Source organism: Halichoerus grypus, chromosome 2 (genome assembly GCF_964656455.1).
Source record: "Halichoerus grypus chromosome 2, mHalGry1.hap1.1, whole genome shotgun sequence".
Classification (NCBI taxonomy): Eukaryota; Metazoa; Chordata; class Mammalia; order Carnivora; family Phocidae; genus Halichoerus; species Halichoerus grypus.
In genome coordinates this window covers 102,545,139-102,813,210 of record NC_135713.1, presented here as the reverse complement: position 1 = coordinate 102,813,210, position 268,072 = coordinate 102,545,139, and the positions used below count along the sequence as shown (strand labels likewise).

Genomic DNA, 268,072 nt, shown 5'->3' with positions numbered 1-268,072 from the left:
ATTAGCAGCTATGTAATATTTTTATTAGCATTTGTAAAACACTCCAAATTTTTGTCCTTATTTAGAATGCTTGAAGTAACACAGTGAATAGGTGATAAACTTACACTGTTTAAAGTTATGTGATTTATTTTATGAAATTCAGGGTGAGAAAAATTGTCATAGATACACAATAAATTTTTTGGCACTTTAAACCCTTGTATTTCTGGGTATGGAGGAAGTGTAGTTTACCTTAAATTACTGTTTTTTACTTCTAAAGGAAGCCATTGGAATGGGAAATGTTTTCCAGTTAGTTCAAGACTGGTGAGAAATCTATTTCAAAGGCTATTTTTTTCATTCCTTCTGTTGAAATTCTTATTAGCTTATTTTTTTGGTTTAATGTATAGTAAATAGATTTCTTATGAAATAAACTGAAATCAGAATAATTTTTTTTTTTAAAGATTTTATTTATTTATTTGACAGAGAGAGACACAGCAAGAGAGGGAACACAAGCAGGGGGAGTGGGAGAGGGAGAAGCAGGCTCCCCACCGAGCAGGAAGCCTGAAGCGGGGCTGGATCCCAGGACCCTGGGATCATGACCTGAGCCAAAGGCAGATGCTTAACAACTGAGCCACCGAGGCGCCCCTGAAATCAGAATAATTTTATGTTTCATCAAAAACAATACACATAGTTGATGTACAAGGGAATAAGATACCACTTGTCTTTTTTTTTTTTTAAGATTTTACTTATTTGACAGAGACACAACGAGAGAGGGAACACAAGCAGGGGGAGTGGGAGAGGGAGAAGCAGGCTCCCTGCCGAGCAGGGAGCCTGATGTGGGGCTCGATCCCAGAACCCTGGGATCATGACCTGAGCCGAAGGCAGACGCTCAACGACTGAGCCACCCAGGTACCCCAATACCACTTGTCTTTTACAAGGTAATCTAGATTGTATGGGCAGCCTGCTCCAACTTTTAGGTATTTCCCTTGTTTCTTTCTTCCTTTCTTCCTTTCTTCCCTTTCTTTCCTTTCTTCCTGTCCTTTCTTTCCTTTCTTCCTGTCCTTTTTCTTCTCCATGCCCAAAGTAGGGCTCGAATTCATAACCCTGAGATCAAGAGTCTCATGCTCTACTGACTGAGCCAGCCATGTGCCCCTACCCATTTTTGCGGGGAGGAGGGCGAGGAGAGAGAGAATCTTTTTTTTTTAAGATTTTATTTATTGAGAGAGTGAGTGAGAGAGCACACGAACAGGGGTAGAGGGGGAGGGAGAAGCAGCCTCCCCCTGAGCAGGGAGCCCAACACAGGGCTTGATCCCAGGACCCTGGGATCATGACCCGAGCCAAAAGCAGACACTTAACTGAGTGAGCCACCCAGGTGTCCCAAGAGAGAGAATCTTTTTTTTTTTAAGATTTTATTTATTTATTTGACAGAGACACAGCGAGAGAGGGAACACAAGCAGCGGGAGTGGGAGAGAAGCAGGCTTCCCGATGAGCAGGGAGCCCGATGCGGGGCTCGATCCCAGGACGCTGGAATCATGACCTGAGCCGAAGGCAGACGCTTAACGACTGAGCCACCCAGGCACCCCCCAAGAGAGAGAATCTTAAGCAGACTCCACACTTAGTGTGGAACCCAACACAGGGCTCAGTCTCACGACCCTGAGATCATGACCTGAGCGGAAATCAAGAGTCAGATGCTTAACCAAATGAGCCACCCAGGCGCCCCTACCTCTCCCCTTGTTTCCCAATAGAGAGTTCAGAAAAGTTGTCTATTTTATACCTAAAGCTGCAGTTTCTCTGCAGAATTTTTAATCCCAGGGGATAGTCAGCATAGTCATTTACAATTTTGGAAAACTTAAAAGACAATGCTATCTTCTTTTTTTTTTTTTTAGGAATATGCATTCATTCTCTTTGTAAAACAATTGCATTCTAAACTGAGAAAATCTTTTTTAGGAAAAACACCTCAGTAGAATCTTCTCAGCTTTTGTTTTAAAGAACAACTAAGTTACTCCTAAAACCTTTCTATAGGATTGTTAGGAAAAAGACTGGAAAAAAAAAATAATTCTGCTGATAATTTCCTTTTCATATAACAATTGAGAAAATTATGATCTCCCTTGGGATTTCATGTGGCCCATCTAGCTTCTTAATCAGCCCTCAATCTAATTATAGGATGATATGAGAAGCTCACATATCACCAGTAAAGGAAGAACTCCATAGTGTAAAATTGTACCACCTTCCACCATGATTCAATAGAGCTATTTTTATTTTGCATGAAAACATGTTAAAAGTCTTACACATATTTTTCCTGAATTGAAGTTCCTTAAATCTAATAAAAACAATTTTGTTCCTCTAAGGCAAGCTTTAGAAGGATCTCTTTTTTCTTTAATGTGTTGTTTTTTTTTTCGTTAGAAAAACTAAAGAAAACTAAGCATTGAAGAAAAATGCACAGAGCATGGATTTTTAGGGTGGATGATTTGGAAGGCTCCTCATCTTCATGAAAAGCAAAACCTAATACTCTGAGAACTAATGCTATCCCAGAATGGGTATTAAAACATCTTTCACATTTGGATCATCCTTCAAGAGCATTCAATTTCCCAAGAATAGGAGGAACCATGTGCAGGCTTAGCTGTCACAAAGTAAATTGTTCAAGATTGTACACTGGTGCATCCTTCAAGCTCCTCCCATCCACATCCCTAGAAGTGACAGAAAAGATGATTATTTCATAATATGGTAGGTAAAAGTATTGTTTAATCTCCACAGTTTGGAGAAATAAAAGTGCACTGGATAAATTTTTTTTTTTTTTTAAAGATTTTATTTATTTATTTGACAGAGAGAGACAGCGAGAGAGGGAACACAAGCAGGGGGAATGGGAGAGGGAGAAGCAGGCTTCCCGCGGAGCAGGGAGCCCGATGCGGGGCTCGATCCCAGGACCCTGGGATCATGACCTGAGCCGAAGGCAGACGCTTAACGACTGAGCCACCCAGGCGCCCCTGCACTGGATAAATTTTAAGGAATTCTTTGAAATCCCAGGACAGATAGGGCCAAAGAATTCTACCATGAAAGGTGAATCTGGCTTCAGGGATGCTTCAAAAGTAGAGACAGAATAAAAGATCAAGAAGGAGTTGTAGATAATGCTGGGAGTACTGCATCATATGAGGTTGGTTATAATTACCACCTTTTTTATGCCAAGCACTATGCAGAAGATGATGTATGTGAGTGATTATATTAGAAGGGAAAACCAGTACAAGCCATTTTACCAGGCTTACCCAATGTCCTGTCCTTCCTTTTGCCCATCATTAGGGAAAATAGTTTGCAGTAAGCAAATAACATTCTCACACAAGTTCATATTAAGATGAGAACAATAGTTACTGAACATTTGAAGAAAAGCGACACCATGAAGAGAGTCACCAAACAGAAGTACCAATATTTGAAGAAATCATTATTTTGAAATGTTATCTTCTCAGGGAGAAAGAGATTATTGAATTTGCAAGATCAGCTGTTAGGGAAGCATTTAAATATCTTTATAATGGAAAGTAGAATTTGTTACAAATTCAGTAGTTGTGCTGAAGAATAGGAAGGATATCCGTAAGAGCAAATTTGAAAGCTCTTTAGATTAGGATTCCATAAAATGTAATGCAAATGAACTAAAAAATAGTGAGAAATGAGACATGAAAGAAAAGTCTTGTGTTCCAACATGGATCTAATAGGAGTTCAAAAGGAGAAAGAAGGGTATGGATACACAATGAAGTGAGGGAAATTTTTAAAAACCTCAAGGAGATGCCCTAGACCTGAAGCACAGCATAGGTCTTCAGACCAAATGGGTCCATTCGTGGCCAGACAAAAACTATAAACATGCACACCAGATATGTCTTCACAAAGTTTCAGATCAGATATAAAGAACATTTTTTAAAGTTTCAAAAAGAGTATCTTATATTCCAAAATGTGAAGGCAGTTACTTGCAAAGTGAACAAAATCACAACTTTAATGACCCACTTTGGATGCAGGGATATTTAAAGTTTTTCATGTCAGAGGGTAAAATAAAGACAGTTTCAGAAATTAAAGTTCTTTTTTTTTTTAAGATTTATTTTTATTTTTATTTTTTTTAAAGATTTTATTTTTATTTATTTGACAGTGAGAGACACAGTGAGAGAGGGAACACAAGCAGGGGGAGTAGGAGAGGGAGAAGCAGGCTTCCCCACGGAGCAGGGAGCCCGATGTGGGGCTCGATCCCAGAACCCTGGGATCACGACCTGAGCCGAAGGCAGACGCTTAACGACTGAGCCACCCAGGCGCCCCTAAGATTTTTTTTTTATTTATTCATGAGAGAGAGAGAGAGGCAGAGGGAGAAGCAGGCTCTCCAGCTGAGCAGGGAGCCCGACGTGGGACTCGATCCCAGGACCCTGGGATCATGACCTGAGCCGAAGGCAGTCACTTAACGACTGAGCCACCCAGGCGCCCCTAGTGTTGGTATTTTTTAATAAATGCAACAGGCTACAGATTTTTTTTAATGTGATGTGTATATATATATATATATATATATATATATATATATATATATAGTGTGTGTGTGTGTGTGTGAATCCACTACATTTGATTCAGCCATTTTTCTGGTGATGAACACCTGTGATGTCTCTACTTCACCTCCCTGCTTTCATAAACACCACAGTGGTGAGTATGCTCATTTCTGTCATTTTTTGAACCTCTGAAAATTTCTCTAAAATACATAACTAGGAGTGCAATTGCCAAGTCACAGATACTATTAATTGCACAAAGCACTGCTGAAGTAATTCCCAGGAAGTCTGCACCAGTTTACACTTTCACTGGCTAGACGAATGAATCTCATTCCCCACATATTTGCAGACAGTTTTATGTGACTTTCCAACTTTTGCATGTTTAATGAATATAATGTATTTTGACATTGTTTTATTTTCCATTCCTTTGATTACTGGTGTGTTTGACAAGGACATACACTTGTTAGCCAGTAAGGTTTACCATTCTGTAATTTTCCTATTCCCTTTCCCCATTTTTCTGATGTTTTCAAGACCAATTTGTAAGAGTTCCTTGTCTATTCCAGGTACTACTCTCCTATCGCTTTTTAGACATCACCAGTATCCTAGTTCACAGTCTGTTTACTTTTGTTTATGATATCCTTTGTTCAAAAAGAAAGTTTACATAATCTATCATTTATGCTTCATTGTTCTTAAGTCTCCATATCTGAGTCAAAAAATGTTTTCCCACATTGACTTCTATTAACTAGATATATTTACTATTAATATTTAAATTTTAATCCATCTACAGTTCACCATTGTATATGGCACAAATCTGGAATGAAACTCCATGTTTTCTCCACAAGGCTTAAGAAGTCTACTTTTTTCTATTGACCTGTAATGTGATGTTTATTATGTATCAAGTACCTATGCATCCATGCTTGAGTTTTCTATAGTGTTCTCTTGGCCTGTTTCTCTGTTCCTAGATGTCTTTTTTTTTCATCAAATTTGAAAGTTTTATAATAAAACACCTATCATTCTCGATTCTTCTATTAACATTTTTCTGTATTTGCTTTTATGTACTGTTACTTTTATACCTAAAAATGTATATCCATCTTAATCTCTTAAAGCAGCAATCCTCAAGCTCTGCCGCATTAGAGTCAGCAGGAGCCCTTGTCTGGCCGCACCCACAGGGATCTTGATTGAAGCAGGTCTGTGCCCAAGAATTTCTATTTCTAGCCACGTTCCCAGGTGATGCTTGATGTTTATGGTCTAGAGATAACACTGAGAGAGAATCATTGTCTTACAAGATAAGTCTTGCTTCTTTACTCCTGTTTTCAAAACTGGCTTAGGTATATGCAGACTTTTATTTTTTCACATGCATTTCAGAGTAAGTTTATTGGCATCTAAGTCATTGGAAAAATGCACTGAGTTTTGTTCTTCATTCAATCCCTCTTTAATTCCAAAGGGTGGCCTTCACAGTTTCTCCATTTTAACAAGAGCCTCACACCAGATGTGATATCATAGTCTCTGTCATGTAGATCTTATTTGAACAGTAGGCATCTGTGAGATTTAGTCACATTTCAGAGGAAATCCCGGGTTGACATTATTACTGTCAATAGCCTCTCTCCTGACACCTACATATGCACCTCTGCAGAGAAAGTCAACTTCTGCCTCCAGCCACTCCTCCTCCTGCGTTCTGTTTCATTCATTGTCACTGTGGGTAGGACATAGGCTACCCAATTACCCCTCCCAAGCTGTCTTGAATTCCAGATCTACCAATTAGCTAGGACTGTTTGTATGAACTTAGGGAAGTTCTTTAACATTTCTGTGCTTTATTTCCCAGTCTGAGGAATAGGGATAGTAATAGTGACTAGTAAATAAGTTAATGGATGACAATAAACCCTCAAGTTATAAAAAAGTGTAGGTATAAAAAAAGAAAAATTCCCTTTCATAATATATTTTCATAGCTAGTATCAGAGAGGGAGGAATAATAAAATGGAGGAGATACAGAAATAGATATTTTGAGAGAACGATAGGCAGACAGACACCAGGCCTTGTCTAAAAGACTTGAATCAAGAAAGATGTTCTGTTGATCTTGAAGGGGGAGTCATATTGTGAACTGCCTATGGAGAGAGGCAACCTCTAGGAGCTGAGGGCTTCAGTTCCCAACTGCAAGGAACTGAATTCTGCTAACAACCTAAATGAGCTTGGAAGAGGACCCCAAGCTCCAGAAAAGGATGCAGCCTAGGTGCATTGAGTGCAACCTGTGGGACCCTGAGCAGAGGTTCCAGCCAAGCCATGCCTGGACTCCTGACCTACAGAAACTTTGGGATAATATACATGTGTGGTTTTAAACTGCTAAGTTTGTAGTCACAGCAATAGAAATTGAATGCAACTAGCATATTCATTTTCTACTTTTGCTCCCCATGACTCCTCTAATTCTACCCAACAGAGCTGGACCAGGACCTATCCAAGAGCCTAAAACTTTGGCCTTGGCTTTGCGCCTACATTTCCAAAGACCCTCTCCGAGACCCCACTCCACTCCCTTGGATCAGACCCTCTTGATTAATATTGGCCCTAGCGGGACTTATAATAGGGAAAACACCCCAGTCCCTGCCATCAGACCTGGAAGCAACCAGAATGTCATCTTAAAAAGATGGATGACAAGCAGGACCTCTGATACCATGCAAAGGATTTTATTCTAAGGGCAATAGTAAGTGACATAAATGATTGATTTGAACTTTAAAAAGATCACTGTGTTGTATGTACAATGGGGTAGCAGTGGCTGGCTTGGGGGGAAAAAAGCTTAGAATTAACACACGATTAAAAGGTTCTTGTAAAACCCAGAATAGAGATGACATTGGCACCAGTCAAGGTGCTGGAAAAGGACGTTTAGGGAAGGGAATCTATAGATAGGACATACTTAAGAAGCGCCAGGGTAATAGGGTGCAGACGGGGCGAGGAGGCAGTTAAGGAGGAGGAATTGAGGGTTATTTCCAGGTTCTGGCTGTAGTTGGAAGACAGGTGATGATGCCACTAATTGAAATTGGGAATAATAAATTCTGGTTTGCACTTGCTTTGTTTGGAGCATTTAGAAATGCCTACTTGGTACTCAGGGAAAAGTAATGGGAAAAAGAGAAAGATTCGGAAGCCTTCCATTTAATGATAAATAAAAAAATAAGTAGTCAATAAATAAAGTTGTGATGATAACTGGATACAAGGAGATAGTCCTCATACCTTTTCTGAACTCTGAACTTTCTTATTCTTTGATATTTAAAACTTAGGCAACTTATAGTTTATAACTTAGAGTAACAACTTACTTATTCTCATATTGTCATGTGTATTATTTAATCTCATTTCTGAAACTATTGGAAACTCCTCGATGAAAGCATCTCTGATATCCACTCTGATGTACCAGGTATGCAGTAAGTACTCACCATAATATAAAGGACCATTTGTTTTCCCACAATGGAATTTGACACTTTATCCACACATGAAAAGAGTCTGAGAGAGAGGGAAAGAGCAAGACAGAGAAAGAGAGAGAGGAGAGATCAAGAGGTCAGATATATAAGGGAAGTTTGTGTAGGGTCTGTTAGGCCATTGTAAGGATCACTTTGGTTTTTACTCTTAAGAGAGAGGGTATAAAAAGAAAGTGATAAATGCCATGAAGAGAAGTACAGGAGGAACATAGGAATTCACAGGAAGCCCCATGCTGACTTGCAGCATAATCAGCTTTGAAAACAAAAGGTTTGTTATGTACATATTAAAGCACTCAGCAGTTGAGTTCAATAAATATTTGTGGATGATGAATAAATTATGCATGTGCCGTTCAGATGGTGACATAGTATCATAAAATAGCAACATTTCACATTAGCAATATTTCCAGGCATGAACATACATTCATTGAAAAACTGGCATCAGCCAACTGTCAAAAGTGAATCCTAAATCGGCTGCTTGGCCCCATAGGAGGTTATAATGAAGCTGTTCATGGCTTTAAGAAAAAGTACTTAAGATGTCTTCTGACTGGCAAATCCTGAATGGCACGTCTTTAATTGATTGAGGTATTATCAGCACCGTATGCTAGAGCATTAGCTCCTGCTGTCAACAGTCAGACTTGCCTACTCTTTGCCAAAAATCCCATCTGCTCTCCACCCTCAGTTTCTTCACAACCCAACAGCATGTTCGTTATCTCTAGGAACAAAGACAAAAACATTGCTATTTCAGTCATCTAAGTCATGGTTTAAAAATGAATTGGATTCAACGGGTTAAGTTTTTCAAGCATTATTTATCGATATATCAGGCAATCCTACAGATGTCAGGGTATAGAACATCAGCTTTTCTACCTCAATATTTTGTAATACATTCTTACTACTGTGTTAGGAAAATGGTACACAGCTGTACATAATCTTCCATTCCAAATATAATTATTTGTGCTATAGATTTGTATATACTACTAATAAGCTAAGAATTTGCTTTATCAAGCATTTATTATATTATGAAATATATTAGCAAAAACCAACTTATTGAAACTTTTAAAAAGAAGGAAGGCTTCTACTGGATTAGTACCTAGAAAAATCAAATGTTTGCTTATTTGTATTTGATAGTCTGTGGGCATTTTTAATTTTGGTCAATAACAAAAAAAATTTACTAAATTTTTCCATCACTCAAAATCCAGAAAAAGCTTTCTATAACTGTAAGAAATAATCTGGGTATTATTTAATTACAGACAATTTCTATAAGCCTCTATTGTCTAGTTTGCATTAAACTCTGCTAAATATGAAAGAAACAGGGTACTGTGGTGCCTGGGTGGCCCAGTCATTAAGCATCTGCCTTCGGCTCAGGTCATGATCCCAGGGTCCTGGGATCGAGCCCCGCATCAGACTCCCTGCTCCACGGGAAGCCTGCTTCTCCCTCTCCCACTCCCCCTGCTTGTGCTCCCTCTCTCGCTGTGTCTCTCTCTGTCAAGAAGAAAGAAAGAAAGAAAAGAAAGAAAGAAAGAAAAGAAAAAGAAAGAAAGAAAGAAAAAGAAAGAAAGAAAGAAAGAAAGAAAGAAAGAAAGAAAGAAAGAAAAAGAAACAGGGTACAAATTAAAATACCATTTTTTGAATTGTTGTCATTAGACAAAAACGGGATTACTGATGTCCCCAAGCCTTACAAGTTTATTTTGGTGTTCATGGAAGTACTATATGTAAAAGCAAAAACTGGTAGCAACCCAAATAAGCAATAATATGAGAACAACTAATTAAATAAATCAGGTACTTGGTCTACTGTATAAATTTTTAAAATGATAACTAGAAATATAGGAAGACAAAATAGAAAAATGATTATGATAAATACAATGTTAAGTGGAAAAGACAATTTATAAAAATATATGTACCTTATGATTGCCACTCTAGATAAAGACTGGGGTGATAGCTTTATGGAATGTTTTTGCCCTATTATCAAAACTTGTAATTATTATGTTGTCTGTCTAAATTTTAAGGGGAAAATTGATCTTGGGTCATTTTCAAATACGATAGCAAATATTTGGCCAACAGCAATTTGTAGATAAGTTTAAAAGCAGACATTTTAGCCCCAAATGGTGAGGTAGGAGAGCCCAACTGCACTCTTCCCCAAAGATCAACAATTAGACAGCTATCCATGAATAAAAACAGCTCTGGAGTCTCCTTAAGAAATTTTAGCAACACACTGGAACAAAAGACCGAAGAATAACTGCATAAGATGAAAAGGAGGACAGCTTCATTTTCCCTGCATCATCCCATCCCCCAAGTCAGCATTGCTGTGTCAAGAGGAAATTCCTAGCTATGAAGAGTTCCTCTCACCAAGAAAGAAGAGTGGGGTGAGCAGCCAGCATCCCCAGCCTTTTCGGGCACTGCATGAAGGTCCCACTTTGGTTTCATTCTGCCTAGATGGGCAAAGCTGAGATATAGAGATGGCTGGGAACAAGGAATAAAAACAGGTGTTACCAGTAGCAGCCACACAGCGGGAATCATTGTGGTTCACCACCTGCTCTGCAGACAAACTCAGCATATTTCACCACTGAAGAAACTAACAGCCAGTATATTCGCTGGGGACACGCTGCAGATTCTACTAGCTTTAGTCCCACAGATATTTACTTTCTATACCAGCTGCCTGAGACCCTCCACTCCATGTACGCCCTACAGAACTTGGGAACCACACAGGTAACCAGCTCAGGACCCTGCAGCTTTGCAAGTGAATACACAAGCCTAGACACTGGCAGCTAACACCTATTACCATGCACCCCCTTGCTAGCCCCTCTAGCTTTGCACTGGCATGCTGCTGACCTGACATATGTCACCAGCCTCCAATGCATTGTATTTTGCCCAAGGGAAGACTGTGCAGATAAGAGCGAGCACATCAATAACCAGGGCATCGACAGTTGCTTGTGGGTGTGGATCAGGCCCGACTTCTGTCACTGGCCTGCACCCCCATGTTCATCTAGAGCTATCCCCTCCAGTTGTATATGCACCCCTGACCCAAGCCCTGTAACTGGCCTCCCCTGCAATGAGCAAACCCAGGGCAGGTCGTGCAGCCAGCGGAAAGCATACTGACAGGGCCCCTGCAGCTTCCACTGAGCCTGTAGTTGGCCTTCCCCTTGTTGCTTACCTAGCCACTGCCATTATGTGTGTCTGCAACAGGACCCTGCCACTCCATAGGCACCTGCAGCTGGCACATGCAGCCAAGTGTGTGCGCACCACCAGCTCTGGCCACCACTGCTGCTTGGCCTATTCCCTAGCCACTGGACCTGGAGGCACTGGTAAGGACCCCAGCAGCCCTTGTAGCCACTGCAAACCCACCACAGTGCTCACCAAGGACCACACATTGCTGTGGATCTTAGCAACCTGAGCCAAAAAGACATTAAGTCCCCCTCTGTCCCCCTAGACCCAGTGCCACCACACATTTGTGCATTTGAAACCCTGTGCCTCAGATCCAGGGTGACAGCATGCCCCCACCCACAAGTGGAAGTCTTCTTTTATTCAAGTCAGTCCATAAAGTCTAGAAAAGGGAACTGTTTCTTCAAACACACAGAAACTACACAAGGCTACAAGGACCATGAAGAATCAAGGAAACATGACTCCACCGAAGGAAAACACTACACCTCTAGTGATTGGCTCCAAAGAAATGCAGATATAGGAACTGTCAGACAAAGAAATCAAAATAATTGTTCTAAAGATGCTTAGAGAGCTACAAGAAAACACAAATAAAAATTTGATAGTATCAGGAAAGCCAAGTGAGAACAAAATGAGAAGTTCAACAAAGACAACATAAAGTAGAACCAAAAAAATTTTGGACCTGAAAAACTCAGTGTCTGAACTGAAAAATTCAATAGACAGCTTCAGCATTAGTCTTAACCAGTCAGAAGAAAGAATGATTGGGCTAGAAGACAGATCAACTGCAATTATCCAATCAGGGAAGCAAATAAAAAAGAATGAAAACAAATGAAGAAAGCCTATAGGACATAACAGAATACCATCAAGAGAAACAATATCCATATCATTGGAATCTCAGAAGGAGAGGTAGGGAGAAAAGGGTAAAAAGCTTATGAATAGCAATAATAGCCGACAACTGCCCAAACCCAGGAGAAATTTGAATATCCAAGTTTATGAAGCTAATAGGTCACCTTATAATTTCAATCCAATGACCTTCTCCAAGACACATTATAATAAAGCTGTCTAAGATCAAAGACAGAGAATTTTAAAAGCAGTAAAAGAAAACAAAACAAAACAAAATCTCATACAAGGAAATCCCCTAAGGCTATCAGTAAATTTCTCAGCAGAGACCTTGAAGGTCAGAAGAGGGTTGGATGACATATTCAAAATGTTGAAAGAAAGAAACTGCTTACCAAAAATACTTTACCCAGCAAGGCTGTCCTTCAGAAATGAAGTAGAGGTAAAGAATCTTCAAAACAAACAGAAGCTGAGGGAATTCACCACCACTAGACATGCCTTGCAACAAAAGCTGAAGGAGTTCTTCAAGTTGAAATGAAAGGATGCTAATTGGTAACATGAAAATATACAACACACTGGTAAGAGTAAGCATATAGTCAGATTCAGAATACTCTAATACTGCAATATAGAGGTATGTTAACTACTTAACTCTAGTATAAAGATTAAAAGACACAAGTATTAAAAATAGCTATACCAAAAAAAAAAAGAGGGGCACCTGGGTGGCACGGTCAGTTAAGCATCCAATTCTTGGTTTCAGCTCAGGTTGTGATATCAGAGTTGTGGGGTCAAGCCCCAATTCGGACTCCATGCTCAGTGTGGAGTCTGCTTGGGATTCTCTCTCCTCTCTACCTCTGCCCCCTCTGCTTTCTCTCTCAAATAAATAAATAAAATTTTAAAAAATAGCTTATACCTAAAACAATTTCTTAATGTTATATTGTATAACAATACATATAATGTCATATTGTTACACAATGTAAAAAGAGGTGAATTGTGAATCAAAATCATAAAAGATGGGAAATAAAAGGGTAGAAGTTTTGCATGTAATCAAAGTTAAATTGTTGTTGGTATAAAATAAATTGTTATAAGTATGTTTTATTGTAAACCTCATGGTAACCACAAAGCAAAAAATATAGTAGATTCAATATAAAGAGAAAGGAAGCAAAGTATATCACTATCAATTCATGAAGGAAGGAAGCAACAGAAAACAGTAAGATGGCATTACTGAGTCCTTCCCTGTCAATAATTACCTTACATATCAGATTAAATTCACTAATCAAAACATATACAGTGGCTGGATGGGTGAAAAAATAAGACCCAACTATATGTTGCCTACAAAAGACTCACTTCAGCTTTAATGACACACATAGGCTCAGAGTGAAGGGATGGAGAAAGGTATCCCGTGAAAGTAAAAACCAAAAGAGAGTAAGGGTAGCTATACTTAAAGCAGACAAATAGACTCTAAGCCAAAAAATAGTAGCAGGAAACAAAGAAGATTATTAAATAATGGTAAGGGGATAAATTCATCTAGAAGATACAAAATCGTAAGTATATATGTATGCAACATAAGAGCTCCTAAATATATGGAACAAATACTAACAGATCTGATGGGAGAAATAGATCATAGTAAAATAACAGTAAGGAACTTCAATATCTCACTTTTAACAATGGATGGATCATCAGACAGAAATCAACTGGGAAATGTTGAACTTGAACCATACTTTAGAGAAAGTGGACCCAATAGACATATACAGAACATACTATCCTACAGCAGCAGAATATATATTCTTCTCAAGTGCATATGAAACATTCTCCAGGATAGATTCTACAGAAGGGCACAAAACAATCTTAGCAAATTTAAGAAGATTGAAATCACAGAAAGTATCTTTTCTGACCACAATGATATGAAACTAGAAATCAGTACAGGAGGAAAACTAGAAAATTCACAAATGTGTGGACATTAAACAACACACTCCTGATCAACTAATGGGTCAAGAAAGACAATGAAAAGAAAATTTTAAAATCACTTGAAAAAAACAAAAATGTAAAAACAACACACAGAACCTATGAGATGCTGCAAAAGCAGTTCTAAGTGGGAGGTGGATATCCATCAATGCCTATATTAAGAAAAAAGAAAGATGTCAAACAACCTAACTTTACACATCAAGGTGCTAGAAAAAGAAGAACTAGCCCAAAGTTAGCAGAAGAAAGATATAAAAAAGATGAGTGCAGAAATAAATGAAATAGAGACCAGAAAAGCAGAAAAAAAAAATAGGGGCGCCTGGGTGGTTCAGTCAGGTTAAGCGTCTGCCTTTGGCTCAGGTCATGATCCCAGGGTCCTGCTCAGCAGGGAGCCTGCCTCTTCCTCTCCCTCTTCCTCTTCCTCTCCCTCTGCTGTCCCCCCTGCCTCTGCTCTCTTGCTCTCTCTCTGTCAAATAAATAAATAAAATCTTAAAAAAATAAAAATAAAAAAGATCAGTGAAACCATGGGCTTTTTTTTTCTAAAAGGTAAACAAAACTGACAAACCTTTAGCTAGACTAAGAAAAAAAGAGAGAAGACTCCAATAAATAAAATCAGAAATGAAAGAGGAGCTTTTTAACTGATGCCAAAGGAATACCAAGAATCCTAAGAGACTATAATGAACAGTCCTACACTAACAAGTGATAACCTAGAAAATAGATACATTTTTAGAAACCTACAACCTACCAAGACTGAACCAGGAAGAAGCAGGACATCTGAACAGACCTATAAGTAGCAAAGAGACTGAATCAGTAATCTAAAACCTTCCAATACATAAAGCCCAGACTAAGTGATTTAACTGAAAAATTCTACCAAACATTTAAGGAACTAATATCAATCCTTCTCAATCTATTCCAAAAAACGGAAGAGAAGGTAACACTCTCAACCTCATTTTGCAATGTCAGCATTACCCAGATACCAAAACCAGAGAAGGATACAACATGACAAGATAATTAATTACAAGCCAATATCCCTGATGAACATAGATGCAAAAATTCTCAAAGAAATAGCAAACTGAATTCAACAGAACATTAAAGGTATCCCATAGCATGATCAAATGGGATTTATCCCTAGGATGTAAAAATGGTTCAACCTGTGCAAATTGAAAAATGATATGCCACATCAGTAGAATGAAAAATGATTTTTTTGGATATGACACCTAAAGGACAAGCAACAAAATAAAAAATAAATAATTCATTACCTCAAATGAAAAAGCTTTTGCACGGCAAAAGAAATAATCAACAAAATGAAAAGGAAACCTATGTACTGGGAGAAAATATTTGTAACTCATATATCTGAAAAATAGTTGTAAACCATATATCCAAAATATATAGGGAATTCAAACAACTCAATAGCCAAAATAAGCAAAAACCAAAAACACAATCTGATTAAGAAATGGGCCCAGGAAATGAACTGACATTTTTCCAAAGAGGAAATCCAAATGGCCAACAGGTACATTAAAAGTTGCTTTACTTCAGTAATCATCCAGAAAAGGCAAATCAAAACCACAACGAGATACTACCCCACACCTGTCAGAATGGCGGTCATTAGCAAGACAAGGGATTATTAATGCTGTCAAGGATGTGGAGAAAAAGGGAACTTTGTACATTGTGGTGGGAGTGTAAACTGGTGCAGCCACTGTGGAAAAGAGTATGGCGATTCCTCAAAAAGTTAAAAATAGAACTATGCTATGATCTAATAATTCCACCCCTGGGTATATACCCAAAAGAAATGAAATCAGGATCTTGAAAAGATATCTGCACTCCCATGTTCATTGCAGAATTATTCACAATAGCCAAGATATGGAAACAACCTAAATGTCTGTTAATGGGTAAATGGATGAAGATGTGAGATATATGTATGTCATTCAGTCATGAGAAAGAAGGAAACACTTTAATTTGTGACAATATGGGTGGACCTTGAGGGCATGGTGCTAAGTGAAGTAAGTCAGATAGAGAAAGACAAATACTGTATGATTTCATTTACATGTAGAATCTAAAAAAGCCAAACACCTAGAAACAGAGAGTAGAGTGGTGGTTACCAGGGGCTGAGGGGATGTGTGAAATGGGGAGATGTTGGTGAAAGGGTACAAACTTCCAGTTATCACATGAATAACTTATGGGGATCTAATGTACAGCATGGTGATTATAGTTAATTACACTGTATTATACGCTTGCAAGTTGCCAAGGGTTTTTTTTAATGTAAATTCAAATATATTTTTTATAATAAAAAATGTAATCCTTGAAAATCAGGATACTTAAAGGAAAAGAACATAATAACTTAAGTATTAAACATCTATATGAAATAACCATTGCAAAGTTTGACAAAAATACACACTCAGAACATGATTATTTAAAAAAAACAAAAACAGAAAAATGAAAGCAGGCAATGCATATAATTGGAAACCAAATATGATATTTAAGGTAGCTCTTTTGAAAAGGATTAAAATATTTCTATAAATATGCTTTTGAATTTAATAAGAAAGAATGTTATTTTCCATACTAACTGGTTTTTCTTACCTTCTCCAATATTCTTTATATTTTTAGTTTATCTGTAAGGTAATCAATATATCCATTTTGGAATTCAACTTGATCATCCTGAATGTACAAACACCCTCTGTGAAACATAAGGTGACCTTTGGTTTATTATTGTCTAATTATAAGCCTTAGGGGGTTCTGCCATATGTCATTGGAAGTTGTTTTTCCCTAGATTTTTCACTAGATCACAGGTCCTCTCTGACCTGATTGTTTGTAATAAAGATCCCTGAGGCAGTTTCTAAACTACAAAAAAAAAAAAAAAAGATAATTTAATTTGGTTTAATTGTGTTTCATAAGATCCTTGGACACAGCTTAATACTAACCTGATTCTAAGAAGTCTCAGGTTGAATACCTGTGTGTTGAATCAAAATGTGGCCCTATTCCATCCCTGGCACGGTGATCAGCATGTATGCATGATAGACTAACCTTCGTAAGCATCTAGAGTACATGGAGTCAATTTTCATTTTTATTTTTATGTTCTCAACTTAATAACCCAACAATGAGAGAGACAGCAACCACTACTTACTGGTGTTATCATTGGTAAAACATTTTCCAAGAATTCCTTACTATCATTCACTTTGGTAGATGATTTTTCAAATGTAACAAATATCTTCTTAGCAAAATATTTTAAACTAATAAATGGTGAGTCCCTTAAGATCAGAGACTTATTCATTTTTTGTTTCTTGTTGGCAGGATAGCAAAAGATCTAAAAACTGAATTATAACAAAAACCACCACCCCAGTCCCAGCCCACCTCTGAGAGGGACAAGCAACATGGGACAGCTCTAAAGCAGCTCTAAACCAAAGATTTTGAAAACTGAACTCACATTGGAACCATGACTCATAGAAAGTGAGACAGAAGTTGAAGTCCAAATATAGATTATATATATGTATGTATGTAAAAACATTCTTCACAGGGTTTTAATAGGATCCAAGCTCTCACAACTCATAATACAAGATTCAAAATATGTAGGATACAACCCAAAATTACTTGATGTGATGGGCTGAATACTGATGTTCCCCCCTCAACTCATATGTTGAAATCCTGACTCTCAGGGTGATGGTATCTGAAAGTGGGGCCTTCAGGAGGTAATGCTCTTATGAGAGAGGCTGGAGAAAGCTCCCTTGTCCCCTTACTGCTGTGTGAGGTTGTAGTGTTTCCTTTGTTACCTTATTCTGCTACTGAGTGAGCTTTTTTACTCCATGTTTTGGTTTCTATTTCTCTGCTAAGAACGATCTTTTCATTCATTTCAAGAGCGCTAACCTTTAACTCATGGCCTATAGTTATAACAGCTGGTAAAAACATTGTCTGATAATTTCAATACATATGTCATCTCAGGGTGACATCTATTGATTATCTTTTTCGCTTTAAGAATTGAGGACATTTGGGTCCCCTGGGTGGCTCAGTCGTTAAGCATCTGCCTTCGGCTCAGGTCATGATCCCAGAGTCCTGGGATTAAGCCCCACATCGGGCTCCCTGCTCAGCCGGAAGCCTGCTTCTCCCTCTCCCACTCCCCCCCTGCTGTGTTCCCTCTCTCGCTGTGTCTCTCTCTGTCAAATAAATAAAATCTTAAAAAAAAAAAAAAAAGAATTGAGGACATTTATCTGGTTCTTTTATATGTCAAGTGTCTTTGTCCATTCAGGCTGCTATAACAAAAATACCATAGACTGGTATTTAAACTTTAAACAACAGAAATTTATTTCTCATAGTTCTGGAGCTGGAAATCCAAGATCATGATACTAGCCAATTCGGTTTCTGGTGAGGACTGTCTTCCTTGCTTGTACATGGCCAAGTTAAACCCAAAGGAAGAGAAAGGAAATCAGAACATCAGGATCATTAATTAAATAGAAAACAAATAGGGGCGCCTGGGTGGCTCAGTCGTTAAGCGTCTGCCTTTGGCTCAGGTCATGATCCCAGGGTCCTGGGATCGAGCCCCGCATTGGGCTCCCTGCTCGGCGGGAGGCCTGCTTCTCCCTCTTCCACCCCCTCTTCCACCCCCTCTGCTTGTGTTCCCTCTCTTGCTGTCTCTCTCTCTGTCAAATAAATAAATAAATAAATCTTAAAAAAAAAAAGAAAACAAATAGGGGCACCTGGGTGGCTCAGTTGGTTAAGCATTCAGGTGTTGATCTCAGGGTTGAGTTCAAGCATTGAGCTCCACGCAGGGCATGGAGCCTACTTCAAACAAACAAACCAAATACACTTTTTTAAAACGATTTTATTTATGTGGGGCGCCTGGGTGGCTCAGTTGTTAAGCGTCTGCCTTCAGCTCAGGTCGTGGTCCCAGGGTCCTGGGATCGAGCCCCGCATCAGGGTCTCTGCTCAGTGGGAAGCCTGCTTCTCCCTCTCCCACTCCCCCTGCTTATGTTCCCTCTCTCGCTGTGTCTCTCTCTGTCAGATAAATAAATAAAATCTTTAAAAAAGAAAAGATTTTATTTATGAGAGAGAGCACGTGGGGAGGGAGGGGCAGAGGGAGAGGGAGAAACAGACTCCCTGCTGAGCAGAGAGCCAGACATGGGGCTCAATCCTAGGACCCGGGGATCATGACCTGAGCCAAAGGCAGATGCTTAACTGACTGAGCCAACCTGCCACCCCACCAAATACATTTTGAGAAACTAATAACATTGATAACATTCTTCTGAGATTGATCATGGAAGAAAAAGGTATATTAAAAAGGAGAAAGGGGACATGCATTATGGATCTTTCAACTATTAAAAAGATCATCAAGGGATATTAAGAACTTTATGCCGCTAAATTTGCAAAGTTTGAGACGTTTAAATTCCTACAACACACACACAAACACACGCACACGCATAAGCACACACACATATTAGTAATACTAGCCCAAAAGAAATAAAAAATCTTAATATTTATATTTATATAATTTTTAAACTGTTAATTAAATGTGTACGTAAAAATCTTAAAAAAAAAAAAAAAACAAAACTCTTCTTTCCTCCCAACCAAATAAAATAAACTCCACTTCAAGTGGCTCTCCTAGCAAATTCTAAAAGTTTGTAGAGAGGGTGCCTGGGTGACTCAGTTGGTTAAACTTCCAACTCTTGATCTCAGCTCAGGTCTCCATCTCATGGTTGTGAGTTCAAGCCCTGCGTTGGGCTCCATGCTCAGCATGGAGCCTATCAAACAATAAAATAAATAAATAAATAAACAAGTTAAAGTTTGTAGAGAAGAAAAACTGGTCACTGATAATGTTTTAAGTGTTTGGTAACAGACTAATCATTAGCGTGCTAGATGTTAGAAGATAAATGAGCAATGATTCCAAAATCACTTTGAATAATTTTTTTATCCCCATTCAGGTAATTAATTAATCTGCCAATTAAGCAAAACATATTTCGGATATATAAAGACTCAAGAATTTTAGTGACACAAATCTTTTTAGGATGTTACTTAGGGATGTACTCTAGCAAAATGAGGGCGAAAACAAAGAAAGAAGAGGATTCAGGAAAGACTACCCAATCCAGGGGACTGGCACAGTAGCATTTTGTCAAAATATATGTATCTTTATACAAAAAAAAAAAAAACAACTAAATGTATGTAAACCAAAATGTCAACGTTTTTCTGAATGGTCAAATATTAGATGAATTATTTTATTTTTGTTTCAGTGTATTTTTATTTATTTTTTTAAGATTTTATTTTTAAGTAATTTCTACACCCAACATGGGCTTAAATTTACAACCCGGAGATCAAGCGTTGCAAGCTCTATGGACTGAGCCAGCCAAGTGCCCCCCTCTGTATATTTTTAAAATATTGAAGATGTATTACTTTTGTAATTGGAATTTATAAATGTTACTTTTAGAGAAAAAAAAATCACTGCTCTTGGGGCGCCTGGGTGGCTCAGTTAGTTAAGCTTAGTCTGCCTTCAATTCAGGTCATGATCCAGAGTCCTGGGATCAAGCAGGCTCAGCAGGGAGCCTGCTTCTCCTCTTCCTCTGTCCCCCATTCGTGCTTGCTCTCTCTCTGTAGTGCTCTCTCTCTCTTTCAAATAAATAAATAAAATCTTAAAAAAAATAAAGGAGTTACAGGGATGTAATGTGCAGCATGGTGACAATAGTCAACAATACTGTATTGCATATTTGAAAGTTGTTACGAGAGATCTTAAAAGTTCTCATCATAAGGGGTGCCTCGGTGGCTCAGTTGTTAAGCATCTGCCTTTGGCTCAGGTCATGATCCCAGGGTCCTGGGATTGAGCCCTGCATCGGGCTCTCTGCTCAGCGGAAAGCCTGCTTCTCCCTTTCCCACTCTCCCTGCTTGTGTTCCCTCTCTCACTGTCTCTCTCTGTCAAATAAATAAATAAATAAATAAATAAAATCTTTTAAAAAAAAGTTCTCATCATAGAAAAAATTGTTACTATGTTTGGTGATTGGTGTTAACTTACTATGATTATCTTTTCACAATATATACAAATATTGAATCATTATACTACACACATGAAACTAATATAACATTATGTATCAATTATATCTCAACAAAAAGACATCAGTAAGCCAAATCTAATTCAACCAATACAGAAGAGTAGATTAAAGAAAATGTGGTCTTTTTTTTTTTTTAAGATTTATTTATTCACTTATCAGAGAGAGAGAGCACACAAGCAGGGGGTGCTGCAGGGAGAGGGAGAAGCAGGCTCCCCTCGGAGCAAGGAGCCTGATGTGGGGCTCAATTCCAGGACCCTGGAGTCATGACTTCAGCTGAAGGCAGATGCTTAACAGACTGAGCCACCTAGGTGTCCAGAAAATGTGGTCTTTATTAAATACTGAGACTTTAAGAACCTTTTTTACCTTTATTTTTTAATTTAATTTTAATTTCCTTGAAGATTTATTTATTTACTTATTTATTTATTTAGAGAGAGGGAGGGCATAAGGGCAAGGGTAGAAGGGGAGGGGGAGGGACAAGCAGACTCCCCGCTGAGCTTGGAGCCTGAGACATGGGGCTCCATCTCAGGATCCTGAGATCATGACCCTGAGATCATGACCCGAGCCAAAACCAAGTGTCCGACGCTTAACTAACTGAGCCACCCAGACATCCCCCCCCTTTTTTTTTTACCTTTAAATATAAAGAAGTTAGTTATTAGTTTTGTCTCCAGGAAGAAAGAAAGAAAGGGGGAGAAAAGTGACTATCAGGATATGGAATTCAAATAATCTGAGCCCTTGGTGAGTTTCCCATTGTAGCTACAGTTCTCCCACCCGCCTCCCAGGCCCCTGCCAATCCATGAAGTCCCCCAGAGAGATCTATACAAAGGGAGCAAGTTCAGACAAATGTATATATACTGTTATCACCTACTGAGACTTTGCCCTAGGCAAGCTGAACAAGACTGAAGTAAGAATCAGCTGGGCCACCCATTCACAAAGAAGGTGGTCCCAGGTCAACTCACCATGCTAGCTGCATGGAATTTCAAGAGAAGAGCACTAGAAGGAGACAGTGTCCAAGAAGATTTCTTTTAAGAAATAGAATGCAAGTAGGGGCTCTAGGGTGGCTTAGTACCCCCTGCTCATGTGTGCTCGCTCTCTCTCTCTCAAATAAATAAATAAATCTTTTTAAAAAATAGAACACAAATAGACAAAGGACAAATTTTGACTCTTCAGCTTCTTAACAGTAAACATTTTATTGCCCAACATGTTGGACCAATGCATTTCCTTGTACTGAACCCACCTCTAGCAACACTCCTCATTCTTGAGGGTAGAGTGAAGAACTTTGAGCATTTCATAGTGGAAAGAGGGAGAGGGAGAGAGAAGCATACTCCCCACTGAGCAGGTAGCCTGTTGCCAGGCTCGATCCCAGGACCCCGGATCATGACCTGAGCCGAAGGCAGACGCTTAACTGACTGAGCCACCCAGGCGCCCAAACGTGTATTGTTTTAATTAAAAAAAAAAATTCTATCTCCCTTTATATTGGTCTTAACACTGTATTGTATATGAAGTATTTTGTTAAAACCTGTTAGGTACCTAGTTGAGTGTTAGGCCAAGAGGGATGTGAATCAAACAGCACAATTTATTCTCCCAGGAAAGGGAGACTGGATGGTTGGGAAACAGGGATTGGGAGAGATTTTTAATCCTTTTGTAACTTTTGAATTTTGAATTACATGCATGTATTCAAAAGTTTCTTCATCATCAAAAAAAAAGTATTTTCATCAAAATAAAAAAGTATAGGTGATCCCCTTGTTCAAGGTTTTTCTTGTAAAATGCTATGGTTTAACAAATAATGGAAATAATTAGGTATTAGAAAGACTATGTTTAAGTCTTGGTATGCCTTTTTTTTTTAACATTTATTTATATATCTATTTATTTATTTATTTATTCATTCATTCATTCATTCATTCATTCAGGTAATCTCTGCACCCAACGTGGGGCTCCAACTCATGACCTGGAGATCAAGAGTTGCATGCTCCTCCAACTGAGCCAGGCTGACGCCCCATTGGTATTTAGCCTTCATTAAAATTTCTACATCATGAGTTTCTACTAAAGAATAAACAGGGTAAAATTGCTGAAAGTTTACTTTATACTGAAAAGCATTATTCACAGTTAAGTTATGGCTGAGGAGTGTTAGGAACTGAATGTTTGTGTCCCCAACCTCCGCAGTTTATATGTTGAAATCCTAACCTTCAACATTGATGGTAGGTGCTTGGGTCATGAGGGTAGAGCCCTCATAAATGGAATTATAAAAGGGACCTCAGGGAGCTCTCTTGCCCTCCCACCATGTGAAGACTCAGCAAGAAGATGGTCATCTGTGACCCAGGAAGCTGGTCTTCACTAGACACTGAATCTGTTGGCACCTTGATCTTAGACTTCCCAACGTCCAGAACTGTGAGAAATAACTTTGTTGTTTAAACTACCCCATCTATGGTATTGTGTTATAGCAGTTAAACAGACTAAGTAAGATAAGGGGCAATGTGGAGAAGTAAGAAGAACTTGGGAGTCAAACAGACTGGAATCATCGTTCATTGGTTAGGTGATCTTGGACAAGTTTCTTAGTCTCCAGAATGTAACTTACTGCAATGTTATCAAGAGGGTGGGGATTATTTTTTTCACTACTGTGTCCTCAGCCCCTAGAATTGGTCTGACATTAAGTCAGTGCTCAACAGAGGTTTTTTGAGGAAATCTCTTCATGCTTTAGTTTCTTCATTGGTAAGTTATGGAAAATTTGGTCTGTAATGCAAGAAAGTTTTAGAGCTTGGCCATGTGGCTGCTACCTTCTTAGGAACCTCACAGTAATGACAGTTATTTATCATGAAATTATTCCCAGAGGTGATTAAATGTCCTTTTCAAAGTGGACTGGCAGGGACTTCTGGCCATGGTGGGGTGAAGAGGTTGGCAAATGCTCTTTCCCACAAACAACTAAGCAAAACGGTCAGAACCAGCCATTTTAAGGCTCTGGGAAAAAGGCAAACAAAATGAGAAGTGCTTAATTATGAAACCTGATGAATGGCAAGAGCAGTGTGAGTCTGTGTGGTTCTCGGCTGGGGCTGTCCCCATTCCCATCCTCCCCCTTGCTCCAATGGCAATGATGTCGTACCAGGTGGAGCTGGCTGTGGAATGCTGAACTATTTTAGTAGCGAGAAATGAATAACCACTGCAACAGGAGAGGATTTCCCTTGTTAATTTCCCTTGCTCATTCCCGTGCCTTTACGCGCAGCTCCTATAGAGAATACATGGTGTCCCCAGAGTCCAGCTCCTACAGGGTACATGGTTGTCCACCACCATGCTCTGCAGCATGGATAGCTTCTTCGCTACCCGGATCCTGCATAGCGTGTTATGTCAGCATATAAAAGCCTTGAATGTCAGCACAATCAACCAACCTGAGCTAAGTGACATTTACAGAATACTCCATGCAACTACAACAGAATACACATTTTTTTCAAGTACACATAGAACAATTTCCAGGACAGAACATATGTTAGGCTGTAAAACGTGTCTCAATAAATTTAAGAGACTTGAAATCATTCGTAGTATGTTTTCCAACAACAAGAATTAAATTATAAATCAGTAACAAAAAGAAATTTATAGTATAGTGCTTCTGGTGAGACATTTAGCTCTGAATAGCTTTTCTGAACACTCTAAAAAGAGTATTCCCTACAGTGCTTAGAGGAAAATATATAGCACTAAATGGTAATATTAGAAAACAAAAAGTCTCAAATCAATAATGGAAGCTTCTGCTTTAAGAAACCAGAAAATAAGAGCAGATCAACTGCAAAGCGGGCAGAAGTGAGAAAATGATAAAATCAGTATGGAAATCTATAAAACAAAAAACAGAAACAAATTAGAGAAAATCAATAAAACTGAAAGATGCTTCTTTGAAAAGATCAACAAAACTGATAAACCTTTAGCCAAACCGACAAAGAAAAATGAGAAGGCATAAATTACCAATATCAGGATTGAAAGAACATTAATACTGACCTTTCAGAAATTGTAAAGATGAGAAGGATTATTTGAACACCTTTTGATAAACAAATGATAAAACTTAGATGAAATGGATAAATTCCCCAAAAGACAAACACTAACATAACTATTTTAAGAGGTAGAAAATCTGAATAGACCTATAAGAAATAAAAATTTAACTAGGTAATGAAAAATATTCCCATAAAGAAAAGCCTGAACTAATGTAACATTGTATGTTAACGATTCTTCAATTAGAAAGAAAGAAGAAAGAAAGAAAGAAAGAAAGAAAGAAAGAAAAGAAAAGGAAGAAAGGAAGAAAAGAAAGAAAGAAAGAAAGAAAGAAAGAAAGAAAGAAAGAAAGAAAGAAAGAAAGAAAGAAGAAAGAAAGAAAGAAAGAAAAAAGGAAAGAAAGAAAATCCCAGGGGCAGATGGCTTCACAGGTGAATTCCAATTAAAGAAGAAATAGTGTCATTCCTACGTAACTCCTTCACAAAATAGAGAAAGAAGGAATACTTCCCAATTCATGCAACAAGGCCAGTATTATCTTGACATCACAGCCAGCCAGATAAATACATTGTGAAAAAAGAAAACCAAAAACCAATATGCCTCATAAAAAAAATCCTTAACAAAGTATTAGCAAGCCAAATCTAGCAACATACAAAAAGGATTACATAACATGACCAAGTGGAATTTATCCTAGAAATACCATGATCATCTCAGTAGATGGAGAAAAAAGCATTTAAAAAATCCAGCATCCATTCATGGTGAAAACTCTCAACAATTTAGGAATGTAATAGAACTTTCCTCGCCTAATGAAGAGTCTCTTAATAAAACCAAGCTAACCTCATACTTAATGGTGAATGACTGATTGCTTCTTCCAAGGATCAGGAATAAGACAAGGATGTCTGTTCTCATCACTTCTACTCAACATTGTACTGAAGACTCTAGTGAGGGCATTAAGAAAAGAAAAAATAAAAGCATACATCTCAGAAGGAAAAAAAAGAAATAAAATTACTCTTATTGACAGATGACATGATCTTGTATATAGAAAATAGAGAGTTGGGATGCCTGGGTGGCTTAGTCTGTTAAGAATCTGCCTTCGCCTCGGGTCATGATCCCAGGGTCCTAGTATCGAGTGTCACATTGGGCTCCTTGCCCAGCAGAGAGCCTGTTTCTCCTTCTGCCTTCCGCTCCCCCCCTACCCCGCTTGTGCTCTCGCTCTCTCTCTCTGACAAATAAATAAATAAAATCCTTAAAAAAAAAGAAAGAAAATTGAGAGTAATCAACAAAAAAAACCTATTAAACAAGTTTAGCAAGGTATCAAGAACATATAAAAATAATTTTTATCTATATACCAGCAAAGAACAGTCCAAAAATGAAATTAAGAAAACCATCCTATTTCCAATAACATCAAAAAGAATAAAATACTTTGAAATACATTTTATTTTATTTATTTTTTTAAAGATTTTATTTATTTATTTAACAGAGAGACGGTGAGAGAAGGAACACAAGCAAGGGGAGTGGGAGAGGGAGAAGCAGGCTTCCCGCTGAGCAGGGAGCCCGATGTGGGGCTCGATGTGGGGCTCGATCCCAGGCCCCTGAGATCATGACCTGAGCCGAAGGCAGACGCTTAACGACTGAGCCACCCAGGCGCCCATGAAATACATTTTAAAAGAAGTACAAAAACACTACAAAACACTGCTGAGAGAAAGTGACGAAGGTCTAAATAAACGGAGAGAAATTCTAGGTTCATGGAATGGAAATCTCAGGATTGTTAAAATGACAATTTCTCTAAAACTGACATATGGAGTCAGTGCAATCTTTATCAGAATCCCAGGAGGTTTTTTTGTTTTTGCTTTTGTTTTTGTAGAAATGTATAAGCTGATCCTAAAGTTTACAAGGAAGTGAAAAGGACATAGAATAGTTAAAAGACTTTTGGAAAAGAAGAAGAAATTTGGATGGCTCACACTACTCAATTTCAAAACTTATTATGAATATAGTAATTAAGACAGTGTGGTATATAGATGAGTAGAACAGAATTTAGAGTTCAGAATAAATCTTTCAACTTATGGTCAATTGGATTCTGACAAAGTTGCTCAGATAATGCAATGGGGAATGGATAGTCCTTTCAGCAAATGGTGTTAAAACAATTTGATATCATATGAAGAAGAAGAAGAAAGAGAAGGAGGAGGAGGAGAAGAGGCGAAGGAGGAACAGTGAAGAGAACAATGACCCTTACTGAACACAACACATAAAATTTAACTAAGGATGGATCAGATACCTAAATGTAAGAGATAAAACTAAAAGTCTCCAGAAAAAAAACAAACAAACAGGAGAAAATCTTTGTGGGGTGCCCGGCAGGCTTAGTTGATAGAGTGTGGGACTCTTGATTTTGGGGTCATGAGTTCAAGCCCCATGTTGGGTGTAGAGCCTACTTAAAAAAAAAAAAAAGGAAAAAGGAGAAAGGAGAAAAAGAAAATCTTTGTGACCTTGGGAGAAGCAAAGATTTCTTTGATGTGACAATAAAAACATAAAAAATAAAAGAAAACATTGATAATTTGGATTTCATCAAAATAAAAAAACTTTTACTCTTTAGGGCGCCTGGGTGGCTCAGTTGGTTAAGCGACTGCCTTCGGCTCAGGTCATGATCCTGGAGTCCCTGGATCGAGTCCCGCATCGGGCTCCCTGCTCGGCAGGGAGTCTGCTTCTCCCTCTGACCCTCCCCCCTCTCATGTGCTTTCTCTCTCATTCTCTCTCTGTCAAATAAATTAAAAAAAAAAAAAAAAAAAATTAAAAAAAAAAAAAAAAAAAAAAAAAATAGATTTATACATGAATGTTCATAGTAGCCTTATTCATAATAGCCCCAAACTGGAAACAACCCAAATGTCCATCAACTGTTGAGCAAATCAACAAAATATTGAATATTCATATAACACTATTTGTATTTGGCACTAAAAAGGAATAAAACTATTGATACATGCTCCAATATACACGAACCTCAAAAACACTAGGCTTCGTGATAGAAGTTAGATTCTCAGGATCATATATTGTATAACTACATTTGTATATAATTTCCAAAAAAGCCAAATGTACAGAAACAGAAAGCAGATCCGTGATTGCCAAAAACTGGGGAATCACTGGAGTTGATTTACCTTATTGGCAACACTCCTTTTTTTTTTTTTTTAATTTTATTTATTTATTTGACAGAGAGAGAGAGAGAGAGCACAAGCAGGGGGAGCGGCAGAGGGAGAGGGAGAGGCAGGTTCCCACTGAGCAGGGAGCCCGACGCGGAACTCGATCACCAGACTCTGGGATCATGACCTGAGCCAAAGGCAGACGCTCAACTGACTGAGACACCCAGGCACCCTGGCAACACTCTTTTTAAAAAATATTTATTTATTTATTTTTAAGATTTTATTTATTTATTTGACAGAGAGAGACACAGGAAGAGAGGGAACACAAGCAGGGGGAGTGGGAGAGGGAGAACTGGGGGCTCGATCCCAGGACCCTGGGATCATGACCTGAGCCGAAGGCAGACTCTTAACAACTGAGCCACCCAGGCGCCCCTTAAAAAATATTTATTTATTTTAGATAGAGAGAGAGAGGGAGACAGTGCGCACAGTGGGTGGGGGAGTGGGCGGGGCAGCAGAAACCAAGAGTCAGATGCTTAACTGACTGAGCCACCCAGGTGCCCCTTGGCAACACTCTTGAGATGGTCTATGAATGTCTCCAGCTAAAGTTCCCAGAATTGCTCTGGTCAATTCCTTTCCTAAGATTTCTATGTGCAATTCTGCCCAAAATTCTATTAAATACCATAGTTGTCTTCGTACATATTTTCTGTTTTTTTAGAGTAGCCAAAGTCTGTTCTAAATATGTCCTAGTCATACTTCTTCCAAAGATTTGGTTGTGCACTTCCACTTCATGAAATAACCTCGCCATCATTGCCTATACTTTCCCTTCTGTTTAAGCTATCTAGAGTAATTTTTAGTCATTAAAAAAAATCGATGCCAACTGATAAGTTTTCAGAATCAGCCCACTAGAGACATCATGAACTAACGGAGAGTTCTGGATTCTGAAAGAAGAGGGTGATGTGGTTAAGCACAGGAAAGACTAAGAATTTCTGCTTCATTTCTGGAAGAGTCCTATTTCAAAGCACTCTACACATGAACACATACGTACACACACATAGTGCATTCATGCATGCAAAGCTCTCCACTTCTGATTCTTTCTAGTTATTAACCTTCCTCCCAGGGGTGCCTGGGTGGCTCACTCATTAAGCGTCTGCCTTCGGCTCAGGTCATGATCCCAGGGTCCTGGGATCAAGCCCCGCATCGGGCTCCCTGCTCAGCGGGAAGCCTGCTTCTCCCTCTCCCACTGCCCCTGCTTGTGTCCCCTCTCTCTCTGTGTCAAATAAATAAATAAAATTAAATTAAATTAAAAAACCTTCCTCCCAGTGCTTTCTTGCTGTATTCAGTCTACAATCAGCGCTCCTCCTTCAAAGATAGGGCTACTTAGAGATTTTTCCTTACTTGATGGTACTTCTAAATTATTCTCTGTCAAAATTTCCTTTAAAATTCCGTAGAGTAGATTCATTGGAGATCTCATTTGTTCAAAAAGCAAAACAAGACCAAAGACACCATGGCCTCTTGTAAGTACAATCCACACTCATCTGTGTAGCTTCACAGATCAAACATTTTCTTCCTGTGGCTAGGCTCCCAAAGCTGCTCCCTCCAGAGTCCAATTCCAGGTTCTAGATCCAAGAATCGCATACGATTTTAATGTATATCTTTCTTTTTTTGTTGTTGTTAATATATTTACTGGAGTTTATCTTCCTTATTTTTGGTTTCTGGTTTGCTGTTATGGTCCTGAACCTAATTGTGAGGAGCCCTCTCTGCACTGAAAGTTTGTCACTGCTTGTCTTACTGTTTTAGGAGGTGTTGGTAGGCAGATGAAACCAAGAAGCCTATGTGATGAAGAAATATCTGCAAATGGGGGCCATGAGGTTGAAGACAGAACATGGCATAAAGGTTGGATTTCTAAAGCTTATCTGAAAACTCTCCCGGGGTGGAGCAGTTTGGCATTGGCCAAAGCGGCAGGGCTAGGACAGGCCCAGCGTTGGGAAGTTTTGCTGGAAGATTCACAGAGGAATCAAGAGAAGTGAGGCTGTGCACTTTGCTTCTCTAAACTGGTTCATACAGCTTTTGTCTCAATAGTCACATTATATCTATCAATGGGCACATCTTGTCCTTGATTCTGTCATCTCTACAGAATGTGATACTTTTCAGCATTCTTTCCTCCCCAAGCCTCGCTTTTTCCTAATTAGGATTTTTTCCTCCTTTAGCTTTGGTGACAACACCCCCTCCCCTTTACACGCTGCCTTGATTTTGTTTTGGGTTGTTTGTTATTTGTATCCCTTTAATGTTACCCACTGTGCCTCCTCTACATATGTGCCTGGCCTAACTGTATCTACTTTCAAGCTTAAGTCACATACTGTATCTTAGTTCTAGATATTTTCTCTCAACTTCATTTCAGAAACTTGTCCGTAGTGGACCTCAATATTTGTTTGCTCATTCCTCTCAAAGCTGCCTTTCCTTCCTATTTTTGGTCCTAAGTTATGCCACTATTACACAATCCCCCAGGCCAGAAACAAATTCCTCCCTCTGCCTTACTATCAACAGTAGATTAGTAAATGTACTAAGTACTGCTCTTATGACCTTCTAAACCAGGGGTTCTGAAAGTGGGGTTCTCAGGTCACCAGCAGCAGCAGCACTTGGGACCTTGTTAGAAATTTAAATTTTCAGGCCCCACTCCAGACCTACTTGGGAGGAAGCCAGCAGTCTGTTTTAACATGCCCTCTAGGTGACTTTGATGTATACTGAAGTCTGAGGACAGCTATTCTAGACTTGTGACTGTTAATTCTAGGAATCCATGGTTGGGCTTCAGGAGGACCAAAAAAACACCTGTAATTGTGTCTAAAACTGAGTGTATGTCCATTTATATTTTTTCCAAGTGGATAACCTTTATTTGTTTTATTTTCAAATGGGTCAGTCCTTCCCAAAATTGGGACTATTCCTTGCTTTCTGTCATTACCTCCACTTACCCTTTGATCCAGTTCTTTTGCCTCTAGTATCCACCCTTTTCTTTCTTTTTTTTTTTTTTTTTTTAGCATTTTTTATTCATTTGAGAGAGACAGAGAGAGTGAGAGCACAAGCAGAGGGGAGGGGTGAAAGGAGAGGGAGAAGCAGACTCCCGGCTGCGCAGGGAGCCTGACGTGGGGCTCCATCCCAGGACCCTGGGATCATGACCTGAGCTGCAGGCAGATGGCTTAACTGACCAAGCCACCCAGGCTTCCCTAGTCACCACCCTTTTCAATGTATCTTCATGTTGCAGTGACAACAATCATTCTAAAACTTGAACCTCATCATGGTCATTCTTCTGCTCAGAGGTCTTCAATGGCTCTCAATAGTGTATAAAGTGTATAATAAAGTAACCTCTTACCATGACAAACAGCACCTTTCATCAAAGCTTATTCTTTCTCATGTATCTCTAACCATCTTTTGGTCTAGCAGGAATAAATTTTGAATATTCTGAACCTCACTTGGGCTCCCATACCTCTCTGCATTTGTATATTCCTCATACTCAGTCTGGAATGCCCTTCATTGCCTACCCTCCTCTCCCCCAGCCTGGCTAATTCCTGTTTATTTAAAATTCAGCACAAGCAACAATTCTCCTAGAAAGTCTTCCATTAGGACTAACTTTAAGTGGCCCTCCTATATACTCCCAATTTTGTCTATGCTTATCCCTCTGGTAGTAGTTCTCAGACTTCACTTAGGATGCTTTTACACTCTCAGAAATTATTGAGGACCCTGAGAGATTTATGGGATATCTATCCACATTAGAAATTAGAAACTTAGTATTTTAAAACCTATTATATATTAATGTAAATGATGTATTTTTATGATAAAATGATATTTTCCAAAAAAGAATTTGAGAAGAGTGGCATTGTTTTACTTTTTTTTTTTTTAAAGATTTTATTTATTTATTTGACAGAGAGACACACAGCGAGAGAGGGAACACAAGCAGGGGGAGAGAGAGAGGGAGAAGCAGGCTTCCTGCCGAGCAGGGAGCCCGATGTGGGGCTTGATCCCAGGACTCTGGGATCATGACCTGAGTCGAAGGCCAGGACTCTGGGATCATGACCTGAGTCGAAGGCAGATGCTCAACGACTGAGCCACCCAGGCGTCCCTGTTTTACATTTTCAAAACTCTTTAATGTCTGGCTTAATAGAAGACAGCTGGATTCTCATATCTGTGCATTCAATCTGTTGTGATATATTTTGGTTGAAACATGCGAAGAAAATCTGGTCTCACATAGATAAGGAGTTGGAAAGGGGAAAACTATTTTCATAGCCTTTCTAGATAATTCTAGATATTCTTCTTTGATACCACACCAAACCTGACATATGGTAGTTTCTTAGAGTGCAGTTGCAATGTGGACTGAATCGGAAACTGTATCAATTAACTTTTTGTATTCTGCTACATTAAAATACATGAGTCTATCTACCACTTTGATGACTCATTTGATTTTGTAATAGCATGCATTGGCTATTTTGAAAATAGTTGTTGGTTGAGTTGTAGAGATCTTTCAAATGTTCCCATATCTCATTATATAATGTCAAAAAATACATGTGTTAATATCACTGGTATTTTTTAGCGGAAAAGTACTGTAAAGCTGCAGCTTAAGGGGGTATATACAAGTTTTACAAAATTTGTATTTTTGTGTGAATACTCAATCACACGAGTGCATTTTCTGGAGATAACCATCTTATTTGGGCATGCAACATAAGTACTTACCATTTCTCTCCACACATTAAAAAGATGTGTATGCTAGTGTGAACATTTAATGAAATTAATAATTTTTACCCCTTTGTCAAGGACATTCTTAGATTAGCTTATTGAAACAATTTTAAATTTTGTATGCTATGATTGCAAGGAGGTAAAGAATACAAAATACCACTATTAGTGCAGTTTGGCACCAGTGCCTTGATTCTTCCTAAGGTGCAGCAGTTTAATCTAGTATTGCTTTTACACGAGGAGTGCAAATGCCAACAAAGTGAAGAAGGTCAACAAAGTCTTAGCGTTATATTGAAAATTGTTTTGGGGCGCCTGGGTAGCTCTGTCATTACAACAAATGTCGGAGAGGTTGTGGAGAAAGGGGAACCCTCTTACACTGTTGGCGGGAATGCAAGTTGGTACAGCCACTTGGGAAAACAGTGTGGAGGTGTGTCAGAACATTAAAAATAGAGCTACCCTATGACCCAGCAATTGCACTCCTGGGTATTTACCCCAAAGACACAGATGTAGTGAAAAGAAGGGCCATATGCACCCCAGTGTTCATAGCAGCAATGTCCGCAATAGCCAAACTGTGGAAAGAGCCGAGATGCCCTTCAACGGATGAATGGATAAAGAAGATGTGGTCCATATATACAATGGAATATTACTCAGCCGTCAGAAAGGATGAATACCCAACTTTTACATCAACATGGATGGGACTGGAGGAGATCATGCTAAGTGAAATAAGTCAAGCAGAGAAAGTTAATTATCATATGGTTTCACTTATTTGTGGAACATAAGGAATAGCATGGAGGACATTAGGAGAAGGGAAAAATGAAGCGGGGGAAATTGGAGGGAGAGATGAACCACGAGAGACTATGGACTGAGAAACAAACAGGGTTTTAGAGGGGGGGGTGGAGGGGGGATTGGTTAGCCCGGTGATGGGTATTAAGGAGGGCACGTACTGCATGGAGCACTGGGTGTTATACGAAAACAATGGATCGTGGATCACTACATCAAAAACTAATGATGTATTGTATGGTGACTAACATAACATAATAAAATAAAATTTAAAAAAAAGGATACTGGGGAAAAAAAAAAGCACGTCTGCCTTTGGCTCAGGTCATGATCCCAGGGTCCTGGGATGGAGGCCTGCATCGGGCTCCCTGCTCAGCGGGAAGCCTGCTTCTCCCTCTCCCACTCCCCCTGCTTGTGTTCCCTCTCTCATTGTCTCTCTCTCTGTCGAATAAATAAATAAAATCTTAAAAAAAAAGAGAGAGAAAGAAAATTGTTTTGGCCTTGTGGACCCACCGAAAGGGCCTCCAGGACCCTCAGCAGGGTTCTGGGGATGGCATTTTGGGAGCAGCTGCTCAGTAGCACATACTTAGTTGTCCCTCAATAGGTTGCAAGTTCTATGTGGACCGTCTGTAGCTGTCTTTTATGTGCCCTTGTCTAATAGCATCTGGAACCTAAGGCTCAATAAATATTAGTATCTGTGAAATGAGCCACTAAATGACAAGTTATAAACAACGACCGCATAGTCTTCATCTTACTGCCTTTTTTCTTTTTTTTTAGAATTTATTTATTTATCTGAGAGAGAGAATGAGATAGAGAGGGCATGAGAGGGAGGAGGGCCAGAGGGAGAAGCCGACTCCCTGCTGAGCAGGGAGCCGGATGCGGGACTCGATCCCGAGACTCCACGATCATGACCTGAGCCGAAGGGAGTCGCTTAACCAGCTGAGCCACCCAGGCGCCCTTACTGCCTCCTTTCTTTAATTCAATCAGAAATTAAACGTTTTCTAAATTTTTCTTTCTTTCTTTTTTTTTAAATTAGGACTTGGCCAATGTTTTCAATAGTAGGGGCGACGGAGCGGCCTGCATGTGGTCACGACGCGCTACAGTTTGGTGAAGCATTAATCCGCGTTGCCCCAGTCATTCCTCCTTCCCAGCCCCGCACCAGCAGGCCGGGCCTCTTGGTTCCCCAGTTCTACCTAGATTTAACAACGGAAAGAGCTGGGTCTCCTACGTTTTTAGGAGTACTGAAATTTGATTCAGTTGAAGCGGGGCGGGGGGGGATCGATAAAAATCCCGACAGGGAGAACACTGACAGGACTTACGGCTGGGAGACCCGTGAGCCCCAGGCTACAGCCTCTGCCGACCCGCCGGGTTGCCGGGGCGACGCTTCCGGCCGGCGCGCGCAGCCTGGGAGCAGGGGAGTTGTGGAATGGGCGGCTAGACCTACCCGCCGCCGTGAATTCGCCCGCGGGAGCGCGCTCGCGGCCGCGCGTTCTTCGCTTTCCCGGCTCCGTCGCTGACGCGTCGTAGACGTTGGGGAGCGGAGGACAGCAGCAGCGGGTCGGGATGAACAGCGGCGGCGGCTTCGGTTTGGCTTTAGGCTTCGGCCTTACCCCTACGGCGGTGATTCAGGTGACCAATCTGTCGTCGGCGGTGACCAGCGAGCAGATGCGGACGCTTTTTTCCTTCCTAGGAGAAATCGAGGAGCTGCGGCTTTACCCCCCAGAGTAAGTGCTCGAGCACGGCTGGGGGAGGGGCGCGGGCGCCATAGAGACCTCGGGCACCGAGGCGTGGGGGAGAGCGCGGACGGGGGCGCGCGGTGCCCGTCACGTGACCGCCCGGGCTTACCTTGGTGCCCATGTTTGATTAGGGCACCCGGGCGCGGGGCCCCGAGGTCCTCTTCTCCTTGTTAGTTAGACTGTGGGGGTTAACCTCTGCGCCGAGCCCTTAGAGAGAATTTAGAGAAGTTGTTTTTTCGTGCATCTCCGATTTCTGGTCTCCGTCGGGTCCTCGTATTCAGTGCCTCCCCCTTTTCCTTTTTCTTCCCGAACTTAAGATGGCCGCAGGTGGGCCCGGAATAGTCCTCATGGCAAACGCCTGTTAGCGTTTTTGCAATGTGAAAATCGCAGAGACCACGCCGGAGAAACTGTCCACTTGTTAGGGTCTTAGTGTCAGGCCGTTGTTACTGATTGGAAAGCCTGTGGCTCATGGCAGATTGGAATTAGGGCTGTATTTGTTCCCCAGGGCGGTGTTCACAAATTGAGCATCTTCTTGGTGAATCTGACCGAGCCCATCCATGTTGTTAAATATGTCTTATTCGCCCTTTTGGCAGCGGATTAAAATTTCCGCTTTGAAGGTCACACTGTCATAAGCCTTTCATAAAAAGTATTAGTCGGTGCAGGATTATCCCTGTTGGATGCTTTAAAAGTCTGTCTCTGTTTAAAAAGTCTACAACTCGCGGCCACTTCCCAAGTACTGTATTTTGAAGTAAGATTTCCCTTGTGTAGTACTATCTACTCAAAATATGTAAGGGGTTTGTGGGTTGTTCACTTTATTACACATACTTTTTTTTTTTTAAGATAGAGCTTAGAATCTTAAAATCCTCAGTATTTTGTTCATTGTGTCAAAATCCTTTGAAGGAAGAGCTAGTAGTTGCCCAGGATTTCTTTAAAAAAAAAAAAAAATCTATTTGACTTTTTGGTTTATTTCATAATGATGCGTGTAGACCTGTTTTCTTTCGGTTTCTGTCTGTAAGTACATCGCATTGCCACAGCATAGATACTGATTGGTAAAGGTTAGTGTTTGGATTTTTAAATTTTACTTTTTAAATTTTCTTTTCCTCTCTTGTTTTGAAATATGTAATGTATACGAAAAAGTTGAAAGAATAACACCCACGTTTCCTTCACCTGTATTCCTTCTTTGCCAGTTGAGTTGTCTCCCCCTCTATACTTAAACTCCCTCTTTCTTCCCATCCTTTTCAAAGTAGTTGCAGACACCATGACTGTTTATTCCTTAACACTTAAGTATGTATCTCTTCAGAACAGGTACATTGTTCTACATTACCACAATACTATTAACATGTTTAAGAACTTTAACATTGATAAGGTGTAACAAGTAGTTCATATTTAAATTTTCCCAGTTATTATAACCATGTGTTTTTTCTTTTTCTTTTTTTGGTCTAGAATATAATGAGAAACCACCTATTTTATTTGGTTGTTACCTCCTTTAATCCAGAACAGTCCCCTGTCACCTTTTTAAAAGTCTTTCATGACATTGACATTTTGTCTTGTAGTTTGTAAATCTGGGCTTATATAGATTGTTTCTACATGATTAGATTCAGACAATACATTTTTGTCAAGAATACTTCATAAGTGCATGTATATACATATTTATTGACCAGCTGCGGCATTTATAGTTTGAATATCTTATTTAACTTTTGAAAATGCTTTTTGCTGTCTCTTCATTTCAGCATTCAGAACGTTTTTTTATTAATTGAGAAGTGTTTGGGAGAGGGCTGTACCCTTAAGAATTGGAATCAAGCAGTAAAATATTTTGTATATGAACCTTTGTAAACTAACCTTGCTTTCAAGGTTGTGGTAATAAGGTATCTCGTAGAAGAAGTATATCACAGAATATTATTCAACGTGAACATAATACCACTTTCATAGTTAAAACCAGGGTATGGGTGGCAGTATCCTGCCAGTTATCTGAGATTTAGTAATGGGCTGTTTTTTTTTTTATTTTTTTATTTTTTTTAAAAAAATTTTTTTATTGTTATGTTAATCCCCATACATTACATCATTAGTTTTAGATATAGTGTTCCATGATTCATTGTTTGTGCATAACACCCAGTGCTCCATGCAGAACGTGCCCTCCTCAATACCCATCACCAGGCTAACCCATCCTCCCACCCCCCTCCCCTCTAGAACCCTCAGTTTGTTTTTCAGAGTCCATCGTCTCTTATGGTTCTTCTCCCCCTCCGATTTCCCCCCCTTCATTCTTCCCCTCCTGCTACATTCTTCTTCTCTTTTTCTTTCTTAACATATATTGCATTATTTGTTTCAGAGGTACAGATCTGAGATTCAACAGTCTTGCACAATTCACAGCGCTTACCAGAACACATACCCTCCCCAGTGTCCATCACCAGTAATGGGCTGTTTTTTGAAATCACATGTTAATTACTTGGAGTTTAAAAGTCAAAGAGAATAAAAAGCTATTTACTTAAACATGGTGGAGTTAGTGTGTCACAAACTGTAATAGATTTTGCAAAATTGTAACATAAACATAGCACATATGGGCCCTGCAAAATTCTTAATCAGTTTTTCCTGAAGTGTAATCCGTTATTACTGTTTTTCAAAAATATTGCCATGCTTTACTAACAGCGTGTTTTCTGCTCTATGGTGAAGTTGTCATAACCTGGTTTTTATATTAAAGATGTGTTTGCAAATTTGAGCTGAAATGGATAACAGTGCAATAGTAGTAGTTGTATTGAAGACAGATAACTGTTTTGTAATGTCTCGGAAATAGTACTTTATGATTCATGTTTGGAAGCTGAGTAGAATTTCATTTGTTTTAAATTTGGAAATACGTTTCTTTAAAAGAATGTGAAAACAGTTTCTCATTAACATTTTAAGAATTTGCTAATATGAAAATTCACATTTTAAATTTAACTCTTGGAATGAGGATGTGATTCAGTTTCTTAGTTTTTAAACATCGGTAATTAGTGTGAACATTCATTATATATGTTAAAAATTCTTTTTAAAAAAATTTTTTTAAAAGATTTTATTTATTTGACAGCGAGAGACACAGCGAGAGAGGGAACACAAGCAGGGGGGAGTGGGAGAGGGAGAAGCAGGCTTCCCGCGGAGCAGGGAACTGGGTGTGGGGCTCGATTCGTGTGGGGCTTGATCCCAGGATCCTGGGATCATGACCTGAGCAGAAGGCAGACGCTTAATGACTGAGCCACCCAGGCGCCCCTATGTTAAAAATTCTTAATTGTGCTCTTTTTTTTGTGCTGCCGGATGATAAATACCCAGAATTTTTGTTTTCACTTGTTGCACAACAAATGAATATCATGTCATGAAAACCTTTTTACCGCAGTAAGAAACTTTTGTAGTTTTTTAGTCACCTTTTTTTTTTTTAAGGTATACTATACGTACAGAAAAGTGTATGGATAAAATTACAGCTTGATGAATTTCCACAAAGTGAACACCTGTGTAATCAGCGCCCACATCAGGCTTATCTGCACCCTAGCATTTTCCCAATGCCCCCCTTCAAGTGACTAACCCCCGAAGGGTAATCCTATCCTGATTTCTAACACCATGTCTCATATTAACACCTGTGTTGATTTTTCTTTTTTTTTTTTGCTGGTTTTCTTCACTTCTCTGGTCTTCAGAAGTATTAATAAGCAAGGAAAAATGTGTCAACTGCTTATTTATTTAGTTAAAAAAATTAGAACCAATATAGCCATTTTATGAGAAAGAGAGAAAAACACCACTTAACGATCTTCTCTCTTCATTTCTATATATTTACCTGCAGTCCTTTTAATATGTGCTTATTTTAATGTAGTGTAATCAAAGGATTTATACACTGATGGTGAACTTTTTTCATTCAACATAAAAGTACTTTTTCATATTCCTGTGTCTTATTTATAGTAATAACATTTAAAAGGCTGTAATTATGTCTTAAGTGTATTTTTCAAATTCTTTCATTAGCTATATTGGTTCCTTTGTATTGGTGTTTTAAGTCAATGGATTTTAGCAAAGATACAAAAACTTATCTTTTTGATTGTCTGCATTGATTGGAGCGCCTTCTGGCATTTGGTGGGCAAGTGTCAGTAATTCATAGAAGATCTTAACATAAGGAAAAACTGTGCCATCCAAAGTACCACTAAAGTCCTGCTGAGAAACACTTATAAATTATGTGTCAGTTAATATTTTTATATATAAGTCTGTGTACTTTGTCCATGCTTTGGATTATATCCTTTTTGATAGACCCTACAGTAAAAGACTGGATATATTAGTACCACTTGACTTTTTTTTAAAAAAGATTGTACTGTGCCATCACCAAGTTTAATGAAGAACAAAATAACCAGTTAGAGCCTAGGAAATTTAACTGATGCTCAAAAATTTGGTTCTGTAATTTCTGCATTAAACTCCTAGTCAGGGGGCGCCTGGGTGGCTCAGTCGTTAAGCGTCTGCCTTTGGCTCGTGTCATGATCCCGGGGTCCTGGGATCGAGCCCCACATCGGGCTCCCTGCTTTGCGGGGGGCCTGCTTCTCGCTCTCCCACTCCCCCTGCTTGTGTTCCCTCTCTCGCTGTGCCTCTCTCTGTCAAATAAATAAAATCTTTTTAAAAAATAAATAAACTCCTGGTCAGAAATTCTGAATTTTTGGAAAAACAATTGTAGAAAGTTTTATATTTGGAAAAACAAAAACAAAAACAAAATTTTATTCAACAAATGAGGTGGAAATAAAATTTGCTATTTTGGTCTCTTGCTACTTTCCTTAGAAGCATATGTTTAGACCAAATGGAATATGTAACGCCCTTTTAAAAATTAAAACTCTAGGTCAAAATTACACTTAAAGATGATAATTCTATTTAATTAAAAAAAGTAAATATTTAAAAGGTTAGATGTATTAAAATGAAAGCTGTAAATATAAAATTTGGAAACAATGATGTATAAATAAATACACATTTGTTGAGAAATTCATCTTCTGTATTTAGGCTTGCCACTATATTGTATTTTAGATTGTAATGCTCAAAATAAAATAGTGTTAACGTAAGTTGATCTCTATTCTGTATTTTAAGAAAGGTAATTGGAGATGAAGATAAAATTCTTTAGAACAGTGGTGTAGCTATGTCTAGTGTCCACACTTCTTTGATAATGCTTGGTCCGCACAGGTCAGCCTTTCTTATCCAGTTCTGGGCTTCTCAAATTTTTGTAGTCTGTCATAACATGAAGTTGCTTTACCATCCAGGCTCATATTTCCTTTTCCTCTGGATGTTTTAAATCTGAAATGATGTGGGTTTTAAGTAGGGGTATTGGAAAATGTGTTTTTAGTTTTCAATAGTGATTATTTAGGTTTCCATTCTTTCACAAAAGGATCTGTCCATTTAGGGAATGTACTTTCAGTGGTGGTTTGTTAGGCTCTTGAAGATTTCAGTGCTCAAAGAGAGTATACTTGTAATTGCTAGGGCTTTAGTAGCTTATTGTAATTAAAGGTTTTTTTGCGGGGGTGGGGAGTACTGATTGCAAAAGACAGAAACAGCCCTACCCAGTCTAGCTCGTGAAGAGAGAAAATTATTAAAAAGATGGATATTCTCCTAAATTGAAATAAAGACTGTAGTATTAAGTAGGCCTCATGGGAACTGGGACTGGGAACCAGAAAGATAATCAGCATCCAGGGCGACTATCTGCCTCTTCTCAGAGGCTTTATTGTCTGCTCAGTTTGTTTCCGTGTATCTGCTCTATTTTCTTTGCAGACTTATTTTGTACTCAGTATTTTGGCATCTGGCCCAAGCCCTGAGTATAAGTGACTTTTCAGCCCAAGAGAGAGAATCTAATTGTTTAAGTGGATTTGATCAAACCACCCAAATTATAGGTTGTTGGTTAGCCAGTAAAATGGGCCCTTGTGTCATGTGGCCAATCAATTGTGGCTAGAGGCTTCCAAAATCTGTTGAGAGTTTTCATCTAAGAAAATGGATGAGGCTGTGCTAAAAGTGTATAGAATGCCCTGGTAGCATAATAATAATGTAATAGCATAAATATGTATGTTTATAGAGGAGAGGTCCTTAATCACTGATACCTTAAAGTAGCTTTCCAGAAGACTTGGAAACTTGAGTCTTGAAGAAAAGTGGAATTACCACTCAAAAAGAGAGGAAGGATATCATAGGCAAATGGAATATGTGCAAAGATGGCCCAGATATTCAGAATGTGTTCTGGACACCACAAGTATTTCTAATGCCTGGTTTTTGGGAGCATTTAGATGATAAAGCAAGAACAAAAGGGTGTCTGTGAGGAAATTTAAGCAGTGGAATGACATGACAAAATTTATAGTTTTGAAGGATCACTCTGGCAGCTTTTGTGAAAGACCATTATTAAGGAGTTGGGTTTGGAGTCACTGTGATTGTTTAGGAGCCATTGTGATAATCTGGGTGAGAAATGATGAGGACCTGAATTAAGCTCCTGATAGTGAGAATGATAAAAGAATTCATGTGACAAATATTTGGGATACAGTCTTCACAGGATTTAATGACCAATTGGATGAAGAGGGAAGGGTCAAGGATGGAAACACCCTCGAATCTCAGTAGTTGTGTAAAACCAGATTATTTCTTAGTCTAAGCTTGTGGAGTAGGGAACTCTACTTACTGTGGTCACTCACTTTGGGATAAAGCCGATGTAGCAGCCACCCATTTCTCAAATGTTGCTGGTCACTGTGGCAGAGGAAAAGAGCCAAGCAGTGACCCTTAAAGCTCCTGAATGTCCGTTCTGCTCATACATAATTGGCCAAAACAAGTTGCTTGGGCACAGCTGACTTCAAGGAACAAAGAAATGGAATTTTACCATGTAGCCAGAAGCGATTTGGAAGTATTTAGTGAACGGTACTAATGGTGGTTACATTTAATGACTCCTAGATTTATGACTTGAGTAATATGGTGGTATTTTTAACTGAGAGATGAAGTGAGGATGACCACCAGGATTGGTGAGGAAGAAGGATGATGACTTTATTTTAGACTCCATAACTTTTTGGGGGTGGGCCCTGTGACCATCAAGGAGTAATATTCCAGCAGACACTTGGATCTGGGAGTCAAAAGCTCAAGAGAGGCCTAAATTGGAGATTTGGTAATGTGAAGGTGAGTTAAGTGTGGATACGACTGTTTTTACCTCAGTGACAAATTCATGAAGTGTTTGACTTAGATGTTTGTGTGGGGAGGTGGGGAGTAGGCATCATTGGAGCGGGCCTGTTGAAGCCTGAATTGGATAACCTTAGGCAGGAGTGAATTGAGTTGGGTTGGGTGAGAAAGAGGTGGTTTCATTTTGTCAACTTTCATTACCCTGACTAGTTATGTTAATAATAATATAAATAATGTCAAGTTCTCAATGCTAATATGTTTTATTGTCACAGTGTTTTGGTAATAGCATAAATATGTATGTTTAACCGTTATCAAGATGGATTTGTTGCTTTATGTGATTTTTTTTTAATTTTAAAAATGGCTAATATTTGGAATTGCTAATTAAATAGTACATTAAAATGCTTTTAAAATTCTTTTTTTTTTTTATTTCTTTTTTAGAGAGAATGGGAGAGGGAGGGAGAGCATCTCAAGCAGGCTTCATGCCTAGTGTGGAGCCTGACATGGGGCTCAATCTCATAACCCTGAGATCATGACCTGAGCACAAATCAAGAGTCGGACACTTAACTGACTGAGCCACCCAGGCACCCCTAAAATGCTTTTAAAATTCTTGATTAGTTGAATGATTAAGATTGCACAAGATTTGGATTTAGATAATTAGACTTTAAGTCCCACCTTTGCCATTTACTAGGGCTAGGATTATATTATGGTCAACTTTCTTGACTTGTTTTGTAAACTAAATTGTTACTGTACAAGGCAGAGATATTTTTCAGATCATCTCACTTCTTTCTTAGTGGTCAAAAATCTTAATGCTTTAAAGGAGTGTATTCTATATTAGGTGTATATTTAGTTTGGGTGTTTTTTTTTCTTGCTAAAGACAATTTTAGACTTGAATTGAAAATAATCTTGGACAGACTGACAAAATGATCCTCAGTGAATATAGTATATTTTGCAGTCTAACAAGATGGATTCATATTATGGAAAAACTGCTTTCATCTGTGTTATGTCGTTTTCTTACTACAGGTCTACCTAGATTAAACTGAATCTGGTACGATTTAGAAGAGTATGTTCTTTTGCATATAAAATACGTGAAATTTTGTTTGTAAAATCTTTTGTCTGGAAAATCACAATGCTGCCTAGCTTAAAGCAGTCTCTAGTACATGTGAAAGACCTTAATTTTAATTCTGTGTTATTTGTTTGCAAGACTCTGGTGAAGTTTTTAGTGATCTAAAACCTGGGGAGTCACATTAGGAAGGGTTGAAAATGGTTACAAAATTTGAAGTCATGAGGATTGGGACTTTTATTTTAAAGTGATTTTGCTTCAGATGATAGACTGAATATTTTTGGGTTAAATCTGCTGTTTTCAATTTTGCTCTGTTTAGGAACTCGTTAATTTACATTTCCAGTTTTTACAAATAAAACGATAGGCCTTCCTAGATTGCTGTCAACTTTTGCAGACAAATCACCATGAAAAGACTTAAGTTTTGGCTAGTACAGCCACTCTGGAAAACAGTATGGAGGATTCTCAAGAAGTTAAAAATAGAACTGCCCTTCCACCCAGCAATTGTACTACTAGGTATTTACCCAAAGAATACAAAAATACTAATTCAGAGGGATACATGCACCCCGAAGTTTAGAGCCAAAATGTGGAAACAGCCCAAGTGTCCATTGATTGGTGAATGGATAAAGAAGCTGTGTGTATATACAATGGAATATTACTCAGCCATAAAAAAACGAAATCTTGCCATTTGCAATGGCATGGATGGAGTTAGAGAGTTTTATACTATGCAAAATAAGTTAGAGAAAGACAAATACCATATGATTTCACTCATATGTGGAATTTAAGAAACAACAAATGAGCGAAGGGGAGAAAGAGGGAGGCAAACCGAGAAACAGACTCTTAACTATAGAGAACAAACTGATGGTAACTGTATATTAACCAACTGGAATTTAAGTAAAAACTTGAAAATGCAAATCTTTTTATGTGCTAATGATCCTTAGCAATAAAAATTCTTGTCTTGATTATGTAAGATTATATAAAGATCTAAGAAAGAAATTTCAAATGAAAATGACAAAACCAACCAAATGTTTATTAGTCCAATTGTTTTTCTTTTTATCTTGCAGCAACGCACCTCTTGCTTTTTCTTCCAAAGTATGTTATGTTAAGTTTCGTGACCCATCAAGTGTTGGCGTGGCCCAGCATCTAACTAACACGGTTTTTATTGACAGAGCTCTGATAGTTGTACCTTGTGCAGAAGGTTGGTATCTCCCGTGTTTTTTCCTATTATTTTAATCTCTGTCCTGTGTGTTACTACCTTTGGCTTTCCTAGAAATTGGTAGGTAGATAGTACACTGTTGTGTGTGTGTGTGTTTAAGAATGAAATTTGGAGAAGAAAAGAATTTTTACCTAATAATAAAATACAGTGGTTAATTTATTACTTATGTATGCTTGAGATTTAATAGCCAAACATTTAAAAAAATTCATGAATGACTTGTGGTTTGCTTTGGCTTTCTGTAGTCAATTTGCAAGTTGTAAACAAAGCTTTCTGAAATTAAAATATAAAATTGGTAGGGGAAATTATTTTAAATGTATAAACAAGTGAACATTTGCCCCTGTGTACACAATATTAATGATATGACATAAAAACTGTACATTTTGCCAAATTTGGGGTTAAATGGTATTTATGTTCATTAGAAAAATACTCATAATTTAATCTCTGAAGTATCCTCTTAAGGTAATTCACCTTGTCATAGAGACCATTATTGCATATTCATTGTGATTGCTATGCAACTGGAATTTATTTTTTTCTTTTAATGGCTTGCTTTTCTTGGGGGGTGGGATGTGTAATTGAATGGAAAGTAATTTTCCAAAGCTTCCATCAAGGAAATAGTTGTTGAAGATGGGAACAAGTCCAAAAGCCTTATAGTTATTAAATTAATTTAAGACTTAACCTGCTTTAAGAGCTAATTATTACCAATACTTATTTTTTAGTTATTTCCGTTTACAGAGCCATTCACATATAATAGGCTGTGCTGAATTTGACAGTTCTGGTGTGTAGTTAACTTTTATTTAGAGTACACACTGTGGTGTGTGTACATTTATTTTAGAATAGGTTATTGTAATTTAAATGTCCTTAAAGTATGTTTTCCCTGGTGGATGGTGGTAACTGTTGTACAATGTAAAAAATTTACCTGGAACAATTTAAGGAGCTTTCATATGTAATGTTTTAAAGCCTCTTTTAGAAACCAGGCTAATATTAAAATAACTTGATATATGGTACACAGTGCTGCACTTTTAAAGTTTGATGCTTATTTCAGAATGCCTATTCTGGGATGTCAGAAACATTACAGTTAGGTACAGTAGGTACCATTCTTTTGGTTTTGAAGTCCCAGAATAGGACATTCTGGATTTTTTTTCAGATGAATTTGAAAGTATTTTTCCCATGCCTGGGGAAAGGTAGAATAAAAATGGATTAAAGTTAATTATTTGCTGAATCTGTCCTTATCTATTGATCTGTAAGGGGACAGTGAGCCCAGAATTGGAGAGCAAGGTGAGAAAAGAGCTGGTAAATGGTTTAGTTCTGCATACCAAGTTCATACCAGTTTCATACCAGGTAAACTGCATGGGAAAAAAATAAGAAGTTTTATTAAATGGGAATATTAATCATAGAAAACTATGCTTCCAGTAGTGCAGGATCTTGTATTATGTTAGCTTACTGAATTGGAAGGAAGAATTTTTTATCAGTGTTGCTTTGTTGGAACCTTGCTATATTTCCATAGAATTTTTCATATATTTGAGAAGCCCATACTGTGATTTGTCGTAAGTGTTCAAGGTTATGGGCATGTAGAGGTTCTCTTTTTTGTCTGTTTTACTTAATAGAGCTTAATAAATACATGTTTATTATAATAGCTCTTGAATATTTTTAATATTACCACTTTGAGACAGTTTCTCTGGTTTTGAACATGAAAGTTTAAGCACATTTTTATTGCAGTTTAGTTGTAAGTATTTTAGAACACTGATAAAATAATTGCTATTAGAGAAACATTTAGATACACGTTTTTCATTAGTTTAACTAAATACCACCGAATAACCTTTTAGAATCTGAGGAGTGTTACAGTGAGCTGTTAAAGATCTGATTATGCACCGCAAGCAAAGTAATAATGTGTTATTATACTGAAAAAGATAGCAAAGTGAGTTTGAAATAAACCAAAGGAAAGAGTTCCAGTGGAGTAAGTTCTTTTAGAGGAAGATGGGGTGCTGTAAGCATTCTTCTATTTACTTCACTGGTTGCATTCTTTCTTTGATATTATAGAAACAGCATTGTGAAAGATATGAGAAAACCATAGAAACAATTTTAAGAAAAGTTTTTTCATTTTCTTTCAATTTGCTGTTTTTGTAATGCAGTTTTGTAACAAGATCCTAAGCTGTATAAGTAATGTTTAATGTGTAAGAGTTTCATGCGTATTAAGCATTAGCTATTGTTAATAAAACATGCCATTTCAAAATAAAATATGCTTTCATTATACTTGTCCAGATATGACCTCTTTTTGTTGTTGCGTGCATCTCAGATTTCTTTTTTATAAATGTTAACACTTAGAAAAAGATAAGGTCAAACATAACAAGGGTGTCAAGCCTAATCATCAGTCGTAACTTTATGTCCACATTTTCTGGTAGATGGATTTTGACTATTAATTTGGTTTTGTATGTTTTCTCTATGTGATATTTGTGCATTATTAGATGACTAGACTGGCCAAGGCAGACCTGTTACACTTGCCTGAGTTAGGCATTGTTTGCCATGCCACTAAACCTGCCGTCAAGTGAAACCTTCATTGGGGAAATGAGATCGGAGTCTGAACCGCAGAAGATGGACGCCCTGTCTCTGTTTTTTATTGTTTTACTTTAATTTCATTTCTTTTTCTTTATTTTGTCCCTTTTTTTGTTTTTGTTTTTGTTTTTGTTTTGTTAAATCTCTTTCACTTTAACTTGTGAGCTGGTTTTCCAGTTCTTTGTAAATGGTATTCCATTAAGGGTTCATAACATTGCTTTGCAGATTATATTGGGAGATGATTAGCAGAGCTCAATCTTAGAGTGAAATAAATTTTCATAGTAAACCTAGGATACAGTGTTGTGAAGCTCAGTGTGAGTCTTAATTGGTGTTTATAGACTGCATAGTACATTTTGTTCTCGAAACACTAAAACACTGTTAGAATTCTTAGGAACATTTCCTGACCTCATTGCAACATTTCAGATTTTTCTCCCAAATCTACATCTTTCATAAAAACCAATTAACAGCTTCTAATTTTCATCCTTCCCCCCCCTAGAATTGTAGGCATACAGAATCCTCAAGGAAAATAAGTAAAAATTTCTTAGAATAATCTAGGGGTAGAGGACAAGCAGAGACATTCACTTTTTTGAGTTATTTACTACAGAAAGAACTTATTTCCTTGACTTTACAAAGACTTTTACTTGCCTGTGTGGGGAATGGATATTGGACAAACTTTGAAAACTTACTTGGCATGTGTATTTCTCTGCTTGAATTTTTTGAAAAAATTTCAGGTGTTACTAGCTTCTAAATGGATTCTGAGATTAGGACTATTAATTTTAATACTCTGAGAGAGGTTTTTCCTCTCAGTTGTCTTTGAGGAGTATAGTTTGGGAAAAATGCTAAATGCTTGTTTGTTTTATATTTTTGTATATACTCTGGTAGTATTTGGAGGATAAATTTGATAGAATTCTATCTTGGGAGTTAAGCAATGGAACTTTTTTCTTAAGATGTCTTTAATGGTAATTAAAATAAAAAATGTGCTTACAGTTAGACTTAATATTTATAATAGTTTATTACTACTATGAGAGGTAGTGAGACTCAGATAACTGATTGATACTTTTTTTAAGCCAAAAGTGAAAGTATGATATTAATTATTCATCTTTTGGCCTGTGTTGAATACTTTTTATTTTGTGTAGTCTTTCTACACTGTCTTTTATGGGCAGTTTTGCTTACTTAATTGACAAGTAATCTTAAATTGGGGACATTAATAAATTGAAACAATTAGTTTGTTTTTTGGGTACATAAATTAGGGTGACAAAGCAGAAGATTTATGCTACAGGACCTCAGTCGAATTTATCAAGATGTGTTCAGGTTTTATAAGCATTAAAAATAATACCTATATATAACAGTTAAAATGGGTCTGGTAGCAATCTAAATAGCTTAGTATATATAGGTGGGTATATAGACACGTGTATTAATACCAGTAACTAATAAATATAAAATAAATTGTTATTTGATGTCTTCAGCAAGGCCTACCTACCTTTCATTTATGCATGTTAAAAAATCTGTGCTTGTGCAGCATTTACACTGAAATAATAAAATAACTGTTTTTGAAATCAGTAAATTAATGTAGACTTAGATGTTGCAAAATTTAGGAAAAAGTAGACATTTGTTAAAGCTAATCAAATGTAATTTTTCTGTTCCTATAAATAAGGTGTAACCATTATTTAAAGCAAAATTTAAAAGCTGTCTTGAATTCCATCCATGTTTAGAGGTATATTCAGATAATATTGTTTAGAGATTTATCCCTCCACATCTGGTTGTTTTAAGTAGAATTTTTACTTCTAAAATCCAGCATGGTGCTTTTGAAAACTTACTCCATATGCTATTTCCAATTTAGTGTGACTTTGTACACTGTGTTTTAAATTATTTTTGAGGACTCCATAATGGAAATATATAGCCAACTACACATAACTATAAGTAGTTCTTCCAAAATAGATATACGTAGTCAACTTTCCAAGAGATAATTTTAGCGGTGTCAGTAAGAAAGAGAGGACACAAAGGGAAAATGTGTGAAAGTTGCAGTTCACATCAAAATTAATTGATTAGAGTCTAGTAATTAAATACGGCAAATTGATGAACTTTAAATTTTTCATTTTTTAGTTGTAAGGATTTTTTTTTTCTTTTTAGTGTCTAAGATTATTTTAGTGTTACTGTCATTTTTATTAGGCAGTTAAGATGGTTATAAGCACGACATTTAGGCATTAACCCCCTTCTTCAGATAAGTATACATAAATTGGTTCTAAAAGTCAGGACTTTAAGAAGTTACCTGAGACAAGGGAACTTTTTTTGTTAGTGATTCTCAAAAATTTTAGTAGTTTCACAAGGCATAGTTTTTGGAATTGGATTCTTTTAGGCATCTCTGACCTGGTTGGTGAGATGTCTTTTTAACCGGCTGGGTGTAGGCATCCTTTAAATTGAAGCTGATTACATGGAATAGGCTTTTGTTTTTTTCTGTCTACTTGAAATTGAATGGAATTGATTGGAAGGTTATCAAAACTGTTTGCATCACCAGTAGGTAGTTTTAGTAACCAGGAGCACTCATTAAGGAACAAATTTCAATTCGCACATATTTGTTTTTTCTTTTTCTTTTTTTTGACTAATTTGGTTATTTGCCATTTCTGGGGATTAAACTTTAAAAAATGTTCTTCTTTTCTGTATCTGATGTTCTGTGTGCTATTAGTGATGCAGCCAACACGAACGGTTGTCATGTGTAACACAACTTTCGATCACCGCGAAAACACCGTCCTGGGAAAGCGTCCATGCTTGATATCGTTTGGTTCATGAACATTAAGTTTCCAGTACAGGTGACCCATAGCTCAAAGTGTTAAATAATTGTCTACATTATTCAATTTTTAAAATAATATTCCATTAATGAGATTGTTAGTCTTTGAAGTTTTGCTCACTTTTATTTTTCCTAGTAGAGCAGGATAAAAGGAAAGACTTAAGTTCTTATTTATTTCTTTGTACAGATCTGATAGATAGATTCATTTATTATTATTATTTTTTAAGTGCAAGGGTAATTGTAAAATCATAGTGTAAAGTTTGTGTGGTGTTTCTGCTTTCCGTAATGTTTGGAACTTGCCTCTGCAGGTAAAATTCCAGAGGAATCCAAAGCCCTCTCTTTATTGGCTCCTGCTCCAACCATGACAAGTCTAATGCCTGGTGCAGGCTTGCTTCCCATACCGACCCCAAATCCCCTGACTACAGTAAGTATTACACACCCTCTTCTGAAAGAGATTTATGTTGAACTGTGTAATCATTTGAAAAGGAGCTTAGAAAATTATTTCTGTTTTGAATCGTTTTTTTAAATGAAAAGGATTCAGAATGTCTACTTAATTTTTCTACTTAATGTCTACTTAATCCCCCCCCCACACACACAGTATCATTGACTTAAACTGACTTTTGGAATTATTTCTGAAGTAATTGGGCATTCATTTAACTTTGAGAACTAAAATAGATTATTCGTTAGAGAATCAGTTATTGAAACTAAGCATTTTAGATCGCATGGGGAATTGGAAAATCTAGTAACTATATTTCCCAGTTCAAAAGGACTAAATCTATTAAAGTAAAATAAAATAAAATGATCCACAGCTTTGTAACAGGAAAAAGAATCTCAGAGAAGCATTTGTCTGATACTGAGAAAATACAGCAAGGTAAAAACATGGTAAAGATATTTTTTCATTAACTATGTGCAATTAAATAGGAATTTAATACCTCCTTTGTGATTTCTAAGAGGGGTTAAAAAAGATTTTGCTGTTACTGGGCTCTTGTCATATTTATCTTAAAGAAAGGTCATTTTTCTTCAAAAATGAATACAAGACAAAATATAAAAGTCACCTTAATTGCAAGTTGTATTTTAGCTTTGTGGTATTGGATTATTAGGGGGTAAACTAATACTAGCTTTATGATAGTAAATTTTTTTTTTTTTTTTTTTTTTTAAGATTTTATTTATTTATTTGACAGAGAGAGACACAGTGAGAGAGGGAACACAAGCAGGGGGAGTGGGAGAGGAAGAAGCAGGCTTCCCACTGAGCAGGGAGCCCGAGGTGGGACTCAATCCCAGGACCCTGGGATCATGACCTGAGCCGAAGGCAGACGCTTTAACGACTGAGCCACCCAGGCGCCCCGATAGTAAATTTTTTAAAATACTTTTTTTTTTTCTTAGAGATTTTATTTTTTTAAAGGTTTTATTCATTTATTTGACAGAGAGAGACACAGCGAGAGAAGGAACACAGGCAGCAGGGGTGGGAGAGGGAGAAGCAGGCCTCCCGCCAAGCAGGGAGCCTGATGCAGGGCTCAATCCCAGGACCCTGGGATCATGACCCGAGCCGAAGGCAGATGCTTAACGACTGAGCCACCCAGGCGCCCCTAGAGATTTTATTTTTAAGTAATCTCTACACTCAGTGTGGGGCTTGAACTCACAACCCTGAGATCAAGAGTTGCATGCTCTGCCAACAGAGCCAACCAGGCCCTCTCCCCACCTTTTTTTAAAGTAAGTTATACCCCCATTGTGGGGCTCTAACTCACCTGGAGATCAAGGGTCTCAGGCTCTACTGACTAAGCCAGCCAGTTACCCCTTTGATGGTAGTTAATTTACCAAAGTTACAGAACAAAGTGCAAAATTTTAGGTCTTTTTTTGCATAACTTTGAACTGCTGGAGACCTGCATTGTGATCGCTGGTGGAAATTATTTTTAATTTCTTTTTTTGGCGAGGAGGATTTTTTTTTAATTAATTAATTTAGAGGGGGGTAGAAAGAGAGGAGGGGCAGAGGGAGAGAGAATCTTAAGCAGGTCCCACACCCAGCATGATGCCTGGCATGTGGCTCGATCTCACAACCCCAAGATCATGACCTGAGCCCAAATCAAGAGTTGGATGCTTAACTGACTGAGCCACGCAGGTACCCCCCCTTTTATTTTAAAGATGTATTTATTTGTTTTAGAGAGAGAAAGAGCGTGAGTGGGGGGAGGGGCAGAGGGAGAGAGAGAATCTCAAGCAGACCCCACTGAGCGAGGAGCCCTGACACAGGGCTTGATCTCATGATCCTGAGATCATGACCTGAGCCGAATGAGCCACCCAGGCATCCCAGGAAAATACTTTTTAATTCAACATCTTATCATTTGAGATCATGACCTGAGCTGAATGAGCCACCCAGGCATCCCAGGAAAATACTTTTTAATTCATCATCTGATCGTTTGAGTTAAGCTTTTTAGAAATGTTCTAGAAAATTTTATTTTGGTTATATTTTGGTATATTTTAACACATTAATTCCTGGATCACTATTTTTTTTCAGAAAGTATTGTTTTGCTATCTTGACAATTCTTAGGGTTTATTGAGCAACAGCATAAAGTTTTTATTTAATTTGTTGCCTTGAGGGGAAATGGTTTTCTTTAAATTCAGCTGTAGTTATCTATTATTTTGAAATTTAATTTATGAAGAACAATTTGAATTAGAAAACGGGACAGGTGGCCCATTGTGACTTGGCTCCTGCTTACCTCTCTGACCTTTTTCCTACCTGTTTTCATGGCTTTCTCTACTTCAGCCATATTGGCTTTGTTGTTTCTTAGACACACCAAGCACATTTTTGCTTTAGGGCTTTTGTACTTACTCATCCTTTGCCTAGAACATTTCGTTTCCAGGGAGGCCATGGTTTCTTTTTTTTTTTAAAGATTTTATTTATTTATGTGACAGAGACACAGCGAGAAAGGGAACACAAGCAGGGGGAGTGGGAGAGGGAGAAGCAGGCTTCCCGCTGAGCTGGGAGCCCGATGCGGGGCTCGATCCCAGGACCCTGGGATCATGACCTGAGCCGAAGGCAGCCGCTTAACGACTGAGCCACCCAGGCGCCCTGAGGCCATGGTTTCTATGTCAGAAGTGTTACATCAGGGGTGCCTGGGTGGCTCAGTCGTTAAGTGTCTGCCTTCGGCTCAGGTCATGATCCCAGGGTCCTGGGATCGAGCCCTGCATCAGGCTCCCTGCTCGGCAGAGAGCCTGCTTCTCCCTCTGCCACTCCCCCTACTTGTGTTCCCTCTCTCGCTGTCTCTCTCTCCATCAAATAAATAAATAAAATCTTTAAAAAAAAAAAAAAATAAGTGTTACATCAGGAGCCTAGGTCATCTTTAACCCATCGAAGACCAAAAGGGTAACTAAATACTTAAGTTTCTTAGACCAGGGCTAGAAAGTAGATTAATTAAAAGAAGGGTAATTGTATTGTTACAGAGCATCTGCATTCAGTAGAACTTTCTGCTGTGCTGAAAATGTCTGTATCTGTACTATCGAGTGTGGTAGCCACACTATTGAGCACTTGAAATGAGTCCCTGAATTTTAACTAAAATTCAGATAGCTGTATGGGATTAGTGACTGCCATATTAAATAGCATAGGTGTAGCAGAAGGGTATAGTAAAAAAAAGAGACAGGGAAAAGTTTCTAAAAAAGAGCTGAATGATCTTTAAGTTTGAGAAACTTAAAGATTAGATGGATTAGATGGTTTGGAAAAGCCCATTCCAAGTGTGTGTGTGTGTTTGTGTGTGTGTATGTATATATATAATGTCCCAGTGGAGAAAATTTGCAGGTCAAAGGGATTGACAACTGGGAGTGCCTGGAAAGGCTTGCTCAGTGCTTTAAATCCATGCAAAACTAATAAATAATAAGAGTCATATTTGTGATTTAACTTAAAGATATATAATAATTCTCTTGCACAGTAAAAAAAATTTAATGGGGGCGCCTGGGTGGCTCATTTGGTTAAGCGTCTGCCTTTGGCTCAGGTCGTGATCTTGAGATCTTGGGATCGAACCCTGCATCTGGCTCCCTGCTCAGCGGGGAGCCTGCTTCTCCCTCTCTCCTGCTCCCCCTGCTTGCTCTCTTTCTCTCTTTCTGAAATAAATAAAAATCTTTAAAAAAAAATTTAATGTAATGACCCTCAAACATCTGTGTACCTTATAATACCATAGAAGATAAGGTGTTGGGGGAAAAAAGGAGTGTCAATGCATAAGCAAACCATGGAGAAAAACTAGGCTTAGAGGGTGGTAGTCTTGATTCAGAGATCACTCACCCATTTTGAATTAAGATATTTTATACAACTTTATGATAACTTGAAGTGGTAATGCTGAGCAACAAATCCAAGTTGTTAGTAGCAAGATACCACAGATTATATAATAAATACTATGAAGAAAAAAAGTGATGTGGTAGAGAGTAAGTGAAACTTTATATAAAGTCAGGGAAAGCCTCTTGGAGGGGATGAGTGACCTGATGCTTGAAGGATTTGGCTGGTAGAAGCTGAGGAAGAGTTTTTTGGCAGAAAGAACGCCAAGCAAAAGCCCTAAGGTGGGAAAAACTTTGTCTTCAAGGTACAGAATGGCAGTCAGTATAGTCGAAGCTTTGGAAATGGGGGCAGTGGTAGTATGTGTTTTGAGATATTGGAAGGATAGACAGCATACTGATTATAGGGCTTTTGGGCCATGGAAAGGAATTTGAATTTTATTCAAAAGGTAATTAGAAGCCATTGATTGGCTTTAAGCAGGGTAAGACATAATTTGACATTTTATTTATTTATTTAAAGATTTTATTTATTTGACAGACAGAGAGGGAACACAAGCGGGGGGGTGGGAGGGGGAGAAGCAGGCTTCCCACCGAGCAGGGAGCCCGATGTGGGGCTTGATCCCAGGACCCTGGGATCGTGACCTGAGCCGAAGGCAGAGGCTTAACGACTGAGCCATCCAGGCGCCCCTAATTTGACATTTTAAAAAGATCATACACAGGCCGTTGCGACACCTGTAATTGATACTTGTTTCATCAACGTACGTTTTTACCTTTCGGAAGTGTTTTTACATAGTATTTGTTTAATCTTAGTTTCATAACATTGTATAGTCATTGCCCCAAATTTTCTTTCTTTTTTTGGAGAGGGGGAGAGAGAGAGAGGGAGGGGTTGGGAGGGGTAGAGAGAGAATGTTACGCAGGCTCCATGTCCAGCGCAGAGCCTGATGCAGGTCTCATCACACAACCCTGAGCTGAAATAGAGTTGGATGCTTAACTGACTGGGCCACCCAGGCACCCCAGTGCTCAGAGTTTTCTTAAATCTCATAAATGGAAATGAAAGTTATAGCTGGTTTCCCCTTGAAATGTCTTCTCATTAGTTCTGCAAAGTCTTCTGTTTTCAAATTTTGAGATACTCTATCTTTCCTAGTTTAAGTTCACATTAAAAACATACTCCTTAACGCTTGAACTAAAAACTGAATTTCGTAATGTTATAAAAGATCATTCAAAGGTTTTGTCCTGTTCCCATCAAAGTATAGGTGAGTTCAGGTTTTCAGTTTTCTTTTCTTAGGTAAACTTTGTCCCTGTTTCAGTTTTAGTCTGTGTATAGTAGTACCTTGCTTTTTACCACTTGGTAGCTGAGTAGCTTTGGGAAAATTATTTTAATTTCTGTAAGTCTTCTTTATCTGTGAAATTGGCATAATACTCATACAGCAACTTTATAGGACATAACTGCTGTGAATAACTTCTGAGAATTGACTGTTCATTTTTAGTTTCAAGTTTGAAAGTAGTTAAAATACCCAGATAGTTAAGAATTATGTTGTATTTCTAATTACACACAGAACTACTGTGACCTCCTTCTCAATAATTCAGACATATACATTGCTTAAAGTTGGGACTCCCTAGTCACCTTCCATTCTTGTTGAGTTGATGGTTTTCTTTTTAAGGTTAAAGAACAGTAATCTTTGATACTAACAGAAAATATGTGTTCTTTTTTTTTTTTAATTTATAGTTGGGTGTTTCCCTTAGCAGTTTGGGAGCCATACCAGCAGCAGCACTAGACCCCAACATTGCAACACTTGGAGAAATACCACAGCCACCACTTATGGGAAATGTGGATCCTTCCAAAATTGATGAAATTAGGAGAACAGTCTATGTTGGCAATTTGAATTCCCAGGTAACTAATTTAAGAAAAAACTGAGTGGTAGGATCTCTTAACTCTTTCCCCCTTCTTCAAAGTCATATCGATTGATAAAGTAATATTTATCTAATTTTTTAAAAAAGAATTACTTTATTAAAGCGTGACTTTGTTTCTTCAGACAACGACAGCTGATCAGCTACTTGAATTTTTTAAACAAGTTGGAGAAGTGAAGTTTGTGCGGATGGCAGGTGATGAGACTCAGCCAACTCGGTTTGCTTTTGTGGAATTTGCAGACCAAAATTCTGTACCAAGGGCCCTTGCTTTTAATGGAGTTATGTTTGGAGACAGGCCACTGAAGTAAGAAACCCTAAACAAAGAAATTTTAATGATAATGGAAAAACTTAAAGTATTTCTGATGTAATTAAGGCTTTTTTTTTTTCTTTTTAATAGTAATTGGCAATTTGTGGAAAGGAAGACTTTGTGTTAAGTATAAATGAAATACATGAGTTACTATTTTAGCCTTTAAAGTTGTATTTGAAAACATTTTCTATTTTATAAGGTCTAATTTGATATTAACATTATTTATATACCCTATATAATGATTATAGGTCTTTTCCCATAAGCTCTAATAAAGCAGATTGGGTTTGCATTATGACTAGACTAATGGATGATTGAACATACGAGATGAACTTAGAGTAATACTGTAATAAGAATTTTGATAAATCCAAAATCCCAAGAGGAAAATAATATTAAGTACCCAGAAGTGTTTTAAATCAATCAGTTTGAGTTTTAATATTTTTTCATATCGTATTTTGCAAAATGAAAAATTGGTATAGACTTTACATTCTCAAGACCAGAAAATCTATTTCTTGCAGATTATTGAGGCAGCAATTTTATCTAAATTTCATAGGTAATTGCCTTAGTTATACAGCTTGATCAGGATTCAGCTGTGAAAGGATAAAATTTCTTTTTGGTGAATGCTTGTCTTCTCAGTGTGAAGGGGGTAAAGTGAGACTCACCAGATTCATTTATGTGCATCAGAGAAACCACTTCTGACCTAGTAGGGAAGAGTTTTATCAGGTGCCTCCCACATTCAAAGCTGTATCTGACTCACCCATGGTCCAAGATTGGTTAAAATTGTGCATATATTTAGCCTCTCCTGCATCCTCCCAGCGTGCAGAGATACCAACAAAATCTTATAATCCAAGATGAGAAATGATGTATTTTAATATTGGTGTCAGCATTTAATTTATTATAATTCTAAGTTGTGTGGAAAAGCAATTGTCCTGGTATATTCAAGTTGTTAAGGAGTCAGCTAGGGTTCAGTTTTTCTTTCTTTTTTCCTTGCTTTTGGCTCTGTTAGCAAGAGGTAAAGATGAGTGATAATGAGATTAATCATGGTTTTGATGTTGGTTTTGATTATTCTGTATTTAGCTGTATCATTCTTAATGTGCTTTCGAGATGTCCTCAGATTTATAAATATGTGTATCATAAACATTTGTTTCATATTTTGTAAAATATGGTGTGTATTTGTGATATGCTAATATTTTTAATTTAGAATTAATCACTCCAACAATGCAATAGTAAAACCCCCTGAGATGACACCTCAGGCTGCAGCTAAGGAGTTAGAAGAAGTAATGAAGCGAGTACGAGAGGCTCAGTCCTTTATCTCAGCAGCCATTGAACCAGGTAAGGCCACGGTGTTGTTATATAGGTTGCAGTTTAAGATCATAGAACCGTAGAACTGGAAGGAATTTTAGAAATTATCTTGTTTAGTCCCTCCATGTTACAAACAAGAAGACTGAAACTCGAGAAAGAGTAAGTGACTTACTAGTGTCAAAGGTCAAAGAACTGGTTAGCATAAATGTTGTGTTTTCCTATGATACTGAATTGAGGCACATTAGCTTGAGTTAATCAGATCTGTATGTTTTTGTAGCAAAGTCAGTGCTCACAAGTGATTGGCTTAAAGCAAAGTGTAAATGTTATTTTGAGGCGAAAAGTAAGAATAAATATAATTAAAAGGTTATAATCAAGCAGGTTCACTTTCCTTCACAGTTCTCATTTTAAAAATAGGAAAGAGAGCCCATGATTGGCAAAATACAAAGACTGTTTTAACAAGGTAAAGGAACACCTATTCAGACTTTCATGTTGCTTACGGAAAGTTAAAAATCCAATCTAAAAATGTCTAGGTGGTTTACAGTTGAGCAAATTTTCTACATCAGCACTCAGAATTTAAGCTTCACTGCTAGCAAAATAAATGGAGAGAAGATTTAAAATCACTGTCATAGGAATTACAGACATGTTATAATCGTACATTATGGCAGCAACAAAATATTACGAACAGCTGTTTATAATCATCTGGTTTATATGTACTGCTGCAGGGTGGCTGCACTCAACGAGTTTATGCAATGACTTTCTTGGATGTTTCTGAAGGATAATTGCACAGGAGGAGGATGTACAGAGAGTAGGCCCCTTGCACTATATGTGGTACATTCCACTTGTGCCTGATTATTAACTGGGATCTTTAATTGTTCTGAGCTTACACTGCAAAGTGGTTTTTTCCTCCCAGAGTCTGGAAAGAGCAATGAAAGAAAAGGCGGTCGATCTCGTTCCCACACTCGTTCAAAATCCAGGTCTAGCTCAAAATCCCATTCTAGACGAAAAAGATCACAGTCAAAACACAGGTGAGAATTTCTGCTATCATATTTAAAATTTTTTTGGTCTAGTATTTAAAATAGTTAAGATTTTCTGAGTTTTTGCTTATGTATCAGAATTTAGAAATTTCAGTGGAGTTCAGCAGGAATTATGCTTATCATTAAATGTTGCTTTAATTATAATACTGTAGTTAAGAATGAAATTTTATCTAATTGATACATAATTTTTATTATCTCAATTTTCTGTTTTAGAAGTTGGTTTTCTATCTTAAGGCGCTCTATTCCTGATTCTTCTAAGAATAAACTATTCTTTATATAGGACTGGCAGAAATTTTTCATTCTTTTTCTTGAGAAAAGGGAATATATATGTATGGTGATGCTGAAATATTATTGTGATGGCTCTGTGCACCTCCCCCTTCTTCCCCCCCCCAGCCCAGCTACTCAAGGCTTGGGGGAGTAGCACCTCATATCTTGGATTCCAGTACCTACCTATCTCTAGTTCCGTGAGTCAAATGAGGTGCTTTAAATCTTTGGTATTTTTGATGATAAGAGCCTCCTGCACCCACTTTGGGACCTGAAACACAGCAGTAACTTTGCAGCTTTAGTTCCAACTACTGTATTATGCTTAAGCTCTGTTTCTGTTCTGTTTATGTTACTTTGGAACATAGTTCTGTCATTTTAATTTTCTTTTTTTAAAAAAAATGTGGGGCGCCTGGGTGGCTCAGTCGGTTAAGTATGTCTGCCTTCGGCTCAGGGTCCTGGGATCAATCCCCACATTGGGCTCCCTGCTCAGGGGGGAGCCTGCTTTTCCCTCTCCCACTCCCCCTGCTTATGCTCTCTCTGTGTCAAATAAAATCTAAAAAATAATAATAAATAAAAAATCTGTTGTGTTGTACTTAGTCTGAAGTGGACCTCAAAACGTGAGCTTGCAACAGCATTTTAATTTGGAAGTGCCCTAAGAATCGTGTTTAAAGTGAAAAATTTTATTGTCTTCTTTAAGATATGGAGGGAGGTGTTACTGAAATGTGAGAATGTATATGGTGGATCCCAATTGCGTGTTAATATGTACACACGTAGGTCTAAAGAGAAGATGTAGAGAAAAGTGTATGTGCGTGTGTGTGCACGGCGTGTGTGGTGGTATTAGAGAAGGAGGAAGGTTTGAGAGGAGGGGAAAAGGGAACCGGTATGCTGTATGTTGAACCTCATCAGCAAGCTCGGTTTAGTCTGTTTTTCTGTGATATCAAGGTGTATACTTCTCCATTATTCTTTGTTTATAAGGTCTTTTTTGCGATACGGTTTTACTGTCTCCCCTCAAGGGCTTCCAGTAAGGCAAGTTCAGGTCCAAGTGAAGGAAGTTGTTGCATGTACAAGGCATACGTTAGAGCAACAGAAGCCAGCGCTGGAGAAGGAAAGTGGTATAGAAGCAGTGGCACTAGATTGTGGACATTTCTACAGGTTGACGGGATGTGGTGAAGGTGAAGGAGATAAAAGAAATATAAAATTGAGCTCAAGAGTAATACTTCTTTTCTGAGGAGGAAAAAGACCAATGACCCGACTTTCATTTTATGTTGATTACAAGAGCCATGCTCCGAATACACTACCTTAGTGGTTTTATAAGGCTGGAAAAAAGCAAAACTTGATTAACATCATTGTTTCCTTGATAATCTCTGTGAAGATTTATCTGTTTTAGCAGATTTATTTAACTCTCTGCTTTAAGGTGCTTGCTTTTATCATTTTAGGTATATTTGGATATTTTCCCCTTCCAAGGGTTAGTAGGGGAAGGGTTTTTCAGTCTAAAATGAAATTTGTTAATTACTGTTCTTAATTCATGAGATTTTTTTTTTTATTAAGATTTTATTTATTTATCTGACAGAGACACAGCGAGAGAGGGAACACAAGCAGGGGGAGTGGGAGAGGGAGAAGCAGACTTCCCGCCTAGCAGGGAGCCCGCTGTGAGGCTCGATCCCAGGACCCCGGGATCATGACCTGAGCCGAAGGCAGACGCTTAACGACTGCGCCACCCAGGCGCCCCCATGAGAATGTTTTCCTGTAGGTTTGTCTAACTATGTAGCATTAGAAATTACTTGCTTTTGGCATACATACACATACTTGTAACACTCTCATATATTTATGTAGTGTGTAAATTTATACTATTTTTATACATGTACAGAAACACATATAGCCTCTAGTGAGTTCATAAAGAAATATAAAAGAAGAAAGGTTCTTTTTAAGGGAAAAAAAAAAAGTCCCTTAACTGAAAACATTTGACTTAAGAATCTTGGTATGGAAGGATCTTCCCTGGTAGGGGAGGGGGATGGCAGGCATTTCTTGGCTTCCCCTGCGAGTGGGATTTGATACCCTCAGCTGTGGCTCTGCCCCACTAGACTTATTAGCAGGAGTGCGAGTTGCAGGAGCCTTTGCTCTTGAAGGCCCACCTTCTTCTACTTTCTCAGCATTCTCAGATGCTTCTGGAGCCTCCCTCCAGCCCCTATCCTTTCCTTTTTCCTTCCCCTTGTATAGGAGGAGGCAGGAAGGGGTTTCTTGTCACTGTGATCTTGGCTAGGACTGGGGAGATGTATTTTGACTTTGTTCAAAATTTTATATGTGTTTTTTTCAAAGGACAGTGTTAGAAAAGGTGGGTAGTACTGTAATTATTATATTTTAAAGTTAAGTAACCTTGACAGACCAGCATGGGAATTATAAGACATTTTATAGTATTTTAATGGGAAACAGCGGACTTAGAGTTGAACTTTGATGAGACATGATGGTAAGTTGCCCTGTATTTACAGTTTAATTTATAAATGTGATTTTGCACATTATGCTGAAATGAGATCTCCTAATGATAACTCAAGTCTTTCTCTTTGGTTGGATTAGATTTGCTCTTGACTTGAAGCTTTTAGCATACCTAATCAGAACACTTGTTTGGAGGTGACTAGTGGGTGAAATAGGGACATGAAAATATTTAATGTCAGAATTAAAATACAGTAATTACTCTTGGGACTTCCAAACTCTGAGGACCTGTAGGGGTAAGGTGGGAAGCCAAGTGATCAGTGTTTTTAAAATTAATTCTTACTTCCTAAGGCTATACTTGTTTTTTTAAAAGGTGTTTCTTTGCTTAATTAAGGTTGGAAAGCAGTGTTTGAGGAAAACAAAATTACTATGTATATTTTTAGCAAGGTTAAGTAGAACAGAAATGTAAAGACTTTCTATTAAGTACATAGAAGCAAAGGCCTTATAGAACATTCCCCTTATGTGGATGTCTGTAAATGGATTAAAAATGTCTTAAGTTTTGCAGTTTTGCTTTTACCTACCACTTGCCCCATTGTCTCTTGGGTTATTAGTAATAAAGATTTCAACAAACTGTGGCTTATCTTCTTGTATTGAAAATATGGTATGAAAATAAATGTATGATTTTTAAAACCGTAAAATAGATGAGTGGTTCAGTTGAAAATTAGCTGTTGGGAAACATTTTAACTAACTGAAAAATGTGTTTAAAAAAACAGGATTTCATTATTAATTGAAAATTGTCTCAAGATTTTTCTGGCTTCTTAGCATACCACAAGAATTTAACTGTATGTATTTCTTTTATAGATCTTTGTTTTAACTTAACTCATGAAAACATGACTATCAAGATGAATTTTAATTATATAAAGCATACTTGTGGAAGTTCATTTGATCTCCTTGGAATAAATAAAGCTGTAACTTAAAGTTTTCATTTATGTTAATTATTAATGCTGATGATCTTGAGAGTTAAGAATTTTGAACATTTACTCTGTGCCCGAGACTGCTAGGCAGTCTTTCATGCGTCATCTGATTTAGTCCTCATTACAGCCCTAGGTGATGTAGGTATGATTCTCCAACTTTGTAGATGAAGAGACTAGGCTTAGAGAGGGTAAGTGAGTAGCCAGAGTTCTCACAGATAGTATGTGGCAGAGCTGAGTGTCAGAGCCAGATTGTTTCACTCCAGAGCTGGTGAGTCTCATTACTTTGTTATTTGTGTGCATTCAGTTTTGTTATATTTTAATAAATAGTTACTAGGATAAAAATCACATTATATAAGCATTATTTCAGTGGGAATAAGGAGCCTAGAGAATTTCAGAATTGGAGTAATCGTTATTTTTCCCGCAAGAATTCCAGTAATAAAGGTTTCTTTTAGGGGGCGCCTGGGTAGCTCAGTCGGTTAAGCGTCTGCCTTCGGCTCAGGTCATGATCCCAGGGTCCTGGGATCAAGCCCCGTGTTGAGCTCCCTGCTCAGCAGGGAGTCTCCTTCTCCCTCTCTTCTGCCCCTCCCTCTCCCTGATCATGCTCACACTCTCAAATATATAAAATCTTTAAAAAAAGGTTTCTTTTAATAGCTATGTTTATATAGTTATAAAATCAAGAGTTCTTGCAAATCCAACATTTAATTATCTATATCTTCAACTCATGAGTAATGTTTATTTTCCTGTTATACTAGCAGCGTAATTAGTACTGTGCTTCCTTATACATTCTTAATATATGTTATGACACACATCACACAGCCAGTTAGAGAAACTCTTGAGCCAGAAAAACCACTATTTCTTGTGAAAGTATAACCACAAGCAATTACATGCAAGTCAAGAGTTAAATTTAGTTTATGGTATACAAACTTGTTCTGTGGGAGAAGTTATAGTAACAGGCATATAATAATTAGACAAGAAAGCCACACTTGAAAATAACAGCTTCAGTCTGACATAAAAAATAATTTCTTTCACTTTGTGTTCTGAAAATGAACTGTTTGGTAAAGTTGCCAATAAATAAATTACTGGAAATAATCTGAGGCGTTAGGTAGTAGGGAATTTTAAAATATTGATAAGTACTGTTGGGATAGGTTTTAAATTTTTCTCAACTTGAAAGACATCTTAAATTTTTAAAAATTGAAATTTTAAGAGTAAGTTTTGACATTCTAACAACTTGTTTTTCTTTAGGAGTAGATCCCATAATAGATCACGTTCAAGACAAAAAGACAGACGTAGATCTAAGAGCCCACATAAAAAACGCTCTAAATCAAGGGAGAGACGGAAGTCAAGGAGTCGTTCGCGTTCACGGTGAGTTTTGGGGAAATTAGTGGTAATTTTTCTCGTGGCTTCACTTATTAAAAAATGATTGTGGTTTAGGTTTTTAATGAGAGACAGTAAACTTTTTTCTGATTGTTTTAGTAGTGATTAATACTGATTGCCATTGATTTGAATCTGATGATGATTAGAATGACTCATGAGGTTTCTAAAATACATAATTAAACCGGTAACTGTTTCATCTAACAGCTTCGTGTACACCTGGGTTATATAGAGATTATCATGTAATGTATTATAAACTAGTATAAATTGTTTTGGGTTGATAATTGTTGAGGAACGAGAGGGAGGTCCTTTTTGGGGAGTAGAATAATATTAGTTGTGAATTTATTTATTTATTTTTGTTTTTAAAGGGACAAGAGAAAAGACACCCGAGAAAAGATCAAGGAAAAGGAAAGAGTGAAAGAAAAAGATAGAGAAAAGGAAAGGGAAAAAGAGAGAGACAGGGAGAAGGAACGTGAAAAAGAAAAGGAACGGGGTAAAAACAAAGAGAAAGACCGGGATAAAGAACGGGAAAAGGACCGGGATAAAGACAAGGAAAAGGACAGAGAGAGAGAGCGGGAAAAAGAACATGACAAGGAGCGAGACAAGGAAAAGGAACAGGACAAAGAAAAGGAACGAGACAAGGACAGATCGAAAGAGATAGATGAGAAAAGAAAGAAGGATAAAAAATCCAGAACACCACCCAGAAGTTACAACGCATCAAGAAGATCTCGTAGTTCCAGCAGGTTTGATAATTTTTTACTGATGACAAATGAAAATGTAAATTTTAACCAAGGGGGAAGAGATTATGCTCCGTAAGTGGAAACAGTACAATAATAACCAGATCATTGCCCTCTAATTGCAGAATAAACATTTCTCTAGTAGAGCGCTTGCCACAGTATTGAACCTATGAGGTGGAAGAGATGATAATTGGGCAAAGTTATTTGAAAAGTTTTAACTATCCTTCGTAATTCCTGGTGCCGGCAGTGGCCGCTGCTGCTTATTTTCTTGGAGGATGAGATGGCAAGGATGAGTTTTTCTTTTTTTCTTCCTTTTTTTTTTTTTTAATGGAAGAATTGACTTCTTGGTAAATTTTAATATGCCGAATGATTATTAAAATTTCATTTAAGTGATTTTTACTGCTCTATTTGTTGAGTGCATGACAGTTAAATTTTGGTTTTCCTTGATCTGTCAATTTTTTTTTTTTGGTTTTTTTTTTTAAGATTTTATTTATTTATTTGACGGAGAGAGAGACAGCGAGAGAGGGAACACAAGCAGGGGGAGTGGGAGAGGGAGAAGCAGGCTTCCTGCAGAGCAGGGAGCCTGATGTGGGGCTCGATCCAGGACCCTGGGATCATGACCTGAGCTGAAGGTAGACGCTTAACGACTGAGCCACCCAGGCGCCCCTGATCTGTCAGTGTTAAGGTCTTACTTTTTTTCTTAGGACTGTTCCCTCAATTAATAAGTACACTGCCACCAGGTGGCAGCAGGTTGCCATAGTAACAGCTGCAAAAAGAGGACCTAGGACCTCCCTTGATTCAAGATTATTTAAACCTATATCCATTACTCCACATGATACAATAACTGAGTGAATGAGGTTCCTAAACTTGTTTTAAACTAGATCTTAAAAATACTGAATAAAACACCTATTTTAGCAGTTTTATGGCTATTTTAATCGTGGTTTTTCACAGAAGGTAATTGGAGATGAATGTATATTTCCTGTTTTTCTGACTTTGTGTTTCAATAGCTTGTTCTTAATACCAGTCTTTCGTTAGGTACTACAAGATAATTGAAGGTGTTTATTGAATGTTTTACCAAATGCCAGATTTTGTCTCTGCACGGTTTTTCATGACTAATCTTATTCCTCACAGTAAGTCTGTGAGAAGACTATTATTATCATGGTTTCAAAGTATGATAATACCATAGCTTTCGGGAAGTTTTCCATCTGCTGCTCTGCACTTCCAAATTAGAAATACGGTAGCTCTTTCTCTTCTTTTTAAGAGATTAAGTTTGAGAATTCTCTAATCAGTACTTGGTACCTGCTTTAAGAAACTGCTGCAAAAGCATAAAGTTGAAAACAACAGTGTATGTTTAACTGGGGCTTAAAATAAACAGATCACTACCATATTTCAGCACACTGAACCAGAAACTGAAGAATTAACTTAGTCTCATTGCTGTGGACATCAGTCAAGCCTTGCAAGCCTGTTCCTTTACTGCACAGTGATTTTATTGTCTGTCACACCTTCCTTTGTGTTTATGTGATCATTTAGTTATTGCCCTTCATAACACAAAACAATGTTTTGATTCCTTTTAAATTCAGTTGAATTTACTTTTTGGATGACTTTGAAATATTTAATTTTTTCGGTGGCCATTTTAAGTTGCTTGACATTTAAGGAAGTTCAGATGTTTACATTCATTCCTAAATATATTCTTAACTAACCTCTGGGGCCTGGGGAAGAAATGCTGACTAACGTTAGTTTCTAAAGGTTCTGAAGTTTGGCACGTTTTGTGCTTTCGTAAGAGCTTGGTGAAGAGTTAAAATTTGTCATCTTTTAGCATTTTTCTGTTTTTCATGTGCTCTGATTTGTTTAGTTAACAGGAAACATTTTAATGGCTCAGAAAAATAGAGTACTTGGTATTTTTATTTTCAACATCATCCTCTTATCTACGTTTTTATTTTATTTTTTTATTTTTTTAAGATTTTATTTATTTGAGAGAGAGAGAGAACAAGCAGGGGTGGAAGGGTAGAGGGAGAGAGAGAGAGAAGCAGACTCCCCGCTGAGCAGGGAACCCGATGTGGGACTCAGTCCCAGGACCCTGGGATCATGATCTGAGCCGAAGGCAGACGCTTAACTGACTGAGCCACCCAGGTGCCCCCTAATCTACATTTTTAAAGAAAATTTTGATATTTAAGCAACTTTCAGTGTTTACAGTAACTAGCAATAAAGCTAGTGAGGAGAAAGGAGAAAATATTGACACCAAGTATATGCAAGAGACTGTGCATGGTACTTTTATAGGTATCATCCTAAATCCTCATAACAACACTATCAAGCTTGAGTTATTAACTCCATTTTCCAGTTGGAAAAACTGAAACTCAGATTAAGTAATATGACCTTAGTCATGCAGCTGGTAAGGTATGGAACTAAAATTTAAATCTAAGTCTAACCAACTACAGTTCCCTATACTACCCCTGACTGCCTCTTTCTCAACTAATTGACGTTCTAGATTGCTGTCTATCCAGCCTTAGCGCTCATTATCATCAGCTGTTAGTTATTAGATGTCCACCTGCACATAGTGGTTCCTGAACAAAGTTAAACAGTCAAAACTGGTCAGGGTGGCACCATTTTGTGTGAACAAAGTCTAACATACATTGATATTCTCATGCTATGAAATAAGTATCTATGGTATTTATGCTGGGCTGTTACAGAATGGCATTGACTGAATGGAATATCTTCACCTATTTTCACATTAGTCAGGAAGTATAATTTTGGGGTGTCTTGGAAATAAAATTGGGTAATGGAGGAGAGAGCTTTAGGTAAAATTGGAATTGATGGTGTTTTCAAAGTTCTTGGCTAATTTGGTCTTAACATATACTGTATCTACCACATCTGAGCATTATCTGATATTTATTTTATAATGAAAAATGTAGGCAAAATGCTTCTTTAGCCTAGAATATTCTTACTGAGGTTGTATGGAGGACTTGGATTCTAGGGGATTTGGTTCTTTCACCTGTATGGCCACTAATTATTAGAGCTCCTTGTGAGATCATTGGACACATTAATCATAGTAAGTATGTCCTGCGTGCGTCATCCCCTGAGTTATGGACATCTTGAAATTCATTGTTTCTCAGTTGACCGTGCTTATAAATGAAGTAATTTTGAGTATGCATCATTTGCTAACATGTTAAAGAAAATCGTTTTTAATAATACTAAACACTGTTAATCAATTCAGTAGTTATTTTTTTATTTCATATTTAAGGCCCAGGTTTTAACTATTTTACTTCTAAGCAACTTGTGCCCTCGGTTTTAAATGAATAGAACAATAAAATGGTAGGAAGTTGAAGGGTAAAACAATTCCTCTGTAAAATAGATTAATGTAAATGCTTTTTTAGAGACATTCTAAATGCTTGGATTTGTAAAGTTCAAATTTTGCAAGCCACCTTAATCTTTTATAAAATAATCCACAGTGGGGCAGCAAGGAGCTAGATGCAGGACAAAGGATCAGGATAAGCAAAACAGAGAATCTGAAATATCCATTAATATTTTTTCTATTCAGGAAGTTCTTGTTCAGATAAACCAGATGAAAAGAAGTCTTCTTCCTTTTCTGTTACGAAATCTTAGAACGTATTTTCATGTCTGTAAAATTTATGGTTCAAAATTTGACCTGTACGAATATTAGAAAATAGAACATGTTCTTAAAGGACATGAGTTTAAACTGGTATTTGAAAGACTGTTAACTTGAGAGCATTAAGGACCTTTTTGCTTTTGTTTATTTGAATTGCCCTTTATTAAAATTGCTATATTTTTAAATGATATATTTTTGACTTTCAGGGAAAGGCGTAGGAGGAGGAGCAGGAGTTCTTCCAGATCACCAAGAACATCAAAAACTATAAAAAGGAAATCTTCTAGATCTCCATCCCCTAGGAGGTAGGTTGAAAGTGTGCTAAATCCAAAGATGGAGCGGGGGAAGAAAAATCTTCTTTTGGATCTATTTTTAAACTTTATATTTTGAATGAGTAATATGTTACACATTTGCATGTTTCAGAAATCCCAACAGTATAAAAAGTTCTACCTCTGTAGGTCTTCACTTCATCCATGCACTCATCTACTGTGTGTCCATAAGTAGTGACTTAGCTTTTTTGTATTGTATATCCTTCCAGTTTTGTGTAGAGATATACGAGATCGAAATTTATAGTTTCTTTTCATATTTCTTATGCAGAAGTTAGCACAAAAAACACACTGTTGTGCCCTTGCTTTTTGTCACCCAACTGCCTGGAGAGCTTTCATCAGCAAGTGCCACTTCATTCTTTTTTTTAGAACTGCATGGACTTCCATTGTGTGGCACTACCTTGGTTTATTTAACCAGCCTGCAGTAGAATGGGTTTGCTTAATTTTCCTATTATAAATTAGACCATACTGTAATGAATAGCTTTAGACTTAACTTTGTTGTGTGCAGCTGTGTGGGAAAATTCCAAAAGTGGTATTGTTGTGTCAGAGTGTGTTTATAATTTTGAGAGTTGTTTCTTTATTGCCCTCCGTAAAGATTGGCAGCAATTTGCACTTCAGCCGGTGTGTACGAGAGTGTTTTCTGTCAGCTACACCATATCATGTTACTACAGTTGTGATTTTTGTCTGTCTGCTAGATGAGAAATGGTATCAGTATATAGTGATTTTAGTTGCATTTCTCTTAGGAGTGAAGGTGACCTTCTCTTCATATATTTGAAGGCCATTTGTATTTCCTTTTCTGTGAGTTGTTGGTATGCTTTGCCCATTTTTTTTTTTCTTTGTGGGCTCTGCTTTTTGTTTGTTTTTCTTACTTCCAGGGGTTCTTTTTGTATTAGAGTGATTATTCTTTTTTTTTTTTAAGTTTTGTTTTTTTGTTTTTGTTTTGGTTTGTTTTTTGTTTTTTAGTAAACTCTACCCCCAACATGGTGCTCGATCTCACGACCCTGAGATCAAGAGTAGCATGCTCTTCTGAGCCAGCCAGGCGCGTTGTGTTAGGGAGATTATTCTTTAGTGATTTGATACTAGGTATCATTCTTACTTTGTTGTTTCTTTTCAGAAAATATTATGAGACTTGATTTTACAAAGGATTTTGATTTTTTAAGTAATTTCCCGAGTTTTTTCTTTCTTTCTTTTTTTTTCTTTAAACTCTACATCCAGTGTGGAGCTCAAACTCAAAACCCTGAGATTGAGGGTCACATGCTCTACTGACTGAGCCAGCCAGGCGCCCCTCAAATTTTTTCTTTAATGACTTCTGGATTTTGAGTCATATAAAGTTAGAAAGGTCTTTTCTATTCCAAGATTATAATAGAATGCCCTCCTTGTTTTTTCTTATACTTCTATGGTTTTACTTATTGCATTAAAATCTTTGATCCATTAGGAGTTCATCCTTATGTTACAGTATGGCATGTGGGTCCAATTTTATTTTTCTGTATGCTTTTCTTTTGATCAGTATCATTTATTAAAAACTCAATTTTTCTAACATTGATTTCTTATATTGCCTTTTCAGGTACTAAATATTTCTTTTTGTGTTTGGGTCTATTTCTGGGCCTTCGCTGCTGCTGGGTTGGTTTGACTGATGATTCGTGTACCAATGCTCCATGCTTTTTATTATTCAAATTGTGTAGTATTTTTTTAATGTTTAGTAAGGCTGATCCTCCCCCACACTTCCACTGCTGTTTTTTGAGCATTTCTGATTTGTAAATAATCTCTCTTGTTTTGTGGGTTGGCTTCTCATTTTCTTGATAGTATTCTTTGATGCACAAAAGTTCTTTTTTTTTTTTTTTTTAAAGATCTTATTTATTTATTTGACAGAGGGAGACACAGCAAGAGTGGGAGAGGGAGAAGCAGGCTTCCCGCTGAGCAGGGAGCCCGATGTGGGGCTTGATCCCAGGACCCTGGGATCATGACCTGAGCCAAAGGCAGACGCTTAACGACTGAGCCACCCGGGCACCCCTGCACAAAAGTTCTTAATTTTGATGAAGTCAGATTTATCTGTTTTTTCCTTTTGATGCCTGTGCTTTTGGTGTCCTATTAAAACATTGCCAAATGCAATGTCATGAAGATTTTCTCCTAAGAATTTTATAGCTTTAGCATATATATTTAGGTTTTTGATCCATTTTGAGTTAACTTTTTAATATGGTATAAGATAATGGTCCAACTTCATTCTTGTGAGTGTGGATATCGTTTTCCCAGTGTCAGTTTGTTGAAAAGATTGTCCTTTCCCCATTGAATGGGTCATGGCATCCTTGTCAGAAATCATTTGAATCATATATGTGGGGGTTTGTTTCTGGGTCTTCTGGTCTATTCCACTGGTTTATTTTCTTTGTTTATGTAATACTGTGCTGTTTTTGTAAGTTTTGAAATTGGGAATGCTGTGCCTTCAAACTTTGTTCTTTTTAAGATTGTTTTGGCTATTTGATATCCTTCAAGATTCTATATGCATTTTAGGATGGGGTTTTGTATTTCTGCAATAACAACAATGGGATTTTGATAGGGGTTGCATTCAACCTCTAGGTGGCTTTGGATAGTATTGCCATTTTAACAATATTTAAGTCTTCAATCCATAAGCCTGGATGTCTTTCTATTTATTTGTCTTCATCTTTTTCAGCAAATTTTTTGCCTCCTTGGTTAAATTTATTCCTAAGAATTTTACTCAGTTTGATGTGATTGTTCCCTTGACATTTAAAAATTATGTAGAAAGATGCACACATATGTTGCAAATATGTCATTTCTCTTTTGAATATGGTAATGTCTTTTTTTTTTCCCTGCAAGGTTTATGTAGGCAAATTTATCAGTCTTTTATTGTACCTGATTTTTAGTTAGGTTAAAAAATCTTTCTTTTCAAAACCCAGATAGTAAAGAAATTTACCCATGTTTTTTTTTAGCACTTGTATTTTATTTTAAGAATTTAGGTCTCTCATCCATTTGGACTTATTTATATGTTGTGGAATGAGATATGAGATATTGATCAAGTTTTATCACTTACCAAATAATAATCCAGTTGTCTCCATACCTTTTATTTATAAAAGGTCATGTTTTCCTCAATGATTTGAGATGCCACCTTTGTTATACTAAATTTTCATATGTTCTTAGGTCTTTTTGCTCAGTTTCTTTATTTGTTTTCTTGGTCTTTGTCTTTATTTTTGAATCATTCATTAAGAGAAAAAAGCTTAGAATTCCACGTTAAGGCTAACTTTTTAAAGTAGAAAGGCAGCTTATGCTTCTGATCGGAAATGCATTGTTTTTTCCCTCTAATTCTAAAGGTATATTGTTTTTATCAGTGGAACTTGTTCGTGTAGTCTTCTCTTAACTTTTGATTTGAATTGGTGTGACTTGTTTGTAATGGTGAATGACAAGGGCAGTAGCACTGGTTATTTGAAATTCAAGTTTTGCTGGTACTCGGTCATTCAGTCCTCCCTGGGAACCACCTCTAATTCTTTATCCTTTTCATTTCTTTCTGCTTACTCATTTTTTGCTTTCAAAAGGTGGGTAAAAAACCCATATATTTGGTTTTATTTTAATCTCATTACAGTTGAGATTGATAAATAAATCTTGAACAAATAAATTGAAAATACCAAATTGTGTTTTTTGTGAACACATGGTGGCCTCTACAAAAAAAGACTTGGGCATCTTTAAAAAACTAATTGGGGTATGGGGTGGAGCAGGTGGGGCTATAGGACTGTTTATGTTACTTGGTCAAACCAGATTACATTTGCATTAGTGTTAGATAAGACTGTTTTGTCAACAACATAGTAGGTCTTTAATTTCTTAGAAGTTACCTGGCATATTATCACTGTTCTTATAGCAGAAATAAGAAGGATAAAAAGAGAGAAAAAGAAAGGGACCACATTAGTGAAAGAAGAGAGAGAGAACGTTCAAGCTCTACAAGAAAGAGTTCTAATGACCGAGATGGAAAGGAAAAGTTGGAGAAGAACAATACTTCACTTAAAGTAAGTAGCAGTCATTCATTGTTTAGGCTTTAAAAAATTAATAATTGAGATTGTTTTTTACATAGATTTATTTTTTTTATTTTTATTTTTTTTAAAGATTTTGTTTCTTTGACACAGCGAGACACAGCGAGAGAGGGAACACAAGCAGGGGGAGTGGGAGAGGGAGAAGCAGGCTTCCCGCCGAGCAGGGAGCCCGATGCGGGGCTCAATCCCTGGACCCTGGGATCATGACCTGAGCCGAAGGCAGACGCTTAACAACTGAGCCACCCAGGCGCCCCTACATAGAACTAGATTTAGAGCAAAACCTTTTTGAGGGCTGTGGGATCTTGTATGTTTTTGGTGTCCTTTAATATTTGTTCCACTGGTAACTTTTTTAAGCTGGATTTTTGAAGGGATGGGGTAAGAGCTAACTGAAACTCAGACAAATGCATTCCTTACTTTAGGGAGTCCAAGGATGGCATACAATAAGACTGTTTACACATAACATGTATTTGATTTTATACGAAGATTTCTGGTTGAGGTTATTTTCTTATATATATATATATATATGTATGTATGTATATATATATTCCTGAAATAGATTTGTTTCAGCAAATTTGTCAAAAGTTCTGTCGTCATTGGTTGTTTTTTTTTTTTTTTTAAGATTTTTAGTTATTTATTTGACAGAGAGACAGCGAGAGAGGGAACACAAGCGGGGGGAGTGGGAGAGGGAGAAGCAGGCTTCCCACGGAGCAGGGAGCCCGATGGCGGGGCTTGATCCCAGGACCCTGGGATCATGACCTGAGCCGAAGGCAGACGCTTAATGACTGAGCCACCCAGGCGCCCCCCCTTTTTTTTCATCATTGGTTTTGTAACATATACTGTAATTAGTAGGTTTGTTGAATTAGAATAATTAATGGAAAACCAAATTCCACCAAGTAAGGGTGTTTTTTGAGATAAATATTTAACTACTTATAAATTACATTAATTGCTTTGTTATTCCAGTAAGTGTATTTGTATTTGGAAATCAATTATGATTTCATCTTATAATTTTATTTACTCTCATATTGGTAGGGGTTTATCATCATCGTCAGTAACATTGATAATGTCTCTTGAGCATTACTGTGTGTGTCTGGCATTTTTCCATATGTTCTCATTTAATTCTTCTTTAAGCTGAGGGCAGAATTGGACTGTTCTTGAGCAGTCTTTGCTAGGACGAGTAGTGATTCCTTTTTCTACATCCTCTGAATTCTGCTGCTTTGGTATCCAGATTACAAATGTATCCTGGCATCTTTGGGAGCAATTCAGCTCTTTCAGCAGATTGTTCTACTTTTTCAGTTCAGTAACATTTATTAAACACTTCTTAGACTTTCTTTTTGACTGTTTTATTCTAATTTACAATTTCCGTCTTTTATGAGAGGTACAGAGGACATACTGATACATGTTTGCATATCTTATTTATATGATAAGGTAATGAGAGAAAATACCTACTCGTACTAAGTTGACAGAGTATGTATTTTAGCCATACCAGATGTAATAGTACGCAACTCTTGAGAAAAATATTAAATGTGTGGCTTAATATTCATTGTAGGAGAAGGAACACAATAAAGAACCAGATTCAAGCGTGGGCAAAGAAGTAGATGACAAGGACGCACCAAGGACTGAGGAAAACAAAGTACAGCAAAATGGGAATTGTCAGCCAAATGAAGAAAACCTCTCTACCAAAACAGAAGCAGTATAGGACTGACAAATGCACCTCTGAACACATGCTGGAATAAAATCCAAAGCTTTTGATTCTCTCGACAAGATGTTAAACAGTGAAGAAATCCAGTTGAGCATAAAGATACAGACTAACAGCTTTTCTAGTTGTTAGGTGACTTTGTGGCCATCTTGTTACGGAGTAAGAACATAAAGCATGGACATCGTGAAAATAACACGTGTTACCCAAACTCATCTTCTAGAATCTGTGCATTTCCATGGTGGCTGACACACTTGTCATGTGGTTTGTTAGTGTTTGCCAAGAACTATTACAAATAAATGGGACATCAAAATCCAAATTTGTACTATCCATAAAGACTGGAGATAAGCATTGGAGGCTCTTTTAAAAAATGGTAGTTGCTGAATTTTGTATTGTTTTACTTTTTTTTTCTTTTTAAATTTCAGTATATACGGATTTGATGATGTGCTTGAAATCGGTGCAAATATATACACACCCTTGTAAGTGCAGAGTATGTAAGAAGTTTTAAACATTTACTTCACAGGATTTACGGTGATTGTGTTAAATTCTCACTATTGTGTTTTCTTTTGCTCACTGTTTAGGACAACAGTTTTTTTTTGTTGTTAAAATAGTTTTACAGACTAAAATTGCTTAACTAAGTGGTTTAACAAACAACTGACAATGCATGCTCCTGTTCTCTTTCAAAAGGAAGAGCACCCATGTCGAATACTAATAATAACGTATTAGTATTCGGTGTTTAGAGTCATTGGGTCTCCCCACAAAGTCAGCGTTTCTTTTTGAACTTTGTTGACATTTCCGAGCTTATCAGGAATAGCATTGCAGTGTGTGTTGTCAGCTGTGGGTGGCAGAGGTGCCGTTACGAGAAGAAAACTGGGTTTTCAGAGTGGGCTATGGGAGCACAAGCTGAAGCTTTAGTGCCTTCTACAATGTGGTATGCTGTTTTCTAGAGTTTTATATGTGCTAGTCATTCTCAGTTCATAGGGAATGCAGATGGATATTCCATTCACTCCCAGAGAGAAGTGTGCGAGTGGTAGTCAGAAGAGCTTCTTACATAGTTCACCTAACGTGAGGGAAGTCCTGTTTTCAAGAATGACTTTAGAGCTTAAAACAACCGTGCAGTTTTGGGACCATCAGTTTTATACTGTGATAATTGAAAATGAAGCATGTTCTTACTTGACTTAAATCAAAGCAAACACTTTCGTTGTCTCCATTGGATGGCCTTAATTATTACCTCTTAATTATCTTCTCATAAATGATGTGCAGAAATTCTATGTAAAGGAGAACACGTGAGGTTATTTGTTTTAAGGATATGTTTACTTGAGTTTAAAATATAGGTCATCCGTTACTCTTAGGCTCGCTTTCTGCAGGAAGTAACAAGTAGTAAAATGACAACATTGCTAATATTTTCCCCCAAAGCCATAACTCATAGTTTCAGAAATCTTTTCATTATTGTTTTGTTCCCCCAAAGTTATACCTTTTAATTAGCATGTTATTAAAAAAATCAAGTATAATTATTTTAATGCAGTCTAATACAATCAGATTACTCCGTTGCCTTACCTCATGGGAAGAATTACTTATAGATTTAAAAAGCTGAGTAGCTCATCTGTTACTTGGTTTCAACTTGAGTTTTCTTTTAATGTTAATACTATTGAAACTTAAGTATTTGGTAGAGAATGGAAAGAATTGCCCTTATTGCAATGAAGCCTGGTTTGATTATGAAGCTGCTTAATTACTCTTTCATGTGTTCAGAATTACTGTGTTTTTTTTTCCTTTTTGTCACTGTGTACATTAAAATTTTTGAAAATGCTTTACTATGTAAAGTATAGATGGTCATTTTAATCATTCAACCACATACGGTTGGCTGGTAAACAGCTTATTCTGATACAAGAATGCTTGGGTGCATATGGAAAGATTGTGAAGGAGTGTGTGTCTTGCATCAACAATTGTCTTATTTATAATATGTAAGTAGAATAGAGCAAATGTTTGAATCTTTGTTATTTTTAGTACCATTTCTCTAATAAAGCTAAGTATTTTAGAGGAAAGTATTTGTTTATGCATTTCAAAACAGCATCTTAGTTTATCATGTTTTAGTTGGCATAGAGATTGTTTCGACATGGAGAATGAATGTGTGGTGTCTATAAAACAATCATTTAAAGTTTGAGTTATTTCTTGTACTCTGGACTCTTAATGTTTTCTGTGTTGGCAGTTAACACACTTAATTTGGTTCTTCCTGCTGATTATTTTTCCTGTTGGTGATATTCAGCTTTAAAATAATGATACTTCTTTTGAAAGACTGATACATGAAAGTTGGACCTGAATAGGAATACAAGAGATCCAGACGAAGTGAAAAAATGTTCTTAAATGGGCTTATGGAAGCAAAACTTTTTAGGGCCTGGAGGTATTGGAGTGAGTGTGAGTATGCGTGTGTGTGTGTGTGTGTGTGTGTGAGAGAGAGATTGAGAGAGAGAGAGAGAGAAAGACATTTTTTCTTTGTTCACTTATAGGAGCCTGGTAGGTTTCCATTTATTTGTTACTTTCTTTTAAGGCATTTTGTTTTTTTCTTTAAGGCTATTCTTTTTCAACCCAGGTAGATGTTGTCAGGAAAACTTGAGGTAAGGCAAAGAAGATAGCCATTTTATATGTGATCCCTTTATAATTATCTTTTTTAGCTTGATTATACAGAGTACATTCTGTTCCTTAATTGTGTTGCTTTTCATCATTTTAGACAAATTCTGTTGATCCTCTTGTTCTTTCTTTTCAGCAATGCGTAATGAATTATTTATATTAAGATGGGCCTTCATAATAAGCTGGCTAGTTTCGTATGTGAAAAGAAGTATAAATCCTTAACTTCTGCAATTGTCTCATTATTCTCCATCTAATCTAATTAATTTATAATTGCAAACACTAATCAGCTTGTGATTTTGTTCAGATTTCTTACATTCAGGAGGTTAGTCTATATATGCTATGTTGATCTTCAGAAATGTCAGAGACTTAAATTTTGAAATGCTCAAAAATAAGAACTCATATTTAGAATCCTTTTTTGTGAAGAAAATAACTTCATTTGTGATACTAGCTACTTCCAGGACCTCATTCATTCCTATATATATGTTGCTGTCTTTATCTTAAAACTTAAACCCTTAATCCAAGTCAGCTCTGAAGATTATTAATTTTAAGAATTATAATATGTAGTAACAGGCTTTTAAACATTTAAAAAATCTATTAGAAATAATATGATTTGATTTAAATGTCTTTTTTTAGTAGTTGAATTAGCTATTAAAATGAGTCCTTTTGGAGGGATGCATTGAATAACTTAACATTTCAGTGAGTCATTATATTTTCACTAAAAGATAATATCTGATTTTAACTGGGCGGGTTATGAAGTAGAGCCATTTCCACAAAATATGTTCTTTATGTGTTTAGATATTTTTTAATTTTCACACATACTTAGTATTCTTACATTTATTTAACTAGTGTAATACTCATTTAAAATTGTTTATTTTCAAATTTAAAAAGTTAGTGCTCTTAAAAGGGCTAATTTACATTTCTGGAAGCGGTAGTCCAGTATAATGTAATATAAAGTCTTTTAAAATCAAATTGACTTCCCTACTTAATTTTGGGTTTGTGGATGAATTTGTTTTTCTTAAATGTTCTATTGGTGATTCTGCCTGAAGATTGATACATTATTTTAAAAATGAAAGCTGGAGCTATTAATGATTTTTGGTCCCTATTGAGGTTGGTAGTAAGTAATAACTAGATTTCTTTCCATTCTATTTTAAGGTATTTTTATAGTTCCTAGCAACCAATTTATTAAAACTTACTTTATATTTAATATAATACTTAATATATTGTTTTTAAAAACGGGTTTAGTTTATTGCCTGATTTTTAAATTTACTTTGTATCTAGCTAACATTTTAATTTTGAAAGTTGCCAACTTTTGGGAAACTTCACATATTTTACTGCTAAGATTTATTTTCCTGGGATTGGAATGGAATAATACAGTTTGCTCCACTCCTGATTAACTTTTATTTGCTAGATAGATAATTTCTTGACTATATGTACAAGTTGAAATTTATGAAAATCATACTGAAGGAATTAAGAGTTGAGGGTATGGAGTTCTACCAACCTGAGGTTGCATGGCAGGCAGCAGACTTGGGGAACAATCTACAGAACTCCCCGATTTCCACAGAAGATGACATTTGGGTGTATTGTGTAGTTGTGTAGGTAGTTCGTTTAACAGTTAAATATTACTCTCCTGAATCTTAACAATAGTGTTCTTTACATAATGCTATGATTATTAAGGGAAGAGTTTAAAATGTAAACATAAAGATGCTGCATTAGGTGGTGTATATTTATGTGAGTAGGACTACTTCTAAGTGGTACTAGTAAAGATTTATCAAATGATGCTGCTATTGTGTTGCTATATTTTTAATAAAATGAAAATCTTCAAATCTTGCCACTGTTGAGTAGTAATTTCACCTGTTTCTGAGACATTGACATATTTATGGCTTTTTTAAAATAACAGAAAGGTGGTGATAAGCTCTTCCAGGGTTTTGTCATGTATTTCTGGTTTGAGTTTATAAAGGTCATGCTGGCCTCACAGGTTATTTGGGTAAGTGTTAACTCCCTCCTCCTCAGTTTTCTGAAGGACCGGGTATCATATTGTCATTACTTCTTCCATTAGTGTTAGGTAGAATTTCATAACAAAGCAAACCTGAGTCTGGAATTTCCTTCTCACATTACAAATCAATATTAAAAATAGATTAAGGGTTATTCATGTTATTTATTCTTGAGTAAGCTTTGGGGTTGTGCATCTTCAAAGGAATTTGTTGTCAAATCTATTGGCATAAGTTGGAAACTCGCTTGTATTTTTTCCCCTTGTATTTTAATAAAGTAAGATACGTAGTGATATTTTCTCTCAATCCTAATGTTAACATCTTTTTTAAATTTTTTATATTTTATTTTTTTTAGATTTTATTTATTAGCATGAGAGCACAGAGGGAGAGTGAAAGGGAGAAGCAGACTCCCCACCGAGCAGGGAACCCGATGTGGGGCTTGATCCCAGAACCCTGGGATCATGACCTGAGCAGAAGGCAGATGCTTAACTGACTGAGCCACCCAGGCGCCCCGTCTTTTTATTTTATTTTATTTTATTTTTAAGATTTTATTTATTTGAGAGAGAGAATGAGAGAGAGAGCATGAGGGGAGGAGGGTCAGAGGGAGAAGCAGACTCCCTGCTGAACAGGGAGCCCGATGTGGGACTCGATCCTGGGACTCCAGGATCATGACCTGAGCCGAAGGCAGTCGCTTAACCAACTGAGTGACCCAGGCGCCCTTTTTTTTTTCAATATTTTATCCATTTATTTGAGAGAGAGCGAGCAAAAGAGAGCATGAGCAGAGGGGAGAAAGAAAAGCGAGCTCCCCACTGAGCAGGGAGCCTGATGCAGGGCTCGATCCTAGGACCCTGGGACCATGACCTGAGCCGAAGGCAGACGCTTAACTGACTGAGCCACCCAGGCTCCCTAACATGTCTTTTTTAAAATCAATTTTATTGATTTAAAAGGAATCAAATCAGATTTTGTTTCCATCATCATTTCCTCTGTTGTTTTTCTGCTTTTTATTTCACCAGTTTCTGCTCTTTATTATTCTGCTTATTTCAGGTGTAGTTTGCTCTTTTTCTAGTTTAAAGTGTGAGCTGGAGTCACTGATTTGAGGCAATTCTTTTCTGATACTGGTATTTTAATGCTATGAATTTCCTTCTAATTAGGCACTGCTTTAGCTTCATTCCAACAAATTTTGATAATGTATCTTTGTTTTCATTCAGTTCAAAACTTCAAATTCTCCATTTGGCATTGTCTTTGATCCATGGGTTATTTTCAGTGTGTGTTATTTAGTGTCCAAATATTTGGGCAAATATTTAGTGTCCAAAGATCTTTTGCTGACTTCTAATTCCATTTTGGTTAGTAAATAGTTTGTATGATTTGATTCCTTTTAAAAAATTTTCTAAGAGTTGCTTTATGGTTCATGATACATCTTCATAAGTGTTCCATATTCACCTGAAAAGAATATATCTTCTGGCTCTGTTGAGTGAAATAATCTGTAATGCCAATTAAGTCGTGTTGGCTGATGGTGGTGTTCAAGTTCTATATCCTTACTGATTTTCTGGCTGTCATTGCTATCATTTAATGTTGGGGTCTTGAAATCCCCAGGTAGATTGTGGATTTTGTCTATTTTTCATTTTAGTTCTGACTGGTTTTGCTTTATGTATTTTGAAACTGTTAATAGTTCATTAATGTTTAGGATTGTTATGTCCTCATGTTGAATTGACATTCATTCATATCATTATTTAATTACCCTTTTAATTCCTGATAATATTTTTTGCTTTAAAAGTTTATGTTAATACTAGCAGTCCACTTAAAAACTTAAAAAAACCCAGATATTAACATAGTATTATCTTCCCCTTTTACTTGAGACTTTTTTGTATTTTTCATATTTAAAGTGTCCATCTTGTGGGCAGCATACAGTTTGGTTTTGCCTTTTTTAAATCCAGTCTGCCAACCTATGCCTTAGTTGGGAGTGTTAAGACCAGTTGCATTGAATGTGAATATTGATGTCATTGTGTTTAAATCTACCATCTTGAGTTTTGTCTCCCTTTTTATCTGCCTTCTTTTGAATACTTGTTTATTATTCCATTTCCTCCTCTTTGTTGGCTTCTTGGCTATAATACTTTGTTTTAAATTTTAAGTGTTTTTAGGGTTTATTGTATGTAAATTTCTTTATTTTTTTAATTTTTTTGAGAGAGTGAGCAAGAGCGAGAATGAGTTTGGGGGGGGTGGGGAGCGGCAGAGGGAGAGGCAGATGCAGACTCCCCACTGAGCAGGGAGACTGACTTGGGGACTCAATCCCAGGACCTGGAGACCATGACCTGAGCCAAAGGCAGATGCTTAACCGACTAAGCCACCCAGGCATCCCCTATTGTGTATGAATTTTCATCACATTCTAGTCTTAAGTAATATACCACTTCATTTATAGTGTAAGAACTTTACAGTAATAATATTTTTCCTACTCCCAGTTTGTGCTATTTTTTTAAAAAAGATTTTGTCAGAGTGAGCACAAGCAGGGGAAGCGGCAGGCAGAGCAGGCAGAGGGAGAGGCAGGTTCCCACCGAGCAAGAGCCCGATGTGGGACGCGATCCTAGGACCCTGGGGTCATGCCATGAGCTGAAGGCAGACGCTTAACCGACTGAGCCACCCAGGCGTCCCAGACTGTGCTATTTTTGTCATACATTTTACTTATATTTGTTAAAAGTCCCCACAGTACACCATTTTTGCTTAAATGGCTTTAAAGAGATTTTGAAGAAGAAGGAAAAAGTCTCATATATTTACCCATATATTTACAATTTAAGGTGTTCTTCATTTCTTTGTGTAGATCCAGATTTCTCCTTGGTTCTATTTTCCTTCTGCCTAAAGACATCCTTTAACGTTTCTTACAGTTCAGGTCTGTTGGTAATGGATTCTTTCACTTTTTCCAGGCTGAAATATTTATTTCAACTTAATATTTTAAAGATATTTTGCTGCGTATAGACTTCTACATTGACATTTTTTCCCTTTCAGTACTTTTATTTTTTGATTTTTTTTTTTTTAAGATTTTGTTTGTTTATTTGACAGCGAGAGCAAGAACACAAGCAGCGGGGGTGGGGGGTGGGAGAGGGAGCAGCAGGCTTCCCGCGGAGCAGGGAGCCCGACTGGGGGCTCGATCCCAGGACCCTGGGATCATGACCTGAGCCGAAGGCAGACGCTTAACGACTGAGCCACCCAGGCGCCTGGTATTTGTCTTTGACTTATTTTTCTTAGCATATTTAACTCCATCCTTGTCGTTGCAAATGGATCTGCTATCATTCTTATTATTGTTCCTCTACACGGTATGTGGTCTTTTTCTTGTGATGACTTTTTTCCCCTAAGTTTGTTTATTTTTAAAAGATTTTATTTATTCATTTGACAGAGAACACAAGCAGGGGGCGTGGCAGAGGGAGAGGGAGAAGCAGACTCCCTGCTGAGCAGGAAGCCTGATGAGGGACTCGGTGCCAGGACCCTGGGATCATGACCAGAGCCGAAGGCAAATGATTAACCAACTGAGCCACCCAAGCACCCCTAAGTTTATATATTTTTAAGTTATCTCTCTACCCAATGTAGGGCTCAAACTCTTGACCCCAAGATCAAGAGTCACATGCTCTAGGGGCGTCTGGGTGGCTCAGTTGGCTAGGTGTCTGACTCTTGACTTTGGCTCAGGTCATGATCTCAGGGTTGTGAGACTGAGCCCTGTATCGGGCTCTGTGCTGGGTATGGAGCCTAAGATTCTCTGTTTCTGGGTGCCTGGGTGGCTCTCCGACTCCCCCTGCTTGTGTTCCCTCTTTCACTGTGTCTCTCTGTCAAATAAATAAAATCTTAAAAAAACAAAAAGATTCTCTGTTTCTCCCTCTCCCTCTGTCCATCCTCCCCCTCATTACCTTCCTAAATAAAAAAAAGGAAAAAAAAAGTCACATGCTCTTCTGACTGAGCCAGCCAGTCACCCCTTCTTGTGACCACTTTTAAGATTAACTCCCTTCATTGGTTTTAATTAATTTGATAGGTCTTGGTATTGTTTTATTTATGTTTCAGTGTTTGTGGTTCCTTGAGCTTCTTGGGTCTGTATGTTTTGAGTTTTTGTTAAATTTTGAAAATTTCCAATTATTATTTCTTCATGTGTTTTCTTTCTCCCCACTTTGTAGTCTCCTATTAATGCATATTGTCACTTGAAGTTGTGCCACAGCTTACTCAGTCTCTTTTTTTCAGCTTTGTGTGTATATGTCTCACTTTGGAAAGTTCTCTTGCTCTATCTCTGAGATTAATATTTTCTTCTGTAGAGTCTAATCTGTTGATTTTGTCTATCTTTTTTATTTATTTGAGATAGAGAGCGGGGGTGGGGCAGGGGGAGACAGAGAGAAACTCAAGCAGACTATGCTGATCATGGGGCCCGACATGGGGCTTGATCCCACAACCCTGAGATCACGGACTGAGTTGAAAGCAGGAGTTGGATGTTTAATCAACTGTGCCACCCAGGTGCCCCTAAGTATATCTTTTAAAAAATAATCTCAAGGGTGCCTGGTGGCTCAGTCGTTAAGCGTCTGCCTTCGGCTCAGGTCATGATCCCAGGGTCCTGGGATTGAGCCCCGCATCGGGCTCCCTGCTCAGCGGGAAGCCTGCTTCTCCCTCTCCTTCTGCCTGCCGCTCCTCCTGCTTGTGTGTGCGCTTGCTCTCTCTCTCTCTCAAATAAATAAAATCTTTAAAAATAATAATAAAAATAATCTCAATACTGTATTTTATAGCTCTAGAAGTTCAGTTTATAATTTTTTATATCTTCCATGTCTATTTTACATGTTAAAATATGAAGGTAATTTAAGCATATAAAAGTGGGAAGTCTGCTGTTAGCCTTTCTAACCGACTTATTTGGCTGCATACTTTTTGCTGATTCTGTGTATTCTCAAAAAAAAATTGATTAAAAGTCTTGGAAAAGATCCATGCAAGCAGTGAGTCTTGAGGCTTAAACTTTACAGTAAATCCATCTTAGGGCCTCTTTAAGAGAAGAAGGACAAGATCTGGAAGGATGGAGGCTTCATTCCAGGCTCATTAGACTGTTGCCAAGTGCAGTGTGGCCAGTGACAACCAATGAAAGAGGTAGTATTTGCAAAGACTGATTTCTTGATAGATCATAAAAGCTCATTTGCTTGAAGATTCCACGAAGCCACTCAGCCAGGAGCTTGGACCCAGTGGATCTCCTGTGCCTCCAGGGTCAGGCAGCCTGGAGTCCCAGTTGGCCCAGGAACAGATGGGGTGGCGTGGGGGGCCTGGGAGAGGTCTCACATTATCCCATGAGCTGAATCTGTGGTGCATGCTTTTATCTTTGTTGTCCCAACTTTAAGCTCCTACTAATTGCATGGTGTGAGAGCAAGCTAATATCAGAAACTTGGATAGGGGTTAAAGTGATACACACCCTACTCAGGATCATGTGATTGTAAAACAAATCATGAAACTGACTGAGTTACAACTGGCAACTTCGATTGTTGTCATGTACAGAGTATAGTGATAAAAGGAGGACTGGAATTTTGAAATTCTATAGCCAGTCTGTTTGGTTTCAGAGTTCTCTAGTTTAATGTGCATATAGGCTCTTTATCAGTTCGTAAGAATAAGTGATAATAAACAGTCATACATTAATAGCAATAGTAATTATATTCTGTAACTGCTTTCTCTGAAACAAGAAAAGAATCTGGCAGCTTCTCCATAGAAACTATGAAATCCAGGGAGGTGACGCAGGGCTGCTGTGAGTCTCTTTGGTGCCTTTCTGTGGATTAGGAAAAGGTGCCGCCCCTGAGAGATGCAAACTCACAGGCGCTTGGCTTGGCAAGTGGAGCTCGGACGAGTTCAGTCTCCCTTGTCTCCCAGACTGGGCATTCTTGTGCCATGAACAGACTGCACACTTGTCTGTGGGGTCCCAGTGATGGGAGGCAGCCTCAACAAGTCTCCTTCCAGCCACAACATCTCACTGGCTTGTTCAGCAGGTACGGGCACTGAGATCAGTGAAACTTTTGTTGGCTCAAAAGAGTCAGAAAGCCTAACTATGAAATCCTGAGCTGCAGAGGAATAAGGAAATGTCCACATACAACATTATTTTAGAGCTTGAAAGGATTTGGGAAATGATCGAGTTCTTCCCTTCTTGCTCTTCAATGGATGAGGATCCCAAAGCTCAGAGGAAGTGAGTAGCCCCACATTCACCAGGGGTAAGCAGCAAGACTGGACCAAGGGCCTGAATGACCCAATACTTGACCATCAGTAATTTCCTAGCTGATATTTAACTACTATTTTAAATTAAATTTTGGTTAGTTTTTTTTCCCCTCCAAAATGCTGCTTACATTAAAACCTATCTCAAAAATGCAGATAAAAAGATAAGTTTTCTGATTCAATGAGTACAAGACTGCCAAGCATCATCATTTATAGTGTTTGGAAAGATACAATTTTCATTTCCGTGGAATCGTGGCTTCTGGCAGTAATAATTCCATTACTCTTGATGAACCAACTGAGACTTGCGAGTTAATGCAATTTGTGTTCAGAGATGTCCTAAAAGGCTGATGTAACTTCATTATCAGTACCTGACTTCTAAAAGTACTACAGCTATTAAACAATGAGAACATCTAGCATCACTGTTAATAGGATTTTCTGTTCTTTCAGGTCAGGTGGCAAAAGTTTAATGAGGAATTTAATTGCTTAAAGAATTAAATGTCTTATTTTTTGCTTCAGGGGTTGGGGTAACATCGGTTTGGATGAGATAGTAGAGTTTGGGTGAGAGTTTTTACCTTCGGGGAAGAAAACCCGCGTTAGAAATCATCTCCAGGTTCTCCAAATCCTATATTGGGCCTAGCTTCACTTCTGACTAATTACTCTTCTTAAAATCCACAAAACGAGCTACATTTTATTTTAGAAATTACTATCCTCTCCTCACTTTCCTCAAGCAAGAGACAACCACCACAAACCGGGATGGCTCAAAGCAACAGAAATTCATCCTCTGAGAGTTGTAGTTCAGAGGCTGAAAGTCTGAGGTCAAGGTGTTGAAGCACCATGCTGTGTGTGCAGCCTTCAGGGGAGAACCTGTCCCGTGCCTTTCTTTTAGCTTCTGGAGCTGCTGGTAATCCTCGGCTCCCTTGGCTGATGGTGCACCGCTCCAGTCGCTGTCCTGTTGTCCTGGCGTTCTCCGTCTATGTGTCCCGAGTCTCCTCTTTTGAGGACACTAGTCATATTGGATTAAGGGTCATTATTAGTCCAGTATGACCTCATCTTAACTAATTATATCTGCAGCCACTCTATTTATGACTAAGGTCACACCCACAGGTACCAGGGGTTAGGAAATGAACATATCTTTTCGGGGGATGTAATCCTACCTACCCCAGCATGCAACCTGACTACTTCTATGAAACTACAGAGACACTGCAGGAAGTCCTTAGCTACTTTCCCTTCCTGTGGGGCTCTTTGAGTTAGGTGAGAGTGGGGTGCAGGGCGTCACCATTTATGTCAATCATTCCTGTCCTCGCAAAGCTTTTAGTCTCCTGGAAAAACTGATGATAAGTCAACTGATAGGTATTCATTAGAGAAAAATAAGTAGGTATAGGACACAGTCTACATAGTGTGGTCAGGGGAGGCCTCTCTGAGGATCTACATTTAAACCAAGAGAGCTATGGGCAAGGTATGGAGGAAAACGGTCCAGGCGGAGGTAACAGCAAATACTCACGCTCCGAGGTGGGAGAGAGCTCGGAACTCCAGGTACCAAAGGAACCAAGAGGGGGAGAGGAGGGAAGATGAGATCAAAGACGTAGGCAGGCGCCTTAACCTGGCGGGCAATGAGTGGCTCCCAAAGTTTCTGACGCTCACACTGCAGCTAAGAAACGTGAGTACACAGATGCGTATATATATATAAAACTGGATGGTAAAGGAGAGGACAGTAGGTAGTAGTTAGATTTTTAGTTACATTTTGGAGGTGGCTTCTCAGGATGCTAATGTACCTTGTGTGGGAGGGTGAAGGAATTCAGGGCGCTGCTCGTTGTTTTGGCTTGAGCAATCGCGTGGAAGGCAGGGCCAGTAAGTGAAATGGTGAAGAACGGGGAAGGGAAAGGATTTTGCTGGGGAAGGAGGGACTGTAAATAAACAGTTCAGTGTTTGACATATTCCATTTCAGACAACAGTAAGTCACGGATATGTTGCCTAGTGGATACATCTCTGAAGCTCAGAGACGAGATCTGGGCTGACAATATATATTTGAAAGTTGATGACTATATATGGATAGAATTTAAAGCCATGAGAAATAGATGAGATTTGAGGAAAGGGAGTAGAGGAAGAGAGTGGGAGCAAGCCTTAAGAAACTGAGAGCAAACCATGCAGTCACTACGTGTGTTAGTTACCATTGTTTTGTGCCTGGCACAGTGCATAGCACGATGCTCCAGGTGTGGTGAGCCAGGACTTGGAATGCCAGCAGAACAGCACGTGAATCCTAGCCCCGGTTTGTCCTGCCTGAGGACTGCAGCAAGTTGTTTAATCTCTGTGCTTCTGTTCCCGTATTTGCAAAGTGGTAAGGGGACTACCTATTTCACAGGGTGGATAGGTACACTTGACTCCATACATGTTGATTTCCTGTCCCTTTCCTCAGGGGCATGTGTTTCAGGGCTGGGACAGTGGGGAGGAGAGAGGGCAGAAGAAAAAAGATGCTTTAGAGCAACTTGAACATACTTAGTGCTTTGCTTAACGCCATGCAAACAATATCACATTATATAGGCATTGAATTTAATAGCATGAGAGCTTCCTCCTCTGTCGTGGAATTGTGTGTTCCTTACTCCTCTGTTGGTATAAATTGGGAGACTCCGATCTGTTGTCACCTGGGTCAGTCTCATTCTCTGTGTGCTGCATGCTTGCTGGGATTCTCTTTAGTGATATTTATTTCTCATTTACGAGAGTTCCTGAATGCAAGTCAATTTCTTCATCTGGAACCCAGTGGAAGGAAGACATCAAAGGCAATTTTGATTACCCTGGACTTTCACTTTATTTGCTTCAAGTACCTAAGGGAGCCATGTGATTATTTCTTATTTATTTAAAAGCCACTGGTAACAAAATAGATCACAGTTATTGTTCCTGTTTGGCAGGTCTCCTCTGAGTTCACACAAGACAGTGAAGTTTGTACCGTAACCGAGTCCTTGCTCAGGTATTTAACAAAACTCTGGACCCACTGAGTCAGGATGGTGGCTGTAGTTGGGATGGAATGAGGTGAGAATATAATTTTAACATATTTCTCTGGTTATTCTTATGCAGATTAGAATTTGAGAACCATTTCTGTGTGCTGAGGAGAACGTTGTTATCCGTAGCAGATCCCTAAAACAATAATTTATTCCATCACCTATGATCACTAAGTGAAGCTGACGTGCAGAGTGCATGCTACACGAAGCACATCTTACTCTGGAAGTGGATGGCCTCTGCTCTTGCAGCTCCAGGCGTCTTTCAACCATGAGTTCCCAACATGTCTTGAACCATGACAAATTGGGCACAAATGAAATCTCAGGGCACAGTAAAATATAGAAATAAAATACAGTGATAACAATTCACATTTTCAACCTAAAAAAGAAAACTTATTATTTGAGGGAAGTTTTTTCACAAAATAGTTTTTTGAAATGTGAATTACTCATTAAGGTTTTTGTTCCGTAAAGGCAGAAGAGGTGAGTGAGTGTGTGTGTGTGTGTGTGTGTGTGTGTGTGTGTGTATTTCACTAAGGTTTTATAGAATATAGGCAATCCTGCCTCCATTTGAGATCCACAAACATGTTCCTGCAGACCCCCTGCCCCCCTACTCAGAGTTGTGCTCTGCAGCCATGGTGGTTTAACATGTTGTGGATTACACAGCATGAGGGGGTACCCTTCAAAGAGCAGTCATCATAGATTTGACAGTTTTCTGGCAGATATAAGGAAGGTGTCTTAAGGAAGGAGTACCATTTTCTTTTTCTCTTTTTTTTTTTTAAGTTTTTTTTTGTTTTGTTTTGTTTTTTAAGATTTTATTTATTTGCGAGAGAGAGAATAAGATAGAGAGAGCATGAGAGGGAGGAGGGTCAGAGGGAGAAGCAGACTCCCTGCTCAGCAGGGAGCCCGATGTGGGACTCGATCCCGGGACTCCAGGATCATGACCTGAGCCGAAGGCAGTCGCTTAACCAACTGAGCCACCCAGGCGCCCGGAGTACCATTTTCTTGATGACACTGAGGTTCTGTCTGAGCTGGCACGGGTGCTGCCCCATGGGTCTCAGAAGCAAGTTTCCTTCCAGGATAACCTCAGTTTCAGTGTAAGTATAAACTTCTGAATTGGGGTTTGGCATGCTCTTGGGAGGTGGACTTGGATCAAATCTCTGTTCTGTGTGTACCCTATACCTTCTTTGTGACTTCTGTGAATTTCTGAACTTCTTCCTAACTGGCTTCTCCATCCAAGTGTGCTGCCTCAGTTTGACCCCATACTAGTCCCTTCATGAGCCTTGTCCTTGTCCCCATTTTGTATAGGAAAGTCCAGTGACGCTCCTGTGATTTTGTGAATTCAGGAATGCTCCTGGAGGTCTAAGAAGTTTCAATTCCATACTGGCACTGTAACCTTTTAGTACAACACTGTTTTTCCACCTCTGGTTCCACCTGTCTCCCAAAGAACCATGATCCTGATATTTCACCTTTCCTGTGCTGCAGTCTGTGGAAGTCTACTCTACCCAGAAGTACACTATTATTGGGCCAACCTTGTCTAGTCTACCTTGAAATTCTGGGGAAAAGAAATGTTTTAAAAATAAATATGTGTATTTAAAATTTCTTTTTTAAGATTTTATTTATTTGACAGAGAGGGAGACAGCGAGAGCAGGAACACAAGCAGGGGGAGTGGGAGAGAGAGAAGCAGGCTTCCCGCTGAGCAAGGAGCCCGATGCGGGGCTCCATCCCAGGACCCTGGGATCATGACCTGAGCCGAAGGCAGACGCTTAATGACTGAGCCCCCCAGGCGCTCCAAATATGTGTATTTTAAATTGTGTTTTAATTACTTCATTTTGGACAGGAAATAACAGTCTTATGTTTCAAAATTCAAAGACCACAAAAAAATACATTTTCCTTCCTCAGAGATTGTATAATTTGTTTCTTGTGTGTCTTTCCAGAGATTTTTAAAAAAGATTTATTTATTTGAGAAAGAGAGAGAGGAGGTACAGAAGGGCAGTGGGGGAGAGAATCTTAAGCCGACTCCGAGCTGAGCACAGAGCCTGATGTGGGGCTTGGTCTCACACCCCCGAGATCAGACCCGAGCTGAAACCGAGAGTCAGATGCCCAAATGACTTTGCCACCTGGCACCCCCAGGATATTTTATTTCTATGCAAGCAAATGAGTTTATTTTTTTTCCATTTTTATACAATTAGTAGCTTATCATACACACAGCTCTAGACTTTGACTTTTCTCACTTAACATTAGAATGAAATTTTTCTCTACTTCATTCTATCATGGCCTGAAGGTGAAGGAGTGTTCCTTGTCTACAGAAAGCATCAAAGCTGCTTGGGTGGACACCAGGCAGCACTGAGTGACCAAGCCTGTGCTCCAGGTCAGGACAGGGAGCTAATGTGTGCAGGGATTCTGAAATCCTAGGGGACTGGGTTGGTTTTTCAGAAAGTCTCAAGGAGAAGGTGGACACTGGCTGGGGTCTTAAGGCAACGGGGGAGAGAGCATGTTTTCATTATCTTCTTCTCTTCCTCAGGTGATAGAGGTCAGCTGGAATGTAAGATCCTGAATCTTCCCCAGGACCCGGCAAGCCATTTTCTTCTCAGGAGATTCAGATTCAGGCACCCTCTGGTGACGAGCTCTGGGTTGGGGCACTTTAAATATTTCAGGACTTCAAATTCTTCATTCCTGGGTTTGAAAAAATGGAGGCTGTTTGTGAGATGACGTGTTTCAAGGAGTAAGTGGCTAGTGTAAACAAAGGCACCAGGAGCTGGTTCTGGAATTTTCCTATTTTCTCCAGAGGTTCAGTAACCCAAAGTGTCTCCTAAAAACCCATCTTGGAGACCCAGGATGACCTAAGACATCTTCAGAAGATGTTAAGCTACTGAAATCAAAACCACAGAGAATGTCACTTAAATGAAAGGAGCAAGTTTCCTTTGCTTCTTTTAGGCCGAATAGCTCTCAATCCAGTCTGCCTCCTGCACGTGTGCGCACGTGTGTGTGTGCGTGTGTGTGCGTGTGTGCGCGCGTGCTGAAGGGCTTCTCTGAGGTAAAGCGGAGTTCATGAGCTGAGACGGAGCTGAGCTGTCCAAATTGGTTTCAGCTGAGGGCCTTTGTTAGTGGAGGCCGCACTCCTGCTATCTGTCTTGTTATTTTTTTCATTTTCTTTCTGAATTCATTTCTTGAGCTTGGGGCCTCAAAAATAACAAGCTTTTAAAATGACTGAGTATGCTCTCAGGCTCCACGGAGCCCAACACCCCCTGCTTCGTGTTCTAAGCAGGATGCTGGGTCCTCGTTTTCCAGACAAGTCCACTAGAACTGTGGTAAGGGAGGCATGTCGGTTAACGCTCTCAGTGGGGGGGGGGGGGGGGGGGGGAGAAGGTCCGGAGGGCAGGAAGGACGAGGGTCAGAGGCGTGGGGGAATGCTCATAAGGAATGGCTAAATTCTCAAGCATTCTCCCGCAATCTTCAGATGGTACCTACGTTTGAATTTGCTGAACACATGCCTTTTGGTAAAGGGACATATGCTCTGGTTCATGCTCTCTTGGGCCACGGTAGAGGCACCTGGGGGAAACGGCCAGGCACTTAGGCAGGCCTGGCCTCACAAGGTAAGATCTAGCCCACCGAGATTTGCTGTAACCAGAACCAGAGTCAAAGTGCAACACAGCCCAGGGCGCAGAGGAAATACTGTACTCGCTGAAAGAACTGCAGGAACTGAGTCCCGAAGTGTCTGCTGGGCCTGGGGCCTGTGTGTGGATGGAGCACGGAGGGCTGACCTGGGGCTGTGGAGAATAGAGGATAGGAAGGGGAATTACTGGTAGGGGAACCCCTCCTGGTAAAGACATCTGGGCCCGTCCCGACAGGCGGCTAGCTTCGTCCCGGAGACAGGGACAGAGTGGTGGCCTACAGTTAACAAGGTGCAAAGCAGAGCTGCCTGAGCGGAGTGCTGAGGAAGGGCTCCGGAGCGCAGGGGGCCGGGAGTGGTAGAAGGGATTTACTTGGTGAGGCCAGAGAATGTACCCCTAACTGTGTTCCTCGAGAGAACTAGAGCACACTCCCTTCACCAAGCTGATAAAGGAGAGCTCTGGGCATTCTCGAGAAGCTCAGGGAAGGCTGCAGATGACAGGGTGACGTGCGGCCACCGAAAGGCCACTCCAGTATCAGTGGGGATGACAGAATCATCAAATGGCAGATGCAAAGTGGATAAAACTAACCTAAAAGGCAGGGAAAAAAGTGAACCCTGGTGAATAATGATAAAAGTTGTAGAACATTGGACTTGACCTTAAGAAAGCTCTCCTCTTTCCATGGACCATCATCCAGCAGCAGCTCAGACCAGAAGATGGTAACCAGTCGCCCTACCTCCTATGCCTACATCCCCCACGTCCTGCCCAGTGTGTGAACCTAGCTCGCAGATGTGAGAAATTTCCATCCTCGTGGCTGCCGCCTTGGTTCAGGCCCTCAACACACTCTCCCAGGAGCCTCCCACCTCTCCCCTCCCTCTGACCTTTGCATGCAGTGGTCTTGCCAAACCCAAAGCTGCTCATGCCTCTCCATTGCATGGAATGTATCAGTGGCTCTCTCTTGTCCGCAGAGCAAAGCCCCATGCCGGGGGTGGGGGGGGGGTATGCAGGTGGGGTGACTGGGCTGGCCCCTGCCCGCCACTCCGAGTTCCCTCTGGAGACCCTCCAGGCTGCTCTGGCCCCACTCCTCTGCCTCGTTCCTTCAGGCTCCAATGTCTGTTCCTCTTGTTCTCGTTGGTCTGGTCAATGCTCGGTCCCCTTTCAAGTCTAAGCACGAGCAGCTTCTCAGTGGGAACTTCCTGAGGCCCCAGAGAGAACTAACCACGTCCATCACGTGCCCCCACTGTACCCCCTTCATCTCCCTCTCAGAGCGAACCTGTTTTGTCCCAAGTCACCCGCTCAAAGTACAAAAAATCCCAATTCCTTTACGATGTATACTGTTGCCATGTGTGCGCAGCATTGACACAATGTCCATGGATACTGTTACTACAAATGGAAACCTGCTTATTGTATACATCAACATGTTGCTGTTATAAAGTGAAAGCGCTCTCCCTTCACTGCAAATCAGTGTTGACAGTTTGTGTGCAGCCTTCTGGATCTTATTCCATGCACATACAGAATTCATGTATTTATCATCCCGAGCCCCTATCTGAGGGCCTGGGGCAGGTTCATTCTGCATTCCACCTCTCCTCCGACGTGCAGTCTGAGACAAGCTTTGTGAGTCTGACGGGGTCACGGGCTTGCAGAGAAAACATGGAACCCTGGTCTTTTTAGCAGGGCCCCGTGCTCTGGTGCTGTCGCCGTTTGGTTGTCAGGATAAAGGCACGAGAACAGCTCTCTCCCAGTGCTTTGGTCTTCCCTGTTCTACCGTGGCAAGGACCTGTCCTCGGGCTCCCTACGGGGTCAAACTCAGACGTTAGCCCCCCGGGGCTGGAGGGACCCTCCCCCGTGCCTGACCACTGCAGTCCACCCCATGCCCTGCCACTGAACTCCCCTTTGTAACTCTCATTTCTCATCAGTCCTAGTCCCTGAAAAGCAGTCACTGACGCTGACTTCCGAGGCCCTCCACGACGCAGCCCTGTGGTAGACTGCATTAACTGTGACTTTTGCCTTCCCTCTGCTCATCTCCCTTCTTCCTGCAGCAATAGGGTGGGCCTATAACTCAGGCCTGGCCCACGGCTGCTCGCCATTCACAAGGACCCAGCGACTGGTGCAGGGAGAGGCTAGTAAGTGTCTTGCATGGGTCAGTCAGATTGAGCTACGGCTCTAGGCAAGGGAGACGCTCTCCCACCTGAGTTGTCAGATGAGGGGATGTGTCCCTGTAACCGCTGCTGGTGGTTTTTCCTTGACCACCTGGAGGAAGCTGGCCAGCACCCATTGGTGAGTACGGCTGAGGGAAGGGGACAGGGACAAATGGAGGGTCTTTTTAGTGCTTGGATCCAATCATACCTGAATCTAGCAGCAGCTAGATTCCATAACTGGATGTTCCAGTTATGGGAACCAATGAATTCCCTTCTTTTTTGACTCAGCGAATTTGAATTGGCTTACAGTTCCTTCCATTGGGAAGTCCCGTCCTAATGCAGGCCCTATCCATCTTTATATCCCATGCTCCCTTTTCCTTCTTTGAATGTACACCCTGTGCTCTAGTCAAACTCTGCTCCCCATGACTTGGTCCCCTTTCCTGTGCCCTGGCCTTCTCAACTTGGAATATCATCTGCTCCCTATCCCCTCCAATCCCATTTCTCCAAGTCCAAATCCACTTCTGCAATGCCCAGTGCTTTGGGCCTCCTCCATGCAAAGTTCCCTTGGTTATTGTCTTAATCTGCTTGGGCTGATATAACAAAATACCACAGACAGGCTTGCTTATAAAAACAAACTTATTTCTCATAGTTCTGGAGGTTGGCAAGTCCAAGATCAAGGTGCCGGCATGGTCAGGTGTAGGCCCTTTTCCTGGTTCCTAGCTGATACCTTCTTGCTGCATCTTTACTCAGTAGAAGAGGCTGGATCTCTCTGGAGCCTGTTTTATAAGGGCAGTAATCCCAGTCATGAGCGCTCCACCCTCATGGCCAAAGTCCCACCACCTAATACCATTATCTTTGGGGTGGGGGGTAGGATTTCAACATAGGAATTTTGGGGAGGACACATTCAGACCATAGTGGACATTACAGTTGAGCGGTCAGGTACTATTTCTTTCTGTGTGCACTGCAGGTTGGCCTAAAACATTCCCGGGTAACAAGCCCGTTATGGTGCTCCGAGAGCTGTGGACCTTCAGAAGTGGATATGCTGTGCTCCAACAGGGCTGCCCACACAGCCCCCGACAAGACAAGCATCACACCATTTGTCGTAAAAATGGATTTTTCTCCAACACGTATTGCCAAGATACATCCATCTTACTTTGAACGTGCAATGTGTCGCACTACCAAGAGCACAAGAGACATTCAGCAGCAAGGTCAGCCGAAGGTTTTGATGCTCAGAAACATAAATTGTTTCTCTCTGATCCTCAAGCCAAGAAAGGTTTTGCAGTTTGCGCAAAGCTCTCTCCAACTCTCTCAGACTCTTGCATGTTATTTGGGAGCAGGCTTAAGAGCCATAGTCAAGACCTACCGGTTCACAAACATTTTATTGGCTTGTACTTCTTTTGGATTTATGGGTTCAACTCAATTTCAAAATAAACCAAACCAGCCCAATTTTGTCAGCTATAGAATCAGAGGATTAAAGTAGAAGCACATTACTAAGGTCATTCCAGCTTGGATTCTATGAGCCCAGAAGATGCTTCAGGATAGATACAACTTAGCAGAACCTAAGGAGTCTAATTATTGTATACGAAACAGGAATACAAATCAGAGTAACACAATGAGACTGTTTCCTCTTTTTTTTTTAAAGATTTTATTTGTTTATTTGCTAGAGAGAGAGAGAGAGTGACAGTACAAGCAGGGGGAGTGGCAGGCAGAGGGAGAAGCAGGCTCCCCGCTGAGCAAGGATCCCGATGTGGGACTCGATCCCAGGACCCTGGGATCATGACCTGAGCTGAAGGCAGACGCTTAACCGACTGAGCCACCCAGATATCCCTGACTGTTTCCTCAGTGGGGGATAATATTATCTGCCTCAAAGGGTTTTGGTAAGAATTAGAAATAACACTTAAAAAAAAAGATTTTATTTATTTATTTGACAGAGAGAGTGAGAGCACACAAGCAGGGGGAGCAGCAGAGGGAAAGGGAGAAGCAGGCTCCCCGAGGAGCAGGGAGCCCGATGCGGGGCTCGATCCTAAGACCCTGGGATCACGACCTGAGCCAAAGGCAGATGCTTAACCCACTGAGCCACCCAGGCACTCCAGAAATAACATTTGTAAAGTGTTATACTTAGTGCCATATCTGATAGAAGACACCTAACAGGTGGTTGCTGATATTTTTATCAATATTACCAGTTATTGTGTATTACAAAGACTCTCAGATAGTTATAAACCAAATGCTAAGGGGATGCCATGGAAGGAAGTGAGAGAGCCTTGATGAAGTCTTCATGGATTGAAGAAAGAAGGATGGATGGATGAAGTTGGGTTTCGGCAGGTGAAAGTGAGGACAGGCCTTTTGGCACAGGACTTGCTCTGGTTTGGAGAACATTCTCCCCGCCCCTGATTCCTATCCAGAGCTTGAACGTCTTTCTCATTAATTAAGTTCTTATTCTAATATCACCACCACACAAGTCCCTTTACCTTCCCCCCCTTATGCAATAGTGATCTTCTCTATTACATCTACATCCAACAAACCCCCATCAGACAATGTTACAATTTTTGTGTTCAACTGCCATGAATATTTTAAAGAATTCAAGAGGAGAGTAATCGTCTGTTATATTTACTAGATATTTACCATTCTTGCTCTCTTCCTTTGTTTCTGAAGATGTAAGTTTCCTTCTGATACTGTTTCCCCACTGTTTGAAGAACTTCCTAAAGCTGTTCTTTTAGAGCAGGTGTGCACACATGAATTCTCTTAGTTTCTTTTTGTGTGAAAATGCCTTCTATCCTGAGGGATGTTATCCTGGATATAGAATCCTGACAGTTCTTTTCTTTCAGACTTAAAAAATATTGCCCTCTTCTTTCCAGCCTCCAGGGCTCAGCTCTGAGGAGAAACCTGCACTTACTCAAATCATTGTTCTCTTTCAGTTTTCAAGATGTTTTCTTTGCCTTTAGTTTCCTACAGCTTGATTATGATGTGTCTGGGTGGGTTTCCTTGGGTTCATCCTGTTGGAATTGCTGAGCTTCTTGAATGGGTAGGTTTGTGTCTTTCACCAAATTCAGAGATTTTCAGCCATTGTTTTTTTAAAAAAAGTTTTTTACACCCCACCCTTTTCCTCTTCTTCTGTGACTCTGATGACATGAATGTTTTTAGACCTTTTGGTATTGTCCCAAGGCCTCTGAAGTGACCCATAGATTCATTCTATTTTTTTTATCTTTTATTCTCTTTGTTGCTCAAATTGTATAATTTCTACTGGTCTGTCCTTATGTGGGCTGACTCTTTCCTCTGTCATCTCCATTCTGCTAATAAGCCCCTCCAATGAATTTTGTTTGTTTGAAATTTTCCATTTGGCTCTTGTTTCTGTCTTCTTTTTCTTTGCTGATACTTTCTTTTGTTCAAGAATGCTCAGCCTTGCTTGGTGGAGGAATTTTGTAATAGCTGCTGTAAAGTCCAAATCAGAGAACTCCAACAACTATGTGGTGGGTTTTTTTGTTTTTGTTTTTGTTTTGTATTGAGTTGTATGAGTTCTTTATATATTTTATTTTATTTATTTATTTATTTTTTTTTTTTTTAAAGATTTTATTTATTTATTTGAGAGAGAGAGAATGAGAGAGAGCACATGAGAGGGGGGAGGGTCAGAGGGAGAAGCAGACTCCCTGCCGAGCAGGGAGCCCGATGCGGGACTCGATCCAGGGACTCCAGGATCATGACCTGAGCCGAAGGCAGTCGCTTAACCAACTGAGCCACCCAGGCGCCCGAGTTCTTTATATATTTTAGATATTCCCTTATTAAAGATATCATTCACAGATATCTTCTCCATTTCAGTAGGTTGCCTTTTCATTTTGTTGATGGTTTCCTTTGCTGCACAAAAACTTTTTTGTAGGAGTCCCTTGCCTGAGGAGATGGATCCTGGGAAGTACTGCTAAGGCTGATGTCCAAGAGATTACAGGCTGCAAGTTCTCGCTCTCTCACTCTTTTTTTTTTTTTTTTTTTTTTAAGATTTTATTTATTTGAAAGAGACAGAGCACAAGTGAGGGAGAGGGGCAGAGGAAGAAGCAGACTCCCTGCTGAGCAAGGAGCCCGATGCGGGGCTCGATTCCAGGACCCCGGGATCATGACCTGAGCCAAAGGTAGATGCTTAACTGACTGAGCCACCCAGGCGCCCCCAGGCAATAAGTTCTTAACCAGTCTTCTGTGGGTAGCTTTGCAGTGCTGTTCAGATCCGTCTCAGTATGTGTGCCATCAGCCTGCCACTTGGGTAGTGGTTTATCCCTTAGTTCAGCTCTCAAAGTCGTTGTTATGCTGGTTGGGATTAAGTCTGAGCACGTGCAGCTTGACAGTGAGTCCAGCGGTCATTAGCAACTGGATGGGATGATTTTCCAAGCTCCTTTCTCTCTGTGATTGCTTTAGTTCTCCATTTCCCCGGGGGGTCGTCTTTTTGGTACCCCCCCCAGGAAGTTGTGGCTTTATTTACCCTGCTCTGTGGTGCACGCCCACAACCATGTAGGCCTAGTGGAGTAGACACCGAGGGGACACACAGAGAAAAAAGCAACAGGATCTGCTCTATTCTTTCCGGAATACAGCTCTTTGATACGGTAGAAGGTTCTTTCCTGAGTTTTAGGTGGCCGTGGGCTGCCTTTGCCAGCACGGTGGCTACCAGATCTGTTTGCTGCTCCTGGAGCCGGCTGTCTGCTGGATGACCACTGGGGCTCCCCCCCCGCCCCCCCCGCCGCCTTCCCCCCATAGCCCCCAATACGTCCAGTCCAGGCAGGGGCACAGTAGGGTTAAATAAAATGGTAAGCTCTCCACTGGGTCGGGGGTACTTCCAGTGTTGCTCTTCTTCCCTGTCCTCCTACTCCTCTGTGTTTCCAGAGTCCTCAGATCGCTGGTCCCCATGTTATGTCCAGGTTTTGTAACTGCATTCAGTTGGGGAGAGATAGGGGTGGACGCTTATCCCATTTTCCCCAGAATGGGAACCCTACTACTCAGAACTAAACATTGTTAGTATTTTGGTCTTTTCTTCCAGTATATTTTCTTTGTGAACATATACACAAAATTGGAATCAAACCCTGTGTTTAGTTTAGTAGTTTACCTTTTAAAATATCATTGTGAGACTTTTCCCAGATACTAACATAGGAGTAAAATATTTTAAATCTGATTTCAAAGTATTATATATTTATTGTTGAAATATTGGTAAAGGAGAAAATCATAAACAATAAATTAAAAAGGACGTACAGTCCCACCATCAGAAATAACTCTGAGCATTTTGATGCATGCCCTTCCAGTCTTCTGAATATTTTCTGGACATAAATTGCTGTATGTACTACTTTGAGACTTTCTTTTAACTTGGTAACATTGTGAATATTTCCATACTATTTAATAATCTTCTTCAGCACATTTTGAAGGGCTGCACTGTAATCCATACATGGATGTACCAGAATATATCATATTTAAATAACTAGATATTGTTGTAAATTTAAGTTGGTCATACTTTTTCCTTTTACAGGGAAAAAAATTAATTAGCATTTTTAGCATTCATAGAAATGACTTGTTCATCTCTCCTTTTATTCTTAGGATAAATCCTAGCATATTATTGCTGGGCCAGACATTTTATACTTATTGCCAAGTTGTCCTTGAAAGAGACTGTACTTATTTAGAATACTAACATACCCCTGCACTTATGCCAAATTAGGTATCATCTAAATGTATATTCTAATCTAGTAGGTTAAAATAGGCCATTAATCACTTCCATTTAATTACTATTTTGTGTATATGATTGAAAATATTTTATGATTGAATAATATTTCACAATGTGATGAAGCATTCTTTTATTATTGGACATTTTTTTGTGCTATTCTACATAATTGTCCCACAAGTGTATGTCTCTATCTTTATCAATAATACTGGTGTATCTGTATGTAACATCTACCTAGTGTAGCTTTTCCCACAGCTCTCTTTTTTTTTTATATTTATTTTTGTGAGAGAGAGAGAGAAAGAGCGACCATGAACAGGGGAGGGGTGAGAGGGAGTGGCAGAGGGAGAAGCAGACTCCCCACTGAGCAGGAAGCCTGATGCTGGACTCGCTCCCAGGACCCTGGGATCATGACCTGAGCCGAAGGCAGATGCTTAACCAACTGAGCCACCCAGGCGCCCAGCTCTATCTTTTTAATATAGATTTACTGAATGAGCTTGAATGAGTTACTGGGTCAAAGATTATTCAATTTTACCAATATATATATAAAATATATATATTATATTCATGCATATATATATATATATATAGAGAGAGAGAGAGAGAGAGAGAGAGACAGAGAGAGAGAGAGACAGAGAGAGAGGGAGAGACAGAGGGAGAGAAAGATTGAGAAGCCAGGAGGCTATTTCAAAATCTAGAAGTGAACACAGGGATTTGGATCAAAATGGTAGCAGTGGCTGCAGGGAGCGAAGTAAGAATGTCGATGCATCTCGAATATAGAGCCCATAGGATTTCCTAGTACCCTGGATGTGGGGGTGGTGAGGGAACGTCTCCACAGTGTGGACAGAGAGACCTTTCTAAAGAGTAAATTTAAAATGTAAATGGCTTAAAACCCTGCAAGAGCTCCCCCTCATTTACCATGAATAAATGTCAAGGTAAAATTTTGACAGAAACATCCGGGGCCCTCCATAATCCAGCCCGAGGCTGTTCTCACCCCGCCATTTTGCGTTTTACACACCAGCCACGAGCAACTGTGACTTCTCCCCTTGCATCTCCACACCCTCTATGACTCAGCGCATGCATTTTTTTCCCCTCTGAAGTCTTTCCCAATTCTTGGTATGTTAGTTTCCTGTTTCTGCTGAACAAACTGACACAAACTTAGTGGCTTAAAACAACAGAACTGTGTTCCCTCCTGGGTCTGGAGGCCAGAGTCCCAATCAAGGTGTTGGCAGGGCCACACTCCCTTTGGAGGCTCTGGGGGAGAACTGTTTCTTCACTTTTCCAACTTGTGGTGGCTCTTGCCATTCCAGGCTTGTGGCTGCATCATCCAATCTCTTCTGTCCTCACATGGCCTTCTCTTCCGTGTGTGTGTGCCAAATCTCCCTCTGCCCCTTCTTGTAAGGATGCTTGTGATCAGGGTGTTGGCCCGTTAGGATCATCCAGGATGATCCCCCAAGTCCAGATCCTTAACTCAATCCCATCTGCAAAGGCCCGTCTTCCTTATAAGGTGGCATTTCCAGGCCGCAGGGTTTAGGGCCTGCCACCTTTGAGCACCCACTGGCTGCACTTGTCGGAGGCCCTTAGCGAGGTGAGTCCAGCACCGTGTTCATTCCTCTGCAGCACATACACACTCGCTCGTCCGACCCGTTTTTACACGGATGTTCACACACAGGTCTTCCCTCTACACTTTGATCCCCTCACAGCTGGGAAACGTGTCCAGTTACTGATCACCGTGTTCCCCTCACAGCTGATGGTCCGGGCACAGTGATGAGCGAGTGAATGAAGATTCAAGCAGCAGGTCTGTAACTGCTGTGCGCTCTTGAGACTTAATCATCTTATGAAAATTAGAGTAGGATTGGACTCCTCAGACATCTGCTCAGTGGGTTTTGTGTGTCTTTCTGTTTTCTTTTCATGTCCAGCAGTTGTATTAGGTTATCTCCATTCAACAAACCTGCTCAGTCTGGCTTTGGGCCCAGTTACAGCCCTTGATAAACACAGGTATCATTGGATGGAAGGAGAATGTACGTTTTCCTTGAACTGGTAGATGGAATCTGGAATTTAGTATCTTTGAGGTTATCTGGGGGGCCAAGGGGGTTGGTCATGCTGCCTGTTTGGGACATGGGATCTCTCAGGATTATAAGTGAGGGTAACAGGACATCCCAACCATGGTCCTTCCTTTGTTATGCGGGTAGTCATGGCATTGTGTCAGGTGAGTAGACCCATCAGAGAACATTTCTTGGAAGTTTCTCTGACTTTGGCCTATAAAAAATATGTGCATTCCCCTGTCTATTTGTGTTAGGATTTAGCTGGGGCATTGGTTGGCTTATATGGTGTGTGACACGAGGTCAAAATGACTCTCAAGTTTCTACTTGCCAAATGGTTCCTGATTTTATTTACACTTCCCAGGACTTACTCACGCACAGCTACAAGAATAGGTTCTTGTGGCTAAAAAGCAAACCAGTGTTGTTCTTCTGCAACAGCCTTAATCAGTCCAGAAAAGGCACAGTATTTGATTTTCTACCTTGAAAATTAGTTTCATATCATTTTCTATGTTCCTTAGATTATTTTTTAATTTAATTTTTTAATTTAAATTCAATTAACTATCATATAATGTATTATTCTTTTCAGAGGTAGAGTGTTCCTTTGATTATTGTGAGCGATATTTGCAGACAACAGTGTCCTACTTTGCTATATTTAGTAAATCAAATTTATTATTAACCGATGTTGACAGAGACCAGACACACTCAAACACTATGCTGGTTAAAATCATAGGTATTTTAAGATCCCTCTGGGGCAAACTGCAGCACATTTTAAAATTCTTGAGCAAAGTCTGGATAAATTTCCCCAGCTGTTACGGAAAGGCAGTGATATGAATCAATCATCGGCCTGAACGCAGAGTCCTGAAGGAACTCTGTCTTTTTATTTACATCCTTCCTTCGATCCTGGCAGCTTGTCCCCAGTGACCCTTAGGCAGCCCAAGCCCAAGGACCACGGATCTCCCTTTTATCGGTGAGAAAATCCTAAAACTGTGTTGAGCGAGAGGCATCGGCCCGGGAAGCTGAAGAGGAGAGGGGAAGCGGCCGAGAGCTGTAGGAAAGCTCTTTCAGCGGGGCTCACCTGTGACATTTCCGCAGGGCGTCTGGCTGAACCAGGCGGCGGGGGCTCCGCCCTGCGGCGTGCGGTGCGGGAGGCAGGCGGGAAGAGCCCGCAAGCGGCGCGCTCAGTCCGAGCCGGGCAGCCGGGCAGCCGGGCGGGGAGGGGCGGGGTCGCCGGGGGTCGCCGAGGGCCGCCTCGCGGCCAGGGGCGCCGAGCTGCTTTGGCTGCACGCCAGGGCCTGCGGCGGGCGCCGCGCGTCTCTGGGCCGCTGGGCGGCGCTGACTGCCTGCGGGCGCCCTTCCGGCCGGCCGGTGCTCGCCGAGGCCGGGCCCCTCGGACCTGCCAGTCCCGCAGCCTCTCACCGGGCTCGGCCCGCGCCCGCCGGGCCCTCTTCTGGGAGGAGCGGGTGGGGGGCGCTCGGTGATGGGCTAACCGGAGAGCTCTCCCCGCGGAGGCGTGTGCCTTTTAATAGCGAACGTTTCAAACGAATCTAAATTTTACTCTCCGTCTGTAAATGGTGTGACTGAAGTATCACGTACACACAGCAAAATACCCAAGTGTTACGTGTACAGCGTGCGGTCTTCCGGGGTGAAGTCCCAGCCCCGATCAGGGCTAGTGCGTTAGCAGCACCTCGGGCCACGCCGGCTCACCCTGTTGTCGAAGGTACCTAACTAGTCCTCTGATCTCTGTGGCCACAGGTTAGTTTGACCCACGGGCCACGGCACTGTAAGGTAAATGCTTTTGGGGGTCTGGTTTCATCTGTTTAGCGGTAGGTCTGTTCGCGTTATCCATGTTATTGCTGGTAGTGTTTGTTCTTTTCCCTGCCTTTTCATGTCATCTCATGTCACTGTATGGTGTTCCATTTTGTGGGGGAAAAAACCCCTCACAATTTATTCATTCTCTTGTTGATGAACATTTGGGTTGATTTTGGCTACTATGAATATACTTCTGTGAATATTCTTAAACATCTTTCACATGCATATGTGCATTGCTTTTGGGATATATCTAGGAGTGGAATTGCTGGGCCCCGTAGGGGTGACTGTGTTCATTCGAGCTGATACGGACAATTCCCATTGTGGTTCTCTACCCATTTATATTCCTACCAGTGGTATATGAGTCCCAGCAACTCCACACCTCACTAATCTGTGGTGTTGTCAGGTTTTAAAACTTTGTTCCTTTTAATTCTCCATGCCAGTGGGTAGGTAATGGTGTCTCATCATGGCTTGAATTTGCATTTCCATGGCGACTAGGGCTATTGAGCGTCTTTTCATAGTCTTACTGGCCATTTCTATATTCTCTTCTGTGTGGTGCTTGTGCAATAGAGAGTAGGTTTCTGTGGGCGGTCTATCTATCCACATATCACAAACAAAAAACATATTATATATACTCTATTATAGATACACTTAATTTTTTTACAACATAATTGGGGTAATGTAGCACATGCTTGTGACAGATTGAAAATTGGACCAATTCTCCATCTCCATCTCCCTGTGTATTCAGAATCTTTGTAGTATGATTTTGCAAATCCCCCATCAAGAGGCAATGTCCGTTTCCCCGCACTCTTTCCTGGCCTTGTGATGTGTTTTGCCTAATAGAAGGCAGTGGAAGTGATGACGTGCCAGTTCTGAGATGGGGCCCCGAGAAGCCCATGTGTTTCCACTCTCTCTCCACCCCTGCCTCCGCCCTGATAACCAGCCCAGGCTAGTCTGCTGCGGCATGAGTGAGCTCGGGAAGCTCAGCTGGTAGGCACCATCCTAAGGTAGTCCTTTCCTTAATGAGGTAGTCCTTCTTAAGGGAAAATAGCCAATTCAGATCTGGTAGATGAACATACTATTATATTTTAATTTGTATTCCCTTGATTACAAGTAAAATTGAACATTAAAAATATATTTAATGGCCATTGCTTGTTCATATCTGTTGCATATTTTCTCTTGAGGTTTTCATCTATTTGCAGAACTTTTTATATAGAAAGGATATTAACTCTGTGTTGTATGCAGAAAAATCGTTCTTCAGTTTATTGTTTCCCTTTAAGGTTTATTTATGGTATCTCTTATTAAAAAGTTTTAACGTTCTGTGTAGATAAATGTATTAATATTTTCCTTTGTAAATCATTTCCTTTTGTGCGGTACTAAGAAAAATAGTCCTGGGGCTCCTGGGTGGCTCAGGAAGTTAAGCGTCTGCCTTTGGCTCAGGTCGTGATCTCAAGGTCCTGAGATCGAGTCCTGCATCAGCAAGGAGTCTGCTTCTCCCCCTCCCTCCTGCTCCCCCCGTGTGTACTCTCTCTCTCTCAAATAAATACATAAAATCTAAAAAAAGAAAAAGAAAAAAAGTCCCTTCCCTAAGATTATATATTTACCTATTACCAATTAAGGAACACAAATATTCAAAGGACTAAATCTCTAATTGTGGAACATGGCTACTTGGTAAGCTTTAAAGAAGATGGTTGGGGCAGGGAGCCAATACCTGTTAGGATGCTTTTATATGCCAGTGACAGAAACTGTGCCTCAAATTAGTTAAAAATAAAGGCACATTTTATTTCACATAATAGGAAGTTCAGAAGTATGACAGTTTCAAAAATTTGTTAAGTCAGCAGCTCAATGGATTTTTTTTGCACAGACCTGGTTTTTTTCCCCATCTTGCTACAATGCCATTTGTGGGGTCCTGGCTTTGTCTTCACCTGGTTTTCTTCATGGCTACAATATGGCTGCCAGTTAGCCAAAGGACAACACACTTCCTTATTTTTTCTTGAGGAAAGAGAAAAGTATCTCCCTTATATTGAATATAGCCCCTTCCCTTCAGTATAACTGGGTTGTCTAAGGTCATGCGCTCACTCACAGACCAGTAACAATGGCTGGGAGAACATCCATCAAGGATTCTCTTATTTCAATCAGGACTCTCCCTTAGGAGCTGGAAATTGGATGATTAAGTATATAACATAATTGAGGTTTGAACAGGAAGGAGGGAAGGGGGAAAAGATGGATAGGTCACCAACAGCAGTCGCTTCAGGTCCTTCTAGGCATACCTCAAATTGGATGCCACTTTCCAATTTGTTATCTTAAAAAATTTGTAGCCATTTTCAATGTAGTCTGAAATAACTGATGGGCTTTGGATTCAGCTCCACCTTGCTTTGGATCAAGGCTCTGCTTTTTATCATCTGTAGCATCTGTTGAAACTTATTCAACTTCTTTAAGCCTCAGGTTCCCCATTTCTAAAATAGGAATAATATCTATCTTGTTTGGTGATTAGTAGGTTCTTAATAAATGGTATTTATCATTATGACCACTCATAATCAGTTCATAATTCCAGTTTCTTCTGTTTTTCTCAGCAAGACATCTGAGTCCATTTCTGTTTAATGTGCTTTATATGACTTGCTTTGAGGCCAGTTTTATTTATTTTTTATTTTAAGATTTTATTTTTAAGTAATCTCTACACCCATTGTGGGGCTCGAACTCACAACCTTGAGACCAAGAGTTGCATGCTCTACCAGCTGAGCCAGCCAGGTGCCCTGTGGCCAGTGTTAAACACTGACCTGGCTTTTCTTTCTAATACTCCCATTTGCACTTCCCCTACCCTTCTCTTTCTCTTGTACGCTTATGAGTTTGGGTGTTTTCTGCACTTTATACATGAATGGCATTGATCCCATTCCCCCTTCCTACCCCCACCATTGAATTATGACTGACTTAAAGTTTTGAGGGTTAGCATTTACAAAAAGATGATTCTCTCTGTGGTGAAGTTGCCAACTCTCCAACACACGTTAAATCATTCTTTGGTTTTATAATAAAAACCAACTGCCTTTTCCCTTTGGAAACTAATGTAAGCAGAGTTCTTTATCTCGCCTCACACTTGTAGGTGAAGCCGAGCTCCCCTCAGGCTTGGCCTGTTTGTGTGTGTGCTGTTTTTCCCCCAACATGACACAAGGCATTCTGTCGTTCTGACGGTGAGGAATGAGTGCCATAGGTAGAAAGACTGAGAAGCAGAAAGTCTCCTTGTGCTTTCAGGCTGGGCTGATGAACATGGCAGAGCAGTCAGCACTAATGCTTGGGCCATGACCAAGCGCAGTGTTTCTGCAGCCGGCAGCCATGATGGCCTGGTCTCCAGCTGGGGGAGTTTTGCTTTCCCTTCTAGTGATAGGAGTGACTGCCTCCCTGTTTATTCAAACAGTACGTGAGCCGTCTGGACCTCCAGAACATGCCACAACATGGGTATATGTCGTCATTGTTACGCATGGGTTACCTTTACTCAAAGGCAATGTGACACCTCCAATATTTTCAGAAGCATTTGGATATTCTTGCCATCATTGTGTTTGTTTTTTTCTCAAGGGAGGTGCCTCATTAGGCCCTAAGTTTGGAAGGTGGTATAGACTAATGATGAAGCATATGGGCTCAAAGCAGCCTGCCCAGGTTCCGAGCTGGATGACTTTTTGCAAGTTAATGCACCTCTCTGAGTTTTAGATTTCCCATACGTACAAAGAAGAGAACGATAGCCATTTGCGATATTGTAGAAAACTATTCAGTCTTTGTCCCAGGTTCCTGGCACAGAGCTCCTAAAACCCTTGTGTTTTCTGGAGTGATAAGAGTGTTCAAGTGTTGGCCCTTGAACAAGGAGAAAAAGAGGCTGGACTGCATGGTGCCTGTGAGCACTTGCTGACTTTGAGATGAGACAAAGTTGAGTTCAAATCCAGACTCCAGCAACTAACTGTGTGACCTTGGGCAAATTACTTAACCTCTCTGAGCTTTATTTCTCCAATCAGTAAAGTATGCATAACTACCAAAAAAAAAAAAAGTGTTCAAGCATCTTTTATTCTAATGGGATGACTCTTCATGGGCCCTTAGGTAGTTTCAGGATGGGGGCCAGTCTCCAGAAAGACCAAGTCTTGAATAGAGGGTTGGGGATTTTACCCTCCCGACCTCTGGGCAGGGAGAGAGGCTGGGGGTTGAGTTCAGTCACCAGTGCCAATGATTTAGTCATACCTATGTAATGAACCCCCCATAAAAATATCTAAACTATAGGGTTTGGATTCTTCATCCTGGCTGTTCATTTGTATCCTTTGTAATAAATTGGTAATACTAAATAAAGTGTCTTCCTGAGCTCTGTGAGCTGTTCTAGAAAATGACTGAACCTGAAATGAGGTGGTGTGGGAACCCTCAACTTTGCAGCTGTGTCAGAGAGAGAGTGGGTACCCTGGGTGCCCAGTACTTGCGACCTGCAGTCTTATGGGACAGAGCCCTTACACCTGTGGGGTCTGATGTTAACTTCCAATAGTTCGTGTCAGAGTTGAGCTGATTTGTGGGGCATCTACCAGTTGGTGCTGGAGTGTTGGAGAACTGGCTGTCGGGGCAGAAAAAGCCCACGCATTGGATGTGAGAAGTACTGTGAGTGAGATCAGCCCCTGCTGCAGAGGGGGGTGTGAAAAGCAGGGCGGTCGAGCTTGCTGTCTGGCCACAGTAAACTCCTCACAAGTGTTAGTGTTCATACGGGGTAGGATTTTTTTTTAAACCACAATTAGAACAACTTATGAAAGGATTATACCTGCTTATTCACTTGGATATAATTGTTTTGTTTCCCGATTGTAAAGTTGACTTTAGTTCAAACATTCAGCATATCATCCATTTCTTGACACTGTGTTTCAGAGACCAGTCAACACCACTCATTTCTTTGTGGGATGGGACTGAACCCACAACCCCAAGATCAAGAGTCGCCTGCTCCACCCGACTGAGCCAGCCAGGCACCCTCGTGTTGATACTTTCAAAGGATTATGGAGAAACACATCTTTGTAGATTAATAGAGAAAAACAGCCCTTCTAATCGGCTGAAACCCTGTCTGCGTGTTTGTTTGTAAGGTCCATTTTCCTGTCCCGGTTCCTCTTCTAGGGAAGGAACTCCTGTTCGATGCGCTGCTATCCCGTGCGCCGGCATGGGGTCCTCTGTCCTGGGCACTCCCCGCGGTGGGAAGGGCTAATAGGGCGGCACGTACTCTCCCGGGGGTCTCGCTGGACTGTAGGGACAGAGCGTGTAGGTGCGGAGGCTGGTTGGCCTCGTCAGATGGTGGTGAAGATCCAGGTGTGGCCTGCTTGATCACCGGAAGGCAATGAGACTGCATTTGGCACGTAGCCCGAATAATTCATCTCGTCATATGGGCTCTGGGATGAAATTAAGTGGTGGAAATCACACTGGTCTTTGTCTCTAAAATGTCCAGAAGGTCTCCAGTTTGGCTGGCTTGTATTCTGTTTGCACAGCTTTGCAGACTGAATATTTCTAGGAAGGAACCCCCCCGGGTAGAGTTGTTGGGGGGCTCCACCCAGAATGGGGTCCAGCCCTCTGCTTCTCTGTGTGGCCAGGAGGATGTAACTCTGAGCACTGCTGTGTGGGGAAGACAGCTCCACACAGCTGCAGAAACCTGCCTGAGGGGAGAAAAGAGTTTTCCTGCTACATGACCCTGAGAGGCTGTGGCTGAGGTCACTCCCGTCATGGATGCGATCTCCTTCCTTCTGTCCCCTGTGCCCAAGGCCACCAAGAGGGCACTGACCTGCCTCAGCACTACAGGGCCAGGGCGTGGAGGGGCAGCTCCTGGATGGCGCGTGCGTGGGGAGCATCTTGAAGTGTTGGGGCTGAGGGCTCTGGATGTCTCTCCAGCTGCCACGTGCATGGGAACCACACTTGGCTCTTGGGAGCACGCGGCTTCTGCCTCAGGAGGTCTGGGACAAAGTCTGAGGCTCTCTGTTCCTCCCAGGGTCCCTGGAGCTGCTGCTGCTGGTTCTGGGACTACACTGAGAAGTCAGGGTCTCGAGCAGAGGGTCTCAGCGTGTCGCCCCCCATCACCTCCCGGGAACCTGCTACAAGCGCAGATGCATGCACTTGAGCCCAGGTGCACTGAAACAGGAACTCCGGGGTTGCGGTGTTTTAACAAGCCCAGCAGGTGATTCTGATGTTTGCTCCAGTTTGAGAACCACTGCCCACTTTATCATTCTGATGTCAGCAATATGTTTTCTCAGAAACAGCAGAGGGAAACTTTTAGAATATTCGTGTGTCCGTGTAACAGCCAAGTTTGAATGGAAAGCCTCTTGAGCAGATCACATGTGACCATTCCTGACGTTACTGCCCCACACGTGGCTCCTTCCATGTGGCTAGTAGCTGTGAATGAAGAGGAGGCAAGCAGTTTTTTTGTAATTACAAAAGAAGTCCTTGTTCACTTTTGAAAACTCACAGAATACTGAACATCATAACTGCAAAAGTGAAGCTTCTTCCCCTCTGACTCCTTCTCATTCCTGTGGGAAGTAACCATGGCTCACAGTTTGCCATGTAATACCAGACCTTTTTTTTTTTTTTTTTTGCACAACGAAAGATCTGCCCATACGTACATGATGGAGGGCCCATTTTTATTTATTTATTTATTTATTTTAAAGATTTTATTCATTTATTTGATAGAGACGCAGTGAGAGAGGGAACGCAAGCAGGGGGAGTGGGAGAGGGAGAAGCAGGCTCCCTGTCGAGCAGGGAGCCCGATGTGGGGCTCGATCCCAGGACCCTGGGATCATGACCTGAGCCGAAGGCAGACGCTTAATGACTGAGCCACCCAGGTGCCCCAGGGCCCATTTTTAAATACAAAAATTAGAGTGCCCTGCATATTGTTCTCCGGTTTGTTCATTGCATCTCACCTTCCCCCACAGGTGTGTAGACATTTCTGAAAACCTTAGGCCACAGGGGAGCCAGCTCTGTGATCAGCCGGAGTCGATGTGGAGGCAGGCTGCCAGGGCTCCGCCCCCCCACAGAGCTCCTGAAGGTTCCCCTGCTTTGGCAGGGCTGCTCTCTGTCCACTATGCCTCTCCCTCCGCACGCTGCCCCAGAGAAAGGTGCTTAGAATGCACGTGCCTCCCCTCTGCCTCTCTCCTCCCTCTGTCCTTCTTCCCGTACCCACTTGTTGGGAAGGAAAAACCTGCCTCCTTTTCTTCCCATTTAATAGGAACCAGTCTGGGGTCCTATCTCAAGCGCATTCTACACTGTGAAAGAAACTTGCTCTGAATTGGCTAGCTAGGCTCCCCTTGAAGAAGCAGTGACCGTTCCAGTTGGTGGTGGGTTGGTTTTAACATAAACAGACTTTTTTTTTTTAAAGATTTTATTTATTTATTTGACAGAGACACAGCGAGAGAGGGAACACAAGCAGGGGGAGTGGGAGAGGGAGAAGCAGGCTTCCCGCAGAGCAGGGAGCCTGATGCGGGGCTCGATCTCAGGACCCTGGGATCATGACCTGAGCCGAAGGCAGATGCTTAACCACTGAGCCACCCAGGCACCCCCAGACTGGAGACATTTTGTGGGACGGGCTAAAGGAGGAGGCTCCAGGTTGAGCTGCCAGAAATGACTCCCAGAACAACACTGCAGAATTAGCCTGCCAAGGGTGCTGCTGCCTCTGCTGGGAGATCAGGAAACCCTGCCTCAGTGCCGGGCCACCCGGCCTCGGCCAGCAGCACACCCCCAAACACGGGCCCTGTGTTCTGCCAGTGAGGCTTTGCACCTCTCCTGGGGTGTGTCTGCTTGGTGGAAGCCAGGTAACAGGAGGACCCTGAGATCTAAGGGGATCAGGGGAAGAGTCTTGTTTGCCAGCCTCTAGGGTGTGCAGCAAGGCCACGGGGGGTAGAATGTTGTCAAGTGTAAGGCAATCTCCAGGATCTACAGCAGAAGAGCTGATGACTAGCTAATACAAGGACGAAACTACATGGGTTTAATACTCCCCTGAGACTGTTATCATCAGCATTGGGGCGCCTGGGTGTCTCAGTCGGTTGAGGATCTGCCTTCGGCTCAGGTCCTGATCCCGGGGTCCTGGGATCGAGTCCTGCGTCGGGCTCTCTGCTCAGTGGGGAGCCTGCTTCTCCCTCTGTCTCTCATGAATAACTAATTAAAATCTTAAAAAAAAAAATCATAACTTCACAGCTACCACGCCCCTCATCCTCATGGGTTTAAACTCTTCTAAAACTCTTAAAGTCTCTGATACTTCTTGGCTTCAGAAGTTTGCCAGGCATTAGGTAAAGTGACGTGTCCTTTCATTGTCTCCCACCAAACGCTCGGTGCTGACATCTACATCTACAGGCCAGAATTAGGTAGGTGCTAAGGGGAACTCAAAATGAAAACAGCGCAATGCCTGGGCCCCAGGGGATGTGCAGTCTAGCGGGACTGAGAGGAGCCACCTGCTCATCCTAACAGTCCCTACTGAGCAACTACGGCGTACGATTTAGTGGCTTTTGTACGCACATCATTTCATTTATGCCTCATCCCAGCCCTGCCAGATAAAGGTGATTTGTCCCTGTTGACAGATGAACACTGCGAATTTCAAAGGGGTTTCGTAGTTGGTCCATGTCACAGCCAGCACGTGGCAGGGCTGGAATTTGAACCCAGAACTGGCTTCAGTCAAAGTCGATGCACTTTTCACTTTATGCCACTGCTTCCTGTGATTGCCTAGGACTCGGGACAAGGACACATTCAGCCTAATTGCATTTTTACGGATTTGAACCACGGTTAGCAAATTATGGCCCATGGGTCAAATCTAGTCTGTTATCTGTTTTCTTTTTTTGTAAATAGAGTTTTATTGGAGCACAGCTATACCTCTTCATCTGTATATTGTCTGAGTCTGCTTTTGTGTTACAATAGCAGAGATGAGCAGTTGAGAGAGACCGAGTAGCCGGAAGGACTGAAATATTTATTATCTGGCCTTTTACAAAGTTTGCCCTGATTTAAACAAGGCTAAGCAGTCTCCTGTTTATCCTTAATCTTTAAAACAGGCGCACAGCAAACTTGTCATGTGAGGCTCTAACATTTGCGATTGTGAGCTAGCCCGAGCATCCGTTATGTGAGACTGGGTGGTCCGTTCGTGCAGAGCCCCTGGCCTCGGGTAATTATGTACTCAGGTCCTGGTTCCTCCACTTAGTGCTGTATGGCCTTGGAGAAATTGCCTCATCTGCCTAAATCTGTTTGTTCTCATTTATTCGTTCGCTGATTCGAAAGTGTTTATCGAGTACTTACTATGTGCCACGGTCCTACGTGTTGGAGACTTAGCAGAAACAAACACAAAACCCCGTGCCTTGGTGGAGTTGGTGTTCCATCAGGTGGGGGCAGACACTAAAGAAAGAAGTAAGGTTTATAGCATGAAGACGACAGTAAGTGTCATGAAGGGAAAAAAAGCAAGAAAAGGGGACAGGGTGGGGAGAGAGGGTGTGGAGGAGTTGCAATTTCAAGTTGGGTGGTTCGGGAAGCCCTTGATGAGAAGGTGATCTGAGTAAGGACCAGAAGGAGGGAGGAGAGTAAGGTAAGACCATCCACAAGAAAACATTCTCACTTGAGGTGAGAGGAAGAGCGAGGCAGAAGGAGGTCTGGTATGTTGAAGAAATAGCAAGGAGGTCAGAGAGACTGGAGCGGAATAAACAAAGGGGTACAGCTGGGAAGGAGGTCTGAGGTGCTGGGGTGCACCTCAGGTCTTTGAAGTTACTGTAAAGACTTTGGTTTTTACTTTTTTTTTTTTTTAAGATTTTTTTAAATTTATTTAACAGAGATAGAGAGAGAGCACAAGTAGGCAGAGTGGCAGGCAGAGGGAGAGGGAGAAGCAGGCTCTCCGCCGAGCAGGGAGCCCGAAGCGGGGCTCGATCCCAGGACCCTGGGATCATGACCTGAGCCGAAGGCAGACGCTTAACCGACTGAGCCACCCAGGCACCCCGGTTTTAATATGACAGAAAGCCAGTGGAGAGCTTTTGAGGAGAGAAGGCCACAACCTGATTATGTGGTGGTTGTTGTTGGATTTTTTTTGTTTTTTGTTTTTTGTTTTTGGTGCAAAATGGTGGTTTTATTAAAGCATGGGGACAGGACCCGTGGGCAGAAAGAGCTGCTCTGATGTATGTTTTAAATGGTCCACTTTGGGTACCACTGTGTTGAAAAGAGACAGGGTGAGGAGAGTGACCAAGGGTAGAGCAGTGGGACCACTTGGGAGGCTGCTGCCAAAATCTGGGTGAGATGGTATGGTGAGTGGTGACTGCAGGGCAGTCATGGTCAGTTGGTGACATGTGGTTGGACTCTGGACATACATATTTTTTTTTTTTTTGAGAGAGAGAGGGAGAGAGTGTGTGAGAGAGCAAGTGTGAGCGGGAGGGAGGGGCAGAGGGAGAAGGGGAAAGAGAATCTTAAGCAGGCTCCACGCTCAGCTCAGAGCCTGATGCGGGGCTGATCTCACGACCCTGAGATCAAGACCTGAGTGGAAATCAAGATTCAGATGCTTAATGGACTGAGCCACCCAGGTGCCCTGGATTCTGGAAATATTTTGAAAGTAGATTCACCGAGATTTCTTGACAGACTGGATGTGGGGTATGAGAAAAATGGTTCACATGCCCGGGAGGATGGGGTTGCCAAGTTTGAGATGGCCGTTAGACAAGTGGGGATATTAAAAAAGCAGTGGATATATGAATGAAATACTTGAAATCAATGTCATGGAGGGGATGCCATTACTGGAAAAGACAAGGTCCAGGGTATGACCATCGGAAGGAGTGGCTGAGGTAGGGTGGAGGACAAGAGCTTCAGGACGTGAAAAGGCAGCCTATTGGTAAGATTGTCCTTGAGGATATTAAAATCACCAAGGATTTTGAGGAGAGTTCTGTTGGAGACAGCGACAGTGAGCCAAGAGCAAAAATCTTAGAGGAATGAGGGGTGATGTTGGGGCTCGGTAGATGACTGTAACCTGGAGGGGTAGTGGGTGGGAACAGTGTGATGGCATAAGATCGAAGCCGAGGTTGGAAAATGTAGGAAGAAGAAAGGGCTGGAAGTGGCAGTGAGGATCACAGGACAGCTACCCCATCTCCAGTCTCCAGTCCAGGGGCTTAAAGGGTGTGAGGGAGAAAATGGCCACCACTTGAAAGGGCTGCAGGAGAAGTAGTCTCCTCAGGTTTTAATCAGAGCAAGAGGTAAAGGAAATGGTCCTGGAGGAGGCTGAGAACAGCAGAGATTTTGCTGAGGACTGTTATGTGATCCAGCAGGTAGAGTAGAGAGTTCAGAGGTGGGGGGTGAGTGATGGTGGGTGACAGGATCCGCAAAGGCAATTCCAGATGCTTTGGGGCCCTGGGCTTCTTGTGGTGGCTGCTGTAGCCGGAGAAAGGACCTGTGGTCCCAAGGCAGAGGGTGGTAGCCAGGGTGGGAGTCATGGCAGGGGGCAGGGGGGCTGTGTGTGCTGCTGGGGCCTGCAGACTTCGGAGGCTCCCTCTTGGCTCCAGCTGATGAAGGCGCCCAGCTGCCAGGGGTAAGGTCTTCCTTGGGGTCCAGAGCGCTTTCTGGTCTCCCACCATCAGAGGCAGGGAGGTCACAGCAAGGAACAGAAGAAACCCAATCTAGCTGAGGAAAGAGCGAGCTTGCTGGAGGATCCCTCATGGGCCCCAGGGCTGCCTGGACCTCGGCAGTGGGAGTTCACGGCTTCTCTTTTTGGTCTACGGCTAAGACTCAGCAACCAGCTTCGAGCCTCCCTTGCTCTCAGGTCGGATTTGGGATTTTGACTGGCTCAACTGACAGAATCAGGTGGTACAAGTGTGTTTCCAGGGGAGGCACCTCACTGGATGGTGGGGCAAAGATGGGGGGAGTTCAAAGAGATGAGAACATGCACGTGAACAGTACAGACTCTCGCTGAAGTGTCTGATTCGTTAAACGTAGGATTCTCGTCTGTGAGAGTGGGATCATAATAGCATGTGTCTCATTCGGTTCAAGTGCAGATGAAATGAGCTCCGATGTGGACAACCCTTAGCACAGTGCCTGGTATCCACCTGGCACCCGGTACCTGTTTGCCATCATTTTTATAATCGTGGCATCTAATACTTTGTCCTCGTCCTGAGGGACAAATTTGACTTGTTCTTGCTGTGAGTGAATCATTCAGGTTGTGAGAAAGCTGGGGGGAAGGCCTGTGTTTTTGGGGGGGCAGGATGGAGGATGGGAACCCTGGGGTCTGGCTAGCTCTCCAGCAGGACTCCCGGCAATGGGCATTGACATTTCAGTGTGGCTTTGTTGTTCTTTACGTGGGTCTGAAAGGGCATTGCTATTCTATTGGTATTTTATTGCTTTTTATGGAGGAATCCTATCCTATAGAGACTTGCTTGAATATGGGGACCCCTGATGGTCCGGGGACTCATTCTCAGCTAATGCCAAGGGTCTCAGTGGGTCTCCTTTTGGTGCCGTCTGCTACCGGCTGCCGTGGCAGCCCCTTCATCTCCCTGACCTTCACAGCTGACCTCCACTAGCTTGCTTTTGTTTGGTTTCTCACTCAGTTTCTATTAGGACAGATCTTGAACATGAGCAGCCATGCATTCACCCCTTGGATAAGAATTTTAGTTCTTTTATTTAGTTATTTAGGATTTATTGGCTTACGTATCTATCTGAGCACTTGTGGGTAAATGTGGGCACAATGCATAGGTGTGCCCTTTATTGTGTGCTTTAAAGAGATCATGGAAAAAAAAAAGATCATGGATGCATTGATGGAAGCTGTGTGATAAGAAAAATGTGGTGTGTGCTGGGACATTTTTGGTTCCTACTGAGAAATCCTGAGGACGCCTAAGTACACAGAGTCTGTAATGTATTATTGGAAAAGAGACCATTATAATTCAGATCACAGTGATTTGCAGCTACTGCAAGGTCACTGAGACCCTTTCTGTGATCTCCCGGTTGTACCAGGTTGCAGAGAATGCTAAGCTGTGGATATCAAATGCTGATTTTTCTGATTTCTTGCTTTATTGCTGTGGATCTTGGTGTAAAACAGGGGCACAATTTTGGGGCAATAAACTGCTGTGGAATTGAGCAAAAGTCCCAAGGCATTTTTGACACAAGTCATAAATAATGCACAGTTGTAACTTGGGGAATATATGACTATAGACATTTCCTGGGCATATTACTGATAATATTATTTGATCAGTTTCTTCCAATTTATCCTTTTTTTTTTTTTTTAATTTTTTTATTGTTATGTTAATCCCCATACATTACATCATTAGTTTTAGATATAGTGTTCCATGATTCATTGTTTGTGCATAACACCCAGTGCTCCATGCAGAACGTGCCCTCCTCAATACCCATCACCAGGCTAACCCATCCTCCCACCCCCCCCCCCATAACCCTCAGTTTGTTTTTCAGAGTCCATCGTCTCTCGTGGTTCTTCTCCCCCTCTGATTTCCCCCCTTCATTCTTCCCCTCCTGCTACATTCTTCTTCTTCTTTTTTTCTTTCTTAACATATATTGCATTATTTGTTTCAGAGGTACAGATCTGAGATTCAACAGTCTTGCACAATTCACAGCGCTTACCAGAACACATACCCTCCCCAGTGTCCATCACCCAGTCACCCCATCCCTCCCACCCCACCCCCCACTCCAGCAACCCTCAGTTTGTTTCCTGAGATTAAGAATTCCTCATATCAGTGAGGTCATATGATACATGTCTTTCTCTGTTTGACTTTCTTCCAATTTATCCTATCAGATGTCGGAAAAAAGTAGATAAGTGACCGAAGACAGGTGTTTTGAAATAGATGGTTTAAAAACCATGGGCATTTTTATGCCTACCCTCTAGTGACAGACCAAGTTTCTGAAGCTAAGTGACTTTTCCTCATTATTACAAATGACAAATGAGGAGCTTCCCATAAAATCTCTTATTGGGACTCGTATTCAATTACTCCTATTCTTGAACGGGACATGGTGTATACTGGTTGGTCCTCTTGAGAATGTCATAGTGTTTAGTCACTTCACTTTCTCTTGTTTTGAAGGATTTCATGGCAAAAACATCCTTTATTACTTAAAGTGGATTTTAAAGATACACGGTGAAACCCTGCATTATTATTATTATAAAATGAAATAAATTGATTCAATTTGCCTGATTCTTGGAACAGGAAAAATTAAAAAAAAAATTTTTTTTTTAAGATTTTATTTATTTATTTGACAGAGAGAGAGATAGTAAGAGCAGGAACACAAGCAGGGGGAGTGGGAGAATGAGAAGCAGGCTTCCAGCTGAGCGGGGAGCCCGATGCAGGGCTCGATCCCAGGACCCTGGGATCATGACCTGAGCCGAAGGCAGACGCTTAAATGACTGAGCCACCCAGGCACCCCGGAACAGGAAAATTTTAAAAGTTATCTACAGTTATCAAGTTGTAAAGAACCATCTTTTTATTGTGTAGAATAATCCATTAGGGTAAACATGATATAAACACTGGATTTTATGTAGGGGAAAGATTTTGATTATCACAGACCATAAAACGTAGTGCCCAGAGTCTCTAATTAGCTTAATTCTAGACTGAAAAATAAAGAGTGAACCTGCTTTATTCCCTGTTATGTGGCTCCGTGTGAGATCCCGTTTGTTAGCCATGCTGGGTCATGTGATTGAATAGCTCCTGGGGTGTCATCCACAGTGGGGTGACTTACCAAGCAAGCAATTCTCTGTCAAGACCTCAAAAGAGAATGGAGAGTGTTTATAAATGTATATTTGGTGCAGGGTCCAACCGTGGAGTCAGGATGCCCCTTCACGTGTGGGCCAGGCCAGTTTTCCTGTTACTTCTCACAGCCAGGTCCAGTGTGTGGACTGAGATTACAATAACCCTGGGCATCCAGCAACCATTTACCTCACACGGGGATCCCAGTCCACCCCCATCAAGAGAGCATGGACTAATTCCGAGTCTAACTCTGAGCTCCTGCCCCAAGAAAACAGCTGCTGGTTTTTGTTTTGGCTTTATTTTAATTTTTAATTTATTATTATTTATTTACTTAATAAATGCATATTTTTTTAAATTTAAATTTTAGGTAGTTAGCATATAGTGCAATATTGATTTCTGGAGTGGGATTCAGTGATTCATCACTTCCATATAACACCCAGTGCTCATCACAACAAGTGCCCTCCTTAGTACCCATCACCCCTCTAGCCCATCCCCCACCCACCTCCCTCCAGAAACCCTCAGTTTGTCCTTTATCATTAAGAGTCTCTTATGGCTTCTTTCCCTCTCTCCTTTTTTCTTTTCCCCCTTCCCATATGTTCATCTGTTTTCTTTTTTAAGTTCTACATATGAGTGAGATCATATGGTATCTGTCTTTCTCTGACTGACTTATTTCACTTAGCATAATACCTTTAGCTCCATCCTGTCATTGCAAATGGCAAGATTTCATTCTTTTTGAAGGCTGAGTAATATTATTCATATATATATGTATATATATATTTGTGTATATACAAATCTTCTTCTTTATCCATTCATCAGTTGATGGACACTTGGGCTCTCTCCATAGTTTGGCTATTGTTGATAATGCTGCTATAAACATTGGGGTGCACGTATCCTTTTGAATCTGTATTTTTTTAAATCTTTTAAAAAAATTATTTATTTGTTTGACAGAGAGAGAGTGCAAGAGAGTACAAGCAGCGGGAGGGGCAGAGGGAGAGGGAGAAGCAGGCTCCCCGCTGAGCAGGGAGCCCGATGCGGGACTCGATCCCAGGACCCTGGGATCATGACCTGAGCAAAAGGCAGATGCTTAACTGACTGAGCCACCCAGGCACCTCTGTATTTTTTTTCCATCTTTTGGGTAAATATCTAGTAGTGCAATTGTTGGATCATAGGGTAGTTCTATTTTTTAACATTTTGAGGATCCTCCATACTGTTTTCCACAGTGGCTGCACTAGCTTGCATTCCCACCAACAGTGCAAGAGAATACCCCTTTTTTGTATCCTCGCCAACACCTGTTATTTCTTGTGTTGTTAATTTTAGCCCTTCTGACAGGTGTGAGGTGGTATGTCTTTGTGGTTTTGATTTGTATTTCCCTGATGATGAGTGATGTTGAGACAGCTGCTGTTTGTAAGAGACTTGGCATCCCTTCCCCAAAGCAAGGTATTTTAATTCCCATGGATCAGTTAGTATCTATAGGGAGAGCTTCAAGACCATTGCTTTCATTTTTTCCAGGGGACTCGGGCTCTTCCCTATGCCTGGAACACCCTTCTCACGGCCCTTGCCCTAATTTCTACTTGTCTTTCAGAGATCAGGTTAGAGGTCTCTTCCTTGGGAACCCCAAGCTTGACTTAGATGCATTTCTAGCACTCTGTACTTCTGTTAGTGGAGCCCTTCCCACTCTGCCTTGGAATTTTGGTTTGAATAACTGTTTCCACCACTAGGCTATACATTTTTTCTTAGTATTTAAAAAAAATTGTTTCTTTTTTATATTTAAATCTTTCGTTCATATTGATTTAATTTGATGTAAAATGTGAGGTAGAGGTCAACTTAAGGAAGAATCCTCCCCTTAATCTTTTCCTTACCTACATCGGGAAGATCACTACATACTCATTCAACATTTATCGAGGGACCACTGGGTATCAGCCACAGTAGTTGATGTTGGGGATGAGAAGTGCTTGATACTGCCCCTGACCTCAAGAAGTTTCTATTCTGTTGGAAAAGACATAAATACAAATGAACAGTCACTAGTTAGACCATATGAAATTGCTATTTTTATAGGCCAAGAATGGTCAAATATTGGCAATTTCATGGGTTTAATCCAATACAAAATAAACACAATGTCTTAGACTTTCTCAGAACATGGAACCTGAGATAGACACGTACCTGTAGGCATTTTATTTGGAAATGATTCAAGGGAGCAGTAGAAAGGGAGGGACCAAGGGAGTGAAACAGGGAAGGAGAGAAAGCCAGTGTGCAAGGATGCTTGCGGAGTGGGCCAGTGTGACAGCCACTGGTGCTCAGTTCACTGGGATTTCTAAGGACCTTGATGAAAAGTGAGTCAGAGCGTCCTGCACAGGGGATGAAAAGGGCAACTTGATCCTTGGGTAGCCCGAGAGTGTTCACCTCCCCTGTATTTCTTCCATTTGGCCCATGCGTGTGTCTAGTTGGTTTCTGTGGGTTTCCATTCTTGGCATCAGAGAAGGCCTGGGCAAGCAGCATGGGCCGAGGAGAGGGGCGGTCACATCACGCCTGTGCGCAGCTGGCTGACGTGGGCTTGGCGCTAGTAGCTGCGGCAGTGGCTGGAGGAAGGGACGGAGCTGAGGCCGTGGGGACGGATGTTGGGTCCAAACAGCAGTAGTGGACGAGTGGCTAATTCTGTGGAAGTTTGGCTGGCAGGGAGAAGAGCTTAGTGACCAGGGAAACGGAAGAAGGGAGGGTTGAGTGAGCCTTCCAGGACTCCTGGGTACCCTGCAGCCGGAGGGGGGCTGGGAGTGGGCACTCCAGGTCGAGGATGCAGCGTGGGCACAGGCCCAGAGGCACGGAACATGCACATCCAGAGAACTTGAAGTCGATTGATATGGCCGCGTTATGAAGCCTGGGGATGAGAGGTGGATGTGGCTGGAGAGATAGGCAGGGGTAGATCAAGAAGCTGACTTGGGAGTTGTATTACTTTGCTTGGTTGGCCACCACAAAATACCACAAATTGGGTGGTTTGAACAACAGAAATTTATTGTCTCTGAGTCCTGGGGGTCAAAGTCCAAGATGGAGGGGTTGGCAGGGTTGGCTCCTTCCAAGGGATTTGAGGGAGAATCTGTTCCCGGTCTCTCTCCTCTAACTTCTGGTGGTTTGCTGCAGTGTCTGGCATTCTTTGTCTTGTTGAACCATCACCCCGATCTCTGCCTCTCTCTTCACACGGTGTCTCCTGTTTGCGCGCCTGTCCTCAGGTGTCCCCTTTCTATAAAGACACCCGTCATACTGAATTAGCACCCACCCTAATGATCTCATTTTAACTGGATTATCTCTTAAAAGATCTTATCTCAAAAATGAAGTTATATTCTGAGGTCCTGGGGGGTTTAGACTTCAACATCTGAAGTTGGGGGAGGGGCACAATTCAGTCCATAACAGGAGGGAAATCAGGTAACGTGTTGGGAGTCAGAAGTTGAACTGAGCAGGCTCTCCTGGGCTCTGCTGAGCTATCCTTGCTTCCCATCTCCCCACACTGTGCCATGGAACCCAGGGGCTGAGTGCTACTTCTGTGCTTGGACTTGTTCTCCCCTCCCCCAACTCTCTGTGGCATTCAGCATGGCACAGCAGTTACATGGGGCTGGATATTTGAACAAAGTGTTTAGGAAATATCTTTAAACATCTGAATTTGCAACATCTTTCCCAGGCTAGATCACTTTGGTTCAAATTTTATCCCTTGGAGTTGTCATAACCCTTTCACTAGAGCTTGTGTGTGTGTGTTGTTAAAGAAGGTTGGTGTCAATGAGCTTGGGCTCATTGGGTAGGAACTGAGGAGATACTGGAGAGTTTTCAGGCAAGAGTGGCATGATGAGTGTTTTTGAGGGATCTTTCTGAAAGCAGGTTGAAGAAGGGATTTGAAGAAGTCAACACTGGAGGCAGGAGGCCCAGGCAGATGTCTCATGCAGTGATTCAGATGAGAAACAATCAGAGCATAGACTAAGGCATGGGTGCGTGGTAGAGTCCTTGGGAGCTTTCAAAATATCCGTGTTCAAAAAAATCAAAAACAAAATATCCGTGTTCAAACCCCACCTCAGACCAACTAAACCACAGTCTTTGGAAGCAGGACTCAGACACTGGCTCAGTTTTATTAATGCTCTCTCGGTGATTCCAGTGTGAGGTCAAGGCTGTGAACCACTGACTTAAGGCAAGACCATGGGGAAGGTTTGGAGCAAATAGATAGAGGCTAAGGAAGTAGAACCACGGGTTTTGGCAATCAATTCAGTGAAAGACTGACAGGGAGGACAAATAGGGAGGGTGGGTCCGGTGTTCTTGCTTCACTGGGCATTACTATAGCTACTAGATATACATTATACATTTCTAAAGAATTAGAGCACTCTGAGGTATACTAATACCAAAATTATAGTTCAGCACTGCACTAGATGTCCATGTAGAGGAAGGGTTGGGACATAAACGACTGCCATCTCCGTTGTCCCGTGGTGCATTTCACGTACCCTTCTGTCCTGTTCAGAAACCTTCAGGGACCCACCCATGTTTATATAGTAAATTCCACATTCCTTGCCTGGAAATCAAGACATGATGCTTCCACCCAACCCTTAAATAAATCCATTTCTCAAACTATTTTCTGTGGGTTTTACAATACTGTACTATAAATTAGTATCTGTATTGGGTATGTGATATGCATCAGCCGCTGAGGCATTTATTTTATTTTTTGTTATTTTAAAGATTTTATTTATTTATTTGAGAGAGAGAGACAGAGAGAGCACAAGCGGGGGGAGGGGCAGAGGGAGAGGGAGATGCAGGCTCCCCACTGAGCAGGGAGCCCGATGTGGGACTTGATCCCAGGACCCTGAGATCATGACCTGAGCCGAAGGCGGACGCTCAACCGTCGGAGCCACCCAGACGCCCCAGGCACTGTCTGAGGCATTTAAAACTATATTCTTCCTAATTCTCCTAACAGCACGGCATGGTTGCCTTTATCATCTATCTTACATGTGACAACACTAGGCTCAGTAACGTTATGCAGCCCCCCTAAGTTTGCCCAGTTAGTAAATAGCAGAACTGGGATTTGAACCCAGGACTCTAGGTCATCACATTAGTCCTACCACACCACACTATCCCCTTCGCTATGAGTGTTTCAGCTTCTGCCATTTTGCACATGCTGTTACTTCTTTATGAAGTGGCCTTCCTCCAGTGGTGTGCTGGTGAATGTTTCGTAACTGGCTTTCTCACTCTAGTTCTGCTGTGAGTATTGGTTGACATATTTTTTTTTTTTTACATAAATAAGTGTTTCAGGACATTACTGTTCATCAATGGCTTGAGGGACTTTGCTGAATCACATAACAATTTCCAAGTGCTAGAAGATTTCTTCAAGTTTTTGGTGCCAAATACCAACATGATTTTTTTTAAGATTTTATTTTTAAGTAATCGCTACACCCAGCACAGGGCTCAAATTCACAACCCCAAGACCTAGAGTTGCTTGCTCTTCCAACTGAGCCAGCCAGGCGCCCCCCCAATATGATATATTTTAAAGTTGAATCTGCATTATTAAGATTTTTCCATTACTTTCTTAAGTCTAAACAACCAACAAAGCAACAGATCAAGCCCTGATTCATCGCATTTGCAGATTTCTGCAGTGTAAATGCTCCCAGCATGGAAGAAATTTGGAAGAGCTGTGCAGTAGCACATTATATAATATTATATATATATTATGTGTACAATATATATTAATGCTGTGTATTATTATCTGGTATGTCCACCATATAGATACCATAGATGTAAATATCCTGAAGAGCATAGATTACAGTAAAATGCAGTAAAATAATGAAGAAGCAATGAGTTCTGAGTGTTTATTTAGATAATGTTCAATTATATATTAATTCTATATTATCTATTATAATATTAAGTAATATATTATAAATATAAATTAATCTAAAAGGTGTACTTTATTTAATTTTAAGATTTTATAATTTAATTTTTAGTAATGGCTGCATTTAACAAATGGCTGCATTTAACAATATTCCTGAAAAAGGTAACCACCAGATCTCACAAGACCGTGTCAGCTGGCTCCCACACACCCCCGCTTTTCTTCTTCCTCTCCACTGACCCAGATTCAACCCAGTCTGCAAGATCCGGCCAAAACTCCAGCTTGCTACAAAACCTTCCAAGTACCCCATCAGGTCTTCCTGCCTGTAGATCCTTCAGTCCTTTTAGTGGCTACCAGTCCTTAACAGCTATCTGATTCGATTGTTTAATTCCATCTTTTATTTTTAGTAGGTCTGTTTCATCAACAATCTGGTCAACTCTTTGAGGGCGGGGATCTTGCTTAGTACCTTTGTAGTTTCTGACAGGACTTAGCATTATCTTTGCACATGAAGTACTTGATATTATGCTGTTGGTTTAGTTGCTTTTTGGATAAATTAGCCAGATGCAGTTGTATCATGTCCATTTGTCCCCATCTCCTAAAGATGAGCACAAAAATACCAGTCTGGTTCCAGGCAAATGAGTGTTGATTGTGTTTGCTTAGCTCACCTGCCCCTGACTTTGGGGGCTGCAAAACTCACTTAGCGTGACCTTGGTACACACTGTTCACATCTTCAGACTCTCTTTCTTTCTTTTTTTTTTTAATTTAATTTACTTATTTGACAGAGAGAGACACAGTGAGAGAGGGAACACAAGCAGGGGGAGTGGGAGAGGGAGAAGCAGGCTCCCCGCTGAGCAGGGAGCCCGATGCAGGACTTGATCCCAGGACCCCGGGATCGTGACCTGAGCCGAAGGCAGACGCGTAACTGATTGAGCCCCCCAGGCGCCCCCAGACTATCTTTCTTTGAAAAGATCATCCTTTGGCCCTCAGAGTCCTTGGAAGCCCACATCCAAGCATCATTATTGTATGCCATTACTTGCCTCCCCTGAGCCACCTCATCCCTTTCTTATGCGGGAGTTCTATCTACCTGTTGAATTTTGAATGAAAGCCCAATGAACAGAAGCTCTGTGCTGAATTCTATATTTTGTTCCTTGCTGGGCTTCCATGAATATAAAACACCAACACAAAGGGGAGAGTCAGCAGGTAGAGATCAACACCATCCATATTTAATGGGAAGGGAGCCTGACCTCGTAGATGGGAAAAACCATGTTAGAAGAAGGCCAAGTTCAGTAACTTGCCCATGCTTACGGAGTGGGCTTCTGGCAAAAAAAGGAATATATATCTTATAACAAATTTTCCTGATTTGTAGTACCATCATTTTAATTCCTAAGGAGAAAAAAAAACCACAAACAAGTAAGGGATTAAATTGTGATTGGTAATCAGGAGATTTCCTTCACCTACCACGGGGTACAAAAGTAAGGACATGGAGGGGCGCCTGGGTGGCTCAGTTGGTCAAGCGGCTGCCTTCGGCTCAGGTCATGATCCCAGCGTCCTGGGATCGAGCCCCGCATCGGACTCCCTGCTCGGCGGAGAGCCTGCTTCTCCCTCTCCCTCTGTCTGTCCTCTGCCTACTTATGCTCTCTCTCTCTATCCCTGTTAAATAAATAAATAAATAATCTTAAAAAAAAAAAAAGGTAGGGACATGGACCCACATCCTTCACCAAGAACCTAAGCTCTGTGTGACTGGGCTGGCCCACTGCCCACCAGTCTCTTTCTTTAGGGGAAGACACTGGAACACTCACAGTCCCTACCCTCTACCAGAAAGTCAAGGATCCAGAGACTCCTGGAGCGAGAAGCACAGCGGTCTCCCTACCTGTCACTGGGTGTGTGCCTCCCGATGCGGGACCCATGCTGGCTCTTGGCAAGGCTGTCCCGGGGAAAGCATCTCAGCAGTTTCTCCCCTGGTCCTCGGTGGTTTTCGCCTTCTTTCTGAGGCAGCTCTTCTGGTGGCAGCCTGACCAGTAGTGGTAGCTTCAGTTTCAGCACCTATAGCTCTCAGTAGCTGTGGCTCCCAGAATCCCCTTCAGGGTTCCTGGGATCTCTGTTCTGTCTCTAGACTCTCCAACAGTTGCCATGTCTCTCTGCAGCTGGACAGACACCACCGCTTTTCTGCGTCCAGTATACAAATTAATACATTCTTGTAATACCTACATCAACAGATATAAAACACGGAGTCTCATGGGGCGCCTGGGTGGTTCAGTCAGTTAAGGGTCCGACTCTTGGTTTCATCTCAGGTCATGATCTCAGGGTCATGATCAGTGCAGAGTCTGCTTGAGATTCTCTCTCTCCCTCTGCCCGTCCCTACCTCCCATTAAATAAATAAATTAATAAATAAATAAACATTTAAATAAAAACATTGAGTCTCACCATTGTGCTCTGTTCCTATTTACACATACTCCTTTTGCACTGGACATACAAGCATCAATGAATATCCAGAAAGATCTAGGAAGTTCCCAACCTACACTCAGTGGGACTATGGTTTGCATTCTTATTCTCACTGCTGCTTCCTCATTTAAATAGTTTTCCAGTTATTCCTTCATTCAACCACCCACTCAATATTTATTGAGCACCGACTACGTGCTGGGGACCACACCCTGGAGAATTAGACCTAGTGCTCCTATTCAAGGTGCTCATAGTCTAATAACAATTGTTATTATAACAACATCAATAATCAAAAATACTTATAAAATGTTTAGTATGTGCCATTCCTCAATATCATTAGGTAAATACTCGTTCTTCCCCTCTTTCAAGTGAGAAACCAAGGCACAGAGAGGTACGGCTGCCCATGTTCGCGCAGCGAAGTCAAGTAAGTAGGCAGTCTGTGTTTCATGTCCTAGCCCAGTGAGGCAGGGAGGCCCCTTGCAGAGAGTAGACTCGTGAGTCAGGTGTATTTCAACCCTAACCTGGTTATACACTCCCACCCCCACCCCCACCTCATTCTCGGATTTTCCAGAGGTAACACCATTTAAAAAAGAAAAAAATAATTGTTTTTAAGAAAAACTAACAGGAAAGCAGTAACAATAAAACAAGAAAGTAGCCCTCTAAAATGGGAAAAGCATTCAGCTTTAGGATTGACGTAACCTTTACACGTGTCTCCAGCTCTTCTGAACTCAACCCTATTTCTGGAGAAAGGGTCTTTACAGTGTTGAATTAGAAAGAGTCAGAAAGATCTGTGATTGCTAAGAAGCTGTCAGGGAACATAGTCAAGGTAGAAAAGAGCAGGGGCACGGAGCCCATCTCCTTGCATCTGGGGGAAGGCTTTCTGCGGTGCTGGAAGTCGGTGCTGCTCCGACTCCGGGGTACCTGGGGTATCTGCAGGGTCATGCCCCCCGCCCCCCCCTCCCCCCAGTAATCGAGCAGCTCTCTGAATGTGAAGCGATGCCAGATCTCCTTGTGCCAATCTCTCAGGAACTGAGAGAGGGCACTTGAACGTCAATCAGATGACCAACAGTTTGAGAGGCTTCATCAGTACACACTGTGGTGACAGCCACGTGATGCCACAGCCCTCATCAGCTCTGTCAACTCAGAGAAGAAAAGAAAAAGTCAGTACAGTGCAAATCCTCCCCCCCCCGCCCCCCCAAGGTGTCATGAGATCAAAAGAAGTTCTTAGATTGACCTGTGCAGCCGCTTGTTTGCTGTCCTGTAGTGATGACAGCCCGTGGTTTGTTTCTGGCTTTTGGGTGATCATCTGCTTTGGTGATCAGCTGAGAACTCTTGCTGAGAACTGAATCCTCCTGGTGGTATTTTTCCACACCCAGCTGGGGCATGACAGAAGTTTTTCCTGTCAGCAAGAACAGAAGATGATGCCAAAGGGAAGGAGCTTAATGAGCTCTTGGCAGTGAGTCTACGCTTATTTCTAGAAGAAAGGGCTTAGGTTCCAGTGTGGTTTTGCAAAGCAGTAATTCTTTGTTGGCTTCTTCATAGCCGTACTTTTCCTAACTATGGGGAAACGGTGACAGTAAATCTCTTTAAGTAATACAGGGCATTTAATGAAAATTTTTTGTTTGAGGCTAAGAGATTTGGGGGGGCTTTGCCAATTATTTTTTTTGCCTTCATTTCTTCAATTATTCTCTCTTTCGCTTTGTCTCTCTCTCTTCCTTCTGGGACTCCTATGGTGCATCTGTTGGTATGATTGATGGTGTCCGACAGGTTTCTTAGACTTTTTTTTTTTCATTTTTCTTCATTCTTTTTCCTTTTATTTTCTCAGACTATGTAATCTCAATTGATCTATCTTTAAGTAGTAAAATTTTATTTTATTTTTAAAGATTTTATTTATTTATATGACAGAGACAGCAAGAGAGGGAACACAAGCAGGGGGAGTGGGAGAGGGAGAAAACGGCTTCCCACTGAGCAGGGAGCCTGATGCGGGGCTCGATCCCAGGACTCTGGGATCATGGCCTGAGCTGAAGGCAGACGCTTAATGACTGAGCCACCCAGGCGCCCCTAAATAGTAAAATTTTAATTCCAGTTATTGTACTTTTCAGTTCCAGAATTTCTGTTTGGTTCCTTTTAATAATTTTTCTCTTTATTGATATTCTCCTTTTGGTCAGACACTGTCCTTGTGATATCCTTTAGCTCTTTGAACACATTTAACGTAGCTGACTCAAAATCTTTTTCTAGTAACTCCTGTGTTACCTCAGAGACAGTTTCTGTTGAGTGCTTTTCTTTCCCCCTGTGTATGGACCACATTTTCTTGTTTCCTTCCATATCTCACAGTGTTTAAATGAAAACTGGACAGGTTGAACTTTATAATGTGTGACTTTGGAAATAAGATTCTCCATCTTCCCCAGGGTTTGTTATTTCTGCTTGTTTTTGTTGTTGGCTTTTTAGGGACTTTTCTGAGCCAGAGTTTAAGTCTATATTTTTGTCATTTTTGACCCCCGAAGTTCCTGTTCTGTTAGCCTCGTGGTCAGGCACTGAGTGGACATAGATTTCCTTCAGTGTTTGGAAATCAAATATCTCCGAGTTTTTGCCCAGGGGCTGTGTGTGTGTTGGGGTGCACTTTCAGTCCTCAGCCAGGCAGTTTGTCACTCTGCTTTAGTCTTCACTTCCTGTGCACGCACAGAGTCAGGATCAGCCAGGAGTGAGGATGGAAGGCCTTCTCAGGTCTTTCCTGAATGCGTGCATGGTCCCGTTTGTGTGTGTGGCTTTCCAGATTACCAGGAATACGTTGGAACTTTTCTTTTTATTTATTTATTTAAATTTTATTATGTTATGTTAATCACCATACATTACATCATTAGTTTTTGATGTAGTGTTCCATGATTCATTGTTTGTGCATAACACCCAGTGCTCCATTCAGTACGTGCCCTCTTTAATACCCATCACCGGGCTAACCCATCCCCCCACCCCCACGTTGGAACTTTTCAAAGCCCTTATGCCCCAAGGGTAATATTTCCCAGCATTCCTCCATGCTTTTTATTTAAAAAAAATTTTTTTTTTTTTTTTAAAGATTTTATTTATTTATTTGACAGGGAGATAGAGAGCACAAGTAGGCAGAGCGGCAGGCAGAGGGAGAGGGAGAAACAGGCTCCCCGCTGAGCAGGGAGCCCGATGCAGGGCTTGATCCCAGGGTCCTGGGATTATGACCTGAGCCGATGGCAGCTGCTTAACCAACTGAGCCACCCAGGCGCCCCTATTTTTTAAAAATTTTTAAGAAGTTTTTATTTACTTAAATAATCTCTACCTCCAACATGGGGTTCGAACTCATGACCCCAAGATCAAGAGTCGCATGCTCTTCTGACTGAACCAGCCAGGCGCCCCTCCTCTATGCTTTTTAATCTATTGTTCCAGTTGTAAATTGTAAATGTTTTTACAACATTGTAAATGTTTTTGACAAATGCCCCTTGGGTAGTGGTTGTAGTGTTGGGTGTGTTCAGTTAGGGGAGATAAAATGTGCCCTTTGAGGGGCGCCTGGGTGGCTCAGTCGGTTGGGTGTCTGCCTTCGGCTCAGGTCATGGTCTCGAGGTCCTGGGATCGAGCCCTGTGTTGGGCTGCCTGCTCAGTGGGGAGTCTGCTTCTCCCTCTCCCTCTATCCCTCTCCCCTCCGCCCCCACTCGTACTCTCTCAAATAAATAAATAAAATCTTAAAAAAAGGAAACAAAACAAAAAACATGGCCTTTGAGCAGACCTTCCATAGAGGCACCGGGTAGATCACCAAGGACAGTTCTCTGCAAACGAGGATGGTTCTGCTCTCTGGTACCAGCACGGGTACTGGGACTGTGGGCTATTACTTGCAAGGCGACTGTTACGCTGAGGACAGGCCATGGCACTTGGGTAAGTTAAAATGCCCCAGGGCTCACTGTTCCTACTGAGATTCAGCCCTTTTTGTTGATTGAGTGCCCCCAAAGTTGTAGCCAGCTATTGGTTCGTTTCCAGAGTTCTAGAAAAAGTTGATTCTGACATTTTTTGGCCAGTGTTTTAGTTGCTCTCGTGGAGGAGTGCACTCCTGCAGTTTCTTCCTCTGACATTTTCACTGGCACTGGCTTGCCTGCTTTTCTCACAGGGTTGTTGGACCTTATTCTTGTGTTCTTAGAAGTTCTTTCTTTCTTAGAGATATTATTTTGTGATCTTTTTAAAAAAATTTTTTTATTGTTATGTTAATCACCAATTATTTTGTGATCTTAGCAATAAATAGTTTTGCCCAGTTCATCTTTTGGTATTTTACTTTGTTCATGGTGTTTTGACCGCTTTAAAACTTTTTGGTTATTATGTCATCAAATTTATTAACCTTTTCTATGGATTTGAGCCATAGCGAGAAAAATTGCCCCTCTCTCTAATTCCAGAGCAATTTACATATGTGTTCTTAAGGTATTTATATAGGTTTCTGTTTTACCTGTAAATCTCTAATCCATTTGGATTTTAATATAGTGTGTAGTGTGAAAAATGGAGCCAATTTTATCTTTTTCATATAGCTAGCCAGTCACACTGTTAGCATGAATTTTTCCTCTCTGACTTGAGATGCTTCCTTTATTGTGTATGAAATTTCCACGTGCAGTTAGGCCTAGGTCTGGATTTTCTATTCTGTTCCACTGGTTTCTCTAGTCATGGGCCAATGCCATACTGTTTTTTAACTTATAGAGTTTTATTTTATATAAGCCAGTTCCCTGTCCTCCTCACATTGCTTTTCTTTTTTTAGGTTTTCTCCCCCTGGCTATTATTGTTTGTTCTTCTTCCAAATGAACTTTGTAGTACAGTTATTTTGTGCCAGACAAAAGTTCCAATGACATTTTATGTTGGAATTGTGTTAAATTTATATATTGCCTTCATGATAACTGATATGCCAAAGCGTGCTATATTTCTGTACTTTTTCAAGTCGACTTTTGGGACGTAAAGGAATGCTTTGTAGTTTCCCCCATACAGATTTTTGGCATTTCTTATTAAGTTTGCACTTAACGTGTTTTGATATTATAAATGGGGCATTCTCTCCCATTCTAACTGGTTCTCTTTGTATATATAAAGCCTACTAATTTTGGTGCATTGATTTTATAATCTGCTATTTTATTCTTACATATAATAGCTTTGCCATGGGGTCTTTTAGGTTTTCCAAATATAAAATAATATCAGCTGCTGGGATATTATGTTTTGGTGGTTTTAGCAAGGACTGGGAAAGCTGCCTTGTGAGAGAGTTCTGGACATCACTATTTATTAATAAGACCTACACACCAAGGTAACCCCTCATGCACTTCAGTGTTTCTTATGGTGTTACTATGATTGTAGGCCTAAACTAGCCTCCGCCAGAGAGTTTGAAAAGTGACATTATCAGGATCCTTTGTGTCTACAAATACACCTCTATAAACACAACACATACACACACAGTCTGTTTTGTTTTTGAGAAGTAAATGCATGTGCAGAGCCGAAGACGTTCTACCCCATGAGGTTACCAGGTAAATCAGGGCACTACTGTCGAAAATGACCAGCAACCGCTCACTGTGGTTTGCCAAAACTGGGATAGTAATTCCTGACCTTGTGCTGAAGCTCTTTACTTTCTCAGTGCACTTTTGTGCTTCACATTCTTTTTTACTCTAATGTTACTCCCGTGGCGCTACATGGGGTGGTGGCGATCCCATTCCCATTTCCCAGAAAACAGGGCTCCCCGGGCTAGTCAGCTGGCTAAGGGAGGAGCAGGGATTAGAACTCAGATTTTCTGTCTTAATGTCTCTTCTCTCCAGCATACTCAAATGCCTGCAAACCCTTTTGTTGCTATTAAAGCCCATTTCTTACCTTCCCTCCGAGGAATCCGGAACAGCTGCTCAGCATCCCCTATTATAATATCTCTTCATATGTATGAATCCTGTGATTTTGTTCCCTTCCAGCTTCCCCTTCGGCAGGTTAAATCGCCCCAATTCCGTTCCTCGTAGAGTTTATCTCCCACCTCTTTTGTCAGTTTTAACAAAGAGGTTGTGACTCTTGGGTCCCTGCTCAACAGAGCTCTTCCTCATTATTTTGTAACCTTTATACCTCCTTCCAGGGAGAGTTAAATAAAGCCTGTGGATTTTTGATATGAATGTCTGGCAGGCTCATGCTCACACAGAAAGGTTTCCAGCAAGGCTCGCTGATGAAAGCCTCACTCCTGTGACTGAGTCTCATTCATGGCAGATGAAAAGCCGCAGCTCCTCTTCTTGTTCCAAAACCCACAAATGGGGAAGGTGCCCACATGAAGGTCCAAATTCCAGAGCAAATACCGTTTTGGCAGGAGGAGATAGGTTGTAATGAGAATATGTAGACACTAGGAACCACTGGCTAATTACTTCAGGTGAATAATTCATTTTTTGGAAAGACACAGTTCTTCCAGCTTGTTAATCATGTGTAAAAATTATCCTTGACCTAGAATTTCATTATTGCACCTGAGCCAGCCTGAAAATTAGAGAAATTAAGTAGCATAAAATATAAGTAGTAAAAGGAGAATAAACCTTGAGAGTTAACAGCTACGCGATGTTCTGGATGTTAAAGCGTGAAACATATCAAACATGCTTCAGTGGTATTTTAAAAATGGCACCAGGTGCTCCTTCTCTTTTGGCATCCCCAGGTTCTCTTCCTAGCCCTTTCCCTCTGCACCCACAAAGAAGGTGCCAGATTTGGATGATAAGAGTGCACACCATCCATCAACCAGGTTATTTGCTTTTTTTCTTTCTAGGAACAATAGGCAGCTGTCACGGTCCTTCAGGGAGCATTGGTCTAGGAGTCAGAGGAACGTGGTCCTGCCTTACCTGAGCACCTTTTCCCTGTTTGTGAACAAAGGCCCTCTGTAGCTGAGCACCTAGCCCTGTCTTGGATTCCCTGGCTATTGTGTCCCTGCACCCTTTAGGGAAATGTAGGAACTCCTGGCTTCTGAAAGGAAGATGCTCCTCAAGACTAGTGTCATCCCAGGTCAAATAGCAGGAGGGAGGGGTTTGAGAAAGCCCTTTCTGTGTTCCTCATCTTAGAGTGAAGAACTGAGAGTGGTATCGATTCATGATTTGTTTGAAAAGAATTTGGGTAATGGAAGGGGAGAACTTTCCAGAAGGGCGAAATGTGGCAAAGAAGGGGTAAAAGTGTGAATGACGAGGCTAGGTGAAGACCAAGGGTCTACCTTGCCGGGTGTGATGCGGCGTGATTGGGTTTCAGCGGCGCTGGGGGGGGCACATTTATCAGAGTGGGGTTTTGGAGGAAGGGTGCGTTGATGGTGCGCAGCAGGGTCCGAGGGGCAGCGGTGGGGATGCAGGGAGAGGATGAATCAACATCTGCGATGAAGGGAATTTGCTCTGACTTCCTGTGACAGCAGGAAATGTGGTGTTGTGGAGGGAACTGGCCTGAGCAGTAAAAGGACTACATTTGAATCCTTGTTCTGCTTTTAACCAGCTGGATAATATCAATAAGTGCTTCCCTGAGACTCCAAGTCGGAGTTTCAAACTGGATGTGGCCTGTGCATCAGTTCTCACCTGCAACTGCATCTACTTTGCAAACTCAGTGCTTTGGTTTCCGCAGTCTCCACCACTCCCTATCGCTTCACACTCCCCTCAGCAGTCTGGCCCCTCTCTGGGTACAACCTCTGCTACCAGTCCTGTTAAAGTAGCTATATTTATGTTTGCCTAGTTTGCTGTTGCCCACTTTAGGTTACAAGTTCTTAGAGGTGGGAAACTATTGGACTTATTTTCTTCTATCAGAATGTGAAGGGCAAATTAGTAAGTAATAGTTACGAGTTGATGATATTCAAGGATGAACGTAGACCTTCTTTCCTCTTTGCTTCTTCTCTACTCTCTGGGGAAATCTACAGCAGTTAAACAGCCTGATCGGGGAACTGTCCTAAGGTTAGATTCTGTTTTACCTCTACTTACCCTGCTCAATTTGGACATTTAGAGCCACAGATGCATAAGTACCTGTTTAGAAGGAAACCACTTCTGGCCCCTTTTGTTAATTTAGGACAGTGACTTGGGGGTTATCATAAAGAGAGACTCGATGTCAAAGCAGTGTAGGAGGGGAGCCTAGAATTAATCAGGCTCAACACCTTTGTTTTGCAGAAGAAAGAACGGAGGTCCAGACATGGCAGGGGACTCGCTTGGCGCCCCATCTCCACGACTGGAGCCCAGTGTGCTCTCTGTTGAGTTCATGGCTTCTCCGGCTCAGTATTCACATCATATTTGTAAGAGGCTACATTCTGCTTGGGGCTTGGCTCAAGACATTCATCTAAAGGTAATTACATGTTTTAGATTGAATACCTATATGGAGTTGTTAAAATTGCATTTTCAAAAATGGAGGTAGTGATGTGTTTTTGTAGAAATAAAACCATCTGTAGACAAGGCTTATTTTCCCAGAAGATTTAAGAATCAAGTCCCAGAAACCAGATGATTAAAAAAAGGTAAAGATTAATTTGATTATCATACAATTCCAAGTATTTAAATCCTATTTTGAGATCATCATTTAGTTACAGTAAATGTTTTTTTGCTTCCATTTTCCTTTCTTTATCTTATTTAATATGAATCATTTTATTGTTCTCGAGGGTATAACTTTTAAATGAGTTAAAATGTTATATCACATTTTCCTTTATAACATGAAATTTAATTATATTGCATTTAATTCAGTTAAGTGTTCATTTTCAGACTCAATTTGTAAGTGTTTTTCAAGTTAGTGGAAAGAGTACTTCATTTTCCTCCTCATTCTTTTTTCCTTTACTTTTCCTTCTCTTCTTCCTTCCCCTCTTTCTCCTAAAGTAAATTCTTCAGCATTATCTGCTGCTCCCAGGTTTTCCAAGTTGTGGCAACTTGGAGCTCGGAGCGGCTGTCGAGGTGCTCTTGTCTGGGAGCTCCTGACCTGTGGTTTGCTTACACACGTGGAGCCCTAGGTAGGCTTTTGTGGGGAGCTTTTATGGGGAACCTTGAAATTGTGGGCAAAATTCTGTGTTCCTGTGCATTTCTCTGGAAAGAGGGTCTATAGCTTCATCAAATTCTCAGAGGTGTCCTTGACCCCAAAGGTTAAATAAGTGTCATTGATGAGAAAAGCAGTGCCCAGGAAGTGAAAATGACTCCTCCAGGACCACAGAAATGTATAGTGACAGACCAAGGAGCACACTCTAGGTCTGTTGATTCCGAGTACAAGGCTTTTTCTGCTGCATTACGAAAGCAGGCTTAGTTTCAGTTTTAATGGAGTCAGTGTACATTCAGTCTTTATGCCTTCTTTTTTTTTTAAAAAGATATTTATTTAGTTAACAGAGAGAGAGACAGAGCACAAGCACGGGGAGCAGCAGAGGGAGAGGGAGAAGCAGGCTCCCTGCGGAGCCCAAGGTGGGGCTCAATCCCAGGACTCCGGGATCATGACCTGAGCTGAAGGCAGATGCCTAACCGACTGAGCCACCCAGGCGCCCCCCTTTATGTCTTCTTAAATCTGTGTGCCATGGATGGCTAAGGAATTAGAAATAAATTACTAATAAAATCAGAATAATTAAAACCTCTTATCGACCAACCCAAACCAGAATGCTCTCTAAATTTCAAGTGCTCGAATTCCTTTCATATAAAATTTCACCTACTCCCAGTGTGCTGGTATCATATATGTCTGAAGACAAAGCGAATGAGAGGGGGAGGCAGAGAGAAAGAGGCAGGCTGGTGGGTCATGAGTGTTGGAGGTGTGGAGTGGGGGTAAGCCAGGAATGAATAGTAAAAACTTCCAAATAAGCAAGTCAGTTTTCCTCCCTAACTTGTAATGGATGATGGGGACACCCTCCCTTGGGAGGACCCAGGATTTGTTGAAATTTCCAAATTTCAAGTCAAGTAAGCTCATCAGAAGAGAGAATTGCAACACCCCAGCAACTGATGGTGGAACCATAGGGACACTGGACATCCCTGCATGAACCACTGTGCACCAAGTTCTTTCTCACGAAGTCTGCAGGCACCAGGCAGCTCATCAGTAAAGCTTCATTTTTAGCTTCACGGTCCACATTCATGTAAATTACCATCTTTTCAGGCACAATTATCAACTCCTCCCCAAATGCTCTGATAGTGGCCAGCTCATTGATGGTTAACGACCATGAACGGCTTTTAATTTCTCTGTGAGCGGAGGTGTGATCTTCAGTGTGCCGGGAAAGGTGCTTTTTCTCCCCAGGGGTGATACAGATGAGGGTTTCATCTTTTTTTTCTCATGCTCTTGTATAATAGAATCAAATCATGCCCAGACAGTTTAATCATGCCTCTCATAATGGTGGCTGTAATTCTTTGGGGTCTGTTTTATTAGCAGTATTTAAAAATCTGCAGAAACTCAGATTGCTCAGCTGGCCAAACAGCTTGACGTCTCTTTCCAAACAATTTTTTTTTTTTTTTTAAATAAAATAAAGGCAAGGAAGGAAGGAAGACAAAGTGAATTGAGTCTATGGCGGAGGGTACTTGGGCAAGGCCGGGTTACTGCCTGCTGCTTGAGAGGGGGCAGGAGGGCCAGGGGCCAGAGGAGCTGCACAGGGCTTGCTGTTCCTGAGCCTGGGCCACTGACCGCACACCCTTGAGTGAAGTGCTAGTGAGACATCAGGTTGGTTCCAGGGAAGGTGTTGAGGTTACATCTGCTCTGGAGCTTTCAAGTCTGGTTTTTTCCCTGCTTTGCTCCTGAGACTGCTTGGACCTCAAGGTTATTGGGACCTCCACGGCTGGTGTGTTGTGGGGGAGGGTTTGACTCTGCCGGGCTCCTCAGTCACCCTTTCCTTTGGCATTTGGAAGCGCAAGTAATGCAGTTGCACTCCTCCCCTGAACTTGCCATCTTTTCTCTGGGCTTTTGGGGGCAAGCAGTGATTTTTGGCAAGACTGAGGTCTCAGCAGCAAACAGAGGCGTGTCTTTGAATTGTCTGCAATTTAGCAACATTTACTAAGCCTCTGGCTATGGTGGCAACCATATGGTGTCATGTTCTGGAGCATACAGCATTTGGTGGCAGCCTACTATCCTCAAGGGGGGCATAGGGATGAGTTTTTAATACAACAAGACCATGATTTTGCCTGTGGGAACGACCATCTGCCAGCATCCATTTCTTGGGTGGAAGGAGGGAACAGGATGGAACATAGAGGCAAGCTTAAGCACTTGTATTTCCTTGGCTGGTGGACTTAGGATCTGAGTTTGAAAGTTAGGTGTCACCCTGTGAACTTCCCAACATATGGATGGCCGCTGTGATATATGAGTAAATCTAAGCACCTGATGGCAGAAACTTCTTTTAGTGGCTTCCCGAGAATTTTTTGGCAGAAGCTTCTTTGATGGATTTCCAGAGATTTTTTTGCATCATTGACATCAAAATTAGATGGAAGGGAATCTTGAACAGCTTGGCAGGGATAGTGTGTGTGTGTGTGTGTGTGTGCGCGCGTGTGGTGTGTGTGTGTGTGGTGTGTGTGTGTGTGTGTGTGTGGTGTGTGTGTGTGTGTGGAGAACCTTGCATCTTGATATTGAAAGGATACCCTATAACCTTTCAGGGGCCGTGTTTGGGGGGAAGCCAGTAAATACTTAAAGAGACTTATACTTTATTTCTTACTAAAATATTCACAAATATCCAGTATAATATGACCGTTTATGCCCCCAACCCAAACTAGACAACCTGGTAACAGAATCTGGGAGGGACTGACAATAATCATAAAGCAGATGGGATTTGACTAGGAAAAACTACTCAAGCTTTAGAATTGTTTCCAAAGCAGACTGTCTTAAAAAAACGTCAAGAGATATTACATATCCCACCATCCTTTATCCTCTCTCTATATGAACTTAGGTCCTATATAACTTGAAAATGATCAGTTATACTTTTTATGTCGCCCTCTTTGAGGCTGGAAGAGTATGTATTTTTCCCCAGGTGTCTCCTTTCCCAACTTTGTATATCTAGGCAGAGCCTGAAAATCTCAAAAATTATCTGAACATGAAGTGTGTGTGTGTGCAAATAAAGCACTAGTTTAGGAGCAGAGACAGGAAGTGCATTTTGGGAATTCCAGTCTCTCGTGTACTCCATTGGCTCAGGTATGAGAGAACAAGGAAGAAGAGATATGAAGTAGATACCTGCGCAACAAATCAGTGATCATTAGATGAAAACCCGTACAAAACCAAGAATTAGCCTGGGAGCTTGGCATATCGCACTGTCCATTAACAAACTCTAAGGCTAGATAGATGTTTCACTCAAGGAAGAAAGAACAATGACATGGAGCACATGAAAAAAAATCGTGTGGAGCCAAGGAAAGGATATATGACCTGGACAACTCGGAGGAAGGGCATACCGTTAAGAATCATCTCCCATAGAACTCGGAAGAAAATTTCATAAGGCTTCTTGACATTCCTGAAATAGTTCAAGAGGACTTGACCTCTATGAATCAGGAGAGCAAGCCAGAAGTGAAAAAGAGCTGCAGGGAAAAGGCAGCTGAGTAAGATAAAAAGGCAGCTCGATGAATCGAGAGAGGATTGCTCACAGCTGGGATGCCTTTGCAGAATTCACAATTACATTGAAGGCAGCAAAAGCAGAATTGAGGTGAAAAAAAAAAAGCTGATTTAAAGTGTCCCACAGTCTTTTTTAAAAGGGAATATATAATATGAAATTAACAGTAATCTGGATTTTTAAAGTCCATATGATATTAATAAAAAGACCTGAAAGAATGGAAGAAGGAATGTGCAATGTGCTTCATTTCTTATCTCAAATAGAGGCAACTGAAAAAAATACAGTATTCTCTTGGTTCTGACAGAGAAATATAGGCGAAAGAATTATTTACAGAGGTATTAGATTATTTAGCGCAATAAAAAACAAACTAATTTCCGGAACTCCGGAGCATGTAAATCAAAACCATCTGAACATAGAATGGAAAAAAAGAATCAAGATCGTAAAAGACGTAAAACTAAATTAGCACCAAGAAAGCATAGAATACTGTGATAAAAATAAGAACAACCAGCTCCGTTGCAATGATAAATATAAATGGGATAAAATATCCTCATTAAAAGAAGTAGAGTTTCGTACTTAGTCAGAAAACAGAATCCAACCTTATGCTATTGAAAAACAGTAGACCTAAAACAAAGTGAAGCAAATGTTTAAATGTAAAAGGATGTGTGTGCATGAGTGGAGTGTAAGGGGGAGAGGGAGAGAAGCATACTCCCTGCTGAGCCAGGGATCTCATCTAGGCCTTGATCCCATGACCCCAAGATCATGACTCCAGCTGAAACCAGTAGCCCGATGCTTAACCAACTGAGCCACCCAGCTGCCCCGTGATTATGAACTTTTTGAAATGCACATCCTTTCACGTATCAAGTTTGTGTGGTGCCAACAGCCCCTGATTGTTTTACTTATTTGCATTACTGGCCTGGCCTTATACATTTGAATTTGCCATCCTTGATAAAGGTGAAGAGTTTAAACAGATTCTTATTATCTTCGTTCGGGTTAAAAATGTGGGAGTTTGGCAGGGTTGGGCCAGAGCAGCCCAAGATGGCCGACTTCGAGGAACGGGTGTCGGATGAGGAGAAGATACACATAGCTGCTAAATTCATCACTCATGCACCCCCAGGGGAATTTAATGAAGTGTTCAATGATGTCCAGCTACTACTTAATAATGACAGTCTCCTCAGGGAAGGGGCAGCACATGCATTTGCCCAGTATAACATGGATCAGTTCACGCCTGTGAAGATAGAGGGATATGAAGATCAGGCCTTAATTACAGAACATGGTGATCTGGGGAATAGCAGATTTTTAGATCCAAGAAACAAAATTTCCTTTAAGTTTGATCACTTATGGAAAGAAGCAAGTGACCCCCAGCCAGAGGACGTAGATGGAGGTCTGAAGTCTTGGAGAAAATCCTGTGACAGTGCTCTAAGGGCCTATGTGAAAGATCATTATTCGAACAGCTTCTGTACTGTTTATGCTAAAACTATAGATGGGCAACAGACCATTATCGCATGTATTGAAAGCCACCAGTTTCAGCCTAAAAACGTCTGGAATGGTCGTTGGAGATCAGAGTGGAAGTTCACCATCACACCACCTACAGCCCAGGTGGTTGGAGTACTTAAGATTCAGGTTCACTATTATGAAGATGGCAATGTTCAGTTGGTTGGCTATAAAGATGTACAGGATTCAGTAACTGTTTCGAATGAAGTCCAAACTGCCAAGGAGTTTATTAAAATCATAGAGCATGCAGAAGATGAATATCAGACAGCAATTAGTGAAAACTGTCAAACAATGTCAGACACCACATTCAAGGCCTTGCGCCGGCAGCTTCCGGTTACCCGCACCCAAATCGACTGGAACAAGATACTCAGCTACAAGATTGGCGATGAAATGCAGAATGCTTAAAGGCTGAATGTAGGATTCTTCAGTATGTGGAAAGAAAGGATTCAACATGCGGTCATGTGATAAATAAGTGATGTATAAACAAGAGTGATATTTTGCTAGGGCTTTCAGAGCTAACAGGTTTTCTAGCCTCGTGGAATACTGTTGAACCTATAGCGTCGTCTTGATTCTTTTGTGTTCTCTGCCTTGTAATTTTCTGTTTTCACTATATCTACTTGTAAATTTTTTTTTTTTTTAATTCTGCCACATTTAATGATGGAGAGAGAGAGAGAGAGATCTATCCTGGAGTCATTTTACTGTTTAGAAAATTTTCCTAGCCATGAAGCCCTGTTACTGATATAGACAGGTAATATGCTCAGTACTTTTCTACCCCTGTCCTTCAAAGCACTTCTGGTACGTCAGTGGTTTTTACTGATCCACCAACAGCTAAAGAGGCTATGCTACAAACTAGCTGAGTGGAAGACACATTCATCCTTCTCCCTCCAACTGCTTTGATCATCATTTATAGCATCTCATAACTGTAGTTTTCAAAAGTTTGGATTGGGCTTTTCAGGTCCATTTGTGGGGGCAAAGGAAATTTTCTGGAAATTCCATTATAGCCAGCTTCTCTGCGGAAGTTGTTTTTAAATCCAAAGACTTGAACCACATTCCCTGCACATGAACGTGTTTGCTTTTTTTCCTCTTCCCTCATTGTCTCCTTCCCATCTAGTACCATTATAGTTACAGACATCTGCATTTTTAGAAGGGTTTTACCCATTTATTATTATTTTTTATTATTCAAGAACTGCTGACATACTAGGGATGTAGTAGAGTATAAAACTTGAAAAATGCAGATGTTGAAGGAATAATAGGTATCTTGTGCTTTAATACTTTGTGGCAGGATTGTACTATAAGCAGATGAATCAAACAACTATGTAAACCACAAACAAAAACTAAAAATGAACCAAAGTGAAAAGGACACGTTCCAGGCAGTATCTTCCGATTGTAACCTGTTATTTAAGGGAATACTAGTGATTTGTTTTAAATAGGATGTAAAACTTGTTCCAAATTACTCTTCCTCAGTCCTGCCTGCCAAGAAAATGTAACTGTGATATAGCAGCCTTTCCCAGGTATATATTCTGATCTCAGAATACGCAGGTGACACAGATATGATATGACAGCTGGTAATGGTGGATTCATTTACATGGTTTACACTTCTACGACCAGGCCTTAAGGGAAGGTCAGTTTTTAAAAAACCAAGTAGTGTCTTCCTACGTATCTCCAAATAAATGTCAAAAAAGAAGGGTGTTTGTGCTTCAGCTTTGTTTTTGCTCAGTAATACCGTCAGGCAAGTTTGTTTCCAAGTGACCTGTTGAGCTGTGTAAGCATTTTTGTTTATTTCAAATAAAATATATTTGTATTTAAAAACAACAACAACAACAACAAAATAAAAGACGTGGGAGTTTGCCCTCATAGCATCTGCTGGGGGCAGGGCTGGAGCGGTCTCCCAAGTGTGAAATAAGTTGGGGCGCAGCCTGCATTGTAATGTCTGCCGCGGGGCTGTGCCAAAATTCTAAGGAAGTGGGGCTGTTCACTCTTGATTGGGAGGTGAGCCAACTACGTCTTCCTAAAGCAAAATAGGGAAATGGAAGGAAGATCACGCAGTAATGGGTCATAGATTTATTAGGATGGTTTTAATATCTCCTGCAGGCGCTGGTATTCTGAGGTTTCTAAATTTATCTTTTAGGTAGATTTAGTTTCCAGGTATGCTTGCGTTCTTTCATTTATATTTGCCTCATTTTAAAAAAGGATTTGAGGCGGTTACTACCAAAGGGTGGAGAACAGTCTGCCCCAGAGATAAGCAAAAGACAAGTTTAATAATAATTAAAAGAGAAGTTTAATAATAATAATAATAACTTTATTTTAATAATAAAACTGACTAGAATCCAGTTTGCTTTTTATTAGCACCTGTTCCAGTAATTCTAAACAACATCGGTGATAAAATATTCCTCCTTGCCAAGATGGATGCCTCTATCATTTACTTTAAGTACAAACAGTATTTGTATCTATTTAAAATAAGTGTTTGTATTTATTTCAAATCATGCTTCAAAATTGTGTATCATTTCCTGTAAATTATAATATAGTTAGTGTCGATGCTTGATTTGCAATACAGATTTATTTTCAGTGCAAAACGTGTGCTATGCCTATAAAATAATGGGTCACATTCCTATAGGACTCAGCCCGTGACTTGATGAGATAAATTACCTGGGTAAGTGCTGCCTTTCTCTTCAGACTACTCATCAGCCATTACCAATAGCCTAGTCCTAGTTGCTCAGTTTAAGGCAGATGAACTAGAAAAAAGTAGAATTCTTGGTATATGCTAGTGTTTCAAGCCTGCACTTTTTAAAAAAAGACAGGAAACAGCACCCTAATTTATGTTTTTTTGAAGAGTTGCCATGTGTATCTAGTGACTGATAGAACCAACATTGTACCACGTGTAGACCCAGTGAAGTATCGGTTGAATGATTTTTCTTCCTAAAATGGCACGTAGCTGTAATTTATCATCTGTATGGATTTGGTCCCCTTTAAATTAGCCCTTGGGACAAGTCCACGTGTGTTCTCATTAGTTCTTCTTGATCAGCCTGGGATTTTTATCTTTCCTTAAGGTAAGCTAATGTCACCTTTTTGTTAATGCAGTACAGTTGGCCCTTGCACAACGATGGGGTTAAAGGCACCAACCCCTGCGAAGTTGAAAATCCATGTATAACTTTTGACTCCCCCAAAACTTATAGCCTAATGTTGACTGGAAGTCTTACCCATAACATAAACAGTTGACTAACGCGTATTTTTTATGTTACATGTATCATAGACTATATTCATACAATAGAGTGAGCTAGAGAAAAGAAAATGTTATTAAGAAAATCATAAGGAAGATGGGGCACCTGGGTGGCTCAGTCAGTTAAGCGTCTGCTTTCAGCTCAGGTCATGATCTCAGGGTCTTGGGATCGAGTCCCACCTTGGGTTCCCTGCTCAGTGAGGAGTCTGTTTCTCCCTCTTCTTCTGCTGCTCCCCCTGCTTGTGCTCTCTCTCTCTCTGTCAAATAAATAAGATCTTAAAAAAAAGAAAAACGAAAATCATAAGGAAGAGATACATTTACAGTACTGTACTGTCCTTTTTAAAATAAAAACTTTGTGTAAGTGGACCCATGCAGTTCAAACCCGTGTTGTTCAAGGGTCAAATGTATTTGCTAGGTGTTTTATTTATGCTTTCTCTTTCATGAGAGGATGGTGAAGGCTACAAACTAAAAGCTTTTTCACTCTTTGGTGTTTCCACTCTTGTTATTTCCAAGAGTTAGGAAGCAGGCTGATAGGAAGGCAGGATGATTGTAGAGAGCAAAGTGGAGTCTCTCACGTCGAGCGGGAGCCTGTGTCAGCAATGACGCGAGCCCGTAAGGTTCCGGCGCTAGGAGATATCGCCGGGACCGTCAGCCGACCCCCCAGAACTGATAACGAGCAGAACCAGAGGAGGTCTGCAGAGACCCAAAACTGATGAAATCCCTTTTAAAGGGAAAGGTTTTGGCAGCAAACACTCAAAACTCTTCAGACCTGACCCATCTACATCCAACCACTTAAAAAAGGCAACTGCCCCTGAAGGTTCTGCCCGTTGGATCTCCGAACAGAACCGAGATCCTTCGCTGCTGGAACAGAAGAAGCCGTCAGTGTAGAGAGCTGACCCCGACCAGACGGGGAGGTCTTATCTCAACTGAGGCCCACAGACTGACTTTGTGTTTGGTTCCTTCACGTCCTGCGCCTTCTGTTGTCTTGTTTGTTGTGTGGCTTGTCTTCTGTCCTGCTCTGTGTGATGTGTAAGACGCCAAGTGTAGTCACATGGTGACTTGTCCGTGAGTTTGGAATCCTGAACCTGCTTTGTAACTGTGATTTAACTTTGCTTTGTGATTGAATAAAGCTGACACTGTGGAAAGACCCAACTCGTGTGTGTGCCTTCGTGGCGTGCTCATGACAATGATATAGTCTCAGGTTTAGGACTGAAGATGTTGCCCCCGCCAGTTACAGAAACTGAAGAGAGGTTTATTCCTTTGCTGTCAAATCAGTGCCCTCCTTGTGAGTTGGTCTGTTCCCATCAGGCAATGAAAGGGACCCAGGATAAAACAGAGATTGGTTCAGAGCACTCAAGCATCCTTTGTGTGGTGTAATTCAAGCTAGCGTTGGAAGGAAGAGTGGAATTGTTGGCTTTGCTCAGACTCCCAGCATGAGGACGGTGTGGGCCACACTCACTCCAGCACTGAAGCAGAGCGGGGAGCTGGCGGGCTGCACCAGCGCTGGTCCTCGTCACTGTGTCCCGTCAGACTGATCACGCACGCCACAGGGAAGGACGTCCGGGCCCAGTTGTTAATGGGTAACTGCACAGATCGTTCACAAGGGCTTTGGAAATGTTCACATAGAAGTGCGGTGAGGAGAGTGACACATCTGAGAAAGACAGTAGAGGGGCCACTGTGTCCTGCTCAACACGCCTTCCTGGCCCCTTCCTTATCCTTTATGGGGGAAAAGGGCATAAGTAGCAGCCATTTTATAGCTTACAGAGGATTGACTTAAACAAGTTTCGGGAGGACCACAGAAGACTGGCACTGGGATACAGAAATTGCTGATTCTCAGAAGGAGAAAGAGGTCTGAAGGTTTGTAAACACCTCTTTAGGGAGTAATTATGAATGTGACTTGGTGTATCTAATATATTCTCACAGATATATTCAAATCCATAACAAATTTTCGTTGGTCATCTCTCCTTTCTTAATGCTCATGTCACAGCCCTTGAAAAATTAGTTCCCTAGTGTTACAACCAAATGCTCAAGCAAATGGCACAGCAAGGGGTATAGTAAAACTGTTTAACAGCTGGCAGCACAGGCTCCAGCCAGTCAAGACGGAGCCCCGATGCATCAGTACAGATGTGTGCACCTGGCACAGCTGGGTCAGTGTCGGCCTGGGCTGACCGGGGACACTTTGGAAGGTCTGTGTTAGCTCGTGCACCCCAAGAGAGAACACGCACCTGCGCGTGCGCACACACCCACACCCACACCCACACGTGCTGTGAGAAGTGAGATTTATCAGGATCAGATTAAGGGTCAAACCAAAGCAACGCTCCGTAAAAAGGCACCAAAAGACCCCTGGAATACAAGGGAAATACTATACCGCTTAACTCAGGGCTCCTTACATAGGTCAGGTATAAATTCATTCCTTTTACTGAAATAAACAGCACTCTTAAGTCAAAGTATAAGGCCCTGATCTCTTTCTGCTGAGTATTGTGGATGGTGCGAGATTCACACGCACATCGCACCACCAGCTCTGTTACCTGCCAGTTGATCATTGCCTGAAGTCTAGACCCAGCTCTGCTGAGAAACCGGAAGTGGAGAAACCATGGTGTATTGCTCGGTACCAGACTTGGTAACGATGGCCACGGAAGTCAGAGACTCCCAGTGCTTGTCACCAGTCCACTGAGACGCCCCAGATGGCCACGTGTGTGCTGCAAGATACGGTTACGCCAGCCTTAAGGCGGCGGCAGGGCAGCACCTGCGGGGACTGAGCAGCTTCTGAGCGCTGCTCTGGGGCTCCTGGGACGCAGCCCAAGGGGAGCAGAGTCTCACGGTTGCCCCCACTGGGTGGCCAGCATGATGGGCCACATGCAGCACTCATGGGTCTAGGCTGCTGTGCCGCGTGTGGGCGGAGTCCTACCACCCAGAGACCTACGTTAGCAGCCGGCAGAGTACACTTGTGGACAGGGGCCCTCGGAGTTGTTGGAGAACTGGTGTTTCTGGTGCCCACATAATAGGCGGTTGGAGGTAGGGGAGGTGCAGAGGTTGGGTAAGTGTCCTGTGCGCTTAGCTCCAGGTCCTGGCTCAACATTAGTTTACATATATGTTTTAGTTTCTTATTGTTGCTGTAACACATTGCCACAAACTTAGGGGCTTAAAAAATTATATCACAGGTTATTATCTTACAGTTCTAGAGGGGAACATTCTGAGCATTTCACTGGACCAAAATCAAGATGCTGGCAGGGTTGCATTCCTTCTGGAGGCTCTAGAGGAGAACCAGTTTCCTGATCTTTTCCAGCTTCTAGAAGCCCCTTGTCTTCCTTGGCTCACGACCCCTTCCTCCATCTTCAAAGCCAACAGCATGGCATCTTCAGATCTCCCTCTGACTCTGCCCTTGGTTTCTGTTGTCATGTCTTCTCTGACTCCCAACTTTCCTACCTCCTACTTTTCCTTGTAAGGACCCTTGGGATTACATTGAGTTCACATGCATAACCAGGATCATCCTTCCGGCTGAAGACCCTTAATTTTAACCACGTTCCCAAGGTTCCTTTTGCCACATGAAGTAACATAGTCGTGGGCTCCAGGGAGTGCAACACAGACATGTTGGGATTTGTTGTTCAGCCTACCACAGAGATGATGGCTGCCTTGTCTGTTTTGCAGCTGATTGGCCTTGAGGGATGACATTCATGCCCTCCAAGTTAGAGCGTTATCATTATTTTTGGAGTACTTGATGTGAAAATTTCATTGGATTAAAAATCCGTTCCCATCATTAAATACATTTCAGCATTATGTTGCCAATGAAAAGAAAGAAGAGCGGTTAGATTCTTTTAAGTGTAATCTTCACTGTTGTGAATTTTTCAAGGGTGATAAAAATGGTTTTAAAATTTGCATTACAATTATGTGAACAAAATTTCTCACTTGTGTGACTCACGAATTTGAAGGGTCATCATTGAAAATTCTTTTTTTAAAGATTTTATTTATTTATTTTTGAGACAGAGCCCATGAGTGGGAGGAGGGGCAGAGGGAGAAGCAGGCTCCCCTCTGAGCAGGGAGCCTGACTCAGGGTTCGATCCCAGAACCCTGGGATCACGACCTGAGTTGAAGGCAGACGCTTAACCGACTGAGCCACCCAGGCATCTGAAAATTCTTGATTAGGAACTGTGTGTAGCCATTTCAGCCTTAGAATCTGATATAAGAAAGTTAGTTTGCTACCTTCATGAAAATAACCTCAAGGTTCTCATTAAAATATGTCAAAAAAATGTTGGGGGAAGTTTAATTCAAGTTCAATATTTAACATCTTCCCTAATATTTTACATCTTCTTTTCATCATGTTATATATATAAAACAAAGAAAATATAATGAGGTTTTTTTATTTACACCAAGTTCCAAAGAGTTATGCTCAAATCTCCCCCAGATTACCTCAGCCTACCATACAAATAGTCTCATTTTCTATGGGTGGATAATGTGAAAAAAAGTTGGGGAGAATGGTTGTGAGTGACCCGATCCTTTGTGATTGTGTGGGACCAGCTTAAAACAGTTTCAAAGGAAAAATTACAGAATAGGCAATTCCAATACAAGATCAATTGTAATGTTTAGAACACACAATAAATCCCTTAAGTTGGCCATAGAGACGTATATAGCTTTTTTTCACAGAATTTCAGCCATTCCCCATCCCTACTAGGATGCGTTGAATAAATTCTTTTTTTTTTTTAAATATTTTATTTATTTATTTGAGAGAGAAAGAATGAGACAGAGAGAGAGCATGAGAGGGGGGAGGGTCAGGGGGAGAAGCAGACTCCCTGCCGAGCAGGGAGCCCGATGTGGGACTCGATCCTGGGACTCCAGGATCATGACCTGAGCTGAAGGCAGTCGCCCAACCAACTGAGCCACCCAGGCACCCACGTTGAATAAATTCTTACAGCCTGTCATTTGAACGGGTGCCTAACTACTAGCCTTCTGTGGGTGCCCCATATCTGAGTCTTTCCAAATTAGTTTTGGAAGTTTCCTGAGATTCATCTTGGTTATAAAACAAATCGGTAAGTTCCAAAGAAGTTGACTCAAAGTGTCTGAAGAAATAAATATTTTAGTAAGGATTGCACAGATACATTTATTTTTATTAAGAAAACCAGCTGAGGGCGCCTGGGTGGCTCAGATGGTTAAGCGTCTGCCTTCGGCTCAGGTCATGATCCCAGAGTCCTGGGATCGAGTCCCGCATCAGGCTCCTTGCTCCTTGGGAGCCTGCTTCTCCCTCTGCCTCTCTCTCTCTCTCTCTCTGTCTCTCATGAATAAATAAATAAAATCCTTAAAAAAAAAAAAAGAAAACCAGCTGAAATAGCCCATAAGCCCACATCCTGTAAGGGTGATCCCCATTTCTAATGCTCATGGGCATGGAAGCAGGGAAGAGAGTGCTGCCCAGGGAACCTTGGGAGGGAGAGTGAGAGCAGGTGTGGGCAGCAGGTAGGGAGAAGTTGTAGGGAGGGATGTCACGTGGTGAACCTCTGGCCTTCTTCTGCTTTCCAGAAATCACCTGTCCTCAGGTGGCCTCTTCTCTGCCCTGTGTCTCTCCTCCAGCCCTGTCATTCCCCCCCCTCGCCGCCCCTGCAGAATCTGGAAACTGGGCACCACACACAGCTTCTGGTCCCACCCCACCTTGTAGCGTAAAAAGGCGAAGCACAGTCCAGATAGTTCTTCCTTGCTTGGAGCTGATGCTAATTGTTCTAGTTTTCAATTCCTTTTCTCTACTGCCTGGTCTTACTGTCTATCCCCCTGCCCCAGTTGATGGTTCTGAGGATGCTACAGTAACTGTAGTTCTTTCATCCCCCAGAGACTCAGAAGGGCAGATCCCCTAAGGGCTGCAGTACTGAAACCCGGGGTTTCAGTACTCAGTTTATAGTAAGTGCCTAACAAACTACGGACTGAGTGAATGGGTATAAATGAAGAGATGTATTTTCTGAAAGAGATTAGATTACATATTAAATTCAGTGGGAAAGTTAACAAAACAGAAATTCACTGATGTGAAATCCTTAGGTTTTGTTTTTCTTTTCTTTTTCTTTTTTTTAAAAGATTTTATTTATTTATTTGACACAGAGAGACACAGTGAGAGAGGGAACACAAGCAGGGGGAGTGGGAGAGGGAGAAGCAGGCTTCCTGCGGAGCAGGGAGCCCGATGCAGGGCTCGATCCCAGTACCCTGGGACCATGACCCGAGCCGAAGGCAGTCGCTTAATGACTTAGCCACCCAGTTTTTCTGATTTACCTTTTTTATCTTGTACTTTTAGAACTTAATTCCTTTTATTGAAAAAGTTATTTATGCCCATTGCATACATCTTTATGAGTTACAGAAAAGTATACAGAATAAAATAAAGATTATGTATGACCTCCTGTCCCAGAAGTAATCACTGCTAATATTGGTGTATATTTGCTAGACTTTTTTCTAGGTACACAGGTACCACCCCCGACAGAAATATACCCACACTAATTTTTTTTTAATTTTACAAAAATGAAATGCTATGATCTCATTCGTAAACTGTTTTGTAAGATGGAACTCATAGTAGTGTAAATATAAGAGTGCATTAAAATGTCTTGTTAATATAGATCAACCACCATCCTTGTATTTTTAAGGAGTTTATATATACACATATAAATAAAGTAAAAAATAAATATAAAAAATAGAAATAAAATCAATTTAACATAAATAAATGTGTGTATATATGTGTATATACATATGTGTATGCACACACACAAACACACATTTCAAAGACTCCTATTTCAAGGTCCCAATCACCGGCCTGTTGCAGGACTCACCTGAGGCATGAGGTTCAGACAGGCTGGGGCATTTCTAGACCTCCTTCCTTTGTGGGCCCTTGAATGAGTTAATTACCTACCTCACACCTGTTGTGTACCTCCCAGGGTTATTGCGAAGGTTAAGGAGGGGAGATGTACACACTGTCTGTCACAACTCCAGGTGCTAATAGCGATTATCCAGTAAATGTTAATTCTTTCCCCTTTGAATTCTGAAATGAGAATGATTCATGTGTCTAGGCCCTCCTAGGTTTTTTTAAGTGGAAAAATATCCATTTTATAAATAGATGCACTGAAATGACTGATAATCTAATAGTCACGTCAGAATGAATAGTGCAAGGCCTCTCGGCAGACCCTTGGCGCCTGGCGTGAGGGCCTGGAGGCGCCCAGGGTGGCCGGCCGTGAGCTCAGTGCAGCCCCAAGACGGTCTGCCACACCCCCATCTCTTCATATTCTCTGACACCTGCGTAGGCACTCAATTCCAAACACGTCGTTTTCTAATACGAAGGGCAGCAAGCAATACTTGCTGAAAAGCCCGAGCTGCTGAGCGAGCCCCGCCTTCAGCTTTTCTCAGCTCTCGAAAGGCCGGAGTTGTGTGGGGCAGGGACGCCCAGCAGCAGGACCCAGGGCACAGGCTTCCTACGAAGCCCAGCAGTCTCTGAGCATCCCCGCATCCCCCCCTGGCACGCACCCTGAAGTCAGCGTCATCTGTGACAAATACTTAGTAAGCCCCACTCTGCACTTGGTTTCTAGGTATAATAAATGAGGTGGCAGAAGGTTTTAGGTTAAAAGGCCTAAATCCATTTAACGCCTGGATAGACATGAGAATTAGGTGACAGATGAATCACGCGAAAGCTGAGGCAAGAAACGGTCTCTTGCTGAAGTGAATATGAGCGCTGAGATGCTGGTCTCCAGGTCATTTCTTATATTTTATAGTCCTCATGTTTCTGGGGACACTGTAGGTGCCCACCTGGTAAATGTTTGTTAATTCATTGTGCCGAGGATTTTAGAATTAGACGAAGGGTTCTCTAACTTACAAATGTGCAGGGCAAGTTATAAGTATGTGTGGTGTACGAAGAGGTCTGCAGTTGCAGGTGGGGAAGGAATTCAGGGATTAAAGACAAATGGGTGTGAGCGGCTCTCTTAGATGAGGGGTGAGGCGCCTGACCCATGGCCAGAGTCCTCTGTCCTCCAGGCCTGATGTCTCCGTTCCCTGAGTGTGCCCATGCCTGGGGAGCCCACAGAATTGCCTAACTTCAGGTTGTGGGTACATCCACAAAAGCAAAGAGGTCTAGGCTTTGGCAGAAGTTTGCCACAGGACTGGTGCCTAGTGTCAGGATTTCTTGACTCTTGTATCCTGGGCGGCAGTGGGAAGGGGGCGAGGAGGGGACAAAAATGACAAGGCCCCCCTTTCTGTCTTTTCCATGACTACTTCCTCCCTTGGCTATTGCCCGTCTATTTATTCAATAAACATTACACAGTGGTGGGTGCTTTGAGGAAGCCCATGGGACAAGGCAGGCCCTGTGCACGTCCCCATACCAGTGTGGCCAACAGGTGGTAGGAGAGGCAGATGCTTACAGTCTAGAAGGGGGTCACTGATGTGGAGGCTGGGGACGGCGGAGGGCGTGGAGGATGGCGGGACGTGCTGGGCAGAGGGCCTGAGTGGGAGGAATTGAGGCGGGTGGAGAGGGAGGAGTATTCCCGCAGAGGTCCGGAAGGGAGGGAACAAGCCTGGCATGTTCTATCAGCAACTCAAGGTCCTTCTGTTGGCTAATCCACAAACCAAGAGTGGGTGTGGCGGAGAGCGGTAAAAGTAGGTCAGAAACAGTCAGGAGACCGGAGGCAATTATTTTCCTTTCTTTCTTTTCTTCCCTCCCTCCCTCCCTCCCTTCTTTCCTACCTACATTCCTACCAACCTACTCTACCTCCCTACCTACTTTGAAACCTCTCAGTTGATATGGACTTCCTCTAGCATGGAAACATGGAGACTCAGAAGGACCAAATCAACACTCCCCCGCCAAGCACTCTCAGCCACGGCAGGTGGCTGTTTCCTCTGCCTCCTCGCTGAGTGGTTCCCCAGTGCTTGTGTGCCTCAGGATTCCCTGGCGGGCTAATTGTTAACACAGATTGCAGGACCTACCTCTGGAGTTCCAGTTTCACTGTATCTGAGGGTCAAGCCCACGAATTTGCATTTCTAGCAAGTTCCTAGGGTGCTTCTGCTGTGGATGGGTGGACCCTTTTAGGGCACTTGTAATTTTAAGGCAATTTGCCAGACCTTTATTGGCCCTGTGCTGGCGTCAGAGATGGAGAAAGAGAGTGAGGTATGTGTAAGAACTATTAAGTGGAGAAAGGCTGACATGTACAAGACTTATGAAAGGACACAGAGGGCTTGTGTATGAACGGATGGCGAATGGCTCAGCCCCTGCATCCTTAGTAGGAAGTGCCTGTGATCACAGCCACTTCGGGCCATGCTTCATGGAGCTGCCATTGCTGAGTTGTGTTGGGTCATCTTGGTTATTTACCTCTCTGTGCCTCAGTTTCCTTACCTATAACATGGGAATAATATCCATCGAATAGGGTTTTCATTTTTTTTTTTTTATTAATAGGCTTTTTAAAGATCAGTTTTAGGTTCACAGGAAAACTGTACAGAAAGTACAATGAGTTTTCATGTACCTCCTTCTCTCCCCACTTATGTTGTACAGTTCTATGGGTTTTGACAAATGCATGTTATGTATCCATCATCACAGAATCATATAGGGCCATGTCACGCCCCTAAAACTCAGCTGTGCTTCATGCATTCATCCCTCCCTGCTGCCTCCCCCGCCACCACAACCACTCATCTCTTGACTGTCTCCACAGTTTTGCCTTTTCCAGAAAGTCATATGGTTGGAATCATACATTGTGTAAACTTTTCAGACTGGCTCTTTTCATTTAGCACTATGCATTTAAGTTCTTCCATGTCTGTTCATTGCTTGATAGCTCATTTCTTCTTACCTGAAAATACTCCATTGTAAGGATGTCCCAGTTTGCTTACCCATTCACCTGTCAAGAAACATCTTGGTTGCATCCAACTTTTGACATTTATGATTAAAGCTACTGTAAACATCGTGTGCACATTTTTATGTGCATCAGTTTTCAAGTCATTGGGTGAATACCTAGGAGCATGATTGCTGGAAAATATGGTAAGTCTATATTGAGCTTTGTAAGAGAGTGCCCGACTGTCTTCCAAAGTAGCTGTACCATTTTGCCTTCTTCCCAGCGATGAATAAAAGTTCCTCTTGCTCCCCATCCTCACCAGAATCTGGTGTTGTCAGTATTTGGGGTTTGGGCCACTCGTAGGGTTTTTATAGGGATTGAATAAAATAACGAATGTAAAGCCCTGAGCAAGGTGCCTGGTACGGAGGTGGAGCTCAGAATCTAGAAGCTGTTCCTACTGGTTTCAGTTCTTTTCCTCCTTTCCCCATGGCTTTCTGCTTTTCTTGGCCTGTTTCAGTCCCCTGTTTTCTCTGAGGCAGAGCTCTCTGATCTTTAATCCCTGAAAACCCTCTCCTCTCCTCTCTGCCAGTCTCTCCTCCTTAGAAGTCCTCCTGTCCCTTCTAATTAGACCTGCGACATCTCATACTTCCACAATCACCTTGAGGGTTGTATTAGTTCTCTAGAGAAACAGAACCAGTAGTGTGTGTGTGTGTGTGTGTGGAGAGAAAGAGAGGGAGAGGGAGATTTATTTTAAGGAATTGGCTCATGTGATTATGGAATCTGGCGAGTCCAGTCTCCAGGCTGGAGGCCAGGAAGAGAGCCAGTGTTGCAGGTGAAGTCCAAAGTCATCTACTGGTGGAACTCCTTCTTGCTTGTCAGTCTTTTTGTTCTATTCAGACCTTCAGCTGATTAGATGAGGCCCACCCACACTAGTGCTTTACTCAAAGTCCACTGATTTAAATGTTAATCTCATTCAAAAACCACCTTCACAGAAGCATCCAGAATAATGTTTGAACAAGTATGTGGACACTGTGGTCCAGGCAATTCCCAATTAACCATCACAGGTATGTTGCTGGTATTTTGAAATTCACTTAGAAGCATTTTGAAATTGGGAACCTTATTCTGAACTTCTTATGTCTCGGGCAGCTCTCACAATCTGCCAGTTTCCAAAAGGGGCTCAGTAAATGTTGGCTGTGAGGAAGCTGGAGGGAAGGTTATTTAATTAGCAAGTTCAGACCCGGTGTGGGGATGAGGCAGGAGGGTGTAAGGTGACTGTTCTACCACCTGGGGGACCGTTGAGGCTGAGGTGCTTCTGCCTGGAGGACTTCACTGTACAGGTTAATTTTGAATTACATGAAAAAAAATTAAACAAGTGTTAGAGATAATGGTATTTCTGAATGCAGCAGAAAGCAACTTACTAACCTTTATGATTTTGACAACCATTATTTCCACTGCTTCCTTCTACCCTTTTATTCCTTCTTCACTTTGAAAGGAATATAAAACGATAATGATCTGAAAATATATGTGCAGATGTCCATATTTTCCATGGAGGCAGATCTTTGTAATTGTTACTTTGTGAGTTGTTAGAAACTGATAACCAGGGTAAAGTACTGGGAGTCTGTGCTCGGTCAATGTCTTTATATAACCAGTGTTGGTAAATAGCTCAAGACCTCCCTCCCTCTAGAGTTCTCTTCCCCAGCCTCATTTCTTTTTCTTTTTTTTTTTTTTTAAAGATTTTATTTATTTATTTGAGAGAGAGAGAATGAGAGACAGAGAGCACGAGAGGGAAGAGGGTCAGAGGGAGAAGCAGACCCCCCGCTGAGCAGGGAGCCCGATGCGGGACTCGATCCCAGGACTCCAGGATCACGACCTGAGCCGAAGGCAGTCGCTTAACCAACTGAGCCACCCAGGCGCCCCCCAGCCTCATTTCTGCTCCTTCCATGTGGGGACACCACAGCACAACTAGAGGAAGTAAATAAGCAAAGTCAAGGGGAATTGTAATATATAGGATATTGACTACGTGCAATGATTAATCTTATGTGTCAACTTCTCTAGGCCATGGTACCTAGATATTTGGTCAGACATGTCTGCATGTTGCTGTGAAGGTATTTTTTGGATGAGATTAACATTTCAATCGGCAGACTTTGAGTAAAGAAGATTATCTTCCATAATGTGGGTGGGCTTCATCCAATCAGTTGATGGTCTTAAGGACAAGATTGAAATTCCCTGAGGAAGAAAGAAGTCAGCTCCAAACCACATTTGGATTCACGGTGCAGCATTAACTCTTCCCTAGGTCTCCAGCATGCTGACCTACCCTGCAGATTTTGGGCTTGGACCTCCATAATTGCATGGGCCGATTCTTAGAGTCAACTCCCTTCTCTCTCTCTCTCTTTATATATATATAATGAGTAGGAAGGGTGCCCTTCCTATTGGTTCTGTTTCTCTGGAGAACCCTGACTGTCGGGGGTCAGATGGATGTTGGCTCACAAAAAGAGGACTGACGCATTTAGTGTGATCAATCCTGCCATTGGGAGCAACAACCTGCTGCAAATCCTGCAGAATCACACCTTCAGAAATACAAGGCTTCTTTGCCGGAATAAAGTGTAGTTGGAAGGAACAAAGACTCAGAGTCAGAAAGCCTGGGTTTGAGAGCTTGCTCTGTAGTTAGGTGTGATCTTAGGTGGGCCATTTAACTTCTCTGAGTCTCAGTGTCCTCATTTCTAAAGTGATAATATACTTAAAAAAGATTTAAAGAGGGGAACCTGGGTGGCTCAGTGGGTTAAGCGGCTGCCTTAGGCTCAGGTCATGGTCCCAGGGTCCTGGGATCGAGCCCCGCATCGGGCTCCCTGCTCCACGGGGAGCCTGCTTCTCCCTCTCCCACTCCCCCTGCTTGTGCTTCCTCTCTCGCTGTCTCTCTCTCCATCAAATAAATATATGTTTTTGCTTGTTAATGATATACTTAGGAATTGGGGTACCTGGGTGGCTCAGCCGGTTAAGTGTCTGCCTTTGGCTTGAGTCATGATCCCAGGGTCCTGGAATCGAGCCCCGTGTCAGGCTCCCTGCTCAGCAAGGAGCCTGCTTCTCCCTCTCCCTCTGCCTGCCGCTCCCCCTGCTTGTGCTCTCTCTCTGTCAAATAAATAAATAAAATCTTAAAAAAAAAATTTAAAGAAAAGGAGTGCCTGGGTGGCTCAGTGGGTTGAGCGTGTGATTCTTGATCTCAGCTTGGGTGTTAATATCAGGATCGTGAGTTCAAGCCCTGTGTTGGGCTCCACACTGGGTGTGGAGCCTACTAAATAAATAAATAAAGTGATAATAATTATGTTACCTTCCTGGGCTACTGGAGCAATTAAATGAACTACCATTTGTGAATATACCAGTATTATTATGGAGCTCTACTGTTTCATTTTATTAATGGGGAAACTGAGACTCAGAGATACTAAGTAATTTATCCCAAATCAAAATCAGTTGATAGTTGTGTCAGCTTCCACTCCACACATAACAAATTAGCACAAAGTTACCAGCTTAAAACAACACCCATTTATCATCTTACACTTCTGTAGGTCAGAAGTCTGGGCACCACATAGGTGGGTCTTCTGCTCAGGGTCTTATAAACCTAAAATCCAGGTAACAGCAGGGCTGCGTTCCTTTCTAGAGGTTCTGGGGGAGAATCTTCTTTGAGGCTTGTTCAGGTTGTTTGTCAAATTCAGTTTATGGCTTATGGGGCGAAGGTGCTCATTTTCTTGCTGGCTGTCAGCTAGGGCTACTCTCAGGACTCAGTGCCACCACATTCCTTGCCACCGGCTCCTATAGGTGGTTCACAGCATGGTTGTGGTTGCTTCTTCCAGGCCCGCAAAAATGTATATCTTTGGCTTTGTCCTCTGACCAGCTGGAAAAAATGCTGTTTTTAAAGTGCTCACCTGATTAAACCAGGCTCACCAAGGCAATCTCCCTTTCTTAAAGTCAGCTGTGCCATATCACATAACCCAGACATGGGAGTGAATTCCACCACGTTCACATTTCTGAAGCTTATACGGGTCGTGTGCAGAGGGAGTGTGGATCTTGGGGCCATCTTGGAATTCTGCCTGTTAATTGACATTTCCATTTTAAAGGTCAAGAAACTGAGACCAGAAAGATTAAGTCAACTGCCCAAGGTTACACAACACTTAGTGGAAAAGGCGGAAATGCAAGTGCATGCTCATGCCCACGCTGTTACACTGCGTCTTACTGCTGCCAAGACCTTTCCGTGGAGCCCCTTGACGCTCTTGAGGAGACCCCGCTCTCCGACCATGAGGAATAAATAGTACTGGGTCTGCCAAATAAATCCTTATTAGAGATGGCTGGCCGTCCATCATCACCAAAGTTTATCCAATAAACAATATTATCCTTGAGTGTGTTTCTCTTGGTTACTATGATGCCTTAGGTCAGTGAAAACATTTTGGGGCCTTTAAATGATGTCATGAATCCCTGAAATTTCAGACAACCTGCAAGAGCTGATTATGTCAAGTGGCCTTTTTACTCTTCTTAAAAAGGTGTTGTGCAGGTGCTGGTTTATCCTGCCCCCACTCGGGGAAAGCATGTGCGCCCCTGTGCACACAGTTCTCTCTCCCTCTCCCGCCCCTTTCAAGGAGTCATTGTGAGACCAGCAGGTGGATAGCCAGACGAAGACACCTAAGTGGAGCTCATGATTCATGATGCTTCGCCATGCGGTCACACATCTCCCATTTGCTGCTTCATGATCCCTGTGCCCTCCCTTCTGATGGGTGCATCTGGGCCTGTATGCCAGGATTGGGAATGTAGGAGGCTGGCTAAGTGGGCTTTTGTTTTCTACAAGGTTGTATCCCTAGTGCTCAGAGGTGAAATAAGCATGAAGGTATCATGCTTGCATTTTATGATCTTTATTCGCTGTTGGCCTCTCAAAGAGATTAGGGAGTTGAATGAAATAATCATAACCACCCACACGTTGGCTTTAGCATCCCGTACCTTGAAGATGATCCTTGAACGGCACGACTTTAGTGCTTTGGCTTAAATCCCCACGCTTTTGTACAGAAAGCAGGAAAAGAGGGTGTTCTTTGTTTGGAACTCATTGCTGACCAGGGACATGGTGTTAGTGTGAGGATGGGGATGAGCAAGACTTTCATGGGGACAGGTCTGGACACCTCAGAGAAGCACATTCTGAAACAAGAGGTATGGTTTGTAGCAAGCTGACATCTTTCCATATCAGGCCTGGGAAACAAACTTCCTTCAGGATGTTCCCCTCTCTCTCCTTGGAAGATGTGCTCAGGAAAATGAAAGGAAAATTCAGACTCCGTTAGCGCTCTGTACTCTTGTTGTAAGAAGGCTGATAGTGACAAGTGGATTTGTTTGACTTATTTGCTGGGGAGGCTCAAACCACCCAGCTGTGCCCTTCTAGCTCCATCAATGGGCATATCAGAGAGGCATCATAGGATATGTTAAAAAAAGGTGAGGGGTGGGGCGCCAGGGTGGCGCAGTTGCTTGAACGTCTGACTCTTGGTTTCCACTCAGGTCGTGATTTCAGGATTGTGGGATCGAGCCCCACATCAGGCTCCGTACTCTGCATGGAATCTGCTTGGATTTCTCTCTCCCTCTCCCTTTGCCCCTCCCCCCCATTTATACTCTCTTTCCCTCGAAAATGAATAAATAAATCTTTTAAAAAAAAGGTGAGTAGTGGGAGTGGGGAAAGCACAAAAGGCATGCCGCAGAAAATGAAGGAAGACATGCCTATGTGTGGACTAGCCAGCAACGTAAAGGGAAAAGTGAGCACCTCTTTTAAGTGCTCCTTTGAGCTCCATGCATCTGTGTGGCTGCCTAGTAGGGAGTAATGCACCGTGACACCCGCCTCTCCCCCCCGCACCCCCGCAGGTGTTACCTGTGTGATTTGACGCCGGCCTCCTTATAGGTCTGAGCTCCTCTACTTGGACCTTGTGATTCCTGTGCACAAACACAGGAAATTGTCTTGATCATTCCTATGCTATTTTGTCATTCTTGATGTAATTCTAAACGGCATGGGTGGGGAAGTGCCATGTTCTCCTCTCTTCCATGGGGGCTTGAAGCCTGCAAAACACACTCTCTCCCAGAAGGAGATGGAAAATCTGGAGGAGGAAGGGAGCCATCTTTTTGGATGGCTTTCTTTGGGTACAACCCTCTTCTCTGTGGTGCTCCTTCAGCCCCACCACAGCTTTTCTCTTTGGTTCTTCCAGCTTTTCTACCACTTCTATACCCAGTGCCCTGCATTAGATCTTTATCCTCAAAACCTCCCCAGGGGTTTCATTTTCCTGTGTGAACACTGATCCAGGCAGTCATTTTGACCAAGCCAAGACCGTTCTGAACTGGGGGCCCATACTTGCTTGCTTTTATTCTCTTAGCTTCCAGGTTTAGCTTGACAACTCTGTCGACTTTTCCTTTGATGATTAAGAACGATTAATATTATTATTTCAGGGTTAACTTTCTTTTTTAAGGCAAACAATTAAGAGAGTGATGGACGTATCAATAAACTGTCATCATGAAGCCAGGGAAGGAAGCAGAGGGCAGTGAACAGTGATAAGAATTTGCTCCTGCCTCAGTTCTGACATGCCTGTAATTGCCAGAAGACCAGCCAGGAGACAAGCTTTGTCCAAATGTGACTGGATCTGCCAGCTGACTTTATCGTGGGGGCTGATGCCAGCGGCTCTGCCGATTTCCTGTAAACTGTACTCTGTTTCAAAACCAGATGGGATGCTGGGTGTGAATATGGTTTAGTTGTGAAGAATCAATCAAGGCAACAGTGAGTAAGTGATATTTTCCAAATGCACATTATATATATTATTTTGAGGACATGTTTTGAGTGAGATAATTTTATTATGAGTAAAGCAACAGCATAGAGACCTCAAGAGGACTTAAACAAGAAAGATGTTTATGGGGCTATGTGATTGGAAGTCCAGAGATGGGGCCAGGCTTCAGTGCTGGCTTAATCCAGGGGCTCTTGCTTCATTTCCCTGAGATGCTCTTGCGTTGCTGGCCTCTGTGGGTGGCCTTCCTGGGCTTGTTGTGTTTGGCCATGTCTGGAGTAAGAGAACAAGGGTTCCTTTTGGAAGTTTGAGAAGACTCCAGAAAATCTTTTCTAATGTCATGCTTGCCCAAATTCAACATATGCCTTTGTGGAGCCAATCACTGGGAAGGGGTGGGGATTACCTTTGCGTCATTGTGGAGCTGGGAATGAGGTCAGATCTCCCATACTGGCTGCATGGGGGGAGGCATATTTCTTTGAAGGAAATCAGATTTCTTTTAGGGAGGAAGAAGAGTAGGGGGGAGATACGTGAATAATGAAGACTGTGGGAGAGCAAAGTGGTTTTCACAGGCCTTTTACTACTCTGACTGAAAAATCTTTCTACTTTATTGATTTAATGGATGCCTTACACTTTTTATTCATTCAACAAACACTTATTGAGCCATTAAATCTGTGCTTGGTACTATGCCAGATGCTGGAGATACAAAGAATAATAAAAATATCATTCCATCCCTTGAGAATTTTATATTCTAGTGGAGGAGACATATGGGGAACAAAAGTATAATGAGAAAGATATGAGAAAGTTGTTGAATAGAGATAAAGCCAAGTCTTATGAAAACTCAGAGGAAGGAGCAACTAAATTGACGGGGAAGGAGGCTCAGGGGAGAATGGAAGTCTGGGAAGATGGGCACCCCGGTCAGAAGGAACAGGATGTGCGATGGTATAAAGACATAGGAGAGGGTGGAATGTTCCAAACGTGTGACTGCTTGTCTGTACGGGAAATACCGTGAGCATGGGAGGGAGGGTGAGGGCTGAGGCCCTATGATTCCAGTCATGGAGAGACGTGGATTCCATCCTGCACATGATGGGGTCTCAGGAAATTTAGTAGGTAGGAGGCCATGAGATAGGACCAGAAAGACTGTCCTGGCTTTGGTGTGGATAATGAGTTGGAGGAAGCGTGCCTGAAGGTGGGGGGTGGTTTCAATAGCCAAGTGAGAAACAAAAGGTTCTAAGGGCCCGTACTAAGGCAGGGACAGAGGGACACGTTGGAGGAATCAACAGGGGCTGGTGCCTGCCTGGATGTGGATGGGTCAGGAGGGAAGGGATGGGAGGGAGGGGAGAAAGAACGGGTCAAGGATGAGAGGAGCCCAGAACATCCACTTGGGTGTCCAGTTGGTGACGGTGTCAGTAACTGAGATGGGGAGCACAGGAGGAGAAGAAGCAGGTCTGGACGAGCCCTGTTTTGGGTGTGTTGAGGACAAAATGCCTGCAGCACATCCATGAGTATGAAGGTCAGGAGAGGGCTCTGGTGGTGAACACTGGGTGGGAGATTTGAGATAGATGGGCAGGAAAGGCCATTCGGAGGAGGAAACATTCAAACGGATACCTGCATGGAGTCACAGAGCGTGTCATACAGATATTTCACACGAATAGCTAGCCAGTTCTCCAGCTGCTTTTCCTAATAGTTGTAGAGCCGTGGAGCTGAGGTTGGGAGGAAGATGCTCACTGACAGCTAAATGCCTCACTTCCCCTCTCCTCCTGCGAGTCTGTGGGTAGCAGTCTGCCCATCTGTGAACTCCAGTGAGGCTGTTGGCCCTGAAGTTGTGTGTGGTGGAGATGGCAGCCTTCCCCACCCTCCAGCCTCCTGCTTCTCCCTCCCACCCCTGATTTGGCAGACAGCTCTCCAGGTCTTCCCTAGGCCTTGGCTGTAGCCTACGTCTGGCTGCGGGGGAGCTCTGCTTGGTGCAGATACTGCTCCTCAACACTAGGGGGCTCTCCCAAGACCCTGAATCAGCCTGCATAACATCTAGGGCGCCGTGTCCTCTGAGGATGGTTTATTGCAGGAATGTGATGCAAGGGATTGAAGCATTATACAGCTTATTCCAGCTCGAATTACACTTTTAATTTGATATAAAAAGACACCTCATCCGATAAATTCAATGACAAAGACTTGAAAATTTCATAAAAGTCTCATTTCTCTTCTTTACTCATCTTGGTCTTGAATTATTTGTTGAGTGAATGAATGAATGAATGAATGAGTACTTATGCAAAATCCCAGGAGAATTTTAAGAAAGGGCTGAAATGGGCAGTAAAGCAGCTGCTGTTTTCCTCTACTTGAGGCAAATCCCCTTGGAGTTTTATCTTGTACTTGAAATGACCCTTGTTCCTGTCATTGCAGATTTACACAGAGACCTTCACTGGCCTCTTGGTAAAAAAGCCTTCATAGGAATAGGTGTCCTAGAAGCTGAAGTTGGTGGCCATTTGCACACTTTAAGTTTTCGAAGACACATTGGAAAGGTATTCGCTTGCTACCTCCGTGTCAAGGAATATGCTAGGCCTGTGAGATGGAGTTTATGTTAGCCAGGATTGGCTGAAATATGAGAAAAGAAACAGCAAGTCCAATGGGTAATAGGGAGAATGGCTACTATTTCTGGATGAAAACATCTTTTTTTTTTTATTTTTAAAGATTTTATTTATTTATTCGACAGAGAGAGACATAGCGAGCGGGGGAACACAAGCAGGGGGAGTGGGAGAGGGAGAAGCAGGCTCTCCGCTGAGCAGGGAGCCCGATGCGGGGCTCGATCCCAGGACCCTGAGATCATGACCTGAGCCGAAGGCAGATGCTTAACGACTGAGCCACCCAGGCGCCCCGAAAAGCATCTTTTAAAAGTCTTTTTATTTTTAATTTTTTTATATTTTTATTTATTTATTTGAGAGAGAGAGACAGAGATAGTGAGAAGAGAGCATGAGTGGGGAGGAGAGGGAGAAGCAGGCTTCCCGCCGAGCAGGGAGCCCGATGCGGGGCTCGATCCCAGGACCCTGGGATCATGACCTGAGCCGAAGGCAGACGCTTAACCAACTGAGGCACCCAGGCGCCCCGAAAAGCATTTTTTAAAAGTCTTTTTATTTTTAATTTTTTAATATTTTTATTTATTTATTTGAGAGAGAGACAGAGATAGTGAGAAGAGAGCATGAGTGGGGAGGAGAGGGAGAAGCAGGCTTCCCGCCGAGCAGGGAGCCCGATGTGGGACTCAATCCCAGGACCCTAGGATCATGACCTAAGCCGAAGGCAGACACTTAACCAACTGAGCCACCCAGGCGCCCCTAAAAGTCTTTTTAACAGGGAATATGTTAGGAGCATCTAGGTGGCTTAGTCGGTTAAATGTCTGACTCTTGATTTCAGCTCAGGTCAGGATCTCAGGGTCGTGGGATTGAGCCCCACGTCAGGCTCCGCGCTCAGTGGGGAGTCTGCTTGAGATTCTCTCTCTCCCTCTGCCTCCCTCCACTTGCGCCCTCTCTCCCTCAAATAAATAAATAAACCTTTGGGGGGAAAAAGGGAGTATGTTGTTCATTCCTTGTAAGAGGTGGTTCTTTGGGGCCTCTGTGTCTTTAGCATACTGTCCGCTGAAGCAGGCCTATTCCACGAGTTATTTCTTGGATTATTGGCCCACAAGTGCCATATTCTTGCTGCTACAATCATCTATTGCACCTTTAGGAAGTAGGCTATGTTAAGCACCAGTTCATAAAAAATGAACAATACAACAGACCCAAAGATGGTCTGTTCTTCTCTGTTACTTTTGTCACCATTTGGCGCCATTGGGTGTGATTTCTCAAGTTCTAGGCTGTGGGGGATGGGCAAATAAAGATGAGAATTGCAAAAATACTGTTGCCACCGGGAGGCAAGTTTGGTGCCTTCCATTGTCTTGCCAACCTGAAAATAGCATCTGTGGGGGGCTTTCCTAGCCGGCGCCACTAGATGTCACTAAATAACAAGCTTCTTAGAACAATTGCGTTGGAGGCTTTAACAGCCACTGCTCCCCTCATTCAATCAATATTTTACAAGTGTATTTGTACTGTATACATTTTCCACATCATTATTTTTTTCTGAATCTTTTATGTTTAATGTGATGTTCGTTCTCGGGAACACAGCTTCATCCTATCTGACTGTTGGCCAGCTTATTCTTTGGACGGGGATAATGCCTCCAGCCCATCCTCTATGTGGCAAGGGAATTCACATTTCATTGGCTCTGAAACTATTGTGGTAAGAATGTACATGGTTCTGTTTTTGACATTGGTGGAATGCTGGATCTCTGATGTGTATTTGGCTGACCAAATGCAATGTAAAAAAAATGAAAGCTTGATTGCCCTGTTTATAATTTAGGCTCCTCAGAAAGTGTGAGGCCATCAGACAGGGTCACCATGTAAACCATCCGGGGACAGTGAAAAGCCCATTCTGGTTTAAAGATCTTGATGGAAAACAAAACCCCTTTCTTTGATGCCCCTTAATTCCTTTATCTTTCTCTAGGCTTCCTTGTCATATTTTCTGTGACAGCTCTCAGGGGACCAAGGCTAGCAAAATTTTCTATGCCTTGGGAATATCTATCCCCATCAGTAATTCAGACAGAAGGAAGGAGAGCTTGTCGTGTGTCCCGGAGGGACCCCTTCAGTTGTGCATTTGGTGTTGACAGCTTTCTTTGTCATGAAGAATGGAATTCCGGGGTGCATGGCTCGCATGGTCTAATGATAAAACTTTGGAGTTATATCAGGCTTTGCAATTTCCAGAGCACTTTCAAATCTATTACCTCACGTTATTCTCACAACCGTCTATTAAGGAAGGCAGGATGGGTGTTTTCTTTCTGTCTCACAGAATAGGAAACAAGCTCAGAGAGGTTAAGTGGCTTGCCCAGGGTCGTGCACATATAAGGTGGGGCTGTAACAGTCCGCTGCATCTCCAGGTTCCTGGGCTGGAACTCAGCCCTCCCCGATGTCATGACAGCGAGCTGCTTCCTGCAGTGGACTTGTGAGGGGCAGTGAGAAATGGACTTGTAGGAAGGCTGCTTCCACAAAGCTGGCAAAGAATCAGAGATCTGGTGCTGGAGAACTCAGGGCAAGAGCCGACGAGTGCCTGGTTTCTCTGTTGCCAGCTGCCCACCCTCACATGGCACCTACCCAAGGCACACCATCGTCTGGATGACCGCTTGACTGGCGCTGCTTGCTGAAAGTGCTATTTAAGAGATGTGAAGAAGATGGAGAGTACAGAGGAAGCCGCTGCAGTTGTCAGGTACTTTGGGAAATAAGAGGAGTCAAGATATGGAGTTTGTTTCATTTAGAAAAGCAAAATTGAGAAGGAGAGCTTGACTATTGTTGTCAAGTCAAAAAGCAGAACCTGTCTTCTCCTCGGAATGTCGGAGGGGCTAGGAAGAATGGAGTACACAGAGCCTCTGCGCGACCATTTCCTGCCTTCCCAGACTGAGCGCGGGGAGTGGTGAGAGAGAGGCTGTGCGAGACTTCTTTTGTCAATGTCAGGGGCACTGCCTGACCCAGCTCCATCTATAAAGCATTTCGCTAACCTGCTGGAAAACACTAGCTAATCACTGAAGTACTCTGTTAGTCTGTTGAGTGGTGGCGTCCCTTTCCTGATGAATAAAGACTTTGAAAAATACTGCTTAATCGATGATGACTATGGAGCTAATTTTCAACTGCCTCGATATTTGACTGAGAACAGAGCAGACACTTCCTACTGGGAAGCCATAGGCAGTTGGAACCGAAGGCACCTCTCCGCTGTTATTTCAGGAAGAGGCCCTACCCGCGAAATCCATGTTTGTGAATTGCATAGCAGCTTGCTTTCAGAGGACAGTCTGAAATACTAGTCTTTCCACCAGATGCCCAATTATTTCTACGGTTCGGCCTGAGTGGCATTTGAGAAACAGGCAGTAATGTTTGCCTTTGCTTTCCAGGATGGGTTTTGCAGGACTAGCCGCTCCTGTTCTCCATGGAGCCCGTGGTCCTTGACCTTGGCTGCCTTTAGACTTGCTTGGTGAGCTTTATAAAATTGCTGATACCTGAGCTCCACCCCCAGATGTTCAGATTTAATTGGTTTGGGGTGGAGCCTGAGCACTGGTATTTTTAATAAGTGCCCTAAATGATTCTAATATGCAGCCGGGGTTGATAACCACTGTGTCAGAGCATCTCAACTGGAGGCACTTCTTTATATGATGCCCTCCTCATAGGTATGGGTAACCGATAATCCTAGTTAGCATAGTTTTCTTTTTTTAAAAGATTTTATTTATTTATTTGTCAGAGAGAGAGAGAGCACGAGTGAGTGAAAGCAGGGGAGGGGGAGAGCGGCAGGCAGAGGGAGAAGCAGGCTTCCCGCTGAGCAGGGAGCCCGATGCGGGACTCGATCCCAGGACCCCGGGATCACAACCTGAGCTGAAGGCAGATGCTTAACTGACTGAGTCACCCAGGTGTCCCCATAATTTTCCATTCTATATTTTTTGTGTTTCGGTGAAAGAAATTTTATCCAAATAGACATTCACTAATCAGTAATTATTCTATTAAAAAGCTCAATCACATTTTAATGCTAAACTGAAATACGTAGCCTCACCTAGATATAATTTATCCCACAATTTAATATAATGTTTCTCAAAGTGTATTTTGTGACAATTTATATCAAAATCATCTGGGGTGCTTGCTAATATGCAGGTTCCTGGGCCCCATTCTAGACCGAGTGAATGGAACACTCTGGGTGGAAAGCCAGGAATCTGCAATGTGGGCAGTTGCTCTGGGGGATTTTGGTGAGAGTCAGGAGCAAGGCTGAGCTGGTTTTAATTAGTATTTACCCTGTTTGTCCTGAGGGCCTTAGTAAATGTTAGTCCTTATGGTGTTCTTTTCTTTTCTCTCCCTCCCCCCCTTTTTTTTGCTTGCTTGTTTGTTTGTTTCTTTTTGTTTGTTTTGTTTTTTGTAATTGCAAGACTTCTGGTCTTGTAAACTTCCAGTACTTCTTCATCAGAACCACACACTTTTTTTCTGTATAGACTGCTAATGAGAGGTGTGGCCTGCTTTAACCTTTCTGGTGTTCGTGACCATCTGAAAATCTTTGTGTCTTTCTTCAATTCTGTCAAAAAGTGGAAAAAGAAAGAAAAATAAAGTAGCAGCATGATGTCACCAGTCTGCTTAAAAACCCCATGATTGTCTATTTTCAATTAGCAGTTTCCCTGCCGGCTGGCCTCTGAGTCTCTCCAAGCTCGCCCTGGTATTAGGTATCCAGCTGCTTTGTGTTTCTGGTTTATTTGTATCAAATAGTCCCTTAATAACTATCTCTCAGGATCAAACACCTCTGTTTTTTGGCATAGTTTTCTTTCAAGAGTTTAGAGCCAAGCTCTACCCATGATGTTAAAAACTGATTATTAGAGAGCACAATGTAATTGTAAAGTAGCTGTAAAATGGTTTCTCCCCACAGGTGAAATCTTTCAGATTCCTGCACTGATGTGGTCTCACTCCTGGTTCTGGTCTTTCTAACATTAAACAGGTTTTGGGTGTCTTCCTCATACTTCTACTGTCATACTTTTCTAAAAGAAAGCTGCTTTGGATCTGATTCCTAGTTATACTGAAGAATTAATGTGATGACTTCTGAATCAAAGGGTCAAATTGAACATGTGCTAAGAGACACTGTTCCCACATCAAAGATGTAGAAATGCCTGAAAACAGTTATTCAAAGTCAAATTAAAAGGGGCCAAGCAGAAATCTTAAAAATGAAAAATAGACTCTTAGAAATAAAAAACTCAATAAATGGGTTATAAAATAGTTTAGACATAGATAAAGAGAGAATTAGTGATTTGGAAGCCAAGATTCAAAGAGGCATTGGCTGAATATTTTCTAAATATGAAGGGATAATGGTCTAGAAAGAAGTCAAAATGCCAAGAAGAATTTAAAAAGAAAAAAAAATCCTTCTGTAGATTCCATTGTGGTAGAATGGTTGAATATAAAATCCTAAATTCACTAGAATTACCTACAAGGTGTGGCCATCCCACTTACAGCAGACTTCTGATCATAGATGTCAGAACACAATGGCTACTGCTCGTAAACACTGAACCTAGAATTTCATACCCAGCTGTTAAGAACTAATCTATGCCTATTCAATATTCAGTCACTGCCTTATTCTCTCTCTCTCTCTCTCTTTTTTTTTAGAGAGAGAGAGAAAGAGGGAAGGAGGGGCAGAGGGAGAGGGAGAAAGAGAATCTTAAACAGGTTCCATGCTCAGCATGGAGCCAATGCAGGGCTGATCTCACGACCCTGACATTGTGACCTGAGCTGAAATCAAGAGTCAGACACTTAATCGACTGAGCCACCTACACGCCCCAATCACTGCCTTATTCTTTTGATGAATTTTGAGGGCCTCCAGTGATTAGTGGTGGGTGAGGTCCTCTTCTACATAATCTTGCCACCAAGTAGAATCTTAAAATGAAAGCAAGTCTCAGACCAAATTCTGCTGTACTCACAAACATTTTTGGTAAGCAGGTACAAAAGCAAAATAAAACAAAACAAAACAGTCTTACCTGTTCTTAGAAAATCAAGGAAATTCTAATTCTGCAGCCTTTAAGCATTTCTCCCAAGGCCTTGCATAAAACACTCCCTAGAGGCAGATGTGACAATATTCTAGAAGTAGGATATTCCTGCTGGATCAAATGACAGCATTTTCTATTAAATAGTAGAACACAGGTCAAAAGGGTGCCCACTGCTCTGCAGGGAGGTAAGCTGTTGGGCTGGCCCAGTTCCATACCCTATCCACGCAGGAGCAGAGGAGATATCTGTACAGTATTTCTAACTGATCACAAAGCTTTACCACCAATTACTGCAACAATAAAAAATTTTTTTTTCTGTAAAATTATGCTCATTCCACGATCTCTGCTCGATTTTATTTATTTATTTATTTTTTTTAAAGATTTTATTTATTTATTTGAGAGAGAGAGAATGAGAGAGAGCGAGTACATGAGAGGGGGGAGGGTCAGAGAGAGAAGCAGACTCCCTGCTGAGCAGGGAGCCCGATGCGGGACTCGATCCAGGGACTCCAGGATCATGACCTGAGCCGAAGGCAGTCGCTTAACCAACTGAGCCACCCAGGCGCCCTCTGCTCGATTTTAGATAGCAGTATTTCCAGGGCCTGTAGAAGTTGCCTCAAAGGAGGGAATCTTGAATGCAATTTTTCAGATTCAAATGAACCACTCTTGGAGTATTTATTATTGATTAGGATACTGCTAATCTTAACCAACCAGAACCACAGATTAAAACCAGCATACATTCATAGATAGATGTCATACTATCTCTGCTGAAACATTATAAAGTAAATTATAGACTATTTAACATCAGGCAAATGGTATTTTTAAGAGTTAGGGAAAAACCAGGACATTTTAAAACATAAAAAGACTTGGAGAATTTGCTATCCACAGATGCAAAGAACTAATACAGTATGTCCTAAAGCAAGGATGCAAATGGACCTGGAAGGAAGGTATGGGATGCAAGAGGAGGACAATAATCTATGTGTATGTTTAAACAAAACATAACGAAAGTTCTGGTTGTAAACACAGCAAAGGTTTGAGACTGGGTTCATCTGGAACGGAACTTAAAGCAAGCTAAGGTTTGTGAGGCGGGATACAAATAGCGAATGAGTCCATTATTTTAGTTGGAAAAATTTATAGTTAAGTGTGCATTTTAGAATCTAAAAGTGACTCCCTGAAAGAATGGAAATAGGCAGTGAAACTTTTAAACCAGGAACAGAAAATAAAGGGTTGTGAATGTAAAACTGTAGAAAAAGATGGACTGAAAGGCATGCCCTAAAGTCCTGGTAGTGATCCTCTGGGGGTGAAGGTTTGGGGTGGGAATGCACGTGGGAGGATGAGGCTCACAAGAAAAGAGACAGCAGATAGAATCACTAGTGGTGGGAATGTGGACTTTAAGAGTGTTATCATCTGCTGTTTTTTGGTACTGTTTTGCAATGAAGTCTTCAAATAAGAAAAACAAACATTGCAACTTTGGATCAATTTAAGTATAATGCTGGGAGCCAGTCAACGGCTTAGGTGAAGCAAGAGCACCGTAAGGCAAGGCCCAAGTGTTTTAATCATTGTATGAAGCTCACTGTAGGTGATGAATTAATGCTTGTAGGTGCAATGCTCACTGCCTTTATTCCTGGGCATTTCACCCCCTCTGAACAGCTTCCTTTCTCGGAAGGTCCAAGGTGGTTCTTGGCATTCTCTGTGTCCTTGATCTGCCCTTTCTGAGGTCCCTGCCCTAGCACACCCTGCAGTGATGAGAGCTCTTTAAGCTAATCTCAGAAGGTCACCCTTCACAGGTTTTCACACTGTTGGGGCCAGTGTTGAGGACTGGGAAGCTGTAAAGGACACATCCTCAAAACCTTGGCTCAAAGACCAGCTCCCTGGGCTGCTTTGTTCCTGGGTCAGGGCACCTCGAGGGCACTCAAGGTCGGGCTGCCCCACGGGGAGAGCTGTTTTTGGGCCCAGCACATGGGTAGCTGAGAGCAGACAGTGAAGGAAGGCCGTGTGACTCTGACAAATTGTCACCTCTGCTGATATGGTATTTGAGGAGGTAGAGCTCCCAGCTGCATTTGCATTTCAACAGGGGACTCCGAGTCCCAGGAACATCTCTAGGGTTCAAGAGAATATATCTTTAAGGTGACATGTGGCCACTTGAGTCTAGGGGGTGGGACGTCTGTGGGGGGGATGGGAGCATGACGTACAAGTGGGTGGCCCTGGCTTGAACCCCTCCCTGGTCCTGCTGACCCCAGCTGCTCAGTCTTCTCAGAGCAGAGCGCCTTAGGAAGCCCCAGTCCCACTGGCTCCTATCTTGCCCCATCCACATTGCTATTCCTCTGCTGGCTGTAGGGTCCTGGGATAGAGAGAATTCCCTTCTGGGAGGAGCTGGGCTGGGCAGGAGCCATACAGCCTGAAGGGTCTCAGACTACCGGTTCGCAACGCTGTCCTGCCACTGAGCAGCTGCAGGACTTTGGGCAAGTTACTTAAACTCACTATGTCTCAGTTTCTGCATCTATAAATGGGGATAAGAATGGTACCTACCTCATAGGGTTTCTGTGATGATGAAATGAGTTATTTTATGAGGGTTACTGAGAACTGCTAGGAATTCCTGGCAGTGTGTGCTCATCAAATATATGGAACAGTAGTGTGGAAGTGAATGCTAGGGGGATGCGAGCTCTAAGGAGCAGTGAATCCTGTGGATAGGGCTTCAGATTTATACTCTGCTACCTACAAGCCGTGTGTCTTTGGATGAGCCTCTTCAAGTCTATTTCTCATTTGTAAAATGGAGATTGTACCTGTACCAAATGCTCGTGAGGAATAAATGAGGTAAGAGATGTAAAATACCTAGCACCGTGTTTGTCATATGTAGTAAGTGTTGCATAAATGTTACATTTGTAGTAAAATTGTAGTCTCACTGAAGATTTAATTTGTGTTTTGCATGAGAGATGAGATCAGTATGGTGAAACTCAGGAGGCAGCTTTGTCCTTCGGGCAGGGAGAGGAGAAGGTGGGGGAGCCCTGGGGAGGGGATGGGACGGAAGGGGAGCTGGCGGAATGGATGAGGACTCAGCTCCCTGAAGACAATCAGTACCTGTCCTTGGTTGTTATAACTTCCATTGTGTTTCAAAAACGAAAGGAAAAATCAGCTTGCCCTCAGAGGGCAGGGGACTGAAAGGGCCAGAGGATTCTTGCCGCATGAACTAATTCTGATAGAGCTACTGAGAACTCGGGCATCTGGGGGACAGCTGGGGAGAGAGAGAGAAAGTACACCACGCGGGATGCCTACAACACATATCTGTAACCACTTTGAAATGCGTCTTTTACTTCTGCCACTGAATGATCACAACCCTGAGAGTCAGTGTTTCTGCCCATTTTAGAGACAAGAAAACTGAAGGCCGTAGGGGTCTAGGAACTTGCTCCAGGTCTCCCGCGGACGTCGTGCTGTCTGACCTGCAACTCCACATCGCTCCCAGGAAGCCATTCTCCCCCCATGAGATTTCACAGTTCCGGGGGGACTTGCTCCCCGCGCTGGAACTGTGTGCGATGGCAGGTCTCGTGTTCCGCTTCCGGGTTCCGTGTTGCGGCGAGTGTAGGCTTAAGTCCATAAATAATACATAAATTAGTATGTTGAGCTGATTCCCACCTTTTTTCTATCAGGCCTTCAGTTCTTCCCGAAATCAATAAAGCTTAAAAGGAAAAAAAAGCCAACTCAGCTTTTGTGTGGATCCTGGACTTTGCTCTCACACAGACCCCTTTCCTGGAGTGGAAGCCATGCTTGACAGCTGAGCTTTCTTGTCACTAATGAGCTGGGACGTGATTGTGCATTCACAATCTAGTAAGGACTAAGCCCGCACAGTTGGATCCACACTGCTGATTAAACACAGTTGAAAAGAAAAAAAATTTTTTGAGGGGATATTTAAGAGGAGAGGCAGAGAGAGAGGTGTGTGAAATTTGCGTGTGCTCAGTGCTTCCTCTGAACCAGGGTGCGCCAGGGGCTGCCACACTTTCCATGGAGGACAGCAGAGATGAAATCACACAGATGAAAGTAGAGGAAGAAAACAGCAACAACTCAACACAACCAGAAACCACAATGGTATAACCACCCACTGGCCCAACTCAACACCCAGAAGAAACGACCCGCTAAGAACCCGGAGCTGCTGCCCACCCAAAGATGGTGCTCCGGTGCGGAGTGGGAAAAGGCACTCTCTCTAGGCACGCACAGCTCTGTGTGGGCTCAATTTCAGCTTCCCTCACCCCTCACCCCTCAACCAGGCCCCTTCATGTAGGGAACCCCATCAGCGGTGTGCAGGTGCGCCGGTGATATTTGCAACCTTTCTTTTTCAGGTTTTCCTTTTTAAAAAAGGGCTCAATAGCTAATTTTTTTTTTCTAGGGCTATGAAGCTGCAGCCCCTGCCATGATATGGAGATGAGAGATGCCTCGGGGATAAGAGCTAGAGAAAGCTTTAATGAGAGGAGCTTGGACCATTTTCAAAGTTCCTCCACCGTGCACGGAGGGGCCCCAGAGCTGGTGGAGCCCTGGGTGACACGCCATGGGTGATACGTGGTGGCAATGGGCTCTTGCTTTCACTGAGGCCTTGCTCTGATGAGCTGGGCAATTGGGGGACCGTTTGAACAGACCAAAGAAAGATATCAAAAGGCAAATTGGAGTCGGAGAAAATGAATAGCCCATGATCTCCAAGGGAGATTAGAGAGGTAATGACAAAGCAGTCAGGTTTTAGAAGGGGCTGTTATTCCAAGAAAGGTAATTTGGTTCAACTTTTTTTTTTTTTTTTTTAATGGAAAAGAGGATGAAGAGATCAGAACCAGTTAAATCATCACTGTCCGGTAAAAGATAAATCTTTCATTAGGAAACATTTCTTTGCATGCCCTTTTGACATTGAAGAATATATCTGATGAATGGATTTGGGGCTTTATCAAAACTGTAATATGCTAAATAAACAAAACCACCATGTGATGTTTTATTGGAGAAGAGCAGCCGTAAAAAAATGGAAGAGAACTTTTAAGATTAATAGCGTGTTTTCCCCATAGGAGCTTTGCTCTTTTTAATCATTTTTAAGATCCCTGCTCATGAATGTTTGCGCATTCAGCAAACACAGGCTTGGATAACGAGAGGGGCTGCCTCGGTGCCCTAGAGATTCAGGTACAAACTCCCATCAGAGTCTTTCAGTGACTGCAAACCTCCATTCCCTAAATAGGCTTCTTGTCCCAGGCCATGGCTGAGACCTGGCTTCTGCCTCAGAGGGACCACTGACCGCCCCCCGCACCGCCCTGCCGTCCACCTTTCCAATACCTCCCCCAGCTTCACCCAGCTACCTGCCGGCCCAGGCTGCTCTTCATTCTGGGGCCGATGAGGAGGGAGAAAAGAAACCTTCCCGGGGAGGAGAGGCTGCTGCTGGGTCTGTTGGCACGGGGCGCTCGCGGTGGGCTCCTGCCTTCCGTCTGCCGTCATTCCCCTCCTGGATCCCCCCACCAGACCAGGACTGCATGGCAGCCAAGTCTCCTGTGACTGGTGTGGTGTCCCACCTCACGACCCCCGCCGCTGACTTCCGAAGGCTGTCCCAAGTCACCTGTGAGTTCTAGTCCCATCCCCCTGGCGAGAGCTCTGCCACTTGGCGGGATCTCACTCATGACCTCGGGCTGTCGTTCTGTGCTCCCTGCCCTTCGTCAGCCGTCCCTGCACACTGTCTACTGACTGCTGGGTTTCCTCCTTCTGTCTGCAGCTGGCTTTACGCCTCAACAGCTGTCCTCTGCTCATGGATAAGTGGCTTTCTTGGGTTCTCAACCCCCTGGTCTCACTTACAAAGCTCTGCCTCGGTAGGAAGAGCTCGTGGTTCACTTTAGACTCTGCCATTAGCACAACCCTTTCTGTGTGCTGCTCCATTCTCAGGGGGCTGAGGCTCCTCATCCTCCGCTCAGTGCCTTTGCTCTCCTGAGTGTCTGTATTACTCATAGTGTGTGCTCCTTTGTCACTTCCCCTTTTACACGGCCCATTTGACCTGCCTGTCTTCTCTCTCTCTGTCTCTTTTTGTCTCTCAGTCTCTGTCTCCCCACCCAATTTCTCTCTCTCTCTCTCCAGAGAGAGATACACAGACATTTATTGATATATTTATATAGAGACATTACATGCAGACATTTTCATTTGGATACTTCTCTGGGGCTGTGGTGAGCACTACCACTGGGCCCTGCCCAGGTCCCCATTGCTGGGCCAGCTGCTGGGAGCATTGCTTGCTAACACAGGCAGCTCATAGCTGCTCCTTTCTCTAGAGCATTATCCACCGCTGATAGGACAGCAGATGCCCCCATTCTGGGGGAGGCCCACAGCGGGAGCCCTTCACGCAAAACTAAACTTTTCTTGAAGTCACATCATTGCTTAGCCCTTTCCTCTTTCCTATACTGCTTCACTTGCTCCCTCATTGGTTTTTCTTGAAGACCACTCCTTTTTATTGTTTTTAAAGATTTAGTTATTTATTTAAGAGAGAGAGAGAAGAGAGAGAGAGAGTGAGCAGGGGGGAGGGGCAGAAGGAGAGGGAGGCAAGCAGACTCCCTGCTGAGTGGGGAGCCTGTTGCTGGGCTCAGTCCCAGGACCCTGAGATCATGACCTGAGCCAGTATCAAGAGTCAGACTCTTCAACTGAGCCACCCAGGTGCCCCGAAGAGCACCCCTTTTAATAAAGCATGTGTTCCTGAATCCTTGTCTCAGGCTCTGCTTTTAAGGAATGTGACTTAGATAGAAAATCAGTTTGCCTCTCTATAAAGTGATATAGGAAAAATGATGTAGGGTTAATGAGCTCTGAGATCCGTTTCTATTGTGATAATCCGTGGTTCTTTTGTTGTGCATATTCTCATTTCTATTTTGCAAACAGACAAGGCTTAGAAGAAAACCAGTGATAAAATTGGAATAGCTGTGTTTCTGTGTAGCTTATTAGATACTTGACATAAACTAAGGGATGTCTTAGCCATTTAGATTACAACACTTAATTTGTTGCTTCTGGCAGTGGGATTTGGAGACGTTCTAGGGGTGACCACTGTGGAGTAATTTTATTAGCATGTATACTAAGTGCACACAAAGTTCTTGTCTTGCTGAGCCCTGCCGACATTTCAGTATGCTGTGTTCTTGGAAAGTGGACCTAGCCAGTCACTTATATCAGCCTGACTTGTTACCTGTTCACACCTGGGCAGGCATTTGGAAGTCTCATGTGGTGTTCTTCACATAGAGCAATTTGTAAATCATTCAGAGCAATAAGCAGGCTGTGTTTCAAATTATATCTCGAAAATGTTCACTGCACATGTGACTATTTTCAGACTTGGCTTGGATCATGGAAAATCTGAAGGTGAATTAGATCATCAAAGTTAATGGCGCAAACAACCCTACAAAAGAAAGGATCTTTCTCCAAATTAAAACTCTATAACATAGTTCCTCCAGCATAACCGTTCTAAGCATCCAATATTTCTCTTTTTTAAAAGATTTATTTGTTTATTTTAGAGAGACAGAGAAAGCGGGAGAGCAAGTGAGCAGGGGGAGGGGAAAAGGGAGAGGGAGAGAGAGAATCCTTAAGCAGACTCTCCATTGAGCACGGGGCTCCATCCCAGGACCCTGAGATCATGACCTAAGCCGAAATCAAGAGATGGCTGCTCAACAGACTGGGCCACCCAGGCGTCCCCAATATTTCCCTTTTGTATTCTTAAAACTTAACAACATTTGCCAAAACTTTATCACATGACAGTTGTCAAGTAGCCATTCACTTAGGGAGCCTTGTTAAACTAAGCTACTGCACATGTGGTTTTTAGTTTGGAAGTCAAGACCTGACTCTTCTGTCTTCTACTGACTTTACCTTGTTAGCATGACAGGGCCATCAACACACAAGGGGCTGAACAGTCTTAGTTATCAATGGGAGGTAATAATTATCCCCAAACTATCTGAGAGTTGCTTAGGGAACCCTTGATTGTCATACCTCTGGGAGGGCTCCAGGTCAGCTCACAGTGTCCCCTGAAATGCATACACCTCACCAGGATTATAGCAACATTGAATTCAGAATTAAGTGGTTCTCTGTGCTTGTTGCTCCAGATCTGTGCACGGTCTCAGACAGAGATGTTCCGTGGGGCTTCTTTGGTCTTGGGCCGCACTTTTAGCTCTGAGGGGAGGGGGCATGCTGTGGTGGAAGATGGAAGGACTGTGAAGGCTGATGTCTATGCAAGGCCTGTATGCTAACAGCATTACCCTTTGCCAAAGCGAGCCAAGGAGCGGACGGCAGGCTCCTTTTACCCTTTGCTGTGTTTCTCCTCAGTTCCTATTTCAAATATCTAGAGCCTTCTGTGTCCCAAGGTCCAGGGTTGACGACAGCTGGTTTGGAATTGTTCAAGGGAGCTAGGACCAGGAGGCAGAAGTCCAGGCTGTAACGTTGAGTGTGAGCTTGGCCGAGTCAGTGTACCTCCCAGGACAGAGATTTCTTCCTCTGAAAGAGAAGATATTCAGGAGAAGTGTCCCTGTCAGTGAGAAAATTATGTCGTTTTAGACGTGATAAAGCCCCAGAAATCAAGACCAACTGCTTCATTGATGGATGAAGAAATGGAGCCGAGTCACTTCTCCTGAGTCCCGGATCTGTGCTCAGAGTCACTCAGCAGTGCAGTTGTCATCACCCTGGCTACTCACTCACCCACACGTGGCCTGGTCTCCCACCCTCAGTTCTGATGATGTTGGCAACCAAGAGTCAGTTTCAGAGTGTAGTTTGAAAGTGGACTTGGGATCCATCCAGACAGTTCCTGGCACCTAATTTGCATGTGTTCCTTGTGTCCAGTGTGGGTAGAGTGGATGTGTAAAGGGGAATTAAAAATTTTTAGTGTTCCAAGTTCTTTACACACCTGAGGAGAGGGTAAGGGATTCGATATTACAGTACTCTGCTGGGTTGGGCTGGCACTGGGCGCAGACCTGCTGGGACACTTGGCAGTGGGCCTGTGCCATGCTCAGCCCAGCATGGTGGTGGCAGAGGGGCTGAGGGGCATGAGGCCAGGTTGGTGAGAGAAGGGTGTGGGGTGTTCCTCATCACATTTCCTGGTGATACGGGCTATGGACCACTTCCTTAAAAGAGCTAGGTGACCACTAGGCGGGGACACTCTTGGGAGGTATCTGCCCGAGGTGAGCTGGAAGAATGCTTCTGGTCCGACCAGGATGGAGCTAGAGCACAGGGACCGAGGGGAGAACCTTTCCAAAGCACTTGCTGGGAGTCACTTCAGGTGTGAGGGTGTGGACACAGAAGGAGAGAAAACCAGAGAAACAAATCCAGAGGCAGGGTTTGAGGACAATGTTGTAAGTGAAGCTTTGTATCGCTTGGAGAATCTGCCCCTTTGTGGGGAAAAGAGGCTAGCTCTCATTCAGGGCTGCATGCCACCTGGGGGAAGAGAGCAGGATTTTCTATCAATAAACTTAGGAATTTGGAGATCCATAAATTCTAAGTGGGGAACTGAGTTGGTATTCAGACCCTTGGATAAAAACTTGATTTCAGAGTCTCAGTGTGGGGTGGGGTGGGGTAAGGATGGCACGGGTGCCTCACCTGAACAAATGAATCATGGAAAAACCTTCAGTCATCTGGCCCCACCTTCCTCTACCTCAGAAATCCCTCACATGACAGCTCAGACAGATGAGCATACAGCTTCTTGTTTCAATTCTTCCACTGAAAGGAAACTTAGTCATAATATCTCTTAATAGTGATAGACTTGAACGTTCCATCGTGGGACAGCCTTGGTTTTTAGAAACTGCTTCGTTGCATGAAATTAAACACACCTCTCCTGGGTCATGGTTTTGTTCTCTAGACCTCAGTGTTCAAATTTATTGACTTTCTGCTTCATTCAAAGTCCCCAAAGGAGCTATCAGCTCTCAGCTGCCACCTTTACCCTTCCCTCACCAAGGGTTTTCTTTTTCAGTTCATTCTCTTGTTGATCATATATATCACAGCTCTAAATCCCTTTCTGTTTATCTAGATGTTCTCTGCTGTGTCAGCGTGAGCTACAGCCTGTCTCCACTTTCCTCCCTGCAGTCCGGGAGGGTCAGTCGTAACACTGGGCTTTCCTGCGTGTGGAGGTTGGGAGTCCCCTGAGCCTCTCTGAAGCATTTTCTGGCACTCTCTGGCCTGCTTTGTGCCTAGTAACTTATGGCTGCCCAAAGGCGGGGGCTTTGCCCAGGTGGGAACAGTGAGGCCTGGGAAGTTAGATGTTCCCAGTAAGTGTAGAAAAACTAGATTGGTAAAGCCTTACCTGTCCTCTCTGAGGATCTGCCTTCTCCCCAGAAGTAGTCCACTCTTCTCATTTTATTCCAGACTATGATCCCATAGAGCTCAAGGTTATAGCACAACATTAACTTCAGCCTACAGAAGAGTAGCTATTGATCTGGCATTCCTTACTTCTACCCATCCATCGATCCGGTCACACATGCAATCATGTATCAACAGGTACTGAGCAGAGACTACCTCAGAGGCCATGTACTGGGACATGGGGACAACACCTGTGGGATGTGGATGCCTACTGACTAACCTCTCTAATCTTCCTGAGCACCCCCTTCTCTGAGCAGCCAGAGGCCTAAAGAAGACTTAAGAAGATCCAAGGAGATTAAGACAGAGACTTAAGAAGGTCACAATTGAAAATAAGTTTATAGTAGGCATTTCCAATCTGGGGAACAAAAGGGAACATCCCCATTTAAGGGCTTATTAGAATCTGAGGCCATGGGGGTGGGAATGGGGGGAGGAAACTGGGAGAGAGGGAGAAGTAGCAAGCTTCTTCGAAAAGCACATGCTTAGATCACCATTACGCCTTGTACTTAATTGAAGTTGATATATTTAATTTACTTGAAATTTATAAAAGATAGTGAGAGTTTTTTACATTTATTACAATGGAGCATGAATTTTTAAAAATACCGCAAACCAGCAGCCAGTCTCTCATTTGCATCTTGCTGGCGGCTCCCTTGCAGTGTATTCGGTAGGCTTCTATCGCCTTTGTTCTGCCGTGGGTGAATTCTTTCACCGCCCACACCACCAGCCTCACCCGATCGGCTCACCCCCCATTTGGTGGCCCATATGGGGAACTTCTGCCGGGCTGGGACTTTTCCTGGATTCTCCAGGAATTTCTTGGGACTTTTCTTCAGTGGACCAACTCTAGTATTCCTTGGGGGACTGACGACCTCCGGCGGAGTTTACTCCTTGATGAAGATCCAAAGCCTCAAGGGGAACTCGCTGGACCGCCCTTGCCCAAAAGGGTGATGGCCTTCCCCTTTTGCCCTTAGGAGGGAGCCTACCCTCCCTCTCCTTTCTCTTTTTCTCCCTTTGGCAGTCTAACCCTAGTGCTCCTCAGACAACTAAAGGTCTCTGACCAGGTTAGCTCCCTGGTGTGGTCTGAAGATCTGAGGATGAGCAGGTTGGTCTGCCTGTTCCTGTGAGGGTGAGGGACCTCTTTCCTCTCCTCTCCCACTCTGTCCACCCTGAGGTCTCCGTTCCCAACGTGTGGTACATTTGGCAGCGGCAGCTCGTCCAGGGCTAAACTGCTTATGGTATGGACTCGGTTGGGACCCTTCCCTGATGCTGGCTGACTCTCAGCCACCTTGCTTCTTTTGGGGCCCCTCCTTTTTTTCCTTTGTTCCTGTGGATCCGGCCACCATCTTGATCTATAGGCAAAACATGGTCCTACCCATCTGAGTGGCTTCCTTCCTCCGGCACTGTGCAACACAAGGATGGTTTTCTTGGAAAGAGACCTGGTCATGGCTATCATGGCTCCTTCCCTTCTTAGGGAAGTTGAGAAGCTTCAATACTCATACTACTAATTACTGGTCCCCCTCTTTTTAATCTCTTTGTTAAATTTGCCTCTTCTAGAACCCAATAATTCCATATACAAATGATCCCATGATTCAGTGAATGATTCAACAAGGATTCCAGCCCATACCACTGGAGGGTCCCCTCCTCCCCGAAATCCCATGGACCTGGCCACCAAGGAGTTTCACTCAAATTGCTTATCATCATGTTGATATAATGCCATGCTCTGGTCTGTAACTACACAGAACTCCTGATAGACCGGCAAGTTTAGGGAGGGACAGTGCACCCCCCCACCCCCACCCCTGCTGCCCCATCCCAGCATGAAGCGGCTACTGAACATGAACCTCTGCCCTTAAAGCCAAAGATTTGTCATTGCCGATCTGTCGGGGGGAGCATAGAGGCTGCCTTTAGGCAATAGGCTTGAGCAGTGGAAACCTGAGTAAGGTAGAAGGACCCCCAGTGACCACTGGGCTGAATGCAAACAGGCTTATTAAGCCATAGGCTCTAACTGACCAATGGGCTACTTACACCCAGGCAGAGTTACCAAAAAAGGAGAATTCCGTTCTTTTACATACCTCCTCACTCCTCCCCTTACCTATAGCCCTCACCGCTACCTCCTGGCAGATAGTGTGTCCTTGGCTCTTGGCCTGCTGCTCCCTTAGAGCGTACTCAGTAAACTTCCATCACATTTTTTTTTTTTTTACAGATTTCATTTATTTATTTGATAGAGAGAGGGGGGAGGAGCAGAGGGAGAGGGACAAGCAGACTCTGCGCCGAGCACAGAGCCCCACGTGGGGCTTGATCTCAAGACCCTGAGATCATGACCTGAGCTGAAACCAAGAGTTGCGCTCAACTGACTGAGCCACCCAGGTGCCCCCTTCCATCACATTTTTTTTTTTTTAAAGCCAAAAACCCAGCTTAGAGCTGATTTGGAGGAGTAGGTCTTTCTGTCACTATTTCTGGTCTCCCTCCTGAGATGGAAGCAGTTATTTTTACTCTCACTGCTCATGGCTTACAGCTCACTGATTCTGATGAATGGGGAGTCTTTTCTTGGCACACCCTATAGATCACCTTCTGGGACCTTCTCTCCTTTGGGTCTCTGGCTGCTCGTGGAAGAGGGCCTCTCACAGAGGAAGGGAAGAGAGATTAGTCAGCAGGAACCTGCATCTCCCTGTACCCACTACCCACCATCCCGCCACCCTGCAGATCACTTTCTTCAAGTTCTTCTCAGATTCTTTCTGTTCCTGTGCCTTTGAACACCGAGGGCTCTTTGGCCGTCCCAAACCCTTTCTCTCAGGGAAAGTGAGTCCAGCCCACCCCAACCATGAAACTGATGTCCCAGAGGATTGTGGCCAGTGATGCAGGACACTCGACAGTCATGCAGCTTGGAGTAGGTGGGACTCTTCTTCACAGCAGACGGGGAAACATGATGGGGTGGGCAGCATCGCATCCAGCTGCCTTGCACCAGCTGCTGGAGTCAGCGAGAACATAGCCCTACCTCCATGTGTTCACCCCTGCTCCCAGAATGTGCTCTTTCTCCCAGGCAAAAGTTTCTCAGATCAGATTGTCCAAAGTTTTACTTACTCTAGGTCCTGGGGAACATTGTTCTTTTAACTCGGTACTTGTCAGTTCTGGGTGGGATTTGCCTGCTGCCAGGAAGATAGGCTTCATCCAGCCCAGCTGAGCACTGAGTACATCGTAGGTACTTAATAAGAGCTGGTTGAATGGAAGGCAGATGGGGCTGGACACAGGTAGAATTCTTGAATCCTGGAAATGGTTTTTGTGGAGGGGAACATTGCTTTTATATTGAAAGCAATGGCCGGGGGCAGATGTAGTACCCACTCAGCTACCTACAGAGAAGCTGGGGTGGGTCATAGGGATTAGGAGGTCTGGAGTTGAGAAGGAGAACCTTCTAGTGTGTCTAGTGTGCCCACAGACTGGGATATCAGAGGAGCATCAGGGGTCTGAGCAGCTCAGGAGGCCTCTGAGAAGGGGTGAGCTGCCTCAGAGGAGACAGTTAATTAAAACACCATCAGTCTCAGTAGATAGGAGCAGGGTTGGCTGCGTAGTTTGCAGGGAACAGCATTCAAAAATTATTAAGACTCTCTGGGGTAAATACCCAGTAGTGCAATTGCTGGATCATAGGGTAGCTCTATTTTCAACTTTTTGAGGAACCTCCAAACTGTTTTCCAGAGTGGCTGCACCAGCTTGCATTCCCACCAACAGTGTAGGAGGGTTCCCCCCCAAAGATACAAATGTAGGGATCCGAAGGCGTATGTGCACCCCTATGTTTATAGCAGCAATGTCCACAACAGCCAAACTGTGGAAAGAGCCAAGATGTCCATCAACAGATGAATGGATAAGGAAGATGTGATGTATATATATACAATGGAATATTACGCAGCCATCAAAAGGAATGAGATCTTGCCATTTGCAACGACATGGATGGAACTGGAGGGTGTTATGCTGAGCGAAATAAGTCAATCAGAGAAAGACATGTATCATATGACCTCATTGATATGAGGAATTCTTAATCTCAGGAAACAAACTCAGGGTTGCTGGAGTGGTGGGGGGCGGGAGGGATGGGTGGCTGGGTGATAGACATTGAGGAGGGTATGTGCTATGGTGAGCGCTGTGAATTGTGTAAGACTGATGAATCACAGACCTGTACCTCTGAAACAAATAATACATTATATGTTAAAAAAAAAAAAGAAGAAGATAGTAGGAAGGGAAAAATAAGGAAATCGGAGGGGGAGACAAACCATGAGAGACTATGGACTCTGAGAAACAAACTGAGGGTTCTAGAGGGGAGGGAGTGGGGGGATGGGTTAGCCCGGTGATGGGTATTAAAGAGGGCACGTAGTGAATGGAGCACTGGGTGTTATGCACAAACAATGAATCATGGAACACTACATCAAAAACTAATGATGTAATGTATGGTGATTAATATAACATAATATAAAAAAGAATTATTAAGACTCTCAGGACAATGACAGCAGAACCTAGACTGCTCGGGCCACACACCCATGAAGCCAGGTCGGGCTATGAGTCATCGCCTGGCCCGTTTTTGAAAGTAGCCGAGTCAGGTGCTCTGTGACAAGTTCCCCTTTTACTCTCTTACTGGCCCAGTGTATCAAGCCCATTTTGCTCTGGTTCCAGACCTACTCTGTTTGTTCCGTTTTATTCCCTCGCTCCATTGTTTGTTGTTTACAAGCCAGAAGTTCTCCATTGCTAACACGCTATAACTGTTGATCTGGGCCTGCCATGCCCCTGCACAGTGCTTTCTATACGTTCTCTCTCTAATCCCTTCAGAAATACTTGGTGGCATTTCTACGTCCATTTTATAGAGACAAAAAGTGATTTGGCTAAGGCCACATAATTCATAAATGACAGAACCGAGAACAGGACGGCTTCAAAAAGCCATGTTCTTTCCATTACCTCCTAGACTTCAAGGGCATCGTTGTGTCTTATTAACTTTTGTGTCATTATCAAATTGGCCGTGTGTGTGTGTGTGTGTGTGTGTGTGTGTGTGTGTATTGAATGCCAGCGTTTGTGACAGGAAAAGCAGGCAGAGGTGGAACTGGAGCTAATTAGGGGTCTCGCCTTCTACGTAGGGCTCTGCTGACAGCAGCGTGGCGCCCTCCTGTGGTTTCTGAGCCCCCTAAAAGAAAGCTGCTGCTGTATGGGAGGGAGGGGCTTCCTGGATTCCAGGGCCCCGCTGAGGTTAGGGGTTCCCTGACTCAGGCCTGATTTGCATGTCTTCCTGCCTCTCATAGGTACCAAGCTCCTCCCAGCCAAATGCACTCTTGTGGGTGGTCATCTGCCTCGAACTCCTCTCTTCTCCAGCCGGGGATCTGGGCTGACAGTGTAAAACTCAACAACTTGGTGTCCTCTCTTTTCCCGAAGACTCAGCCAGAGCAGGTCTGCACCAGTCATCTCTGCTCCCTTCCCCAGGGCTGCACTCTGACCCCTGTAAGCTTCCAGAGGGCCCCTCCCAAGCAGAAGGCAGTCCTAATCTCTTCCACCCTTCTCGGAAAGTGAGCAAAGAGCGAGTGAACACCCAGGCAAGGAGACAGTACTTTTAATGATGCCAAAGGTTCCACCTCCAAATCTTGCTAGGCGGGAAGGGCATAGGAGGTGAGCGGTGTTCTAGGTGAGGCTATTGTGTATGGCTGAGGCCTTATTTCATGCTTAATTGGATCCTCTTCCTTTGGGGAGCCTGCAGGAAATTGGGAGGGCGGGTTTGGTCAACACTGTAGAATTCACATAAAATAAAGCTTCATTGCCCTCCTGCTTCTTCTATTTTTTATTTTATTTTATCTTATTTTTTTTGCCCTCCTGCTTTTTAAAGCAAGACTCACACATAAACCTCCTTCTGCTTAACATGCATACTCCACTGTGAACAGGTATGTGGCCCAAGGTCTTTGCCTTGAAACACTGTTGTCACCTCCCAGGCCCCACACAGCCTGGACACTTCACGAGGCCCAGCTCTTTGCGACTTTGCCATCCTTGTCGCCCTGCCTAAGTAAGAGCCCCCGAGTCTCAGAGCTGGCCCACTAATTTAGGAGTCCCCAGCTCATACTCTGTTCTCATTTGCCTTTGCATGGGATTAGGTTAGTGCCTGCCTGCAGCGTGGGATCTCACTCAGCTGAGCTCCTCTCCCACTGGCTTCTGATGAAGAATAAATTGAGAGGACTCATAGGGATATTCTGCTGATTCTTACTGTTTGGGGAAAAGGGGCTGTGTTGGCAAATCTCATTTTGAAAGCGTCACCTCTACGTCCAAAATATTCAGCAGGACAGGTTTTTACATAAATAATGTGGACAACTGATTGTATGTGCTTGCTGGGCCATAAGGGATTTCCTTTTTGGAATCACAATTTAAGTGATGAGATTCGGAGGACATTGCAGCTTAACTGGAGTTTCCATTTGGAAGATCCTGTTCTCTGGAGTCCTTCTGTGTGAGTTGGTTCAGGTTTCATGCTGTTTTGCTCATCTCTTTCCTGTGTTTAGGAGCAGCAGAGGAAGGAGAAAAACCGCTCTTCTGATGTTTATTTGACTACGGAGGTAAATTGTCCATTTGCCGAAAAGAACATCAAAGACCAAGGGTCTCTAAAATACTGCCTTGTGTGTAGGTGTGTGTGTGCGCGTGTGAATATAGGAGTATTTTTTGTGTACGTGAGTGTACACTTGGTTCTCTGCATGATCGAAAATAAGATGTGAACGCCAAGCTAAAAATAAAGACAAGAATATTTTATAAAGAATATTTCCCCTTTTGCTTTCCTTTTCCCCCCAAAGCTGCCACCTTCCAGCTATAATTAAGCCTTCAACATAGCGCTTGCTGAGAATCAGTTCCCGTGTCTGTGCACACTGTTGCATTGTCATGTTTATCTTTCCATATAGAACTGTGCTGGAAAGACAAAAGGGAGGATCAGATTTCCGGAGTCTGAGGGAAGACAGAAGCCAGCTGAAATGTGAGACCACAGCCTTCTCTTCCCGTCTGCCTGGGGAGAGAGATTCTAGCCGCTGGACTTGGGGCTCAGACAATGCCTCCAAACACAGGCAGGTGTCCACAGGCCATTAGAAGAACCACTGCCCCGGAATATGGGTCTGTGTAGGGAGGACGAGGAAAAGGTGCTAGAAGACTGCCCGAGACTGTAGCCACCAGAGGCTGCTGGTGAAAATTGTGCATAGCTCAAAGAGCAAACAGCTCTCATTTTTCAGTGATTGCACTGGATTTTGAATTAAACCCAGTGGGGAGAACATACCTGCCTGAGCTTCAAGAGAGGCGGCGGGCTTGTGGACTTGCGAACCAAGAGCATCTGTTTTTCAAGCTCTGGATCTGTGTGCCTATGCTGCTGTAGCTTCCATGTGACAAGTCTTGGGATTGGTGATCTTTTTAGCCCTGCTTTAGGCAGAGAGGAAGCTGATTTTACCTGCGAAGGGGGAAGGGGAGGGAAAAGGGGGACAGCTCAGGTAGTGAATCACAGCCCCTCTTTGGGTCTGTCCGCATCTGGGAGGCTTTAATCCTACTCCTCAGGCTATGATTGGGGGTGACGTAAACTGTGGAAAGTAAAGACCAGCTCTCAGAAAGCCTTAAAGATTTCCAGCTCGGTTAGAACGTACTCAGTGCTAAACCGACAGAGGTGCTGGGCGGCTTCTTTTTAGGAAGGGTTGGGTTCTAAAGTCAGTGCGGATGGTGGAAAATGCATGCGGTCCAAATTAGGCTGGAGAATCCCGTAAGTCACTTGCAAGGTATGCTTCAAGATACTTAGACCTGGCCAGGCTGGGAAATGGTCCTTCTCGAAAGGGAGGACATGTATTCGGGCTCCTGTGGAGCTCATTTTGGGGCCTGTGCTCTTTGAGAGAAGCAGGAAACTGGTAGCCTTTAAATTGTTCTCCGCAGTCCCATCCAGCCAGGTGGGCATTCTTGAGTTTGCTTAAGCGAAATCTGTGTAGGATGCAGTCTCATTGCACCAATGGGGGGATCCCAAAATATGCATTAGCTATGTGTGGAGGGGAAGAGAAGGGGGGGTGGGGGAGGGGCGGGGAGGGGGGAGAGAGAGAGAGAGAGAGAGAAAACGAGAAAGAGAGGGAAACATCTCTCTTAATATCCTTAGCCTGAGCTCAGGGAACCTGTGGCTTCACTGTGACACATTTATAGGGCCTCTAGCTGGTAACAATAGCATTAGCAATACTCTTGCATTGAAAATGTGCTAGGCCCTGGTCTAAGCATTTTACATGTATTAACCCATTCAATATGCACAGGAACTCTGTAAGATGAACTTTATTATCCCATTTTATAGATAAGGAAACGAAGTCTTAGAGCCCATTCAGTTTGGTCCGTGCGGTAGTTTGAGATGAAGATGGCTGCCAGGAGCATGTGCGCAGAGCTCCAGAGAGGAGCCGGACGTCTGTCTGGCTTCTTTGGCAACGGGGTGTTGCAGTGGGAATTCCTGCTCTGCTGGGCCCCTGGGGCTCAGTGGTGCAGCCAGGTTTAGCTGCCGGGCTCCCTGTTTCTGGACTTCTGCACGGGCTAGTCCCTCTGCCTGGCCCCCTCTCTCCTTTTTACCATGCGAACTTTTACTCACCCCTGTCTTGGAGCTAGATTAGAGTCCCCACCACCGCCCGCTCCCGCAGCTTCCACTCGCTCTGACCACATCCTGAGGCTCTGCACAACAGGGCCGCTGGCTTCTTCCCAACTCTCTCCCCAGCCCTCAGCACAATGCCTGGCTCACTGTCCTCAGTCGGTGTCCACTGAATGGATGTCGAGTAAGTGAAGAACTATGGGGCGTCACTTCCCATCCAGCTTCTAAAATACAGGCACCTTTCATTTAACATTAGTCACCCACATCTAAAAATCAGATGTTCTACCTGAAAATGTTAGCCAGAGCCTATTTCCTATTATTTGAAACGGGAAAAAATTATCCTGTGTTATGCATCAATTCCACATTCCTAACCAATGTCCTAAAATGTAATGGAAACATAGTAAAACACCTACATGTGACTAAAAGACTCTCATGTTAGGATCTAGGATGGCTAGAGCACTCCTTCCTAATCCTGGACTGTTAATGTGGTTGCTGACAAATAGCTGCTCTGCATGCGGGAAAGTCCTCCCTTCCAGGGCCATGGCTGTCCTCCCTGGCTTTCTTTTCTTCTCCAAGTGTTTCTTCAATACTTTCTCAAATTTGGGGGGTCTTGCTGTACACTACTAAGCACAAATCAGGGCCATTCATCCAAGGCTTGTGGGAATACATTCAGGTCAGGGGCACGACAAGGCAGAGGATGACTCACACTGAGTATGAAATCTTACCAATTAAATTTGGAATGTAACTGAAGTCTTTCCCCACATATTGTTTTGTTAAAAATGATGCATTGATTTTGGAGCTGTGAATATAATTTTTTTCCCTGAAATTCATCCACTGCCTGAAAAACATTTTATTATAGCCAGTACCTGCTTTCCTTCCATCTTTCCTTTTAGTTTTCTTTCCTTCTTTCTTTCAAAGTCATTGATTCTATACAATTTGGGTGTGACGTGTGAAGGAGTCCAGAATATGCCACTGTGGCATAAGGGTTATTTTGAGCTGAAGCCATTTGAAAATCAACGGATTCAGGAAGAGGCTTTTCCTGTATGCCCCTCACCTGCCTATAAGCACAGCCTTCCAAACTAATTCAACCGTCACAAATCCCCCTTTAAGGGAGGCTGCCTGCATTAGAGGGAAGGAGATGAAAGTCAGGGCTCGATGCCAATTTAAGACAGGAACAGACCTTAGGAAGACAAGCCTTCCCTGGTACTAGTTTCCCCGTATATTTCTCAGTCATTCCTCACTATTTATTGTCCCATGAAATCCTCTGCCACTGGTCTTATTAAGATGTATATAAGCTCTAAATTCTAACCACTTCTTTGAGCCACTTTCTTTGTGAGCTCCCACTTGGGTAAGTGAAGAAACTTTGTCTTTTCCCTTGCTCATCTGTCTCGTGTTGGTTTAATTTTCTTGCCCCCAAATACTGAATCTAAGAGGGTAGAGGAGAAGTTTTTCCTCTTTGATGCCAAAAAAATGTTCTATTAGGAAAATGTAAATCAGAAATAATTCTGCAGTGTGTGCCTCTGTTTTCAAACTTCAAAAAGGTCCCTGTACGCCTGAATAGGACAGAGCACTCACTGTCTTTTCCGAAGTTTGCATGAATGGTGATGCCTACATGGTTCACCTGTCAGTCCTCAAGGGTGCCAAAACCTGTGCCTGACTCTGAGGCCATGACCTTGAAGTAGGATCAAATCCTGGTTGAGGAATCTGCCTGCATGGCTCTTGGCTCCTGGCCATCCCTCTGTCTCTCTGTAGTATGGAAATAAAATTCTTGCCTCATCAGAATTTCTCCTTATGATTAGGTCACCAAAGCCTTTGTTATAAAAGCAAATATCTTAGGAATTCAAAGATTGGTTTTCCTCTTCTTTCAACTGGTAGGAGAATCCCTGAATTTTAACTTGGCATAGAATGAAGATATGTTGCCCAGCTTCCTTTGCAGATAGGTGTGGCCATATGATGAGTTCTCCCCAGCAGAATGTGAATGGAAGTGAATGTCACTTCTGGGGTGGTGACATCTGTTGGAAGACAGGAGGTCAACACGGATCCTCAACTTTGTCATATAAGCAGTTTTGTCCAAGATGGGGCCTGTGCGAACTACCAAGAGCCCAAAGTTGCACAGCTCACACTGGGAACATGTTCAGCCCAGTGCCTGGCATGAAGTAGATCCTCGACAGATACATCCGTGTTGAGTGAATGAGTGGATGAATACGTGAGTGGAACTACCTAGAAATCTAGGTATTCCTACAGGAATGCTGTCATCTTTAATTATTCACGGTAGATAACTTACGAGCCCAAGACTGTTTTAGTTCAGCTTTCCGCGGTCCCCAGACTGCCTGCCACTGTCACCCGTACCTCTCCGCTACCTGCTGAGATCCTTCTAACTTCGTCGCGGTAGCGCCCTCCTTAGTTTGTGTGCCCATGCATGATGCCCATCCTATCTCCTCATAGTGCTTTGGGGTCCTATAAAGAAATAGAGTTGAAACTAAGACGTGGTATTTTGTGGCATTTGCCAGCCTGTTCTATATCATTGCCAGTTTCTTTCTTTTAAAAAGTTGTTCCCTAAACCCAAGTGTAAATTATCAAATAAAGGAACAGAAAGTCATCCTTTGTGTAGGAGAAGGTAAGTACGATGTCTTGAGGGCAACAACCTTTCCCCACACAGGATAAGAGTGCGAAGGGCCCCGTTTGAAGCCTACCAGGGCCAGTTACCAAGAGGTAAGGGAGTTTTCAGATGCTGATTTCCTCCTACCTGGTGTGGACTGGCTTGAACTTTGCTCTCAAGACAATGAGGTCTCAGGGTGAGCAAACCCTCCTGCCCGGTGACTCCAGCCTCCAGGGAGGGAGTTAAGCCTGATCGAGTTAAGGGAGGCCTTCTGAGCAGCTTGCCTACCTCCTTAGGGCTCTGTCCTTGGATTTTATCTTTTTTATTTGGAAAAAAGTATCACAAGGACAGGAGGCCTAATAGCATTGATTGTCTCGCTAGTCTGTTGATTAAGTCCAGGAGGTCCCGGCAAGTACATTGTCCCTGCCCCCCAGCATGATACAATAATTAACTCCACTACTAACAACTAAAAGTTAATCACAACGTGCGCGAAGCCGGGCTCTCTTTTTCTGCCTGCAAGACCTCTTTCCCACCATGGCTTCAAGGTGTTCGCTCTGAGGCTTGGAACAGGTTATTTGAAAAAGGGCCCTTCCTTCCAGTAAAACTGTTCCACATATTATTATTTTAATTTAATTAGGTTTTAAAAAGGTTAGCCGTGACATTTGAATAGCTTAAGCTCACATTAATATTCTGAGAATACTGTTCAGCCCAGCCACTTGTGATTCGAAAGGATGTTTTTCCGGAAAAGGAATTGGCTTTTAGGACAATTACTGAAAAATAGCTTTCATTTGATTAAGATGGCTATCTCGCTATTAAAAGACAGTTATTGAAATAAAATACGTATACAATATTGAAAAATGCTAAACCATGGCTTGATACTATTTATCTAGGAGAAAGGGAACCTGGGCAGTGTGTTTATGGAGATTATCCCGAAGGCGGCCAATGTCTTTCAGCAATGAGCAAATTAGTGAACTGTGCTTGTGATGTGCTGTGTGTTGTCAACCTAATGTTTTATTTATTTGCCTGAGAGCTGCTCTCTTCATTAGGGAGTTCAGAGAGCAAAGCGAGATGATATTTACTAGCCTGGCAAACTAATAAACTCTGCTCGTGTTTCTTTTGCTACCATGGCTGATCGTGGTTTTTCAGAAAAACGGCCATTCAATATGCTAACGGGTCCTCTAGGAACAACATTAAACCGTAACTTCCTGTGCAAGGAGGCAGCAAGGACTAGGGTCAGCATTTCAGGTGCGGGGGCCGGCATGGGCCCAGCCCTGTGCTGGTGCTGGTGGAAAGGAGCTGCTGCGGCGGGTGGGCCAGCCCTCCAGACACTCACAATTAGCAGGGAGCTGGCCACGATGATCCAGCTTCCTCTCATTACACAGTGATACTGGTGCTAGTCTCTCCCCAAAGCGGCGCGGGGGACCAGTCAGTTCAGCTTGGTGGGCTTGGAGATGGCTGCGGAGCCAGGAGGAGCTGGGGCTTGAGGGCTGGGAAGATTCTGCCTGGAGAAGCGGAGGTGATGTCACTCAAGGCAGATGAGTGCTTGAGTGTGGTCTCCGGCCGGCAGCATCCACATCACCTGGAATGTGTTGGAAATGCACGTTCCCAGGCCTCCCGCAGGACCTGCCGAGTGAGAAGGTTTGTGGGAGAGGGTGTGTGTCCGTAGTCCGCATTTTAACCAGCTTTTCAGGTGATTCTGAGGCTCCTGAAAGTTAACAAAGTGTGTATTCATGGCCCCTCCGGTCAACTGGGAGAAGTGTGACTTGACCAGAGCTTTGAGTTTGATGGGGGGCGGAGGGGGCGGGGAGGGAATGGGGTGGAAAGATGGAGCAACAGGTAACAGCTTGGAAAGACCAGTCAGGATCAACTATGGAGGAAAGACAGGGAGGTTATTAATTATTTATATTAGCTATCTTTATGTGTGAGTTTTTTTTCACATAATAATGATGGTTCTGGAGCCAGGTAATAGGCACCAGCTGGATGTAGCTCAAACAAAGAGAAAATTGATTGAAAAAATACCATGATATGTCATTACTGCCCAAGAGAGAATTCAACAACCAGCTCTCGGGTAGGTATATTTTTTTTCTTTTCATAGTATTTCCTTAGGATAGATTCCAAAATGTAAGATTACTGACTGGTTCAGAGAGTGTGAGCAATTTCGTGGCTTCTGACGTTTAGCACCCAGCAGCTTCCAAACGGTTGTAGCAGTATATGGCGGCACAGTGTTAAATGTAAACACCATTTTTTACTGCGTCCTTAGCAATCTCAGTTCTGTTGTTGCTAACTGGCTTGGGGGAAATGGCACAGCACGCTTGTTGCTGGCAATTAATGGGTTATTGATGAAGTCAATTGTTTAAAGTTGTGTTTATTTGCCGCTTGTATATTTTACTTGAAAAGGATTTTTGGTCCTTATTTTAGCAGGGATTCGGGATGAAAGTAATTGTAGCGCAATAACGAGGAAATAGACTAGTTTTGGCTCCTGTGGAGGCTGTCAGCTTCCCGCCAGCCACACCCTCATAACTGTCCTCGCTAGCCCCTGAAAGGTCCTGGAAGTCGAGAAACCGTGTCCAAATTTCAGCTCCGCCACTTACTGGCCTTGGGATTTGCTGGCAGTTTCTGCACTTCTGTGAGCCCCAGTTTCCTCATCTGGAAAATAGGAAAAAATCTGAATTACCTAGCTACATGATATTTTGAAAATCAGAACGAGGTCAGGTACCTGCAAATGCTTGATAAAGTCTAAAGCACTATAAAAATGTTGGCTGTCCCTGTCGCAACGTTGGCTTACCTGAGTGCACAATGCCCATGAGGTCACGCCGGGTCAGGACTTCTGTTGTTGAGCTATAAGCAGAAACATCCCTGGTCTAGCTCAGCTTTTTCACTTTTTGCACAAATGGGACTCAATTCATAGATGCAAATTCAGGAAAAGACATGGTGATAGTTCAGCTCTTCTTCCCACCAGCACACTTCACAGATATGTGGAAGGACCTGATGTTTCTCCCTTCCTTCCTTCCTTCCTTCCTTCCTTCCTTCCTTCCTTCCTTCCTTCCTTCCTTCCTTCCTTCATTTCTTCCTTGCCTCCCTCCCTCCCTCCTTCCTTCCTTCCTTCCTTTCCTCCCTCCTTCCTTCCTTCCTTCCTTCCTTCCATGTGCCAAGCACTGGGAATAAGTAGTAAGCAAGAGCCAGCCCAGCCCTCGCTCTAGGGGAGCTCGCATGTTTATTCAGAAAGGAACACTGGCTGTGTGTTCTCATGTCTGACACAGTCTTCAGCCGACTGAACAGTGCCTTACAGTTTGGAAGATTTGCTTACAGCGATGCATGCATTTGATTCTGCCACCTCTGTCATCAGGAAGACTGAGGTTACACCCTTTGAAGTCAGAGAGGTTAGGTGACTTGCCTAAGGTCATGTAGCAGGTTAAGTTGTGGGGACTGGCCCTGTGCCATCCCCCTGGCCCCTAGTTCAGTGCCTTTTCCATGGCACGACATTGACCAGCCCTTTCCATTCTCATATTTACAGTGGGTTAAACTTAGCTCTGCTTTAATGAGAGAATGGAAATGATGGGGTTCCACCACAGAACCCTAACTCACCTGAAAACTGGGCTGGCCTCTGTTGTGTGAAAAGCAGCTCTGCATGTAATTAAAAAAAGAAAACCCAGCAGCCAGAAATTAAAAAGCTAAAGAAAAAAGAGGTAGGTCTGGGAAGTAAGTCTCCACTGATGTAAAAAGCCAGGCAGTGGGGGCAGAGGGGCTGCGGAGTGGGGGAGGGTCCTGGTGGCTCCGCTCGGCTCTCTGAGGGAAAATGTCCCCACTAGTCAATGGAATTAGGGGAGAGGGTTCTGAGGGATCAAGGGAGATAAGTGAGCCAGATAGAAAAGCTTGCAGAAAATTGAACAAAACCAGGAAAAGATGAGATGGGCTAAAAAAAAAACGCAGCTCAGGGAACCAGGGTAAGAGAAGCAGTGATTCCTAGTCTCTCTTCATCATGGTGGGAGAAAAAAGGTGCAGTGTTTGCTGGCAGTCTACACCGCCGGTCAGAGGAGAAGGGTCATTCTGACACTTGGCAAGTTCCCCTGGGCATCATGGGTCTACAGTGGATGAGTTACTTCCCTGATGGACCCCGGACTCCACTGGACTGCGGATCCTTAGAGGGCAGAGCTGCCATGTTCTGCTTTTACCTCCAGCCTGCAGTAGGCTGCCCTTGGACGAGCCAGGTTAGCCCACAGCTATCATAGGATGTGCTAAGCAATGCCTGCTAAATCTCTGTTTCATATGTTATGGTCTTCTTCTTCTTCTTCTTTTTTTTATATGTTATGGTCTTCAAAACTACTGAGTTTTTTTTAAAGATTTTATTTGTTTATTTGAGAAAGAGAGAGAGAGCACGCATGAGTAGGGGGGAAGGGGCAGAGGGAGAGGGAGAGGCCGCTGAGCAGGGAGCCTGACAGGGGACTCAATCCCAGGACCCTGAGATCACGACCTAAGGTGAAGGCAGACGCTTAACCAACTGAGCCACCCGGGTGCCCCACCACTGAGATATTTTTTAACACAAAATAAAAAATGAATGTGGGGCACCTAGGTGGCTCATTCGGTTAAGTGTCTGACTTCAGCTCAGATCATGATCTTAGGGTCCTGGGATTGAGCCCCGCATAGGGCTCCCTGCTCAGCCTCAGTGGGGAGTCTGCTTCTCCCTCTCCCTCTGCCCCTTCCCTCACTCATGCTCTCTCTCTCTCACATAAATAAATAAAATCTTTTTTAAAAAAATGCTATTATATATGCCAACTATTTCCTGACTCCCGTGAGGTAAGGAGTAGACTTGGGGAATTATTGTGTAGCATAAATCCACAGATGAAATGGAGACACGGGGCAATTTGCCAATAATTCAGGCCAAGGTGATTTTTTAAAAAATCCAAATTTCTGAGAAATTGCTTCATTCTCTGCCTTAATCTGAAGGAAGACTGGTTTGGCCATTACCTCCTAAGTCTGACGTGGGCTGTTACCATCCTGCCTCCCAGTGGGCACAAATAGCCAACTCTCTGGCTTCACCTTCTGACACCTGAAATAGAAGACACCTGAAATAGAATCTGCCTCCCTACTCTTCTCTTCCACCTTCCACCTTCTCCAGCCTTATCCACACTTTTAGACTAGAATAATAAAACTTAGAGACCTAGAACCCAGATGTCAGCTGCCTGAGTATCTCCAATTTCTCCAGGTTTTCGGAGCCACTTTCCCAGTTGGCAGTCCAATAGAATGACTTGAGCCTTCATCTCATTGTTGGGAAGCCCACTGGGCCCCCGTATTTCCAAAAGTTGTAGATAGCCTTACATTTCTGCTCTACCTCCACGGTCCTGCTTCTGTTGAAGTCTTTTGTGATTTCTTCTTGTCTTTCCTCCTGTACACACTATCCTTTCTGCACATCATATCCCCCATACGGGCATAGCCCTTTCTCCAATTCTCCAAGGCAGCCATGCATGTAGGCCATGATGTGCTGTGGCCTTGGTTGGAAGACCATGTGGACTGAATCTGGTTACATTGCCATATCACATAAGAGATGATTTTCACAAAATCAGAAAAAATTGGATATTGGACACTCCTATTGTTAGAACTTCTTATTTTCACTGGCTCTACTCACCACCATGTTTGCTTTAGTCTTATAGTTTCTTTCTCCTTCCTCACACCGGTCTTTCCACTCTTCCCCTTCACTTTATCCCTCCCTTGTAGATCACCTTTGGAAAGTGACTCCCAGAGGGAAGGAGGGGAGACACTGAGCTGAGCCAGCCCCAATCACTCCTTTTTTTTTTTTTTTTTAAAGATTTTATTTATTTGACAGAGAGAGACACAGCGAGAGAGGGAACACAAGCAGGGGGAGTGGGAGAGGGAGAAGCAGGCTTCCCGCGGAGCAGGGAGCCCGACGTGGGACTCGATCCCAGGACCCTGAGACCATGACCTGAGCCAAAGGCAGACGCTTAATGACTGAGCCACCCAGGCACCCCAATCACTCCTTTTTTTAACCAATCATGGGGGATACTGGGGAGGAATAACTCCCAGGAGGAGGGAGGAGAACCAACGTGGAGAAAGGCCAGGAGAATTTCTCATTTTGGAAACTATCCTGTTGAAACTAGCCTGTTGAAATTTGCTTGTTTGGCATTCTTTATCCTCAGCCTAGCCTGACTAGCCTTCATATCTAAATGTAAAACTGGCCAGAAAGAGTCTGTGATTTTCAGTGCTTCATTGAGCAGATAGTTTCATAGAGTGCACTCCTTTTGCTTTTAACTGCCACCGTTCTTTTTTAGATGTCAGGTGTAACATGCCAAACAGCAGGTATCTTGAACCTTTATTGTTGGCTTTTGTTTTCTTCTTATTTCATGACAGCTGTTATTTAAAATCAGCATTTATTGAGAACCTAATGATAGCTCTGAGCTAGGAATGGTGGAGTACACAAATGTGATTCACACATACTTCCTGCCCTCAAGGAGCTCATGATCAGAACAGAACAGAAACTCATCCATTAAGGCCAGATTTGCACAGCTAGTAAGTGATAGACTGGAACTGGAACCCAGGCTGTCGCTCTTGGTCTCATCTCCTTCCTGTTCCCTACACCACACTCAGTGTATCACTCTTGCTTTCAGCACATTCCCGGAAAGAGAAGGGAGTATTCTGAAAGGAATATTCTGAAAATTATTGGCTTTGTTCTAGATATGGAGGAACTCATCAGCTTTTGGGAAAAATAATATGTTGTGGTAGGTGGTAGCTTTCCTCTTTTCCTTTTTTTCTTAAAAGGCAGTGTCCAAAACCATGTCAGTCTCAGTAAATCATATCAGGATGATTTACCAGAGAATCATATTCCAGAGGCTATTTGTTGTTGTTGTTTTTCTGGTTAGCTAGATGTGAGTTCTTGTTTCATGGAGGTCCTTTTCCTATTCTTGGGTTGATTTTAAAGCAAATATTACTTGTGAGAGTTGAATAATTGTGGACACCTCAGAGGTCAATCAATTAATATTTACTGAATGCATTATTAGGCAAATTATATGAAAAAGTCTAGTTTGACACAATTCACTATTGTTAGACGCTTATGTTGACCTCTCCTGGTAGGAGAAAACCCAACAAAGAAGATATGAAACATGAATGTACGAAGAGTGTGAGGTACCACAATCCCAGAAAATGGAGAGGCAGAACAGATACTGAGTCGCTTTCAACACCTCCTGAGCCAGGTTTTCACACCATAGCTTTCTTTTCTTTATTCAAGACTTTGTACATTCCAGAACAGCCATCAGCCAAATTGAACTCTACGTGTACTCCTGCGTCCAGAGCCGCAAAACAGAAATGGAGATCATCTTTATCATTATTGTGTTGCTGATTAGTCAGCTTCTGAAGACTGTCTTACTTCTGGACCTGCTTCTGTATTGTTGGGTCAGATTGACTTGAGGCTTTCAATTATTTGCACGAAACCCAAAACAAATGACAGTATACTTACCTACCATTTTGGATTATCTCTTTTCCTGGACTCTCCCGTTAGCACCAACAATTGAGAGTTGGACAGTTCTGGGATTTCTGTCTCTGATAGTGCCAGAGTTTTTCTGTAGTGCTGTATACAGATTATCAAAATATGTGGGGGTCGTTTCTCTGCTCTAGTCACAGATACATGTGTGAGAATTGTGTGTGCATTAGATTGTGACAAAAAAATTAATGGTGGTTGATATAAATTAACCAGCCCCTGGTATGGTGCCTGGCATGAATGCTTAGTAAATATTTGTTGACTGTCTGACTATAGGTCTCTGATAAATGTATTTTACATTATTATCTCTCTCTTTAAAACATCACTGTGATATTAAATACTAAATATGTCTTGTCATATTACTTGGTATTGTTTGATACATGATACATTGTTGTTTGAGAATAATAATGATAGTTATCATTTATTATATTGTACGTGCTAGGATCTGTGCTCAGTGTTTATTATGTGTTATTTAATTTCATCTTGTTAGATTTCTATAAGGTATTATTATCCCCATTTTATAAATGAGGAAATTGAAGCTGTCTCTTAATGAAAACAATCTTAGCTTTAATATATTCAAATTTATGAATCTTTTTATTTAAGAATCAATGCTGTATGTGTCTTCTTTAAGAAATCTTTCCTTACTCTAGGATCTAAAATATCCTAAATTGTCTTCTACAAGTTTTAATATTTTGTTTTTGACATGTAAGATGGTAATTCATCTGGGGTTGATTTTTACATATGGGATCATTTAGAGATTCCCTTTTATCTTATTCCATATGGAAAATTATTTTATTGTCTAGCTCTTTTTAGTTGAATTTCTCCTTTCCCCACTGATAAGATCTTAAACTCTGACATATATCATTGATCTATACATGGATTCATGTAATGAGATATCATACAGTAGTTTAAAATGCATCACCTATATGCAACAATATGAATGGATCTTTGCAATATGATGGGCTAATGATTGGAATAGGACATGAACCAAGGGTTATGATGAACCAGTTTCTGGCCATCTGAGGTCCTAGGGGGAAAGAAACAAACAAATCCAGGGCTAAAAGCAGTTAAATGATTTGCCCAACCTCACTTGGCTGGGAATGAGGTAGAACTGGGACTCAGAACCAGTTCATGCAACTCCAGATGCCGAGTTTTCCATTAGACAGTGGGCACAGTCAATTCACAACCTTTCCAGAAACCTATCATTCTTTATTAAGAGATCAGCACTTGAGATACAGCTATAATGCCTCCTAGTAAACTGAAGACCATACCAAGTTAGTAGGCTCCAGAACTCGCTGAATCCCTGAGTTCCTTGATGCATTAGTTATCCCCTCTCTCCCCTCCATAGTCTTCCTCTCTCTTCCAGCTTCCTTTCTGATAGGGTATATCTTTGAATTCTTTAATTTGCTTGGATATGCTTGCCTCTTTGCATCTTGATTGAAGAAGCACAAAACCCCCTTGATCACTTCCACATGCTCTCTCAGCACTTGAAACATCCTGCCATAGGCCTCCCTTGTTTGTCTCCCTCAGTACAGAAAGCTGTGTGAGAGCAGGGTCAGCTGCCTCACTCACTGTTGCCCCTAGTACCTAGCACAGTGGCCAGTGCAGAGTAGGCCTCGATAAAAGTTGATCTAATGAATGAAGAAAGGTGACAGGCTCACCTACTTCTGATTCATTGTTTCTAGTTTCTGCCTCACCCCAGGCTCTTAAAAGTAACCCCCACCTTTTTTAACAAGAGACATTTATTTCTTATAATTCTGGCAGCTGGAAGTCCAAGATCAAGATGTCAGCAGGTTTGGGTTTTTGTAAGGCCCTCTTCTTGACCTGCAGTTGCCTGTCTTCTCTCTGTGCCTTCACGTGGCCTTTCCTCTCTGCGTGTGCACATTCCTGGTGTCTCTTCCTTTCCTGACCTACTGGATTAGAGCACCACACTTCTGACTTCATTTAACCTTAATGAACTCTTTAAAGGCCCTATCTTGAAATACAGGCACACTGGGGATTAGGGCTTCACCATAAGGCTTTTGAGGGGACACGATTCAGTCCATAACAAAGGGTTACTAAGAGTTAGTTACAGATAAGCTATGAATCGAGTTGTTAAAGGTGATGGTGTTACTTGAGGTGGAGTCCCATTTGCATCCTGCCACGAATCCTGGCAGCCATGTGTACTGGTGGACCTATGGCATCTGTGTTTTTGGTCGGCATAGCCTCACTTCCCCTCTACTTGGTAGCGTTGTCAATAAAAGTGCCCCATTTTGAGGTGAGGGAATTCAAAGTTACTCTAGATGGGTAGCTGGGGATTTAATAAGCCAGCATTGTTACGAAGCACACAGTGACTGTGTGTTTCAGTTCTAATAACCGGGTTCTTGCTTCATTCCTGGTTAGTAAGCTTCTGCCTCTGATTTCACTTCCAGTAAACAGATCCCTGCTCAGTTCCTGTGGCAGCTGTCCAGGGGACATGAGCCTTGCAAGGAGCCTTGGTTCTCATGACTGAGTCACCATCACCATCCACACTTGCCCCTGACACAGTTCTGCCTTCAGCCTTCAACTGAGAGACTTCTCTGTGCAGCCCCCAGCCTAGACTCCCTGACTTACCAGCATCGTTCTTACTCTTGCCTCCTGCTGAGGCCTTCCAGGGAGCTGCCCTATCCCACAAGACTCCAGCCTCTGAGTCCTCGCCTCTTCTCCATGCAAGGACCCATTCTAATGCTGTGGAGCCCCAGAGGGACCCACACACCATCCAGGATGTCCTTAGAATCACCACAGGCAGAATGACTGATCCTCAGATTCTTGGGTTCCATGAAGAATGGAGGACCGGGTTAGGAAGGCAGGGGAGGAGCAGAGAGGAAATCCCTAGGAAACTGGCAGTAGCCACAGTGTTGCTCTAAGTCCCACACCCTGACCAGAGAGGAGATTCTATCCCAGTGGCAGTGGGTGACCCGAGCTGAGGAGGATGTGTATATGTACTGGGCAAGGAGCATATCTTACTTGTCTTTTTATCCCCAACCCCCGCTACAGAGCTGACACAATAGGTGGTTAGTGAGGAGACGTCATGGAATGGCATGATCGCTGTGTCCCCAACACCCTGTGTGACATTGAACTAGTCAAGTCACCTTTGAGCCTCATCTGTTAAGTGTGTAGATCACAGGGACTTTCCTATTGTTGTTTCAAGGATGAAAGAATTTAATGCATTTGGGAATGTGACATCAATAGCCTCCAACATTCTTCTGCCTGTCCTCCTGTTAGTAGAAAGTTTAAATATACATCCCACTGTATCTACATCTATCTGTATGTCTCTCTCTCTCTCTCTCTCTCTCTCTATATATATATATATATATATAACACATATGTTCTATTATACACTTACATAGTATATATTTTTAATGGACAAGGCAAAAAAACTCCCAGACATTCTAATATATTCATCCTTTAACTCACTGAATAATGTCGTATACCCTTGGGGTGTGTTTGTCTTACTTTGGATTTCATGACTGTGAAGTCCAATGTACACTTAGGGGGAAAGGATGAGATGTTGAACTGCTTTGACTCCCAACACTTCTTTTTTTTTTTTTAATATTTTTATTTATTTATTTGAGAGAGAGAGAGAGAGAGAGAGAATGAGAGAGAGCGTGAGAGGGGGGAGGGTCAGAGGGAGTAGCAGACTCCCCGCTGAGCAGGGAGCCTGACGTGGGACTCGATCACGGGACTCCGGGATCATGACCTGAGCTGAAGGCAGTCGCTTAACCAACTGAGCCACCCAGGTGCCCCAGACTCCCAACACTTCTGACATCGAATGCATGGTGTCCACTTCGACCACGTCAGCTCTCTGATGCCCACTGTGTCCCACAGTTCCATTCAATTCTGACACTGCTTGGAGTTAATGCCACATCTCACAGGCTGAGTGCTCAGTCCCACAGACTGCCCCCACTTCAGATGCTGGTCACAAGCCCTAGACTGTCACTAGTACTTCTGACCAAGCACCTGTAAATTCTGGGGGTACCCACAGCTCCCTCCTTAGGTTCAATAATTTGCTAGAATGACTCATAGAACTCAGGGAAGTTCTTTACTTGCCTGTTTATTATAAAGGATATAACTCAGGAACCGAAAAATGGAAGAGGTGCATAGGGGAAAGGATGGGGGAAGGGGTACAGAGCTTCCCTGCCCTCTCCAGGTGTATCACCTTCCCAGTACCTTGATGTATTCACCACCTTGGGAATTCTCTAAACCCCATTGTTTAGTTTAGTTGTTTTTTTTTTTTTTTCTAATGGAGGTTTTGTTACATAGGCATGATTCATGAAATCATTGGCCACTGATGATTGAACTCAATCTCCAGCCACTTTCTCCTCCCCAGAGGTGGGGTTGGCACCCCTCCCCCAGCCACCCTCCTCCCCAAAGCTCTAACCCTCTGATCACAGGCTTGGTTCCTTGGGCAAATAGCCCCCCTCCCTAAGCCATTTAGGAGCCCATCAAGAATCATCTCATGGCATAAACTCAGGTAGGGTTGAAAGGGGCTTGTTATGAATAACATGAGATGCTCCCATTATCTTTACCACTCAGGAAATTCTGAAGGTTTAAGAAGCTCTGTGTCAGGACCAACAAAGACCAAATATGTGTTTCTTATGATATCACAGATGTCTATGAATTGCTGGTCACATTAGCATTTCAGTGGCTGAAAAGTAAGGCCCATTGCCCATTGAAATTTGCCTGATCGATAAAATACATCATCTCAATGGTAAAAAATACACACCATTCCCTCTGCCCCATAAGATTGAATAAAGTTTCTCATATTACATTTAGAAAGGCTGATCATTGGCTCTCAAACAGAAAAGGTTGCTCACCAATAGGTTAATGTCACTAGCAACCACTTGTGTGTTTTGGAGATGTAAATTGTTGGGCTTGTTAAAGGATACTATAAACAGATGTTGTGGAAGCATTACCCACATCAACAGAGGCAAACTTCACTCTTCCTTTTGCTCCATCAAAGAAGTTACATGGGCAATAAGCTGGGGTCCGCTGATTATTTCATTTAACACGTCCTCACTGAATGCCAGGCGCTGGGCTAATTCCTGCAAATGAAAGAGTAAACACAACCCATGTGGGTTTTTGCCTTCGTGGAGTTAACACACCAGCTAAGGTGCAAAACAACAATAAACAAATGACACAATTCTGCAGGAAATCCTCTCAAGGCTGACCCAGAGAACTGTGGGGGTGAAGGTAGGCACAGAACCTCCTGAGAGTCAAGGAAGTTTCTCTGAGGAAGTGCCCACGTCAGCTCTGTTTGAAGGCTGGGAAGCCTTAGGAAGCATGTGTAAGCAGGCCATGGGACAGAGTGGTGGAAAGCACGGGTGGGAAAGGCCTTGGCAAGCCTGATGACTGAAAGAAGGCCAGTGTGGTTGGGGAGCAGGGGTACAGCACACAATTGGAGAGGAAGACTCTTTGGGCACCAGGATTGGGGGAGGAAGAGAGGTAGGGGACAGAAGCAACAAGAAAAACATAGGCTGATAGCTCCACGTGTCATCTCTCTACATTTTCTCCTAGTAAAGCTTTGAACAACTTCTTATGCCCCCCTTTTAGTCACCCCCCACCCTCCACCTGCCACCTCGTCCCCAGTGGAGTGCTGGGGCAGGAAACCAGTGAAGGCACTCTTCCTGCAAACGCTCCTCAGAGGTTCCATTGCATGGGGAAGACTAGAGTGGTATACCGACTGCAAAGAGAGAGAAGCTGCCCAGGTTCTGCTTTGTAATATCAGAATAGGATCTGAATATCAAGAAAGTGACAGTGTCTTGAGAGAAAAGGTGTTTTGAACATTTATGAGCTAAGATCCTGGACTACACAATGGCCAAAGAAGATGGGTCAAAACAAGCTTTCTGCACTCCCAGAAATGAGAGCGGAGATGAAGAGCAGACCAGGGTCCGGGCCTCCCACAGAGTGTGGTGACATGGGCTTCTAGAAGAGTGGGAGCAAAAGAGTGAAGAATGAGGCTTAGCTTTCCATCAGGAGAAATAGTGCCCTCCTCATGCACCCCTTGCACCCTGAAATACTGGGGTGTGGGGGAAAGGGACAAAATCAGGTTGAAAAGAAAGGGGTGTTCTCAAGTCAGAGTGAGTTTTCAGTTAACACAAAGAGGCAGAGTGAGTAGTGAAGAGGGTGAGGATTGGAGGATTTGTTTTTCATGGATTGTGTCTTCTAGGACAACTTGGGAGTCAGTTTTGTGAGAGGAGATCGGGTCAGGAGAAATGAACAAAGAGTCGGTACAGAAGATAGATGATCAGAAGGACTTACGTCTTGGACTGGGACCAGGCCATGTGAGTGTGAGACAGTGGGTTTGTGTGGCAATGAGGCTTCCACCTTCAGTAGCCTGGGAAATACTCAGGCCTCCAGAAGGAGCCTTGACCAGAGATGCAGCGATTCCCATCGGCAGCCCCTTGTGACTGGAGGAGCATTTATGAGCTTGTGGCCCCTGACATGGAAATAGTGGTCACAGGCGGTGCCAAGCCTTGTGTCCTTCAGAGCACCGTACGCGTTCTGTGGCCCCTACTGGGCACTTAGGAAATGTGTAATGAATGAAGAAAATAGTGCCTTCCCACTGTATTGGTTTTCTAGGTGTGCTGTACCCAGTGGCTTAAACAACAGAATTTTTTCTCACAGTTCTGGATGCTCGAAGCCCAAGTTTAAGGTGTCCTTAGGGTTGCTTCCTTACAAGGGCTGTGAGGGACAATCTGTAGGGCTCAAGGCAGGCCGCCCCAAGATGAGCCATTCTTGCATGAAGATTATTTTGAGATCCTGCGACCTAAAGAGAAATTTTTGCCCCTCCCTTAACTATGTAGAAGAATCTAAACTTAGGGTCTTTCTCAGAATAAGAGTTATTAGCAGAGATAAATTGTATCTGAGTGGCTCCTCTGTCTGGCAGGACAAACATCTCGTCACCAAGTATCTGCTCCTCATCTTATTGCCCTGTGAATTGCATTCCTTCCTTCCGAAGTCCCAGACCCCAACCTCTTTGTCCTTAGTTCTGGATGACCTCATTTTGGCTGGCTGTCTTTGGAATTTCCATGTCTGTGTGGATTTCCCCTACATAGGCTATTAAATTTGATTTTCCTCTGTTAATCTGTCTCATGTCAATTTGATTCTTAGTCCAGCTAGAAGGACCTTGAAGGGGACGGGAGTTCTTACTCCCTGTCAATTCTGTGCCTCTCTCTAGCTTCTGTGGTTTGTTGGCCGTCTTTGGCATTTGTTGGCTTGTAGGTGCGTCACCCTGATTCTTCAGTCACATTCAATGGCGTTCTTCCTGTATCTCTGGCTTCACCAGGTTGTCTTCTTCTTCTTTTATTTTTTCCCCAAGGTTGTCTTCTTGTAAAGACACTAGTCATATTGAATTAGGGGCCCACCCTACTCCAGTGTGACCTTATCTTAACTAATTACATCAGCTATGACCCTGTTTCCAAGTAAGGTCACATTCTGAGGTACTGGGGACTTTGGCATATGAACTATTTGGGAACATAGTTCAACCTATAACACCCATTTTTTGGAAGCCTAACCCACTGTCGTATCCCATAAATACTGCCTCTGAAATATGACTTAAAGCCACTCCCTTCTTTCCAGCTCCTCTCCCCCTTCTGAGTCCAGGCTGCCATCCACACTTAGCCAACTACTGCTCTTAGCCCTTGGAGTTGGGTTCACACTTCTCATGTGCAGAAAGGTAGCGTTTTGAATCTTCTTGTAGGGGTACTGAGTTTCTCCCTCCAGGCACCGTGGTGACTGATGCAGGAAGCTCAGTCTAATCATGGCCAGGTTGACTCAGTGAAATGCAGTGATTTCTCAGTTTACTTGGGCTTAAGCTCGATCATATGCAAGTACTTCGACCCCTCCCCTCTCCTTAGCAAGGCAAGGCTCTTCCTGTTGGGGGAGGTCACAGTGCAGTGGTACTTGGGAGGCACCTGGATTTGTGCTCACTCTGGGCTGGTGTCCGTATCCTGTGTGCTGTCCCATCTTGCTTGTTGGCTTGTGGTGAAGCTCTCACACTGGTGTCTGCTGAAGCAGCCAGGACCCACATGTCAGGTCCACAATGCCCCCCATAGCTGCGCCTCGTCCTCAGGTCTGCAATCCTCATCACGCTCTTTCCCTGGAACCTGGGAGAATTTGGCTGCTCTCCCTGCAGCTGCTAGGATCTATGGGAACCTGGAAGGCTACCCGCTGGCCTCAGTGGCCCAGGAACTTTGCATAGTAATTGGTCCTCTCTGGGTTTATCTGCTTGGTTTGTTAGTGTCCCAGAACTCCAGATGGAAAGTCAGCACCTGCTTCTTTTATTCCTGGATTTCCTGAAACCTATTTGAGGGTTCAGTTGTCTGTTTTCACAGGACACACCATTGATTGACCATAATTTCTTGTCTGTCTTTAGTAGGCCATAAGCTTCCTATACTCAGCACAGTAGTTGACATATTGTAGGTGCTCAGTAAAGTATCTGTTGAATGAATGAACTCCGGCTATGTTCTGAAGAGAATATGTGACATCTAGGGTGGATGCCATGTCTTAGGAGTTACGACGTAGTGGCTAAATCATGGGCTTTGGAGGTAGAGCAGACCCTCATTCAGATCCCACCCCTGCCTTTTACTGGTCATGCCACCTTGGGCAAGTGACTTTTGCTCTATAACCCTTAGCTTTCTCATAGGCTGAGATTGGATATAAATCAAACAATGTATATAAATCACTTAGCATGCTTCCTGCTGCTTAAGTGAGTATGCTCCAAATGGCTGCTTTTATTATTACTGGGCTTTCGTTAGCTTCTGTGAACCTCTCTAAGCCTTCAGATAAAATGATTACTGCGAGCTCTGGAGGAGGGACCAATGCTGCTTGGCCTCAAATTCGCTGATCATGGAGAGTTGGGTGCTTCACCTGAGTTTTTGTGGGCTCTGGAAAAGAGGAGGTGAGAGCAGCTAGCACCTCCACCTTCGGTTCCCTGAGAGCGAGGATCATCTGGGGTTTGACGTTCGCAGATCAGCCCCAGGGATGCGTGACCCTCGCAGCTGTTCATGTGTTCAGATAGAGGGATGAACAAGTTACTGTGTTTGAGACATGAAAACCACTTCTTTTTTCCCCTGGAAAGTACCTGATGGATCTGAACTGTAAGTTCCAGAAGCAGCAGAGATAGATCAAGAGATTCTAGAGTGTCAGGGAGGAAAAGATGTATTTTCCTGGCAGGAATTCCTTTTGAAATTTAGGTGTAAGCCACTCTGTGACCATTGGGCATGTGCTGTAATTACTGTAATAAAACAGGGGGCTCTTGCTACCTCCTCCTCTTTCTGTTCTTTTCTTGGCTGGTTAAGTTCGGAAGGGTCAGTATGGGGTGGGGAAATGGTGACATCACTGCTTTCTGTCTCTAGATCTATCTTGAAGACCTGCTCCTATTTTGCATAATTAGGTCTCACTTTGTTGGGGAAATTTTCCAAGGTGCCATTCTATTCTGAGTACTGCACTTTTATTTTTATGGAGGAAATTGAAGGGAGTCTAGCAAGTCTGAAATGGTGGGTGGGTTGGCCAGGAATACCGACCTCCTTGTTTCTAAAATGCACCAGGGGAAAATAAAATCACCCAGGAGCAGTACCCACACACCAAAAATCAATCTTACATTCAGAGTGGAATTTAATGGAATAAGCAGTGAAACAGGAGACTGAGCTCCAGAAGGCTCCACCAACAACTGGCTGCCTTAGTTTGCTTGTTTATAAAACGGGGACAACAGTAAGGATCCCACTTAAATCATTGTCAGTTAATTAAGCTTCTAATAGCAATAATTGATAGTATTTTTTGAGTATGTAGCAGGGCTGTTCTTTTTTTTTTTCTTTTGAGAGAGAGAGAGTGCACGCACACGTGAGCAAGGGGTGCGGAGGGGCAGAGGGAGAGAGGGAATCTTAAGCAGGCTCCACACCCAGTATTGAGCTGACGCGGGGCTTGATCTCACAACCGTGAGACCATGACCTGAGTAGAAATCAAGAGCCAGATGCTTAACTGGCTGAGCCACCCAGGTGCCCCACACCAGGACTGTTCTTCACAGCAACCCTTGGAAGTAGGTTTTATTACTTCCTTTTTATAGGTAGGGGAAACTGAGGCAAAGGGCAATTCAATAACCTGCCCTAGTTTGTGCAGTCAGAAGTACAGGCCCAGGACTTGGACCCAGCTCATCTGGCCTGGGTCTGCCTGGCCCTAATCATACCCTCATCTGGCCTTTGTCACAAAGACCTTCCCTGGCCACTGGCGAGCAGTGTGAGGTTGCCCTCTGCCAAGTGAAATCAAGTGATGCTGGAAAAGTGCCCTTTCTTGATAAGGGAAACTTGACTCTGTAAGGATCTAACTCTCATGTCAGCCATTTGATAAAGTCTTTCCATAAACATCTTTCTTTCCTTCTACTCTTAAACAGAGTGTACAAAAAATGTCATTGTTTCCATGCTACCGTATGTAGGCTGGCTTGCATACCCTGTGCCCGGGCTGTTCCAGGTGCTTTGCCTGCATTAATGCACTTGAGTCTCCTACTCGCCAGAGAGACAGGCCCTGATCATGACTTTTTCTTCTGATAATAAAAATGAAGCACAGAGAGGTTAAGTGACTGGCCTTGGGTCACAGAGCTGTGACCGAGCCTGCATCTGAGCTCAGGCAGTCTGGCTTCAGAGCTGTGCTCTTACTGACCAAGACTTCTGGATCGTGACCCCATGGAACACACAGGGCATGATGGGAATGGGTGTCTCTGTGCTTACGATCCCCGAGTCTGTGCCAGGTACTCTGCTTGGAGCTTTATGAGCCTTAGCTCACCCATTCTTCTCCACGGGCCTTGCAGGTAGGGACAGGATTGATCTCATTTTATAGCTCAGGGAACAAAGACTTAGAGACATTAAGTAACTTGCCCAACATCACATAGCCAGTGAGTGGCAGAGTTGAGGTTCTTTCTTCTTTTTTTTTAAAAGATTTTATTTATTTATTTGACAGAGAGAGACACAGCGAGAGAGGGAACACAAGCAGGGGGGAGTGGGAGAGGGAGAAGCAGGCTTCCCGCTGAGCAGGGAGCCCGATGCGGGGCTCGATCCCAGGACCCTGGTTCATGACCTGAGCCGAAGGCAGATGCTTAACCACTGAGCCACCCAGGCGCCCCCAGAATTGAGGTTCTAATTCATATCCGTAGTGCCCAGACTCATGCTTTTTCAACACTACGATCCTACCTTTGGTGCTGGCCTCAGTGAAAAAGACCTTCCAAGGTGGCCGGTGATTATATGAGGTTGCCTCCCCGGAGGGACGGCTACGAGCTCCTCTGCTGCCTCTCTTCTGCTCGGCAGCTTCTGCCTTCCCGGTGCCGGGGCTCAGTCTCTCTCCGCGCTCCCCTGGCCGCCTCGGATGAGCAGAGGCTGAGAGTGCTGGTTGGTGTGATACCCGTTTCGTCATCAGACAGCCTGCCGTCTGGGATGTGGTACCACAGGGCGCAGAGAGATTGGATTTGGGGTTTGACACAGGCACAGAGGTCCAGTCCCAGGGAGTCCGCCGGCTACGAGGCAGGTGGGGACCCAGATGCGACAAGAGCCATCGGAGGCAAGAGTGGGGCCAGACGTTGCTAATGAGCCCACCCCACAAATACTCCATCTTGCTTCTTTCATGCTGGCCAAGCCCTCCTCCCCCAGCAAAGACCAAAAGTGCCAGAGGCTCACTTTTCCAGACTCCTTTGCAGCTAAAGGTAATCCTAGGACACAGTCCTGGCCTTTGAGATGTTAGGGGAAGTCTCCTGGAAAGATTTTTCTCTTTGGTAAAAGAGAGAGGTGTGCGAGGACAATTCCCTCTCTCTCTCTCCCTTTCTTCCTGTTCAGGATTTTATGGTGTGAGATACTGGGGCTGAGAGCTGGTGACCATGAGGCGCAGGACTTGGAGTAGAAGCTGAACAGAGCACCACGGAGGAAAAAGAAAGTGGTGGTATAGCTGAGCTGCTACGACAGAGCTGGAACCGCCTACTTCTGCATTTTATGTTCTGTGAAAAAATAAGATTAAGCCACTTTTCGTCTTGTATTAAAGCACCGCGCACTCCCCCCGATGGATTCCCTGATTGTCGCTCCTATGAATGGTGCTGCTAGACCGCTGCCACCACCATCTGGCCACAGGCTGGCAGCACACAGACGGACCTAGAGCCACACCGCAGACCCCTAGCTGGGGCTTGAGGCGAGCAGGGATCCAGACCCAAAGGCCAGGGCTCCCAAGAATAGTATGGCTGCCACCTGATGATTTAAGAGGCAGAATCAGCATTCGCTAATTTTGCAGGATGACCATTGGTGACATTGGAGCTGGGACTTGAATGGAAGGCCATTTGCCAGGTGGAGACCCGGAGGCCTAACACCCTACATCTGGCTGGTCTTTGCCCTCACCTCAGTTTTAGCACAAGTCAGGTCCCACAGCAGGGCTCTCTACCTGTCTGAGGGACAGATAGATGGTGGGCTGTGGAGGACACTGACTGGGAGAGATGGAGGAGCCCTTGGAAACATGGCAGGGTCGCCCTCCTGCCACGTTCCCACCTCTCACAGCAGAGCATGGTGCTAGAGAGAACTCAGAAGGCAGAGATGAAAGGATAAGAGGGCAGGATGGGAGAGAACTCAGAAGGCAGAGATGAAAGGATAAGAGGGCAGGATGGGAGGAAAATCTAGGGAGAGTTTAGAAGTCAACAAAATTTAGGAGCTTAAAGCAAGTGGCACTTGAAGTTGTATACTTATTTGGAAGAGAAGCCAGGGAGAGCAAGTCAGTTAGGTGACGTGCAGTTCGGACTTTTTCTCATACAGGAGCTCCATCTTTGTGAGAGGATTTTTATCGTGAATTGATGATGGGTACAAGCATTAAAGGACTCCAGAAAAGCCCACTGCACAGGCAGAAAACCAGTTCTAGTGAAAACAGAAGACTGGAAAATTATTATTGAAAAGTGTTTTTTCTGTGGTTAATCATTTCACATCTGAGAGTTGAATTTTTTCGTTGATGTAATTAGTGATTACACTTTCTACAGGACATTTTTCATGTCAAGCACACAATGGCTCCAAAGAAGAGGGAGGGTGAAGCTTCGTGGATAGACAAAGAAGTGTTCACACTAATACAGTGAGGGGTGAAATTGGATTCAGCGGAGGTACACTTCTTGCACCACAAGTTACTCCCAAAGCATCAGTAAGCATGAGCTAATTTTTGAACTGTAGTGGAAACCCTGTGATAACCTATCCCTTGGGATCACCAAGTGATTTGGCTGTGGTAGAATTTTACTAGTTCAGTTCAATTCACTTAATCTCTCTTTCTCCTGCTCTCCATCCCTCTCTTTCTCTCTGTTTACTCCAGTGAGTGTTAGAAAAACTCAGATGAATAAGTCATAGTTTCTATCCTTACTCGGAGACAGGAGAGTACACCATTACAAGGTGATCCAGTGTGGTAAGTGTCGTGAAAGGGGTAAGAACAGAATGCTGGGAGAACACATAGGAGGGGTACCCAACCAAGCCCTGGAGGATGGTTCACCAAAGGCTTTCAGAGTCGCCATCATGTCTGAGGTGAGCTTTATGAGAGGAGTTACCGCAGTTACTTGTTTGTGGCTGTTAAAGTCTTCCTTGGAGCTAATGCTTCAAATTTGTTCTCTTTATTTCACTCTGTCCTTGGGTATCTTCTTGTTCCTCACTTTTGACCACCTGTCTTAACTCATCCATTGGAACTATCATTAGTATCAGCAGCAGCCTGACTCCTACCTACTTTCCCACCCCTGATACTCCCAGCTGTGACAACTGACCCTGGCTCATGCCCTGATCTCATGGCTTCACAGTCTTGCTCTTTTGGGCCCCTGTGTATTAATTAGGCTTCCTTAGGTTTGAGCATCACAGCCGTGCTCTAGAGTGGAGGTGAATTGTGAAGGTCGCTGAAAGTAGAGGGATAGCAAATATCTCAGCAGGTGCATGGTCAGGACTCCCGGAGATCTGGACCATGGTTCTGCCATGGGCAGCTGGGTGTGCCCCTATAATGGGGGTCCTGGCTCCCTGCTCAAGTGGCTCTCATGTGCTGGGTGTCCAGTCTTCATCTCCAGGTTGTCTACCTGCTCTGCTGCTGCTGTTCTGCCCTGCCCCTTCTTCTCCCTGCCTCTTGCATTTGAGCATCCTCCAGAAGTTTCTGCCCCAAGTCTGGGTCTGGTTGACATTTGTTGGGTAGCACCTTTTCCTGACACCGATACAACCGTGTAGGTGTCAGCAGTCACCCAGCATCTGCTTTGCCCAGATTGGGGCGGGGGCATGACACGAATGTAGGTCTCCACTGATTGACTGGTAATGGGGATTGGTTTCCTTTCCTGACCACACCCTCAGTCCCAGAACTTCGAGAATTCCCGGCTTGGCTCTGAGGCTAGCTTGATACTAGGATTTCTACAAGACTCTCCCCTTGATTCCGCCTCAGTGTGACATTACAGCTCACTGCCATTAGCGTCTTACCTTCTCACACTATTGCTGCTTTGCCACAACATTGTCATGAGGTCGGATAAACCATGATGGCTCTTTTTTTCAGGTTTGGTGAGTGCCCGGCCCTGCTCCGGAGGCTCGCCGTCTGCCAGTACAGCAGCTCAGTTTCGCCTCCTCAGATTCTCAGGGCAGAGTGGCTGCTTAGTGCTTTCTTTGCTTTAGCTGACTTCATTTTACTGCTATCATTTCACTTGTCGCAGTTCTAGATTGTTTCTTTGCCATCACATCACCAGTTCTCTCAAAAAGTGAGAACCAAGAAGCCCCAGATTAGGGGTCTAACCCAGGTTCAAACAAGGCAAGCCAGTTCCACACAAACTCCGACCCTCATAACATCTGCCCGCTGGTTCCTGGAAAGCCTTGGAGGTTGCAAAGCCAGCCCTCTGGGAAGGTCTGCAATTCTCCCCATGCCCAGTGTTACCCCTCTAGGTCACTCAGCAGAGCTGAAGAAGTAAGTTCAGCCTCAAAATCACCCAGTAGAGCTACTGAATATTGGTGATTTTTAAACGGCCCTCAGGGTATATGCTAGTGTATTAGTTGACCATAATAGGTCTCCGACGTACTGCTCTTGGCCAGGTCTTCCAAAGCAGCATATACCTATTATGGACTGAGAAGGATGTAGGCAGTGTTCCTCTCACTTCAGTCTTTCATACGCTTGTTTCCATCATTTTGACTTTATGTCACCTAGACTATTATTTACTGAACTTTTCCTTTAAATCCATTTAAACAGTTACAACATAAATACTTACCTTAATCTGGTTCTAACTGATGATATCTCTGAAATCACATTTTTAGTATATTACTTACATTTTTCCTAATTAACATGGAATAATTTCAGTATAGCTATAATAAAACATTTGCTTGTATACAAATTAAATCCTCATACATACCCACGGGGGCACGTATACCAACCACACTTTGTAAAACACAGACACAGAAGAGCTATTAGTGACTAGAATTCCTTATACGTCACCAGAATCCATTCTATCGAACTGATTCACCTCTACTCAAGATAGGACTTCTGGAGGTTTCTCCTTGATGCAACCACTCCTGATGCTTTCTCATTGTGGAAGCCAAGGTAACTTTCACCAAGGTCACTTTAATTTTTCGCCAATGACTAGACTTCAAACTCTCTCAATTCAACAAATATTTGAGTGCTTACTCTGTGCGTGGCGCCATGCAAGGCACTATGGTTGGGGCACTCATGGTCCTGTGTTTAAGCAACCCACTTTCCCTGTGAAGTTACAGAACACAATGGCAAAAGAAGGCAAAGTCTCATTTACTATGATAGGGTGTCATGCCAGAAACCTCAGTAAAGAAGTCTTGGCTTAGGCTAGAGGTCTAAGGGGAATTTCTCCCTCCTCTGAAACCTGAACCACTTGACTACCCATCAGCCATATCAGAGGATAGAAAATGAAGCAGATGAGAGAGTACAGAGAAGAAAAGAAAGAGAGAGAACCGAATGGCCAGACTTCCCTATGCCCATTTATATCTACCACGTGCGGAGAAATGGAACATACTGTGATCTCATTCTTTAGTAAACAAGGTCTTGTCACATCCTGAAATCTCTAGTCTGAGGCATTCTGCAATCCCAGTGTGGGAAATAAGAAGAAGGGATAATGGAGAGGCCTATCTAGAGAAAACCGCATCGAGACAGGTCCATGAAGGGTCATTCCGAATGCATGAGTAGATTTAAATCTACTAAATCTACTAAAATGCCATCACCTCTGTGGCCAGCCTCCATTCTGTATCCAAATATAAATTAAGTCCCTAAATACCCATAAATGGCAATTATTATGGTAGGGACCCCTGGAATAATCTCCCCTAGGGCCTGGGTCCCTCCAAGAAAATGCCACTGTGTGATGAGACATTCTTTTGTCACCAGTCTTCCTGTAGAGAAGGGAAAGAGTGTAGCCTTAGCTATGAGCCTGGTTGATGCACATTGATAGGAATACCACGGTTTGAATGGAAGTGTCAATGCTGTGATGGGCATTTTACTGTGCCATTGTCCTCTACCTGTATGTCTGCCTTGTAAACCTGTATTTGAAAGTGTCACTAAGCAAGAGTTAGGACCAAACTCAGTGGGTGCCATTTGAGAAGAAGCCCATTTCCCATCCCCCAGGATCAGCCTAAGGAATGAGAATAGCACTGGGTCCCTGCTACTGCTCTTTCACCCGCTGGAATGCTGTAAAATGTTGGGATGGAACCACTGCCCGTTTTTAGAATCTGTATGAGCATAATTCTGCCTAGAGTGGTGGGAAATTGTAACTCTGAACTCTCCACTTTATCTAAGGACGCTTCCCATTCCTCCCCATTGGGTGTGGGGAGAAGGAGAGGCAGGAGGAAAGCTGTCTCGGGTTTTATGCATGCTGTGAATCTGGCTCTTTGTGCAAACTCCCCTTAGTGTAGAAGAAAAAGAACCTGCTTTATTTTTACCACAGGAATAAGTAAATGAGTCCTTAAACAGATGAATGCAACATCCACTCTGCCATCAGCTCCCTGAGTGTCTAAAGAGAATGGATAACTCTTTAAACAACAGAAACAACAAATGGCATGCCATACACTTGTGAGAGACTCAACTGATAGTCGTCTGCAACCTAGTGATTGCTAAAGGCCACTTGACACATCTGTCATTGAAAGACACAGTCTAAGGGACATGCTCCACATCACTTTCACTCCATCCTCTAAGCACCATCTGTATATTAATTCAGGCTTCCAGGAAACAGCACGCCAGTGCTTTTGAGCTTCCTAGAGAAAGGCCTCGCAGGACAAAAGACTGAGTGCTCTGCTTTTGAAAGTCTTGAGAGTTGATACAGCAAAAGGTTGTTACGCCAGTGTTTTTCTAACTTCTGCATGCCTGTTTTTGAAAGTGTCACTCATCATCTGATGCATTCCTGAAATTCATTGCTAGGAAACATTGACCTGATTAATTTTTTTATTCTCTCCACAAACCTTTATTGAATGTCTCTTGTGTGCCAGGCACTGGGCTAGGTCTTGGAACATGGGTGAACCAGTATGTTTTCTTTTATTTGATGTAAACACTGTATCACCCAAGGTGTATTCACTTTTGCTGTATCTGGCAGGCACACCAAACTAAATTGAGCATACAAGTACATTCCCTCCTTCTTTCCAGGTACAACTCTTTTTGACTCTTCTCCTTTTTATTATTGATTCAAACTATATTATAAAAAGATATATTTTCATTTTTAAATGTTTCTATGGTACAGAGAAGTTTATAAGTTGTCTGCTCTTCATACATCTTCCAATTCCACTCCTAGGCGTGGCCACTATTAGCTGTGTATTGTGTATCATTCTAACTACTAAACACACAGAGACACACACATTGTTTTTCATCGCAGACACCTTACACACGCACACTGGCATACCAGGACAAGGAGATTGGAATGGTCCACCCAGGTGCAGGCAATAAGGAGGTGCATTGTTAGAAGAGGATTGTAAAAAATAATGAAGCCTAAAAGCCAGTCTGTTTTTTATTAACGCCATGCACCAGCAATTCTAAACAATGTCCAGGATAAAATACTCCTCCCTAAGGGGTAGACTGCATGCCGGCCCACCTCCTCCATTGCTATAATACTGAACATACGCACATAGGCAAATGCTTATGTATAGCATATACATGTGGGCAAATGTGTATGTATATATGTATTTGTACAACATATATCCTTTGCCAGATACAGATGGAATAGCATTATGCATTATTCTTACAATACTTTTTTTTTTCAAGTGGGCTCCACGCTGGGCCCCGAGATCAAGAGCTGAGCTGAGATCAAGAGATGAACGCTTAACCAACTGAGCCACCTAAGCGCCCCTCTTACAATACTTTTCTATTAATTTATATTGGACTTCTCTCCACATCATTTCTTACACATTCAGTTCTTTCTTTTTTTTTTTTTTTAAAGATTTTATTTATTTATTTGAGAGAGAGAGAATGAGAGAGAGCACATGAGAGGGGGGAGGGTCAGAGGGAGAAGCAGACTCCCTGCCGAGCAGGGAGCCCGATGCGGGACTCGATCCAGGGACTCCAGGATCATGACCTGAGCCGAAGGCAGTCGCTTAACCAACTGAGCCACCCAGGCGCCCCATTCAGTTCTTTCTTAATGACTGCCGGATAGTCTATTATATGAATACATCACAACTTTTTTTTTTTATATCTAAGCTCCTTATTTTTCACTTTTAGCATCATAAATAGATGCGTTTTGCTAGTCCAGACTGATAGTCTTCTTTTATTATATAGATTTATCTCATTTACACTTATTCTTGAGAACATATATTTGTTGCATTTAATTTTATTACACTATTTATTTGGTTATAGAATATATTTTCGGTTCATATTATTGCTTTAAATTTGGGGGTTTTTGGGGTATTTGTTCTGTACTTTCTTTGTTTTGCTTTGTCTTTTTTTCTCTTCTATTATTAGAAGTAGTAATACTTCTAATAATAATATTTGAATCCTCATTATAGTTAAACCTCTGTTTCTTGTTTTATCAGCATTGGACAGTTTTTACCTCATCGTGAAAGAAGAGGGAAATATATATTTCATTCTAACTTCTTCCCCTCATCTTACTTTTTTTTTAGTTTTTTTTTTAAAGATTTTATTTATTTATTTGACAGAGAGACACAGTGAGCGAGGGAACACAAGCAGGGGGAGTGGCCATAGGATTCTTTTTTAATTCTTGAACTTCAGGGTCTCCATTGAGATATGGCTGAAACTTGAGACTATATTTTCCTTTAACAAAAATTCTATTTTCCACAGATCTTAATCAGTGGCTTCATGTCTTCCTTTATGTCCTTCCTTTCTTTTTGTTATCTTTGTATATTTGTTCTGTCCTCCACTTTAGGAAAATCAATTATGCACATGATGAACCCAAACTACCTCACTTTTCTCTCAAGCCTATCATCTAATCTATTTTTTAAATTCTTTTTCACTTTTTAAAGATTTGAATTTATTTATTTGAGAGAGAGAGAGAGAGAGCAAAGCGAGCACGAGCAGGGGGAGGGGCAGAGAGAGAGGGAGAGGACAAGCAGGACCCTGAGATCATGACCTGAGCTGAAGTCAGATGCTTAACCGACTGAGCCACACAGGCGCCCCCTTTTTCTTTTCTTTTTCTTTCTTTCTTTTTTTTTTTTTTACAAATTTCTTAAGCTCTATCTCCACTTCCATATCCCTGTGTTTTCAATATTATCTATTCTTGCCACTGCTAATGTGATTTTCATTCCATGCTTGTATTGTTATCTTAAATTTCTTCCAATGCTACTTTTTACTGTTTTATACTCTAATCTTTCATTCTTTAGTTTCTTTTCTTTTCTCTCTGTCTCTCCCCAATGCACCTAAGTTCTCTTTCTTTGAAAATAGAGTTAAGTATTTGAAATATTATTCTCTTTTCTGAAGTGATTCTCTTTCTGAATAGTTTTTAAAAATCTGCTTATCATTTGGTAGGTTTGTTTCTTACTTGTTAGGTACAATCTTTACATGGGTTCCATCTTGCATTCTTTGTGCTAATAGGTGAAGGGGACAAGTTGCACAGCAGGAAAGTAAAAGGGGGAAGTCATGAATGTCAATCTGGGCAACATCTTCTCAGAACTCTTTCTAGAATTCTCTTCTTTTGCCCCAAGCACGTGTCTTTCCTTAGGTTTCTGCTCTTCCCTGTTTGAGGAGAACAGATGACCCAGATGGGAGGTCAGTGTGGCTCAAGGTAGAGCCTCCAGCTCCCAACTGATTGCTTAAACATTCTTTATAATGAAAATTCTGTTGAAAAACAAACCTACCCCACACTTAACCCCTCCCCTGAGGAATCTACCCTTACTAGTTGTTTTGTGTCCTTCTTGATCAAGAATCTGTGCATACACAACTCTGTTATTCAGTTAGTAGGGTAGTATCCACATGCTTGACTTTTCTCACTTAACAATATATGCTGGCAAGTGTTTCATATTAGCAGATATTAATCTACTTCAGTCTTGTTAATAGCTGCAGAGGGTTCTTTAAGACTCGTACTCGAATATGCTGAATAATTCAGGCTTTCTTAGCCAGCACATGATTCCTAATCATGATGAGGGAGTATTTTCTGTCCTTTTTGTTTGTCTGTTTTTTAAGATTTTATTTATTTATTTGAGAGAGGGAGTGAGCGAGAGAAAGCACAAGCCGAAGGAGGGGCAGAGGGAGAGGGAGGAGCAGACTCCCTGCTGAGCATGGAACACTACTCGGGACTCGATCCCAGGACCGCAGGATCATGACCTGAGCCGAAGGCAGACGCTTCACTGACTGAGCCACCCAGGTGCCCTGTCCTTTCTGTTTCTTCCATGTATTCTCCCACTTCATGGGTTGCTTGAGTTGTCAGGATCCCGTGAAAGCCTAGTAAGGGGCAGGAGACAGAGCGAGGAGTGATCCTGTTTGCTAAAGGTGACAGGACAGTCAGTAATTTCTGCTCATACCTATGTCTGTGCAACCTTAATGTGCGCAGCTATGGGAAACGTGACTGTGATAATTTGACAAAACAGCTATTAAAATGGGAAATAAAGTTACGTAAGTGAAAACCGTACTCCAGATATCTTCATGTTCTCTCCAATTCCCTTCATACCCCAGGAGATGGAAACCCAGGAGATACCAAAGTGTGTTTCGTTTTGTCCTACCAGGAGGTTGGCTTATATAGCTGGCTTCACGCTGTACTGAAAATGTTTTCCTTAAAAACAGTATAGTTACATCTGAGATTGGGACAGAAAATAAGTTAACAATATCAGATAGATTAAATAAATACATTCAAGAAGGGTTGAGATAAACCAGTGGAACTTTTAGCCTCAATGGGAGAGATTGTTAAAACACAAATCTTGAATCTGATCTCCCAACGTATATTTATTATCCTCCATTCGTGAAGACAAATAGAAATTTCTCCAGGGGGGTTATTTGGAATGCTTTCCCTGGTGAGGTAAGGCTCTCTCCTGTGGTGCTTTCACATGGAGTAGAATTCAGCATATGCAGTCCCCACACAAACCCTCTACATATTGCAGGTCTGTTGGTTGTAGTGGGAGTGGGGGAAGGGTGGGGCACTCTTATTTAAAAGGATCTTTTAAAAAATTTATTAGATGTGCTTATTATACACCTGGCACTGTGCTGAGTATTTTATATGCATTATCTCATTTAATTTTCACACACAACATGATGAGATAGGTAAGAGTCAGATGCCTAGGATCCAATTCCAGCTCTGCTAGCTCTTAATTCTTGGCAAGATTGTTCACCTTCTCCCGGCCTCCCTTTTCTCATGCATACGTTGGGGGTAGTGATAGCACCCGCCTCATAAGGCAGTGTGAGGATTAAATGAGGTGATGTACGGAGAGCTCCCAGCAGGGTGCCAGGATCCTAGTCAGCACTCATAAAATGTCTGATTATTCATATTATTACTCTTATAAATGAAGAAACTGGGACCCGCAGAGGGAGTGTCTTTTACCCTATCACCCGGCCACTGGATGGGTGGAGCCTGGACCCAGACCCAGGTCTGGCTGATGGCAGAGACTGAGCTTTTAAACACAGTGCTATCTGACCTCTTCCCCATGCCCAACATTGAAGCTCAAATTTGGGGCTCAAAGCTCTTTGGGGATCCCATGTACTCTAACAACACAAAATGCCTTTGAACTTCCAGTAAGAGATGCATTCCTGAAAATTGTATTCATACTGAATCCTGGTTTTCCTGGCTTTCATTATGCGAATAATTTTATGATTATACCTTTCTTTCTTGTTCAGTATTTTCATTCAAAGACTCATAAGCACATTTGAATCCTATTTCATTCTTTGGAATCTTTATTATTCTTCCAGAGTTCTTATCCATTTACTAAAGAATTAAGCCTCAGCTAGGGTAACTCATAGGAGGGGCTCAGGAGTCATGTGTTGGATATCACTGGGAATCTCACTAATATTGTGTCCCTTCACCAATTAGTTAGTGCATTCATATTCTTATAAATGTTTTGCTTGGAACACAAGGTTGTTTTCTGTAAGGCTAAGTTGGTATTTATGTGAGAATGTTGTTTTTGTTTTGTGTTTTAGAAGTGTGCAGTTATATAGAGGGATAAGAATAGAGATTTTGTTATTTAAAAATCTCTTTTAAAACGATAATGCTTTAAATGAATGGAAACACAGTTGGTTCTCATTTCTTGAGGTAATTATGTTCTATAAAATCATTGCAGGCGCTGAATTAGTGAAAACTGAACCATTGCTCCTGGCGAAATATGAGTTTAAGTTCTTGTGAGCCTCTGGTCACAACATTTTCATCAATTGATCAATACGTAACCTTGTTTTAGATGTCTGTCTGTTTAAAGACCCCTTATTTAATATATATTATTGACTCGCTAACACTGAGTTCATGGCCAACAGCACTGTAACTCGTGCCTGGATGAAGCTTCTCTAACACATGCATTTTCTCCTTCGGGCACATCCCAGGCTCCTTGTGCTTAGGAACACACTGAATGGCCCTTCGCACTACACCTGGGGGCCATTTTAAATAGTGAAATCAAGAACATGCAAAAAATGTGGCATTAAACCTACAGTTGACCCTTGAACAATGCAGGGGTTCGGCACCGACCCCCTTCCCCATTGCACCTGAAAACTCCATATAACTTTTGATTCTCCAAAAACTAAATAGTTAAAGCCTACTATTGACTGGAAGCCTTATGGATAACATAAGCAGTCATTCAACATATGTATGTTCTATGTATTATATCCTGTATTCTTACATTAAAGTCATCTAGAGAAAAGAAAATGTTAAGCAAATCATAAGGAAGAGAAAATACATTTACAGTACTGTACTGTATTCACTGAAAAAAATTTGCATTTAAGCGGACTGCACAGTTCAAACCCGTGTTCTTTAAGGGTCAAGTGTACTATGAAAAGGGCACTTGCTTGCAGTCTGAGAGCTGAAACAAGAAGGCAGAGCATCACCTTGTTCCACCTCAGCAGAGGGAAAGTGTGCACCGGGCAACTCACAATTCTTACACTCTGTGCTTGTGTAGGAATGACTGCATAAGTGCCCCAAATGTTGATTTTGAAGTTACAAATGAATCTTAGCAAGTAGGCGAATTTCCAAATATGGAATCTGTAAATAATGAAGTTCGACTTTATTTTGTTTTTAGAATGTCACTTTCTGGGGCACCTGGGTGGCTCTGATGGTTAAGCGTCCAACGCTTGATCTCAGCTCAGGTCTTGGACTCAGGGTTGTGAGCTCAAGCCCCGCATTGGGCTCCACACTGGGCATGGAGTCTACTTTAAAAAAAAAAAAGAAGAAAAAGAATGTCCCTTTTTGTTCAGTCAAGTTTTAATTTGGGAACTGTGGTTAGATTGGTTGCGTTGATGGCGTCTATGTTGGTCTCCCAGTATCAGGCTCTCTGCCTTGTAGGCCCTGGTCCCTTCCTACTTTAATTCCAGGCTTTGCCATGTGACTTTGCTTGGCCAAAGGGATGCTCAGAAACCTGGTGCCTCCAGAAGCTTGAAAAACACATGCACATTCCCTCTTTCCCTCTTGGACTCCTGCCGCCACCATGAGGACATGCTGGGCTAGCCTGCAAGAGGGGTGTGAGACATAGGTGGCAGAGAGCAGAGTCGTCTCATACAAGGCCATTTAGACCAGCTGGCCGGCTAGCTGACCACGGATGTGTGAGAAAGCCCAGCCAAGATCAGCCAAACGTGGCTCAGGTCCACCAGCCCCCTCACCTAATCCACAGACCACAAGAAATAATCAATAGCTTTTGTTTTAAGCCACTAATTTGGGGGTGACTTGTTAGGCATTATTAACTAGCTGATACAGGGACTTGAGTATCTTCAGTTTTATTTGCAGACTTTAGTTTTCTAGATTTTCCAGAAGAGCATCAGGCAGCCACATCACCTGAAGATCAATGCCTGCGGCTCCATCATGGGGGAGGTGGCAAAGATCAGTCATTTCAGCACAGACCACGGATAATAGAAGAAAAATATTGGTAAAGAGGGAAGGACATTAGTCCGGGGCAGAACTGAGAGTATAGTTTTTCACCTCTGGTTTCCCAGGTCTTGATGAATAGCTACCCATTCTTTTAATTTGACTCTTGGTGCAAATAAAACCTGTTTTGTTTTGTTTTGTTTTAATTCTTCCATTGGTAAGGGTGGTTATTTTATTTACTTTGCACTGAAAGAAAAAAAAAGGCAGCGAGGGAAAAGGAGGGGTAGAGGTGGAAAGAAGGGAGTGAATTATGTACAGAAAATAATTTCTCTTGTTTCAGCCTTAGAACATGAAGGGAAATTCACGAGGGGTACCATACATCAATAACTACAGTATATTCCTCTCGAAAAGCCACTGGCCCCAAGGCATAATAAAGTTACACTTAAGGATACCATAAACCTTTTAAAAGTCACATTTTGAATCAAAATAATTTTCTTATAAAATATTAATTCTCAAAATGAGTTGTAAAATATGAACACAAAATAGCTGTGGCTATTTTTACTTCTGGCAATAAAGCTAAAATTTCTTAGAGAGAACAACAGCTACTAGAAGGGAGCTCTGAGAGTGAATGAGTGGAAGTGAGTATGTAGCTCCCTCCGCTTCTATTCTCTCTTCAGTCCACAGCCACGGCGCAGGGACCAGGCTCCGTGCTAGACACTGCAACGGACTGCAATCCAGGCTGTCCAGAGGGAAATCTCAAAATACAGTCGGAGCTCAGAATGCAACGTCAGGGTAACTCATCACTCTTGGGTTGTTCTGAACTTATTTCCTGGATCCTGGCTTTTAAACATGAAAAGATAGATCTGAGCTAATGATACACATCATAGGCAATTATTTTAAAATGTAGAAAAAATTAACTTACTTATTGAAGGACAGCTCTGAGTAGAACTGAAAATTCTGTAATTAACTGAAAATTACCTTATGGAAATTTATGCTAATATGGTACTTTACAGTTAATGGTAAAAGGATCAATTCCCTGATTTATAAATTTTACTGTTGGGATTTTTGGTACGACCAGTATTCCTGTGATGGCCAGGAGTTAGACTCCCTGGGTTCAAATCTTAACTTTACCATTTACGAAATCTGTAATTCTAGGTAAATTGCTTAGGTAAATCCTCTCTGTGCCTCAATTTCGTCATCTGTCAAATGGGGATAATATTAGCTGCTTCATTTGTTTGCTGTGTGGATTGAGTGAGATGATAGGTATAAGTGGTCATTCTTTATCAGTTACTAATAAATATATATTAGCATCGACTAGGAAACCATAGAAAACCATCTGGCATCTCCCAAATCCATCCCCTGATCTGTCTCCTGTGTTGGTTCCAATTCCACTGATATTCACACCCTCCTCTTCTTTTCCCCCAAAGCAGGCAAATTTCACGTGTGACCATCAGAGTCCTTTCTCACCAGGAATACTGTCTTCCAGGTGAAATGCAAAATCAGCACCAATCCTTCCAGATTTGGCTGACTGTGTCTACTGCAGCTTCTTGTGTGGGAGACAAGAGGGCCCCATTCCCAAGCAGCTGCTGGGCCCCATAACACCATTCTCCTGTCCTTCTAAACCCTGCCCATTACCTCCTGCCTCAACGTCCCTGCTTAGCTGCTGCAGCCTGGAAATTCCCTCTGGTTCCAGGTTTGAGACATTCCTACCCTATCAGGGCTGGGCCCTGGTGATGACATTTTCTGGAGCTATTTAAAATAGCTATTTACATTTCTGTGCTGTACTTGAAAGTAACGGAACCATAATTCTTCATAAATGTGCCCATTTGTATTTTCCCTACATTAAAACAACCTGCTTATTTAGAGCTCCAAATCTTTGGGGCTTTCCTCTTCAACCCTAGGAAATCTAGTCACCTGGTAGACTCCGACCCCCCAAGACACCCAAGTAAACCAAGTGTACACCCTTGTTTTCCTCCTACGTCTTTTTCAAATCTAAGTGTAATTCCAGCCCAGAGCCTCGGGCAGCTCCCTCAGAGTCTTGGAGCCAACCTCCTGATTGACTGTCAATAGATCATTTCTCATCTTGCCTCATTTCACTCATGCTCTCTTGAGCTGTTGTTACACAGAGTGTGGGGGGTCATGGGGGGTAAGGGATAATTTAGAGTCGCAGGATAAGATGCCGATTGATGAGGCCTGACTTCAGCTGACCCAGCCTCCAGCCATAATACTCCGTCGCCATCCACACTGACCTTCATCAATCTTTTCTCTTCCAATTAGCCCCCTTCCCTAAAGAACAGCAACTCACTCACAGCTACGGGGCATCCAGTAACAAAGGTGATTAGGAGTTAGGTCTCTAAGTAGTTCTTCCCTTCCCTTGGAAAAAATTCCTCCTGTTTCTAGAAAACGGGGTTTAAAACAAGGCAAACAGAAAATCTGTGAGGGAGCTGCGAGATGGAGGCATGCCTGCTGCGTGTTTGTCTGGGGGGGATAGGAAGTACAGAGGAAGACCGAGGCAGACTGGTTGACATTATTTAAATAATAATAACGGTAATGGCTAGCACTGCTAAGCATATAGGACACACCACACACTGTGGCAAGGGATTTCCACATTTTACCTCATTTTGATTCCCGTGACAATCTGTTAGTCATTAAGACCTATATGCTTACTGTGTGCTCAAGAAATAAAAAAGAATGTAGCTGTGACAGTGATAAATTTTCAAAATATTAAGCCAGTGCCTTTCAGTTTTTCTCTCCACAGTGCCTAGCAGCCATTCTCTCTCCCATTCGAGCTGAGAAACGGGGTTTTCAGGATATGACCCTGGAAAGTCAAGGATAGAAAGGAAGAGAAAGTGAAAATCCTATTTCTTCCATCCTTGGGGGTTGTGGGAGGAAGAGGGCATAAAATAGGGGACAGAGGTGCTAGAAATATGTGGGTCCTGACTTTGCTTCCTCTGATTGGAGTCTGGGGGGATATGTGACTGTTTTTATGGGTGGGGGACCACTGTTCTGTTGAGGTACAAGTTGGTAGCAGAAGAGATCTTACTGAGATATTCTGTTGGGACTCATGAAGAAGACTCACTTGCAGAATGAACCCAACCTGGGATTCCCAAGCTACAAAGCAGAGGGGGGCAGAGAGAAAGCCTGAGTGAGAACTCTGGAGCCCTGAATAGGATAAAATGGATGCAGATGTTTCTGAAGTTTAGTGGAGATGACTGGCTATCTCCCTACTATTAATTTCTTTGTTTTCTTTCTTTCTTTCTTTCTTTCTTTCTTTCTTTCTTTCTTTCTTTCTTTCTTTCTTTCTTTCTTTCTTTCTCTTTCTTTCTTTCTTTTCTTTCTTTCTTTCTTTTTCTTTCTTTCTTTCTCTCTTTCTTTCTTTCTTTCTTTCTTTCTTTCTTTCTTTCTTTCTTTCTTTCTTTCTTTTTCTTTCGAGAGAGCAAGGGATATGGGGGGAGGGAGAGAGAGAATCTTAAGGAGGCTCCATGCTCAGCCTCGATCTCACGACGCTGAGATCATGACCCTGAGATCATGACCTGAGCCAAAATCGAGAGTTGAGTGCTTAACTGACTGAGCCACCCAGGTACCCCTCTTTGTTTTTTTAAGTAACAGAATTCCAATTTGGGGGCAGAAATGCGCCCAGTTGAAAGACTATATTGCAGTTAGATATGACCATAAAACTAAATTACAGACAATGAAATGTGAGCAAATGTTTGAGTGAAACTTCTGGGATGGCTTTTTAAAGGAAACCAACCCAGCAGGGAGACGCTCCCTGTCCTTCTTTCTGTTGCTTAGAAGCTGGACACAATGACTGGAGCTCCAGCTGCCATCCTGTAACTTGAGGTTATCTGGAGCATAGAAGCATGCTCAGCAAACATATGGGAAGCCTAGATCCCTGGTGATTTCATGGTGCTACAACCCTGGACTGTGTGCCTTTAGGTTTTTTTTTAAGTGAGAGAAATGTAATCCTAAAAGGTTTTCAGAGTCCACTTCGAGTCAGACTGGGGAGATTGTGGGAGCAGGTGGAAGTAGGAGATGGACTCACAGTAGCTGTGATAAATCGAAAGTGCAGCTAAGAAGTACGAGGCTGGCTGCTCAGTCTGTGGATCAAATGGGAGTCACAGCCAGATTTTGGGAGTTCACAGTCCCAGCCCAGCCAGCGGGGCTTCTCAGCAGAGAAGGTCCACCAGGTCCTGATTTAGCCAAGAGAACACCCCACAACACAAGAGACAGGCAGAAAAGGGAGACCAGAGGAATCTGTAGATACAGCTAGTTGCACAGGGACATGCATAGGTGGATATCAGTTCCCCAGAAAGCTCTCTAAAGGCCAGCTGTCATTATGGGGAGGACAGACACAAGGGCGTGAAATGCTGGAAGATTGGCTGTTAATCTGAATTAACTAAAGAAATTGCTCTACATGTTTAAGTGTTGGATTGATTGTCATTGGATTGGATTCTTTCTTTCCTTTTTTTTTTTTTTTTTTTGGGTGCTCCTCATTTGGCAGTGGTAAGAAGAATTGGAGCAGATATAGGGAAAAAAAGATACTAACGACATTTATTTTGCACGTATGAGTATAATGCCTGCATTGGCTCTACCACAGTATGGACGCTTTTATCCCCATTTCACAGATGAGGACGCTGAGACTTGGAGTAGCTTAATGACTTTAAAGTCACATGGTTATTAATTATGTTCATATTTAATAATTCTATTTCTTTTTTAAAATAGAAGATTTTATTTATTTACTTGAGAGAGAGCACGAAAGTGAGAGAGAAAGCACAGAGGCAGAGGGAGAAGCAGACTCCCTGCGAGTGGAGAGCCCAATATGGGGCTCAACCCCAGGACCCTGAGATCAGGATCTGAGCTGAAGGCAGATGCTTAACTGACTGAGCCACCCAGGCGCCCCCAATAATTCTACTTCTAGCACATTTTAGGTTTAGAGCACGATGTGCTTCAGTCCAAGAGGAGAAGGACTGGCAGTCACCACAGCCATGGTCTCCTTGTTCTGTGTGTTCAGTGTTGGATGACAGGTCAAGCCAGAACTCATTCTTAGAGCCTCACCAATTCCCAAGGTCTTTTCTGCTAGGTCATGCAGTATTTAGGAACTGACTCTGCATCTGACTCCAAAATATACCAGCATACAGACATGAACCTATCATTCTTGGCTACTGAGACTGTCAACATATAATTGATTTTTGAAATGAAAGCCAAAAGCCTATAGATCCATACACAAAGTGTCAAAACTGAGTCTAATAGATTTAAAGGGTACTTATTCACCAGGGTACAGCTAAAAGGAGGTGAGAATGGCCAAACCTAAAACACTGATCTTGGATCCTTGAGCTAGTCTTCATCGTTACATTATTCATTCATTTGTACATTCATTCATTCATTCATTCATCAGGTAGTTTTTTGAGGGTCTATATCAAGCCAGGCACAGACTGAGTGGGGAAGAAAAGAACAGAGAACAGCTAAGTAGAAGCTGATCTCTCAATGTTCTGTTGTCCTTTTATTAATCTGCCACTTTTCCTATCTCTAATATTCCAGTTATTCCAGAAAATTGTATTTAACCGCCTAAAATAGAGGCCACCTAGAACACAGACATCTTGTAAACTGAAATGTCTAAGGTAGGTAAAAAGTGTAGGTAAAAAGATCAGTCCACAAAGGATTGATGCTTTTCCTGTATTCATTTCTGGAGTTTAGTTCTCTAAGCCATCAGTAAGATTTATAATTATGATTTATACTCTACCTCGCTGTATTTATCTACAAAGATGTTAAATGAACATACCCTTTGATCCAGCAATTCCACTTCTAGGAATTTATCCTAGATAAATGGATAATGGATATACTTGACCATGTGCTGAAATGTACACACACACACACACACGCACACACTCACTTGGTAGCATCGTATAAAATAACAAAAGTCTGGAAACAACCTAAAGGCCCATGCACATGGGACTGATGGAACAAATTATAGTATACAGTGGAATACTCTGCAGCCATTGACCAAACTGAAGTAGAACTAGAGATCTACTGCTATAAATCTAACATGGAACAGCTCTGGCGTGTATTGTGAAGTGAGAAAATTGAAGAGTCAGGAGTATGAACACACTGTTATTTATTTATTTATTTTTATATTTTTATTTATTTATTTATTTATTTATTTATTTTTTAAAAGATTTTATTTATTTATTTGACAGAGAGAGAGAGTTAGCGAGAGCAGGAACACAAGCAGGGGGAGTGGGAGAGGGAAAAGCAGGCTTCCTGCCGAGCAGGGAGTCCCATGCGGGGCTTGATCCCAGGACTCTGGGATCATGACCTGAGCTGACGGCAGATGCTTAACGACTGAGCCACCCAGGCGCCCCTATTTATTTATTTTTAAAAGATTTTATTTATCCATTTGACAGAGACACAGCGAGAGAAGGAGCACAAGCAGGGAGAGTGGGAGAGGGAGAGGCAGGCTTCCTGCCAAGCAAGGAGCCCGATGTGGGGCTCGATCCCAGGACCCCGGGATCATGACCTGAGCCAAAGGCAGACGCTTAACGACTGAGCCACCCAGGCACCCCAACACACTGTTATTTAAATAATAGCCCATTGGGTGGAAAAATTTATAGAGGGAACCAAAAACCCAAGAAAATATATCTTCCTTATAATTGTTGGAAACCATGTGCTAGGTGAGAACTCCCCAATTTGTGCAATATGCTCTGAATGGGCATCTGGAAGACACATTGTTTCCCTATAATAATATTGATAGTTACAGTTTTTTTAGCCAAAAGTTGTAATGCTCATGACATGGTTGAGGTAAGCAGGGTTTAAATCAGGAGACCCGAGACGGTGGGGTGGCTGCCATTTACCGTGCTTGTTCTTCCTTAGATGAGGTGGGAAGAGGTCCGGGAAAAGGCAGGATGGAGTTTAAAATTTGGAAACCAAGGTATTCGGGAAGGAGATGGGGAAGGACAGTGGAAAGCCATGAGTTGAAGGCCTTGGACTTTGGGGGGAGACGTGGAGAGCAGCCTTCCTTGCTTCTTTCTTGTGTCTTTTCCTGATGAAGCTGTTGGTAAGAAAGCCTCCCAGGAGAGAGGTGCTGCCCCATCCCTTGCATTTGGAGATGAGGAGCTGAAGGGGGGAGAGGGAGGGAAAGCGACGACTCCTCACCAGTTATCCTCCGAGAGGGCAGGTCTCCCCAGTGTCCCCGAGGTCCCAGCTGTCTTTGTGTGCCTGACATTTAGTATTCATTAATCATTCCATTGGACAGATTCATGGTGGGCAAACAGCTCTGAGTCACCATTTCCCTTGTGAATAGAATGTGAACGGAATTAAATATTTGCAAAAGGTGGGCAACAGATGGCTGTTTAGAACAGTCTCATTTATGGTCATTAAATGGGGCCTTTTGAAATAGAGCACCTGGAATATTGGCGGTCTGTTTCCAGGAAGGAATTATGGGGTTTGTCACACTATCCAGAGTCTGGTTCCATATGTTCCCCCAGAATCCCAAGTGACTCTTCCCCAGTTCTTTGCCCCAGGTCCCTGTGTGCCCCTCCCTAGTGTGGCTGAATCCAGCAGGAATGCTGCTCTCTTCCTCTCCCTGGCTCTGGATCATCAGGCACTCATCTCATACCACTAAGGTCCTTGACTGTAGGGGAGCAGTGTTTGTTTCCTGGGAACAGATACTGAGGAGATATGGACCCGAACCTCCGATGGTGCCATGCAGAGTCGCCTCTGCCTTAGCCTCGCCCGGCCTGAATTCTGTCTTCTAATTTTGTTTTCTAAGTGGGGTACTGAAGTGAAAATACGTGTTTCATTGGCAGAAACAAAAAGCAGCCCTCCTGGAGACTGACCTGCATTAGGCCCCCTGGGCGTAGGGGTGCCTGTCACAGCTCCATGGGCAGGGGTGGCCCAACCCCTCACTTGCACTTTCGGGCCTGGAATCCAGAGCTGTAAAACGTCTCCTGCGGTTACACAGCTGGTCTCCCACACAGCTGAACCTGAAGCCCATTCTCTCGATTCCACGGGGATCAGTGAGATACAGTGATGCGGCGTGTGAGGAGGTTGATTCTCACAGGAGAGAAGAGGGGCTTTGCGTTGCATTTCTCTCATTCTGTGGTGGCATTAGAGCTCTGCGGGGGCCAGGCCTGAGGACGGAAAATCCCTTCAGACTCTGAAGACCTGTGTTCCTCACACTCTCACCCGAGGGCACCCACCCCCAGAGCCTTCAGCCACAGTGACACAGTCACCCACCTCACTCACCCCGCTCAGCGCTCCTGAGGGCCTGCCCCCTCCCCCTCAGCAGTCCCTGCGACAACCCCTCCTGGCCACCCCCCCCCCCCCCCCCCGGGAAATTTTCACACTCTGACTGCAAGTGTGGCCTCTCTCCCCAGTCTGCTTCAGGGAACATGCAAGCATACTTGAACAGGGCAGTGAGGTCTGCGGAAGAATGAATGCTGTGAGCTTCATGGCTGGGGGCGGGGGGCGGGGGAGCCTGGCCAGGAAGTTACCACATTAGTGTGCCTACTCTGACCTCCTGCCCCATGACACGTGCTTTCCCTTGGACTCTAGTGTCCCAGCGGCGCCCTGAGGCATGTTATTGTTGCCTGGAATGGGGCTAAATAAAAGCCAATCAGTATACAGTTGATTTAAGGAAAATGGTAAATAAATAAAGTTACAGGTATTTTGCAGACATGGCAAAACCCACCAAGGTGGAGCACAGATGAGGGAGGCTGGGGGAATACTGGACTCAGCCGGAGGGCTCCTGCCCTTGTCCCTCCTGTGACCTTGGTAAGAATGTCAGTGTAATTTAGGTCTTTGAGGTCTCTTTCTTCCGCGCCCCGTCGGGGTGACGGGAGAGACTTGCCGGGCTAATGCGATTTCCGGGTGTCTGGGGCCGAGGCCCCGCAGCTGACCTGGGTCCTGGGTCCCGAAGAGCTCGTCTCCCTCGCAGCGCCCGCAGCTTCCCAGCCGCCGTGCGGCGAGTGATGCGCGGCCGCTGATGAAGATCGAAGGGCCAGGCCTGCAGCGTCATTAATGCGGGCGCCGGCGGCGGATCTGGGCCCTGGGCGGGAGGAACAAAGCGGGATGCCCTTCACTGAAGCCCGCGAGGACAGTGAAAGCGCGCAGCGTGCCGCTTGGACGGGCGCCGGCAGGGGGCCTGTTGTCAGAGTCAAGAAATTCATCAGAGGAGGTCTCTTAGCAAGGACTGAAGAGAGAAAGGAAGAGGGACACGCATTACTCAAGCGACAGCAAATTAAAACTTTGTCGCTTGCTCTAGGATGCACTTCGGTCCCTGCTTCTCCAGCAGATTTAGGACGCAGAGGCCTGAAAGGTTTGGCCGGGGGAGGGCGGGGCGGGATCCGTGAGTGCCTGCGGTTCTCTCGGTCGTCTCGCCGCGGCTCGGCCTTCCTCCTGAGCGTTCTCGAGTCAGAAGCAAGGGCTCTCGGGACTTTCTGTGCAGATGGCGGACTCCCGAACCAGGGGCGTTCTGCCAACAGAGGGTGGAGGTCTGAAGACCACGGACAGAGTGAAGTGACAGCTGGTGCAAAGTTTGCAAGTTTAAAGGGGGATAAGGCAGGTCACAGAATTTGAAGTGGGCCAGGAGTGAGTGGCAGTAGGAAGTGGCCGAAGTCAAGGCATCTGGGGGGCCCATGCCCCATTTAAACAGGGCAGCCACTGCGTGGCACCAGCTCATTGTTTCTTTCTTTCTTTTTTTTTTTTATTAAGTTTTAAATTTTGATTCCGTAATAGTTAATACTAGTTTTGGGTGTATAATATCATGATTCAACAATTTCAAACATTACCCAGGTGCTCATTGCAACAAGTGCGCTCCTTAATCCCCATCACCCATCTAGCCCATCCCCCCAGCCACCTCCCCTCTGGTAACTATCAGTTTGTTCCTTGTAACCGAGGTAACCATCCATTTGTTCTCTATAGTTGTTCTCTATAGTTACGGGTCTGTTTCTTGGTTTGCTCTCTCTTCCCCCCCTCCCCGCCCCCGTTTTGTTTCTTAAATTCCACATGAGTGAAATCACATGGTATTTGTCTTTCTCTAACTTATTTTGCTTAGCATTTTCTCTCTAGCTCCATCCATGTCATTGCAAATGGCAAGATTTCATTCTTTTTTATGGCTAAATAATATCCCATATATATATATATTTATCTAACATCTATCATATTATTCATATATGTACCACATCTTCTTTATCCATTCATCTATCGATGGACACCTGGGCTGCTTCTATATCTTGACTGTTGTAAGTAATACCAGCCCATTGTTTTGATGAGGGAATCCAGGCCCTTGTTCCTAGATCTCTTGAGGTTTTAAGAGAAGCTATGTTAAAAATATGTAAAATATCCCAATACCAAAGGTATTTTTTAAAAGAGGAAAGGAAAAGGAAACACCAGGCTGATGAAACAAAACATGTCCGTGGCCTGGTTATGGCCTGTTGGCCTCTGTGGTGAACAGAAGATTGGCCCCCCCCAAAGATGTCTCTGTCCTAAATTCCAGGACTTGTGAATAGGTTCTGTTACATGGCAAAGGAGAATTAAGGTTGCCGATGGAATTAAATTGCTGATCAGCTGAATTTGAGATGAGGAGATTATCTTGGACTATCGTGGTGGATCCAATGTCATCCCACAGGGATCCTTAAAAGTGGAAGAGGGAAGGCAGAGGAGCTGGTGTTAAAGTGATAGGTATGAGAAAGAATCAGTGCAATATTGGTGGTTTTGAGGATGGAAGGAGGCCAGGGGCCAAGGAACGTGTGTGTCCTCTGGAAGCTAGAAAGGGCAGATCTGAGACACCCAGCTCTATCCTGGGGGCGGTTTTGGAGCAACAACCCACAGGATCTCTAGGTCAGTTGTAATTAGTTTACCGTGGTGGAGATCCCTCGGTGCTCACTAGTATCTGTAAGATGGCTATATTTCTCAACCTCCCTTGCAGCTGGGTTGGGCCTACAGGGCCAATGGGATGTGAGCACAAGTGATACAGGCTATTTCCAAACCTGGTGCTTCGATAAACCCAAATGATCTCCAGCTCCTCTCTCTATCTCTCTCTCTCTCCACCATGGTGACTCTGGAGGCCTTGCATTCTAGATGAATTTAGCTATGAGATGGAGGAAGGCTGTCTCACCTGTGTTGTGAGCAAGAACTTTCATTTTGTTGAACCCAAGTAAGATTTTAGGAATATCTGTGGCAACATTACCTACTCATCAGTTACTGAGCCCAACCATGGACCCAATAAGATGGGGGAGTGAGTGTGGACAGATAAGTGACTTGGGAATTCAGGAGGGAGGATGTGTGTGCTGGTTCAGAGCAGGACCCTGATTTCCAACTGTGACCTATGAGCCACTAATAGGACCTGAGCATATGTCGGTGGCAAACAGAAGAACACTTTTATTAAACTTTTAATAGGCATACATTTATTTGATGATACATTAGAAAAAATTTTACCTAGCATGTAGTCTACTCTGTCATTTCACAGATATTTTTTGCTTAGAAAGAAATGAGAAGTAGCCTTAAAGAAAAATATTAAGTAATAACTATGTAAACCGTACATGGGAATGGAATGAAACTGTGAAGGTGGCATTTGAATTACTGAAATTTAGGGACCATGAAAGTAGGCCACAGGAAAACAGAGCAGGCTTGGAGTATATTTCTGAAAAGAACAGGCAGCTGCATGGCTTTTGCTATGGGTAAGTCACATATTTAGCTCTAACATTTTAGGACTTAAGGGGGATCTAAAATAACCAGCTTCTTGTTGCCTTTATAATGATGTCTAACTTCCTCAGGCTGCCATTCAAGACCTTCTAGATGTCTAGCATATAACAGTAACTTAACTTGCCAGTTTAATTTCTGTTGGCCTCCGTCCATGACTCTACCACTTAATTCCACCCACCTTGCAAGCCACAGCTCACATCCCATTTCCCCCATGAAGCTTTCCCTTACTGCCCCCAAATAAAAATTATCTCACCCTCTTTAAAAGTCTTAGGGCAGCTATTCCTGGTAAGAACCAGACATACTGTCTTGAAGTAGAGTTATTTATATAAACATCTTGCCTTCCCATTTTAAACTGTAGGCTCCTGGATGAGACTGATCTTATTCTTACAATATTTCTTTGAATCTTGCACACTTCCAGATAATTTTCGGTAACATACAATCAACATATTTGTTGTAAGTTTTTGTTGTAAAACATCTGTTTCTCATGCTTCAGAGATTTTCAAAGCACAAGCCAAGAATTGCTGGATGTAGCAGAATGGAGCTGTCCTATGACATGAGGGTAATTTAATGAGCTTTCTGTTTGAAGAAAATTCTAGGCTGTAATGAAGATGTCTATTGGGAGTGTCATGAGGTTTGTGAGTACCTTGTTTATTCAAATGGTCATGTTGGCGAAATGTGTTCAGGCAGGGTGTTAAAGTCATGGTAGCTGCTGGAACAAACAGACTTCAAAATTAAATAGTAGAATTTTATTTCTCACTTAAATAATAGTAATAATAGTCAAGGCCAGCCAGATTTCCTCATCGTGGTTCCCCGGGGACCAAGATTCCTTCCACTGTGCGGTTCAGCCATTCTCTCAGCCACATGATCATCTGTGTCCGGCTGGCAGAAGATGAAAGGGAACGTGAAGCAGGTACTCCCACTTTTCAAAAACTCTGCTCAGGAGGGGCCCCTGGTGGCTCAGTTGGTTAAGCGTCTGCCTTCGGCTCAGGTCATGATCCTAGGGTCCTGGGATCAAGCCCCCCATCGGGCTCCCTGCTCTGCAGGGAGCCTGCTTCTCTCTCTCTCTCTGCCTGCCACTCCCCGTGCTTGTGCGCACTCTCTCTCGCTCTCTCTCTCTCTGTCAAATAAATAAATAAAACCTTAAAACAAAACAAAACAAAACAAACTCTGATCAGGAAATCACACATGTGATTCAAACTCACACTCTCTCTGGGTAAAAACTTGTTACATGGTCACATCTAGATGTCATGGGGATAGGAGATGTAAGCCCTAGGGGCTTCCTATCACAATTTTTAATTAGGGATTGGAGAGCATGGACTCTGGGCAGATGGCTCTCTATGGCACAAGGCGAGGGCCAGGCTGCTAGCTGTCTCCCAAGTTTAGCCACCACTTCAATTTACAAGGAAGAGTTTGTAAAATAATAGCAACAACAGAGGAAACACAGTGGAATATGATAACCTGAGAAATTAGTAAAACATAAACAAAGCCCATCTGGGTCCCTCAATTACCATCTTCATCTTTTTAGGAGATGAAGAAAGACCTGGCACAGGGACCTCAGCCCAAGTGTGTTGAATTCTGGAATGGGTGAGCATGGTCGCGTGTGGCTCTTCTCACCTGTGTGCTTCTCAGAAGAGTCATTTTGGGGTTGTGGCCCAAGTGGAGGGGTACAGTTGCCAGGCACTTGCATCTGACTGCTGGCCCAGCTCTGCTGTTTCTGGGGCCCCCGGGTGTGGGAGAGAACTCATAGCTCTCACTGGCTTTGAGGGAGAACACTGTATTTTTTTTTCCATTGCATTTTCTTATTTAAACTTTGTAATAATTTGGTGTAACAGGGAATATTGCCACTTAGTAGACTAGAAAAGTGAGGCAGTGTGGAAATGACCCAAGACCTCACATGAGTGTGTTGTGAGTCAGGCCCACACCCTAAATCTTCTGACTCTATATTCAAGGCCCATTTCATGACAACACAGTCTCCCCTCTGGGAAACAGGTGACTTTTGGTAAAAATGCGAAGTAGGTCAATTCTGTCCTGTAGTCTTCCAGGTTCTTTTGCCCTCACAAACATCAGTTGCCTAATTTTAGGTAAAACTTGCTCTGATTCCCATGTGCTAACTTGTGCCTCTCCTGGGGGCATTGGCATTTTTTGCCTTGGGCTAAATATAAAGAGATGTGGCTCTATTAATGGATATCCTGTAGGAGGACGTTGGTGAGCATGTGGGCCGTCCCAGCACCTAGGAAACACAATTAAACAATCCCATGCTCCATAAAGCCGGTTCTGGCTTCAGCCAGCATTGTCATAACCATCATTTCTTGCCAGAGCATAAATCACACAAGTCAAATTTTACAGCAGTAAAGGATCTTAGAAATCACCCAATCTAACTATTTATGTTTGGGTAATAAATATATGAGTACTTGAAAAAGCGGTTACTGCCACTTCTTTGCGATCAGAGCAAGGCAATTAAAACAGTAAGACAAAGTTTGTCCCTATCAGATTGGCAAAAACAAAAACATACCCAGTATTAGCAGGCATGTGGGAAAATTTCGCTCTCTCATACACTGCTGTGTGAGTGTAGATTAGTAGCGACCTTTTGGTGGTTCAGTGGCACATTTCAAGGCAAAAATTGAAACAGTAAAAAATTAAAAAGCAAAAATTTGGATAGCAAAAAATTTTTAAAGCAAAAAATTAAATTGACCCAGCAATTTCACGTGTAAGAATCCCTATACCTATGGAAGTATACAACGTTATGTGTTCATGCATGATCATGATTAATTATAATCATGAAAAAATGGAAAAAATTTAAATGTATTTAAGAGAGGAAGTGTTAGATTCATCATAGAACATTAATATTTTTATATTGTGGGATGTTATGTAGCTATTAAAAAGAATGAATTAGAAATATAAAATGGTACAGCTGCTTTGGAAGACACTTGGTAGTTTCTCAGAAAGGTGAACAAAGAGTTACCGCATGACCCAGCAGGATATAACCCAGAGCCCTGAAATGTATGTTCGCATAGACCCTTGAGCATGAATATCACAGTAGCATTATTCTTAATAGATGAAAAGTGAAAATAGCCCAAAGGTCCATCAGCTGATGAATGGATAAGCAAAAGGTGGTATACCCATGCATACAATGGAATATAACTCAGCCATAAAAAGGAACGGAAGCATTGATTCATGCTACAACATGTATGAACTCTGAAAACATGCTAAGTGTAAAAAGCCAGACACAAAAGGCCACATATTGTATGATTCCATTTATATGAAATGTCCAGAATAGGCAAATCCACAGAGACAGAAAGTAGAATGTTCATTTCCAGGGATCGGGCAGAGGGAAGGAATGGGGAGTGACTACTGATGAATCCAGGATTTCTTAGGGCAGTAATGAAAATATCCTGGAATTAGGTAGTGCTGGTAGTTTTGAAACTTTGTGGGCAATATAGTAAAAGCCACTGAATCATATACTTTAAAAGGATGCATTTTATGGTATATGAATTATTTTTAAAAAGTGTGTTAGATCTATTTGTCTAAAATAGGAGGTTGCCCGATACAATAAAGAACAAGGGGTTGAACAATGTATAGCCTACTTATATAACATAATATACTAAAACAAACTCTATCAGTTATGGTCCAACCAGCAGGATATAAAGCCCTATAAATATTTAAAAGAGAGGGAATTTCTTCCAAAGTGAAAAGCCCCTCTACATTGGAGAGACGAAGAGAGGATTACCAGAGCCCAGGTGCTAGGTCACTTCCGTGGAGGTCTGAAGCCATGGAGGAATTGCAACCACTACGAGAGATGCCACTGGAAGCAGAGTGAGGGGGAGAAATGCCTTGGCTTCTCTCCTCCCACACTCCAGTCTTCTCCTATCACCACCTATTGGTCATTTCTACTTGGGAGCCAGGAAGAAAGAGAGCCTATGGAATGTTGTAGTTCCTGAAGTACAGAATAGAGCAAAAGAGGAACAGAAAGTGGATGTGAAGCAGACGGGCTTGACCTATACAGTGTATTTCTTTTGCAACCTGGCATCCGTTTTCTTCTGTCTGACATGAGGTACGTGTCATATAAACCAAAGTTCTCACCCTCTTATCAAGGGGAGATCCAAAGTCCCATCATTTGTCATCATCTATTTCAAGCACATACTTTCCAGTTGATATGATCTTTCCCAAAGGTATGGATGTGGCTTCTCACAGTCTGATGGCTTATCAACTTAGCTGTAAAGTTAAATATCATGAACACTTATCCTAAAACAACAGGAGAAAATGAAAGAAAGAAGAAAGAACTGAATAATATAAATATAACGAAATATTCGTAACTGCTAGAGTCATCATTTCTATAACTGGTCATGGGACCACAGTTGATATTTATCACAGTTAGTATTTATCATTCTTCCACCACCCATCCCCTGTTGCCTTGCCCTTAGCCAGCGCTCCACCCGATCAGGGTTCTTGACCCCCTGGGGTGACTAAAATCACAGTTCCTGGAGGTTCTGAGTCTTCAGTGGCCATGCCTTTATTGGATTGCTGTATTCTTCTATTGATTTTTATTTGGAAGCACTAAGAGGTGTGTGAGATTATCCTTTGGACTCCAGTGATGCTTCTTTGCCTCCACTGTGTAGTAGCAACCCAATCTCCCCTTGGTAATTGAAATCCACCCCATCCTCTGTCTGTTGATCCACTGGCATGCAGAAATCCAAATAGCTAGATGGCAGTCTCCCCTTCCTCTTCCCTGTGGAAGCCTTGGGAAAAACTCCCGAGATTGCAGGGACAGGAAGCAAACCTCTGGAAATGGATATAATAGTGAATGGGACCAGTCCTCACCCCTCGGTTCTCTAGCCCATGTGACCTGGTTACAGGAGAAAGAGCACCGGCCATTTATTGCAGTTCAAAGCATAGATGGTGTCCTACAGGATAGTACCCAGCTCACTGGGTGTTGTCTCCCATCTGGCACTGTAACTGGGTCTGTACCCAGCCATTCTGTCTGGCCAGCTAATTCTGGGCAATTGAGGTGTATGGTAAGGTCAGTGAATTAATTCCATGGGTGCGAAACCATCAAAGGAAACCATTTCCTTTGCTATAAAATGTATTACTTGCTCAGAATGTATGAAATACCGTGTTGATAAATGAGGCATTCCTTAAATCCATGGACATTGGCTCTGACAAATATGCAAAGCTCACTGTACCAGGGAAGTTGGGGCATCCCAATGTAACTGAATGTAGGCAGCTGCATCCAAGTTTCAGTCAACCGATCAAAGAAACTGTTGGAACTGTTTTCAGCTGCATGATTCAGAACAGGAAGTCTGGAATCTTGAGTTAAGTGTGTCCTTATTGACAAATTCAGCTTCATCTAATGCGATTTTTTGTTCTTTGGCTGTCACCCTTAGAATCTGATTGCACACTTGTTCTCCAGGTGTCCACTCATAAGAATGAGCAAGATCTTACTTTTCCTGTGGTGTATAAAATGCCTTTTCTCAGAATGCACCTTGTGAATGTGCTCCTAGAGTACCGTGGGATCCGATCCCATTTATGAATCCAGAGGCAGAAAGAACTAGTAGGAGTGGGTCTTGAGGAGACTAGTATCCCATTGCAAGAAGCTTCCTGGGGTAAGATCATTACATTACAGAGACTTTGAGTAGGGGAAAGCTTGTTTCCACAGACAAGGGATGATGGACTGCCTCCGTAGGACAGGAAGGTTCAGGGTTTTTTTCTGGTTCAAGGTTCTAAGTGTGTCATCTCATCCAAATGTCCCCTCTCAAGGGTCAGGATCCCAGTCATTTTCAAATAATGCCCTGACATTAACATATGAGACATGGCTAGGTTTAGTGTTCAGCTTACACTGTGATTCTGCAACACGTGCAATTAGGGTTGGAGCCAAATGTTCACCCTTGTCTACCCCGTGGCTACTAGAAAAAGGAGATTCTTTTAAAGACACCGAAGTAGCTCGATGGTTCTGTACCTGTGCCCGAGCTCATAGTTTCCTTTCGTAAGTTCTCTGCACCTCTGGAAGCAGTAGGCCTGCTGACAGCTTACAGCAGTTGAGGGTGGGAGTTACTTGATTTCCCAAAGCCTTGTTTTGTTTTGTTTTTTAAATAAAGTTTCCTTTATTTATTTATTTATTTAAATTAACATGTAATGTATTATTTGTTTCAGGGGTGAAGGTCTGTGATTCATCAGTCTTACACAATTCACAGCGCTCACCATAGCACATACCCTCCCCAATGTCGATCACCCAGCCACCCCATCCCTCCCACCCCGACCACTCCAGCAACCCTCAGTTTGTTCCTGGGATCCCAAAGCCTTGTCTTAACTGGCATGTTATCCCAGGCAAACTGCCGGTGATAATTTAAGGAAGGTGTTGCCGCTGCATGCCACATATTCCTTCCATTTGCAAGGAGATCATCACTATATTCATGTTCTAACAGGTAAGCAACCCAAACCAGAATTCTGTTATGAGAATCTGTTTCTTAAAACCACTCCACAAGCTACGTCAATCGGGAAAATAGAAACGTCTCTAGTTGTTTAAAAGACCGAATCGACAGTAAGATGAATAGACTGGACACCACTGAACTGTACACTTAGAAATGGCTCGGATGATTTTATAAGTGAATCTAATACCAGGGATTGGCTTCCTGAGGTGGAAGAACAAAGGGAGAAGTAAAAGATGTTGAGCTCACCCGGTGACTAGTAACAGTGGGAAGCTGTTACCGTCTCTCTGCTAGAGAGAGACCAGGAGAGAAGACCGTACTGACAGGCCTTCAGAATCAGAGACACTCTGGGAGCTGACGGTGATGGGCCCGACACGGGGGTCACAAGCTATGGAGGAGATGCCGTAGGAAGCGGAGGGGGGCTTCTTCCTGGCTCCTGCCCTCCGATCTCCCACCAGTGCCTTCCATTGGCAGAGCTGACAAGGTGCCCATAGATAGAGGAGCAGACCAGGGAAAGGACAGACAGACAGCTGACCTGGACACAAACCTCTCTTTAGGTATGTGAAAATGCATAGAGAAAAGTCTGGAAGCAATATAATCCAGTAACAAACTAGACCGTCTGGGTCAGAGGGGTGCAGAGACTCCTGGAGCCTTTGCAGAGAGCCCCCAGTTGGGGTGCCGAGAGCAGAGGCCACTCTGGGCAGGGAGATGCGGTCTGCCCACAGAAGTGGGGAGCCGGCAGGGGACTCTCTCGCCAAAACGGGTCATGCAGGACACTCTGTCTTCTGTGACGGAGCTCTGGCCCGGGAGGAGCAGAGGAGGAGGGCACGGCCGAGTGGTGAGCCGCGGTAGTATGGCCGCGGAGGCTGGGAGCCCGGAGAGTGCTGGAAGGGGCGAGGGGAAAGCGGGAGGAGAGAGACTCGCCCGATACAGACGCCCCGCTGTCTGCGCGTCAAGTCCCAGCCCGCCCGTACCCCCCAGGAAATGAGCAGGGGGCGGGGCGGGAGTCTGGGCCGGAGTGCGGATGCTTCGGAATACTGGGCCCTCCTTCTGTTTGGCCGCGTCAGTTCGACATGCTCACCCCAGACTGGCGGTTGCCAGGGTCTCTGATAGCCACGCAAATCCAATCTTCTATGGGGTCGGTGCAGAGCAGGCATTTAAGTGGCCCGCCTCGGGGGACTGGATGCGTCCCTGCCGTCAGGCTGCTGCCTTCCTGTCAGGCAGGCACAAGTCCGGCCGCAACGGCGCGGCTAGTCCGTGACCCAGACGCCGCCGCGGGGCGTGGAAGTGCCCTTGGAAACCCCAGCCTGTGCTCTGCGTAGACCAGCATTGGCCTTAACTGAATTAAGTAAATCCTCATTTTCTAAAAAAATGTCACGATGAGGCAATCGCTTAAGCAGAATACATGTATTTTTTGGTGGCTCTTTCTCCCCTATAGTTAAGGGGTCCCGGCAAGGCAGCCCTCAAATCCTTTGCAATCGTGGGAGTGCCCAGAACGGGAAAAGCGTCTGAAGAGCAGGCAGGAATCCCCTCGCTTTGACAGGCCTGTGGGATCCCTCCAGGGCTGAATTAACTCTGGTCCTGGGTTCCTCTGTCGCTGGCCGGGAGCTGAGGCGGGGACAGACGCGCGGTCTGAATGTGCGCCTTCCCATGATGGCCCCAGGGAAAGGGGGAAGCGGCTGGTTCCTGGGCCCCAGGAAGACCCCCGGGAGGCCTGGCCCAGCCTCCCCCACACCCGGGGTGCTGGGCCACTGGGGCCTGCCCATCTGCCACGCTGCCTTGGTTTCCACGAAATCGGCCCACGTGCTGCTGTTCATTCCTAATTATCTGCTCCGGCCTGGCTGGCTGACGTGTTTATTTTGTGGCTGCCAGGCTGGTGGAGATGGGTCTTTCATAAAGAAATCACACTCCTTTCAAGTTTAGTTTTCTTTTGCCCATCATTTGTTTTTGCAAACATTTCGGGATTAATTGAACACTCTTTCCCCTTCCAACCAAAACACATGCTCGCCTTCCCTGTGCAATATGGCAGACTTGGCATTTGAATATGTGCGGTCTTTCATTTCTGAGTCCCCAGTGCTGACAAAAGACCAGTCTCAAGTCACCCCAGGCTGCTGTAGGGGGAGAAATGGTGCTTCATTTCAGATTAGCCTCTTCAGTTTCTGTCTCTGAAAAGCTCATTTTCTATAAATCTAGGTTTGGCTATCTTCAGGCTCACCTCGAGCATGCAACTGCATATCTTTCGCTCATCTTTTTAATTATAACTATGGGTTTGGAAGCTTCATAGAACATGTCATGTTTTGAGTAAGTGAAGAAGGGGAAAAGAGCTCTGGGCATCTTTAAAAGGTGTCAAGTAAAAATGGTTCTTCTCTAACAATTTTGCTATTGAGACTTCACTGGAAAACAGGAGCTAGGAATTGGAATGAATCATCTTTATTTCAACCATGGCACACCCCATTAAAAAAAATAAGACAAAACCAAAGAACTATTAACTCCATTATCATCCTCTTTCTCCTTCTGGTGTTGCTTAATCCTGGCTGCTCAGGAAAATCACCTGGGGTGTTGACAATTTTACGTTATGTGTGGCAATTTGAATCACAGCCTCCCAGAGATGGTCACGTTCTAATCCCCAGGTGCTGTTACCTTCCCTGGGATTAAAGTAAGGATCTTGAGGTGTGGAGACTGTCCTGGGTTATCCAGGTGGGCCCTACATGGAATCCTGAGGGTCTTTCAAAGTGGAAAAGGAGGCAGAGGAAGAGAATAAGAGGGGGTTATAACTATGGAAGGAAAGAACAGAGATGCAGTGTTGCTGGTTTTGAAGAGGAACATAGGGGTTGCCTCCAAGAGCTGGAAAAGGCAAGAAAACAGATTTTCTTTGAAGTCTGTAGACAGGAACAGAGCTCTGCCGACAGCTTGATTTTTAGCCCGATGAGACCCATGTCAGACTTCTGACCTACAGAATTGTGAGATAAATTTGTGTCCTTTCAGGTCATTAAGTTTATGGTCGTTACAGCAGCAAGAGAAAACTAATGCATCATGTAAATTCACTCTGGTCTAATCAAATCTCCATTTGGAGAGGTGAGCCCAGAGTCTCCAAAGCTCTGCAGGTGATTTTCACGTGCAGTAGGATCGAGTGCCCGTGAGCCGCACTGTCTCCATGTCCTTACCCTTCCTTGCTCCTTGGTCCCCTGCAGTCTGGCCAACTGCTCCCACCACTCAGCTGAAACTTTCTACACACCAGCCACCTCCTTGTTGACAAATCCAGCGGACACTTCTCCCCCCTTACTTTATTCACCATCTGACACCATCGGCCATTTCCTCGTGCTGAACGTGTCCCCTGCGTCCGCTTCCCTGACACCACTCCTCCATTTGCCCCTTTACCTCTCTGGTCTTCCTCGTGATTCTCTTTGGCTACTGCTTTTCTTCAGCTCAGTCCTTAAGTGTTGATGCTGTGAGGGTTCCGGCCTAAGGTCTCATCATTTCTCACTCTGTACACTGTTCCAGGGGTGTTTCCTTTATCACTCTGGCTTCTATAATGAGGGATACCTAACCTAAATCTTTTGCCTAAATCTCATTTTTTTACTTTCAAAACCATATATTCAACAATCTATTTTAAACTCAATATGTCCAACACCAAACTCATTTCCCCCACCTTAATTCCCTTTCTCTGTGTACGGCATTATTATCCATGCAGAAACTTAAGCCAAAAACCTGGGAATCATCTTGTCTCCTCCTTCTCCCTCACCCCCTCCTTCCTTAAGTCTAATTAATCACATCTCTCGATCCACTCAGTATCGTCCTGGCTCAGGCTCCTTTCATCTCTCCCTGATTACCACAATGGCCAAAGCCATGTCTCAAAAATGAAAATGTCATAACCCTACATAAAACATTTTAACATCTCCCTCATCCTTAGGAATGAACTCTGAGCTTTTCACTCGTCTTGAAGACACAGTATCACCTTGCTTCTGTTTTCCTGTCTAACATCATCTCCTCCCATTCTTGGCCTCTTTATACCTGCCCACCTGTGCCTCAGGCATTTAGACCTACCTTACTTGTCTAAATTTATCATGCTGCCTCTTGTTCCAGACTTTACACATGTCCATTTTTCTGCCTTAAACATACTCTTTTCCCACTCCAGGACTAGCTAAGTCTTCCCCAGAATCAGCTTCATCTTACCTGTTGCCATGGACTTTTGTCATTTTGGGCTGCATTCAGCCTTTCTTTAGCAACCTCACTCTTTCTGGATAATTAGCCCTTTTTTCCTTTGTGTATCCTTGTTAGATGGTGATGGTAAAATGAAATGTCTTCTCCTATCACAGAACCTAAAGGGAGTTAGCTCTTCATCTCATGGCCCTAGTATAATCAGGTAGACGAGCTGGGACCTAAGCTGGTCAATCAGCTGCTTTCTTCCAGAACATTGAGTCTTGTATAAATAGTGCCAGATGAAAGAAATCGGAATTCCTCCATGCCCCTGGCAGGGCTCTGATGGGACTGTTCTGGCTCAGAGACGCTACCTGGGTTCCAATTTCCAAACCCTTCAAAACTGCCTTGATTTGTCTCCATAAACCTCTTTCTCTAGCTGCTCCATTGACTCTGCTTGTATTCAATACCCTTTCACTAAACTTCTTTATTTTTAAGTTAAAGTTGGTTTCTTGTTGTTGCTATTTTTAATCTATAAAGTCTTTTGTGGTTCCTTAGCCCTCCTCTGGGCTTATCCTTTTTATAGTAGTTAGTACAATGTATTTAAATATCACTTTACTTTTCTGTTTGTTCTACCAGGCCATAATTTCTTGAGAGCAGGAACAATACCTTGTTCATTAATTGTATACCCAGAACCAAGCACAGTGGCTTATATATAATAAGCAATCGAGGAATATGTGAGTGCAATTCATTCTTTGATATGAACAGAATAAACGTGGAAAAGACTCATCTTCTATTGATTTCAGTGTTTGCTAAACAGGCTATTGCCACCTTATATATTATCACCAGAAAGCTTAATTAAGGCTTTCTCTGCCAGGTGGCAAAAACATGCAGGTAATTGTGCATGATCTGCACAGTTATGCATGATCTGCACAATTAAAGCCCAAACCAAACCCAAACTAAAAAGACCAAAACAAGGACTTCCCCTTCTAGGTAGATGGAGAAGACATATTTTTTTCTGTTCTACCCCTGAGAACAACAAAAGTTTCTGGGGAAACATCACTAATCATCAGGGATAATGCAAATCAAAATCACAACAACGTATCACCTCATACCTATTAGAATGGCTATCATCAGAAAGATGGGAAATAGTAAGTGTTGGCAAGGATATGGTGAAACTGGAACTCTTATGCACTGTTGGTGGGATTGTAAATGGGTGTAGTCACTATGGAAAACAGTGTGGAGGTTCCTCAAAAGGTTGAAGGTACTGTACTCCCATAATCCTTGCAGCATTATTCACAATAGTCGAGATATTGAAACAACCTAAGTGTCCATTAATGGATGAATGAATAAAGAAAATGTGAGATACACACACACACACACACACACACACACACACACACACGGAATACTAGTCAACCATAAAAAGAAGGAAATCCTGCCATTTGCAACAACTTGGGTGGACCTTGAGGGCATTACCTAAGTGAAATAAGTCAGAGAAAGATACTGTATGATCTTATTTATATGTCGCATCTAAAAAAACCCAAATCCTAGAAACAGAGATCAGATGTGTGGTTGCCAGGGGTGGTGGGGAAAAAGAGGGAGCTGGGGGCTGAGGAAATGGGAAGGTGGCCCAAAGGTGCAAACTTCCTTATAAGATAAATAAGTTCTGGGGATGTACTTTACAAGGTGATGACTATCATTAACCATATGGTATTGTGTAATTGAAAGTTGCTAAGAGAATAGATCTTAAAAGTTCTGATCACAAGAAAAAAAATTGTGAACATGTGAGGTGATGGATGTTAACTTATTGTGGTGATCATTTCATAATGTCTACATATGTCAAATCATTACAATTGTATACCTTAAAATTACACAATGCTATATGTCAGTTATATACCAACAAAACTGGAAAAAAACATAAAAATGTAACAGTATACATTAAAAATAATGTGTAACGAGTCATTAGGGAAATGCAAAACCACAATGCGACATCACTACACACCCATCAGAATAGCCAAAATGAAAAAGTGTTGATGAGGATGTGGAGGAATTAGAATTCTCATACATTGCTGGCGGGAGTGTAAATTGCTACAATCATTATGGACAATGGGCAGTTTTTACTAAAACTAATCGTATACCTGTATTAGGACTCTAAATAGATGGAGGGCTGTACCATGTTTGTGGATTGGGAGAATCAACATAATAAAGACGTCAGTTCTCAAACTGATACACCGATTTCATACAATGTCTATCTAAAGTCCAGAAAAACATTTTTGGTAGATATAGAAAAAATTATTCTAAAATTAATATGGAAAGGAAAAGAAATTAGAATAGGTAAAACAATTTTGGAAAAGAATAAAGTGGGAGGAATTGGTCTACATGATTTCAAGATTTATATAACTATGGTAACTGAGATTATATGGTATTGGTGGAAGGATAGACCCACAGATCATAGACCCACAGAATAGAGAACTCATAAATAGACTGACATAAATATGCCCAACTGACTTTGATGAAGTTTCAGTAGTAATTTAATGAAAGAAATATAGCCTTTCCAACAATGACATTGGATCTTAGATATTCACAGGCAAAACAAAAAAAAAAGAGTCTTATCCCAAGTTTTATACCTTAATATAAAACTTATCTAAAGGCATAGATAAATTAAAATTAAAGAGATAGAAAAAGATATATCCTGTAAACAATAACAAGAAGAACTGTAGGGGCTTTACTAATATTAGATAAGGCAGGCTTGAGAACAAGGATTATTATCAGCAGTCAAGGGCCGTTATATAATGACAGAAGTATCAATTCACCAAGAAGAAATAATTCTAAATGTGTGTTCAGATCTTGTTTTAGATTGACAAAATAACTGGTTGGCCATTATTATTATTTTTAACAGCTTTGGCATTGTAGGCAGAGCCCAAAAGAATAAGTCTATCAGAAATGAAAAGTCACACTTATTGTATCCTGTGATAGCTTCCAAAATGAACTCTTCATTGTTTTTCAGTCAATGAAACATCCCTTGGAATCATGTTTTCTTCTCCCATCATATAGGGTAGGAATCTTGAGCAAATATGGCAAATGGCTTCTGACAGGCTGGCTCCTGATTCCTGACCCTAAAAGGTATGAATGTTTGAAGCTGTAAGTCAGGACTGGAGTGAGCAATCATAAATGACCTCGCACTTATTGCCCTCAGTCCCGGTATACAGCATGCTTTCTGCCGTCTGACTTAATGAAAAAAAAAAAAAAAACAATGAAAAACACCTCTAGAAACCAAAGCAATGACCTTAGAAATTCTCTGAACTCCCTGTCTCCACAGCCCCCTCCTTCCTGGCAGCAGTCGGCCTTGATGGGTCAGGTGGTCACCTGACATGGCGCTAGGAAGCATTTCCTATGTTTCCTTCCTTTATGGGATGGAGAGGCATTACCTGATTCTGATTTCCTTCTGTATTTCCTCACAAGGTAAGTGAGAGGTGACAGCCTAGTCTGTTAACTGGCTTTTGACCCATCTGCCAAATGTGTCTTTATTTTATTTCATTTTTTTCCAAATGTGTCTTTAAGCCACAGAATAAAACCTAAGGAGGAAAATCAGTAATCAAAAGATGTTGGTAGGTTGCTGCAATAAAATGAAATTTTAAGACAAAATTATCAGGAACAAACATCAAGTCCAATATTTATGTGTAAGAGATTAGTTTCATTGTAATGGGCATACAGGAGACTGGTGTAAGGAACCCCTGAGGAAATCGGCAGTGAGGTCACTATCTGAGAGTGAAGCTAGTAAAAATCAACTTAAAATGGACCAGGGCAAAGAGCATACATGTATCCACACATACACACAAAACTACAGACCGACCTTACTCATGACAATCAATGCAACAAGCCCAAAGTATGTGCAAACAGATAGCATGCTAAAAGACTGATACTAAGTGACCAAAGGAATTTATTACATAAATACAAGGCTGTTTCAATACTTGCATATTTATTAATGTATTTCACTTTAATTGATATAAATAGAAAAATCATATGATTATTTATTTTTATGAGTGTTTAAAGGTTTTTGAGAAAATTGAACACCCATTGTCCATTTTAAAAAAAGGGTTTTGACAAAATGAGGATCAACTGATATTCTGTTATGCAAAACCCAGCATTATGCACAACAGAGTGGAAGCATTCCTATTGAAATCAGGAACAAGGAAAGGACACACTATCACTTGTACAATTTTTCACGGCCTGGTGGTATTCTTCAGCACAATTAGAGAAGAGAAAGAAATGAGTGGTTTAAAAGTTGAAATAGAGGACATGAAATTACAGTTATTATAGTTATTAGTGGATAGCATAACTATTTGCCTCAAAAATCTAAGGGAGAGCACATTGAAATGCTGGTATTATCAGGGAATTCTGAACAAAGATAACTGAACAACAATCACATATGGAAACCAAGAGCTTTCACATGTGCAAACAATGATCGATCGGAACAAGAGACACCAACAGCAAATACAAAATACACAAAATACTTATGAATAAACTTAACAAGAAATGTGCAAGATGTATAGAAAGAAAACTTTCAATACTAGTGAAGATCACAGTAGGACACTGGAGCAAATGAATCATGTATTGAATGAATAGATAGGGAATTTTATCACCATAAAGGTATTGATTCTCCCTAAGGTATGCTAAAATTGTAATATGCTTTCAATAAAATACAAACTGGAGTTTTTTGGAACCAGGCAGGCTAATTCTAAAATTTATACAGAAAAACAAACAATCCAGGAAAGCTAGGAAAATTCCAGAAAGGAGGGGCGCCTGGGTGGCTCAGTCATTAAGCGTCTGCCTTCGGCTCAGGTCATGGTCCCAAGGTCCTGGGATCGAGCCCCGCATCGGGCTCCCTGCTCAGCGGGAAGCCTGCTTCTCCCTCTCCCACTCCCCCTGCTTGTGTTCCCTCTCTCGCTGTGTCTCTCTCTGTCAAATAAATAAAATCTTTAAAAAAAAATTCTAAAAAGGAAAAAACAATGAGAGGAGACTGTCCCTACCAGATATGGAAACATAATCTTCAAAACAGTGTGACACTGAACCTTAACTAGACTAATGAAAAAAAAAAATAGAAAGTCTTAGAAATAGACCCTCACATGTGGAGACGTTTATTGTGTGATAAACGTGGCTTTTCACATCAGTGGGTGGGCTCGTTGCTAGCCCTCTGCTCCATTCTTCACCTTCCCTGCCCTCCTGTGTTACAAAGGTGCTGGCTGGAAGCCCCTGCCTGACATTTCCGGGCTCATCATCCTCCTTTGGTTCAGTTCTGCGAATGGGTGACGCTGGTCGGGATTAAGAGGCAAGTGAAGGAAGGGACCATGTTTATGCTTCTAGTGCCTTTTCTGGTTGCGGTTAATCCCATCGACGGGGGGCCATTTGGGCTTCACCAGTATTAGAGAGAGTGGTAGTGGTTTCAGCAGCATCATTAGAGTTGAAGTTTCTGGGTTCCTGCTCAGGGTTTGCATTGAGATTACAAAAACGGAAACGGCCGTGTGGCTAGCATTTCAACAGTGAGCATCAACTGGTGGTTTCCAGCCCAGAGCCCTGGAGGCTTCTCGGCCACAGAGAAATATCCCTTTTCGCCCTTGCTTCTTTAGCCCGTCCAATGTCTTTGTCACTAATTCATTGCTTTAAGTTTTCCTCTGCTTGAAATCTCTAGAGTACTTTCAGATTTCCTGGCAGGACACTAAGTGATATAAAGAGAAAATAACACATATTCAATAAATGATACTGGTGAAAATAGGTAGTCAGCCTCTGAAAAAAATAATAATAAGTAAGATTTGGTATCCTCCCTGACACCTTATATCAAAAGACATTTTGGATGAATCAAAAATTTGAATGTAAAAGGAGTTAAGTCATAAACATACAGAAAAAAGCATGGTGGGTTTAAAAAATAACAATCTCAGAGGGGAGGTCGTTCTAAGACATTCCAGATGAGAAACATTTGAAAAATTTAATTCCATAAAAGATGTGGGCATGCCATAAAAAAAAATTCCCAGCACAAAGGAAATCAACAAACAGAAAAAATAATTACATAGACAAACACCAAACACCAAAACCCCAGTGAAAATTCAACAAAGGTCAGGACAGAAAGTTTGCAGAAAGAACTTATGAATGATTCTTACACAACAAGTCAGAATTTAGTAATGAGACTGTCTGGTCCGGGGCTTCTCTTTGCTGGGAGGTTTTTAATTTCTGATCAATCTCCTTACTCGTTATTAGTGTGTTGAGATTTTCTATTTCTTCATGATTCAGTTTGAATAGGTTGCGTGTATCCAGGAATATATCCCTTTCCTCCAGGTCGTCCAACGTGTTGGTGTGTAACTGTTCATAGTGGTCTCTGATGATCCGTTTTATTTCTCTGGTATCAGTTGTAGTGTCTTCACTTTCATTTCTGATTTTATTAATTTGAGCCTTTTCCCTTTTTTTCTTAATTATTCTATCTAAGATTTGTCAATTTTGTTTTGGAAGATGTTGGATGTGTCTGTTACATGCGATGGTGACAGGATGGTGAGTATCTGCATCTGTCCAAACTCCTCAAACTGTACACATTAAATATGTGCAGCCCTTTGTATATCAATCAGACTTCAGTGAAGCTGTTAAAAATACTGTCTCACTCATAATAAGTAAATGCATGTTAACACCACAGTAGATACCATTTCCACCTATCAGATTGGCAAAAAAAAAAAAAAAGATTGATAACTCACTCTGTTGGTTTTAAAATATAACCACAAATTCTTTGATACTCGTCCTCTTCAAGAGAGGGAACTTAATTTTCCTCCCTCCAAGGAAAGCCCAGCGTCAGCTGGACTTAGTCACTCACTTGTAATGAGCAAAACATACTAGACACGATGGTTTGTGACAGAATTCTGAGACTAGGTCATGAAAGACATGGCAGTTTCCTATGTGCTCTCTTTCTTGGATCTTTTGCTCTGGGGAAAGCCAACTGGTATGTCATGAGGACTCTCAAGGAGCCCTGGGGAGAAGTGGAGATGGCAGAACCTGAGTGTCCCGCCAACCAACAGTCAGCAAGGAACCGAGGCTTTCTGTCCATAGTCATTGAGTGAGACACTCTGGAATTGGATCGCCCAGCCCCATTAAGCCTTGGGATGACTGTAGCATTGGTCAACAATGTTGTGAGGAGCAGTGAGGCAGAACCACTAGGTTGTGCTCCTCTTAAATTTCTGCCTCACAGAAACTGTGAAACAATGCATGTGGTTTTAAGCTATTACGTGTTATGGTAATTTGTCACACAGCGGTTGATGACTAATGAACTTGCTCGCTCCACTTCATGGTGAGTATATGGGAATAGGCACCCTAATAAATTGCTGGTAGGAATATAAATTGTATCAATGCTATGGGAACATATAAGACAATATTAATTATAGTAAAAATGTAATTTCAGATCTAGAAATAAATCCAGAGATGTACTTGCACAGGTGTGAAATGTTAAACATCATTATTTAATAAATAAATTTATATTTAAAAATTCTAATACATTTAATAAAAGTCCTATTTATTGCAGCATTGTTCGTGATGGCAAAGACTGGAATCTAAATGTATGTTGTTACTGGGACTACATCCATGTGACAGAATTCTCTGCAGCTGTTAAAAGGAATAACGTAATTCTATAAGAAGGAACAACACAGTGCAATTGGCATCCTACCATTCATGTAATATGAAAGAAGAGAATGTATGGATTTTCTTTGAAAAAGAAAGAGACTGATAACAGTGGAGATGGAGATCAGGAAGGGAGAGAACTTTTCACTGTATGCTTTTTAAACTATCTTTTGAAAAGAAATATCTTACCACGTGCATGCATTTTCTATTCAAATTATTCAATAATTGGAAAACTAAAATAAGTGAACGGTCATCCGTTTAAGAGAGAGTTTCCAAATGCATAGCTGATGTAGGACTGGAGAGCCTTTTACTACTATCATGATAGCTGGGAGAATATCTTCAAGCTTGGAATCTTAACTTCAGAAAATTATAACCTAAGCCATTGTGTTTTCTTCTGTTTAGAGAAAGAATAGATTTATAGGAGGTGGGTAGTCTGCTTAGAGGCTAGATAAAGAGAAATTGGAGAACAAGGATTTGTCATGTTTACCCAGACCATGGGAGAAAGGCAGTATTTAGTTGACATGCATACTTAAGTACTAGGGAGGAATATTTTATATGCGTCCAGAATATTCAGTTCCCTTGGTTTAGAATCTGTGCTCAATTGAGCAAACTTTTCATTAGGCTTCCCTGGGATTTTACAAGGGATCGCTTTCATATTAGACATAAGTATTGTCGTCGCTATAGCACTGTAGACCTCACTAGAAATTTTAAAATGGCATTTTAGGTTATATATCAATCTTTCAGGAGTTAGATTTATCTAAATCAGGCCTTAGAGCCTGAACGGCCATGACTGCTCTGAAATGGTGAAGTTTCCTGACATGCATAATTGAGAAGCAACGTCCACCTAGGTGCCATCTTCCTCTGAGGCCAATGGAATAGTCAGCCCATCTTTCTTTTAGACAGATGAGTCTTTTTTTTTTTAAGATTTTATTTTTAAGGTAACCTCTACATCCAACATGGGGCTCGAACTCACAACCCCGAGATCAAGAGTCACATGCTCCCCCGACAGAGCCAGCCAGGAGCCCCAGATGAGTCTCCTTTTTTGAAATGTAGTAGGCATATACAAAGCAAAAGGGATTGCATGCCAACAACAGTTCATATGAAAAATCCCTGGGGCACCTGGGTGGCTCAGTCAGTTAAGCCCCCGACTCTTGATTTCAGCTTAGGTTGTGATCTCAAGGTTGTGGGATCGAGCCCCATGTTGGGGTCCACGCTTGAGATTCCCTCCCTCTCCCTCTGCCCTTCCTGCTCATGCTCAATCTCTCTCAAATAAATAAATCTTTTAAAAAAAGAAAATCCCTGTGTGATCTGATGGTATGACCCAGCTAAGAAAAGAAGGTTGAAGGAGAGCTCAGTTCCACAGTTGTCATAGGCATCGGATAATGAGAAATCGTCAATTGACAGGATTCTTTGTTAATCCTTTTGGAAATCTTTCACCTTTATAATTTGAGAGGAATATGACCTAAGATCCTTGTAAGTTCCCAGAATTTCTGATACCACGATAGAATATCATTTGCCCTATACCACACACACATAATAAAAGTCAAATTGAGATTTGAATATTGGAGTATCAGCTAGGCTCACTCACGAGCTAAACGATCATTTTTCTTTCTTTCTTTCTTTCTTTCTTTCTTTCTTTCTTTCTTTCTTTCTTTCTTTCTTTCTTCTTTCTTCTTTCTTTCTTTCTTTTCTTTCATGTTCAGTTAGCCAGCATGTAGTACATCATAAGTTTTTGTTGTAGTGTTCATAAATCAAAATGAACTAAGCGATTTAAATGACTTAAATGTCATACCAACCTGGTAGCATCAATCCAGACTTTTTTTTTTGCCATAACCAAAGGACCAATTACTATAACGAGTGGGCCTTTAGAGTCATTATGAATAGTTAAAACTGCACGTGTTAATGTAGTAACTGTCAAAAGTCAACTGTACTTAGCCCAGGAAGGCTAATATCTGTGCTCACTCAAGCACTTACCCCTCCATTCACTTATTCATTTATTTAACTTACATTTATTGAATATCTCCTATTTGTCAAGAGTTATAGTACATTTTTGGGTAGTCTGTTACGGGAACTCTAGAGAAGATTTAAAGGGGACATAGAAGCTGTCTGAAGAGGGAGGAGGCTTTTCTGTGTTTTTTCTGGAAGGCACAACTAGGGAGAGTGAGCAGCTGAGAAAGAGCATCACACTTGGGCACAAATTGCAGAAGAACCTTTTGACTTTGGAATAAGCTGAGCAACAATGGAACCCGCTGCCTTGCAAAACAGTGATATTCCAGCCAGTCAGGGGAATGGTCAGGGCACAGATAAGAAAGGTGGGGCCCCGAAGGACTGTGTGACCTGAGCAAGAGCCCATGGCCGGTTCGTGTAGGGTCTGGCTTGGCACCTGGAGTCCGAGTCACCCCAGGCCAGCCAACCCTTAGCATGTCAGGATTTAACTGTTGTTCTTTCAAACTCAAAGCTCCATGATATGTTGTAATTTATCATTTTGATGAAACACACGCTTCGAGGCTAGCATGTGGGAGTGAGTCCCCGAGCTGGCAAGCAAATAGCCCCATCTCAAAGAGACTTTGAAGTTCTAGGCTTGTGGAGTAATTCTTGTGATGTATCCGAGTTTTTTTCCATGACAAAAAGTAGTTAATGTTTCTGGTAATGAGCAAAAAAGTGGAGGTTCTTATCCGTAATATGAAGTTTCAGATAAATTAGAGTGGCAGGTTAAATTCAGTGGTGATGTGGATCCATAATATGAAATTGTTTCACTGAATGTTCTACAGTTTTGGCAATCTGCCATGGAGGCGGATGGGGAAATATTCAAGAAGAACAAGAATATTTTGTCCTCATTCAACTATATTCCACAGTCTCCCTTGATCTTTTTCTCTAAATGATTTGAGCAACACTGGTTATGAGTAAGGAGAAAGGGTCCCTAATAAAATCTTGCCATTGAGGCAAGAAGCGTGGGGAAGGAACCGCTTGGTGTCTCATGATGTGTGGCTTCCCTGCTGGTCTCTGCAGGCAATGGGAGAATCTGGCCCCTTGCAACTTGATGTTCCAAGGTGATGGGCCACATTATAGGCACCGAGTCCAAGTCTAAGACATTTCTGTCTTTCTCTTCAAGGAACAGGTCTCCTCCTGTCAGCTCTAGGCCTGAGGGTCTGTTTCAGCATCAACAGTTTTTCCCTGGATACCAAAGGCAGTTCAGGCTTAAATAGTGAAGATATAACCAAATTTTGAGTAGATGACTCCAGCCCCCACGTTTCCCTCATATAAAAGTTTTTCAAGCCTCCTCTCTGGACCAGCAGCATCTGCATCGCTTGGGAACTTGTTAGAAATGCAAATTTCCAATCCTCCCCACCCTCTGCCTTCCAGATGTACCGAATCATAAACTCAGGGGATAGGAGGGGGTCTTAGCAGTTAGTGTTTTCACAAGCACTGCCAAAGATACTGACAAGTGCTCGGGGTGAGGAACGGGGTAAGACGGGCAGGACCCGGAAGAGTGACTGTCCCACCTGGCCTGTCCAGGCTGCTCCTCGCCGAAGAGGAGAGTGCCCATGGAAGCCAACAGTGATCCACACCAGTCCGCTTCGTATCCAGAATAGTAAGTAGAAAATGCTGTTAGAAGCTTGTTGCTTGGCTCCTGGTGGCCTGGCTAAGGTTTAAGTGGCACCCAGACTTTTTCACAAGCGGAGAATGGAGATGTCGGCACCCCCATGATAAGTCATGAGCCGTGATTCAGTTTGCTGACATGTGCCAAGACCCCCAAACCAGCCGCTTTTTGCATATTTCTACCTGCAAAGCTGTCAACACAGCACTTTCGCCCCTCCAGTTTCACTTAAGAAAGCTGAAGCCCGGTCATTTATGTGAATCATATCTTTTATTACCAAAACCTTAGCCAATGCAATGTTTCATAACTAAAATAACAAATTTTCTGGGTGTGTTTGGTGGGGTGTGTGTATGTTGTTCACCTGGTAAATATTTCAATCGTAATCATTTTCCTTCTCCCCTAGTCACTCGGTTCTTGTTTTTCTTCTTTACTGCGGGCTGTGTTTATATGACACAGCTGTTTTACGTTGAAATAAACATGCACCCCACTGGCGCGGGATAAATGTCAGGAGAACAGCAGGAGGCCTGTTTCTTCCTGTTACCTCCCCTCCCTGCTCTAAATGTGTGTGACCCCTAATGACAAGTCCCATTTGGCAGAGTCCACACCTGGAAGCTAATCCGTGGTGCCCATGTCTGGAAGAGCCCAGCGATGAGGGAGGTCTCAAGTGTCAAGCTTGAGTGGACCTTCCGTAGCAGCACGGGATTCCACCCACTCCCGGCTTATGTTAGCGGTGTATTTGTGGAGTCAGGAAACAGCTGAGAGCGGAGGGGACGGTGCGGAGACGGGTGGGGAACGGGCCGACTAGCAACAACACCGCCTCAATCGAGCGGTTTGTGATGTGGGGGAGAAGTCACTCACGCTGCTGGAGCTCACCTGCTTAAAAACACAGACTATCTGTCAGTTCTGAAGGGTCCTATTTCCAGGTGGTGCTCTGGTTAGCAGATGGTTAACTGCTTGATGGAGTCTTTTTCTCTTGTTCTTGACGGCAGCCGACTGCAGACCTCAACCCTGAGGTCTCTGCTCTTTTTCCTGTAGTCTGTGGAAGGAAGGGGGAAAAATACCCAAATTCAGGTATTATGTTCAGAAATTCTAATTTGGGGGTCCTGAATAACATGTTCTGATTGGAAAATTAACCTTAAAAATTTGAGATGTGGTTCCCTCTGGCTAGAGAGGGGGCGAGGGGGCTCTCCTGCGTAGTGCTGGGGGTCAGGCGAGGAACTGGTCTAGCGCAGCTACGTAATGAAAGCCTGTTATGTGAGGTAATTTGGGGTTTATGGATAGGAGTGAGCCTCTTCCTATACACCTCTGTCTAGTATTAAAGAAAGGGCCATCTTGAATGAATAGACCAGTCTGGGTTGGCCTTTACCTGGCTGGCAGAATTCATTCTGGTAGTGTGTGTGTTTTTATACACTGTAAAAATAAAGTGTGCTAAATAAAGGTCAACAGAACAGTAGGCAGCCTGTTTCATCCCACTATGTCCTTGTGTCATCACAAACCAGTTTAGCCTCCAAATCTTCCTGATAATAACGAGGCTTTGAGGGTAGCTGTGCCACAGAACTCGGGGAGGCTGGGCTGTCCCACTGCTCTATTTGTAGTCGTCTTCCTGTACAGCGTTCAGGATCCTGGTGGGAGCTGGGGTGGGTGCGATTGTAGCTAAATCATGGGGCAGAGACTGGCCCGAGCTCTTGGAGGGTCCTGTGTCCCTACAGGCAGCCCTGACGTGGACACTGCCCCCTCCCCAACAAAAATTTGGGAGTTGGGCTGGGGAACTGGCAGGGAGTTGGTTGGAGGAAAGATTCATGACAGTATATGGGTTATGAAATGGAAGATATTCCTAAAGAAATGGGGGAGGGGCTAGAGCAAATCAGCATGTTATAGCTCCAAATACTTTACCATGTTAAATCACATTAGGATGAATGACAAGGGAGGGGCCTAAAGGTAACATGGATGGAGCATTTGCTATGTGGTAGGCGTTGTTCATAATACGTTGTGTGCGTTGTCTCTCGTAGTTCTTAAAACAATGGATTCTCTCATTTAATCCTCATAATAATCCTCTGATGTAGACAGTCTATTTTTTAAAGATTTTATTTATTTGGCAGAGAGAGAGACAGAGCACAAGCAGGGGGAGCGGCAGGCAGAGGGAGAAGCAGGCTCCCCGCAGAACTGGGAGCCTGATGCGGGGCTCTGTCCCAGGACCCTGGGATCACGACCTGAGCTGAAGGCAGACACTTAACCCCTGAGCCACCCAGGCACCCCTGATGTAGACAGTCTTATTGTCTGAAATTTCACAGAATGAATGGAGGTTAAAGAACACACCTGGGCTCACATGGGTGGTTTAAGTGGAGAACCAGGGACTCTAATTCAGATGCTATAAATCCAGCCTGTACACTTAACCACTATGAAGAATGAATCTCAGACAATGTGCATACAGATCACCTGGAGATCTTACAAAAAGCAGAAACTAATTCCATTGGGCTGAGGTGGGGCCTGGGATTCTGTATTTCTTTTCTTTTTAAAGAGATTTTTAAAAAGTTTAAGTAATCTCTACACCGATGTGGGGCTCATATCCCAATCCTGAGATCAAGAGTCACACACTCCTAACTGAGCCAGCCAGGAGCCCCCGGGATTCTCTAACAGGCTCCCAAGTGATGCTCATGCTAGTGGGCTGCTCCAGGCTTTGGGCCACCCTTAGGCAGAAGACAAATGATTTACCTAAGAGCCCAGGGCCTGGACCCTTAACCCAGGAAGGACACAGGGGAAGGGACTTTGGGAATTTCCACTGTGATACTTGCTCCCAGCTGCAGAGAAAACCTTTGCATCTATGACCAATGAGCTACCACCTCCCTATTTTCATGACCCCAGGGGCCAGAATGTGCAGCAGCAAGAACATAAAAGCCATGCTGCTTAGAGCTGTAGATTCACATCCTTCATCCTTATCCTTGGCTCTGCCCTTAGAGTCTAAATCCCATCTAATAGCCGCAAGAAGACATTTCTGTGTGTCTCTTGTTTGTACTAGTGAAATGGAAACAGCCCTGGATCGGAAGGCAGGGGCTTGCGTTCCATCCTGAATTTACATCTTCATTTGGTCAGTGATGGGAAGCTAGAAGCTTAGCCTTTCTTAGGCTTCATTTTCTCTATTGCTAAATGGAGCTAATAAAACTAATGCCCAGTCTGTAGTTTAGGAATACTCCAAAGATTAAGGAACTTGCATTTATAAAGCAATTTGTGCTCCCTTGGAAATAAGTTCTTATTATGGAAATGTATAAATAATAATATAATTATGGCCAAAATCTGTGAATGCCTTCTGTGGCATTCAGCCATTCATTAGGCTTAATGACCAAGCCTTTCTCTTTGGTTTTAAAAACCTCTTCTCATTACAGCTTTTCCCTGAAGTAGTCAAAGGAAATGGCCTGCTTGAAATTCACACTCAATTTCACCATCAGTCAAACCCCACTTAAGTATCCAGACACTGCATTTTTCGAGAGAGAATGCCACATCCAGGCTGGAGCAGTGCGTGGCTGGGCTTCTGTACAGAAACAGTCAAATACGGGATGCATTCCATGCAGATGGGCTACAATGGAACCCAGACTGTTTCTTTGTTTCCCTAAGAATCGCCGCCCTTTTGGTCAGTTCCGGGCAGGTTCATATTAGCATCGTTGGAACAGCCAAGAGAGAGCTCTCTCGGCGGGCATCCGGAGCCTGGGAAGGACGGCAGGCTGTGTGAGCACGTCTGACAGGCACTTTGAATCCCTTATCCAAAGTGCCACTTCTCACTTCCTCTGCAATACACAGAGAAATTGTTCTTGTCTGAGGGCAAGATTGCTTTATTCCGAAAGGGGAAGTTCACTGGGCATATTGTCTGCCAGGGAATCAGGCAATCACGTTGAGACCATATTTTATCTTGTACACGGGCTGTCTTAACAATCTTTCAATCACTTCATTACCATGTTGTGTTTTACTTCCCCGGTCTCCTGACACACCGCGTGGAGTTCTCCTGCCTTTTCCCATTTGATTTTCATTTGTTCCCCTGCCGCTCGCGTTACGAAGCGAGGCGTTCACATGGCTGGTGACCAGGCAGGCGGAGGGCTCAGCAATCATTTATATGCAGGTGGGGCAGGGCGACCCAAATCCAAGTGCACCCAGAGACCTAGAGGGTTGATTGGTTTGTTTGTTTCCTGCCAAACAGATTATCTTTGATTTTCATGTAAACGGATGAAACGGTGAGCGGAGTCCACAGCTCTCCCAGTGGCCCTGTGTCTAACTGGTCCTCCTGATGCAGACCATCTCTCGAGGGTGCTCACTCGGCTCAACTTCTCTTGCCTTTCCTCTCGGTCCCTTCGGCTTCCCCTTCTCCCTCCTTTCTTCTCTTTTTCTTCTTGCAAGTCTTTGCTTTGTATCTGGGAGAGCCACGCGTTTTCCTTGCCACTGTACTTAGCATTCTGGGTTCCAAACCGTCCTCCAGTAAATCTTGTCAGAGAGATCTAGCCGAAATGCACGGTGGCATCCCAGCACGAGCACCTCAATTTCCCTTTCCCCTTGACTTTCCAGACAAATCTTTAACGGTCAGAACTGACTGTTCCCTTTCTTGGTAGGTTTGAATCCATCACCATGCTGGAAATAGGACAATGCACCTGCAGCTGCTGTGGAAGCAAAATCAAACCCTTTTATAAAGGGCAAAGTCTCATGGCACCCAACCTGAGTTCCGGTTCTGCCTCAATTGCCCAGTGCTCTGTTCTCCTGTTCCTGCCCTGCCCTCTCCAGCGAGCCAGACAGTGAATGCCCACGGGAACTGGTTTCTTCCAAAGTTCAGGAAGGGCCATTCTTGCTGGCTGGCCAGAATCTTAGGCTTTCTGGTGATGTTTGCTCGAGGTGCTGGCTACCTATGGCACGGAAACATGGGTTTTACACCCAGCAGCTAGGTTCTTCTTGTTCATGGCTATTTGACTTAGAGTGTAGTATCCCCATCTGTAAAAGAGGAATGATACTCTGGACCACGTGGGATTGTGGGGAGCCCAGAACAAAATGATCGACATAAAATATTTAGTAGAGAGTCTGGCATATATTATGGAAATGATGATTTATTAATTATTTCAGCCATCAGATACCTCTAAAGCATGGAAATGAGTTCCGTTTAGGACATAAAATACCCTTGCCCACCCCTCCCCCACAGCAGTCCTTCCTAACTGCACTGAGCTGCATGAACCACTCAGTTCACAAATCAATTCTCCCCTCCCCCACCCCAACTTTTGTTTTTATTCCTGGATACTAATTTTTTTCCAGCAACCTCAATAGAGCTGGCTTTGACTCTATACAATCCAACCCCTGGAGGAAAATACCTCTTTTTCTCCTTGACAGATTTTTTTTTTTTTGTCATTAAAGAACCATAAGAATCATCATTGTTATTGTATGCACAAAACCCTCTCCAGACTTTTGGGGAGGGCTTTGCCTATGTGGCTTTGAAATGCCACATTTATAACCACAGAGAGTTGACATCAAGCAAACAAAATAGTTCCCATTTTCTTCATAATAAGAGACTTTGTCTCATTTATCTAATTCAGTGCGTTTGGCATAATGTTTTCAAGAGAACTTTTCCAGTGCTGAAGCCAGCTGCTAGATAAAGTTTATATTTCTTCCTAATAAAAGCACTCAGGATACTGGCCTGCGCCCTTATGTATATGTTCTTGCTCTTTGGAGGCACTGTTTCATTTTCATGTTAAGTGCTTTGGATTTTAGGGAACTGAGTTTTGTTTTGATTTTTTTTTTTTAGATGGGGCGGGGTGTGTGTGTGTGTGTGCGCGCGCACATTTTATTGTCTGCCAACCAGTTGACCCTCTTCCCTGCCTCTCTCCTTTCTTCTGAAAATGAATGATAGCTATATACTTCTCAAACACTAAGATTCAGCATCTATTAAGCTCTACAAAGTCCTTCTTACCCGTTTAAAATATGGATGCAGAGAGCACGGTCTCATGTCACAAGCCCTGTCCTCGCTCTAAATCGGGTGACTCAAGGGTCAATATACTGACCACACGCAGGTCAATTGCTCCATAATCACCAAGCCCTTGATTTGATTTGACTTAACCAGATCAACTATTTGGCTTCAACAATTTAATTGTTTTGCAATTTACTGTATTGTTTGTTTCTCTATTAGCCATGGCTGTGGAAGCAACCCATTAGAAAAGAAAATTATTGAACAGAACTACCAGGAGAATGCTTTAAAACCTCTCTGTCAAAATTAGAGCTACTGTCAGAACAAGTCAAAACTGCTTTGAATGAGATTCCTGGGTTGATCATTTTTTTATTGATTTGACTGGTTAATTTGGTCAAAATACCTATCAGCTGACCAAGTGACCAATTTGGCCAATAATGTATATAGGACACTGAATTTACACAGTAGTTGATTCAAAATGGTCACTATAGCAACTGCATTTATTCATTCACTAACTCATGCATTCAACACAAATTACTGAGCATCCTGTTTTGTTCTAGGTATTTGGAGATGTAATAAGAAGCAAACTGTCCCTGCCCTCATGGAATTACGTTCAAGTGGAGAAAAAGACGATAAGCAAGAAAGTAAGCAATCCACTTAGCAATTTTAACAGAGAGAAGTGCTCTAAAGAAAATGAAGCAAGAGGTTGGAGAACAATACAGAGGACCATTTAATATTGAGTAATAAGGGGGTAGGCAGCCTGGGAGGGTGACATTTGAGCCAGCCACGTTTAAGTATGGTGAGACCACTAGGCTCTCCTCTTCTCTCAGCCTGCCTACCCTCTTCTGGAAGGAAGCCTGGAAATTTCAGTTTTTAATCAACTTCCCTATCATGCAAAAGAAACTGCCTCTTCTAAGCTGGCCCGCCACTGCTGTTTCTCAGAGCTTTCATTTCTGTGGGTTTTTACAAATTGTAGAATATGGTATAGATGAGCAGATTTTTTGGAAAGCCACAGAAAATATTTTATGATCTCCTCTTTGTTCATTCAAACATGTCTTCTCTACTTTTTTTCCCCCTTCTTTTTTGATTTAAGAGCCCCTTTTATTTTCCCACAAAATAATGGCCACTGTAAACAGAATTTAAGCAAGTACTCAGGCAAAAATCCATTTGAGGATGTGGAGATGAGACGGTTGTACCACAAATAAAGTCTCTTCCTTCCAAATCCTGTTTCTCAAATAGCATTTTAGTCAAATCCTCCAAACCTTGCTCCAAAAAAGCAAATGCCTTTGAAATTCTTACAGTTCCAACATGAAATGAGTCTGTTGAGAGTTTTTGGTTTCATTTCAAAGATTTTTTCCTCCCTCATTGAAATCATCTAAATAAAGTATCTGATGCAGTTGGGACTTTTTTCCAGTTTGTTTAGTTGAACTGAAGATGCTAATTGAATTTAGGAGTTTTTCCAAGAGGAGATCATGGTTGCATGAATGCATCATTGCCTGCCCATGTGGATTCAACACGTCTAAAGAAGCAAGACTCAGTTCTGTGGGTAGAGGGAGGCAGATTTGCACGAGGCTAAGTTATTCAGAAATAATATTAGCAAAATAACATGTATTAGTCATTTTCATGTGCCAGGCATTGTTCTAAAAACTGTGTTTTACAATTCTGTGATTAACCTCATGCTATAGATAAGGAAACTGAGACACAGAAAAGTTTAGTAACCATCCCAAGATTACAAAGTTAGAAAGTGGCAGAACCAGGGATAAAACCTGGTATGACTGGGTCTGAAACCTCTTAACCTCTACCTGATACTGCTCCTCAGTGGTAATCAGTGAGAGTCTTGAGAGGTACATAACCAGCCAGTATGTAATGGTGTGACTTTGCAGGTTGATTATGTCCTGGCATTCCTCCTGACTGGTTGGTTGATGGCCCATTCTGGTGGGTTGGTGCCCATACTGCATTAATTGTTAAAACTTTTGATTCTATGGCAGCTTTAATCCATTTCTTTCATTCTCCAGGTAGAGAAGGAGTGAAGGTTTTTTTTTTTTTTTTAATAATGTGTTTATATATTTTAGAGAGAGAGAGAGAGCAGGGGGAGGGGCAAAAGGAGAGGGAGAGAGAAAGTTAAGCCGACTCCGCGTTGAGCCTGGAGCCTTACACAGGGCTCGATCTCATGACCCTGAGATCACAACCTGAGCAGAAACCAAGAGTTGATCACTTAACTGACTGTGCCACCCAGGCACCCCAAGAAATTTTTTTATTGCATGATATCCCACCAAAGCATCTTGAGATATTGCCAAAATCATTGATTTTTTTATGCAACTGCTCTACCTGGTCTTACAGATCACCCCTCTCTGGTCTTCTGTGTGGCAGCATTGCCCTACACATTTTCTGTCTCTCTGTAGATAGATATAGATATTATATAATAATATATATCCATCTGTATATCAAATGTATAATATATTGATGCTCTCCATGGGTCAAACCTCATCCTACTTCTCAAAGAGTACATTCAAATACAACCTCCGGGCTAACTTTCAACTGACCTTGCTTCCTTTACTACTCATACATGAGTGATCTATATCTATTTCCAGGCCCATCTTCTCTCCTAAGATATTGACCCTTATTTCAAGCTGTCTATTGTATTGGCTCAATGGCTTAAGCTCAACATGTCCAAAAATAAAGTTCATTATCTTTACCGCAAATCAATTCTTTCTACAATATCCTTCCTCCATAAATCTCATCTTGGTTAATGCCAACATTATCTTTTTAAAAAAGATTTATTTATTTTAGAGAGACAGAGAGAGCGAGGGAGGAGGGGCAAAGGGACAGAATCTTCAAGCAGACTCCCCGCTGAGCATGGAGCCCATCTCAGAGCTTGATCCCAAGACCCATGAGATCATGACCTGAGCCAAAACCAAGAGTCAGACAATTAACTGACTGAGCCACCCGGGTGCCCCAATGCCAACATTATCAACCTGGCATCCCAAACACTGATGCTTGGCTCTCTTGCTCACATTCTATCAATTATCAAGTTTTATTAATTTTACTTCTGAAATCTCTGAAATCTGAGTACTTCTCCCCACTTCAACATTAATGCAGAGCTACTCATATCTCATATCTCTGCTGGGTTTCTTTTTAAAATGTTGAAGTGTAATAAGCATATAGGAAACTCCTCATATCATTAGTGTACAACTGAACCCACCCATGTGATCAATGGCGAGATCAAGAAGGACAGTATTACATCACAGCCTTGCTTCCTTCATGGCTAGGGTCTGGAGTTCTACCATTGATGTTTAATGAGCTTAGAACTCCGACACTTAACAAAATTCAAATATGCAAGGTGGTGTAGCATTTTAAGCCATCATTAGTTTTGTACAGCGTGTGTAAATCATTTAAGAACACAGTTTAGTAAACGGGGAGAGGGAGAGGATGGGCCACTGGGATTGAGAGATGAAAATTTACCCAAGGGGTGAAGGTTCTGAGACACAGTTGGAGATGCTGCTCTTGTGTGCCAAAGGCAAGCCGCCCACTCCACGGTTGCTATGGGAACAAATAGGGTAACAAGACTCTCTTCCCCTCGCATGTTCTGTTCCCTATTTGGATTCAGTTATTTGTTGTAAAACTTGAAGGAGTCAGAAATAATAATAGCAGGAACAATAGTCAGGGTGAAACTCATGGGGCCTTAAAGTCAGAGTGGGTAAAACCAAAGAACTGAAAACCTACTTAGGTGAATTTACTTAATTCAGTTTAGATCTAATTCATTCTCAGCCTCATAAATCATCAAAGTACAATTCTCTGAATTGAACTGTGTTTGAGGTGAGATCCTGAAAGGTATACTTCTTATCCTTAATTAAGTTCACGGGAGAAACCTCTCAGAACAAGCCTTCTGTGAGTTCATTGTTGCTCCTCTGGAGGGGCTCTTTGTCTAACTTTAGGATTGCAATTTGCACCCTCCACTAGACTTAGGCTTTTGGCCCTTACTGCCACCGTTCCATCCAGTTAAATAGCTGTTTGTTGAGGAAAAACTCTCTCCAGCTTTCTTTATAGCCATTAGAAGAACGTTCAGATTTATTTTTGATGACTAGAAAATAGAATAATATTACTGGTCAAAAATTGTTTAAAAGGGCCTCCCCTAGGCTGGCTTGAATGCAGAGAACAATTGTTACAATTATTGCATGCCATGGAGTTATGCCATAATTTTTAAGCCCAACTGAATGGTGAGAAGAGGTTTTCAAATGCAATTCTGTTGCTCCCAATTCTATCAGACACTATTCAGTTGCCCTTGAACATATCAACAAGCAACTCAATTGCATCCGACTTCTTCAGGAACAATTAGATTGCTCCAGAGTAACTCAACTGACTCTCACTTTCTCAGTCAGTGCTCAGTTGTACAGAAAATGAAGGACGTGTGGTTAAAGAAATACTCAGTGGGTGTCAGGTAAGAATTCACCAGAAGCCCCTTCTGCACCGTAGAAGTCATTGAGCTGGAGTAGGGAAAGAAAACATGGAAGATGAGGTAATACTTAAGTATCACACATTTATTCTTGCCTTAAACAGTGCACTCGCCAGGAGCTGTTCTAGGGGGTACAGGAGAGGCTAGGTAAAAAGACCATAGCTCAATTCTTTTTGTGGTTATGGTGTCTGACTTTGGAGGTGGGAAATCTACCTTCCATCCTGGATCTGTGCAGCCTGGGGGGAAGGCTTTATCCCAAGTTTTAGAGGTGGAACGTATGATCATGGTTTAAGCTAATTACTGCATCCCGTTTCTCTGGCCGCAATGATTGTTTCAAGAGATGCATGTGACCCAATCCGATCCAATTAGAATGAACCTCAGCCTTTTAAGAGAGCTTTGCAAAGACTCTTGCTTCTTCTGGTATCTAAAAAGACCCTTGCTCTTTTGTCCACATGAGAAGTTTTAGCTGTTATGTGCATTTAACCACCACAGACAGAGCTCGAGCTGTCAAAGGTCACCATGCAGTTTGAGCTTTAAGCCAATGGAACAAGAAGCTCAACCAAGGGATGGTGAAAAACAGTTAAAATGAATTATTCGATCCCTGAGTCTAATTGTACCTGAAGCCAGCCCTGTACCCTTAAACCTTATAGTTCCACACCCAACTTTTTAGTTAACAGATGAGATGAAATGGTCAGTGGATTTTGACAACCCCCCCCCCAAAAAAAGTGTGTGTCTTCAATCTCAATCAACTCAGGATCAAGAAAATTGAGGCTGGTAGAAAGAGAGCATGGAAATAGAGGAGTATTTTACAGGGGAAGGGGTAGTTAGATTCTTTCTGTGTGTGTTCTCTAATCAGGATGATACTGACTCAACTGGATGAAAAATTTAAAAACTAAACAGTAAAGATTTCCAACTGCATGGCCCCAAGTAACCAACACGGTTCCCAGTTTTTAGTGAACTGATCCTTTATATGGCAGTGACAGCCACTACCTTGTATATGTATATATATATGTGGGTGTGTGTATGTGTTTATCTAGATACAGATGTAAATGCCCTTGTCATCATCTTCATCATGGTGGGCAATATGGGGGATTGCACTCAACTTTTCATTCTTCTAGTTTGCTTTCCTATTCTTCAGAGGCTGGAAGCTACAACTGGCATTTTGCTAAACTCCCTTACATTTAAGGTTCTTGAATAGATTTAGGTTTCTTCAATTAGATGCACCCAAATGAGATTTGAAAGGCACAAGTGATGTATTGGACAGATTGGAAAGATTTCTTCTGTTTTTGCAATATTTTGCTGGTATATACACTCAGGGAGGTACTGGGTTTCTCTGTAGCAAGATTCCAGTGTCCGGTCACTGGCTTTATGGGTGTTGAGAGGTAGATTATGGAGCATCTATTCTTTTTTTTTTTTTTTTTTTTGCCAGTTCAAATCTAGTGGGCATTGGTATAATCTTAGAGCTCCAGTTGCAGCAGTGTGGAGCTTCCTGATTCCTAGATGTAGTGAGGGTGCTATTTGGGAAGTCAGAAGTCCATTTGGAGCCTTGTGAGTCTCCACCTTCAAGACAGAAACAGCAACTTGCCCTGATGGCTGGATCTGCAAAGTTGTTCTTGGAGGCCCAGCCTACCTCCACTACTCTAGCCTTTCTTGTGAAGTTGCAAACATCTATGGCCCTCTATTAAATCTGTTTCTTTTTTTTTTTTTTTTTTTTAAAGATTTTATTTATTTATTTGAGAGAGAGAGAATGAGAGAGAGCACATGAGAGGGGGTACGGTCAGAGGGAGAAGCAGACTCCCTGCCGAGCAGGGAGCCCGATGTGGGACTCGATCCAGGGACTCCAGGATCATGACCTGAGCCGAAGGCAGTCGCTTAACCAACTGAGCCACCCAGGCGCCCTTAAATCTGTTTCTACCTTTTTTTTTTTATGGTATTGGCACAAAAACAGACACATAGATCAATGGAACAGAATAGAGAGCCCAGAAATGGACCCTCAATTCTATGGTCAACTAATCTTCGACAAAGCAGGAAAGAATGTCCAATGGAAAAAAGCAGTCTCTTCAACAAATGGTGTTGGGAAAATTGGACAGCCACATGCAGAAGAATGAAACTGGACCATTTCCTTACACCACACACAAAAATAGACTCAAAATGGTTGACAGACCTAAATGTAAGACAGGAGTCCATCAAAATGCTAGAGGAGAACACAGGCAGCAACCTCTTCGACCTCAGCTGCAGAAACTTCTTCCTAGAAACATCATCAAAGGCAAGGGAAGCAAGGGCAAAAATGAACTATTGGGACTTCATCAAGATAAAAAGCT

The 268,072-nt window shown here is 42.5% G+C and overlaps 1 protein-coding gene, 6 long non-coding RNA genes and 1 pseudogene across 12 annotated transcripts; 5 read left to right on the top strand and 3 right to left on the bottom strand.

Annotated features, from left to right (window-relative positions):
- Positions 1-34,927: 34,927 nt before the first annotated feature.
- On the top strand, positions 34,928-76,003 carry SREK1 (splicing regulatory glutamic acid and lysine rich protein 1). 4 transcript variants are annotated; one of them, XM_078067265.1, is made up of 12 exons: positions 34,928-35,221; positions 44,471-44,604; positions 50,266-50,381; positions 55,938-56,102; positions 56,245-56,423; positions 57,625-57,755; positions 58,636-58,750; positions 63,667-63,786; positions 64,164-64,538; positions 68,343-68,438; positions 72,325-72,466; positions 74,037-76,003. In XM_078067265.1, the coding sequence occupies exons 1-12, from the start codon at positions 35,061-35,063 to the stop codon at positions 74,184-74,186; spliced, it is 1,884 nt and encodes a 627-aa protein (XP_077923391.1). In that variant the 5' UTR covers positions 34,928-35,060; the 3' UTR covers positions 74,187-76,003. The 4 variants fall into 4 exon arrangements, with proteins under 4 accessions (XP_077923391.1, XP_077923390.1, XP_077923392.1 ...); XM_078067264.1 differs by having other exon boundaries at positions 34,930-35,221; positions 72,322-72,466; XM_078067266.1 differs by lacking the exon at positions 34,928-35,221 and adding an exon at positions 47,085-49,979 and having other exon boundaries at positions 72,322-72,466.
- A 10,452-nt stretch (positions 76,004-86,455) lies between these two features.
- LOC144380977 (uncharacterized) lies at positions 86,456-95,330 on the top strand. The gene is made up of 4 exons (XR_013445352.1): positions 86,456-86,651; positions 87,185-87,329; positions 87,898-88,018; positions 94,698-95,330. It is a non-coding gene; the product is annotated as an uncharacterized LOC144380977 (long non-coding RNA).
- A 7,486-nt stretch (positions 95,331-102,816) lies between these two features.
- LOC118551596 (uncharacterized) lies at positions 102,817-249,657 on the top strand. The gene is made up of 3 exons (XR_013445778.1): positions 102,817-103,204; positions 247,444-247,586; positions 249,361-249,657. It is a non-coding gene; the product is annotated as an uncharacterized LOC118551596 (long non-coding RNA).
- Positions 120,053-127,563, bottom strand: LOC118551597 (uncharacterized). Of its 2 annotated transcripts, none has more exons than XR_013445351.1 (3): positions 126,905-127,563; positions 125,637-125,970; positions 120,053-121,153 (listed from the first exon to the last, which is right to left on the bottom strand). It is a non-coding gene; the product is annotated as an uncharacterized LOC118551597 (long non-coding RNA). The 2 variants fall into 2 exon arrangements; XR_004925149.2 differs by having other exon boundaries at positions 127,440-127,524.
- LOC118551594 (F-actin-capping protein subunit alpha-1 pseudogene) lies at positions 139,693-141,163 on the top strand (annotated as a pseudogene).
- On the top strand, positions 185,153-209,888 carry LOC144380976 (uncharacterized). Of its 2 annotated transcripts, none has more exons than XR_013445350.1 (3): positions 185,153-185,253; positions 203,653-203,767; positions 209,303-209,888. It is a non-coding gene; the product is annotated as an uncharacterized LOC144380976 (long non-coding RNA). The 2 variants fall into 2 exon arrangements; XR_013445349.1 differs by lacking the exon at positions 185,153-185,253 and adding an exon at positions 186,272-186,547.
- On the bottom strand, positions 227,966-231,187 carry LOC144381125 (uncharacterized). The gene is made up of 2 exons (XR_013445772.1): positions 230,757-231,187; positions 227,966-229,988 (listed from the first exon to the last, which is right to left on the bottom strand). It is a non-coding gene; the product is annotated as an uncharacterized LOC144381125 (long non-coding RNA).
- On the bottom strand, positions 234,294-241,319 carry LOC118551598 (uncharacterized). Its single transcript, XR_013445771.1, has 3 exons — positions 241,066-241,319; positions 237,643-237,804; positions 234,294-234,441 (listed from the first exon to the last, which is right to left on the bottom strand). It is a non-coding gene; the product is annotated as an uncharacterized LOC118551598 (long non-coding RNA).
- Positions 249,658-268,072: the final 18,415 nt, after the last annotated feature.

What these genes read in the sequence shown, in the direction of transcription:
- SREK1 (XM_078067264.1), top strand. Translation starts at nt 35,061, where the DNA reads ATGAACAGCGGCGGCGGCTTCGGTTTGGCTTTAGGCTTCGGCCTTACC. An exon ending in CCCCAAATCCCCTGACTACA is followed by an intron (nt 50,382 to 55,937) that starts GTAAGTATTACA and finishes TTTAATTTATAG; the next exon opens with TTGGGTGTTTCCCTTAGCAG. An exon ending in TTGGCAATTTGAATTCCCAG is followed by an intron (nt 56,103 to 56,244) that starts GTAACTAATTTA and finishes TTGTTTCTTCAG; the next exon opens with ACAACGACAGCTGATCAGCT.